Source organism: Tursiops truncatus, chromosome 7, assembly GCF_011762595.2.
Source record: "Tursiops truncatus isolate mTurTru1 chromosome 7, mTurTru1.mat.Y, whole genome shotgun sequence".
In the NCBI taxonomy this organism is placed as follows: Eukaryota; Metazoa; Chordata; class Mammalia; order Artiodactyla; family Delphinidae; genus Tursiops; species Tursiops truncatus.
Window position 1 is genome coordinate 46,829,628 of NC_047040.1, and position 252,585 is coordinate 47,082,212.

Genomic DNA, 252,585 nt, shown 5'->3' on the forward strand with positions numbered 1-252,585 from the left:
TTGAGCATTTTTCATGTGCCTTTTAGCCATCTGTATGTCTTCTTTGGAAAAATGTCTAGTCAGGTCTTCTGCCCATTTTTTGATTGTTTGTTTATTTGATATTGAGTTGTGTGAGTTGTTTATATATCAAGGATATTAACACTATATTAGTTATATCATTTGCAAATCTTTTCTCCCATTCAGTAGGTTGTCTTTTCATTTTGTTGAGGGTTCCCTTTGCCATGCAAGCTTTTTTCAAAATTTTTATTGAAATATAGTTGATTTACAATGTTGTATTAGTTTCAAGTGTACAGTAAAGTGATCCAGTTATACAAATATATATTAATATGTACTTTTTTACATTCTCTTTCATTATAGTTTGTTACAAGATATTGAATATAGTTCCCTGTGCTATACAGTAGGTCCTTTGTTGATTATCCATTTTATAGATAGTGTGTATATTTTAATCCCAAACTCCTAATTTAACACCCCATTTTTGTAACCATAAGTTTGTTTTCTATGTCTGTGAGTTCTTCACAACTATATGATTTATAATCTATCATTTTATAATCTGACCTTAAACTACTTGTTCTGCCTACATTCGCATCACTCATTTTCTCAATCAGCCTTTATTCCACTCCTGTTTAACATCTTATTATTTCCAAATATTCATTGTTCATGTTTTAGCATGTGCTACTCTCCAGGGTTTTCACTGCCCCTTTTGTTTTGTGTGTATATTTTAATCCCAAACTCCTAATTTAACACTTTCTACCTCCCCTTTGGTAACCACAGTTTGTTTCTGTCTGTGAGTCTATTTCTGTTTCGTAAATAAGTTCATTTGTATCCTTTTTTTAGATTCCACATATAAGTGATATCATATGATATTTGTTTTTCTCTGTCTGGCTTACTTCACTTAGTGTGATAATCTCTAGGTCCATCCGTGTTGCTGCAAATGGCATAATTTCATTCCTTTTTATGGCTGAGTAATATTCCACTGTATATATATACCACATCTCCTTTATCCATTCATCTGTCAATGAACACTTATGTTGCTTCTGTGTCTTGCCTATTGTAAATAGTGTTGCTATGAACATTGGGGTGCATGTATCTTTTCAAATTATGGTTTCCTCCTGATATATGCCCAGGAGTGGGATTACTAGATCATATGGTAGCTCTATTTTGACTTTTTTAAGGAACATCCATATGGTTCTCCATAGTGGCTGCACCAATGTACATTCCCACCAAGAGTGTAGGGGGGTTCCTTTTTCTCTGCACCCTCTCCAGCACCTACTGTTTGTAGACTTTTTGATGATGGCCATCCTGTCTGGTGTAAGGTGATACCTCATTATAGTTTTTTGTTTTGTTTTGTTTTAATTTTTATTTATTTTTGTCTGTGTTGGGTCTTCATTGCTGCACGCAGGCTTTCTCTAGTTGCGGCGAGCAAGGGCTACTCTTCATTGCCATGTGCAGGCTTCTCATTGAAGTGGCTTCTCTTGTTGCAGAGCATGGGCTCTAGGCATGCAAGCTTCAGTAGTTGTGGCTCATGGGCTCTAGAGTTCAGGCTCAGTAGTTGTGGCACACAGACCTAGTTGCTCTGCGACACGTGGGATCTTCCCAGACCAGGGATCAAACCCATGTTCCCTGCCTTGGCAGGCAGATTCCTATCCACTGCACCACCAGGGAAGCCCCTCATTATAGTTTTGATTTGCGTTTCTCTAATAATTAATGATGATGAGCATATTTTCATGTGCTTTTGGCCATCTGTATGTCTTCTTTGGAGGAATGTCTTTTTAGATCTTCTCCCCATTTTTTGACTGGGTTGTTTTTTCTTTTTTATACTGAGCTGTATGAGCTGTTTGCATATTTTGGAGATCAACCCCTTGTTAGTTGCATTGTTTGCAAATATTTTCTCCCATTCTGTAGGGTGTCTTTTTGTTTATGGTTCCCTTTACTGTGCAAAAGCTTTTAAGTTTAATTAGATCCCATTTGTTTATTTTTGCTTTTGTTTCCTTTGCCTCAGGATACAGGTCCAAAAAAAAAAATTGCTGCAATTTATGTCAAAGAGTGTTCTGCCTATGTTTTCTTCTAGGAGTTTTATGGTTTCCGATCTTATGTTTAGGCCTTTAATTCATTTTGAGTTTATTTTTGTATATGATTGAGCAAATATTCTAACTTCATTCTTTTACATGCAGCTTTCCAGTTTTCCCAGCACCACTTGTTGAAGAGACTGTCTTTGCTCCATTGTATATTCTTGACTCCTTTTTCATAGATTAATTCACCATAAGTACCTGGGGTTATTTCTGAGATGTCTTTTCTGTTCCACTGACCTATGTGTCTGTTTTTGTGCCAGTACCATGCTGATTTGATTACTGTAGCTTTGTAGTATAGTCTGAAGTCAGGAAGCATGATACCTCCAGCTTTGGCAAGATTGCTTTGGCAATTTGGGGTATTTTGTGGTTTCATATAAATTTTAGAATTGTTTGTTCTATTTCTGTTAAAAATGTCTTGGGTATTTTGATAGGGATTGATTGCATTACATCTATAGATTGCTTTGGGTAGTATGGACATTTTAGCAATATTAATTCTTCAAATCCATAAACACAGGATATCTTTTCATTTCTTTGTATCATCTTCAATTTCCTTCACCAGTGTTTTATAGTTTTCAGAATATAAGCCCTTCACCTCCTTGATTAAGTTTATTACCAGATATTTTATTCTTTTTGATGCAATTTTAAACAGGATTGTTTTCTTGTTTTCTCTTTCTGATATTTCATTATTAGTGTATAGAAAAGCAACACATTTCTGTATATTAATTTTGTATCCTGAAACTTTACTGAGTTCATTTATTAATTCTAATAGTTTTGAGGTGGAGACTTTAGAGTTTTCTATATATAGTATCATGTCATTGGCAAATAGTGACAATTTTACTTCTTCCCTTCCAATTTAGATGCCTTTTATTTCTTTTTCTTTTCTGATTGCTGTGACTGGGACTTCCGATACTATGTTAAATAGAAGTGGTGAGAGTGGTTATCCTTGCTTTTTCCTGATTTAAGAGGAAAAGCTTTCAGCTTTTTACCATTGAGTATGATGTTAGCTGTGAGTTTGCCATACATGGCCTTTATCATGTTGAGATATGTTCCCTCTATACCCACTTTGATGAGAGTTTTTATCATGAATAGATGTTGAATTTTGTCAAAAGCTTTTTCTTCATCTATTGAGGGGATCATGTGATCTTCATCATTCCTTTTGTTAATGCAGTGTATCACATTGATTGATTTAAGTATACTGAACTATCCTTGCATCCCTGAGATAAATCCCGCTTGAATATAGTGTATGATCCTTTTTATATATTGTTGAATTAGGCTTACTAATATTTTGTTGAGGATTTTTTTGCATCTAAATTCATCAGAGATATTGGCCTACAATTCTTTTTTGTGGTGTCTTTGTCTAGTTTTGGTAACAGGGTAATTGTGGCCTCATAGAATGAATTTGGGAGTCTTCCCTCCTCTTCAGTTGTTTAGAATAGTATGAGAAGGGTAAGTATAAGCTCTTCTTTATATGTTTTGTAGAATTCACCTGTGAATCCATCCAGTCCAGGCCTTTTGTTTACTGGGAAATTTTTTATTACTAATTCAATTTCACTACTAGTGATTGGTCTGTTCATATTATCTGTTTCTTCCTGATTCATTCTTGAAAGGTTGTATATTCTAGAAACTTGTCCATGTCTTCTAGTCTGTCCAGTTTGTTGGCATATAACTGTTTGTTTTATTCTCTTATGATTTTTTGTATCTCTGTGATATAAGTTGTTATTTCTCCTCCTTCATTTCTTATTTTGTTTATTTTGGGCCTCTCTTTTCTTCTTGATGATCCTGGTTAAAGGCTTATCAGTTTTGTTTATCCTTTCAAAAGTCAGCTCTTGGTTTCATTGATTTTTCTATTGTTGGTTTTTTTTGGGGGGGGGTACCTATTTTGTTCATTTCCTCTTTAATCTTTATCATTTCCTTCCTTCTGCTGACTTTGGGCTTTGTTTATTCTTTTTCTAATTCCTTTAGATTATATGTTAGGTTGTTTATTTGACATTTTTCTTGTTTCTTGAGAAAGGCCTGTATCATTGTAAACTTCCCTCTTAGAACTGATTTTTTTCACATACCATAGATTTTGGAAAGTTGTGTTTTTATTTTCATTGTCTCAAGTTATTTTTTGATTTCTTTATTAACCCATCAGTTTTTTAGTGGCATATTGTTTAGTCTCAACATGTTTGTGTTTTTCCCACTTTTTTTTTGTAATTGATTTCTAGTTTCATACCATTGTGGGTTAAAAAAAACGCTTGATATAATTTCTATCCTCTTAAATTTATTGAGACTTGTTTTGTGGCCTAGCATGTGATCTGTCCTGCAGAATGTTCCATGTGCACTTGAAAAGAGTGTGTATTCTGTTGTTTTGGCGTGGGATGTCATGTAGATATCTTTAAGTCCAACTGGTTTAATGTGTCATTTAAGACTACTGTTTCCTTGAATGTAAATTGATGCAGACACTATGGAGAACAATATGGAGGTTCCTTAAAAAAACTAAAAATAGAATTACCATATGATCCAGCAACCCCACTACTGGGCATATATCCAGAGAAAACCATAATTCAAAAAGACACATGCACTCCAATATTCATTGCAGCACTATTTACAATAGCTAGGTCATGGAAACCATCTAAATGCCCATTGACAGAGGAATGGATAAAGAAGATGTGGAACATATATACAATGGAATATTACTCAGCCATAAAAAGGAACAAAACTGTGTCATTTGTAGAGACATGGATGGACCTAGAGACTGTCATACAGAGTGAAGTAAGTCAGAAAGAGAAAAATGAATATCATATATTAATGCATATATGTGGAATCTAGAAAAATGGTACAGATGAACTGGTTTGCAAGGCAGAAATAGAGACACAAATGTAGAGAACAAACATATGGACACTAAGGGGGGAAAGCGGGGGGGGTGGTGTGGTGGGATGAATTGGGAGATTGGGATTGACATATATACATTAATAAGTATAAAAGAGATAACTAATAAGAACCTGCTGTATAAAAAATTAAATTTAAAAAAAAGACTACTGTTTCCTTGTTGATTTTCTGGCTGGATGATCTGTCCATTGATGTCAGTGGGATGTTAAAGTTTCCTATATTGTTATATTATTGTCAGTTTCTCCCTTTATGTCTGTTAATATTTGCTTTATATATTTAAGTTCTCCTATATTAGGTGCATATATATTAACGAGTGTTATATCTTTTTCTTGTTTTGATCGCTTTATCATTACAGAGTGCCCTTCTTTGTCTTTTTGTATAACCTTTATTTTAAAGTATGTTTTGTCTAATATGAATATTGCTATCCCTGCTTTCTTATTGTTTTCATTTGCATAAAATATTTTTCCATCCCCTCACTTTTGTGTGTCTTTCTCTCTGAAATGAATCTCTTGTAAGCAGCATATAGGGTCTTGTTTTTTTTGTCTAATCAGCTACTCTATGTCTTTTGATTGAAGCATTTAGTCCATTGACATTTAAAATAATTACTGATAGCTTTATACTTACTGCCATTTTGTTACTCATTCTCTTGTTTTTGTAATTCTTCTCTGTTCTTTCCTTCTTCTTTTAGTTTCTTCCCTTGTGGTTTGATTGTTTTCTTTAGTGGTATGCTTCTGTTCCTTTCTCTCTAGTTTTTGTATATCTATTTTAAGTTTTTGATGTGGTTAATGTGGGGTTTATATATTTTGACATAAAACTATATTTGTGGGCTTCCCTGGTGGCGCAGTGCTTGAGAGTCTGTCTGCCGATGCAGGGGACACGGGTTCATGCCCCGGTCCGGGAAGATTCCACATGCGGCAGAGTGGCTGGGCCCGTGAGCCATGGTCGCTGAGCCTGCGCATCCAGAGCCTGTGCTCTGCAACGGGAGAGGCCACAACAGTGAGGGGCCCACGTACCGCAAAAAAAAAAAAAAAAAAAAAAAAATTTGTTTTAAACTGGTAGTCATTTAACTTCAAGCATATTCTAAAAGATCTACATGTTTTTACTCCCTTCCCCCACGTTTTGTGGTTTTTATGTCATATTTTACAGCTTCAACTTTGTCCCTTCACTGTTTATTGTAGTTATAGTTGATTTTCAATTTTTTTGTTTTTTAATCCTTATATTAGCTTATTTAAGTAGTTGATCACAGCCTTTACTGTATATTTGCCTTTTCTAGAGGGATTTTTACCCCTTATATAGATTCTTACTTCTTGTTGTAGCCTTTTCTTTTCCACTTAGATAAAACCCTTTAACCTTTCTTTTAGAGTCTGTTTTCTATTGATAAACTCTTAGTTTTCTCTTGTCTGAGAAGTTTTTATCTCTCCTTCAATTCTGAATGATAATCTTGCCAGGTGAGTATTCTAGGTTGTAATATTTTCCCCTTTTCACTTTAAATATATCATACCACTCCCTTCTGGCCTTCAAAATTTCTGCAGAAAATCAGCCGATACCTTCTTGGGGTTCCCTTGTATGTGACTCATTGTATTTCTCTTGCTGCCTTTACAATTCTCTCTTTAAGTTAGCCATTTTAATTATGAAAGGTCTTGGTATGGGTTTCTTTGGGTTCATCTTGTTTGGGTCTCTCTCTGCTTCCTGTACCTGGATATCTGTTTCCTTCTTCAGGTTCAGGAACGTTTCAATCATAATTTTATCATATATGTTTTCAACCCCTTTCTCTCTCTCTTCTGGAACTCTTGTAATGCAAGTGTTGGTATGCTTGATATCCCTTGAACTGTTCTCATTTTTTTTTAATTTGTTTTACTTTTTGCTATTCTGACTGGGTGATTTCCACTATTCTATCTTCCAGATCACTTATGTGCTTTTTTGTATCACCTAGTCTGCTGTTTATTCCTTCTGGTGTGTTTTTCATTTTGGTCATTGTATTCTTCAGCTCTGACTGATTCTTTTTCATATTTTCTAGTTCCTTATTAAAATTCTCACTGTATTTATCTATTCTTTTCCCTGGTTCAGTTAGCATTCTTATTACTAATGCTTTGAACTCTTTATCTGGTAAATTATCTCTGTTTCATTAGTTGTTTTTCAGGTTTTTTTTTCTTTTTCTTTTATTTGAAACAAACTCCTTTGTCTTCTCATTTTGTTCCACCTTCTCTCTCTCCATGAGATTAGGTGAAAGAGTTACCTATCCCAGTCTCAAAAGGATGTCCTTGTGTGGGTACATCCCTATACAGTCTGAAAGTGCCCAGTGTCTTTGGTGGGAGAGCTGGATCTGAAGTGAGCAAGAGACATGTCTTCCCCCAGGGTGTGCTAGTGGCTATCACCTTGCTGGGAAGTGGGGCTGGAGATGGAGGGGCTAGAGCTAGAACCAGGTGTGAGTCAGGACTTCTCCTATGCTTAGTGGCTGACACCATCCTACTGGGGACAAGGTCAGGTCCCAAGGTGCTGAAGCAGAAGCCCTGAGGGTCAGGGCCTGGCTCTGTTCCCTCTGTGTGCTCTCCCCCATCCCAGCATTGGCACCTTTGCCCCAGAAGAGAGCAACATCTGGAGAAAAAGGGGCTGGATTGGGCACCCAGTGCATGCTACTGCACATGCTGGGGTGGCCCCAGCACACCAGTCAGAATTCCAGATTGCTCCTGATCTTCTGCCTCCTAGCATGCCAGCAGTGGCCACCCCTGCCCCCTTCAGATGTACTGCCAGGTCCTAGACAGCACTATCCCTCACAAATGAGCACTCTCATCAGCAGTGACAACCTTCACCCTAGTGGGGAGCTGCATCATGGAGCAGGAGGGGCAAGACTGAGCACTTGACATGGGCAAGAGCATGCGCTGGGGCTATCACAGGAAACTGGCCAGAGTCCCAGGCACTCTCAACCTGCTTCCTCCACCTTGTTTTGGGAACAAGCAACCATGTGTATGCTCTTTATGAATGAAGTTCATGTTGCTCAAGCACCCCTGACAATCCCACTAGTTGGCAAACTAGCCAAGGGGACTAGTTTCCTAGTGTTGAACCCCAGGGCTTGGGTACCCCATATGTGTTTCAAACTGCTCACTCCCCAGGGAGGATATCTGAACCCGTGTAATCCCTCATTTCTGTGACCCCTCCTAGAGGTGCATAGCCCTACATGATCACTTGTCTTCCCTTCCTACCTGACTCCAAGTGGATATTTCTTTACAGCTTTCTTTGTATAAGAGTCTTTCTCCCAGTTTCCAGTTTGCTTTCAGTAAGAATTGCTGCATATGTAGATATATTTTTGATGTGGTCATGGGGGAAGGTAAGCTCAGCATCCTCCTACTCTGCCATCTTAATCTCCTCCCCTAAAATATATTAACTTTATGTTGTAACCAGTGTAAATTCACTCATATTACCTCTAGAAAATTAGTATTTTATCTGATGTTTAAAGCATTAAAAAAAATTAAATCTGAAATGCATCATATCTGCATGTATTCTCTAACTATCCAAATGCCTTCAGTATTTTTGAAGGATGGTATAAAAATGACAATACCTGATTTCCTAGAAGCCAGGGAGTCCTGGACTTTAATGAGAGAGTATTACATAATTTAATGGGAAAGAATGTTGTCTAGAGAAAAATATAACCAAAGGAATATGCAAGAACATATCTTTAATATTCTATATGAGAATTTAGCTATACAATTCCTAGTAGTTCTCCACATAATTCACTAAAGATTAACTTTCTTATTTTTCAGCTTTATTGAGATATAATTAACAAGTAAAATTGTAAGATATTTAAAGTGTACATCATATGTTTGTCAAGGTATATGTATTGACAGACATATATATTGTGAAAGGATTCCTCCCATCTAGTAATACATACATATATATGTATGTGTACATATATATATACACTTATGTGTATTTACATATACACATACATATATAAACATTTAAGTTCTACTCTCTTAGCAAATTTCAATTATATGATACAGAGTTATCAACTATAATCACCATAACATGTTATTTTTGAGGAACCTCCAAACTGTTTCCATAGGGACTGCACCCATTTAATCCGAAAACAGTGCACAAGGGTTCCCTTTCTGCTACAACCTTGCTAACACTTGTTCTCTTTTTGGTGATAGCCATTCTAATAGGTGTGAGGTGATCTCTCATTATGACATTGATTTGCATTTTCCCTGATGATTATTGATGTTGAGTCCCTTTTCATGTACCTATTGCCCATCTGTATGTATTCTTTGGAAAAATGTCTATTCAGATCCTCTGCCCATTTTTTAATCATATATTTTGTTTTGCTCTTGAGTTTTGTGAGTTCTTTATATATTTTGAATATTAACCCCTTATCAGATATATGATTTGCAAATATTTTCTCCCCTTTAATAGGTTGCCTTTTCATTTTATTGCTGGTTTCCTTTGGTGTGCAGAAGCATTTAGTTTGATGTAATCCCACTTGTTTATTTTTGCTTTTGTTGTCTTGTCTTTGGTATCAAATGCAAAAAATTCATTACCAAGATCGATGTCAGGGAGCTTACCACCTATGGTTTCTTCTAGACATTTTATGGATTCAGGTCTTACATTCAGGACTTTAGTCTATTTTTGAGTTGATTTTTGTGTATGGTGAAATATGGTGTAACATAGTGGTCGAGTTTCATTCTTTTTCCCAACACCACTGATTGGAGACACTGTTATTTCCCCATTGTGTATCCTTACCTCTTTTTTCATAAATTAATTGACAATATATGAGTAGATTTATTTCTGGGCTCTCTGTTCTGTTCCACTTATCTATGTGTCTGTTTGTATGCCAATAACAAACTGTTTTGATTGCTATAGCTTTGTAATATACTTTGAAATAAGGAAGTGTGATACTCCATATTTGTTGTTCTTTCTCAATATTGCTTTGGCTCTTCAGGGTTTTTACTGGTTTTATACAAGTTTTACAGTTATTAGTTTTATTTCTGTGGGAAAAAATGCCATTTAATTTTTATAGGGATTGCATTGATTCTGTAGAATATTTTGGGTAGTATGGACATTTTAACAATATCCTTCCAATCCATTTGCCTTATCTTCAGTTTCTTTCATCAGCGTCTTATAGTTTTCAACATACAGGCCTTTCACCTCCTTGGTTAAATTCATTCCTAGGTATTTTATTCATTTTGATGCAATTGTAAATGGGATTGTTTTCTTAATTTCTTCTGACAGATTGTTATTAGTGTATAGAAATGCAACTGATTTTTGTATATTGATTTTGTATCCTAAAACTTCACTCAATTTGGTTATTAGTTCTAACAGTTTTCCGGTGGAGTCCTTAGAGTGTTTATACATAATATCATTTCATTTGCAAACTATGACAGTTTTGTTGCTTCCTTTCTGATTTTGATGCCTTTTATTTCTTGCTTAATTGCTCTGGCTAGAACTTATAATACTGTACTGAATAAAAGTGTTGAGAGTGGGCATCCTTGTCTTGTTCCTGATCTTGGAGGAAAAACTTTCAGCTTTGCATCAATGAGTACAATGGTAGTTGTGGGCTTGTCATATATGGACTTTATGTTGAGGTATGTTGCCTATGTATCCACTTTGTTGAGAGTTTTAATTGTAAAGAATGTTGAATCTGATCAAAAGGTTTTTCTGTGTCTATTGAGATGATCATATGATTTTTATCCTTCATTTTATTAATGTGATGCATCACATTGATTTTGTGGATATTGAACCAATCTTGCACCCCTGGAATAAACCCACTTGATCATGGTATATCATCCTTCTAATGCATTGTTGAATTCAGTTTCTTAATATTTGGTTGAGGAATTTGTATGCCTTTTGTCCAGTTTTATTAAGATATAATTGACATACAACACTGTATAAGTTTAAGGTGTACAGCATAATGATTTGACTTACATACATGGTGAACTGATTACCACAATAAATTTTGATAACATTCATCATCTCAGATACAATAAAGGAAAGAAAAAGAAAAAATATTTTGTGCCTTGTGATGACAACTCAGAATTCACTCTCTTAACATTTTTCATATATACCATACAACAGGGTTAACTTTAGTCATCATGTTGTACATTATATCTCTAGTACTTTTTAATCTTATAACTGGAAATTTGTACCTTTTGACACCTTTCATCCAGTTTCCCCTCCTCTCACCTCTGGTAACCACAAGTCAGATCTCTTTTTATGAGTTTTGTTTTTGTTTTTGTTTGATTATACACATAAGTGAGATGACACAGTATTTGTCTCTTTTAGACTTGTTTCATTTGGCATAATGCCCTCTATGTCCATCCATGCTGTCACAAATTGCAGGATTTTCTCTTTTATTCATGTTGGATTAATATTCTGTCATATATATATATATGTCTCACAATCTCTTTATCCATTCATTTGTCAAAACACTTAGGATGGTTTCATGTCTTGAAAATTGGAAAGAATTTTCCTATAAACATGGAGGTGCAGATATCTCTTCAACATAGTGTTTTTCTTTCCTTTCAGTATATTTGCAGAAACAGAATTGCTCGATCATATGGTAGTTCTATTTTTAGTGTTTTAAGTAACGTCCATGCTGTTTTCTATATTGGCTGGGATTGGCCACTTTGCAATCCCTCCAACAGGCATAAGGGTTCCCTTTCTTCCCCATCCCCACCAGCCATGTTATCTCTTGTTTGTTTGATGTTATCCATTCTAGCAGGTATTAGGTGATATCTCACTGTGGTTTTGATTTGCATTTCCCTAATTTTCAGTAATGTTGAGCATCTTTTCATGTACCTGTTGGCCATTCATATATCTTATTTGGAAAAATATCAATTCATGTCCTTTGCCCATTTTAAAATTGGATTATTTGGGGGGGGGCTTTGCTATTGAGTTATATAAGTTCTTTTTATATTTTGGATATTAAGCCCTTATCAGATATAGGCATACCCCAGAGATATTGCAGATTTGGTTCCAGACCACTGCAATAAGGCAAATATCACAATAAAGCAAATCACACAAATTTTTTCGTTTCCCAATACATATAAAAGTTATGATTATGATCCAGTAATCCCACTCCTGGGCATATACCTGGAGAAGAACATGGTTCAAAAGGATACATGTCCCCCAATATTCACTGCAGCACTATTTAGAATAGCCAAAACATGGAAGCAACCTAAATGTCCATCGACAAAGGAATAAATAAAGAAGATGTTGTACATATATACAATGGAATGTTACTCAGCCATAAAAAAGAATAAAATAATGCCATTTGCAGCAGCATGAATGGAATTTTCATACTAAGTGAAGTGAGTCAGACAGAAAAAGACAAATATCATATGATATCACTCACATGAGGAATCTAATTTTTTAAAAAATGATACAAATTAACTTATTTACAAAAGAGGAAGCAGATTTACAGATATCGAAAACAAACTTATGGTTACCAAAAGGGAAATGTGTGGGGTAAGTGTGACTCAGGAGCTTAGGATGAACATACTCACACTACTATGTATATGATAGATAACAAACAAGGATCTACTGTACACCACAGGGAACTCTACTCAATATTCTGTGACAACCTATATGAGAAAATCTGAAAAGGAATGGATATATGTATATGTATAATTGAATCACTTTGCTGTACACCTAAAATTAACACAACATTGTAGATCAACTATAGTCCAATAAAATTTTTTAAGTTATGTTTACACTATATTGTAGTCTATTAAGTGTACAATACCATAATGTCTAAAAAAAGTATATACCTTAATTTAAAGATATCTTGCTAAAAAGTACTAATCATCATGTTAGAATACAGGGTTGCCACAAACCTTCAATTTGTAAAAAAAAATCCATATCTCCTAAGCATAACAATGTGGAGTGCAATACAATAAGATATGTATGTACATGGGTTGCAAATATTTTCTCGTATTCCATAGGATGTCTTTTCATTTTGCTGATTGTTTCTTTTGCAGTGCAGAGGCTGTTTGATGTATTTCCAGTTCTTCATTTTTTATTTTGTTACTTGTGCTTTATATGTTATGTCTAAATTATCATTGCCAAAACTAATGTCAAGGAGCTTTTCTTCTTTTCTTTTTCTTTTTTTTTCTTTTTTCTTCTTTTCTACATTTTCTTCTAGGACCTTCATGGTTTTTCATCTAACATTTAAGACTATAATCCATTTTGAGTTAATTTTTGTAAATGGTGTACAATAGGGGTCTATTCTATTTCTTACATGTGAATATCCAGATTTCCCAGCACCATCTATTGAAGAGACTTCTACTGAGTATTCTTGGTTCCCCTGTCAAACATTAGTTCACCATATATACATGGTCAACTAATATTGACTAATATTATTTCTGTGCTCTTAATTCTATTTAATTGGTCTACATATCTGGTTTTGTACCATTACCATATTGTTTTAAAAACTGTTTAAAAATTGTTTAAAAACTGTGTTATAAAACTGTAGTTTTATAATATAGTTGGAAATAAGGAAGCATGATGCCTCCAGCTTTGTCTTTTCTTAGTATTGCTTTGGCTATTCAGGGACTTTTGTGATTCCATACAAGTATTAGAATTGTTTGTTCTATTTCTGTGAAAAAAATATTGGAATCTTCACAGGGATTGTATTTAATATATAGATGGCTTTGTGTAGTATGAACATTTTAACAATATTAATTCTTCCAGTCCATGAACATGGTGTTAATTTTTGTCTTCTTTGATTTCTTTCATCAATGTCTTGTAGTTCTCAGTGTAAAGTTTTCACATTCTTGGTTTAATTTATTCCTAAGTATTTTATTATTTTTGATGCTCTTTTAAATGGGATCATTTTCTTTATTTTTTTTATCAGATTATGTATTGTTATTGTATAGAAATGCTAATGATTTGTTTTGCTAATACTGTATCCAACAACTTTACTGAAATCACTGGGTAGATATAATACTTTTTCTGTAGAGTCCTTAGAATTTTCTCTAATAAAAATCATGTTGTCTGCACATAGACACAATTTTACTTTTTTCTTTCAAATTCTGACCTTTTTAAATTTCTTACCTGATTACTCTGGCAAGGGCTTCTACTACTATGTTGAATAGGGGAGAGTAGGCACCCATGTCTTGTTCTTGATCTTTGCAGAAAGGCTTTCCTACTTTCACCACTAAATATGTTAGCTGTTGGCTTGTCGCATGTGGCTTTTGTTATGTTGAGGTACATTTCTTCTATACATAATTTTTAAGAGTTTTTATATTAACTGATCTTGAATTTTGTCAAATTTTTCTTCTGCATCTATTGAGATTATATAATTTTTTTCATTAATGTGATATCACATTGATTCTGTGAATGTTGAATCATCCTTACATTCCAGGGATAAATCCCACTTGATCATGGTGAATGATCTTTTAAATGTGTTGCTAAATTTGGTTTGCTAGTATTTTATTGACAATTTCGCGTCTATATCCATCAGGGATACTGGCCTGTAGTTTTCTTTTCTGGTAGTGTCTTTGTCTACTTTTGGTATTAGCTTGCCTTGTAAAATCAGTTTTGGTGTATTCCTTCCCCTTGGTGTTTTTCTATGTCTATGAGTCTGTTTCTGTTTTGTAATTAGGTTCGTTTGTATCATTTGTTTTAGATACCACATATAAGCAATATCATATGATTTTTATCTTTCTCTATCTGACTTACTTCACTTAGTATGATCATCTCTAGGTCCATCCATATTGCTGCAAATGGCATTATTTCATTCTTTTTTAATGGCTGAGTAATATTCCATTGTATGTATATGTATGTATGTATGTGTGTATATATATATATATATATATATATATATATATATATATACCACATCTCCTTTATCCATTCCTCTGTCAGTGGACATTTAGGTTGCTCTCATGTCTTGGCTATTATAAATAGTGCTGCAGTGAACATTAGGCTGTATGTTTCCTTTCTTTTTTAAAAAAATATTTATTTATTTATTTGGCTGTGCTGGGTCTTAGTTGCGGCATGCAGGATCTTTACTTTTGGCATGCAGGATCTTCTCTTGCAGCATGCAGGATCTTTAGTTGTGGTGTGCGGGCTCTTTTAGTTGTGACATGTGGGATCTAGTTCCCTGACCACAGATCGAACCTGGGCCCCCTGCATTGGGAGCACGAAGTCCTAACCAGTGGACCACAAGGGAAGACCCACATGTATCCTTTCAAACCATGTTCTCTTCTGGATATATGTCCAGGAGTGGGATTGCTGGGTTATACGATAGCTCTGTTTTTAGTTTCTTAAGGAACACCCATACTGTTCTCCATAGTGGTTATACTAATTTACATTCCCACCAACAGTGTAGGAGGGTTCCTTTTTCTCCACACCCTCTCCAGCATTTATTGTTTGTAGACTTTTTGATGTTAGTCATTCTGACCAGAATGAGGTGATACTTCATTGTAGTTTTGATTTGCATTTCTCTAATAATTAGTGATGTTGAGCATCTTTTTATGTGTCTGTTAGCCATCTGTATGTCTTCTGTGGAGAAATGTCTATTTAGGTCTTCTGCCCATTTTCTGATTGGGTTGTTTGTTTTTTTAATATTGAGCCACAAGAGCTGTTTGTAAATTTTGGAGACTAATCCCTTGTCAGTCACATCATTTGCAAATATTTTCTCCCATTCTGTGGGTTGTCTTTTTGTTTTGTTTGTGCTTTCTTTTGATGTGCAAAAGCTTTTAAGTTTAATTAGGTCCATTTGTATATTTTTATTTCAATTAATCTAGGAGACGGCTCAGAAAAGATATTGATGTGATTTACGTCAAAGAGTGTTCTGCCTATGTTTTCCTCTAAGAGTTTTATAGTATTCAGTCTTACATCTAGGTCTTTAATCCATTTTGAGTTTATTTTTGTGTATGGTGTTAAAGAATGTTCTATTTGGTTTTTTACATGTAGCTGTCCAGTTTTCCCAACACCATTTATTAAAAGAGACTATCTTTCCTCCATTGTGTAGTCTTGCCTCCTTTGTCATAGATTAATTGACCATAGGTGACTGGGTTTATTTCTGGGCATTCTATCCTGTTCCATTGATCTGTATTTCTGTTTTTGTGCAGTACCATACTGTTTTGATGACTGTAGCTTTGTAGTATAGTCTAAAGTCAGGGAGCCTGATTCCTCCAGCTCTGTCTTTCTTTCTCAAGATTCATTTGGCTATTTGGGGTCTTCTGTGCCTCCATACAAAGTTTAAGATTTTTGTTCTAGTTGTGTGAAAAATGCCATTGGTAATTTGATAGGGACTGCATTGAGTCTCTAGATTGCCTTGGGTAGTACAGTCATTTTCACAATATTGATTCTTCCAATACAAGAACATGGTATATCTTTCCATCTGTTTGCAGCATCTTGGATTTCTTTTATCAGCATCCTATAGTTTTCAGAGTACAGGTCTTTTCCCTCCTTAGGTAGGTTTATTCCTAGGTATTTTATTCTTTTTTATGTGATGGCAAATAGGATTTTGTTTTCTTTAATTCCTCTTTCTGATCTTTCATTGTTAGTGCGTAGAAATGCACCAGATTTCTGTGTATTAATTTTGTATCATGCAACTTTTCTGAATTCATTGATGAGCTCTAGTAGTTTTCTGGTAGCATCTTTAGGATTTTCTATGTATAGTATCATGTCATCTGCAAACAGTGACAGTTTTACATCTTCCTTTCCAATTTAGATTACTTTTATTTCTTTTTCTTCTCTGATTGCCGTGGCTAGACTTCCAAAACTATGTTGAATAAAAGTGGCAAGAGTGGACAACCTTATCTTGTTCCTGATCATAGAGGAAATGCTTTCAGCTTTTCACTGCTGAGTATGATGTTAGCTGTGGATTTGTCATATATGGCCTGTATTATGTTGAGATATGTTCCCTCTATGCCCAAATTCTGGAGAATTTTTACCATAAATGGTGTTGAACTTTGTCAGAAGCTTTTTCTGCGTCTATTGAGATGATCATATGGTTTTTATTCTTCAATTTGTTGATGTGGTGTGTCACACTGATTGCTTTGCATATATTGCAAAATCCTTGCATCCCTGAGATAAATCCCACTTGCTCATGGAGTATGATCCTTTTAACATATTGTTGGATTTGGATTGCTAGTATTTTGTTGAGGATTTTTACATCTACATTTATCAGTGATATTGGCCTATAATTTTCTTTTTTTGTGGTATCTTTGTCTGGTTTTTGTATCAAGATGATGGTGGCCTCATAGAATGAGTTTGGGAGTATTCCTTCCTCTGAAATTTTTTGGAATAATTTCAGAAAGAGAGGTGTTAACTCTTCTCTAAATGTTTGATAGAATTTACCTATGAAGCCATCTGGTCCTGGACTTTTGTCTGTTTGGAGTTTTTTGTCACAGTTTCAGTTTCAGTACTTGTGATTGGTCTGTTCATATTTTCTATTTCTTCCTGGTTCAGCCTTGGAAGGTTATATACCTTTCTAAGAATTTGTCCATTTCTTCCAGATTGTCCATTTTATTGGCATGTAGTTACGTGTAGTATTCTCTCATGATCCTTTGTATTTCTGTGGTGTCAGTTGTAACTTCTTTTTCATTTCTAATCTTATTGATTTGAGCTCTCTTGCTTTTTTTCTTGATGAGTCTGGCTAAAGGTTTATCAATTTTGTTTATCTTTTCAACGAACCAGGTTTTAGTTTCATTGATCTTTGCTACTGTTTTATTTGTCTCTATTTCATTTATTTCTGCTCTGATCTTTATGACTTCTTTCCTTCTATAATTACTAACTTTGGGTTTTGTTCGTTCTTCCTCTAGTTACTTTAGGTGTAAGGTTAGGTTGTTTGTATGTGATTTTTCTTGTTTCCTGAGATAAGATTGTATTCCTAAAAACTTTCCTCTTCAAACTGCTTTTGCCATGTCCCATAGGTTTCAGATTGTCATCCTTTCATTTTCATTTGTCTCTAGGTATTTTTTGATTTCCTCTTTGACTTCTACAGTGATCCATTGGTTTTTTAGTAGCATATTGTTTAGTTTCCACATGTTTGGTTTTTTTACAGTTTTTTTCTTGTAGTTGATTTCTAATATCATAGTGTTGTAGTAGGAAAAGATGCTTGATATTTCAGTTTTCTTAAATGTACCAAGGCTCGCTTTGAGGCCTGGCAAGTGCTCAATTGTGGAGAATGTTCCATGTGCACTTGAGAAGAATGTTTTTTTGGATGGAATACTCTATAAATATCAATTAAGTTGATCTGGTCCAATTTGTTATTTAAGGCCTGTGTTTCCTTAGTGATCTTCTACCTGGTTCATCTGTCCATTGATTAAAGTGTGGTGTTAAAGTCCCCCACTATTATTGTGTTACGGTCTATGTCTCCTTTTATGGCTGTTAGTATTTGCCTTATATATTGCGGTGCTCCTATGTTGGGTGCATATATATTTACACTTGTTATATCTTCTTGGATTGATTCCTTGATCATTATGTTGTGTCCTTCTTTGTCTCTTGTAACAGTCTTTATTTTAAAGTCTACTTTGTCTGATATGAGTATTACTACTCCAGCTTTCTTTTGATTTCCATTTGCATGGGATACCTTTTTCCATCCCCTCACTTTCAGTCTGGATATGTCCCTAGATCTGAAGTGGGTCTCTTGTAGACAGCGTATATATGGGCCTTGTTTTTGTATCCATTCAGCCAGTCTATGTCTTTTGGTTGGAGCATTTACTCCATTTACATTTAAGGTAATTATCTATACGTATGTTCCTATTACCATTTTCCAAATTGTTTTGGATTGTTTTTTGTAGGTCTTTTTTCTTCCCTTCCTCTTTTGTTCTCTTCTCTTGTGACTTGATAACTAACATTAGTGTTGTGTTTAGATTCCTTTTTCTTTTTGTGTGTGAATATTTATTGTAGATTTTCAGTTTGTGGTTACCATGAGGTTTTGATATAGCAGTCTGTATATAAACAAGATTATTTTAAGTTGCTGGTCTTTTAATTTCAAATGAATTTCCAGTATCCTGAATTTGTGCTCTCCTCACAGTTGCTGATTTTGATTTATTTTTGTGAAGATGATTTCCTACCTTTACTTTATGTTTGCCTTTACCAGTGAGCTTTTCCATTCACAATTTTCTTGTTTCTAGTTCTGGCCTTTCCTTTTCCACTTGAAGTTGCTTTAACATTTGTTGCAAAGCTGGTCTGGTGGTGCTCAATTCTCTTAGCTTTTGCTTGTCTGTAATGCTTTTGATTTCTCTGCTGAGTCTGAATGAGAGCCTTGCTGGGTAGAGTATTCTTGGTTGTAGGTTCTTCCCTTTCATCACTTTAAATATATTGTGCCACTCCCTTCTGGCCTACAGAGTTTCTGCTGAGAAATCAGCTGATAACATTATGTGAGTTCCCTTGTATGTTACTTGTTGCTTTTCCTTTGTTGCTTTTAATATATTTTCTTTGTTTTTAATTTTTGTCAGTTTGTTTACTATGTGTCTTGCTGTGTTCCTCCATGTGTTATCCTGTATGGGACTCTGCTCTTCCTGGACTTCAGTGACTGTTTCCTTTCCCATGTTAGAAAAGTTTTCAGCTATTATCTCTTCAAATATTTTCTCAGGTCCTTTCTCTCTCTCTTGTCCTTCTGGAACCCCTATAATGTGAATATTGGTGCATTTAATGTTGTCCCAAAGGTCCCTTAGACCAGCAGCCCCTAACCTTTTTGGCACCAGGGACTGGATTCGTGGAAGACAATTTTTCCACGGACCAGGGCAGGAGGAATGGTTTTGAGATGATTCAAGTGCATTACATTTATTGTGTACTTTATTTCTATTATTACTACATTGTAATATATAATGAAATAATTATACAACTCACAATAATGCAGAATCAGTGGGAGCCCTGAGCTTGTTTTCACTTTCCACTCACTGATCGGGTTTTTATGTGAGTCTGCAAGCAATTGATTTATTATGGTCACTATGCAGTCAAACCTCTCTGCTAATGATAATCTGTATGTGCAGCCACTTGCCAGCACCAGCATCACTGCCTCAGCTCCACCTCAGATCATCAGGCATTAGATTCTCATAAGGAGCATGCAACCTAGATCCCCTGCATGCACTGTTTACAGTAGGGTTTGTGCTTCTATGATAATCTAATGCCACCACTGATCTGACAGGAGGTGGAGCTCAAGCAGTAACACGAGTGATGGTGAGAGGCTGTAAATACAGATGAAACTTCACTCACTCACCCACTGCTCACCTCCTGTTTTGCAGCCTGGTTCCAAACAGGCCACGGACTGGTACTTGTCCATGGCCCAGGGGTTAGGGACCCCTACCTTAGACTGTCGTCATTTCTTTTCATTCTTTATTCTGTTCCATGACAGTGACTTCCACAATTCTTTCAGCTCATTTATCTATTCTTCTGCCTCAGTTACTCTGCTATTGATTCCTTCTAGTATATTCTTCATTTCAGTTACTGTATTGTTCATCTCTGTTAGTTTTTTCTTTAGTTCTTCTAGGTCTTTTAAAAATATTTCTTGCATCTTCTCAATCTGTGCCTCCATTCTTTTTCCAAGATCTTGCATCATCTTCACTATCATTACTCTGAATTATTTTTATGATAGATTGCCTATCTCCACTTCATTTAGTTGTTCTTTCAGGTTTTATCTTGTTTCTTCATCTGGGACCTATTCCTCTGCCATCTCATTTTGTCTAACTTTCTGTGATTGCAGCTTGCATTCGGTAGACTGCAGGATTGTATTCTTCTTGCTTCTGCTGTCTGCCCTCTGGTGGATGAGACTAAGAGGCTTGTGTAGGCTTCCTGGTTGAAGAGCTCCTCCCCACTGGTGGGTGTGGCTGGGTCCTGTCCCTTTCGTGGGCAGGGCCATGCGCAGGAAGACTTTAAGGAGCCTGTCTGATGATGGGTGGGGCTGTGTTCTCACCCTGTTGGTTGTTTTGCTTGAGGCACCCCAGCACTGGAGCCTACAGTCTGTTGGGTGGAGCTAGGTCTTGGGAAGGAAATGGCAGCCTCCGGAGGGCTCATGCCAATGATTACTCACCAGAACTGCCATTGCCAGTATCTTTGTCCCCACAATGAGCCACAGTCACCCCCCACCTCCACAGAAGACCCTTCAATGCTAGGATGTGGGTCTGGCTCAGTCTCTTATGAGGTCACTGCTTTTTTCCCTGGGTCTTGGTGTGCATGGGACCTTGTGTGCACCCTCCAAGAGTGGAGTTTCTTTTGCCCCCAGTCCTATGGAATTCTTGCAGTCAAACCCAGCTGGCCTTCAAAGCCAGCTTCTCTGGGGTCTCTTACTCCTGTTGCCAGAACCCCAGTCTGGGAAGCCTGATGTGGGGCTTAAGACTTTCACTCCTATGGGAGAACTTCTGTGGTATAAATATTTTCCAGTTTGTGAGTTGCCCACCCAGTGGGTATGGGATTTGATTTTATCATTGTTGTGCCCCTCATACCATCTCAGTGTCGCTTCTTCTTTGTCTTTGCATGTAGGGTATCTTTTTTGGTAGGTTCCAGCATTTTGTTGTTATTGTTGTTGATGGTTGTTCAGCAGTTAGTTGTGATCTTGGTATTTTTGTAAGAAGGGGTGATCTCACGTCCTCTACACCACCATCTTGCTGGCCACTGTAGCACATCTTCTTTATCCATTATGTGTTGATGTATATTTAGGTTGTTTCCATGTCTTGGCTATTGTAAATAGTGCTTCTATGAACATGAGTGTGCATGTATCTTTTTGAGTTACAGTTTGGTCCAGGTCTATGCCCATGAGTGGGATTGCTGGATCATATTGTACTCTACTTTTAGTTTTCTGAGGAACCTCCAAACTGTTTTTCATAGTGGCTGTACCAACTTACATTCTCCACACCCTCTCCAGCATTTGTTATTTGTAGACGCTTAATGATGGCCATTCTGACCAGTGTGAGGTGGTATCTCATTGTAGTTTTGATTGCATTTCTCTAATAATCAGTGATGTTGAGCATATTTTCATGTACCTACTGGCCCTCTGTATGTCTTCTTTGGGGAAATGTGTCTTTAGGTCTTCTGCCCATTTTTCGATTCGGTTTTGTTTTTTTGTTGTTGAGTTGTATGAGCTGTTTGTATATTTTGGAGATTAAGCCTCATTGGCTGCATCATTTGCAAATATTTTCTCCCATCCCATAGGTTTTTGGTTTTTTTAATTGTTTCTTTTGCTGTGCAAAACTTGTAAGTTTTATTAGGTCCCATTTGTTTGTTTTGGTTTTATATATATTGCTTTGGGAGCAATTCCTAAGAAAACATTCATACAATTTATGTCAGAGAATATTTTGCCTATGCTCTCTTCTAGGAGTTTTATGGTATCATGTCCTACGTTTAAGTCTTTAAACCATTTTGAATTTATTTTTGTGCATGGTGTGAGGGTGTGTTCTAACTTCATTGGTTTACATGCAGCTGTCCAACTTTCCCAGCACCACTTGCTGAAGATAATGTCTTTTTTCCATTTTATATTTTTGCTTCCTTTGTCAAAGATTAATTTACTATAAGTGTGTGGGTTTATTTCTGGGTTATCTATTGTGTTCCATTGATCCTATGTCTGTTTTTGTACCAGTACCACACTGTTTTGATTACTGTAGCTTTGCAGTATTGTCTGAAGTCTGGGAGATATATGCCTCCTGCTTTGTTGTTGTTTTCTCTCAGGATTGTTTTGGCAATTCTGGGTCTTTTATGGTTCCATAAGAATTGGGGGATTATTTGTTTTAGTTCTGTGAAAAATGTCATGGGTAATTTGATAGGGATCACATTAACTCTACAGATTGCTTTGGATAATATTGCCATTTTAACAATATTAATTCTTCTAGTCCCAAGAGCGTGGGACATCTTTCCATTTCTTTGCACCCTCTTTAATTTCCTTCATTAATATTTTACAGTTCTCAGCATATCTTACCTCCTTGGTGAGGTTTATTTCTAGTTTTTTGTTTTGTTTTTGGTGCAGTTTTAAAAGGTGTTGTCTTTTTACATTGCCTTTCTGATATTTCATTGTTAGTGTAAAGAAATGCAACTGATTTCTGAATATTAATCTTCTATCCTGCTACTTTGCTGAATTCATTTATCAGCTCTAGTAGTTTTTGTGTGGAACCCTTAGGCTTTTCTATATATAGCATCATGTCATTGGCATATAATGAAAATTTTACCTCTTCTCTTCCAATTTGGATATCTTTTGTTTCTTTTTCTTGTCTGATTGCTGTGGCTAGGACTTCCAATACTATGTTAAATAGAAATGCTGAGTGTGGGCATCCTTGTCCTGTTCCAGATTTTAGTGGGAAGGCTTTCAGGCTTTCACCATTGAGTATTATATTGGCTCTGGGTTTGTCATAAATGGCTTTTATTATGTTGAGATATGTTCCCTCTATACCCACTATGGTTAAGAGTTTTTTTCATAAATGCATGTTGAATGTTGTCAAATGCTTTTTTCTGCATCTATTGAGGTGATCATGTGGTTTTTGACTTTTCCTTTTTAATGTGGTGTATTACATTGATTGATTTGCTTTTTTTTTTTTTCACGGTATGTGGGCCTCTCACTGTTGTGGCCTCTCCCATTGCGGAGCACAGGCTCCAGACGCACAGGCTCAGCGGCCATGGCTCACGGACCCAGCTGCTCCACAGCATGTGGAACCTTCCCGGACAAGGGCATGAACCCGTGTCCCCTGCATCGGCAGGCGGACTCTCAACCACTGTGCCAACAAGGAAGCCCGTGATTTGCATATTTTGAACCATCCTTGTGAAATTAGGATGAATCCCACTTGGCCGGGGTATATGATCTTTTTTATGTGCTGTTGGATTCAGTTTGTTAATATTTTGCTGAGAATTTTTGCATCTATATTCATAAAAGATAATGGCCTGTAATTTCCTTTTTTAGTGGTATCATTGTCTGGTTTTGGTATCAGGGTGATGTTGGCTTCATAAAATGTCTTTGGGTGTGTTCCCACCTCTTCAGCCTTTTGGAAGAGTTTCAGAAGGATTGGTATACATTCTTCTTTGTATGTTTTGTAGAATTAGACTGTGAAGCCATCTTGTCCTGGAATTTTGTTTGTAAGGAGTTTTTTTGTTTGTTTATTACAGATTCTGTTTCACTTCTACTGACTGGTGTGTTCAAATTATCTATTTCTTTTTTATTCCGTTTTGGTGGGCCGTATGTTTCTAGGAAGTTGTCCATTTCTTCCAGGTTGTCAAATTTGTTGGCTCATAATTGTTCATAGTATTCTCTTATGGTCTTGTATTTCTGTGGTATCAGTTGAGATTTTTCCTTTTTCATTTCATTTATTCATTTTCATTTATATTGTTTATTTGGATTCTCTCTCTTTTCTTCTTGGTGAGCCTGACCAGAGTTTTGTCAATTTGTTTACCCTTTCAAAGAACCAGCTGTTTGATTTTTTTCTATTTTTTTTACTCTCTATTTTATTTATTTCCTCTCTAATCTTATTATTTCTTTCCTTCTGCTGAATTTAAGTTTTATTTGTTCTTCTTATTCTAATTCTTTAAGGTGGTAGGTCAGGTTGTTTATTTGAGATTTTTCTTCTTTTTGAGGAAGGCCTGTATCGCTATTAACTTCCCTGTACAAACTGCTTTTGCTGCATCCCATAGATTATGTACGGTTGTGTTTTCATTGTCATTTGTCTGAAGGTATTATTTAATTTCCTTTTTGATTTCCTCATTGAACCATTGGTTTCCTTCTTTTTAACATCTTTATTGGAGTATAATTACTTTACAATGATGTGTTAGTTTCTGCTTTATAACAAAGTGAATCAGTTATACATATACATATGTTCCCATATCTCTTCCCTCTTGCATCTCCCTCCCTCCCACCCTCCCTATCCCACCACTCTAGGTGGTCACAAAGCACCAAGCTGATCTCCCTGTGCCATGTGGCTGCTTCCCACTAGCTATCTATTTTATGTTTGGTAGTGTATATATGTCCATGCCACTCTCTCACTTTGTCACAGCTTCCCTTTCCCCCTCCCCATATCCTCAAGTCCATTCTTTAGTAGGTCTGTGTCTTTATTTCCGTCTTACTCCTAGGTTCTTCACGACTTTTTCTTTTTTCCTTAGATTCCTTATATATGAGTTAGCATATGGTACTTGTTTTTCTCTTTCTGACTTACTTCACTCTGTATGACAAACTCTACGTCCATCCACCTCACTACAAATAACTCAATTTCGTTTCTTTTTATGGCTGAGTAATATTCCATTGTACATATGTGCCACATATTCTTTATCCATTCATCTGATGATGGACACTTAGGTTACTTCCATCTCTTGGCTATTGTAAATAGAGCTGCAATGAACATTTTGGTACATGACCCTTTTTGAATTATGATTTTCTCAGGGTATATGCCCAGTAGTGGGATTGCTAGGTTATATGGTCATTCTATTTGTAGTTTTTTAAGGAACCTCCATACTGTTCTCCATAGTGACTGTATCAATTTACATTCCCACCAACAGTACAAGAGTGTTCCCTTTTCTCCAACCCTGACCAGCATTTATTGTTTCTAGATTTTTTGATGATGGCCATTCTGACCGGTGTGAGTTGATATCTCATTGTACTTTTGATTTGCATTTCTCTAATGATTAATGATGTTGAGAATTCTTTCATGTGTTTGTTGGCAGTCTGTATATTTTCTTTGGAGAAATATCTATTTAGGTCTTCTGCCCATTTTTGGATTGGGTTGTTTGTTTTTTGTTATTGAGCTGCATGAGCTGCTTGTAAATTTTTGGAGATTAATCCTTTGTCAGTTGCTTCATTTGCAAATATTTTCTCCCATTCTGAGGGTTGTTTTTTGGTCTTGTTTATGGTTTCCTTTCTTGTGCAGAAGCTTTGAAGTTTCATTAGGTCCCATTTGTTTATTTTTGTTTTTATTTCCATTTCTCTAGGAGGTGGGTCAAAAAGGATCTTGCTGTGATTTACGTCTCAGATTGTTCTACCTATGTTTTCCTCTAAGAGTTTTATAGTTTCTGGCCTTGCATTTAGATCTTTAATCTATTTTGAGTTTATTTTTGTGTATGGTGTTAGGGAGTGTTCAAATCTCATATGTTTACATGTACCCGTCCAGTTTTCCCAGCACCACTTATTGAAGAGGCTGTCTTTTCTCCACTGTATATTCTTGCTTCCTTTATCAAAGATAAGATGACCATACGTGTGTGGGTTTATCTCTGGGCTTTCTATCCTGTTCCATTGATCTATATTTCTGTTTTTGTGCCAGTACAATACTGTCTCAATTACTGTAGCTTCGTAGTATAGTCTGAAGTCAGGGAGCCTGATTCCTCCAGCTCCATTTTTCGCTCTCAAGATTGCTTTGGCTATTCGGGGTCTTTTGTGTTTCCATACAAATTGTGCAATTTTTTGTTCTAGTTCTGTGAAAAATGCCAGTGATAGTTTGATAGGGATTACATTGAATCTGTAGATTGCTTTGGGTAGTAGAGTCATTTTCACAATGTTGATCCTTCCAATCCAAGAACATGGTATATCTCTCCATCTATTTGTATCATCTTTAATTTCTTTCATCAGTGTCTTATAATTTTCTCCATACAGGTCTTTTGTCTTCTTAGGTAAGTTTATTCCTAGGTAGTTTATTCTTTTTGTTGCAATGGTAAATGGGAGTATTTTCTTAATTTCATTTTCAGATTTTTCATCATTAGTGTATAGGAATGCAGGAAATTTCTGTGCATTAATTTTGTACCCTGCTACTTTACTAAATTCATTGATTAGCTCTAGTAGTTTTCTGGCAGCATCTTTGGGGTTCTCTGTGTATAGTATCATGTCATCTGCAAACAGTGACAGCTTTACTTCTTCTTTTCCAATTTGTATTCCTTTTATTTCTTTTTCTTCTCTGATTGCTATGGCTAAACCTTCCAAAACTATGTTGAATAAGAGGGGTGAGAGTGGACAACCTTGTATTCTTCCTGATCTTAGAGGAAATGGTTTCAATTTTTCACCACTGAGTACGATGTTGGCTGTGGGTTTGTCATATATGGCCTTTATTATGTTGAGGAAACTTCCCTCTATGCCTACTTTCTGGAGAGTTTTTATCATAAATGGGTGTTGAATTCTGTCGAAAGCTTTCTCTAGATCTATTGAGATGATCATATGGTTTTTCTCCTTCAATTTGTTAATGTGGTGTATCATGCTGATTGATTTGCGTATATTGAAGAATCCTTGCATTCCTAGAATAAAACTCACTTGATCATGGTGTGTGATCTTTTTAATGTGCTGTTGGACTCTGTTTGCTGGTATTTTGTTGAGGATTTTTGCATCTATGTTCATCAATGCTATTGGCCTATAGTTTTCTTTCTTTGTGACATCCATTTCTGGTTTTGGTATCAGGGTGATGATGGCCTCGTAGAATGAGTTTGGGAGTGTTCCTCCCTCTGCTATATTTTGGAAGAGTTTGAGAAGGATAGGTGTTAGCTATTCTCTAAATGTTTGATAGAATTTGCCTGTGAAGCCATCTGGTCCTGGGCTTTTGTTTGTTGGAAGATTTTTAATCAGAGTCTCAATTTCAGTGCTTGTGATTGGTCTGTTCATATTTTCTATTTCTTCTTGGTTCAATCTTGGCAGGTTGTGCATTTCTAAGAATTTGTCCATTTCTTCCAGGTTGTCCATTTTATTGGCATAGAGTTGCTTGTAGTAATCTCTCATGATCCTTTGTATTTCTGCAGTGTCAGTTGTTACTTCTCCTTTTTCATCTCTAATTCTATTGATTTGAGTCTTCTCCCTTTGTTTCTTGATGAATCTGGCTAATTGTTTATCAATATTGTTTATCTTCTCAAAGAACCAGCTTTTAATTTTATTGATCTTTGCTATTGTTTCCTTTATTTCTTTTTCATTCATTTCTGATCTGATCTTTGTGATTTCTTTCCTTCTGCTAACTTTGGGGTTTTTTTGTTCTTCTTTCTCTAATTGCTTTAGGTGCGAGGTTCAGTTGTTTATTTGAGATGTTTCCTGTTTCTTAAGGTAGCATTGTATTGCTATAAACTTCCCTCTTAGAAGTGCTTTTGCTGCATCCCATAGGTTTTGGGTCGTTGTGTCTCCGTTGTCATTTGTTTCTAGATATTTTTTGATTTCCTCTTTGATTTCTTCAGTGATCACTTCGTTATCAAGTATTGTATTACTTAGCCTCTATGTGTTTGTATTTCTTACAGATCTTTTCCTGTAATTGATATCTACTTACATAACGTTGTGGTTGGAAAAGATACTTGATACGATTTCAATTTTCTTAAATTTACCAGGGCTTGATTTGTGACCCAAGATATGATCTAACCTGGAGAATGTTCCATGAGCACTTGAGAAAAAGGTGTATTCTGTTGTTTTTGGATAGAATGTCCTATAAATATCAGTTAAGTCCATCTTGTTTAATGTATCATTGAAAGCTTGTGTTTCCTTATTTATTTTCATTTTGGATGATCTGTCCATTGGTGAAAGTGGGGTGTTAAAGTCCCCTACTATGAATGTGTTACTGTTGATTTCCCCTTTTATGACTGTTAGTATTTGCCTTATGTATTGAGGAGCTCCTATGTTGGTTGCATAAATATTTACAATTGTTATATCTTCTTCTTGGATCAATCCCTTGATCATTATGTAGTGTCTTTCTTTGTCTCTTGTAATAGTCTTTATTTTAAAGTCTATTTTGTCTGATATGAGAATTGCTACTCCAGCTTTCTTTTGATTTCCATTTGCATGGAATATCTTTTTCCAACCCCTCACTTTCAGTCTGTATGTGTCCCTACGTCTGAAGTGGGTCTCTTGTAGACAGCATATATATGGGTCTTGTTTTTGTATCCATTCAGCCAGTCTGTGTCTTTTGGTGGGAGCATTTAATCCATCTACATTTAAGGTAATTATCGATATGTATGTTCCTATTCCCATTTTCTTAATTGTTTTGGGTTTGTTATTGTAGGTCTTTTCCTTCTCTTGTGTTTCTTGCCTAGAGAAGTTCCTTTAGCATTTGTTGTAAAGCTGGTTTGGTGGTGCTGAACTCTCTCAGCTTTTGCTTGTCTGTAAAGGTTTTGATTTCTCCATCAAATGTGAATGAGATCCTTGCTGGGTAGAGTAATCTTGGTTGTAGGTTTTTCTCCTTCATCACTTTAAATATGTCCTGCCAGTCCCTTCTGGCTTGCAGAGTTTCTATTGAAAGATCAGCTGTTAACCTTATGGGGATTCCCTTGTGTGTTATTTGTTGTTTTTCCCTTGCTGCTTTTAATATGTTTTCTTTGTATTTAATTTTTGACAGTTTGATTAATATGTGTCTTGGCATGTTTCTCTTTGGATTTATCCTGTATACGATTCTCCGTGCTTCCTGGACTTGATTAACTATTTCCTTGCCCATATTAGGGAAGTTTTCAACTATAATGTCTTCAAATATTTTCTCAGTCCATTTCTTTTTATCTTCTTCTTCTGGGACCCCTATAATTCGAATGTTGTTGTGTTTCATGTTTTCCCAGAGGTCTCTGAGACTGTCCTCAGTTCTTTTCATTCTTGTTTCTTCATTCTGCTCTGCAGTAGTTATTTCCACTATTTTATCTTCCAGGTCACTTATCCATTCTTCTGCCTCAGTTATTCTGCTGTTGATCCCTTCTAGAGTATTTTTAATTTCATATATTGTGTTGTTCATCATTGCTTGTTTCCTCTTTAGTTCTTCTAGGACATTGTTAAATGTTTCTTGCATTTTCTCTATTCTATTTCCAAGATTTTGGATCATCTTTACTATAACTATTCTGAATTCTTTTTCAGGTAGACTGCCTATTTCCTCTTCATTTGTTAGGTCTGGTGGGTTTTTATCTTGCTCCTTCATCTGCTATGTGTTTTTCTGTCTTCTCATTTTGCTTGTCTTACTGTGTTTGGGGTCTCCTTTTTGCAGGCTGTAGGTTCGTAGTTCCTGTTGATTTTGGTGTCTGTACCCAGTGGCTAAAGTTAGTTCAGTTGGTTGTGTAGGCTTCCTGGTGGAGGGGACTAGTGCCTGTGTTCTGGTGGATGAGGCTGGATCTTGTCTTTCTGGTGGGCAGGTCCACGTCTGGTGGTGTGTTTTGGGGTGTCTGTGAACTTATGATTTTAGCCTGCCTCTCTGTTAATGGGTGGGGTTGTGTTCCTGTCTTGCTAGTTTTTTGGCATAGGGTGTCCAGCACTGTCGCTTGCTGGTCATTGTGTGAAGCTGGGTGTTGGTTTTGAGATGGAGGTCTCAGGGAGATTTTCGCCGTTTGGTATTACGTGGAGTTGGGAAGTCTCTTGTCGACCAGTGTCCTGAAGTTGGCTCTCTCACCTCAGAGGCACAGCACTGACTCCTGGCTGCAGCACCAAGAGCCTTTCATCCACACGGCTCAGAATAAATGGGAGAAAAAGTAGAAAGAAAGAAAGAAAGAGCCTAAAATAAAATAAAAGATATTAAAATAAAAAATAATTTTAAAAAATTTCTTTTAAGTAAAACAAAACAAACAAACAAAAAAACGGACGCACAGAACCCTAGGACAAATGGTGAAAGCAAAGCTATACAGACAAAATCTCACACAGAAGCATACACATACATACTCACATAAAGAGGAAAAGGGGAAAAAATAATATATCTTGCTCTCCTCCTCCTCAGTTTGGGATGGTTCGTTGTCTATTCAGGTATTTCACAGATGCAGGGTATATCAAGTTGATTGCGGAGATTTAATCCGCTGCTCCTGAGGCTGCTGGGAGAGATTTCCCTTTCTCTTCTTTGTTCGCACAGCTCCCGGGGTTCAGCTTTGGATTTGGCCCCGCCTCTGCATGTAGGTCGCCGGAGGGCGTCTGTTCTTCGCTCATACAGGACGGGGTTAAAGGAGCCACTGATTCGGGGGCTCTGGCTCACTCAGGCCAGGGGAGGGAGGGGCACAGAGTGCGGGGCGAGCCTGCGGTGACAGAGGCCGGCGTGACGTTGTAGCAGCCTGAGGCGCGCCGTGCATTCTCCCAGGGAAGTTGTCCCTGGATCCTGGGACCCTGGCAGTGGCGGGCTGCACAGGCTCCCCGGAAAGGAGGTGTGGAGAGTGGCCTGTGCTCGCACACAGGCTTCTTGGTGGCGGCAGCTGCGGCCTTAGCGTCTCATGCCCGTCTCTGGGGTCCGCGCTGTTAACTGCAGCTCGCACCCGTCTCTGGAGCTCCTTTAAGCAGCGCTCTTAATCCCCTCTCGTCGCGCACCAGGGAACAAAGAGGGAAGAAAAAGTCTCTTGCCTCTTCGGCAGGTCCAGACTTTTCCCCAGACTCCCTCCTGGCTATCTGTGGCGCACTAGCCCCCTTCAGGCTGTGTTCACGCTACCAACCCCAGTCCTCTCCCTGCGATCCGATCGAAGCCCGAGCCTCAGCTCCCAGCCCCGCCTGGCCCAGCGGGTGAGCAGACAAGCCTCTCGGGCTGGTGAGTGCTGGTCGGCACTGATCCGCTGTGCGGCAATCTCTCCTCTTTGCCCTCCCCACCCCTGTTGCTGTGTGCTGTCCTCCGTGGGTCTGAAACTCCCCCCCTCCGCCACCCGTAGTCTCCGCCCGCGAAGGGGCTTCCTAGTGTGTGGAAACCTTTCCTCCTTCACAGCTCCCTCCCACTGGTGCAGGTCCTGTCCCTATTCTTTTGTCTCTGTTTATTCATTTTTCTTTTGCCCTACCCAGGTACGTGGGGAGTTTCTTGCCTTTTGGGAGGTCTGAGGTCTTCTGCCAGCGTTCAGTGGGTATTTTGTACGAGTTGTTCCATGTGTAGATGTATTTCTGATGTATCTGTGGGGAGGAAGGTGAGCTCTGCATCTTACTCTTCCACCATCTGCCCCCTCTCCCATCCCCACTGGTTTTTTAGTAGCATGTTGTTTAGCCTCCATGTAATCGTTTTTTCTCATTTCTTTTCCTGTGGTTGATTTCTAGTTTCATGCCGTTGTGGTCAGAGAAGTTGTTTAAAATAATTTTATACTCTTAAATGTGTTGAGGTTAGTTTTGTGCCCTAGTATGTGGTCAATCCTAGAGAATGTTCCATGTGCACTTGAAAAGAATGTGTATTCTGTGGTTTGTTTCAATGTAATGTTGTGAAAATATCAATTAAGTATAACTGTTCTATTGTATCATTTAGGATCTATGTTGCCTTATTGATTTTCCATCTAGAAGATCTTTCCATTGATGTGAGTGGGGTGTTAGTCCCCTACTGTTATTGTATTCCCATCAATTTCTCCCTTTTTGTCTGTTAGTATTTGTTTTATGTATTTGGGTGCTCCTCTATTAGGTTCATATATGTTGACAAGTGTAAAATCCTCTTATTGATCCTTTTATCATTATATAGTGTCTTTCTTTATTTTTCTTTATGGCCTTTGTTTTAAAGTCTATTTTGTTTTAAAGTCTATTTTGTCTGTTATGAGTATTGCAATTCCCACTTTATTTTCATATCCATTTGCATGAAATATCTTTTTCCATCCCTCATGTCCAATCTATGTGTGTCCTTTGCCCTAAGATGCGTCTCCTGTGGGCAGCATATTGCAGCCTCTTTTTTTATTGTCAGCCAGTCTGTCTTTTTTTTTTTTTTGGCTGTGCCATGTGGTTTGTGGGATCTTAGTTCACTGACCAGGGAGTGAACCCATGCCCACTGCAGTGGAAGCGCAGAGTCATAACCACTGGACTGCCATGGAATTCCCCACTCTATGTCTTTTGATTGAAGCATTCAGTCCATTGACATTTAAGGTAATTATTGATACATATTTATTTATTGCCATTTCAAACCTTGTTTTCCAGTTGATTCTATGTTTATTCTTTGTTTCTTTTTCTTTGTTTCTTTTTGTGGTTTGATGATTTCCTTTTATTTTATGCTTGTGTTCTCTTATTTTTGGTTTTTGTGAATCTATTGCATGTTTTTGATTTGTGGTTGCCCTGTTTTTCAAGTATGTTAACCCCTTCCTGTATCTCCTTGCTTTAGACTGATAGTCATATAGGCTCAAACACATTCTTAAAAATAAGAATCTATATTTTCATACTCTCCTTCCCCACAGTTTATGATTTTGATGTCATTTTTTACTTCTTTATATTAATTCTTTTGCTGTTCCTTGTGATTATCATCGCTTTCACAAATGGTTTTTTTTTTTTTTTTCTGATCTATATACGGGCTTATTCAAGTGATGTTACTGTCCAACTGTGATTTCCTCCTTCCTGTATCTTCTTCTTTTCTATTTAAAGAAGACATTTCAATATTTCAACACTAAACCTATTAGGATAGGTTTAGTATTGTTGTATTTTTTTAGTTTTTGCTTGCCAGAGAAATTCTTTATTTCTCCTCCTATTCTATTCTAAATGATAATCTTGCTGGGTAGAGTATTCTAAGTTGAAGATTTTTCCGTTTCAAGACTTAGAATATATTTTGCCATTCCCTTCTGGCCTGCAGAGTTTCCGTAGAGAAATCAGCTGATCACCTTATGGGGGTTCCCTTGTAATTAACTCTTTGTTTTTCTCTTGCTGCCTTTAGAGTCATCTATCCTTAACTTTTCCCATTTTTATTATATGTCTAGGTGTAGGTCTTTTTGGGTTCATCTTGATTGGGACTCTCTGTGCTTCCTGTATCTAGATATCTGTTTCCTTCTTTAAATTTGGGTAGTTTTCAGCCAAAATTTCTTCAAATACATTTTAAATCCCCTTTTCTCTTTCTTCTCCTTCTGGAATCCCTGTTATGCATAGATTGGCATGCTTTATGTTATCCCATAGGTCTCATATTGCTTTCTTTTTTTTTTTTTTTCATTTGGCTTTCTATCTTCTGTTTTGATTGGGTAATTATTCTATCTTACGGATCACTTATTTCTTCTGCATTATTCATTCTGCTATTCATTGCCTTTAGCTCGGCTTTCGTCTCAGCAAATGAATTTTCTAATTTTTCTTGGCTCCTCCTTTTAGTTTCTAGTTCCTTTTTACATTTCTGTTGATAGCCTTTCTTAATTTCTTCAGTATTTTCATTACCTCCTTTTCGAAATCAGTGTCTGTTAGATTGAAGAGGTCTGTTTCACCGTTTGTTCCTCCAGGGGAATTTTCTTGGTCTTTCATCTGGGAGTGGTTCCTCTGCTTCTTCATTTTGCTTATATTTCTTTTACTCTGTGAGCTTAGGAGAGACAATTATCTACTGTAGTCTTGTGGGGCTATTTATATGTGGGAGCGTCCCTGCCTAGCTTGTGTGGGTTTAATTATTTTTTCACATGAGGGCTGTTTTTGGTTTGGATGCTGGCTGTCTCTTTCCTTAGCATGTGCTGGCCATTATTCCCTTGATAGAGGCTGTGCAGGTGAGTGGCCTGTGCCTGCCCCCGGGAAGGTGGGGGCAGCAAGTGACACCTACTCGCAGGACCCTTGGCAGTGACAGCAGTCTGTACCCACCTCTGGAGTCTGAGATGGCAGCGGCGTCTTGCACGCACCCCTGGAGCTTGTGTAGGCAGTGCCCTCCTGCCTGAGAGCACACACACGCAGAAAAAGAAACTCTTATGGTGGTCCCACCCCTCTCCTTGCACACCCTCCTCTCCTTGCCTCTCTGGCGGGCCCAGGCTTCTTCCCATACTCCCTTGGTTGGGGCGCACCATACCCCAGGCCCCTCAGGCTGTCTCCACACAGCCAACCCCAGTCCTTTCCCCAGGTCTGACCTCCACAGCCCGAGCTTCAACACCCAGTCCCCACCCACCACAGTAGATGAGCAAGCATCTCAGGCCAGGGAGTGCCAGGCGGTGACACAGACCGTCTCTGCAAGTCTCTCTCCCCTTTGCCTTCTGCAAACTGGTTGCTGCACCCTCCTCTGAAGCTCCAAAGCTCCCCCTCTGTCCTAGCTGATCTCCCCACCAGTGAGGCAACTTCTCAGTGTGCAGAAACCTTTCTTCTTTCACAGCTCCCTTCCAGGGGTGCAGGTCCCATCACAATTCCTTTCTTTTTTTTTTTTTTCTTTTTTCTTTTGTGCTACCCAGTTTCATGAAGATTTTCTTGCCCTTTTGGAAGTCTGAGGTCTTTTGCCAGCATTCAGTAGATGTTCTGTGAGAACTGTTCCACATGTAGATGTATTTTTGATGTATTTGTGGGAGAAGGTGAGCTCCATGTCCCACTCCTCTGCCATCTTGATCTGATCCAAAAAAGAATTCTTATTCCCACCTGGTGGCATCACAATGCCATCTCCCACAGTACTTTTCCCCCACTTGCACTAGGACAGGACAGCAATCCAATCATAGAAAGAGATGTCTGTGTCCCCTTATTGTAGATACCCCCAAACTTCACTAGTGATCCTCTTGTCCCCCCACTGAAACTTCTGGGAGGAGTACCAGTAAAGTGCTCCTTTCACCACCACAGGGGGTAAGGTGAGGGGTAGCTCCCTTCAATGACAACCTCTCCCCAGAAAGGGCACTTCTCTGCTTCCCCATCTTCCTCTTGCATTAATGAAATGGGGTGGGGGGTGAAGTTAGCACCAATTCTGCAAAAAAACTGCTCTCAACAGACATTTTGAAGAGATGGTTGACCTGATAACTGAGGGTTCTCTGGACTGAAAACACACGTGTTTTATTCTTCTTCTATGGACTTGATCCTTCGGGCTACCAGGAAATCTCCTACTCAATGTTTTGGTCCATTTTTTACAAGTTTTAGAATACATTAAAAATACCAGTGAAGAGATCAAGAAAAAGTTTTCTAGAAACAATCTGTTTCTGAAGGAAACTGTATAATTAAATACTTCTAGTTTGTATAACATATTTCAGATTAATAAAAATGTAGGAGAAAACTACTAGGGTGAGGATGTTTAGAAATAACTCAGGTTCCTTTGATTCATGAATCACTGAATAATGGTGATTTTTTTATGCCTCTTTGATGGTTGTTGCTAAATCATTCTAGATAGCTGAGCAGTTATTGAGTTATATGAGACAATATGAAGTATGGGAGGCAGGATATGCATGAGAGCCGTACCCCAATTTATCAAATTCCCTGAATAATTTGAGTGGTTCTCTTCTTTCCCCAATTCCTAATGGTCCTAAGTGAAAAAGCACAATAGTGGCTGTAAGGAGAACTCTGGCATCTGGAGGCTACACTCTGATAATTAGCTATCAGTGATATAGGTGTTAGTGTGCAGTGATAATCAGCTCTTAACTGGAGATAATCCTATTGGTTAAAAAGGATTGAATCACAAAAGTGACCCCTTGTAATTTGTAAATTCATCAAATGTAGTGCCATAGGTCAATAACTAATATTTGCCAGGTCTGTGCTTTTCCTTTGTACCACCTTCAGTCTTACAATATTACTGTTCTGAACATTGTCAGAGCCAGGTAACATGAGGAAACTGAAGTTTACTAGAAATGTGAAGTGTCATGGCTTGAACCCAGATCTCCTAACGTTTGCTCCACTACTTGTAAAATATTTATTGAAAATCTACATTGTGAAAATGCAAGATAGAAAAAAAGAACAAATTTAGTAATGAAGAAATTGACTTATTTGCCACTTATTTTTAAATAAGATTCTACTTACAAAAATTAAAATTATATTCAACTTGAGATGTAAAGTGAAAGTCGTATCTATGAAATATAAAAGGAGGTGCTGAAGTCACTGTCTTTTTACTTTCAACTTAAATATATACACATCAGTTTGTTTGTAAAACCAATATTCTTAAATAGAATTGATATTTTACTTATATTTTTAAGTTATTTTTTACATAAATAATTTAATGACATCAGTGGGAGTCTTTTCTCACCATACATACTCTTTCTTGACCATCTCACCTTTGCCTGTAGCTTCAAACAACCATCTGAAATTCTTCAAATCTCTACTGCCTGCATATCTAACATCTGATGTGACCCTAATAGCTAACCCAAGATGGATTCAAAGGTGCACAGGAAATCTCCTAGATACCACACTGATCCTTTTAACTTGGAATATCCAAAAGAAAATGACAGATCTCCTCTCAAGCCTTCCTGCAGTCACCTAGTTACCCAAATAATCAGTAACAAACACCAAATTAAAAAATTAATAATGAGAATATATGTAAAAGTACATATTAATAATTAAACATTTCTGTATTTAATGGACAAGTCTTTCAGCAGTTATCTAAGTTAGAACTCAGGGTTTCAAGATAGTATTTATTTCAGAATGCTGGATATTAGAGATAAATTTAAGCTGAATAAACTTACTTTAAAAGTATTTTCTACATAAAACAAAAAAAATCTTTATTTTCCAGACTGAAATATGGGGATATATAAAATAAAAATTATTTTGAAAAAATATCTACTGCACATTACTTAATAGCTACAATTCTACTTTTCAATACAGTATTTAGGAAATGTTCTTAACCAAGATGTTCAAGTGTAATAAGGCCAGAGACTCCTGGGAATGTAATTATCTGGTTTCTTTTGAATTAGAATGTCTGCAGTTAGCCTAGTGTTTTAATAAGGTCTATAGGGATTAGAACCAGTCAACATATGAATTATGAAACTTCTAGTCAACCTGAAGAATATAAGTAGAAAGAAATAGACTAAATCATTTGGGAAACTGGAGTATCCCTACCGGACTGTGGAATGTTATTTACCATTGTAACAAGTGTAGGTTTGAAAACCAGGAAATATAGGGTTCAACCAAGAAAAGTTTTGCCACCAAAGGTTAAAAAAAATGCCATATGCTTCTTCTCAACACGTGAACTTTCCCAACAGAAACAGGCAGATATTCATCTACTATAGCAAACACAAAGTGGAGAAAAGTTTTACTGCAGTGTTTTGACAAACACCACAGGTAATTTTAAAATGTGACCTTTAAGCTTAGCTATCTTAGGAAGAAAGTATTTATCAAGAAAAATAGTTATTTTTCCCTTAAGAAATTTTTCATATATATCTAATGAAAATGTTTCTCCATCATTTGTAATTGAGTTAACTTTTGGTATTTAACATTATAAATTGTGATTGTCTAGAAATCAATTTTTTTTAATTTTATTTATTTTTGGCTGCATTGGGTCTTCATTGCTGCACGTGGGCTTTCTCTAGTTGCAGCAAGCAGGGGCTACTCGTCGTTGCAATGTGGGCTTCTCATTGTGGTGGCGTCTCTTGTTGCAGAGCATGGGCTCTAGGCACATGGGCTTCAGTAGTTGCAGCACACGGGCTCAGTAGTTGTGGCTCATGGGCTCAGTAGTTGTGGCTCGTGGGCTCTAGAGCTCCGCCTCAGTAGTTGTGGTGCACAGGCTTAGTTGCTCCGTGGCATGTGGGATCTTCCTGGACCAGGGATGGAACCCGTGTCCCCTGCATTGGCAGGTGGATTCTTAACCACTGCACCACGAGGGAAGTCCTAGAAATCAATTTTTCTCTAGTCAAACTGAAAATGTTTTTATAACGAAAAAGACTAAGTCAATGGTGAGAAGTGCACAGTCCCAAATTAGAGGCCCAAAATAAAGGAAAAAGATAAGAAAACAAGTCAAAGGAAAAATATTTATTTATTTATATAAATTTATTTTATTTATTTTTGGCTGCGTTGGATCTTCATTGCTGCATGTGGGCTTTCTCTAGTTGCGGCGAGCGGGGGCTACTCTTCGTAGTGGAGCACGGGCTCTAGGCACATGGGCTTCAGTAGTTGTGGCTCGCGGGCTCTAGAGTGCAGGCTCAGTAGTTGTGGCTCATGGGCTTAGTTGCTCCGCGGCATGTGGGATCTTCCTGGATCAGGGCTCGAACCTGTGTCCCCTGCATTGGCAGGCGGATTCTTAACCACTGCGCCACCAGGGAAGCCCAAAAAGTATTTATTTTGATGGAGAAAACATATCCAAATCTAAGACAATAGGGCTGATTTTGCAAAAGAAATTAACTCAATTTATTTAGAGAGAGCTTACTGTTGGAATCAAGCTATCTCACTGTAGCTTATGATAAAGAAATCCACCTATAAAAAGGCCAAAAGATGATTTTATGAAGTCTAGATAAAGCAACACTACCATATAGTTTAACATTTTTCCAGCATGTAGTTCAAAGGAAGGGTCCCTGATTAGCTGTCACAATTATCAAGAACTGATGAGTGAAGACTTTTGATAAACTTTTAAAAATACCTACTAACTCCATTCACTTTTTTTCCTGTAGTTCCTACATATCCGTCTTCCCATATTAATTTCCCTTGAGAATGTGATGAACTTCAGTCTGTTTGGAAGCTAAATTTCTGATTGTGATTTATGAAATCTCTTTTCTGTTACAACCAATTCCATGTGAGGTTGGGTCCTGCATGATTCTTCCAGGGGCTACATCATTTCTATTAAGACTCCACACTCTCCTAGATGGAGACCAGGCCCTGAAAAAGGTGGCCATAGCCTGGCTTGCACTTGGGGATCCAAGCGGAAGTGTCTATTTCAACACCAGTGTTGAGGGTCATAATCTCCACTGTGTTTGTGAGTAGATTCAGAGCCCAATTCCCATTAGAACTGACCACAGGTATTTCTAGTACCATATTTATTTAAGTTGTACAAAATGTCTAAAAACATGAAGTCAGGATAATCATTCTAAAAGATCTAAAGCCCCAAAATACAGACTGCATGAACTTGGGCATTGTTCAATTAACTGAGCAGAAAGCGTCTTGAAGGAGATCTAACTCTCTAAGTGTAAACAGCCTTTGTGTCATCATTTAGTCTTTGGTTTAAAGTCAAAAGAAATTTTTTTGCAGGGGCTGTGGGAGGGTGTATTGTATCATTTCTCCTTTAGAATATAAAACTGCAACTACCTAAATATCTATCAGATTATCTTGAAAAGTATTCTCATTGAATGGAAAAATAATGTCTATACTCAGCTTTAGTAGTAAAAATGTGAACCTTGGAGAACGTGAAATACAAAGAGAAATCAAGTTCATTATATAAACAAAGGGTATTCAAATATGTTTATTTTACTATAGGGAGTGTAATAAAGAAAAAATAATTGAATATCCGCTATATTAAACAACAGTTTGGGAAGGAATGTTTCATAGTTTACCCAAAATAAAACAATGCATCAAGTACATTTTTAGATTTATTTTATTATCTTTACTGAACTATGTTTAACATTTTTCAAATCTTCAGATTGTTAACAGTTTTCAGCAGTAAATATCCTAGTAATGGCACTAAGTACACTGAAATGTGAGATTCCTCTGATGAAAAAATACAAAAGATAGAAACACTTGGAAACAAGAGAGCAAAATGTCAACTCTAGGTCTGAGATGGAAATTAACATAGTCAAATTCTTTACAACTCTAGTACATGGAGAAATGAGTACTTCATTCCCTATAAATGAATACGTTAACTTTGAGCTTCACCTTCCTGGGAAGTTTTGAGGGACACAATTTGACCCACAGACCCCTAAAACTCTATACTATGTATTGATACCAGAGGATTCAAACACATAGAAAGTGATCTGAAAATGACTGCCAAAGCAAAGAAGCGCTTTTATTCCTCAATACTGGTGACCTTCGTGCTATACTGTGTATTATAAAAGGGCGTAATCCCTATACAACTGCATAAATGTCATAAAAATGGATTTTATAAATTCAAGATCATAATATGTATTCAAAAATACATATAGCTGTGCTTTAGTAAATGAACCCATCAGTTAATTAAGGGATAATTTTGCCTTTAAGATATATCCAAAGTATATATAAAGGATCCACAGATGTTAACATTTGTGACCAAAATTCTCAAGGTTTTCATTTGCAAAAAACTGTTGGTTTTCAATTTAAAAATTTTAAGAAAGTTGTGAATATTGCAGGTTTATTATCACTTGGGTTAAGAAAAAGTAGATGGCTTCAGCTTTTTAACAGGAAATCTGTGAACTACTCACATTTTGTTTGGATCATTAGAAAAGATAAATTGCCTATACTTCCCAATTGAGAACAGAATGTGCAGTGTATAAAAAAATAAGACTTTATTCTGAAACCAAAAACAGTATTTCTAGAAAAGCCCTTGGGGATACATCTTCTCATTTCCTTTACACAAGAATGAGTAAGTGGCATACCTGAATGGTATACCCTTATATCAATGTGTGTATTCCATTACCAAGATAAGAGATTAAACATTTTTAAGGGTGGGGAAAATATACACTTAAAATATTGAAGTGCAATATATTACTATATAGTTTCTAACTTCATTCCAACATAACAATGTATCAATATAAACTGGATTCAAAAAATAATTAAACACACAAAGAGATGTCACTGGCATGCAAAATTCATTGTTCCAACGTGAAACACGAGGTCTATATTTTTAATTAATAAAAACGGCACATCTGTTTAATTTGGCTAACAGAAAGAAAATGCACATTTAAGAAAGATGTTATCATATCCTTCTAATAAAGCAAGTCTATATCAAAGGCACTTCAGCAGAGCACTAACTCCTTAACCTTTTCCAAATCATTTTCATTTATGCCGCTTTTACTACATCTTTCTGTGTAAACCAATAAGAAGCCGCTTCTAATTTTGGACCTTATCACTCCCCCCCCCCCAAAAAAAAAGTAAATCTAGGTATTATCCAAAACATTTATCTGTTTCATGGATTGGGGTAGAATATAGCAAACTTCTGCCTAGGTCTTAAATTCTTCGGGTTAATACAGAAAGGTAGGAGTGTTATATCTGACATGTTAGATGCTTCAGAAATGGTTGCAGGAAAAAACTGGCTGAAGTCTACTGTCTTGGGGAAAAAGCTGTTGGCTTTTGTTGTATATCTATATAATTTGACTGAAGCTAATGTGGCTAATTTTAGTTCTTTCAACTTGTTTATGTGCCTTGGGTCTCTATGTTGCTTCCAAGTTAATTAGTAGGGCATGAGAAATAAAGCAGTTTAGTTTCATTTTTTCCCCAGGGGAAAGGGGAAGCTGCTTCAGACATCTGTCTTTATGGAAATTAAGAAAAATGGGATGAGCTGATTTTAATTAACAAAGAGCTTCATTTTTAGGACATAGGAATGATAATTTGGAGTTGAAAACACATAATTAAAAAGAGCTGTTGAATGTGTTCACACTGAATTCTTTGCTATGATGAAAAGAATATGAATATATGACTTCCAAACTTGGAAAAAATGTTATATAACTTAAAGCATTTAAGTGATTTAAGAAAAATCTTTTACTTTTCCCATGAAATTGAAACTGTTTTTCCCAAACATTTTTTATGAATGTCAACTGAAGAAAAAGATCTGGATATACACCTACTATCATGAAGGTATTTTTGAGTCTCTCTCAGGGAAATGGCATTTTTTTTTCTGCTTGACATTTCAGAAAATATTGAAATATTTACTTCCTTTAGCTCCATATATTTTAATTTTGAGTGTTCATAAGAAACTTTCAATTCATTGATTTTTTAAATCAAGTTTAATAGTGTTTAAGTGACTAAATTTTTTTAAATAGAAGAAATACCTTAAAACTGATTTTAGCCTACATGTATCAGTGAGTCTTAAACTAAAAATTGGGGAGGGGGAGGAATGTTTGGGTTTTTTTTTTTTTTTTTAGATTGGTAAAAAGTTTTCCTTGACAGCTAAGCTCACTTCACTTTTGGTGATGGGGAAGGGGGTAAGAAATTTTTAAATAAAAATTCAGTATCAGGGCATTCATTTCTCAGATTTCTAAATAAACTAACACCTTTTTATTCTGTGACGTTGTATCCAAAAACAACCAAAGAGCTGGCATTTCCCTCTCTAACAACCAAGTAGCTTCTTGCCCATCTTATGTGAGTATGGAATTTACTTTTGGGTTGATAACAATACACATGCTGTTTAAAAAAAGAAAGAAAATGAGGTTTGGCCTTTGAACTCTAGAATAACATCAATCCAGAATATTTATCAAGTTATTTTCAAGTATAGGCAGTGGAGAACATAATAGTAACATTTCACAAGAATATGATGCCTGAAGAATACAGTTTCATTTCTAAACATTTCACAGGGGTAGTCATCAAAGCAGAAGCAACATTTTTGGAAGCAACTTTAGGAGTACACTTTTCACTGTTATTCTTCAGAGTCAGGACTCAACTTGCTGACTGAGCAACATTTTTGGATAACTAACATCTTGAAGCTATTTCACATTTTGAACTCTTGGATACTTCAAATTCATCACCCAAAAATAAATGAAAAGAATAGGCCAGAAAAAGCATTCCTTGGTATCTTTCTCTCACTACTGAATTACCATTTTACTATTTACTCTGCTTGAGACATGTCCAGGGACCATGAGATTGCTCAGTCTCAACTTCTGCAGAAGTTCATACGGCAGTTTACAACAACAAGCAAGAATAAACAGCACGGGACAGCAGAGACACAACCACTCTTGCTGTTAATTGATGGGAATCAGTGGGCGTTCCTCTCGCTTCTTCCAGATATTAGTCTTGCTATCTTTTTTGACTAGTGGTGGTCTTCCCCTTTTTTTAGTGGGGGATATATTGGCTTCAAAATCTTCAACGGTGCTTTTTCTTCCTGGGGACTCTTCCCCAGGGTGCTCCATGATAGCTCCACTCCCTCCATCTAGGAAGTGCCTTAAAGCTGGGTCCTCGGGGGAGCAGACAGTGGTTCCACTCTCACTACTGCTCAGGTCTAAATCTTCTAAGTAAAGGATCTTAGGCTGATGCATACTTTTGATGAACGTTTTTTCCCTCTCCAGTTTTCTACTTGAGTGGTGCTCATTCATGTCTACCCCAGAGTCCAGACTCGTGTCGTTGCTCTGGGCTCTCTTGCCCTTTTTCAGGTCTATGAAGGAATGCCTCACTTGTGCGACTGGCTTTCCATCAAGAGACACAAACCAGGCTCTGGGATGGGGGGAGGGCTTTCCTTTGGACAGTTCTAGGAGGGTCTGTTCTGAAATTCCTTGAAGCTCTGATGAAAAGGGAGTCATTACAACAGCTTCATTTAGTGTTCCAGGAACAGAAACAGATTCTAGTAGGCTGTTTGAATACCGGCTCCAATCTGCAGTTTGGGATGGCAAGCTCTGTTGACCTTCGAGTGGGATATTCTCTTCCCTGGCATCTGGTGGCTGTACATGAGAATGCATTGGCATTTTGGGCAATGTCTGCGTAAAGTTCTCTCTATTTACTGGTTCCATCAATTGGCCATAGACTAACTGTCCCTTTCTTGGCAAAGTAGCTGACTTAGCAGTATGTAACTGCTCTGGAGTGGAGAAGAGGTCAGATGTCTGAAGGATGGCAATGGGCTGGCTGTAGATATGCATAAGCTGTTCTGGAATGTGAGAATGCCCATACACATCTTCACTACCTGTGAGATACCTCTTTTCCTCTTGAGCATCACCTAGAGATGAAGATATATTGTTGTTAATATGTTTAGGTTGTTTGGATCCTACATTGGGCTCCAAAGACTGAGCTGGGTTTCTTGAGTAATTATTTTGATTGACTGACAGAAATGAAACATCTTCATTGTAGATTTTTAAACTGTCCCGAGTTTTTACCATGGAAACTCTTTCTTCTGCTTCTACCTTTGATGGTTCCTTTTTCTGAGGGTTGTACGAGGAGCTTTTGGCACTGAATAACTGTGACTTGTCCTCGGTTTTTAATGCAACTTTGACTGAACTGATGTGATTTATGTGAGTTGTTGACGTTGTCTGGTCTCTCTTGAGGACCTCAAGTTTAGTGATATTTCTTTCTCTTTTCTGTGGAGTACCACACTTATCCCTAGAGTAGAAGAGAAGGCAAAAAAAATGTTTAAAACTTATCTAGAAGGTTTCATTTTAAAAAATTGTCTCATAATATGTTTATTAATATATGCAATGCTACTCTAAGAATATATCCATTTTTATTTTAATCTACATATTTTAAAGATCAAACCATTGATTTCTACTAACATTGTAATACACAGAACTGACATGATACTATAGTCTGATAGTTTCTGTGTTCATACACATTAATATTGTTCTTACCTGCAATAACAAAGAAGTACAGCAAAAAATCCAATGACAATAACTATTGTTCCTCCTAATATGGCTGAAAGAAACACTGTGTGGTAGGCAGTTATGTCCTTTGAATCTCCATTTATACCTGACCCTAAATGGTTCAAAATAAACAAAGAGAAAATATATTATTTTAGGTCAAATTTTCAATGTCCTATCTTGGGCAAGGCAGACTAAATACGTGTATACACAGTTGTATTTATTTGCTCCCCTCCCATGGCAGGCTTCTTTGTGGGTGGAGATTACTTTCCCTACCCTCTTTGGGCTTAATCAATTGACTTGCTCTGCCCAGTGAAATGTGAGCATCTTAAATGAGGCCGCCTGAATGGCCTGTCCTCTTGCTAAGGCCCTCTATTATGTGAATAGTATATCCCAAAGTTTTGCTATTCCTTCAACCTAGGTTCTGGAACGAGAAAAAATGTTGAGCTGAACCAAGCCAAGCCCAACAGTCATGAAGTGAAAGCAACAAACAAGTGTTTGCTATCGTTAGCTGCTGAGATAACAGGTTTATTTGTTACTTATGGCTGAGTATTGCAGACAGTGGCAGCGAGATGCTGAAGTGCTGCTATGACAAAACCTAAAATGTGTGACACTGGCTTCCAAGCCAGGCAGTGAGGAAACTGTTGCAGGAGGCAATACAAATGGTGGCCCAAGCCATGTGGTAGCAAAATATTTGCTGGAATAAACTGGGAGAAAATATTTCTAACGAGAGCTTTGTGCAAAGAGGTTTTGAGATAGAATGGAGTGAGCGTTGACTATGATTAGCTGCATTTGATTAAAAAAGAAATTTTAAAGATAAATCCAAAAAGAATTTGCCAAAGTAAGCAGGGATGAAAAGGACCAAAGAGAATGCAAAAACTGGGGGACCTGAGGAATTAAAAGTTGCAACTTTTAATTGCAGGCTGGACTCCAGAACAAGATGACGCTATGATCCCAGCAAGCTAAGCCCAGCAGCGGCACAGGTGAGCCATTATTCTTCTTCATGAGCACATATATACAATGAGCACACATATACAGTGCTGTTGTAATTAGCTTAACTGCAGTAAAAGCAGACTAAGCACTGGGATGATCAGGGCAGGCTATGAATATTCTGCACGAAAATAAATGCAACTTATCTTGAGGTAATGTTTCAACGTCACTAAGACCTAATTTTGCTCAAAAATGTATATAACAACAACTCCACAGATCAGTATCAACTGGATTTTAATATGTATTCAAGGTGATGAGACACCCGATTTTCTGGTCATCTTGACCATGAGAAGATGTCCAGCGTGAAGCTTTCAGCTTCACCAAGGACACTGGAAAGACTAAGGATCATGAGGCCTTTAGATCCTTTAACTTTTGCATCATCTAAGTTGATTAAAGTAATAGTAATATTAAAGGATTTGGAGAAGCAGTGTTGTGGTTATGCATTCAGACTTTAGAGCCAGAATGCCTGAACTGGAATCCTGGCCTCACCCTTTCTTCCTGTGAGGTACTGGGCAGGCTTCATTTACTTGTGTCTCAGTCCATAACTGTCATACCTCACCCATGTGGGTTGTTACGAAGATTAAATGGGTCAATACGTATAAATATTTACGACAGTGCTTAGCACATGATAAGCACTCAGTAAGTGTTAGCTGTATTATACCACTGTTGTTAAATGAAACATCAAGGTTATAGAAGAACAGGCACTTCAGTATTGACCATGCTTTCCTATATGGTAACTGATAATAAAATGTTTATCATATTGAATAGGCAACCAAGCACAGCATCGCACAATATGAAATTTCTTCAAACAAAAAAGAGATAAGGGTAACAATTCTACCTACAGATTCTTATTCAGGATCCAGAGCTGCAACAGAGTAAAGTTCGGCTATTCACTGGGTGAAATTCAACTTCTTCTCCAAAAGAATATTGAATATATATTTCCACAATAGAGTAATGCTAACAATTTTCACTCCACAGAATTCCAACAGAACTCACTTTTGGAATTAAGAGGCTGACATTGTTGCATTTGTCCCAAATCTTATATGTATGACAATAGCAAAAAAGCATACATCTGCATGTGTGTGTGGGCGCACTGGGTGTATATGCGCATGCCCAAAAGGGGTTAGAAAGGTAGAAAATTACAATATATTTTCATTCAAATATACCTGAAAATGCATATTTAAAAAAAGTAATGGTACTTGTGTACTTGTTTAATAAATTCTATACTCAGCCACCTACTTACCTGTAGCAATCTGTGAAAAACCAATTGATTTTAATTTCTTGCACTTAAACAGATTTCTAGAATTCCTTGAAAAAATATTAAGATTTACTTTAAAAACAGATTTAGTATATTATTAACCAAATTATAACTAAAGTAGCTCTAGCACACCAGACACTAACTGGCCCATCATAGGACCAATTTTGAGTTTACTGTAGCACTCGCATCCTAAAATGTTTAGGGACATTAGTGATCCTCATATCCAACTCCCGCAATTTAGAAAAGAGAAAACGAATACTCAGATGGGTAAGTACCTATTTCAAGCTTACCCTGTTAATTACTGTCAAAGCCAGAACTACAGTCAAGTTATCAAGTTATCCATATTTCTCGTATGGATTTTTCAAAACCATCACTAGAAGGTATCTAATTCAAACTGAACGGGAATCCCACACTTCTGTGTTAGTACTCTGATTCACACAAAATCGTTCCTGACATACAAGCTAAAACAAAACTTCCACCTATTTTAGAAAATTATTTCAGCTTTTAGAATTCATAGTCATCTTGTATAGATTGGTTGCTTCAGGTATATTTTCAGTGGAAAGCACACTTCTCTATAAAACTCAAGTGCCCCTTAGGTCATTTTTATTAGAAATGAAAGAACTTGGATTTAGCTGAAGTATTAAATATTGTTCTTTTTCATCTTTTCATCATTTTATAGTGGCAAATCTAGAATGGGATATGGTCAGATAGCTGGCAAGACTGCATGATACTTTGCACCATGAAAAACAAAAGTAATCACCCTCTGGTTTCTGAATAAATCTTATAAGCACTAAGTTCAAACAAAAACAGAACATCCTCTTGATCATAATGGTTAATATTAATAGCTCATATTTCTTCTATTGAAATACTAAATTTTAGCTTCAATGAAAAAAAGTCTTGTTACCTTGCATGGTTTAAAATTCAAAGGTTGTCAAATGTAAAATGAAAATATCAAACTATTTTTTAAATTGCAGAAAAAAATCAAAGCCTAACAAAGTTAGCAGATAAATTGCTAACAAAGTTAGCAGATAAACTGCTACAGAGAAATGTATGTAAAATATCCACATCCTGGATCAGGGTGTGCACTGGGACTATTCCTGAACAGCATGAAATAGCCAGGTTGCAGCTGCCTTTCAGCTGGGAACCGAGACACTAGATAAACCAAAAGAATTTTCTCTGACACATGATTAAAGATGAAGGAATGACATATGCATACGGCTTTCACACTTTCCCTAAACTTTACTAAAATGACACTGAAAGCTTTGTTTTGTTTTTTTTTATATTATTTTATTTTTTTCATCTTGGAGTACACTTGCTTTACAATGCTGTGTTAGTTTCTGCTGTATAACAAAGTGAATCAGCTATATGTATCCATATATCCCCATATCCCCTCCCTCTTGCATCTCCCTCCCACCCTCCCTATCCCACCCCTCTAGGTGGTCACAAAGCACCGAGCTGATCTCCCTGTGCTATGCAGCTGCTTCCCACTAGCTATCTACCTTACGTTTGGTAGTGTATATATGTCCATGCCTCTCTCTCGCTTTGTCACAGCTTACCCTTCCCCCTCCCTGTGTCCTCAAGTCCATTCTCTACGTCTGCATCTTTATTCCTGTCCTGCCCCTAGGTTCTTCAGAACGTTTTTTTTTTTTTTTTAGATTCCATATATGTGTGTTAGCATACAGTATTTGTTTTTCTCTTTCTGACTGACTTCACTCTGTATGACAGACTCTAGATCCATCTGCCTTGCTACAAATAACTCAATTTCATTTCTTTTTATGGCTGAGTAATATTCCATTGTATATATGTGCCACATCTTCTTTATCCATTCATCTGTTGATGGACACTGAGGTTGCTTCCATGTCCTGGCTATTGTAAATAGTGCTGCAATGAACATTGTGGTACATGACTCTTTGAATTATGGTTTTCTCAGGGTATATGCCCAGTAGTGGTATTGCTGGGTCGTATGGTAGTTCTATTTTTAGCTTTTTAAGGAACCTCCATACTGTTCTCCATAGTGGCTGTATCAATTTACATTCCCACCAACAGTGCAAGAGGGTTCCCTTTTCTCCACACCCTCTCCAGCATTTATTGTTTGTAGACTTTTTGATGATGTTTTGTTTTTATAAATAGACAAAAACCCATAGGTTAAGGCAGACTGAGATAAGAGACAAGAGCAACAAGATGCTGACTGCTGGAAAGTTGACTTAGCAGAGCTGGCAGCAGGGAAAGCCAAGAATTTATACCAGTGAACACCCAGATGCCCTAGAAAGTGGTAGCAGGTCCATGATGCAACCAGTCTACACTACAGTAGGTTAGAGTATTTCTTTTTTTAAGATGAATTAATGGATGAAACATGCAATGTTTGAGTATTTTGAGATAGAAATCCTACATCTGGAGTTGTGTTTAAGTACAAAGTAAATAGATAATTTGATACCATGTTAAATCTAGGAAAAATGAAATACTTATTTCTCCTAGAATATGAATAGGCCATTCCTAGCAGATAGCTCTTGGTTTTTGTCCACCTTCTGTGCATATGTCAGGCCACTCTCCATTTGAGCTATCACTTGTCTTATCTCGGAAACAGTCTGGGGACACTATTAGTCAACAGCCCCTCCTCCTCCCCACCAAGGAGAATGCTCACGACCTAAGTCTGGGCCCATCTAAATTCCACATCTCTAGAAAGATCAGGACCAGTATGAGGAAAGGACTGCAAAGGGTTAGTATCAGCTGTTATGAAGCAGCAGTCTTCCAAAGAGTCAAGTAGGTCTGCTAACTGGGCCCTCTAGGATTCCTGCCTTTTATAATCTGCTTCTTCAGCTTTCCCTAGGATCCTGCAAACTCCCTATATCCTAACACATTTTTTTAATTATCTAAAATCTATTCCTGTTTTTTGCAACCAAAAACTCTAACTGATCTGGGTAGAATTTATTCATAAAAAGTAAACTAAGGAAATTCTTGATTTGAATACACTTCATACTTCAGATTCATCAGATATTACAGCTATAAAGGACCTTCGAGTTCATGGAATTTAATCTTTCCTGATACACATGGAAAAAATAAAATAAAGCTGAGATCAAGAGACTAAAAGCTTTTTCCAGTGTCATACAGTAAGTAGCAATGCTCAGAATAAAATAGGAATCTCCTAATATCAATTTCAGCATGACTATTTGGACTTTTTAAAATTTACTCTTTGTTTCATTTTTACCATACCTCTAGTTCCTGGAAGTGGAGCTGCTATCCAGTAGCCCAAATGAGGTGCCTCGTATGTCCAAATTAAATGATTGTTATATTCCTTGACCATTCCCCGGCCATGATTTACCCAAGCACCTACAAAGGAAGGCAAGTAAAAAATACTAATCAATTAGTTTATATATCTTTAATGCTGATAGGAGTTTGCTGATAGTCATGTATAGAATACTTTGCAAGACTTTTTCAAAGATTATGAAAACTGTGGCAATATATTATCATGGGATAATATATATATTACATCATAATACAGTACATATTATAATATAGTAAATAGAATAATTTGATTTGTTAAGACTAAAGGAAATAAAATCAATACTAATAAACTAAGGATATAGATCTATTTAGGGAAATCATGACTCCAAATAATGTCTACATTGTGCATATTGAGATATGTCTTAATAAGAATGTGAGTAATTAAATCCAAATTTATCAACAGGTGGTTGTTACCTATTCTGGGATTCTGATTAAACACTTATAGTCTATGTTTTATGGCCTTATTATTTATTAAATACTGTTTTGTTCTAGTACTGCTGGCTTAGCTCTTTTAGAGCTCAATTTTTTAAAACTTTAAAAAATGCTATTTGGATTCAATTAAATGTTATCCACAGAAAAAAGCATTCAGTAAAGCCAGTATCTTTTATGAAGTCCAGCATAACAAAGCTATTTATAAGTTTGGTGTATAGTTGTATTTGATTTATTGATTCCTTGTAATGATGTATATCTATAACATGTAAAACAGTGTTTTTAATAAGGTAGACAAACTTGGAATTATCAGAATAAGTCAACCTACTGCTTTTTAAATAGTCACATTAAAACTAAGCATTACATATGTGACAAATTAATTCAAAAATTTTGCCACTGGAAGGTACATTAGAGACAAAAGCCTTTTTCAGGAGAAACAATCAGAAAGCAGAACTCAAAGCAGATATTCTTCTTTAAAGTGTCTTAAAACAATTCTCTCATTCAACAAATTAGGAAATTGAGGCCGGAATAAATTAAGTGATTTGTTCAAAATCACACTGCTGGTAAATGGACCAGAATCCAGGTCTTAGAGCTCTTAATCCAATGTTTAACAGTAGTATACCACTGTGACATTGTGATTTATAATAAGAAATATATATGTGGTTTTAATCCCCAGTCCTGGCACAGAGCTCCTAAAACCTCGGAATTTCCTATGTGATAAGGTCCAAAAAGGTGGAGAGTGTCTTTTGTTGTTCATAACAAGCTGCTTTCAATGACACCTGAGTTTATGTTAATGAGATGAATGTTGGAAAGTCCCTGTGGCTAGGAGGCTGGTTGCCGGAGGAGCCAACCACGTGATCAGAGAGTTGGACCTTTCATCCCCACCCCTACGCACCCCTGTAGAGGAGGAAGAGGGGCTGGAGCTTGAACTCAATCACCAGTGTTCAACGATTTAATCAAGCATGCCTACATAATAAGGCCTCCATAAAAATCCCTGAACTCCAGGGTTTAGAGAGCAGAGTTGGTGAACACGTGGAGGTGCTGGGAGGGTGGAGCACCCAGAGGAGAGAGCACTGAAGCTCCAGGCCCTTTCTCCCATACCTTGCCCTGTGCATCTCCTCCATCTGGCTATTACCAAGTCGTACCCTTCTATAACAAACTGATAATTTAGTTGGTAAACTGTCTTCCTGTGAGCTGTTCTAGCAAGTTATCAAACTCGAGGAGAGGGTCATGGGAACCTCCAATTTATAGCCAGCTGGGCAGAAGCATGGGTGACAAGCTGGACTTGCAACTGGCCTCTTGAGTTGGGGGCTGCAGGACCGAGTCCTTAACCTGTAGGATCTGACACTAACTCCAGGTAGAGAGTGTCTAAATTGAATGAAATTTTAGGACACTTATTAGCTCGTGTTAGGAGTCCTGCTTGGTACAGAAAAAACACCCTCACATTTGGTGACCAGAAGTGAAGTTTTGAGTGTAGAATAGAGTTGAGAGAAGAAGAGTTTGTCCCTTACAACTACCATTGTTACTTATATAGTTTCCAGTCTTTCTTAAACAATAATATATCCATGTTTTTATCTTCTATAGTGAACATGTGTGTGTTTGTGCCTCACTACCTACCCTTCCAGTTATAGTGAAACCTCATTCCAAATCTCCTTTGAGGATCTACTGCTCCCTATTCTCAGTCCACATGACTAGCTTAGGGCTCCCATCCCAGTTCCAACACATGACTTAAGCCTAAGTAAATTTGTGCAATCTATTTGCAGACCACAAAGATTGGTTCCAAGATGGGCATGCAAACCCCATTCTACAAATGCAGTGAATCCAAGGGCTTAGGTAATAGCTACTAGGAAAAGAACTTCTCTTTCCGTTGGACTTTAACCTGGGTAGTATAAAGTCAGAGCACCTACAGCCTTCTTGATACTCAGAAGGGAAATCCTATTCCAGAAAGGTATTAACACAGGAAACAGATGAGAAAGAAATCAAGTCCTGCAAAACTGTCTAGGTTGTGTAACATGACTTAACCCAAGACAGTTCTACCCCTGGACCCAGTTTTGGACTGATCATCTTTTCTTGTTTTTGTTTTTTGGTAAAGATTCCCACCTTATTTACATGGAAACACAAGAAAACCAAGAGAAGCAGAAGGGAAAAAAGTGCATCCAGCTGCTATTTAGGAGGCTAAACTCAGGGAACAAAATTGGTACGAAAGATTTTTTTTTGGAAAATAATCTCTCTACTCTCTCTCTCTCTCCCTCTCTCTCTCTCTCTATAAATATAATACACAATATATACACACACATACATATAAAAAACAGTGTTATTTTCATGAAATTAGCATATATTTATCAATTGTTTTAGCCAAGCTTTTATATATAACTTCATATTTCCTATCAAAACAAAAATAAACTCATAAGAGCAGAAATAATTTTAAAAATTTTATTTATGCTCAAAATATAAAAACATGGGAATGTGAGTAAATAATGCTATCTTAAAATGTAACAGTGATATCCTTTTCCCCACAATTGTATTATATTAATCAAAGTAGGGTCACTTTTCGTCATTAACAAAGTGCTTAAAATTATATTACTGATTTAGTACTCTACTAAAGATAAAACATTCAAATATAAATATTTTAATGTTTTAAATAATGCATATTAAAATTTAATATTGTGTATAAAATACAGAAAGTTTGTCAATTATACCTTAATAAAGATGAAAATTTTAAATAAAAATATAGAAACATATTTCTAAAATATTCAGAACCTTTTCACCTAGCTCACATACCTGTGTTCATATCAAATGTCCAGGCAGGTATGTGATCCCCTGCACTTATACCATTTGTACGTAGAAGTGGGAGAGAAATTTGAATAGAGCCATCCACCTTTAATTCTTTTCCTCCAGAATATATTTTCACACATATTGCTGCAAGAGGAGTCAGTTCATTGCCTTCAAAACCTAAAAACAGAAGACAGTTCATTAAAATCATATGTAAAACACAAACTGGTTGTGTATTAACAACAGACTAATATGGGCCTAAAATATCTAGTTCCTCTATTTCACCCAGGGTTATCCATTTTAATATCAAATAGATACTGGATTCTACTTAAGGATTTTTAAAGTATATAATATATCATAAATAAATGCTATGCTTATGTAACATTGATAAATCAGTATGAGCCTAAAGATCAAATTCTGAGTCCTCTGATTTAAGGTCACTGGAATCTAATTCAATGTTTTTAAAAACCTACAAAACCAACAGGAAGGCTGCCTCTTTGAGGGGGAGACATTTGAGCAGTGGCCAAATGAGAAGGTGCCATCCATGCAGAGACCTCAGAGAAGAGCCTTCCAGGCAGAAGAAACCAGCATAAAGCTCCCAAATCGGAAGTGATCTTGGCATGTGTAAGAAAGAAAGAAGCCTGGAGGTCAGAGAGAGATGGAAATAGCATAGCGCCTTGGAGGCCATCGAAAGGAATCCTTATTATCGCTGCCACCATTAACCTTTGCAAACGTCCTGAAACTCTAACCATAAGGTAAGCAAAATAATGCCATACATATTCTGTAGACTAGTTGCACTGGTCAGTAATGCACTGTAAAAAGTACTATGTAATCTGTAAGTAATTATAATCTCTTCTATCAAACTATTTATAAAGCCAGCTGGCTTTCTTAACTCCACCCCTCAGTTCTATACAGTCGGTGGCTTCACATCGTGAATGCAGCTGAAACTGATGAAATCAGCATCCCACCATTTGGGATAAGGCCAACTCAAAGAAGAAAGAAAAAAGAGTCTGAAAAACAATGAGGAGGAAACTTTCACAAAGAATTTTCATACTCGTAGAGCTCTAGAACTGTACAATCCAGTAGAGTAGCCAGAAGCGCATGCAGCAATTTAAATTTAAATGAAATGAGCAATACAGTTTCTCAGTGCACTGGTTATGTGTCAAGAGCTCAACAGCCACATGTGGCTCAGCAGCTACCAGACGGGGCAGAGCAGAACATTCCCATTTGTCAGCACAGCTCTAGAACTTTGAAAATGTTAGCAGCATTCTCAGGACAATTGAAATGTTTAATGAATAATCTCAAAAGCAGGGGGTAGAGGAACGCTGAAGGGCACAGCACATTATGACTCCTTCCCACTGAATCTAATGAGTGTTGCTCATAAAAACCCTCCAATGCACCATGAGCTTCATTTGCAATAGTGTATATATTGGTACCATTCTTGTGATGTTTTTATTTTGAAAGCATCCTGTAACTTACAACTGGAAAACTTTGGCAGGTATCTTAGATTGGCTTCCTCAAGAAGCAAACCCTGAAATAACAATATGGAGGAAGCACCCACCACTGAGGGAATGGAGGAGTAACACAGAAGAAGGAAGCCAACACAGGATGTGTTAATGAACAGGTGTGTATGCGTTATGTGTTCTTTATCTGTCATTGGTTGAGAGCTTGCCCCTTGTGAGGGCCAAGTCTGCATCCTGGACCAGGGAATGCCCTTAGGCAGAGTCGCAGTAGGAAACATAGGCTTGTAACAGAAGACAGGGTCATCTGGCTGGGGTATCAACAGCATCAGCTACAGCAAGTTAGGAAAAAAAAGAAAAAAAAAGCCTATCTAACCATAACATCTATATGCTTATTACTCTAATTTCTGACTACTCCCCAAACGATATGGACCAAAAATTTGACTCAAGGGAAACCATAAAAATTACATATTGTCTGAGGTGATTTTAAAAAGAGTGGAATAAATAGAAGTTAAAAAAAATAATTGCCAGGGGACGTTCAAGATGGCAGAGGAGTTAAGTAAGATGTGGAGATCACCTTCCTCCCCACAAATACATCAAAAATACATCTACATGTATGTAACAACTCGTACAGAACACCTACTGAATGCTGGCAGAAGACCTCAGACTTCCCAAAAGGCAAGAAACTGCCCACGTACCTGGCCGTGTAGCTAACAGGGTCTTGGTGATCTGTCCGGGTGTCAGGCCTGAGCCTCTGAGGTGGGAGAGCCAAGCTCAGGACATTGGTCCACCAGAGACCTCCTGGCCCAGCCTCATGTAATATCAATCAGCAAGCGCTCTCCCAGAGATCTCCATCTTAACGCTAAGACCCAGCTCCACTCAATGACCAGCAAGCTCCAGTGCTGAACTCCCCATGCCAAACAACTAGCCAGACAGAAACACAACCACACCCATTAGCAGAGATGCTGCCTAAAATCATAATAAGTTCACAGACACCCCATAACACACCACCGGACGCAGTCTTGCCCACCAGAAAGACAAGATCCAGCCTCATCCACCAGAACACAGGCACCAGTCCCCTCCACCAGGAAGCCTACACAACCCACTGAACCAACCTTACCCACGGGGGGAAGACACCAAAAACAATGGGAACTACAAACCTGCAGCCTGTGAAAAGGAGACCCCAAACACAGTAAGATAAGCAAAATGAGAAGACAGAGAAACACACAGCAGATGAAGGAGCAAGGTTAAAACCCACCAGACCAAACAAATGAAGATGAAATAGGCAGTCTACCTGAAAAAGAATACAGAGTAATGACAGTAAAGATGATTCAAAATCTTGGAAGTAGAATGGAGAAAATACAAGAAACGTTTAACAAGGACCTAGAAGAACTAAAGAGCAAACAAACAGTGATGAACAACACAATATAAATGAAATTAAAAATTCTCTAGAAGGAATCAATAGCAGAATAACTGAGGCAGAAGAATGGATAAGTGACTTGGAAGATAAAATAGTGGAATTAACTACCACAGAGAAGAATAAAGAAAAAAGAATGAAAAGAATTGAGGACAGTCTCAGAGACCTCTGGGACAACAATAAATGCACCAACATTCGAATTACAGGGGTCCCAGAAGAAGAGAAAAAGAAAGGGACTGAGAAAATATTTGAAGAGATTATGGTTGAAAACTTCCCTAATATAGGAAAGAAAATAGTCAATCAAGTCCAGGAAGCACAGAGAGTCCCATACAGGATAAATCCAAGGAGAAATGTGCCAAGAGACATATTAATCAAACTATCAAAAAATTAATACACAGAAAAAATATTAAATGCAGCAAGGGAAAAACAACAAATAACATACAAGGGAATCCCCATAAGGTTAACAGCTGAGCTTTCAGCAGAAACTCTGCAAGGCAGAAGGGAGTGGCAGGAAGTATTTAAAGTGATGAAAGGGAAACACCTACAACCAAGATTACTCTACCCAGCAAGGATCTCATTCAGATGCGACAGAGAAATTAAAACCTAAGAGAATTCACCACCAACAAACCAACTTTACAACAAATGCTAAAGGAACTTCTCTAGGCAGGAAACACAAGAGAGGAAAAGACCTACAATAACAAACCTAAAACAATTAATATGGTAATAGGAACATACACATCAATAATTACCTTAAATGTAAATGGATTAAATGCTCCAACCAAATGACACAGACTGGCTGAATGGATACAAAAACAAGACCCATATGTATGCTGTCTAGAAGAGACCCATTTCAGACCTAGGGACACATACAGACTGAAAGTGAGGGGATGGAAAAAGATATTCCATGCAAATGGAAATCTAAAGAAAGCTGGAGTCACAATTCTCATATCAGACAAAATAGACTTTAAAACAAAGACTATTACCAGAGACAAAGAAGGAAACTGCATAATGATCAAGGGATCAATCCAGGAAGAAGATATAACAATTGTAAATATTTATGCACCCAACATAGGAGCACCTCAATATATAAGGCAAATACTAACAGCTATAAAAGGGGAACTTGACAGTAACACAATCATAGTAGGGGACTTTAACACCCCACTTTCACTAATGGATAGATCATCCAAAATGAAAATAAATAAGGAAACACAAGCTTTAAATGATATATTAAACAAGATGGAATTATTGATATTTATAGGACATTCTATCCAAAAACAACAGAATACACTTTCTTCCCAAGTGCTCATGGGACATTCTCCAGGATAGATCATATCTTGGGTCACAAATCAAGCCTTGGTAAATTTAAGAAAATTGAAATTGTATCAAGTATCTTTTCTGACCACAATGCTATGAGACTAGATATCAATTACAGGAAAAAATCTGTAAAAAATATAAACACATGGAGGCTAAACAATACATTATTAAATAACCAAGAGATCACGGAAGAAATCAAAGAGGAAATCAAAACATACCTAGAAACAAATGACAATAAAAACATGATGACCGAAAACCTATGGGATGGAGCAAAAGCAGGTCTAAGCGAGAAGTTTATAGCAATACAATCCTACCTCAAGAAACATCTCAAATAAACAACCTAACCTTACACCTAAAGCAAGTACAGAAAGAACAAAAAAACCCGAAGTTAACAGAAGGAAAGAAATCATAAAGATCATATCATAAATAAATGAAAAAGAAATGAAGGAAACGATAGCAAAGATCAATAAAACTAAAAGCTGGTTCTTTAAGAAGATAAACAAAATTGATAAACCATTAGCCAGACTCATCAAGGAAAAAAAGGAGAAGACTCAAATCAACAGAATTAGAAATGAAAAGGAGAAGTAACAACTGACACTGCAGAAATACAAAGGATCATGAGAGATTAATGCACGCAACTAATTATATGCCAATAAAATGGACAACCTGGAAGAAATGGACAAATTCTTAGAAAAGCACAACCTTCTGAGACTGAATCAGGAAGAAATAGAAAATATAAACAGACCAATCACAAGCACTGAAATTGAGACTCTGATTAAAAATCTTCCAACAAACAAAAGCCCAGGACCAGATGGCTTCACAGGGGAATTCTATCAAACATCATAGAAGAGTTAACACCTGTTCTTCTCAAACTCTTCCAAAATATAGCAGAGGGAGGAACACTCCCAAACTCATTCTGCGAGGCCACCATCACCCTGATACCAAAACCAGACAAGGATGTCACAAAGAAAGAAAACTACAGGCCAATATCACTGATAAACATAGATGCAAAAATCCTCAACAAAATACTAGCAAACAGAATACAACAGCACATTAAAAGGATCATACACCATGATCAAGTGGGGTTTATCCCAGGAATGCAAGGATTCTTCAATATATGCAAATCAATCAATGTGATAAACCATATTAACAAACTGAAGGAGAAAAACCATATGATCATCTCAGTAGATGCAGAGAAAGCTTTCAACAAAATTCCACACCGACTTATGATAAAAACCCTCCAGAAAGTAGGCATAGAGGGAACTTACCTCAACATAATAAAGGCCATATATGACAAACCCACAGCCAACATCGTTCTCAATGGTGAAAAACTGAAAGCATTTCCACTAAGATCAGGAACAAGACAAGGTTGCCCACTCTCACTACTATTATTCAACATAGTTTTGGAAGTTCAAGCCACAGCAACCAGAGAAGAAAAAGAAATGAAAGGAATACAAATCGGAAAGGAGGAAGTAAAACTGTCACTGTTTGCACATGACATGATACTATACATAGAGAATCCCAAAGATGCTACCAGAAAACTACTAGAGCTAATCAATGAATTTGGTAAAGTAGCAGGATACAAAATTAATGCACAGAAATCTCCTGCATTCCTATACACTAATGATGAAAAATCTGAAAGAGAAATTAAGGAAACACTCCCATTTACCACTGCAACAAAATACCTAGGAATAAGCCTACCTAAGTAAACAAAAGACCTGTATGCAGAAAACTATAAGACACTGATGAAAGAAATTAAAGATGATACCAACAAATGGAGAGATATACCATGTTTTTGGATTGGAAGAGTCAACATTGTGAAAATGACTCTACTACCCAAAGCAATCTACAGATTCAATGCAGTCCCTATCAAACTATCAATGGCATTTTTCACAGAACTAGAACAAAAAATTTCACAATTTGTATGGAAACACAAAAGACCCCCAATAGCCAAAGCAATCTTGAGAAAGAGTATCAGAGCTGGAGGATTCAGGCTCCCTGACTTCAGACTATACTACAAAGCTACAGTAATCAGGATAGTATGGTACTGGCACAGAAACAGAAAGATAGATCAATGGAACAGGATAGAAAGCCCAGAGATAAAGCCACGCACATATGGTCACCTTATCTCTGATAAAGGAGGCAAGAATATACAATGGAGATAGACAACCTCTTCAATAAGTGGTGCTGGGAAAACTGGACAGCTACATGTAAAAGAATGAAATTAGAACACTCCCTAACACCATACACAAAAATAAACTCAAAATGGATTAAAGACCTAAATGTAAGGCCAGACACTATCAAACTCTTAAGAGGAAAACATAGGCAGAACACTCCATGACATAAATCACAGCAAGGTCCTTTTTGACCCACCTCCTAGAGAAATGGAAATAAAAACAAAAATAAATGGGACCTAATGAAACTTAAAAGCTTTTTCACAGCAAAGGAAAGCATAAACAAGACCAAAAGACAACCCTCAGAATGGGAGAAAATATTTGCAAATGAAGTAACTGACAAAGGATTATTCCCCAAAATTTACAAGCAGCTCATGCAGCTCAATAACAAAAAAACAAACAACCCAATCCAAAAATGGGCCGAAGACCTAAATAGACATTTCTCCAAAGAAGATATACAGACTGCCAACAAACACATGAAAGGATGCTCAACATCACTAATCATGAGAGAAATGCAAATCAAAACTACAATGAAGTTTCAGCTCACACCGGTCAGAATGCCCATCATCAAAAAATCTACAAATGATATATGCTGGAGAGAGTGTGGAGAAAAAGTAACCCTCTTGCACTGTTGGTCGGAATGTAAATTGATACAGCCACTGTGGAGAACAGTATGGAGGTTCCTTAAAAAACTAAAAATAGAACTACCATACGACCCAGCAATCCCACTACTGGGCATATACCCTGAGAAAACCATAATTCAAAAAGAGTCATGTAGCACAATGTTCACTGCAGCACTATTTACAATAGCCAGGACATGGAAGCAACCTAAGTGTTCATTGACAGATGAATGGATAAAGAAGATGTGGTGCATATATACAATGGAATATTACTGAGCCATAGAAAGAAATGAAATTGAGTTATCTGTAGTGAGGTGGATGGACCTAGAGACTGTCATACAGAGTGAAGTAAGTCAGAAAGAGTAAAACAAATATTGTATGCTAACACATATATATGGAATTTAAAAAAAAAAAAAAAGGTTCTGAAGAACCTAGGGGCAGGACAGGAATAAAGACACAGACGTAGAGAATGGACTGAGGACATGGGGAGGGGGAAGGGCCAAGTGAGAGAGTGGCATGGACATATATACACTACCAAAGGTAAAAGAGATAGCTAGTGGGAAGCAGCCGCATAGCACAGGGAGATCAGCTCAGTGCTTTGTGTCCACTTAGAGGGGTGGGATAGGGAGGGTGGGAGGGAGAAGCAAGAGGGAGGGGATATGGGGATATATGTATATGTATAGCTGATTCACTTTGTTGTGCAGCAGAAACTAGCAAACCATTGTGAAGCAATTATACTCCAATAAAGATGTTAAAAAAATAACCTTGTAAAGTTTTTAAAGTTTTAGCAAAATACACGGTAACTCAAAGTGAAAAAATAATAATAAAAAAATAAAAACAGTGGAGTTTGTTAATTGCAACAACTGGTAGAAATGGTAGAACAAGTGTGGATGTACAGAGGGAAGATACAGTTTTTACAGGTGTCATTCATAAGTTAATTGTTAAATAAAGTGTAAGATTCCATCATCTTCGTAATGTAGGTCATGACAGCCTTATGTAAGTGTACTAGTGCTGCTGAATGTAAAAAGTACTTTTCAATATTACCGTTTTACTCAGAGTATATCAAATATATTTGAAAAGAAAAATTTCCAGTTGCTTACTCTAATCTATAAACTTTTTTATATCTAATGATTATTGACACTGCTGATCAATTTGATAAGAATGAATAGGTCAAATTATAATATATATGTAAACTTCTTAATCAAATTTCTACTTTCAATATTTTTTAATTTGCAAAATTATACAATAATCATTACTATTTTCTATACCTTGATTACCTCCTTTGGATAAAAATATCCTGTAAATTAAACTCTCTATTAATTTGAAATAATGTATGCAGAAGACTGGTATAATCTTTCATTGGATCAAAGGGACTGCCTATAAACACTTTAATAACTATATTTATGTTTCAAAAGTGACATGTCTCCTCCAAAGCTTAAATGAATTTCAGACATCTAAATAAATAGTACTTGATGAGAGATTTATGTGCTGTTTTTATAAATAGATTAGATTATAAAAAATTAGAAAATACCTGACTTATTGAGAGTAATTCCAGTCGTATACAGAAAATTATCCACTTTCAAAAACTGCTGTAGGACTGTAAGGTAGCCTGTAACGTTGCTAATGTGATGGCTGTTGGGTAGTCTAATTAAGGCTTTTGAAAACTGAACACTTGGTTGAGATTTGGCATCTGGAAAAAGGAAACCTCATTAGCAAATAGACAAAACAAATGCATATTAAGCACAGCACTATTGGTCAGGACATTTTACTCTAAGTGAACCAGTTATTTCTAAAACATTACTGACATCTCCTAATTATAATTATTATTTTATATTCAGATCTGAATAAATAAGAAATGCCCCTTTCTTTAGATCATACAAGGCACCTTTAGCCTAGAGAGTGCTTGATTCACTTGCCCAGAATTTCTTCACCCTTTGAGTTTCACTTCTAGGGAACCACACATTGACCCATGTGGTTCACTTGGGGTTTCATTTCTGTAACAAGAGTAGAGGTAATGGTGCATGCCAGAATGGGCTGAAACCAATCAAAAGCATCTCATTATCCTGTTGGTCACAGTGATTTGTTGAACTATGGGACTTGTGACAACCACAGTTAATGAGATAAAATGTGAGTTTTGCTTGGACTTCTAGGGGAAAAGACCTTCTATTCCCCACTAGATTTTATGTGAGCAGATATATGTCTGGGAGTTGCAAAAGCCATCTTGTGACCAAAAATGAGAGCTCCTTTGAAAATGAGACAATAATTAAGGACCGGAGAGTTGAGAAACAGAAAGAGTAAAACTAGTTCTCAATTATTTCAGCTGAAGCCCTGATCAAGCCATGTCTAAAGGTGGTCCCATTCCTACACTTATCAATCATTTGAGCAATAAATAAGTGCTTCCTTTGGGCTTAAACTAGTTGCGGGTTGGGTTTTCAGCAACTTGCAACAGAAAGTATCTTTGATGATAAGCCATATACTTAAGTGGGTAGGTTTCTGCATCAGGCAATTAAACATGCATTAAAAGTTTTTCAAATGCCAGGCATTCAATTTATAAATATTATCTCATGTAAATAACTTTGAATTGACTATCCTCTAATTTATCGAGAACCCAGGGACAATATTGATTTTTTTCTGTATTCAGCAGATCTTTAACAATTCAAGGGTCAACTCATATCATTAAAACTAAAAATTATCAGAAACAATCAGTTAAGTTCTTAGGATGAAAAAAGTATCCATTTTTAAAGAGTTACATGACAATAAAAAATAAACTATACACTGACTGAGAATTATCTTACATTGTTTTATTTATCATTTATGTATGAAGCTAGAAAAATGGTACCTGGAAAATAAACAGTTAAGGGATATAAAGAAAAAAACAACACATCTATATTATCCTTGTTAAATTGCTTTGAGGGAACAATGTAATACCTTTTGATCCCTTACAGGTACTATCTACAACTTACTTTTTTAAAATGTGTGGCTTAATTATGATGAAAATCCAAACTTCTTTACAACTGAAAACATGTACACTAAAGGAAATGTCTAACTGAACTTCTCTAAGGTTTTACACATTCCTGAAGTTCCCAATTTTTGCTGCTCCTTTTACTACAAATATATTTACACACAGGCCTAACATACTTTTCACTACACAAAATGAACAACTTCCTGATAAAATCTTAGAAGGAAAAATATTAACGTTTTCTGGAAGTTAAGAAGTGAGGATGTGTACTTTCCTAAGGAAAGATTTAACATCATCAGAAACATCCATCCCTTCTTAGTTGGCCTCACCAATAGGTCAACTCTTAGGGAAATGAGGCAGTAAAAGGAATTCCAGAGGGCTCACAGTGTTCTCACAGAGATGGGCACATGGCATGTGCAGTGCCACCCAGACAGACGAGAGCTCACCACAGCTTCGTACAGTGGCAAAGGAGTGGTACATGAACATGCTCACGCTGACCCTTTTCATATAACCCAGCAGAAATTACAATTTGTGATGGGGTTTGAAGAATCCAGGAAGGAGTAGGATGTGTCAAGATAAAACCAAAACAAACAAATGAAGCAGGACTGTGGAGAACCTGATTTCACTAAGGTCCCAGCAGTGTACAATGTGGCCTCTCTCTGCAAACATGTACTTCCTATTTAGTTTCCACCTTTCATACTCAACGCTACATCCACCCATTCTGCCATGCACCGGCAAACTCAGTGCAAGAGTAAGAGATTCTACTGCCTTGCTCAGTAAATTACTCTAAGATTAATCAAGCCCTAGTTAATTTTTTCCAAATGATAGTGTTAGGCTTTCTTTTTTAATACATTAGGACTAAATAAGATAAGCTTCTGAAGATGAAGAGAACTTCAAAAACAGTTCTTTTTACCATGACTCTTGTATTGGACTTTGAGGTTTTCTGCCTTTACCAGTCATTCTTATTATGCTTTAGTTCTCAACATTAATTTCCCAAAAGAAACAAAAGCCAATTATTGTCATTTATAGAGGTTTTACATAATATGCAGTTAAGAGTCACAAAATGCTGGGACTAGTTAAGGGGGTAAGGAGGTGAGGTAAGGATAAAACTGTCATCTTCGTGGTTGGTAAAGCAGAGCTGGAGGACACAGCTTGAATCAGACCCCAAATCACGCTTCCTGTATTCCTGCCCTTGGGATATGTGAGTGGGGCAAATCATGTCTGCCAAGCAGATACTTAACTCCCCAGCCTCAGACCCTTCCCACACAGGCAGCAAGATTAATGTCAGAGGCAGGAATGAAAGTGACCTGCAAACTAGAAAGCCCCAGAGATCTGAGTCCTTTTCCCAATTTCACCAACCACTAAAGCTCAGTGAGAGATGTGATTTGGAAAGCAGTTCAGGGACTCTTTCCAGTACTTCTGAAAGTCAGATGTTCTACTGGGGGTGGCTAAAATGGTAAAAGAGAGAATGATTCCCACTACACACACACACACACACACACACAAATGCTATAGTTTGATAGTGAAATAAGAATCAGTTCAGATCAACTTATAGTCAGTACTAGTCATCCCTGATCAACTTAGATTTTTCCCACCTTATAATCAACACTGATCCACTGGTGAAGAAGTATAGTTATACAATATAGTCACAATATAGTCTCTTTACTTACTAGCTAAGTAAGAAGTGGTGTACTTACCAGCTAATTTTCCAGTAATTAAAACAGTGTCTTCAAATAGCCATATATTTGCTTGGCTTTGCGGGAACAGTGAAAGTGTAACTGATGAATATACTGTGAAATATAGCATAATTAGGATATTTTATTAGACATGGGGGGGGAAAACTGGGACAAATATAGTTCTGCTCTGGCAGGTCCTAAAATTGTGGGGAAAAAGAAGTTCTGTGATGGGAAAAGCAATTCAAAACAAAGGAAGAATGCATGTATAATATGATGGAGGAAAAAAAGGAACATAATAAAGTGAGACGATTTGGCATCACTATTTTACTAATTTTTTAAAATTTTATAAGTAGTTTGTACCAAGGTGACTAATAATGTTCTCTAACTAAGCCCAGATATATTTGGTCAAGTTAAATGCTTAAACAACCCTCTGCTATTTTCTCTATATAATCGTTACTTATTTCCTTCTTATACTGAATAATTTTTAAGCCGTTTTTTCCTGGCCCCATGATTCAAGGTTCTCTCAGATGGGGAGTATATCCACTCTTCTTTTTTAACTCCCCATACAAAGGTGCAGTGCTCTTCTTCACAGTGTGGTTCACCAAACAGACTGTGCTTTGCCAAAGGAAGAAACAGTTTAACACATAAAATGATCCAGAGGCAACCTTTAGTAGTAGGGAGGATGGGGCTGGACCCGCCTACAAGAGTAGGCACCTGAAATGCCTGGTGGGATGAGTAAGTGCAGATCCCCTGAAAGATAACTAAATTCTTTCAAGATCAGGAACAAGAGGCAGGGACAAAAGACCATCGTTTTATAAGCAAGACCAAATCAAACAACCTGACCAATCCTGCAAAAGAAAAATAAGTTCTGAGGCATCACCTAGAGTTCAAGTTCTCACTGATCTCTCTCCTCCATGCAATGCAAGTAAATATCAACAGAAATGATACAATACCCCTAAATCACTTAAGAAAGGATAAAACACACTTGCATGAGAATACTTTTAAAATCTGGAGATATTTCAAAGAGCTGTAAAGGAAATACGGAAAAGACAGGATAAAATATTAAAAGTATACGATGATGTATGGGTGGATGTAAAATAATATACTTTTTTCTTAAGTAGGAATAGAGGACTACCAAATGAAAGTAATTTTAATTGAGAATACACTAACATTTAGATGGATTGTTAGACGTATTAGATTGGAGAGGAGGTGGTTAGGGTAGTAGCTTGGACCCGAGATGATTGTATCCCATATTTGGATACTTTCTTAGTCCCAGGGAGGTTAAAAAGGGCTCTTCTATTAAACCTGAGGAGAATCTTTCAGAAAGTCACTTAAACTTGGATTCAGATTTCCTTTGACTTTAAAAAATGTTTCTGATTATAAACGGGATATATATCCACTCTGGAAAAGTTGAGAAATACAGAAAAGGAAAGAAGAAAATGATGGTCATCACAATACCACCACAGAGACAACCACTATTAGTATTTCAGTGTAGCTCTTCCTGGATTTTTCCTGTGATTTTGTTTTTAAAAAGAGGGAGTATGATATTGTATACAGAATATTTTCACCCTGCTTTTTCACTTAAAATAATATTGTAAGCATTTCTGTTCCTCAATAGAAACTTTCATAACATTTTCAAGGTCACATATTTCTTAAAGTATCAAGATTCACTTAACCACTACACTGTATAATACTGTATATTTAGATTGTTTCCATTTTCACTATTACAAAATAATATTTGACTCAACATCCTTGTGCACAGATATCTGTCCACTTTATTTGTATGTTTGTTTTTAGGATATATTCCCAGCAGTCAATGATGATGAAGATTTCGAAGACACTGACACACACATTTCAAAGTTGTTATCCAGATAACACTGCCGACTTCTCCCACCAGCAGTGTTTGAGGATGGCCATCTTGCCCAGCTTGTCAATATTGAGTATGTTCACTTTTAAAAAATGTTTCTAAAGTGAAAAAATCTAAGAAATGTGTATTTTGGAGGCGTACTTGGATTATTAGGAAGGTAAAATATTTTATCGTATTTACTAATCATTTGTATTTCCTGTTTTGAAAACTAAGTCATGATTTTATCCATTCACCTTATTTAGGCAGGGCCTTGGTTTTTTACTGATGTGTATGAATTCTTAACACATTAAGGATATCATTCCTTATTATTTCATATATTTTTTACTACTTTTTAAAATTATGGGGAAATCTACCTTTTATGACATCTTTCATTGCTTTTCAGTTTAAAAAGACCATCCTAAAAAAATAAGATAGTTTATTAAATTTAATATAATTTAATTTTCCATATTTTAACTTTCTGAGCAATATATTTTGGAATATGGATTCAAATTAATTTACTCCAAATAGTTAACCAAAGTATCCCAATATTACTTTTTGAATATTCAGCTTTTTCCTCAATGATTTATGATTCCTATCATAGATTATATTTTTTATGCCTACTAGTATCTGATTTGTACCACATTACAAATCATAGTACAATATCACTTAATTCTGTAGCTATATATTTTAGTTATCTGGAATGGCAAATTGCCTCTAGTAAATCGTCTTTTAAAACAAGATTTCAGGTATTTTGACACATCTGTTCTTTAAGGGTTATTTTGCCAAGTGTTTTGTTAATGCATTAAATCTATAAATTAATCTGGGAAGAATTCAAATCTTTACAATGTTCAAGCTAAGAAAAAATATTTTTCCAGTTTCTGTTGCTTTAGTTGATTTGGTTTTTTTTTTTTTAGGTCTATCAGTAACATTTGGTAGTTTTATTTTCCCTCCCCACAGTTACTTCACTTTTTTTTGTAGGTTTCCCTGCATATTTTGTTTGTTCTTGTTGTTCTGAGAGGGATTTCTTTTCATTATTTTTCCTAATTGTTTATTACTTCTGGTATATAAGAACATGTATTGATTTGTAGCAATACTTATTTGTAGTTTTCCAGGGATATGATCATAACCAGAAAAAATGGTTTTGATTCTTCCTTCCTAATAGCTATTCCCTTTTTTTAATCTGTTAATATCTTTTTGCTCTGATAATAACTTCTACTACAATGTAAAATAATATAGACATCTGTGTTTAGTTTCTTATTTTAGTAGGATCACCTCTAATATTTTACAGTTAAGTATGATTTTGAGATACCTAAGGATATCTTTGTGGTCCTAGTTTTTAAAGAGTGTGTTCTTGGTTAGGCATGAATGGTGAACTTATAAAATGCATTTCAGGCAACATTTCAGGCAATTGTTGATATTATCACATATTAGTTCTAATTTGTTCTACTAATATGATACATAAAATTAATGAAGTTTGACATCCTTATAGTTCTGCAAAGAAGAAAAATCCTACTTGGTCTTGACAGTATCCTATATTTAAATAATGGTGAAATTCTTTTCTGTATTGTTTAGGAATTTTACATTTAGAGTTATAAGTATGACTGGTCAATAGAGAGGTGTGTGTATATGAGAGACAGTATGCACACATGAGGGCATTTAATTTTGTATTACCTTTGTTAGGTCTCAGAATCAAGGCTGTACTGATTCGGTAAAATGATCTGGGGCACTTTTCCTTATAGCCTTTGAAGTTATTTTTACCCAGAACATTTTACCCATGGTTATTAATCTACCTCATCTAAAATCAATATACCATTTATATTATCACAAAATTGTTTGTTTTATTGGATTTTTAAGATTATTGCCAAATTTTTTGATAATTTTTATGATTTTTAAAGCTTTTATATATTTTTATCTTTTATTTCCCTCATTTTTGTTTAAATTAGCTAGATGTATGTATAATTTACTTCAAAGAACTAACACTTTGTCAATTATTTCTTTTTATTTTTCTAATATATGCCAATCTACTTCAATCTTTTTATTTCCTTTTTCCCATTTTAGTTGGTTTCGTCTTTCATTATTTTTCTCACTTTTGTTGAATGAATAGTTGTACTTAATTTCTGTCTTTAAAAAAATTTAAAGCATTTGATACCATGAAGTCACCTCAAATACATCCGTATCTGGATTTTCCAGTCATTTTATTACAATTTCACATGAGTCTTATTAAATTATCTAATTCATTTTTCATTTTCTTTCTCATTCTAAATTTAAATAGTTCAGGAATTCAAATGTTTCCATTATGAAACTAAATAAAATATCTAAAACCTAACAACAAGAACCACCACAATAAAAAATAAAATTTTTAGAAAGATTGACTACCTAATGTATCATCCTTCCAGTCAATCAGACTTGTATTCTGGTACCTTGTATGGCCAATTTTCCCAGTATTCAATTAGTTATAATCACTCCTACCAATTTTTTTCCAGCTTTATTGAGATATAATTGACAGCTAACATCATGTAAGTTTAAGGTGTACAATGTGATGATTTGATATGTTTTTATATTGTGAAATGATTGCCACAATAATTAATAATTCTTTCTCCAGTATGCCTCTTGTACTCTCACCTCTCCTTTCCATTTCCTTTCTTACATCAGGCTACTGTCCAGCAGCACAACCACAGCTTCATAGCCAGGCTCCCTGAATCCATTTTAGCCCTGCTGTTGCCCTGTTCTTTATACACTGTAAATTCAGTTTCTAAATTATTCGTCACATAAATCTAAACTGTTCATCTTATCTTTTGAGACTGTCCTTTAATTATCTGGCCCTTTACTTTACTTTGGGCCAGATAATTTACTTTACTTTACTATCCTGCTTCTAACTAATTCTTTGGGCATGCCACACCCCTCTCCGCCACCTGCAGACAAGCTTTGTGCCAGAGCAGAGCTGTAGCTCGGGATTCCTTCAAGCTTCTGTAGAAGGAAAAAGACCTTCATGTTTTCTTCAAACTGGCACGCCTTTCTACCTCCTTATATTGGCTTCACATAGTCTCATTTTCGGTTTATCAGAACAAGAGAAAAAAATCATTTACATTTAGTGAAAGCAAAACATTGTTTAACTGCTTACTTGGCATTCTTCCAGTCTTCCAAGGCAGAGGTGTCAACACATAGCCATCTTTGTAAGCAATAATGGTTAGGCTGAGTCCTAACTTGTAGGGTACTCTTATCAACACTGCTCCATTGTTTCTAGTTACTGTGGAATTTGTCTTCGTGTAGTTTACAAACACTTCTACAACTGCTTGACTCAGGTACTGACGACTGATGATGTCATTCACCTGGACCTTCAGCATAAATACAGACACTGGAAGAGAAAAAGAAAATCGCAGCACGTTATATCCTAGAAAGCATATGTCACTATACTTTAAAATGTCATTTAAGGCACCTGAACCAACAGTACAAAACTGTTGAAAAATTTAGGAAATACATACACATGGATGGATAGAAAGAGGTGTTAAACATTCCAACAAATTCATTATTCTCCCTAAAACTGAATAAATTTGAATTTATTATTAACACGGCGCAGGATTATCACTCCATTTTCTCTGCCATTTAGAAGAAGAAGGGAGAACAGTGAATAATGGAAAGAGTTTCTGGCTTTAGGAAAATAATTTTTACTTTATGTTACTAATTTCTAATATTATCAAGTTATATAGATTTAATACTAATTTAAAATACAGTCAAAGGTCTTAGAATAAAATGCCATCTCACCAAACCCCTTAGTGCATGGCTAGCTCCTTTATTTTGTTCTGTTGTCTGGAAAGCAGGGGATGTGTTTTAGTTCCAAATTACAAAATATCAAAACAGAATCTCAGATGCACCTAGAGAATATTATGCTTAGTGAAATAAGTCAGAAAGATAAATACTGTGATGTCACTTATATGTGGAATCTAAAAATAACACTAATGTATATGCAAAACAAACACATTCACAGACATAGAAAATAAACTTAAGGTAATCAAAAGGGAGAGGGAAGGGGGAGGGACAAATTAGGGGTATAGGATTAACAGATACAAACTACTATCTATAAAATAGATAAGCAACAAGAAGGTATTGTATAGCATAAGGAATTATAGCCGTTACTTTGTAATAACCTATAATGGAACATAATCTGCAAAAATACTGAATCACTATGCTGTATACCTGAAACTAAGATTGTAGATCAACTATACTTAAGTTAAAAAAAAAAACCCTTTTTCTAAAATATAAAAAAACATTATCCATTAAATATATAGATACAACATGTGAAAATAATAAAGTCAAGAAAATAAGAATTAAAGCTTTTTCTACTTAAACCTCCAGCCTTATAGATCTTGACAATGTGTCCATGCATTTACCAATGATAATGTTTGGCTACAAAAGAACTTTTACCATCATGGAAATGCCTTTGCAAAGCCTGTATCATAACACCTTTGCTAAAGATGCCTTATCTTCTACCATAATGGGCTCTGCAGCCAGTCAAGGTCCATCTCTGCCATTCCCTAGACATGTGACTTTGGGTGAGTTACTCACCTCTCGGTCCATTTGCTCATCTGTAAAATCAGGAGATAGCAACTATTTTGAGCTAGTAAAATAAAATAATGCAAATAATGTGCTCAGTACAGTGTTTGGTTGTCACATCTAATGTTAGTATCGTTATTTATAACAAAAATTATTACTTCACAACTGGAGACCACTTCATAAACATGAGTACTTCAATAAGAAACATCTCATAAGGATTAATTATGCTGTTATGCATTTGTGTAAACAAACCCATTTTTTAAAAAGAATTTTTAGCAAGAACATCACGTCAGGTAAAAAATCCTAGTCAACAATGATTGAGTTGCAATATTGCTACAAAACTGTTGTCACACCGTATCTATTTTTTGTTAAGATAAGCTAGACTTTAAATTGCTTTTGACCATACAAAGATATTTTAAATACAAATAGAACCACTGTAACTGTCCAGTCCTAGGAAAGGTATCATTCAGCAAGTTATAAAATAGTCCTTAACCTTTTAAGAATCAAAAAATGAGGTTAAATGTTATCCAAACACAATTCTTTACATATTTAGACACAAACATATTTTTCATATATTTCCTCATACATGATAATAATTAACTCTAAAAAGAACTAAAATGTGTTGGCGGTTAATGAACCAGGCATTGTGTTAATTTTTAAGTGCATCATTCCATTTTCTCTTCAAAACATCCCCGTTAGATAGATACGACTGTCTTCATTTCATATATTGGTAACTGCAGGTTAGCACGGTTTGTAAGTTGGCCATGGAGGAAACCAGACACAAACTTGCCGCAGTCTCTCCTCAAAGCTTGTGCTCTTATTGCACTACAATTGCCTGATTATACCCTTAAAAGCTACTCTAGTCCCACTTTAGAGCATGGAAATGGGAAGAACTGGGGGAAAAAATGACTCCTGTAGAGTCACACCTTAAAATGAGGTTCCATTAGTATATCTGAAAAATGGTTAATTTCCAAAACAACTTTGTATATATTCAAATGTAAATATGGAGAATAGATTACAAGGAAAAATATAGATAACTGATGTTCATCCACACCTCTACTTTCTCGGCATTTTTAATAATAAAAAGCCTTTGTGGGAGGTTAAATTATTTGTGAGCAGTCATTACTATCATTACTTTTAATAGAAAAATTCAGGAGCATCTGGTACTAGAAGGTCAACTAAGCCTTTGGCCGTAACTCCAAGCTTTCCTCAAATTATTTAACTACCTCCCCATCATATAAATTCACACTAAAATAAATCATGTTGCTAACAATTTAAAATCAAAATATGAAAAAGGGCTAGGAATAAATACATGTTCCTGTTGCCAAGCCTTGTGTGTATATTATCAAAAAACATCTCAATATACCTTTGTCAAATATATATTATCAAGTCCATTTTACTGATGAAGAAGTGAGATTTCAGACATTCAGGCAGCTATGCAAACTGCCTCAAATCTCACAGTCATTAAGAAGCTGTGTCAATACAGCAGAAACTAACACAATATTGTAAAGCAATTATACTCCAATAAAGATGCTAAAAGAAAAAAAAAGAAGCTGTGTCAGCCTTCAAGTGTCCCCCCCATGCATGACTCCAAAGCCATCTTTATATCATGTTATAGTGAGTCCTGGGGTCACATTACTCAGGTTAATTCAAGGAATGTATGATTGCAATCATCACTGAGAACTTAAATCCTTATACAACATCAATTAAAAAGAAAAAAAGTAATTATACATACATGCTGATGCCAAACCATGGCTTCAAATTCAAATGGGAAATACAACTCTTAGGCAAAAAAGTAAAAGGTTGCCATATGTAAATAGGGCATGATGGGCTTCTAAACCAATGTCCTTGAATAGAGCCACCGAGTACAAAACACTAGTTATGTGTAGAGGACAAGTAGCTGCTGCTCAATTCAAAATAATTCCCCCAGTCACTTGCCCCTAATCCCCTAGACAAAATGTATTGAGCCACTGGCATAAAGCGTCTAACTAACGCAGGCCAGACAGTCTGTCAGGCCCTCAAAATGGGAAAAAAGATACACAGAGGCTAACAGTTGCTGGAGCTGAATCATCTGAGAGAGTCTATGAACTCCTACTCTCTGTGATTTCCAGTGCTTACATGTCCCTCTCCTTCCAGAAGCTGGGTTGTACTGTCCCTCTGCTGATTGAGCTATATCAAAATCCCTCCCCCGAATCTTGTAGCCAGAGTTGGGTTCTGTTGCTTGCTTCCAAAGCAAGTACCTTAAATGACATGGGATACAACTGTAAATATATGATATTTTATTTAATAGGCTACCCTATCTTTTATAAGAGAAGGCAAAGGAGGGAAGGCTAATGTACCAAAAATATGAGAAACCACATAAGAGGGAGACTGCACATAACTAGAAGATAAGGAATTAACATTCCCTATTAAAATTTGGTAATGGGTCTTATTCAAATCAAATGTACCTACAATGGTTCCTTCAACCGCATTTTCAGGAATGGGACTCAACAGGGAATTTTTATTAATTTGTTTGCTCCAAAGATTTTAGAAATTCTCAGAGCCTTTGGATTTATAGACAAAGTCCAATTGTAGTAAGATCTTAAGCTAAACTCATTAAAAAAAAAAACCTCTGCATATTCCATATGTTTCATCTTTGTAAAAGTACAGTTGCCAAAATAAGACACCCTAAAGCCTCCTGGCATTCTGAAGCTGGGTTTGATTCATAAAATGTTTTCTAATCCAGAATGGACGATTTTTTTCCACATGTGCTAATAATGTTAATGTAATAAATTTGATGAGAAAATGAGTATCAAATTCAGAAAAAACAATTTGCAAAGGTCACATCTTGGCTATCAAACTCATAGCCTGTCTGTGGAGATCCCCTATGTCTGTACCTTAGATTGCCTAACAGACTTAAGACATACTGTAGGCCTGACCAGCACTGTCCTCTCTAGCTCAAATGGGAAAAACTAGTTATTTGTATAATACACACACATTCACACACACACCCTGCTCCCTCAGGCCCAGTTCTAGAAACTTTACACATGTTGTCCAATTTCATCCTAATACAAACCTGCAAAACTTCCCCCTTTTAAGGCAAGGAAATCGAGGCTAAAGTTGAGCAGCTAATAAATTACAGGCAGGATTAACAGGTTCATTTTACTCCAAGTTCCATGTGTTTTACTCCACATTCTCTCTCATTGAAAAGCCTTAGGAATTTGGTTTCCATCATATTCACTAGCTCACTTATTTCCTCCCAACCAGTGCAGAGAAGGAAGTGCTCATTTGCTGATTCTCTGACCTGCTCATCCCCTCTCTCAGCCTGGTTTTTCTGGCCCCGACATAAGCCGCAGCAAAAATAGCATTAAAATAAAAAAAAAAAACCCGAAAAACAAAATCTTGGCTGAAAGCCTGGTTACAGCAATTAAAGAGGCACAAACAACTCTTTTTCCTTCAAATAAAAAGTTATAAAGAATTACCTGCCATTGACTTAAACAGGATGCCTCTGACTTCTGTGATGTCAAGTTTGACCAGGCAAACAGCACTGGCAGCCAGAAGTAATATATATCCATAATAATCCCCCTCACTAGCTCTCTTCTCCAACAAAAATACTCTGGCATTTAGACGGGGCAGATTGTGTGATTAAATATATGATTTTCAACCAGAGGTGCTTTTGTCTCCATAATCTACCTACTCTTCTCCATTGTATTTTTCAGCTTTCCATGCCCATGTTATTTTCTCTGTCATGTAATTATAATCATTATGTCTTGCCCACATAATTTTCTTTTCAGTATGTCACCATTGGTTTAAAAATGGTTCAATATCAAATGATTTCAACTGCACCCTAAGAAAACATATAATCTAAATGTTGAGAGAAACAAGGAAAAATAAAATACACACCCATGAGCGAGGTCTGAGGTTGCTGACAAAGATTTAACTATTTAGCACATGATTAGAAGCATTAAGGAATGAGAATCACAAATTCAAAAGACTACTAAATAGGTATAAAAGAAATGTTCTTGCAAAAGCATATTAGAATCAACACTGTATTATGGTTTTGCTACAGGATATAGATAGGTAAATCAAAGTCCAAAATAGCTATTTATTTGACGACATCTGAAGTGGGGTGCGCTGAGAAATTACAACCCCACTTCTTTTCAAGAGAATCTGACATCATCTTATTATGTTGTTACTATTATGTAGGTTACAACTATACCCATGGAGAAACTTTTTCAGATTTCTCCAGTACAAAAACAAGCCTACTTCTTTTCAATTATGTTTCAAGCATCTACAATAATTTAATATACAACTTTTTTCCTCTCTAGGAATATAGAGCTAAAAATATACTAGGTAGATAAAGTTTTTATAAACAGATCACAGATAAAATTTAATAAAATATTTTAACAATGAAAATTTTAAAGCTTTGAGGTTTATGCATTCTAAATGAGAGCTATAAAAAAATAAAGAACACAAAAATATAGTGAAATTAAATAATTGGTTGGGAACAGTTAGAAATGTTTACCTACATTGATTGATTCAACAAATATTTATTGACTGCCTGACTTTGGCCAGATCCGCACTAGCTAGGTAATGGGGCTGCAAACATTAATAGGATACATTCTTACCTTGAGGAAGATTCTAAGGAAACGTGAAAAAACAGTACTGCAGAATTATCTGATATTACTATAGAGGAAGTTTTAAAAAGGCAATATTGAAACCAAGAACAACTTTCTATAGTACGTAATACAATCTTCTATGAAATTATGTAGAAATTCAGAATCAACATGTGTCACTATTCCTATAAGTATCAGTCTCAAAGAGAGATGCCTGCACTCCCATGTTCACTGCAGCATTATTCCCAATAGCCAAGATATGGAAACAATCTAAACGGCCATCAGCAGATGAACAGATAAAGAAAACTCGTATATACATGCAATGAGATATTATTCAGCCTTTAAAAAAAAAAGGAAATCCTGCCACTTGCAACAACATGGATGGAGCTGGAGGACATTATGCTAAGTGGAATAAGCCAGACACAGGAAGAAGATAATGTATGATCTCACTTATATGTGGAAACTAAATACTCAAACTCATAGAAGCAGAGATTAGAATGGTAATTGCCAGGGGCTGAGAGGAGGGGGAAATGGGGAGGTGATGGTCAAAGGGTGTGAAGTCTCAGTTACGCAAGATAAATAACACTAGAGATTTAGTATACAGCACAGAGCCTATTGTTAACAATACTGTACTATATATTTAACATTTCCTAAGAGGATTGATCTTACTTTAAGTGTTCTTACCACAAAATAATAATAATAATAGGGGCGGGAAGAAACTTTGGGAAGTGATGGATATGTCTATGGTTTTGATGGTAGCGATGTTTTCACAGGTGTATAGTTATCCCCAAACTCATTAAGTTACATACATTAAATATCTACAGCCTTTACATGTCAACCATGCCTCAATAAAATGGTTTTTAAAAAATGTGGATCTCATATCTATTTTGGAATCAGTTCACATTATCATTTCTTGAACAGGGAAACTGTGGACATTTTGAGCTCAGATCTCCAAAGGGCCTGCCCATTCATTCTCTCCTGTTTTCCATGATCTGACTTTTTGGTCCATTCCAGTGGAGACTTTATGTTATGACTCAAAGACGTTATGACTCAAATCAAACTTTACTGGGGGCATTCAGAGGCCTAGAGTTTGTTCTCCACCCACCATTTTCATACAAAATATTCAGTCAGAGAAACCTTGGAATAGAGCTAGCTATACAGATATCTTAGGATGTAAATAGAAAACATCTGGTTCCACATTTAAATGTTAAGGTATTTAAAGCCTTTAGTAGAGACATCATCATGGTTTCACTAAAGAGCGTTTCAATTAATTCCCAAGCCTTTAGCCTAGCATTCAAAAGCTGACATCTGGCTACCACCTTCCATTCCAGCCTTATTTCCCACTAACCACTCTTTTATGGGGATTAGCAAACTACAGCCTGCAGGCCAACTCTGACCTGCAGCCTGTTTTTGTAAATAAAGTTTTATTGGAACACTGCCAATATACTCATTTATGGATTACCTATGGCTGCTTTTGCTTCAACAGCACAGGCCATATGGTCTACGAAGAAATTATTTGCTCTCTGGCACTTTACAGAAAAAGTTTGCAGAACTCTGCTTTATATCGTCACATGAATGGGTCACTAGTCACTATCCAAGACCAACCCACTCTCCTGCTATATCATTCCTTTCTTCTATCTGAAAAAAATCTTAATTTTAATCTCTACCCATCAAAAATCCTAAGCTATCCTTCAAAGTTTAGGTCAAACGACACTCTTCAAATAAATGTGGCCTTATCCCAGTTAGATGGGCTCTTTTCTTCTGTACTGATTCGTCTGATAGCACATAGTATTTATGGTGTATGTTTTACTTTCTGTGCATTTGTCTTCTCTGTGAGAACAATCTCCTTGACAGCCGATACTGTTTCAAACTCAGCCTTGTGTTTCGCCAGAGTTTAGCATGTAGATTCTAGATGAATGCAACAGGGGTGGGGAGGAAGGGAGGGAAGATGAGAAGAGCAGGAAAAAGAGAAGAAATGAAGGAAGAGAGGAAGAGATGATCAGAAGTGACCATGAACTGGGGAAAGAATGATAATTATAGGATTTCTACAGAAGCCACTTGAAATTACAGCCAGCTTTCCGGCCCCAGTATTTGGTGAAATTTTGAGCTTAATCCCACAGTTGCCAATAAGAAACATTTTACATTATTACAATAATCACAAAAACAAATATTAAGATTCCTTTTCCTTTTGGAAATTAATACGACTTTTCCTTCTTTCTAAGAATATTTAACTTGGAAATTTTGACTAGAGAACACATAAGTAGCAAAACTTGCTAAATAAATATAATGCAATTGTATTACATCAAAGATTAACTTTACTTTCACTATTACAAAACAATACTAACAAAGTAGTTTTAAAATTCTTTCTCCCGGGTACCAGCACAATTTCCGTATTTAATTGGAAGGAGGGCCGAAAGTTTAGGAAAGAGTGAGGACAACAAAGGGGCTTGTGAAAGAAAGGAACATATTATTCCACATTCTGTAAAGCAGGGTGGAAAGGGCTTCAACAGTTTAATCTTTACAGCATTTCAAATATGGACACACAGCCTCCTTCTTTTAAAGGAACAAAAGGGAGCTGAATTAAAGAAAAAGTTCAATAAATTAGAAAAGCCTCCTTTTCATTGCTTAAGCATCAGATTGGATCCAAAATTCTTACTGGCTGTGGAGTTTAAGAGAAAAAAAATCTGTGCCTGTTTGAAGCAAAAACAAATTTATTGTACTAATATTCATTACAGAGAAAATGTCAAATCTAAGAAGAAATTACAGAGATAGAATAAGGACATGATCTCCAAAGGTGAAAAATGTTATAGACCAAGTAAAATGCACATTTTCTCCATTAGGACCAGAATCTTAAATGAGTGTGATTCACCAAAACTAATGAAATGAATGACATAAAAAAGAGTCCTTATAACTTAAGAACAAGCACATTGCAGGTGACTGAATAGGGAACAAATGAGAAAGTGAACCATTAGTACTTGGACTCAGTTTCTTCTTGCCTACCCAAAGGGCCCCTTCCCTCAGTAGAAATAAATCAGTCTGATAAATAAACAAATCAAAATCCTAAAACATATTGCCCAAGCTCACTCCACAGGCATTTCTCATCCTAACTTTTATCTTGTCTTCTCAATTTTTCATCCTGCCTCAGAATCACAATTATTCATTCACTCACAAATTTCGCCCAACATGCATTAATTACGTACACTATATACGAAGGTGCTAAGTATGGAGTGACAGAAGAACTGACAGCCCAATGGCATCACAGATGAAAAGACTGAGAGAAAGAGAGATTTCTTTTCCTGAGAAAAATCAGCAAAAAAAATTTTTAAGACTGAGGAAAGAACAATGAGGTTAAACAGAATATGTGAAGTCTCCACCAAAGACAAATGATTGAGCTAAGAAAACGTGAGAAGCAGATATTCCTCCTTAGAGGAAAGATGGGAATTTAGTGACTTACCCAGCAAGCATATGCTGACTGACATCATCCCCTTCCCTCAAGAAGGTCCTTGCCTGAGATGACGTGTCCCACTGAGTCTTGAGCTTAATCCTCGCCACTCCATCCTCACTCCTCTGATCCACATCGGCCCCTTGCACTTCCTTGAGCCAGGCAAGTGCCCACCTTTGGGTCTTTGCACAGGCTGTTCCTTCTGCCTAGAGTTCTCTCTCCCACCCCCCGCCCCCTCCCACATATCCAAATGTCTTACTCTCACCTCCTTAAAGTCAAAATTATACTTCTCATGAGTCCTACCTTCCCAGTCCTTTTTGCTCTATGTCTCAGGGGTCCCAAGGCCACTTTCACGTTCAGTGATTCAGCAGAAGGCAAAAGGTACCACTTACTGGCAGGTCACACTCACAACTAAGATTTGTAACAGCAAAAGGATAAAGAGTAAAAAACAACATGAAAAATAAACGCATCAGCCATGCCCAGAGAGGTCAACTTAATAACTGCAAGGGAGGATGCAAGTGTGTGATATGAAGTACGTAAGTCTTGCAGTGGAGGGAGGGGCAAGGAGATAATGTGTAAGCAACCATTTCTGTGCAGAGAACATTCATAATTATGTACTTTAAGCAAAGTACAGATTCTTTGATTCTTTACCAGTTGTTCTTTCAATAACTTCTTCAACAGATATGTTCACTCTTGTGATGTTGAGAAAGAACTTTACAAAACAAGATTAGGGCAACCATTGTGGCTTTTCCTTAGAAAAGCAATTAAATGACGATTAAGTTCTACCAATTATTGCCCAATTCTAAATAATTAATTGGAAAAATCTCTGTAGCAGATCATCAAGGAGCCAAAATTGAAGTTGACAATAAAAATGGAAACAAGTAATATGGGTGAAAACAAGAGACTGCTATAAGGGGAAAAAACCCATTTGGGAAAATAATTGAATTTAAAAATATAAAGTTGTTACAAAATCTATTTCACACAGACTTAGATTTCTTAATAAAACGCTATTTAAAAGGAAAAGTCCATTAGGAATCTGTGAGTGGTAAATGTTTTTCCCTTAGATATTTCAAATATATTAATGATCGTATATAGGAGAGAAGACCTTTAGAGAACCAACAATCAATGAATGTTCCCTCTCGTGAATGTAACAATGGAAATCGGGTTAGCTGGTGTACAATACCCACTTGGGAATGAATTAAGTATGAACTCTTTGAACTGAATACAGAGTACTCTAGCCTCCTTTGCAACTTAATGACTCAATTTCCTTAAGTATCCCTAATTTAGTAAAATTGATGGATGAAGTCTGGAAAGGACTATGTCGTCCAGGCCAAAAGGAGAATCAAGCTATTGCTATTTATATAATTAATATCCTGAAAAAGATTTAGCGTACCAAACTAAAAATGCCTCCCTCAAATTATTCCCCCAAAATATTCCCCACCAAGTTCCCAGAAAGGATGTAATACTCCAAAGAGCAAATAATTGTAAAGTGGGATTATTATTTTGGGCTGCACAACTCCAAGCCAGGGGACCTGGCATAAGAGAGAACTCATTCCTGGAGCCCGCGTTAGCTTTCAGGTAGGGTCACGGTCCATCCCAACTGGAATGTCCAGCACCCTCCACCTCCTGCCAAGAGAACAGTCAAGCACTGCCCAAAGACCACCATCTCTAAGCCCAACACAACAGGACAGACAGCCTATTCCTCTCTGTCCTGCATCAGGGAAGTTTTGTGAGATCGTTCAATTTCAAAAACATGATAGAATCAAAGAATATGATACTATAAAGTACTTATTAGTACAGTGCCTTGAATCCAAGTGCTTTTTTTAAGTATCTATTTTTAGTGGTTCCACATCTTAATGCTATAAAAAAGAAAGACTATGATTAGTCTTCTGTTAGAATGTATGCGTAGGCTTAGCAACTGGATATCTAAAGCAAACAACATAAGCAACAAAAACTTAGTAGACAAATCCTCTGTTGTGCCTATAACAGAAAAACATCAGAAGCCCCAGATTTGGGGCCACAAAAACCTAAACTATGCTCGAAGCCACCAAAGGTGACACAACAAACTCAGAGGTGTCAGAAGATATTTTAAATTTTCATGAAAGCAAACTAATTTGAGAGTCCATAATTCAACATTCTATACTCAAATCAATGACATGAGATCTTTGAGAAGCTGAGTGCTCAGTGATTGTTCTGCTAAAAAGTAAACACTGCATGAAAACCAATGTTGAACAGAAATGAGGATGGCAGTGTTCCATCTCACTCCAGGGTCAGAGAAGTTGTGCAGTGTCTAACAGACAAGTACATCCCATTAAGTAATTAGCAAATATGGATTATTTTTTTCAAATGACTACTAAGTTGTTAGAAGTTGCTGTCCGGCCACACACACAAAAAAAATTACTGAGGCACTAAAAGGACTGTGAACCAAGAAAGTTCCAGAGTCTGGGTTTGAGCAGTCATTTTATGCTACACATGCACCTACAATATGCATGATCTGTACTAGTCACTGTGAGAGATGCAAAGAAATTAGTTGCCTTCAAATATCTACCTGAGAGAATCAAATGAAAAGAGTGAGAGTGCCAAAAAAAAGTGCACATAAGATGTTTGAGTTAAGAGAATTGTATGATTAAATTATTCTGGTTAACAATGTTAGGCAAGAAACGAGTCTCATGTGAACTCTTAGCATCCATCTTTCTAAAAGTGTCTGTTCACTTTGTCTTAGTAAGAACATTCCAGAAAACAATTGTTCTTTGGAAAAAACACATTTAGAATTGTAAACATGCATGTGTCTACTCAATTATTTTCTGAATGTGTGACTGATTGCTTGAACAAATACATGAAATATTAAATGAAAATCTAACAAAACCTCAAAATTATCAATTTGCATGATGTGTTACTATTGTTACCTTTTCCAGCATGTGCAACTCTCTTGGCCTAGGACCGTGGTTCTCAACCCTGTGTAGATATCAAAATTACCCGGGGAACCTTTAGTATATTCCCAGGCCCCACCCCAGTCCAATTAAGTCAGAATCATTGCAGATGCAGTCCAGGGAATCAAATTTTCATAAGGTCCCAGATGGTTCTAATGCACAGCCAAGGTTGAGAACCACTGACCTAAACAATAAGTATATCCCAAGGGGATAGGGTCATGACCTAAAGCCATCCTCTTCAAGTATTCTGTTTCTTTTACTACAAAAGTATTTAAACTTCCTATCTTTGAAACCGGCATGCACATTTATTCCATGGCTTGCACATTTATTCCATGGCTTGCATAAGCACCCCAGGGAATCAGAGACATGGGATACTGACATGAAAGAAAGCTGACCTTGGTGGCTACGTCTACTAATAGTTATTGTTGGTGGTTTTGGGTATTTTTTAAATCACTGATATCTGCTATTTTTTAATCATTTATCTCTGTGTCCTTCTCACATTCAAAATACCTGGTTATCTCAGGTATGGCTTCACTCAGTGTTTTTTTTAATGTTCTATATAGATACTTTGGAAAATACAGAAAAATAAAAAAAATTTCCTAATCCAATTTCTCAGAAATAACTTGGATTCCATCCAAGTTACTTATAGATTTTAAAAGTACTGGATTCCATACAGTACTGGATTTCACCCAGTACTTTAAAAATCTATAAATAGATTTATAAAATTAAAAACATATTGTATATATGTATATAATTGTGTATATGTTTATATAAGCATGAAGTAAGGTGTGAAGGAAACTGACCAAATTGTTAACACTATTATTATTATTATTTTATTTATTTTTTTTTGCGATACGCGGGCCTCTCACTGCTGTGGCCTCTCCCGTTGCGGAGCACAGGCTCCGTACGCGCAGGCTCAGCGGCCATGGCTCACGGGCCCAGCCGCTCCACGGCATGTGGGATCCTCCCGGACCAGGGCACGAACCCGTGTCCCCTGGATCGGCAGGCGGACCCTCAACCACTGTACCACCAGGGAAGCCCAACACTGACTATTATTAATTGGGTCATGGGGTGATACTATCTGACTTACTACATACAACATGCGATGTGACTTACTACAGTGAGCATGCATTATAGTAAGAAGAAAAAAGAAAATAAAGAATGTTATATGCTGTGTTTTTCAGTTAAGATTGTGTTGTGAACATGTATCCATGCTATTAAATATTTTTCAAAATTACCGTATTCATTAGTGAAGAATATTCTATGGGTTGTTATTCATTTACCTATTCTCCCATTAGTGTATGTTTAGTCATTTATAATTTTTTGCATTTGCAAACAATGCTTTAATTAAAATCCATGTACATATATCTCCATCTGAATTTTCAATTATTTCCTTGGGAGGAAAAATAATAGGCCAAAATGTATAAACTGTTTAAAGCTTCTTGATATGTATTATTAAACTGCTTTCCAGAATATGATACCAATTTATAGTGTAAACAGAAGAGTATTCATATTTTATTTTGCTGTAGTCAATATATCAATATGACTGCTCCTGTCTCCCCAGGGAGTTACCATGAAAACTATTCAGTAAAGTTTTGAAATCATTTATTCTATTTTCCTTTTACTTTAAATTTCATTCCTAACACTGTTGTTTTTTTTCCTTCACACCCTCTTGATAGGTTGAGAGAGCTTTCTTATGAACAAAACTAAATAGACAAACAATAGCCTGACAAAGAGCCCAACATATACTACGTATTTTGTTGTTCTGGGATGGCATTGGTGAATTTATAGACTTTATTCACGGGAAAATAAAGTGGAAAGGACTTAATAAAACATCCATTTTCCCTTTTTCAGAAGACATTCTCCTTGTTCTCTCCTTGTTCTTTCTACACGCAAAATATGTCTAAATCAGTACAGAGAAAATGGAACTTATTTAGAACCTGCCAGATACATGCTTCAGCATGGCTTTTTTAAAAGGGTCTTAAACTTACTGTCAGCATTTCGTTTAAGCAGATGAGACCCACCCTGTGGGGAGAGTGGTTAGATTTAAACAGAATGAGTACCAGAATTTTCTCCAATGCTCCTCTGACAACTTAGTAAAATGTAGCAATTTCGCTTTAATTAGACATCTGAAAGGAATACTGACCAGTAAACAGAAATTCAGGTGTTTGAAAAACGAGTGCCTAAAGCATGACCATAGCATGACTACTACAGCCTGAATGGGATGCAGTTTACAGTATTAGCAGAGAGGCAATATACTGGCCTGGAAATTTCAAGCAGAACAAATCATTAATTTCTTTTTTCAGTGAAAAAAATAACATGAAATCAAAAGATCTTAAAAGGTAAAGCAGTATGCATTTTGTATGAAAGAAAGGTCCATAGGTAGCATCACAATATTTTCAAAACTCCAGATGAAATTCACTTGAGTAACCAGTTATTGAATATTGACCAGGCATCAGGTTAAATGCCAGATCCAGTGGAGCACATATCATAACTTTTATTTATTCAACACCATCTTTGTATCAGAAACTATGCTCTGCTAAATTTTTATGTTATTCTATTTAATAGTACCTAGTTTCAGGTCTGAAACAGTTCAAAATCTAGCAGGAAAGGCATACAAAAATGACATGAACAAAGTATTATAGGTATGCAGAAAAGGGAAATATGAATTCTAAGTGAGAATGTGAGGTATTTTCAAGCAGGAATTAACTGAGGCTAAACTCGAAAGAGTAGCTAAATTTTAAAATACAGACTTGACGCAAGGTCACATCAGGAAGAAGGACTGGCATGAGAAAGGGCACCAAAGTTAGGGGCCTTCAGTTTCACAGAATTGGTTTGCAACTCCTTTAACCAATCCAACATTGACAAGTTGCCTCAGTGAACGCCCCTCTGTAAGGCAACCACTCAGCGACCAACACTCCTAAGCATCAGCCTATCGGGAGCAGACTCACTCCAACGACTGTGCCTCTGCCCTGCCACCCAAACAGCAAAAGCCTCACCGGAGAAGCCAGATTCCCCTGCCAACGTCATCCCACAACACCTCTGAAAGCCCGTCCATCCCAGAACTCAACACTTCCTCAAAAACCTCCATGTAAGGTCAGTTTCCTGCTCTACTGAGAAAAACTGTGCCCGACCAACATAGCTCTCCCTATCAAGCATGCGACAAATTCAGCATTTTGCTTTTGTCTCAGATATCGAATGGTGGTCTCATCCTTCGACACAAAGCATGCTGTGTCAGGCCTAAGCAAACATCGAAAGTAATATTTACCACATTAAAAAATAATTTTGCTAACACCCTTCCAAGGCTAAGACCGCATCCTTCACACCAATACTAGGTATGACATGAATCGTTTTCCTTATGAATTGCTTTCATTTTGAATGCTTTGAAAGCAGTATTACTTCATAGATAAAGAGAACAGAATACATATTTAAATAATTATTATGCACCAAATACAAATAACTGTACATATTGAATAAAAAGTAAAGGTGCTTTTTAAATTTTCTCATATTTCTTGAAGCTTATTGAAAACTGAAAAAACACTAGATAAAATCTAACTGCCCATCAGTGTGGCTTTTTTATACAATGGGATATTATGTAGCAATTAAGCTGAATTAATGAGATGTTAATGTATCAACAATGAACATGATATTGAGTAAAAAAAAAATCAAACTGCTAAAGGATATGTATAATATGTATGCACATCTGTTCCAGTTTTTGAAACAGATTAACACCAGTTTCAGGATAGTGATGAATTCTGGATAATGAGGGAAAGGGGATGAAAGTGGGGCTTGATTTGACCTTTAATTTTTATTTCCTAAAAAAAGACGGAGAGAGAAATCTGAAACAAATAGAGCAAAAGGCTAATATTTGATTAATTTCAGTGATGAAACTATATAGACTATATTTCTATGTTTGAAGTCTTTTATAATTAAGATGAAATTGTAAAAAATAAAAACAGAATAGAAGTGGGAAAATGTATTCCTACAGTGAATAGGTGAGTAAATACAAAAACACAAACCAAAATCTTAGTTTCTATTTCCTCCTTCTACCATCTGGCCTTCTACTAAGAGACAATCAGCACAAAAAACATTCTCCTTATTGCTTTCGAGCCACCCCCTGTAATGTAGGCTCTAAAACTGTGGTGACGAAAAAGCAGGTAATTAAACCATAAGCAGTTGGGAAATCAGTCCCTTAATGATTGAAAGTTTGTCTCTCCTTCCCTTAGGTTCCCACAGCACTTTGAAACTCATAATGGGGCATATTATGGCAACTTATGTTAAATTATATTTACATATGTTTATGCCCTCTCCATCAATTAAATGTTAAGTATCTTGAGAGCAAAAACCTTACTTTTCAAAGTTCCTTCAAAAAGTCAAAGAGACTTTGCATAATAAATGTTCACCTGCAGTTGCTATATTGACTTTGAGTGTTAGACTATACGCCCATCTCTCTATCTGACTGACTAATTTTCCATCTTAGAACTTCAGTATATCATTTAATTTTTAACTATTGGACTTAATAGATTAAGAAACTACCACTTCTAAACTAAGTGCTTCTAATTCTTTCTCATGACAATGCCTGAGAAGATAGCAAAAGCTGCTTTAGGTAAAGAACTGAGCAGTAGAAATCAAATCTTATATTTAGCCAGCCATCACTTTAGACACAGCTGCCTTATTAGCCTTTGCCACACCGGTCAATCAATTCCACCTAACCCATCAGGAAGCATACATTTATCCACTGATCCAACCATTCAGGAAGCTATTACTGTGAACCCAACACAAGTCCAGGGTTGATAATGCCTTCCTGCCACTTGCCAGGCTCTGAAAGTACAGAGAAAAAAAAAAAAAAAAAAAAAATCAGTCTGACATAGCTGAATCCTTTGTTTCCATGTACGTTCAAAGTGGACTAAAAATAATTCCTAAACTACTTGCTCTGATTTATTTTTGTCCTACGAACTTTGTAAACCTTCATCTGGTTTACTACTTAAATTTGAACATAACTGTATCATCATGACTAGGAATTTTCAGTAAACTCCTGATGAATCCTATTTGGCCTTTACAATTCATGACTGTCTCCTGCTTCCTACTTATAGAGAGAAGAATGGCAAATAATTTCAGAATCCTTTTCTCTTAATGTGTAGTTTATAATAATTCTATTTCATTCTTTCATCCCATCTTTTAATGAAGACTCCTTAAAATGTTGTTTTACTTGTGAATGTTGTTAACATTAGAAAATTTTAAACTGGTTAGATGCAACTGCCATACCAATCGAGAATTCAATCAGCCTTGAATTTTACAGAACACAATCTTCCACACAATCTTCCAGATCTAATCAATAACGTTAATCAATCAGCTGGCTCCACTAGGATGTCAATGCCCTTCTCTGCTGTGGGGCAGTAACCGCAATACTACAAAGAAACATAATTTACTACTCCTCTGAGACACGTATTCAAAACTAAATTAAGATTTCATCTGCTTTGCAGAATTCTTTTCTAAAGAGAATGTTTCAAGACACACCATTTTAATGGACAGATCTGACGCCCCAGCACAATGCCAAGGCTAGCAAAAAGAGAAAGGAGGTGAGCTGCAAAACATTCCTGTTTGTTCCATAAAGAAGAAACACTACCTTTTCCATACAAAGTTTTCCAAAGGACCACAGCCAGTATCCGTTGGCTTATTTGTATGCTGAGAATATTCCAGCTCATGTTAAGATTTTCTAGACAGAAGAAAGAATAATAAAAACTACTGTTTGAATTCAGCCTTTCTTAAGGGCCAATTTGTCTTCTCAGCAAAACAAAAGGAATCAATATAGTAGTGAAAACATGAAGCTCACAGATGAATACCCTCCCTCTGATTTTTGGCTTTCAAATATATTTTGCTTGCTTGCTTGAGGTAACGTTCCAAAGACAATGTTGTTTCTAGGTTGCTTTAAAAGAAAAACAGAAATTTTATTCCACGATATGTTTTAATACTTCTTACTATATAAACATATTCTCTTTAGAGTCAATTTATAGGAAACGCAATAAAGCAATGAAAAGAAATCCAGCCTCATTTACTAGAAAGTGGTAAAACTGACACGTTACCTTTTCTGTCTACTTATTCAATCCTTACCACCATAGAATATAAATCAAGACAGAATATTTATATTTCTGAAATATTTAATTTACTAAAAATCATCTCTAATACTAGCAGTAATTGATAGGTATCTGTTAAGTTCTAGGTATTTCACATACATCAACTCTAATACTTAACAACGCTGCAAGGTAAGTATCATTATCTCTGTCTCAGAGAAAGTTTAATTAGTTTGCCCAAGAGCATACCTAAGAAGAGGCAGAGCAGATTTTGAACTCCAGTTGCTCAAACTCCAAAGGCCATGGTCTAGCCACCAAACCACGCACCCTAGAAGGATTCCTCTTCTGGTAAAGACATCAACCACAGAAGCAAGTAGGAGTGCACGGAAGCCAATGTGCTGCCACAACCAACCATACCTGCATCCCTTAACCACCCCATCCCCCCACCCTCTCATCTCACTCTCCCCAGGGCAGCCACACAGGCCTTCTTCCACAGCTCAAACTCACCAAGGCCTTTCCTCTCCAAAATTACAATCATGAACCGCAGTTCAGCTAGTCGCCCAGTTTTTTAAAGTGCCAAAAAATAATCTTTAACGACTACCCTCATTTATTATGCTTTTTGTGACACAGAACTTTTATTTGATAATTATTGAGGACTAGATTAATTAAATGTACTTGTTTGCAATGTAGATTTAGAAATTTGCTTCTGTGAGTCAGAGGCCTGAGGGCAATATTCGGAGAAAATAAGATCCCTTTATGGAAACCTAAGGACATCTAAATTAGTACTGTGAAGTGAGGGGGAAATGTAAGTGAGAAAAAATGGGAAGCGGGAGTGAGAGGCATGATGTTTTTTCATCATGGACCAGAAAGTGACAAAACTAAGTGCTAATGAGAGATAAAAAATAAAGGTAGAAGTAAAAGGAAACAAAAATATAGAAAAGGGAAAGAAAATGGCTCTGACAAAGTACTCTGGGTTTAAGAACTGTACATGGTTGACTGACAGTTCACAATCTTAAAGCATCATAAAGTATTATTCAAATCATCATCCTCAAATTCATTTGAATATCATCAGCATTTACCCCAAACTCATAAATCTAAGAACAAATATTTTTTCATTAACATGAATTTTAAAGCACCTACCCTGTGTCTAGCACCGTGATAGGCATGAGGAGTAAATGAATAATATGAATAACAAAAGATCCTTGGTTCTTAGATAGTTCTCTTAATATATACTATCATAGCATGTTATGAATCAACATGCCATGCTTTTATTGAGCACTTACTGAGTGTTAGGTATTCTGGAATGTAAAAACGAATGAAGGAATATATCTATGCTCTAAAGGAACACCATATTATCAAGTACTGAATCACCAAATAGAGACTGACTGATGTAGTAAGAGAAAATAATTGTGGACTGAAAAGCTTCATGAGAAAAGTAGAGCTGGGCTTCCCTGGTGGCGCAGTGATTGAGAGTCCGCCTGCCGATGCAGGGGACACGGGTTCGTGCCCCGGTCCAGCCCACATGCCATGCAGCGGCTGGGCCCGTGAGCCATGGCCGCTGAGCCTGTGCATCCCAGGCCTGTACTCCACAACAGGAGAGGCCACAACAGTGAGAGGCCCACGCACCGCCAAAAAAAAAAAAAGGAGAGCTAAGTTGGTTTCTGGTGGAGTTAGAGATAAAAAAGAGGTAGGGCAGTGCCAATGGGGAGGGAAAAGAGTCAAAGGATTTAAAATTTCCTTGGAGCTAGGACTTAGCTTGGGAAATAACATATTAAGCTATTAAGCTAGTTACAACTTTTTCAACTAAAGTTATAGAAATCCAACCAGAGTTTCCTGAAGCAAAATGGAAATTTATCAACTGATGGATACTAGAAAGGGTTGTACAAGAAAACCACAGGGATGGCAACTATCCAGCCGATCTGGAGAATGACTGGGACCAGGAACTCCATCTCTGAATACTGGCTTCATCATTTCCATTCATAGGCTTTCTCCACATGGTGGGCAGCATGGCTGAAGACAACTCTCAGGTTTTACATCTTACCATTTCCAACATCAAATGTGGATGGATAAGGGCAGCATAAGCAGAAGAAAGGGGAAGATAGGTACCAGACAGACAGTTCTATATACGTCCACCATAAATGTTACAAGTAAAAATTTGATTAATGGGAATTGATCCTAGATTGGTGGGAAATGACCAAAAAACAAAGTAACTTGAAAGCCTGGCAGAACCTCCCATTTTGTAGCATAATGTAGCTAAATTGCTACCTTGATACAAAACTCAGTCTTATCACAACCTGGTGGATGTGTAATGTGTTATTTGCACAAATATAACAAGCCAAAGTGAAACCTTCTTAAAAATTCCATATACAATCTATAAGATTCATTTACTCATTCATTCTTTACTTGAAGCTCTATACCTTTTCTTCATTGATGTTATACAGTTCAATTAAAAGTTTTTAATAATTGTTTTACCATTTCAAAAAAAGTGTTACTTGCCCACTGAATGTTCCCCAGATCTTAAGAGAAGCATGCTAAAGCTTTTAGGGATGAGAAGTCAGGATGTATAAATTTAAGTTTCAATTGGTTCTGCAATACTGTGTGTGTGTGTGTGTGTGTGTGTGTGTGTGTGTGTGTGTGTAAAGACAGATAATAATAGAGATAAAGCAAAAATGACAAATGTTAACAATTGTTGCATCTTGGAGGATATATGGATACCCATTACACTAATTGAATTTTTCAGTATACAGTATTTCAAAGTATTCATTATAAAAATTTGGAGGGAAGTAGAAGCCTGACAGAAGACTTCAAATTTTAAATGACAATATAATGAAAGCATAAAAAATGAAAGTAGTGTTTCAGGAAGATAATGTAGAAAGGGTATGGTTTGAATTAGAAGTAGTAAAAAATAGAGAGACCTAAGAGATTACTGTATAAGTCCAAACAGATGGGGGGCGGGGCAGCAATGGGCTGGACTGAGAAGGAGGCTGTGAAAATGAAACAGAAGGAATGGATACTAAAGACTGTGATGAATACTTAAAAGAACCAGTGAGTGACAGGTGAGTGTGGGAGAGAGAGAAGACAGAATCAATGATGATCTCTGGTTCCCCAAGTCAAATGATTAGGGAAGGGATAGAAATAGATAAGGTCTAAAGCAGGGAACAGATTTGTCGGGTTAAGACAATGTCTTTCATTAAATATGTTAATATATTGCCTCTTCCATGTAAATATAGTTCATATGCTGACTATGTGGTATAATCTCCTCCTATAGTCTGTGAAAATCCAAAGACAACGTACCACACAAGCACCCTAAGAACGAGAGGCAGACACACTGGGCTAGAGCCTGGGGGAAAACAGCCAGAGTCAGCCCATATGCTCCCCCTGTTAAGCCACCTGTTTCAGTGTCTCAGTTCCCCTAGCCTGGAAGATTTACAGAATTTCAGGGATTTTTTAAAAATGCAAAAACTGCATGATAGGGTGCTTTAAAGTGGTAAGAGCAAACTTCGACTGTATCCACAAAAATACCTCAATGTATATAGCTTCAAGTAAATGTGAGAACTTTTCTCATGCATTGGTAATTTCAGCTAAATGGCCTCTTGCTATGAGTACACCTCTAGATTAACCTTAATGGAGAAAAAGTTCATGAATATATAAAATTCCTATCTATTATTTTTCATATACTTTCTGATTTAGCAGAAAACCAGGCAACTGCTATGTGCAATTACATTTTTTTAAAGTCTCAATTCGGATGGTGCAAACACAATCATTAACAAAATAAATCTTAAATCACTCACTGCCTTGTGGTGGGGTGTGGAAATAAAATTTGGGGTCACTGAGGAGGAAAGAAGAGAAGCCAAGTTGTTCCCATGATAGGGTGGGGAAATGGCCAACAGGCTGGCCCAGATGGGAGAGAGAGGCTACAGGAGACGTCAAGAAACAGCTTTCTGTGCTGTGTTCATGTGGAGAACTGAGATGTTAAGAAAACAGCACAATTTGGTCAAGGTGGTGATACCCCACTGTTAAAGGCAGGGGAGAGTTATTTCTGCTATATATCAATGTAAAGGCAAGACACAGTCACTGCTAATTCACAGCAGACCTAAATTGATAGAAATGGGGCTTATCTTTGAATCCTGAATTCAATTCCTTTGTTTAGAAAGGAGAGGGCACATCTGGTGTCTTCAAGAAATGAGGAAACGGTGGAAGAACTATGTTATTTTTTTCTAACAGCATGGAATGATGAGCGGTAAAAGTATGAAATAAAGAGAAATTAAAGAAAAAAGAATTCTAGAGAATACTAAAGATAAAAGGAACAGAATTATTATACTGTTAATCACAAAAGAAATGGAAAAAATAGATCTAAATCAAAAATAATAAATAATTTCCTTTTGCTTTTCTATATCACTTTGGGACACAGTTTAAATGTGCATTCTTCCAGGAAACAGGCCAAATTATTTCCCCTCAAGCCTGTGTTCCCACTGTCCCCTATATACTCCTCGAATAAAGCACTTATCACACTCTGTTATGATTTGTGGTCTCTCTCTGTCTCCACCAAGTGTTCTCTGCAATTAGTGAGATTTGAAAAAAAAAAAAAAAGAAGAAAAAAATGAAATCATTTACTGTATGAATCTTTGTTATCTCTAGCCCCACATATAAACCAACATATGATGTGTTAACTCCAAATAAATACCAGTTCCTCTTTCAGTATATTTTTTTCAAATCATGGAATTGCTCTTGATATAAAACCTGCATACTTTGGCCACTCATTCTGCATGTCTTACAGTCTTTTCCCTATATAATATTCTTTTCATACATATACTCTCTAGAGAAGCCCACTCAAGCTTGGGGATGAAAGAAGATAATCAACTGCACAAATATCTAACTATATTCAGTCATTCATTTATTCACTCAACAACTATTTATACAGGAATACAGTCCCAACCAAAACAGTTATTGCACCTGGCTTCATCTTGCTTCCAATCTAGAGGTGAAGACAAATATGGAATTATGGAATAGATGCCTAGCTACAGATCAACTACAGACCATGAGTGATTAGGAAGTGCTTACAAGAGCACATTAACAGAGGAACCTAGCTCAGACTGGAAAGCTAAAGAAAATCTGTTTAAACGAAGTGGCACTTAAGCTAATACCTGAAGTTTAAATGAATTTAGCCAGGACAGAGAGAGAGAGTGAGTGTGCATGTGTGTGTGTATGTGTATGTGTATGTGTGTGTGTGTGTGTGTGTTGGATGGATCAGGGAAGTACTGCAAGCAGAGATACAGAGGAACAACCTGTACAAAGGCCCTGAGGTACAAAACCTGTCACACTCAAGGCACAGAGAACTGGAGCTGAGACTGGGGTGGGAAAGCATGCAGGCCCTTATAGGTCACTGATTCTCAATATCATGGGAAGCCTGATAAAACTTGTTCTTAAAAATAAACACTATTTGTAGGGTCTTGGGGGAGGATTCCCATAACTGGAGTATGGATTTTTAGAGCACCAAGAATGGAACAAGGAGGCCAGTTAATATGCTAACCTGAACTAGAGTGTTAAGAGTGACCTGGGCTAGAGCAGGGGCAGTGAAGATGAAGAGACGTTAACAGATGAGGAATATTTAGGAGATAGACTTGGTGGGTTTGGTGAGGGACTAGGAGAGGAAGGTAGAGGAAGCGGCAAGGACAGCACCCTCAACTCTCCTTATTGGCCAGAGGGGCACTTTAATAACAGTGGGGTTTTTAGTAACAAAAGGAAGAATGAATGGTGAAGGTGGTCGAAAGCTGAAAACTGCCAGTTATAAGTTCTGGAAGGTAATGTACAGCATGATGACCCTAGTTTAAAAAAATAAGAAGGGGACTTTTTTTTATCCTGGAAGGTCTGGTGAGAAATGAAGAGTCCAGACTTAGACATGCTTAAACTGAAATACCTGTGATCTATCCACATAAAGATGTCAAAATAATTGGTGGGTATATTCAGGAGTGCACTCTGGGAAGTCTTAGCATATAGGTGGTATTTAAAGCAACTAGAGGGGATGAGATCACCTTGTGAGAGAGGAGAATGAGAAGAGAGAATGTTAAATGGAAAAAATTTTTTTCTACTTTTAGAATATAAAGGTATTTTAATTACCTACATATTACACTATCAAATATTTTATGCCTATAATACTTAAGTATAATTTTACAATATAATGTAATTATTGCATAGCAAATTATTTAACAGTTACAGACTTGAGACTGTATTACTGACAAAGGATATTGATAGGGAAGAAAGGGGAGTAAATTGGGTCACCATATTTTCATCTTCCTTTGTCAGATCTATCTCTAAGCTGCTGGATCCATGAAGGGCCCCATATACAGTCCCTGCATACAGTTCCAGTCTGTGAGCCAGTCCTTACATACAGGAAACACAAAGGCCACAGTAAGATGGATTTGTCAGGGGAAGCTTATGTCTTTTTTGACCTCCCTGTCTGTGCCCCTGTGCCATTCTCTGAAGCTGTAGCTTTCCAAGTCTCAGCACATGCTATTATTTATCTTTGGAACATCAGAATGTGTTGAAATACAAATTTTTCCATTTGGACTTTCAAATGAAAGAAAAATTTTGCAATATAAATCCATTCCTCAAAACAAGGAATCGCTCTGCTATTCACTCTTCCTAGCATCTAGCTTTTCCAATGTAGTCAGTTATTAGTGAAACCAGGAGAGGTGTGAATCAAAAAAAGTAAATAAGGAAAACATGAGTTTCAATGAGTTTAGAGATGATATTAATTCTGAAAGTCGAGAAGAGCACTGGTGATGAAAAGAGCAAGTTCAATCACAGACGTAAATCACAGTAGCCTGAAATTACTATTTTGACCCCCAAACTGTTAAAAAAACAAAGATTAATACTTGCTTCAGCAGGTGGGAAATGGCTTAGGTTTTTATAAATGCCTTCTCTGAAGGCTAATAACAACCAGGGCAGGCCCTCATCTGCTAAAATGCATTGAAGTTTATAATCAGGCCTGAGGGACTGGATGAATCACAAAGTAATCAGAGCCCTTATTAAGATTATTAACTTGGTCTTAGTGACCCTATCCTTCAGTGCAAGAGCCAGGAGCCAAGATGCAGAGAGTTTCTGGGTTGACTGCCAAAAAATTCTGAACAGAGGGTTTTTTCAGGTATAAGATATCCCACTAGGTTATTATATAATGAAACCTGGATATAAAACAATTCAGAGTCATATGGTTTATCAAAAGATAATTATTGCATTTTGGTAGACATTATACAAACAGAATGGAAAAGCCAAAGGTTGAAAGAAAAGCCAAAGGTTGAAAGAATCGACCAAGGTACGTGCATCCCACACAATCAGTTTCTTCAAGGGTTAAGGCCTTCTGGCAGGACGGGTTATGTTGCTGTCACGCTTACTAATTCTACCCATCACATGTACACAATAACAGAAACCTCACATGTTAAGAAAACACAAAAATGTTATTTGAGTCTGAACGTTACCTTTGTTCTTTTCTTATTGAGTCCACTTACAAAGGTCTAATCAACCATGGCAGGTTTTCTTAACCTTTTGGGGGTGGTCAAGGATTCCTTTGAAAATCTTACAGATGATCTCAACACTAGATAACTGAGATTGTATAATTAATTTCAGGGTGCTCATAAACCCTCTACACCCTTCCACTGGTTCCCTAGAACCTCTGCCATATAGGGTATAAGGGACAGTGAGTCCCTTACACAAACAGGGGAGAAGAAGATTCACCATTTGTGAGTACTTTCTCTCCCTATGAACTTACTTGACCTCCCCTCAAACTTGTCACAGCGAATTATATTACCTCTCTCTTCTTTGCTTATGAGCCTCCAAAATCTTCACCTTTTACATCTTGACACCCTATATTTACCAAACTTTATGGATTCACAAGACTTCTTTCCTATTAGAAATACTATGGCACAGAAGCAATTTAAAAAGGCACATTCTTTTGACTATTCTGATTCACAAAATTGAATCCATTGGTAGGGAAAAACTATTAAAAAGCTCACTTACCTTAGTTATATTTGCTATGAAGAAAATCATCAAATTATCCTTAAGTAACAGTTTTATCAGAATCTGTAACTGCCAGGTGGTACCACAATTTCTTTTAAGATGTGAATGTGGCATCTAGAGATTATCATACTAATTGAAGTAAGTCAGAGAGACAAATATCACATATCACTTATATGTGGAATCTAAAAAAATGATACAATGAACTTATTTACAGAACAGAAATAGACTCACTGACATAGAAAACAAACATGGTTACAAAAGGGGAAAGGCGGGGGGAGGGATAAATTAGAAATTTGGGAATAACATAGAAATTTAGGAGTAGCACATAAACAACAAGGACCTACTGCATAGCACTGGAACTATATTCAATATCTTGTTAAGAAACTATAATGGAAAAAAATCTGAAAAAAATATATATATTCAATATATGTGTATGTATAAATGAATCACTTTGCTGTACACGAGAAACTAACACATCGTAAAGCAACTATACTTCAATAAAAATTTTTAAATAAAAATAAAACAAATAGTACTTCAGATATAGAGAACAAACTAGTGTTTACAGGGATGGAGGGAAGACAGGGGTAGGGGATTAAGAGGTACAAACTACTATGTATGAGATAAATAAGCTACAAGGATATATTGTACAGCACAGAGAAGATAGCCAATATTTAATAATTATTATAAATGGTGTATAATAACCTTTAAGAATTGTGAATCATTATGTTGTATACCTGAAATTAATATAACATTGTAAATCAGTGACACTTCAATAAAAAATAAAATAACTGTCTTTAAAAAAAAGAAAATTTACAAATTACCAGATTAAAAAAAAAAGAAAAGACGTGGATGTGTTCCAGCTTATGTTATATACTTTTAAAACACTGCCAGAGCAAAGCACTTAGGAGAAGGTCATTTCTACCTCATCCCAATTCCAAGAGCCTATGATTCCAAGTCTTATTTTAATCTATGAAGTGAAAACTTTTGGTTTTTTTAAATTACTGCATATTTTAATTGATATTAGACATCATTTCGTTATAAATAGCATTAGAAGATCAGATTAGTTGTTTCATACATTAGTACAGAGATACTTTTCTTGCATAAGATTATGAATGAGACTTAAATTCTGATTACTTTAAAGAAACACTGGAATTTGGGGAATCATTAAATCATAGCTTTTCTGCTAAAAGTCCAGAATCTAACAGCACAAAAATATTGTAAAATATATTTTGGAATGTACTTATTTTATGAGGAGAAGTAATTTGTTTTTAAATGCAAATATTTGGAATATACCAATTCATTTAAAAGTAAGTGACCAGATAGATTTTTTTTTAACTTCAGGCACACAACATGAATTAATCATAATCTGTGCTTCATGACACACTTATTGATCCATGCATGGTTCATTTTACTTAGTAAAATAATTAAATAAGTCGTACTATACCCATTATCCTTGGTGACATTTTTCCCCTTACGCAAAAAGTGTGGCCTCCCTCTACTTCATTTTTACAGTAAATGGATATTCTTTTGGTAATCCTGTCTCAGTCACCCAGACATTATAAACAAATCCTACTCATACAAATATGAAAACATTAGCAGCATGTTTAAAGTTTTGAAGAAACATAATCCATTTAACTATATAGAGCCATATTTTGACAGCTTAATTTCTATCATTTTCAAAAACACTGGCAGTTGGGGGCAGGGGTGGGAAACAGGCAAGGGTGGAATGGGTCACAAAATCCAGGACCTTCGCAGCTTCTATTCAACTCCTGGTTATAGTTAACCCATTAGAAAAAACAAATTATCCATCTACCCATGCTGTTTCTGTTTGTGTCACATTCCTATTACAAAAAAGTGGCAGAACAGGTAGGTGTGAATAAAACCATGGACACTGGTCTTATTTTATTTTAGAAAGAACAATGAATATGGAATTCTACAACATCCCTGGAGCACTTACCCCCGAGGTAAGCCAAAGGCCTTACAGCATGAGCCCCAGGTGAGGCTGGACATTTCTACGAGTTTCCAATTGATCAAGTGGTCACTGAAAGCCCAACTAGTATTTAGGTCCACAGATATGAACTGCTAATGGCTTAGCTATATATGTGTTCTAAATTTTAGCAGAGCTAACAAGTGAACTAAAACTATATAGTTTCTAAGTGCTGTTTCTCTAGGAATAGGAACAAAACTAAACTAAGTACAATAACTGATAATACTGGCAAATGTTTAATTTTAAATTAGACCCTCGTGTCATGATATAGAAACCTACTTGAGAAAAAAAACCACATTAAATAACAATTGAAATCTCTGTCACATATAAATAAAATTAATTTCAAATCTTGTTTTTTGTGCAAGACACAGAAACTGAACATGGAGAAATTAACAGGTATTATCAACTCAAGGCTTCAGAGAAGCCCAAGACGTTGCTGAGACATTTTACAGTCTAGGTTCACTAGGTCACAGATTTGACACGTTATTAACATGGAAAGCAACTGCCATTTCCTTGACACCCTCTACCCTACATGAAAGGGCACCCGGAAACCATTCCTCATTTCAGGCCCAAGTGAACTGGCCTAATTATACTCCGAGACATTATCAACAAGTAGTTAAGAATACTGCCTAGTCCTCATAACATAGACAGTCATAAAAAAAAAAATTTAAGGGCTTCCCTGGTGGCGCAGTGGTTGAGAGTCCGCCTGCCGATGCAGGGGACACGGGTTCGTGCCCTGGTCCGGGAAGATCCCACGTGCCACGGAGCGGCTGGGCCCGTGAGCCATGGCCGCTGAGCCTGCGCGTCCGGAGCCTGTGCTCCGCAACGGGAGAGGCCACAACAGTGAGAGGCCCGCGTACCAAAAAAAAAAAAAAAAAAAATTTAAGAGGCACAGAATCTGATATGTCTTGGACAGATGGATTGTGCTTACACAAAAGGGCAATTAAAGAGACATCTCCAAACAGAATCTTCAAAGCAAACAGAAGCTGTTTTCTTAAGCCTATGATGTATTTCACTACAATGCATAGCTTTCATAGTTTTAGAATTTTCCAGGTAACTATTCCAAAGCATACTTTTTATCAATAGCAGATGGAAAATATTATGTCCATTTCCTAGCTAAGGCAACTTGGAGGAAAGGAAATTAAGACACATTACACTAAGCCAGGTCAATGAATGACAACAGTACTGCAGCTAGTACCTAGTCAGAATGCTGAAAGAGAATTAAGTTCAATATTTATATACTTAGGGGGAAGAGTTCTGTTTCAGAAAAATATTTGGTTGTTTCTGTTCAGGCACATTAAGAACACTGAAAAACCACCACTAAAACAAACTGGACTGAAATTCAACACAATGGCATGTGTTTTTCCACCTGTAATCAACACCAAGAAATAGCTCCCTTTGGTTATTAAAATCCTGGAAAGAAATCATAATTACCCCATCTGGGAATACGGCCTTCAAAGCATGAGTACTTTAGATAAAACAGCCAATGTCTAGTACCACTCTATTGATTTTCAAATTCCTTGAACGGAAAAAAACTAAACAAATGCTTTCATGGATAGGAGATTTTCAATCAGGTTTGCTTAAATCAAAGTTTAAATCAAGTTATTTGAATTTAATAAAAAGTATACAGTAATACTCTCTACTGAATTTCAGTATTTTTAAATTTTGTTAAGTAGGTCCCAGCTACATAGAATATGAAAAAAATCTTTAAAAGTACAAGAATGTAGCAGCTTCATTTACAATAGCTAAAACTGGAAATAACCCAAATATCCATCAGAAGTGATAAACCAAACTGCAGTAATTGATACAATGGAATACTGCTCAGCAGTAAAAAGGAATAAACTACTGAACATCCATGCAACAACATGGATGAAACCTATGGAAATTAGACTGAGCTGAAGAAGCTAGACACAAAAAAGTACATGCTATATGGTTCTATTTTATGAAGGTCTAGAAAACACAAAATTAATCAGTGACGAAAACAATCAGAACAGTTGTCAATGGGTCAGGAGCAAAGATTGCCTGGGGGCATGAGGGAACTTTCTAAGGTGATATAAATGTTCTATATCTTGATATGGTAATGGTTACAAAGGTATATCCATTTGTCAAGAGAATACAGTTTATGTTAATACCAGAATCTGAAGTATGGACATCCATTAAGTAGCTTTTACAGCTTTTTTTCATTTTATGACTTTTGATATTTTTAAACCAATACTTACAAAATGTATATAATCATAAGCTCACTTGAAAATTACTTTTGAATATTTTTGTAAGGCAAACATAGAGTGATAATAAAATTCTAACATCAATTAAAAGATATATATTTTGGGCTTCCCTGGTGGCGCAGTGGTTGAGAGTCCGCCTGCCGATGCAGGGGACACGGGTTCGTGCCCCGGTCCGGGAGGATCCCGCGTGCCGCGGAGCGGCTGGGCCCGTGAGCCATAGCCGCTGAGCCTGCGCATCGGACGGCAACGGGAGAGGCCACAACAGTGAGAGGCCCACGTACCGCAAAAAAAAAAAAAAAAAAAAGATATATATATATTTTTTTAATATTTAAATATATATATATATAATGTGGCAACTCTGTAAATCAAACAGCACTTTCCCCACCCAATAAACTATAGTTTATTGTTAAAAAAAAAAAAGGAGTACAGTTTAGGTATGTACATTTTAATGTATGTACATTTTACCTCCCCGCTCCCCCCAAAAATCCCACATAATGGAAATGGATGGAGGTGTGAGTGAAATAGTCACAGCAGAACTTGATCATTGTTAAAGCTGGGTAATGGGTATGGGCTGTTTTTAATACTATCCTGTTTACTTTCTATATATTTGACGTTTTCCAAGGTAAAAGGTTTAAAAACATAGATCAGTAAAATGTACAATCAAAAATGTTTATACTGTGAAAATATATCCCTCAAGAGGCTTTCTCTGTATTCAGAAGACTTTTATAAAAATCCACGGAGATCCCCAGTGTCTGTGCTTCGCATGGAGAATTTGAAATGGAGCTTGTTATTTTCTCCAGCTCCCCTTGCCCCCATCCCCAGCATGCCTCCCATCTAATGGGCCATCAGACTGAATATGATATGGTTGTCTCCGCTACCACCAACCCCCAAATTAATTCTTCCCTCATCCCTCGAATATTTATTTCTAACAAATACTGGTGCAGATGGAGAAATCAGAGCTGCTGCAGACACCGGAGAAAACAGATCTCAACCTTAGTCTTTATTCTCATTACTCTCTGAGGATGGTGTTTTAGAAGTTAATGAGAAAATGAAAATTTACTTTTTTTACATCCTGATTTTTTAAAATCTCATATTCAACTTCTTTTAACCTCACTTTCTTATTTCTCAGCAATATGAAGAGACATAAATTTTCAAAATAATAAAATCCAGAGTAACCAGAGTCAGCAGTCAGTTTCTCTACTATGGACTTATGAGGCTCAATCAGGTATCAGTCACTAAACAAGTCTTATTAGTTTTCTAAATATTGCCTGAGAAAAGTCCTATAGCGTTTCACAAAACATGTCCAAAGAATCAGAAGCACCACACAGAGGCAAAGAATGAATTAAAGCTCAGTCAGAGCTATTTAAAGGTATGTTAATACCCTCCTAGAGCTATTTAAAGGTATGTTAATACCCATAAGAGGATTATAAGTGCACCTGGGTAAAGAATCTTCTTGACAGAACCTAAAAAGTGGACTTAAGTATTGTATCTAGCAGTTCTCTGTAGTGAACACAAGATAAACACTGAAATTAGCTAAAATTAAAAGTCCAAAATATATATACTTTATAACCTCCACTTACAAATATTTCTACCTAACATTTCTTTATGTTTATATGACCCTGCTAAATTCCAATGAAGAATTTCACAAGATGTGAAATAACAAACACTCATAAAGTAAAGGAGATCCTTGATGCCAGCATTTTTGTTCATTCATTCATTCATTCAAAAATATGTGTTCCTACGAGTAGCAAGTGCTCTTCTAGGTGCTAGAAATATATGTAATAATTCAATGTAATAACGAACTAAGCAAAGTTCATGCCCTCAGAGAGTTTACATTCTAGTAAGGGGAGACAGGCTTACAAGAAGGGCTGAGGATAGTAAGTGCCATGGAGGAGAATCAGTAGGAAAGAGCATGCAGATGGCTATTTAATACAGCTGTCAGGAAAGGCTTCTGTTAGCGTGACTGGAGCAAACCTGAAGAATCGAAGGTCCAGAATTCCACGCAGAGAAAATGACAAGTGCAAAGGCCCCACACCACAGCCCACTTGCAAACTGAAGAAACAAAGAGCCAGTGTGGCCCCAGCGCTGAATTAGTGTCAGAGCTGAGGGAGATGGGAGTGAGAGGGCCGCAGAGGATCTCAGCCTTTGTGGGCCATTTTCAGGGTCTGGGCATCTAGTGTGAGGGAGATGGGAAGCTATTGGAGGGCTGTGAGCAGAAATGATCCTATTTAATGTTTTTAAAAAGATCACTAGGAAAAAAAAAAAAATCACTAGGGCTTCCCTGGTGGCGCAGTGGTTGAGAGTCAGCCTGCCGATGCAGGGGACACGGGTTCGTGCCCCGGTCCGGGAAGATCCCACATGCCGCGAAGCCGCTGGGCCCGTGAGCCATGGCTGCTGAGCCTGTGCGTCCGGAGCTTGTGCAACGGGAGAGGCCACAACAGTGAGAGGCCCGCGTACCGCGCAACAAAAAAAAAAAAAAAAAGATCACTAACTGTGTGAGGAGAACAGACAGAGGAGCAAAGGTTGAAGCAGGAAGACCAGTTCAACCTAGAGATCACAATGTGCTCAGAGGAACATTTTAAGTTCATTTGTTTATAGGTTATGTTTCATTATACAACCCAAATACTCCTGAAACTAAAACAGCAGTCAATTGAATTGCTCTCTTGTTTGCCACTGGCTTGGAGGGTTAGAGTTTTTGAGGGAAATGCAAGAGTCATCTTATGTTACTTTTCAGGCTGTAGTTTGATCTGTTGGCTAATGGTTCCTTTACCTCCATTAATAGGTAAATAAGATAAAAACTGCTAGCTTCCCCCAAAATAACCCTTTTCAAAAATATTACATCACAAATATCAGAAAACAAATATTTTCACACGTACACTGGATACAGATGTTTCTCATATTATTTCCGTTATTCGTAACCTTCATCACAACCTATCTATATGGTAGTAGCCAAAACCCATTTAACTAATATTCCTGAAAGACGATAAATCGAAATAAAAATATACTGCAAATCATAAATCCATCACCACTCTGACTTCTGTTTCATCATTTATGAAATCCCTCCCATAATGAAGACAGGCTCTCGATCACTCTCCTATCTCTCATGTCCTTAAGTTTACCCAACAGCATATCTAATCGCTGCCTCGCCCGTACCCTGTGGTTAGCACTTTTAGTTATAAAAAGCCAGGTAGGAAAACCACCACACACAGCACATCTTTCAGGAGTTTCAGCCACGCTCAAGTGTTATTAAATGGTTTGAGAGGGTGTCAGAAACACATGCTTTCCGGCACACTTTGGTGATTTCATCCTACGCTCAGAGCACTCTGATAAATTAAATCATTCTGGCTGTGTCAGGAATCGCAGCTGGTGTACCTGAGTATTGCTCTTTGATGATGAGCAAACGGTACAAAATAAGATACCGAACCCTACTCTTTAAAATCTCATTTTCGGCATCTCGTATAACGTTACTAGGCAGGATTTTAAAGCGAAAACAAATGTTATAATTCACTTTGGTTTTGCAGAAACCTAAGCCCACTTGCCAAAAAAAAACTGATGGCTTTTTTTCTTTCCAAAGAGCAGGCAGCTTCTACAGTAGGGAAGGGGACTGGGGTTGGGGGGTAGGGAGAAGCTATTAATATGGATAATCCAGCTTTTTGCTTACCGGCGTAGCTTTAATGGAGGGGAACCAGGCAGGAACTGAGGGACTGTTACAGCCACGTATACCAAAAGGGCTTTCCTCACCCTCAGCTGAATAGTGTGGAGAATCTGTCTCATTACCTTCTACTAACAAGTAAGGAGATTCCCCTCTCTGGGGGCAGGCTTTGCTGTACTAACATCCGCTACAGACTTCACCTCATCCAGCCCCCTCTCCTTTTCCCTTTCCTTCAGCCACAAGCTCCTATTTCTTTTTTGGTTTGTTTCATCTTATTATACTGAAGGCATTCTTGCAAACTGCCTTCAACCATTCCCGGGATAAGAAGAGACAGAAATAAATAATAAAATAAATTAAGATTTCTTTTCTCCAGAGCTAAATTTAAATATATAGGCGGAGTGAGATGGTGAAAAGGGGTGTGTGGGTGTCTACTGCAAGATTTTTCAGTCTCTAGGAGAGAAAAGGGTAAAGAACAGAAGGCTAAAAGGATTTGAGAAGTGTGTGTGTGTGTGTGTGTGTGTACAATCATTCCCAGGGCGGAGGGAAAAATTCAGGAAGGGAGGGAGAAGAAAAAAATCAATCCAGGCACTCACTCCCATCCCTCCCGACCCCTCCCCACCCCACTGCAGTGCTCTGCGCTTCCCAGAAAGCTCACCACCCAAAGGGCAGATTCCCAAAACCAAAGCAGAGCCCGAATCCGGGTCACGCAGGCAGGCGTTTGGGGGGGTGGGGGTGGGAGTGGGGGGGTGTAGATGCAGGCGATGGGAAACCATCTGGCTAGGGAAGCGGCGAGGAGGCCAGCAAGACCAGAGGAGGAAAGGCAGGGCCGGGCTGCCGGGACCTACCGGGAGCAGTGACGGTAGAGGATGCCCCGGGCACCTCTGGCCTCTCCTCCTCAGCTTCCTCCCGCTGCCGTTGCTGCTGCTGCTGCTGCTGCTGGATGAGGCTGAGGTCGGAGCGGCTGAGCTCAGCTCTGGCGGCCGCAGGGACCAGCCTCGCCTTCAGCAGCACCGCGGCCAGGCCGAGGAGCAGGGTGCAAGGGACGCGCCGGCTGAGCCTCGCCATGGCCGAGAGCCAGAGGGCCGCGGCGGCATATTGCGGCGGAGGTCCGGGCGGCGGCGGCGGGCGCCAGGGCTGCGGGCTCTGGCAGCGCCCGCCCGCTCGGTCCCCTCGCTCGGTCTGCCTCGCACACCCTCACCAGAAGGAGGAGGCTGTGGCGGCGGAGACGCCGGGGGAGGAGGAGGAGGGGGAAGTTAGCATCCTCACGCACGTGACGCGCGGGGCGGGGTGGGGCGAGCCTCACGCCCGGCGCCGCGTCTACGCTCTCACCCCGGGCTCAGGGGCTTCGGACGCGCGCGCTCGGCGGGGCGCTGGGGCGCAGTGCTGGTGGTGGCTTCCTAGGGTAAACGAAAAAGGAGAGCCTTTCTGGGGGCTGGTAGACCTTCAGATCCTCTAGCCCCTACCGAGACACCGGGAAATTTTGCAGAAAGTGGAATAAAATTCCCTCCACCTGACCGCAAAGTAGAAGAGAAGGTGGTGTATTGATTACGCTCCCACAACACTTAACGCAGCACCAGCGGATCAAAAAGCCAGGATCTCTTAACCATGTGGGCTTTGGGGTATCACAGCCATCACTGGTTAGCTAGAAATTAAACTGCGGCTCTCCAGATTTTGATTAAATTCCTCTTTCTGCCCAAATTGGAATTTCTTTCTATATCGTAAAATATTCTTAATTACGTTTTGTCTAATTATAGTCTATACTTTTCATTTGCTCAAAAAATATTTTTCTAAATGCCTGCTAGGTGCTTACCACGTGCCAGTATTTAGTCAGGTGCTTGGAATAAGCAACATACAATCCCTGCGTTCTAGGAGCTCATTACCTGTTAGGACAGAGGAACATATAAACAAATTATAATCCAGGGTGGTGCCTGCCACTGGAGAAACACTACAGCATGCAGAGATTGCACTGAATTGGAAGAAATTAACAATGTGGTATATGGATGGGGGCTATGAAACACTAGGAAAGGTGGGGTTTAAAGAAGAATAAGAGTTCCACACATAGGTGGGTGTAACCAGGTCATCTAAAAAGTGTAGCTCTGTGTGTGTGTGTGTGTGTGTATGCCCGTGCACACACACCTAGAGGTGTGTAACAGCACAGTGTGCTTGGAAAATTGTCAGCAATGATTGTGACAGAGTGACAGTGTTTTAGATCGAAAAGGAGAGTGGAGATCAGGTCATTAAAAAAATAATAGCAGGGACTTTCCTGGTGCCGCAGTGGTTAAAAATCTCCCTGCCAATGCAGGGGACACGGGCTCGGGCCCTGGTCCAGGAAGATCCCATATGCCGCGGAGCAAATAAGCCCGTGTGCCACAACTACTGAGCCAGCAGGCCACAACTACTAAAGCCTGCACACCTGGAGCCAGTGCTCCGCAACAAGAGAAGCCACCCAATGAGAAGCCCGCGCACCGCAACGAAGAGTAGCCCCCACTCTCTGCAACTAGAGAAAGCCCGTGCACGGCAATGAAGACCCAACGCAGCCAAAAATAAATAAAATTTAAAAATAAATAAATAACGGCAAACACTTCTATAGTACTTACTGTGCCCAGGCATTGTTCAAGCACTTTATATACATTAACTCCTGTAATAACCTTGGATGCTATACAAGGAAACTGAAATTTACATTGCAAGTGATTATGAAATAGTGAAAGAAATTAATCAGGGAAGGGACTTGCTACCAGTCTGTGTTTTCACTTTGCTATCGGTATGGAAGAGGAAGAGGGATAGATTGGCGGAGAGGAGGCCAGTTTAGTGGTGTCTGCAAAAGCCAGTGAGGAGATACCAAAGGCTTGTGAGACCAGAAAGGAGAAAAAAGGAGTGGGAGATTCAGTATGTAGGGCTAGAATCAGCAAAAATGGTTGATTGTTTGGGTGAGGAAGAGAAAAGGAGAAAGATGGGCATGTGTAGTATGACACTTAAATTGCCAGATTGAGATCTTGGGTGGCTGCTTATGACATTATCAAGATTAGCTGGTACTACTGACTACAGAATAAGTGATAAGCCATGGCTTGTTCAGTTGTAGTCTCTTTGTATTTGGAATGTCTGTGGGACATCTCATAATATATGTAAAATGTGATCTGTGACATCACATCCTTTACCATCATAGTTGATTCAGATGATTTGGCTGATTGGACAGTCCCTTTCCACACTCACCACTCTTTTGTGTGTTCGTCCCAATGTTTCCAACATGCTGGAAAAGAACAAATTTCTCACTAGTGGAAAGTTATTCTTTGGTCAAGGATGTGAAACTAGTGCCTATATAACCATAACTATATAGTTATAACTATAGTTATATAGTTATATAGTTATAACTATAACTAATAATAATAATAGGCATTTTACATACATTATCTCGTATCCTCAAAGCAGTCCTACAAATTAGCTCTCATTATTCTGTTTAGCAAATGGAAACACTGAAGATCAGAGAGGCAACTGTCTTGCCCAAGGCTACACTAATAAGAAGTGACTTTACCTTTCAGCACTGTTTGAAACTTTCGCCATGAGCTTGCATTGTTTTTTAGTGATTTTTAGATGAAAATAAACTACATAATATAGGCTACATAATTTTTTGAAGAGAGATGCCAAAGTGAGGTCCCTCACACAAAACACCACTATTCCATCATGGCTTTGCCTCACCTGTGTGAGCAGGAATTATGGGGGGGGGGAGGCTGAATGCAGAGAGTCTTCATTAGTTTCATCAAGCTGTTTTTGTTGCATTTTCCTCCAATTTACCTCTGCTCCTGGAGAGAAGAAAGGAGAAAATGGAAATGGCTCCAGAATCCTGACTGGCAGATCAGAAGGAAAGGAATGCTGCCAGGATTTCTGTCATCCTGCCTTACGGTGGCCAAGTCATCTTTAATATATTAGAAGCTGACCTTCCAGAGGCAAAGTTGCTGATTTCACAGCCCTCAGTGGAGGGTAGACGTGAAATCCTTCAATACTACAGACTGTTTAAAGAAATAAGCTTTGCTAATCAAGATGGGTTTTAGATGGTTTTTAACTGCTCCATTACTCATATAGTTTATGCTTAATTTCTGTGCAATATACAAAAGCCATATTATTGGATGCAATCAGGACTAGTAGTTGGTGAATCAAAAAAGCAGGTCAAGAGACAAAAAAAATCAATATATTTTAAATATATTTTATGCTGCTTATTTTATCTTAAAATAGGCAAATATATATTCATTTACCAATCTTTTGACGTAGGGCCAATAATTTTTTTTAAATCTAACCACATCCTAGGGTTTGAAGTAGTAAACCACAATTACAATGCATCCCTATTATTAATTGCAGTTTTCGATTAAGTGGAAGGAGTTCTTAAAAACTCTTGACAAACAATTCGAATGCCAAATCCTTCTATTTTCAATTTTTCCCCAATTTTACCATTTTCTCACCCACTTAGTATTAAACTTAGTTTTCATAGAAAAATATACTTCGTTTAAATTTATATTTCATCCATACCTTATAACACATAGAACTGCCAAAAACAACTGTGTAAACAAACATAACTGACTTTCGGCACAGACACAGACCAACTGGTGGGGGCAAAACCAAGCAGATGTTCAGGAAAGGGTATCCTGCTAATTTCATGTACTTTACATGTCAGCCAGTGTGTTTTACAAAGGAATGGAAGATGCCGGTTGATCTAGGAAGTTATTTTCAGGTTCCTAATCCATGGTACTGTTCATGCTTAATACAATGTAATCATTAATGTTAGAATGTCTTCATTTTTATAAATATACTGCAAGAGCCATCGGAAAGCAGATTGTAATACCATACGTATATAATAATTCTTCCCTGCTTAAGATCTACTGGTACCTCCTCATTGCTCTTAGCATAACGTCCAAAATCCCCAACAGATTTACAAAGCCCTTCACAATATATCCTCTGACTATGCAGGCTCACCTTTTAATATTTCCTACATAAACACAGAGATGGTGGTTGGTGGGGGGAGGGAAGGGAAGGGAAAGGAAGGATTTCTTTTATTCCCTTGAACTAGACTTATTTAGGTTGCACATACTGATTTCCTCGCCTGGAACTCTACTCCCTCATCTCTAACTGACAGGCTCCCACAGAGCCTCAAGGTTAGCTTAGGTATTACTTCCTCTAGGGTACTTTCCCTGACACCCTTGGCTTTGATTAGGAGCCCTTGCTATGAACTTTCATGACCCTTGTATTTCCCCTTAGGACTCTGTTACTTAAAGTGGATATTTTCTTGCCTGTATCCTCCCCAGTGTAGGCTCCACAAGGGTCAGGGCCATCACGTTCACAGCTGTATCTCCAGCTCCTGCCACAATGCCCAACAGTGGTTGTCTGATTACTTGGTTGATTAAATCAACAAATCGATTTTAAAGCGGCAGAACTGTTAGTTAATGGAGAAGAGCCCGGAGTCAGACAGCTCTGGTATCCACCCCTCACAGCTATGTGATTTTCAGAAGATTCTCGGGCTCAGTTTTCTCAACTGTATAGTGGGAGAAATAACAGAGCCTAAAGGAGATAACAAAATAAGATAACATATAAATACTTAGAGCTTCTTGCTATAGGAACTGTTCAGTAAATGTCAGCCATTACTTCTTTTATTAATGTTATGTAGTATTGTTCTGTTTCATTTGTATATTTTTATAATGTATATAAAATTTTATATGTAATCAATTCTTATTTTTCTTGTTATATTTTATATAGTCACTGCAAACACTCAATTAGCAAATACTGAACCATTGTTCCTAGAGGAACAGAGTGAGTTAGATTTAATAACATATTAAACATATTAGATATATATTTATGTAAGGGGTAAGAACGTTTACCTTTTTGGAAATATGATTTGCAAGGTTTAGTAACTGACTGTTTCCTTAAATTATGACTCTTCCTCCAACACTGCTGCCTTCATTTGATAGTGAGCCATTTAATTTGAGTTTGAAAACCAAAGGACTAACTGTTAAAGAGGGTTGCACAAAGTTCAAATTTGTATTTCTTTGACTAAGAACCATTTATCCGGGTAGGGTTATCCATAGAGATAGGGACAGTTTGGGATTATTAACCAAAGTGGGTCATATGGTTCAAATAGTCACTAAACTCTGGGTTTAGAGGTCCTTCTCAGGTACAGGCATGTAAATCATTAAGACTCTCTGGGGTCAGCATGCATGGATTACCTGCTGTGCAGTTTTATCCATGGCATTTCAGGTACTTTCCACCCTCACCCCCAACAAGGTTGCTCCAAATATGGTGGCTCGGTAGAAGAGTTCATTAGGCACTACGGCTAGGATGGCCCAACGTGTAGAGGGAAGTGATGGAGCCAGCTCAAACTAGATTAAAAGGCTCAAGCCAGAGTTTACTTCAAGACCAGATCTAGATTTTCAAAAGCTTGGATTGTTTCAGGGACAAGACTGTTGAGGGCCTATGTGCCAAGCCCTCTGACCCCACTCTTGTGTGTCTTGACCTTAACTATCTAAATTCATTAAATAGATATGAATCTTTAAAAAAGAGAACCCAGGAAGCCAGGACTTTATGATTTGGGAACTTTTCAACATATCCAGATTGCAGAAGATGCTAAAATTAAGAGATTTATATATTTAGAGAGTTTGCTCTAGAAAGAACACAGAGACTGTACAAACATTTGCTAATATCTCAGAAATTTTTCTTTGAAGAGATTAAGTGTGTAACTCATAGATTCTCCTCACACAACCCAACAGAAGCCAAAGATAGAGATGAGATTATTTAGGAAAGCTCTGTGGCGTAGCCTCTAGTCTAATGGAGTGAAATATCCTTGACATACACAGGCGATCCGTAAGGTTCCTGTGAATTTTATATCAGCAGAAACACTGCCAGCTTAGTCTAAAGGGATAGTGTACAAAATGAAAAAGCATACTGAACCCACACAGTCTTATCAGTAGGAAGAAAATGGTAACAATACTCAGCTGTAAACATTTGCTACATTTCATGAGGGGAGAAACGATGACTCATAAGGTGAAGCCATGAGCCACAGAGTTTGAGAACCACATAGTTTGAAACCACAGAAATTCATAGACTTTGAAACCAAATATAGATTGCTCAGCTGGATTTTGGAATTGCTTGGGACCAGTGACTTCTTTTATTTTCCTTCTATTTCTTCCCTTTTTTAAACCAGAATGTCTATAATTGTTATCATATGCTTGTCTTACTGTGATATGTTGGGAGCAGAAAACTTGTTTCTTTAGTTTCACATGTTCACATACAGAGACAAATTGTACCCCTGGATGGATCATACCCAAGCCTTGCCCATAATTTAGATGATGAGATTTGGGACATTTGAGCTGCTGAGATTAAGAAGTCGTTTTGGACTTTGAGTTGATGTTGCAGTGGTTTGACTTTGGGGGACTTTAGGAATGGGTTGAATGTATTTTGCTTGTGAGATTGATGTGAATCTTTGAGGGCCAGACCATGGACCGTGGTAGACATAATAATGCCCTCCAAAAGATGTTCATGATCTAATGCCGGATTCCGTGAATATGTTACCTATCATGGCAAAGAGACTGCAATAATTTAAAACTAATTCACTATCCAAGGCATGAGGTCACCAGCCTCATGCAATGACCAAGTCTGCGTGGATCTAGGAAAGGATATGGAGTAGATAAAGTTAAGAACTGGGGGCTTCCCTGGTGGCGCAGTGGTTGAGAGTCCGCCTGCCGATGCAGGGGACGCGGGTTCATGCCCCGGTCCGGGAAGATCCCACATGCTGCGGAACGGCTGGGCCTGTGAGCCATGGCCGCTGAGCCTGCGTGTCCGGAGCCTGTGCTCCGCAACGGGAGAGGCCACAACAGTGAGAGTCCCGCGTACCGCCAAAAAAAAAAGTCAAGAACTGGATTTGGAGAATTAGAGGTGAGAAGAGGGAACTATTTCTGTACAGTGTGTAAACCAGATTCTCAGCTCTGTTATTAAATCACTCCTATACTGCCGCTATTTTAGGGTTCCCTTGAGAGGCTAGGACTGTTCAGTGGGAATATGGTAAAATTAGTTTCTGTTCTGTCATCTCTATTACTTGGTAATCACTGAATACCTACCTGTGTAGTGATTGAGAAAAGAAACTTCAGGTTCAATTTTTGCTAGTAATTTAGTACCACATGATAGTGAAGTGCTTCGCTCTGGTTTAGTAGTAAAGGTTCGTCAGAAAGTCAAAACTGGCATTACTAAGAAGTAGGAAATTTGCTTATTCTTTAATAAACTCTTCCCTTTTATTTCCTCACTAAGGTGTACTGAAAAATTCAAAATCATTCACTTGTCTGCCAATCAGGTGATGATATTTCTGAATTTTAAAGGGGTTTATGTCACTTACAATCTCAAAAAAGAACTTTAACTGCACTGTTGAAAGATGAGAAAATTTATAAGCCACCAGAACTTTCTTGCTTTCTATGGTAAACTTACCATGACCCTATCCAAAATCAAGAATCACTTCTATTACTCAAGTGGAGAGCATAATTCTCCAAATTAAATACTGCTACATTTGTACATTACTTAGTGCTTTTTTGTGAATAACTTTGTAGCAAGTAATTAATATTCTGACTACAAGATTGACTAAAAAGTAATCCCTAAAGATTCCATTTCTACACTCTAATATCTGAGAAATGATGTAGAAGAACTTTGAGAATTACTTTGAAAAAAAATTAGGTTAATAACATGAAGGTAAGTTACTGTGTGAAGTTCAAAATCTAAGTCCTCCTTCTATTAAAACAACACCAATTTATGTATTTGCTATGCTTCAGGAAGTGAGGTTGACAAGGAAAGTGAACCTGAGTGTAAAAGCGAACCTAACTATATAACTCTCTAGGCAATTCAGGACAGTTTAGAAAATGAGTAAAAATATTCCGGTTGACCCTTGAACACAGGGGTAAGGGGCTACGACTCTCCGCGAAAATCAAGTATAATTTACAGTCAGTGCTCTGTATCTGTGGTTCCTCCATATCCAAAGTTCCACATTTGGGGATTCAACTAACCAAGGATCAGGCAGTACAACAGTATTTACTATTGAAAATATCCATGTATAGGTGGAACCATGCAGTTCAAATCCTGTTGCTCAAGAGTCAACTGTAATCGGAAAAGCACTGGTGGTACATCAATTGATATTCAGGCATCCCAACCTATCCCCTAGATAGTAACAAATCTATTTTATAAACTGTAACTAGTAGTTCAGGCAGTGTTGCACAGCAGAATGCATAACGTACTAGGTGTTTGAATATGCAAGCTTTAGTCCCAATCCTGCCGGTAACTTCTTTAGACAAGTAATGAACCCTCTGGGCATGGTTAACAGTACGAAGGGAGTGAGGTAACTCCTTCCAACGTGTGCTTTTTAACAATCTGACCATGACCTGCATAGATGGTGTTATCTGCAATTGTCCTGTTTAGGGTTTGTTGAGCTTCCAGAATTGCAGGTTGCTCTTTCTGATGAAATTTGGAAACTTTTTGGCTTCGAATATTTTGTCTGTCCCATTTTTCTCTCTCCTAAGACTCCTTTTGCACCTAGATTTGTCCCACAGATCACTGTTTTTTTGTTTGTTTTTTGGGTTTTTTTGCCATCTGTGCTTCAGTTTGGGTAAGTCCTATTGATCTATCTCTAAGTTCATTGATCCTTTCCTTTGTCCTACCCAATCTACTTGTAATCCCCCTCCAATGAATTTCTGACTTCAGATATATTTTTTCAGTCTAATGATTTCCACTTGAGTCTCTTTTGTTAGTTTCCAAACCTCTCTTGAAATGCCTGTCTTTTCATCCATAATGTTCATGTGTTCCTATAGACTCTTTAACATATTTATCATAGTTATTTAAAGTCATACCTGCTAAATTGTTTGTGGGTCTGTTTCTATTGACTATTTCTTCTCAAAGCCAAGCATCACATTTTCCTTTCTTCCCATTTACACACACACACGACCTTATGAACGATACACTGCAGTCTTCTGGTTGTGTGACCTTCCTCTGAAAGTAACTGCCTTTATGAGCAGACAAGTAAATTTCAGGTGGGTCACCTTAAACTTGTGGAAGCTTGGTTTCATGCTTTGTTAGGGTGGGACACTGGTTTTACCCTTTATCCTAGGGTGAATCAATCAATCTTGGGATGTAGTATTTATTCCCAAGGAATAGATCCTCTGGGGTTTCAATGGAAAGACTGGGGGTGTTTCCAAGGCTCTGTCACTGGGTAAGACTTGAACTACAGTCTCTTGTTTCTCCTGCATTGGACAGTAGCTGGAATAACTGCTCAGTTCTTTCAAACTTCCATCTGCTGTTTTCCTTTTGGGGCCTCACTAAAGCAGAGTCAGGGTCAGCCAAGGCTTTGAGGGGAAAATGTTCCCCTTTCCCACAATGTGGCTTCTCCCTCCCCCCATCCCTCAATTTCTAGCCATGATGGCAGTCCCATCATTCTAGGAAATGAGGGGGCACTTTTCTGCTTGCATTCCATCCACACAACAGAGAGTAAACTCAGGGAAAAGTGTGGTTCCCTTCCTTGAGACCAATTCCCTCCAGTTTCTGCCTGCTTTTAGTATCTGCAGTGTCTTTAAAAGTTTCTTTTTTGCTTCTTATTCCTCATTTCATTCATTGTTATCTGATACAAGCTACTTTGCCATTATTGAAATTGGAAGCCCCTTTAAAATTTTAAATGTCTATGATACTATGATTTGTAATTGGTGTATTTTAACATTAGTTTCCTTTTGCTCTGTTTGTGACACCTTTTTTCAAATAACTAACACTCTTAAGAATGTGGACTTTTAAAGAGGTATGTCACCTCTTTGAGGTCATCCTTTTAGTGCACTACTGCTAGCTCATGTGATTAAAAAACAAAACAAAACAACATAATAGAAGGAAAATACAAAGTCCTTGCACATAAGTGGCACCATATGCTCAAGTTTATTGAACAGACACAAGTTACACACTGGAGACTAATAAGCAGAACACTGTACCAGTTTTCACTAACTCAAATCAAGTTAGCAAATGACAAATTTTAGAAGACACTCATTTTATGTCTCACCCAATGTGGGTGATCACAAGAGAGCTAAATAAAGAAAATTACTTTCTATGTTACTTAGGTAGGAAATTAATTGATATACACAGCTTCCAAGTTACTTTAAGATATTGCAAAGTGTTTCAAAACTAGTGGGGAATAGTTCATGTCCAGCCTGAAATAAAGTGTAAAATGGACTTTTTAGGGGTAAATAACTTCATTCGTATATCCATCTCAATCATTCCTTCTTGCTAACAAAAATACTAATAAATCTCCGTTTAGATTAGGTTTACTAAGTTAATAATGACTTTGAAATATCTAGGTTTGGTTACATTGTTATATTGCACTTGAGAAGAATGACAAAAAAAATCAAAGATTCAGTACCTCTCCCAAGAAATTCATTATATATCAGAAATTACAATGAAATACAAGCATATATGCATGCTACATGTCCATAGGTTCATCGTTCAAACTAGCCTACCAACAGGTTAAAAGAAATACTCTCCAAAACACTGAGTATTAAGTCATTTCATTCACCATTTTGGATCCTATATTCAATTTTCAAATTTTATATTTTTTTCTTATTAATCAAACTATCACATATACAAGCTATCCAAGAGCACTAACACAGTGACACTGAGATAAGCAACAGTCATACACAAGTATTCCACGAATGACTTATTCTTTGCCAAGCTCAACACTACATTCTGTAACACAGGAACATCAATCAACTTACAGTTGTTTGCCTTATAAAAAACCAGCGGATCTATTTATTATATACTATACTTTTGCCACATACATCTCTCTTAGGGTCATGATTCACTATGAAAAATCTTTCACATCCTCTTAAGGAAGCCAGTATAGTCTCTAATACTTGAATTTTCTCTTTATATAAAGTATCAATGAGAATTGACTATGACTAAGTAGTTTCATAACAGGTAGAACTGTGGCACTAATATTTTGATTGTTTTACAATTCAGTATTAAGAACTTAATCAGAATTACAATAATCACCAATTACAAGAAAAAGGTAAAGGGAAGAAAAGGAAAGCACCTCCCTCACACAAATATTTCTCAAAATATCAAGTCTGAAATAAATGCCTATTTAAGGAATCAACAACAGCATCAATATTTCTTACCAATATCAAATGTTTTAAATATTCTCAACCCCAACCATGTGTATTTTCTTAAACTGAATCAGATTATAAGAATTTTACACTCAAAATGGCTTTCAATTCTCAATAAATCACAAACACAGCAGTGATTATTTTTTGACATTTTATCTAAAACATTCACATGCTACTTTAGGGTAAAAAGAAAAAACTCAACATTTCCCAAATATTTTCCTCAAGGACTAGGTTTTTAAATTATACTCCTACCATATTTTTGTACAGATATAAATCTTCATTTTTCTTAAAGAAAATACTATTGCTTTAAACTACATTCCATAAGAGCAATTTAAAGCATCATGTTAATTTCCACGACAACACCCTTCAATCTCCTCCAGTCTCAGGCTCTCCCAACTGAGCTATTTTGGCTCCTCCTTCAATCTCTGGTAGAAGATTATACCTTGAGATAAGAGGCCATAAAAGCAATAGACTGTGCAAAATCAAATAGTAACATTTTTTTAAAAGAGTGACTTTCTATCCAAAAGATAGTTTCAGGAATGACTGCTATTAGGTGGGAAAACAGGTAAGGTGAACATTGTTCTAGACCAATTCAGTGACTGTCTGGTGGCAGGCCCTAGGATAAAAATATTTTTTTCTTAAAAAACTTTAAATTTATTGGTAATAAAAATACTTACTGCATATGACTAAGATCTTTTGAGCTACTAATAAAATCTATATTACAACACCTATTAATTTTAAAAATCACTAAAGCTAAATATAGGGTCTTGTCAACGTTCTAACTTGTATAACTCACCTACATATGCCTCTGTTTTATGAATATATTCTAGCGTAGGCACTTGTTAGGGAGTTATAACACAAGACATGGCAAGATAAATTTCAATTATTTTTAAAACATAGAAAAATATTCAGTTATTTAAGTGAAATATTTATCATTGCCTAATGAAGACAGTAGTTAAAAAGCTATCAAACTCTCAATTTCTAATGCACAACATGATGTAATTGCACAAAAATAGGTATAACTAATAGTCATCCCCAGGCCTGGAGGAACTGTGAATAATTCACATATTCCTCTAGAAGATTCATCACCCTACGGACTTATAAAACTACAACTTGCCACCTGTGCAGCTTTTATTTAAAAATCCTAGAAAAGTAATTTATATTATAAACCTAAAAAAGTTTAAAAAGGTTTCCAATAACTTGAATTGCTTATAAAATAACCTCTAAGAAGTCATTTTGATAGCTGAGACTGGTTTTACATGTTACACCTGGCTTCAACTGAGGTAATATCCATCTGAGCAGTACTACACTATTGCTAGAAGTAAACCAGTGAGCTACTTTAAGAATTTCAATTCCAAGCATTTCTTGCAGGGTTGGGAGGTTGAGTGCAGGTTCCTCTAAGTTGTAAAGATTCCTCATTGATCTTGACACATTCTCAGTAACAGTTTTGGAAACGGAAGGAAAAATACATATATAGGAGGAAAATAAATTAATCCCAACTAAAAACTCTTGCTTTAATCTAAGAACAAACTATTAATAAGCAACTCTGTCAAAGAACTACAAACATAGTCTTTTAATTTAAATGCTCCTTTTTCTTTTTTTTGTATTGTATTGTATATAGCCAGACTAATGCAATGGAATAAATGTACTTTGGAAATGATTTCCAACTCCATATGGCTTCAAGCATCATGATGTTTAGCAGAAATTAAATGACTACACAAAAGAGGCATTTTTGATTACAAAACTAATTTTTAGTATAAGTTGACTTAAAGGATTTGAAATAGAACTTAAACTTATACAAAATAAAATGTAATCAAATGGACTGTGGATAAAAATATAAATAAAAATTTAATAGCATGTATTCAATTTTCAGATTAAAACAAAAAACTGTACCTTTGCTATTACAGCAAGGAGTTTTGATGGGATCATGCATTTTTCTTTTTTAAAAGTTCTACCATATAGGTAATATTAAAATCCAAGTTTATGCAGTTATAAAGTTAGCTTGAAAACTCAACTGTAGTGTAATGTGTATTAACAGTAAGTATCTCTACAAAAGATGTGGATCCTAAGGTCCAAATTTGGATTGCTTTAAAACAACAAAAACAACAACAAACAAAATCCAACATACAAAATCAGAAACAATAATTGTAGGAGGTACTATTTTAGATAAAGTGGTAACTCAGGCACTACCTGTCTTATGTACATTGAAGAAGATCTATCCTTAAAATGTTATTATTTAAATACCTAAAAATACAAGTCAGTGGATGTGTATTAAATGTATGTCTGAACTTAATTATAATGAAAAGGTTGACAAATATTGCTCTCACTTTGTGGTTAATACCAATGGGTACCATCAGCAGTAGAGTCTTGGAACTTTATTCCTCATGAAGGAAATTTAAAAACCTATATTGAAGTTGGTACTTCTAATGGGACAGGATGTAGCACAACTTAAAAATCACAGTTAAGTTTCTGAGTTTCCTTCACCATTTTCATGAGGTTGAAGCTGTTCCCTTTCTTGTTCTTCTTGAGGTGGCCGGACACGTTTAAAGAAGCCCATCTGCCAGTTGAAAAAAAAAACACCTCACATTACTGCACATCACTGAAGAATACTGAAAGTATTCTGAGTGACCATATTATGACCAAGAAAATTTAAATGGCACTTAGTTGAATTTTTCTTCCTTCAAATGATAAGGACTGCTCATCATGCATCATCATTAAAGGTCCCTTTCTTCTTTCCCTCCCTTCTTTTGCTCCCTTCCTTCTCCTTTTCTTCTGCTTCCCCTCCCTCCCTCTCTTCCTAAGTCCATCACTTACCCTGTACATTACAAATACCAAAACAGCCAGTAACAACAATCCTGCTAGAACTGCTAAAATGATCACCCACACAGGTACAGGCATGGGTGCTGGCTGAATGCCCCAGGTGACATTAGTGGTAACCTGTTGGGGGAAAAAGTTCTTGAGTTTTGAAAATAGTTCACTGAATCATTCAACAAATATCTGAATGTCTACTATATTTTATGTCAATGTTACTCACATTATTTTCTTTTCTAGTACATGATAATTTATGATTACACATTTGGTATCAATAGCATACACACACACACACACACACACACACACACACACACACACACACACACACACGAAACTCTCAACAGGTTAACCTCTGACTGACTCTGAAATGATTTTTAAATAATCCAACCCAGTTTACGATGTGTTGGTCCCATTTTAATCCTCAAATTAAAGATTTATAAAATGCCCTCACTTAACTGCAGTTAATTTCCAACTTTCTAACTCTGTGGGGAGAAATTCCCAAAATTTTCCCTCATGAAATTTATTGATGCTAAGTAGCTTACAAAGGACAAGATGCTAAAGTAAAAGGTCTACCTTTAATAATTCTGGGATGGGGGGGAGGAAAATAGTAATATTAAACTAGTTTATACTAGGTTATAATCCATTCAAATAACTCAAGTTACTTTAAATTATCAAAATAATTAACTGCCATTATTTAAAATACAATAAAAATATCTATGGTATTGAATTGAGTGCATTTATTCCATTTCCCCAAATCAATGACTTACCAATGTGGAGTTGAAGATGTCCTCAATTAGAAGGTTCTTATATGGAAACTCTATAACATTAAATGAAGCAGACGACTTCAGAGAATATGAATGATTCTGGTTTTCCTTCTATATGGGAATAACAATAAAATGATTTTCTATATGTCAGACCTTTTTTATTTCTTTGAAAAAATGGATAAGTTCACTGAATGCTGCATCTGCCCACTTACATTCATAAAGGTCTCAGTCCACAGCAGAGACTTTACATACAGGATTGCACTCTTTCCTCTGTCTAGTCGCCCCACCTGGCAGACGATCTTCAAGCATTCAGCAATTCCACAACCCTGCCAAAAAATTACTTACTTAAAAGAAAAGATCATTCTATCATCTCTTCAACATATGAAAAGCAGACAATTGACTTGTTTTATGTGAAGGCTAAAGAGATGATCTAGATTCTTTTGCCTTAATAGCAGTAACATTTAAAATGAGTAGGCTAACAGTTGAATCTATGAATGCTTCTTGTTATCAAGGGGTTGGTTTTAATGTGATTTGTTATGGAAGGATAAGTGCTATAATATTAAAATATTTATTGTTATAGCTAGAACTCAACATTCTTTAGGCAAACCCAGAGCATGGTGATTTTAGTAAGACATGAAAATCAGATCACAATAGGCCTGTGGAAAAGAAAAAGAAACAGAGTGAATCTTTAATAGCTATTCCACATCAGACCTGTAGAAATCAAGTGGCATGAGTGTTTTTATCAGTAACCTGAAGGCAGACAGTCAAAAGTAATAAATATTCACCACCTTCTACGTGCTGGTCAAACTGCATTAGACATGTCATATGCATATACCTCACAACAGTGTTATCCAGTAAGTGACACCTCCAGTTGATGAATAGGAGTAGAAGTGAACTCCCTTGACCTGGTAAAGGGCATCTATGAAAAGCCCACAGCTAACATCATACTTACTGGTGAAAGAATGGATGCTTTTCCCCTAAGATCAGGAACTGGACAACAGTGCCCACTCATGACACTTCTATTCTACATTGTTCAGAAGGTTCTAGCCAGTGCAATGAAGCAAGAAAAAAATTAAATAAACGGTATCCAGATTGGAAAGAAAGAAGTAAAGCTATCTCTATTCAAAGATGATAGAATCTTACTTACAGAAAACTTTAAAGAATCCACAATAAAACTATTAAAGCTAATAAACAAGTACAGAAAAGGTACAGAATACAAGATCAGTATACAAATATGAATTGGTTTTCTATACATTAGCAATGAAAAATATGAAAATGAATTTAAAAAAAAAATTCTATTTTAAATAGCATTTAACAAGAATAAAATATGTAACTAAGGAAGTGCACGACTTGTGCACTGAAAACTACAAAATGTTTTTGAAAGAAATTAAAGAAGACCTAAATAAACAGAAGACAGCTCATGTTCAAGGACTGAAAGACTTAATATTAAGATGGCAATATTACCAAAATGATAGACAGATCCAATAAAATTGCTATCAAAATTCCAAAAAAAAAAATTCCAACTACCATTTTTGTAGAAATGGACAAGCTAATCCTAAAATTCATATGGAATTGCCAGGAACCCCAACTAGCCAAAACAATTTTGAAAAAGATGAAAACACTGCAGGGCTCACACTCCCCAATTTCAAAACTTACTGCAGAAGGACAACAATCAAAAAAATTAGGATGCATGTATAGATCAATGGAATAGAATTGAGAGTCCAAAAACAAACTCATACATTCACAGTCAATTCATTTTCAACAAGGGAGCCAAGACCATTTAAAGGGAAGAGATAGGTCTTTCCAATAAATGATGCAGGGAGAACTAGAAAACCACATGCAAAAGAATGAATCTGGGCCTCTACTTCACACCATATACAAAAATTAACTCTATATGGATCAGAGATATAAAAGTAAGAGCTAAAAGTATAAAACTTAGAAAACCAGGGACTTCCCTGGTGGTCTAGTAGTTAAGACTCCATGCTCCCAACACAGGGGGCCTGGGGTTTGATCTCTGGTCAGGGAACTAGAGCCCGCATGCCATAACTAAAAATCCTGCATGCCACAACTAAAGTTCCCACATGGCACAACTAAAAGCTCCTGCATGCAGCAATGAAGATCCCGCACGCAGCAACGAAGATCCCGCGTGCACAACTAAGACCCGGCCTAGCCAAATAAATAAATAAATATTTTTTTTTAAAAAAAACAACAACTTAGAAAAACAGAAAACTTGTGTGTAAATCTCCAGGACTTTGGGTTAGGCAATGGTTTTTAAAATATGACAGTAAAAATATAAGCAACACAAGGAGAGATAGACTTGAGAAAAGAAATTTGGACTTCTTTAAATTTAAAACCTTTTTTCCATCAACAAATACTATCAAGAAAGTAAAAAAGACAACTTACAGAATGAAAGGAAATATGTGCAGTAACAGCTCTGATAAGGGTAGTATCCAGAATATATAAAGAACTCCTCATGACTCAACAACAAAAGGCAAACGACCCAATTTAAATATGGGCAAAAGGTTTGAACAGAGATTTTTCGAAAGAAGATATACAAATGAAAAGGTGCTCAGCATCATTAGTCATTAGGGAAATCCAAATAAAACTACAATGAGATGCTACTTCACTCCGATGAGGATGACTACAAAAAAAACCCCAGGCTTTGCAGTCTCTGGTTTTCTCTCTGAGTTAGACAGGAAGACACTGGAGTGACATGACCTGACCTACTTTTAAAAGGATCATTATGGCTTCTATGTGGCAAATAGACTGTCGTGGTGACAGGGGCAGGAATATGGAGTCCAACTGGAGGTTTGGCAATAGTTCAAGTGAGAGAGGAAGGTGGTCTAGGTTAGGTCGTGGCAGTGGTAGAGATGGCAAGCAGGGGCCACATTCTGGCTATTTTGAAAGTAGATAATGATAGAATTTGCTGATATGTAGGATTATGAAGTTTGAGAGAAAGAGGAGAGTCAAGCCCCATGCCAAAGTTTGGGACAGAGAACAGAGTTGATATTTACTAAAATGAGGAACACCATAGAAAGATCAGAGTTGAGAAAACTCAAGGATATGTTCTTAGAATTAAGTTTAAGATTCCTATTAAATATTTAAGAGGAGTTCCAGAGGATAATGGAGTCTGGAGTTCAATGCAGAGGATCGGGTTGGAAATATTAATCAAAGTCATCTACATAGAAATGGTACTTACCAGCCATACGAATGATTAAGATCATCTCATATGGCACTGTCAGATAGAACCTTCTACAATGACAGAAATCATCAGTGTGGAGATACCTGTGCTTCCCGAAGTGGTAGCCACTAGCCACATGTGGCTACTGAACACTTGAAATGTAGCTGGTGTCTACAACACTGGACTGCACAGATCTAATGAATGACTGTAGGTGGAGCAGACAAGAAGTCTGAGATCTGAGCCCTGGAATACTCTCTAGAGCTTAAAGGTCTGGAAATGGAGATTGAGACAAAGTAGCCAGTTGTGGTAGGTGGACAACCAAGAGAGTAGTGCCCAAGAAGTGAGAGAGGAGTGTTTCACAAAAGAGGAAGTGATTAATTGTGCCAAAAAGTCACTTTGCAGTTGAACTGAATGAGAACTAAGAAGAACCATGGCATCTGGAGATGTGAAAGTAACTGGTGATCACTAATGAACATAAACACTATACCAGGTTCTCTGTTAGTTGATGGTTTGCAGATCTGTTAAATTTTAAAAACTTAAGTGACAAACCTCTTTATAACATTATAGTCATTAGATAGGCTGACTCAACAAAAGTTGATCATAATGCTAATTATTCTTATATTTCTGTTGAGCCCTTCTGTTTTTTTCTGCAATATTGAACATAAGTTTCAAAGATTAGGGTGAGACTGAGAAAGAGGTCAGTTAAAGGAGTGCAGTCAGAGAAATAAGTTAGAACATAAAATATTTTTATTAGTAATCTACACAAAGACAGATCATTTGAAGAAAATGTGGCATTAATTCAATTAGGAACAAGGAAAGTAAGAGAAGTGAATGGTATAAAAATATACGGAGTTCTTTCCAGCACAGCTGTTGTTACTTTTGAAATGTTCTTTAGCATCAGTTCTATAATCACATATTTTAAAATATTTAAAGTGCTTGTTGTTGAAATGCCACTTACCAAAGTGTGCACATCTCCTTCAGTGAGGGTGAGATCCCGCTTAGTGATGAGATGGTTCCGGTCACCTTGCCCACCAATTGTGTCATTCTTTTCAGTTGTTTGCGAATTTGAGATCTAGGATTACATAAATAAACTGGTGGTAAATAACAATGGAAAATATTTGGCACTGACATTTTGGCATAAACTGTTATACATGATTAAAATATAGTGACTAAAAATTTGGTATGACAGAAAATTCACCACTTAATATATTGCTAAAACTAAGCAAAGGAAATAAAGATTAGAGTCCTTAATATGCGGGAAAAAAATTACCTCTACCTAGCCATCATTTTCTCCCCTTGCATAGCTAGAGGGGAAACTGATAAAATACTTAGAAACAGCTTGAAATTTCACAGTGTACATCTGTGATGTATGTCAATCATGAGTATACATTTTTTGCTTTGTTTTCTTAACTTTCCTTACTCTGACCTGTGAATAGCTTCTTATCCAAACATATGTGCTAGGATGGAGAAGACTATATCCAAATAGAATTCCATAAAATGACATTTTTCTAGGTCAAGTCAAAAGAGCCAAGAGTAAAATGTTATATCTTATCCCAAAGACAAAAATTTCAACATCCAAACACCCTTGACACATATTACATGTGGATAAACCACTCTGCGATAAAACCAAACTCAAATTGGGTCACTTAAGAATAACTCCGGATGGGAATTCCCTGGCGGTCCAGTGGTTAGGACTCCGCGCTTTCACTGCCGAGAGCGTGGGTTCAATCCCTGGTCAGGGAACTAAGAACCCGCAAGCTGCGAGACACGGCCAAAAAAAAAAAAAAAACAAAGAGTATCTCCGGAGGCTCACTAAACACTACATAAATAAATGGTTTACTAGGACTTCACAAAATTCATCCTTACTCATTACACAAATAAACAATTTAATTCATAGTATACTGGTTATGAGCTAAAATATTTTCGCAGAATAGATTTATTATTAAAGCAATTGTTTATTTCATGCATTTCTTTTATAGATTTAGAAAGAAAAGCAATAAAATATCATCATAATAAATAGCTGCTATTAAGTACATTACCTTAATTCTCAAAGGGTTGATCTCCATATCTGAAGTGCAGTTCATTGGCCCATCAATATCATATTGAAGGATGTACAACAAAGTGTTATTGTTATATTTGTAAGGCCACTGAAGATTTAGCATTGCCTTGCTGAATGAACTCGGACCGTTATTTCTCAGCTAATGAGGAGAAGGAAATGTAAATACTTAGGGCAAAAATCTATTCTATAATCCTTCCCCTACAGCAACTTTAGGAATCATTAAGCAACAGGATTTGAATAACAGTTTGAATAACAGTTTCCATAGTTACTCTAATATTACAACATGATCATTATTATGCAAAAGAATCAAACTCAACATCTGCCTCTGCGTAGGGCAGTATAAATCAGGATGAATATATAAACAAAAGAGGAAAACGTGAAAAAGTTACTGATAAGTGGCATAGAAAATTTTCTTCCTACAGAACCAAAATTTTACTCAGTGCCCTATTCTTTTTACTCAAGTAGAACTAACTGGTTTTATTTTATTATTAAAATAATAATAATAAAATATTACTTTTAATAATTTTTATAATTATTTTTTTTACTAATTGGTTTTAAACAACAATTTGTATAAACAGCTTTCTTTTACTACTGGAAGCTACTTGTCTAATAAAAATGAACTTAAGAATAGGGAAAAAATTTAAAGAAATCTCTGGTACATACTTAAACTATGCAGAGTTTACGTAAAAGTTAAATAGACTTGTTTTTTAAAAAGAGCCTATCTATTCCTCTCTTTGTTGGCTGTCTACCAGGTATCAGTTAAATCCAACAGCTGCAAACCTCGTAGATGTGCTGAACAACTGGCCCAACGTCTTCTTCAGTCTCAGGGTTCTCCTTGTGCTCCCAATTTGGAATCGGAAGAAAGATATGATCAGGACTTGAGACTCTAAACAATGACCAAAGAAAACCTACCATGAATATCAAAATGATATGGTCAGTTCATTTTCAAAAGTACCTAGTGTCCAAATGAATAAAATCAGAATTAATTAAAAAAAAAACACCATACATTTAACAGACAAAACAAAAACAGAAACTATACTTGTATGTGTACATGCACAGATGGACATACAAACCACTCTTTATTGAATCTAATGTAACAGGTGAATTGATAACAGGTGAACTTTTGCATAAAAGTTCAATAAATTTATTTTGTGCCACTTTTGCCATGTCTGGTTTATTTCCAAAGGATTATCAAATAAATATTTGGGGCTTTGGAATACACCCAGGACCTTCTTCTTTCTACAGAAGCTACAGCTCTAGTAAAACGACACCGAAACATGGAGCGTCTACTATCCAAAAGAAGCTAGGGGCCCTAGGACTTACTTTTAAGAAGTAACTACTTTTAAAGTAGTTTAAATCATGAGAATGAGATACTCAACTGGGTAATCATACTGACCCTCTTATCTCAACAGCAGCTAAAACAGCAAGGTCAACTTTGTAAGATACAACCGGGCTTACTTTGTCAAAAAGATTGGAGCTGAAAAAGAAAAAAATATATTTAGGACTGACTAGAGCATAATCGTCATCAATAGCATACAGAGGCAAATGTAGTGAAACTAAAAGTAAACAAATTAAAAGCAGTAAAGAATGACAAACTACAAATCAAAACACTTTCATTAGCATTTAATTCCAAGAAGATGAATTTTAGTTAACTTTTAGTTTTGTTTTACAAACTCAAAAGCAACATAAATTATTCTTATGATGTAAATATTGATTTTAAAATGCTATAATTAAGTACTAAAATTTTAGTCTATCCTATTCCAGAATATTTAAGTATACTGCATAATATATTTATAACAAATAATATTTGCTCCATAGTTATTATAAACGGAAAAAAGTTGTTTTCATACCTTTGGATTTGTAAGTCAAATTTCACGGAAGTATCCATCTCTGATTGCTGGTGCACACTGAAACGAAGACCAGCTAGGAGCTGAAGGAGGCGGGAAAGATGGCAATGTTAGTTAGAACAGTGTCAAATTAGTGAAATTCCAAATCCACCGTCCAAAGAAAAAAGAATAGTGTTTCTCTGAACTTACAATAAAACTGAAAGTACTCTAGCAAAGGTAATTAAGTCTGATCTTCTATCAAATCTCTATTATTTCAGATACTTGGGCCAATCCATAATGGAGCCTGTTTAACAATGATTAACCATATCTCCTTATAATATTAACTAATTATCTCCTTATTATATTAACTAATATTAACCTTCTGAAAAATGCAAGAGGAATTGCTTGTTGACCCAATGACAGTATAGTAGTTATGCACAATAATTTGGTGACAGGAAGCTAACACATGAACTTGTGTTAATGGAGCAGGAAGGAAGAAACAGATGGCTTACAAGAGTGAGAGAACTTGGCTAAAAAGGACAGATGTAGGGCCAGAAGCAGAATTTCTCCACGTCACCCACAACTCCATCAATAACGAACATCTTAACTTCTGCAGGAGGAAAATTGTTATTTTAAAGAAAAAACTGAGCTACAAGGTAAGGGAAAGCAGCCTTCTTGGGGGGGGGGGGTCACATAAATGACATCTAAAAATGGCCCTTCTAGGGGACCTTGTGAAACTGCCTCCCACTTTACAAAGCTTGGAACCAGCCACAAGAATCAACCTGGAATTATCTATACTGAGTGAGCAGTGAGTGAGAAAGATAGAGGGAACGAGAATATAAGAAAATAAAAAGCATGCTCACTTGTTAATGAAACATTGTAGTTAAACACTGTGTTAAACACATGTGAAAAAATGCAACTCTGGGTACTTTGTTCAAGCCCTTTTCCCTAAGAGACCTTATATCTAGAAATAATAATGACTTTTAATGGAAAATATATTTAAAGAAATATGAAATATTTATTTTTATTGAAATATATTTGACATATAACACTGTAAATTTAAGGTTGATTTGCTACATTTATACACTGTTACATGATTGCCACTGTGGCAATAATTGCACCTCTGTCACATTACATAATTATCATTTCCTTTTTCTGGTTGGAATTATTAAGACCTGGTCTCTTGCAAGTTTGATTATAATACGTTACTGTTGTCTATCATCACTATGCTGCACATTAGAGCTTTAGACTTACTTGCAAGTCTGTACCCTTAAACAACATCCAATAGGAGAGATGTTGTTTATATGGGTAGATATGGAATATTCAGCCCCATAATATCATAGATCTTCAAATTACCAATATCTATGTGCTTATTAAATTAAATTCTATTGAAAAGGTAACATGAAATATACTGCTGTTTTTTTTTTTTTCATTGATAATAGGAATTCTACAAGGTATATTTTTGTTTCCTTTTTAGAGGATTTGGGAAGCAACTCACTGAGTGCTTCTTCTCAAGCTCCTGGGCTCCCTTCTCCAACCCCTGAAGGGGAGCCTGATCCAACCACTGTGCTCTTTGATCCTACTGGGATGACCATATAGGTTTCAAGTTAATGAGATCATTGTAACTCACTTAAGAATGACAGTCTTGGTATTTGTCAGAGTAGCTTTGAGGATGCATTAAAGTGTTAGTTTAAAATATCAAAGTTACAATCTCAGTCCTTAGTTTCAACCATGTTCTCATCCATTTACCAAATTGAAGGTGAAGAGCAGCTTACTGAATACAGGTAATAACACAACCCATTACTTTAGTATCTTAATCAAAACTAAACTCTAATAATCATTACATTCTAAATCAAAGCCAGTTTACACACTATTTTGAAGTGCTTATAAAAAAATTACTATGGACAAACCCACAGAAAAATATGCTATTCTCTATAAAAGAAAAAACAATCCATTTAATTAAAATGCCTTACTTGAGTTCCAGCCTTCATTGGGTTTCCAAGGTCACATACCACCTGGCGGGTTTGGTTTTCTGTCTTAAAGGCACAGGAAAGTCTTGCTAAAGCCTTTGATAGACAAAGAGAAAGGATTGAAAGGAAAATAAATTAATGACCAAAAAAATGCAGAAGCCATAATAAGACTTTAAAGTTCCTAGACAATATCATGCAGTTGGATGATTAGGTTTCTGGCTTTACAAAGCAAATGCATCTATTTGAGCAATGAGGGGTACAGGGGAAAGCAGAATTGTGTACAAGTACCACATATAAAGTCAGAGTGTTTCTGAACGATCCCTAGAGGACATAGATACATAACCATATTACCTCTGAAAAATTATTTGATGGCCAGGCTTAGACACTTTATCCATCTGACCCTGTTTCAGGCACTTAGCTAGCAGTTTTGTAAATGTCCTATCAATGCATTATGCAAAGTTATTAGGCTTGAAAGGAATTATGTAAGATAGGCACTCTATTGTCTAGCAATTTAGCCTTAGGTAGAAAGGCTAAGCTTGTACTACACTAAATAGGGGAGCAGCTCATTAATGTTAATGTGAACTATGAGTGCATTTCAATTTTTAAAGGGGCAGCTTGCTTACTTCACTGTTGCGGACCACCCCGATGAAATCGGCCTGCGGTGGGATGGAAACGATGAGCTCAGCTTCATAGGCACCTTCCCCCTGATTCTGAGCCTTAACAATCAAGGTCAGAGGGTTGTCGTCCCCAATATAGATCTTCTTTTGATCACTACGAGTTAATACAAATCTAGACAATGAAAAAAGACTGCACGGCGAGAGCATGACTATTCAAAGCACTGACATGTTCAACAGTGTCTCGAGATTTTTTAAGACTACTCTACAGCTCAACAGAAAACTGGAAATAGTACACTGGGTGCAAATCCAATGCTTCTCCCAGTAAAAGAACACTGATGCCTTTAGCATATCACTATCACTCATATGTATTACGGAAGTAATTTTATATCTCTTTGTACTTATTAATCCCCTGATTTTTTTTCTAAAGGCTGAATTAATCATTTGTCATGATACTCACAATATTCGCTGTAATTTGTACATCGTATAAAATGGTAATGAGTCCTTTAGTTAAGAGTATCTTTAAGAGGATATAATGTTACTTTGTGACACTACTCCATGCTGAATAGGAAGAGATCTGCTAACCTAGGTAGCCAGTGAAAACATAGCACCTATTTTTTTAAAGCTCAGTATTTATAGCTTTACTGAAAACCACGCATTATCCTCCAACATAACTAATTCTCATTACTATTACTTTAATAGAAAAATGTGTTCTTTCATTTAAATTTCTTATTATACAGTCTATAATTTGGAGCAAAACTTACCTATCTACAGAAACTTCCAGTTTGGGTTTACAGACATTGTCTTCACCACAGTCAAGCAGAATATGAGCCTAGAAAAAAATTTTATTTTTCTCTACATGAATAAATACCAGTACAGGTCACATATGCAGTATATACCAATATATGTGTGGATGTATATGAATATACATTTATGTACACATGTATATATTTATATATACTCTACTTGTATATATACCTGAATTCAAAAGGGATCATGGCTGCCTGTTTTTAAATAGGTCAGTCTTAGCTAGTAAGAATGAAAAGAAAGAAAAAGATTTATAGGGTATAATACAACTAGTTGGAACCTTTTAGTTCTACCTCAAATTAAGCTGTTAAGATTTTGGAATGAAGTATAGAAGAGAAAGTAATATTCAAGAAATGAGGGTTCTACTTTACTCAGCTGCTGCTAGCCAAGTTGTGTGACCTTAGAGGGATCAAGAGGGATCTTAAAGGGAAAAAACAGTGACAGGCTTTCTTAAAAAACAAAACAAACAAAACAAAAACTGTATGTTTCCAAGTCACAAGGGAGGCACAGCTCCCCAGAATAGAATTGTATGGTAGAGATCTTAACTGTCAGTTTAATTGGGATGAAACCCAACAGTACATGTAAACTAATTCAATGACCTAGATGTAAACAGCTGCTATGCACTTCAAGAAGATGGGGGGAAAGGCCAGGACCAGTAGAAGAAACTTGAGGTGACTCCATAAGTGATACCAAATACAATCACTGCTAATTTAGTTCATGAACAAAGAACGGATTTAATGATATGTGATATGGTGTGTATTAAAAGTCCCAGTTAGAATGATGAGTATCTGAAGTTTGGAATGAAAAGTATTATGAAATATTTTTTTCAACATCTTTATTGGAGTATAATTGCTTTACAATGGTGTGTTAGTTTCTGCTGTATAACAAAGTGAATCAGCTATACATAAACATATATCCCCATATCTCCTCCCTCTGTGTCTCCCTCCCACCCTCCCTATCCCACCCCTCTAGGTGAACACAAATCACTGAGCTTTTGTGTATATAAGTCAATACAACTCTCTCACTTCCTCCCAGCTTACCCTTTATTATGAAATATTAATAAACTATGGTAAAGGGATATTCGACTAACTACCATTCTACATTGAAGAGAGAGGATTAAACTGGCATTGGTGCAGCTATAGCCTTAAAATATGCTGTCAGGAAAGATAGTTTCAGAGATGGAAAAGACAAAGCAATGTCTTCCATTCACAGAGAACTAAATCTCTACGGTTACATACTTAATATCTTGTACAGAGTAAGAACTTAATACATATTTGAATGAATAAATGGAGGGTAGGAAAAACAAAACTCTCTTTCTGCAGGAAGCATGAAATCTCTAACTCCAAAGGATTAGGGTACAGAAAGGGAAACTCAAAAGCTGCCCTGTCTGATATAGTAGCCACTAGTGAGCCACATGTGGCTTTTGAGCACTTGAAATGTATCTAACGCTACTGGGGAATTGAGTTTTATATTTCATTTAATATTAATTAATTTAAATTTAAAACTGATACTTGATTCTGCTACCGAAAAACTTTTAGTATGTTTAGAACAACTTGGCTATGTGAATCTACTTTTTCAATTATAAATTATATGAGTTCTAAATACAGAAAAAATATTTCTGATGAAGCTTTAGCATCTGAATTGAGATGTGTTGTAAGTATATAATACACTCTGGATTTTGAAGACCGTAAAAAACTGAACTTAAAAAATTTCACAGAAAATATGACTATTTGGAAATATGGTCTTAAAGAAGTAATTAAGTTAAAATGACATCATTAGGGCGGGCCCTAATCCAATATGACTGGCGCTTTATAAGGAGATCAGGACATAGACACAGAGGGGAAATGATGTGAAGACACAGGGAGAAGGTGACCACCTACAAGCCAGTGGGAGAGGCCTCAGAGGAAACCAACCCTGCAGACACCTTCATCTCAGACTTTAAGCCTCCAGAATTGTGAGAAAATAAATTTCTATTATTTAAGCCACCCATTCTGTAGTATTTTGTTATGGCAGTCCTAGTAAACTAATACAGATATATTATTAAAATTAATGTCACCAGTTTTCTATGTTTTTTTTTAATGTTACTGACCAGTATATTTAAAATTACAAATGTGGCTAACGTTTTATTTCTAACAGACAGCAGTACTTCGTAGAGAGAGTACAGTAAAAAAGTTTGTAATATGACCAGTGAAATAAAGGGCCATTTTAGAGAGAAGTAAATAAGAATGATGGGATAGGTAATTAACATCAAAATGAGAGTACATAATAAAGGTAAGAATACAGAAAAAAAGATGCCTAAGAGTAGGTAATGTCGGTGCTGAAACAAATGTAGAACACAAAGGAAACAAAGATTCAAATAATGAAGAAAGTGGGGTGGGGACAGGGAAGAAAACCAAATATTACTGAAGTTATTATTCCCTCAAAGTGGTTTCAAAAGTTAACCAATTTGATTAGCTGGCTTTAAACTGTATTGGTATTAAAGAGATTGGTGATCTCAGTAAACTAAACAAAAGTAATGTTAACACTAATAAACAGTTTCCAAAAAATTATAGAGAAAATAATCATAACTCCTATAACGAAACACATAATGTAAAAAGACAAGCAATGATTAACTTTTCTAAAAAATGTAAAATTGAATGACAGACTCTAAGAGGCTCAGCTGTTCATTATTAAATTATTAATCAACATAATATTGTATATCCCCTAAAAATAAAAATTGTAAGAAATATGAACACAGAACTATGTTTTAAAGTTCTATATTAATGGGTAGTAGAAACTAGCACATATACTATTCATGTGCAAAATGAAATATAAAATAAATTGTTAAAATATAAAAATTACAAAAGACTTAAAAAATTTTAATTTGCCTTATGCTGCTGTCATGTATATATAGTCTTCTCAAATTACGAAAAAAAATAGTTTATGAGATCTTAACAAGTTAGACAAAGAAGTAACAACCTAAATTTAGGGTAAAGCATTCTATGAGAGCAGAAATATTAATCTAAAAATATGAATATGTAATAAAAGAGGAAAATATAGTAAATACAATAACATTTGAATGTATGGGTTTTACATAGGATTTTCTAAAAATATTTTAATATAGTCTTTATAAAATTTTATGTTGCTATATTTGGTTTTGTGAAAAGAATGATTTATGTACTATATATGCATATATGTGTGTACATATACTATTTTTTACAATTAAAATATAAATCAAAGGTAATATAAATAAACTTGTTTAGCAAAATATAAAATACTATGTAAGTAAATTGGCATTTTGTTGTTTTCCTTGAATTATTTTACTGTTTTATGTGTATGAAATGCGACCCTGTCTTCCTCTGCATACCTCTAAGTTCTGAGTGGCTTTAAATGTCTTTGACCTGAAAATCCAGATTCCTTCTCCTGACTTCTCTGACTAAAACCCAACATTATAAAAGCAATCCCTTATGCTACTTAACAATATGAACTATAAGACTTTAAAAAGACAAAGTATAAAATTAATGATAAATTAATAAAGTACAGTACCTGTCGACTAATATTGGCAGGAGTGAATTGGTTAAGAATAGGCTGCAAGCCTGTCGCATCAGCAGCTGTTCTATAATCCAACCGATACTCCATAAAAATAGTAATTGGAGTGAGTTTGTCTCTAAATTCAGATTCATCCTAAAAATGGAAAAGCTCTGAATTAATGATGACATCAATCTATGACATCAAGCTATCTGGAGAATTCCATAAGTACACAATACAAAGCCAGCTGTATTCACTCACCCCTTGATCAAATTCTACAAAAACTCTTTGAAAAACTACACTTACATAAGAATAGAATATCCAAAAAGAAGATTATGATTATCCAGTGAGAACACTTAATCAACTTTGTTTTATAATGTAATACTTGATTCACACAAAAATATATGAGGTATGTTAATAAAATGAGCACTCAAATACACACCCAATATAAATAATAACTAGGACATAACCTATATTGCTAAAGCTACCCACATGCTCTTTTCTCTTTTCATCCCTTTGTCTTCCTTCCAGAGGTAACCATTCCCTTGTTTGCTTTCAGCAGTTTTACTCTAGTGTGTGTGTCCTTGAACAATATGTTCTTCAGATTGCTTTTCCTGTTTATTTTAAAATGAGACCATACGTATTCTTCTGTCATTTGCTCTCTGTTCAACACTTTTTAAGATTCCTTCATGCTGTTACATGTAGCGAGGTTAATTTTTACTGTTGAGTAATATTTATCATATAATAATTTATTTACAATTTATTTATCAATTCGTCTGTCAAAGGTTACTTGGACTGCTTTGGGTTTTTGGTTTGTTTTTGCTATTACAAAAAAAAATGTTGTAATGTATTGTTCTACATAGTGGCAAGGAGATTTGTCAGCTCTGTAAGATACAATATTATTTTCCAAATTCTTCATATTGGCAACTTACACTGCCACGAGCAATGTGTAAGAATTCTGATTAACTCACATCTTGACCAAGCAATAGGTACTGGCAGACTTTGAGTGTAAAATGGTATTTCTTCATAATTGTAACGAGGTATTTGTCTTGTTTGCTCACATCATGAATAGTTATTTAATTTCATCAAAAACCTTTCCCTGCACTTAAGTAAGATGGCCATGTTTTCAGTCTATTCATGTGTAAAGTTACATTTCTATACTTCCAATGTTAACCCAACCTAGGATACATCCAAGTTGGTCTGTTTTTTAATCTTTTTTTATAAACTTCTAGAATTTAGTTTGCTTATATTTGGTTAGTAACTTTACATCTATGTCTTTGTATAACACTGTCATGAATTCTCCTTGCTTATACTAGCCTCGGTCAGTCTGGGTATCAGTTACACTACCTTCACAGAATAAGCTGGAAATATATTTTATTTTTCTATTCTAAGAGTTTAACATTGGAATGTCTCATTCTTGACAGTTTGTTAGATATTGCCTATAAAACCATCTAGGTCTTGTGATTCCTTTGTGTAAAGATTTTTAACTGCCAGTTCAATTTTTTTTAATGGCTTATATGGTTAAATGAATTGTTCGGGTTCTTCAAATGACAGCTGTGTTGTGTTTTTCTAAGAATGTCTGCTTTCTCTCAGTTTTTCTATGTCTTAGCAGAAGGTTATTCATAATATTTTATTAATTCCTCCATTATCTATAGGTACATCCTTTTTCAATTCCTATTTTTGTAGAGGCTTTTGGGGGTTTGTTTTTCCTTCATCTTTTTCTCAATCTTTCATTTAAATTAAATATCATTTAAAGCTATACATTTACCTTTACATTCTGCTTCTGGGATATCCTACACATTTTGATATGTAGTATTTTCATTATAATTTACTTCTAAGTAAATTCCTACTATGATCTCTTTTTTGATCCATAAGTTACTTAAAAATCACAATTCCTAATTCCCAATTTATCTTTGCTATTGATTTCTAAAGATTGCACTGTAATCAAATAGCATATTTTCCATGATTCCAATTGTTTCATATTTGTTCAGACTTCCTTTATATGTATATATGGGGAAATTTTATATTCTCTAATTGTTGGATGTCAAGTTCTATATAGGTGTATAGGTCTACTAAATCGAGCTTGTTAATTATGTTGAGTCTTCTAAATCTTTACTGATGTTTTTGTCTTTTTTTTTGGCCATACCATGGGGCATGCAGGATCTTAGTTCCCCAACCAGGGATCGAACCTGCGCCCCATGCAGTGGAAGCATGAAATGTTAACCACTGGACCACCAGAGAAGTCCTGATGTTTTTGTCTTTTAAAAAAAATTTCATCCTTTATTTCATTAAACATTTTATACACACTTATATTTTGTAACTGATAATTCTAACATCTCAAGCTTTTGCAGGACTAAGATTTATTTGCTGTGTCTTCTAATGGCTTATTTCCTGGTGTGTTTAGTACTTTTTTTAGAAATGAATTCCTATTTGATTGAACTTAACCTATGGGACCCATACTAGATTGCTCCAGTGAGACCTTGTATTTACTCTTGCAGAAGTCAGGGCGCATCTTTGTTTTGGGAACACTTTAGCCTTGTGGAAGACTCTGGACCTAATGCAGGAGGCTCAGGTCAGACCCCTGGTTTGCAGAAGGCCCCAGGCGAGCCTGAACCCCTGTGCTGGTGTCTGCAAGTACAGCTCACCCTCCGCCCAGGCTCCATCCCTCCCTCCCTAGCCATCCTGGCTCACACACTTGCTTACAACTCGTAAGTCAGGTTTAGCCAATGTAGTTTTTTCATTGATTGCTTATGGTGGGGGGCGGGGGGGGGGGGATTTCTTTTACTGTCTTGAGAGTCCAGCAATATTTAAGAAATATGTTTGTCATAATTTATTCAGTAGCATTGTTGTGGAAAGGCCACATGCAATATCCAGTCTGACAAGCGTAGAAGTCCATTACTCAAGTTTGACTCTTTAAAAAGCCCAATTTCCTCAAATGCATTTTTCTGTCTTCTTTTTGATTTACTACCAAAAAAATTTACAGAAAGTGAAAATCATTTAGATGAAAAGAAAAAATAATAAGTAGAAAGAAGAGATAATGGATAATCTCTTACCCGCAGATATGCTATTAGTTCTTCACATTGCATCTGTCCCCCCCTTGAGATGGTCATGTTCTTGGAGTGACCCGGGGACCTGTTATGGAGAAATAGTGCTCGTCGAATTGCTCCTTTTTGCTTGAGTTTATCCAAAAGAAGCTCCACCTGGAAGTCTATACAAACCAAAGGATTTATAACCAACATAATCTTTATGGACACCTATCTGTCCTAAATATCTCAAGTTTTCATTTAAACAGAGATATTTATCCCTTAAGAAATAATCTGCTTCTAACTCATTAAAAATGTCTATACACTGCAATGAGATGACAACATATTAATTCTGAATAAATATTTAATAATTAAATAACTGATCCAACTATCCCCAAATTAATGTCATCTATTAAATTGAGACAATAGATAATGATGGTAATAAAACAACTATCAGATAGAGGGGAAATTTTTCTTTTAATTTAAGCTGAGAGGAGGAAGTTCAGAAATAAAATATATGAATTAAGACTTTTATCACTAATGCAGGTAGCAGGACTCTTGCTGACTGTGATTAAGAAATGTTTACTAATATGCACCCATACCCCATACCATTACATTCACCATTATGATGAATGAGCAGTTTGCATCACTTGCAACTCCTACTTCTAATGAAGCTATTGTATCAAACTATCAGGTAAATATGTCCCTCGTGAAGCAAATAACCAAATATGGCTGACTGGGTCAAGAATCATCTTAAAATGAATGTGCAGCCAGTGAACAGTCTGAAGCACAGTTGCTAGACTACTGCCTTCTAAAATCAGTTCTTCTTTAAATAGTTTCTTCAAAGGAGATGAGAGTGCAGATCTTTAAAACCACAAGTCTCTTTCTAAGTTTCTCTAAATGCTGAACTTCATGTCAAATCTGAGTGAAAAGCCAGGGTCATTTTGCTTCTTGTTCTGTTCCACCCACCCTGTGAGAAATAGCAAGCTCCTGCTTCTGGCCTCTTGAAATTGCCATTTTGCCTGTGCAAAATACTCCTCCAGACATCGCTTAGCTCCTTCATTTCCTTCAGGTCTTTACTGAAAAGTTACCTTCCAGAGAGACCCGTTCTTGCTACTCTATGTGAATTTTCACGCACAAACACACCCCCAAGAAACTCAGTCCTCTATCCAGAGCTTTACTGTTATTCCTTAGCACATATACCGACAAATCTCCACAACAGTTACTTAACTCTCCTACCTTGCTCTCAGAATCACATAAACCATTTTTTGGACCGGAAGAGTCAAGTTAGAATTTGCTGTGTGGGCTAAATTTAGTGGTCTGACTTTTTTTCCTTCTCTCTGTTTCTAAACCACCTCTACTCTGGAGATGACTGGGGCTTCTCTAAGACAAAGTATAAACTTTTCAGTAGGTCACTGACTTATAAACAATGATACTTATTTCTCCTAGAGTTCACTTGTCTCATAATGATAACTGTTTAACATTGTGAAGGCCATATTTACCACTAACTGTTCACAATGTCAATAAATGTATTATTTCTGAATTGGCTTAAGAGTTGCCAAACAAAATAATTATGTTGCAATATTAAATGTCTTTAAGCATAAACATTCAAATAAAAAAGCAATAACAACTATTTGAATAGCTATTCAAATGTCCTAAAACATTTTTTAAGTGCTATGTATGCAGCATCATTAAAATAATATAATTTTTCCATAGAACACTTACTAAGTTTCGTGGGAAGTGCTCCTTTGCCATCTGCCTTTAAGCAGAACCTGACATTAAAACTGTAGAAAAATAAAAAATAAATACAAATCCCATAATCCAGGTTAGACATTTTTCCCATTTATATAGCATTACTTATTTGTTTATTTATCTTGGAGTTGGAATTACAATTCAAACCTTAAAATACCAAAAAGTCACAATGCCTACAATTAATTTTTATAAAAAGACAGTAAAAGAGATTATCTATGCCTCTCTTATTCTCTTATTTATTATTTGAAAAACTCACTATAGGTGACATAATCTGATATTACCATGTAACAGTTTCCCCCTTTCCCCCCAAAATACACAAAGTAGATGAAATTATAGTATATTGCTTAAAAAATTAAATATTTACACTATGCCAGTTTAGGATACCTAATACCCTCTCATTCTTCATAATAATCTATTAGATAAGCTATCATCCCTATATTACAGATTGAAAACTGAGGCTTGGATGTTATTAATTTTCCCATTTTCATGGAACACATATTGAACAGAATTAGAATACAAACTCTAGTCTGTACGATTCTAAAACTTTTGTCGTTGTTACACTGATAATATTTATTTTTTGTTGTTGTTGTTATACTTTTGTTACACTGATAATATTTACTTAGCTAGACATTTTTTTATTATGACCCAAATCTCACATTTCTTTGTTTTTAAATCTCATATTTCTAATACTTAATTCACATTGTGAAGCCTTGTATCTTTCTTTATGTCTTAATGTTATTTTTAAAACATGAAGCTATACAGAATAATCTAATTCATCCTTCAGTAATTTAGGCATGTTTCCTTTCATGGAAAGGAATGAGACAAAAAAAAGAGAGAAAGAAAAGAATTTCCTAACCTCCTGTCAAGCTTATAGAATCTGTTGATAAATTTAAATGAGGGAAATGACAGTCCAGATTTAAAATAAATGTCTCACTTATGAAAAAGCCCCATAAAGCTCCCTTTAATTAGCAAGCTCCTCTAGAACAGTATTTTCACAATTTATTACTAGGTTATGACATCAGTTTAATGGGTGTGTCCAGCATCTTAAAAAAATGAATATGTAAAATTGAGTTAAGTATCAAGGGTGAGATTTCATGAAACTTTTGTTTTAATTACATGCATGTGTTTACTGGATTATGATGTAAAATGTATTTCATCCTACACGTCATATTCGAAAACATATGAAAGCTACTGGTCTAGTTAGTGTATTCGAAGCCTTCACCTTGTTGCCATAATCATAAGCACATCATCAGCCATGTGCAGCAACTTCACCAGGACACAAAGGGTGAGCGAAGGGATGGAAGTCAGTAAAACTTACAAAATCTTGAGAACAACTTCACTGCCAGTCAATGAAAATGAAGACTAAATATTACTGAATTTTTAATGCAATCCAATGAAAGAAATAAAAATTTTATTATATACATGTTTATTTATTTAATATATTTTATTATAAACAAAATTTTGAAAAATGATTTTAATAACAATAATACATAATTCAAAAACAAAATCAGAAAAAATATCTTTTCTTTTTTTTTTTTTAAATATCTTTTCATTAGCTCTTCTGAAGGAAAATTTTCCCAGCTTCCAATCATTTTACCCTTCTTCTGTAAGTTCTCTCTGATTTTTCTATGTGAGCAAGGAACATGAAGTGAACAGTGTTTCCCAAAGTGGAGTACTCATGGTGAGGTTTTTTTTTTTCCTTTGGCCGTGCCATGCGGCTTGCGGGATCTTAGTTCCCCGAGCAGGGATTGAACCAGGGCCCGTGGCAGTGAAAGTGCAGAGTCCTAACCACTGGACCACCAGGGAATTCCCCATGGTGAGTTTATATATGGGTCAAGACTTTTCATTATTAATTTTATGTTTATTTTGACATGTATGAGAAAGACACTGCTTTCTCTATTTTATTTTAATATGTTTTAAAGTAAATCATGAGTCAGTTTAAAGAAAAAAGCCTTAAGAAAATTATAAATACAGGCAGAATGAAAACATAGCAAAAAAATCATACAACATAGAGAAAAGTAACATACAAATAATGGAAACTTAAGAAATACTGGACTAGAGAAGAATTCAGACATGAAGCTTACAAAAATATATTTTTCTTTAGAAACTAGTAAAAGAACAAATAGAAGACCAATACATTAAAACAAACTATTTTTTTCGTACAGCTAGTCACAGATATTAAATCTGAAAAAGATCATTAGTTTTTAAAAATTAAAATGAAAATGTTCACAGGCTTGTTTAGCATTAAATATGAGTTCTGAAATCTTATTGGCTTTATTTTTTAATATATTCACTGAGATGCATAATTTTTTAAAATTAGTTTTCTACTAGTTTATAGCATATTTCTAGAGCCTTCTACATATCTTCTTTGGAACAATATTTCTATAATTCAATCTATGACAAGAAAATAGAGTGTACCCACAGAAACTGCTTTAGCAATATTTCAGCCTCCCCCTCCATTTTCAACTGTTTTTATAATGACTGAACCAATAATCACAATAATAACTATTACTAAACAAACATCCTTACCAGGAAACTTTGAGATCTGTCCCAGGCAGTGGGCAGGTTTTATTGTCTTGATTTAAAATGCTAGGATACACTTCAAGGCCAGCGTTTACAGTGATAACTGGTCTGGCCCTGGTTTAAAAGAAAAGAAAAGAAAAAAAAAGTTATTTAAAATGTTAGATTGATCTACGCATTTCAGGTTCACATTCATTGCATATACAGTGTGATGTTCACTAAAGCAGTGTTTATAATAGCAAAAAGAATGGAAACAGCCTAAACTTAGCATGACCAAATATTCCAGTTTGCCCAGGACTGTCTTGACTTTATCAGTGAAAGTCCCATGACCTGGTAAATCCCCCTCAGTTCCAGGCAAAGCAGGACCATTGGTCACAACCTATCTGAATGCAGCCCATTAAAGCAAGATGGTTAAACAAGTTGTGGGATATCTACCTAATGCAGTGCAATACAGTGGGGGAAATGAGTGCTGTAAAGCCATCTGTGCTAATATGGGATGATAATAGCCAAGACATAATGAGAGGAAAAAAACACCATGTACAAAGGATGCATACACACACACACACACATAATTTTTTAATGCTCAGAATACTTCTGATAGGATATACTAATAAAACTAGTAACTGGTGTGAGAGGAAGTATATTTCTCTTATTGTATGCCCTTTTTACATTGCTTGAATTTTTACCACATGTATGTATTACTTTGTTAATAGCAATTTAAAAAACTGAAACAATAAATTAAAATACAGTTTCCAAAGTTCAGATGCACAGGTTTACGCTCTGTACAAAAATACAGCAGCCTCAAGGCAGTGTATCTGTCTCAATCATGATAAATCCTGGAATCTGTACAGACACAAGCTGCCCCGAGAAGCACAATCAAGTTGACCCATCACAACCTCCACTACACAGTACCAGTGTTAGTTTTCCTGCCATGTATAAGCACAGTCCATAGAGGAGTAAACATCTTAATCTACTTGGGAGGCTAGTTGATATTGTAAGGCACGAGGAATTGATGAAATTCAGAGAAATACTGGGAATATGTATGAAGCTGGGAAATGGAGATATGTGGATTTATACATATTGCTCTAATAAAAATATTCATTTGGAGAATCATTACGTACTGCCCTTGTGGTCACAGAATGCTATGGCACAAACACCAAGTTAAGTTCTTGTCTCTTAGAGGAAAATGTAAACTCCTCTAATTTTAAACTCATATAATCTAAAACACAGGAGAACACCTTTGAACATAATTTAAAGAACAAAAAGGGAAAATTCTGAATGCTTTCCTAAATAAAAAAATCTAGGGCTTCCCTGGTGGCACAAGTGGTTTAGAGTCCGTCTGCCGATGCAGGGGACACGGGTTCGTGCCCCGGTACGGGAAGATCCCACATGCCACGGAGCAGCTAGGCCCGTGAGCCATGGCTGCTGAGCCTGCGCGTCTGGAGCCTGTGCTCCGCAACGGGAGAGGCCACAACAGTGAGAGGCCCGCGTACCACCAAAAAAAAAAAAAAAAAAAAATCTATAGCTTTCTCTACTTTGGGATCTCCTTGTATCATTACTACTTGCCTGAAGCAAATCTTAAATAGAAAGAACAAATTTTATCATTACTTCAAGAAAATTAAACTGAAATTCAAACACTGGTGCTTAACTATAAAACTTTCATATAATTCATAATATTCCTATATTACCAGATAATGGAAATGCTTACCTGTATAACACAGCTCTATCTACACCAAAAGCTCCTACAATTAAGTCTTAAAAGAGAGCAGAAAAATATGTTAATAATGATTTTTTTTAATTCACATATCATTCCATAAAGCTCTCAATGCATATAATAAAGATACAGACATAGTCTCAAAACTATTCTTCATTAAGTGGTTGTAAGACAACATCTAAAAGGCTAAAATGTATATGAAAACTTAAAATATGCTATCATCAATGGCAAACACTCATCATAAAACTAATTTTTTCATCCATCCAGGTAGACAAGAATCTTTTTAATGGATACGTAGTAAAATTCAGCAACAATAAGGAAGTGTATACCACGCAAACACACACATCCCCAAAGGAAAAAGTTTATAGATGCCTGTAGATTTTACAATTTCATTGTAAAATTTCTCTTTTTCATTTACTTATTTTGTTTCAAAAACAAAACAAAACCAAAAAAGCACAATACATATACACTTGATCCTTGAACAACATAGATCTGAACTGCGCGGGTCTAGAACTGCGCGGGTCTACTTATAAGTGGACTTTTTTTCCACTGAAAAAAGTCCACTTTTTCTTCCACATACTATAGCACTACACAACCTAAGGTTGGCTGAATCCGCAGAGGTGGAACTGTGGATACAGAGGGCCGAGTGTACAGTTAGTTATATGTGGATTTTTGACTGTGCAGAAGGTTGGCACCCCTAACACTCACGTTGTTCAAGGGTCAACTGTACTTAGAATGCTTAGAATGACAGCAGAGAGCATCCAAATCAAAAAGAATAGAATGCATTAGTTTTTACACGTAGCTGGTACCACTGGTTCACAATTAGGAAAAAATGAAATCAGAACTCTCTCTCAGTATACCCAAGCTAAATTTGACGAAGCCCTTTCTAAGCAGAAAAGTACATGAGAAACCATAAAGACAGGTACAATGGATTACATAAAAATTAAGAATTTCTTTATGCCCCCAAAGAAAACATGACAAAACTGAGAAATATATGTAACAGTTAAGGAGTTAAAACCCTCAATATTTAAGGAACAGCCACAAGTTTAAAAAAAATGAATGAAAGAAAAGAAAAACAACATTCCAATAGAAATGGAGAAAAAAAGATGTAGAAAGGAAATTCACAAAATATATATATGCAAGTAAACAAAAATGCTTATTACCCTCACTAATAATCCAAAACTGTAGATTAAAACAAAATAACATTTTCCACCTATCATATAAAGTTATTTTAAAAAGAAATAAAAGATGACCACCAGTGTGGGCACAAATGTGGGAAAATAACTCACTTACTGCTGGTAAGTGCTTAAAAAAGTTGCAAAACCTTCTTTAGAGGGATTAGGATTGTAATTTGACAAGGTGTATCAACAGCCTTAAAAAAAAAGTGCCTAATCTTTGACATAGCAATTCTAGAATTTTGTCCTAAGGAAATAATCAGAGGAATGCACCAGAATTATATATAAGGATACAAATGCCCCAAAATAAAGTTAAATAAGATATGATACAAATATTTGATAGAATGGAAAACATAAATTCATGCTTCAGAAGAATAATAACATGGGGAAATATCTAATATTTTAAGTGAATAAAATATGCTAATAACAGTGCATAATTGTATTTTGTTAAAAAAATTGTGTGAATGCACTGGAAAAAAGAAAGCATATTGAATGATATGCTTTGCTATATTTTCTAAAAGTTCTATAATAAATATATTACATTTATAACAAAAAATTCTTGAAATAACAGTAACATAGATAAGAATCAACTTCATGTCCTGTTTCTAAAAGCACTTCAACATATTATATATTGAGCTCATTAACTGTTTGAGCAGCAAAGTAATTAAATTTTCCGCATTATATTTCACTTAAAGAATATATCCGTTATGATCCTAGATCCATTAAAATATTCCAAAGTATGTAAGAGCCAGAAAAAGGCCTCACTTCTTGTACCGGCACAAGCCAGTGGGCAAGCTTGGGCAAATTACCTTTCTCAGTCTTTTTTCTCATCCAGAAAATGACATAATAATGAGCTGAGCTACCTCATATTCCTCACCAGCCTTATTGTGAGAATTTACTGAGATAATATATTTAGTAAAAATCACGATGATTAGTCAAGTCCATAAAACTGCTAGACCATTAAAAACAAAAAGATGGCTGACATTTGAAAACTTAGACTAAGCTTTTGTTTATAGCTTCCACATTCTGACATTTCATTACAGACTTCAAGACAATAAAAGAAGTACGTGCTTTATATTGGAAGCTCCCAGGAAACAGAGCTGTCTGGGCTTTGTATCCCCTCAGTAACGAGAACAGTGCCTTGAGCAACGGCAAGGGCTTGAACAGTAGTTGAAATACTGAATTTAAATGATTTATAACAGAAATCAAGAGAGCAGTAGCTAATACTACTTGCTATTAGGACCGAAAAATCTAAGACGCTCTTTGTATTTCTAGGAAAGCACCTGGATATCCATTCTTGTCTATATCCGTGGCTCCTTTCATTGAATAGCCGAAGCTTGGTGGCATGCTCCGAGCAGCCCACTTCCCTTCAAGGATCTGAGATGGTACCGCATTCAAGCCTGTGGGTCTTCCATTGAAAATATAAACAATTCCTTTTTTATCTTCACCCCCATATGGAGCAGCAATTGCAATATCTGAGGGGGAAAAGGAAGAGGGGAAGAGGGAGGAGAGGGAAAAGAGGGAGGGGAGAAGGTGAGGAAGAAAGGAGGAAAGGAGAGTGGGAGGGAGGACGGCAAGGATGGAGAGAAGGAAGTCTTAGTACTCATCATTATTTCTGTGGAAAAGATCTTAACATCTTTAGAACCCATGTATCATGTTTATCGATTCAAAGTTCAGTAGGGTACTCTTTTTTTTTTTTTAAACCAGTGCCATAAAACCTTTATTTCCCCTGGGATCGCATGTACAATTCTCTTCTCTTTCTGGGAATGAACTTTTCCCATTCCCCATTCCAGGACACATCCTGGCCATTCTCTCCTCTCCCTTTGGCTGGGCTACCCCATGGGACCTAGGAGACTTCCTGCGGCCGGGAGTTGCACAGGAAGCAGAGGCAGCTGTGGTCCCACGGCACCCTCATGTGATGATGTCCAAGATGACAACCTGCTACTCAAAGTAGGAAGCCCTCCAAGAAGGAATGAGTCCTCTGGGCAGCCAGGCTCTCTACTTCAGGCAAAGCAGCCATGCGTGGTGGCAGTAGGGTACTCTTAATTCAAAAGCAACAACCAAATTCAAGGAGATTCAAGCAAAACTGTATGGAAATGACATTAATTTGGAGCCAGATATTCCAGGTCTGTCTGGGTTTGTCCAAGCTTAATTAATCACTTGGACAAATCGCTTAACCAGATATTCCGGGTCTGACCTTGGACAAATCGCTTAACCATTCTGGACCTCAAATGCCTCATCCTTAAAATAGAGGGGAAGGGACATGTAAAAAGATTCCTCTAAGGTTCATTCTAGCTCTTAGAATTCTAGTTAATTTAGTTGGGCATGGTTTTCAGGTTTTTTGAGAAGTCAACCTGACTCAGAAAGTTGCAAGTTATGATTTCATCTCTATCTTGCTCAACTTATACTGAAATGAAATAAACAATAAAAAGTTTGAAATGCTTTAAAAACAAAACAGTACACCAAATAGTCACTATGACCTTTCCTCACTCCAGAATATATTACAAATAACTATGCCCACTTCCCTCTATCTTTGCTGGTCCCACCCTGGACAAGCCATTCTCATTCTTTGCCTGGACCCCTAAAGCAGCCTAAGTGGCCTCCCACTTCTACTCTTGCCCCTATAATCCATTCTCTTCAAAACTGCCAAATGTTAATATCATGTTATCTTCTTTCTTAAAATCCGTATTTCCCAAAGCTTTTACGTGTTACCTGGTTTGTCCATTCATCACCCCACTCCCAACCCTAAGTCTACCCTCACTCACTCTTCCTACCAATCCCGGCCCTTTTCTCTGTTTCTTAAACTCAGCAAGCTAGTCCCCATCTCTGGATTTATACTTGCTGTTCCCTCTGCCTTAACAGTTCTTGCTCCAGAGCTTTTCAAGCTTTGCTCCTTCTGTTTGTCCAAATCACAGTTCAAATGTCATCTTGTCAGAGAGGTCTTCCCTGGCCATGCTATGGAGCAATGCACTCTCCCCTCTCCATCTAGGTACTCTATCACGTTACCTTGCCTTTTTTTGTTTAAACCCACAGCCTTTATCACTATCCGAATTTCCCCTTTATGTGTTTACTCTATGGCTCCTCCACAAAACATAAATTTCACGAGAGCAAGGATGTGTCCATCTTGCCTATGATAGCCCCTATGTACCAGCCATTCCAAACTGACTCTATTTACTTAATATACCTGAAATGTATTCAGCCCCCTCAATGCTGCAACCCCTGAGACATCAAAGACACCTTGGTCACTCGTCTTTTCTTTAAGACCATCATGCCCAAGAATATCTCAAACACTGTGATGACTACATTCCAGTGTTTACTTGTTCACATTAAACTTGTTCCTACTGATGCTAAATTCCTTAAGGACATGGATGGGCTCTAATTTATCCTCTCATTTTTAGCAGTTAGAACAGTGCTTGGCCTGCAATAAGCACCAACTAAGAATTTGTTATCCTTAAATAAAAAGTAGTATTTAAATTATGTAAGAGTCCTTCCTTATCTTTTTCAAGTTTCAAAACATAAATATAACTTCTAAATTGACATGTGCATTAAGAAAGTTTTAATTAAAATACAATTTGCCAACAGAATATGGCTCTACTGTTGAGAGATGGTTTTTAAAAATTCTCCTTACCTTTTCTAAACCTTTCATTATTTTGTACATTCTAATCATCTTTTCTCTTGGCTGGTATCTGTCTAGTCTGGAGAGCCCTACTTTTTCATGTCATCAGTCTCTTCCTTTGATCATTTTAATTTCTCTTTTCTGTGTTTTTTCCCTCTGCCTTTCTGGAGAAGTATTGACAAAAACTCCACATAATTGTGGAACATAATTTTATTGTTTTGTTTTCGGCAACCCTCTTGATGATACCTAGGGTTTTTCCAGTGGGTGTAAGTGGAAAGGGAGGAAAACAGCAGCAAAGACATAACAAAGAGTCAATGTCATCAGGTCTGAACAAGGAAAAGATCCAGGTTACAACTAATACTTCATTATATGTATATATAAACTATATATACATATAAACTACAAATACATATATATACACATATAAACTATATAAATATAGTTACATAAATAACAGCTCAGATCATTTTCTCCTGAAGACACTGTCATTCACAATCTACTCTTTGGGACAATAAGACCCCCAGGAGATACTTTGGGAGAATAAAATCATCCTCTATGGTATCTCTCTCTAAAAGTAAAATCTCTTTGTAAAATCGTTGTAAAACTTCGATATTTTTTAGCTGTCATTGCTTGTAATTTTTGTGTTCATAGATAATACATTTTAATAGAAATAGGGAAAACAGGATGAGATGTTGTCTGGATCCTGATATTAAAGAAACATTCTTTAAAGTGTGTGGAATATCCTCAAGACAAGGTGACAGCAAACACGTCCAGGCTCTACCAAAACACCTGGAGACAGGCCCAGCTATAGCAAAGAACTCAGGTGTGTTCAAGGTAGAACCTCGAATCTGGCCCTGTGGTTTCCAGGTAGTCTTTGTTATCAATAAGTAATGATTTGGTCTGTTCTATAGTATTCTTTTACAGTTCTATGTTGAACTTTATACCAGAATTCCATTTGATTTATGTTAAGTTCTCTTGGTGGTAAAAAATCTTTAAGACTATTTTAGGAAGCAAAATGTCCCCTTGAGTAGTTTTTCACTAACAATGAAAACTTCTAGGGTGAGAGATGACACTTCTAGTGTGACATAAAACTACCCACAAGGCAGGAGTGGGGGTCTTGAGGCCAAACAAACATTTCCCTTTTCTACTACTAACTGGGAGATTTGAGAGTCATCTGCATTTTTGAAGCTTTCATCTTAATTTATAACTTTCTTTACATTTTCAGGGGCATATCCCTATATATTGTTGATTATATAAACAAACCAACAGTTCAATTCTTCATTTTGTGACCTCTAGAAAGGTTTTTAGCAGTATTCTTTTTTAAAAAAAAAAAACTTGGTAATTTGTAATCTATATTTTACTCTATAGTAGATGCCAACTTTGATTTTTAAAGATATCTACAGCTATTAATTAAATTTTTAAATGGGACTATTATAAAACACTGAGCTTATACCTTTTTACTTGTCCCCATGAAGGGAGATATAACCTCCCTCAGAATATTCTGGACAGCTACAACAATAAAATATTAGTGGCAAATAATACCTTTGAGGGATGCATTAGGGTCAGCATTGCCTTGACAATATGCCTGGGAGCATTTTTTACACTTGTACCCAAATGGACAGCAGAGGGCACTGCTGCTAAGCAGGACAGAGACACAGAAAATCACCAGCTCACACTGGGCTCCCTGGGAATGCAAGCTCCTTTCTAAAATGAACCACTTTGATAAACTGGGAGATTGGGATTGACATATATACACTACTATATATATAACAGATAACTAATAAGGACCTACTATATAGCACAGGGAACTCTACTCAATACTCTGTAATGACCTATATGGGATCTAAAAAAGAATGCATATATGTATAACTGATTCACTTTGCTGTACAGCAGAAATTAACACAACATTGTAAATCAACTATACTCCAATAAAATTTTTTTTTAAAATTAAGCACTCTAACGCTCTAATCTGAGGCTGCATGAATAATAACTCATGAGAATCAATTTTTGAAAATTTTGCTCTGATTTTTAAGGAAAACGAGCAACTTGTCATTGAACCTCGTGTGTCACTCAAATCCTTCTTTCCAGGAAGGAGGTTTGCTCAAGTGAACTACGGGTGGGGTACAGGACATTTCCAGGTGGACACAGAAAATCAGGACACACAGCTGTTATAAACTTTGACCTTACCATTGAAGCCGTCCTGGTCCAGATCTCCCAAAGGGGCTATGGCACTGCCGAACCTTGCAAACACCTCAAACCCATTCAGTTTGGTTGTCTGGAAGTCTCCCGAAGCTCTTTGCAGAGACACTGAGACCTGCCCCACCTCCTGGAGTTTGCCATCGGAACCACGATCCATGAAGAGAGGCGCTCCAATAAATACGTCTGCGTAACTAAAAAACATAATCTTTTTCACCAAAAGCAAGATCAAATTCCATGTGACTACTAATAATCATTTTCTTTCTTATTAAAACTCAAGTTTTCCTCTTTCTACAGCTCGTATAGCGACATTTGAAATGATCATTTCTAATTCAAGCCTTCCTTCAGCTCTTTTAAGAAACTATGAGTAATTCATAAAGTTACTTTATTCCTTCATATTATAAAAGCTATTGAAAGAAATTATTAACAACATAAAGGTTTTCTAGTATTTGTGATTAAGGTTGCTTCAAATCGGTTCCTTAAATAGAAAGATTAGCAGGAAGGGGACAGAGAAACAGAAGAAAAAATGTTTAGTTTTAGTAAAGCGTTCATAAACACACAGGAAAACTGTTTCTGGAAACATTTTTTTAAACTTACTCATCCCCATTAATGTCAGTGGCAGCGACAGAAAATCCAAAATATGCAGCCATCTGGATAATAAGATGAAAATGAAATGTTTACATTTCATCCAACTAGCTTAGACAGTTAATATTTGTTGTATATTTATGAAATAGAAAGGGTTATTTTTTTCTCTGCATATAGTGCTTCAATCTAAATTTCTTCTTTCGTTTATCCTACCAAAACAATGACAAGCAGTTAATGAGGCTTGCATACTCTCCTAGATTTACTGGCAAGACATAGCACATGTATATCATTTTGGTGTCTTCAGCACATGCCATTTAAGTCCAAATACAATCAAGCCTCCTTCCAAGGCCCCACCTACTGTCTCCCTTCCTCTCCACTTACCCAAAGCACACCAGACAAACACACTACCAGAAAGAGAGACAGTCACAAACAGACGTTTCAACTGAACCCAAGAAGTTATAAATGACGCCTATGCAGTAAAAATAATAATTATTAATAGGTCATAAATGGTTCTTCCTATGTGAAACCACTACAACTCTAAAGAAATTACTGTTCGGAAAGACAGAGACTGGAATTCATTTTTGTTTCACATCTCAATCAACTATGTGCCAGTGGTTTTGCTTTTGAATTACACACAGTACAAATGTACTTGGTTTTATCATGGCCTTGTTTTGCAGAGGGAGAAAGAATGTCCTCTCCCCACCACAGGAGACTGCTGGCCATCACAGACAGAGCAGCCTGGCTGGAAATACATGTGAAAAAGGAAAGTTCTAAAGAGACTCCGACATACAAAACTAGGAGAGGTGACAGATTAAAGACAAACTAAAATGAAGGATGAGTCAACAAACCAAAAAAACGTAAAGTTAGCAAAGCTTCCAAAATTTGATTAGCTGAGCTATCAGGAGGGAATGATATGGGAGATTAATATGTTAATCTATTTTGAATTTATACAGTGTAATTGAGAAAATGAAAAGTGCAATCTGTGTTCAATCACAAGGTAATAAAGTGCATTGTATTTGGGGTACCATGATGAAGTGCTGACTGGAATTTAACAGAATACTATTCTTGGGCCTTGGTCTCTCAGGGCATCAGGCCTGAAACTGTAAAGAAAGGATGGCATTTACTGAGACAAGTCCTGGCCTGGGTATTATCACTAAAATATTTTCCTTTGATTCTCACCACAACCCCATGAGCAAGTTACCAGTATCCCTATTTTTATACATGAGCCACCAGATTTACAGTGGGAAACACCCTGCCCAATGTAGTAGTGAGTAGTGAGAGCCCACGTTTGTCCTAATGGAAAGCCCGTGCTTTCCCCCACAAAAGAGCTGAGGAAGAACAGAGAAAGCATCAAGGATCAAGTACAACAAGATCCAGAGACACACGTGGCCATCGGACAGGAGAAGCTGCTTGAGGTGAAGAAGTCACAACAGCACAAAGGGACAGCCACCCCTGCCACAAGCCTAATGGCTGTCAACTGCAGGTGTCAACCCTGACCACCACACAAACGGGAAGAGGTTACTGGGGACCTCGGGTCTAGTTTCCCATCCTATCAATCCTCTCACAAAGCCCAACAGAGTCAACTGAACAAGAAGTGGGCTTAAATCCCAGATCTGCAAACTAGGAGACATTTCTTCTCTACCTATTGATTAATTTTTCCTTTATCATTACAGGCGTACCTCGGAGACATTGCAGGTTCAGTTCCAGACCACCACAACAAATCAAATAGCCTAATAAAGTGAGTCACACAAATATTTTGGTTTCCCATACATATAAAATTTACATTTACACTATACTATATAGTCTATTAAGTGTGCAATAGCATGATGTCTAAAAAAAACAATGTACATATCTTAATTTAAAAATACTTTATTGCTAAAAAATACTAACCATCATCTGACAACTCAGGGTTGCCACAAACCTTCAATTTGTAAAAAACGCAGAATCTATGAAGCATAATAAAACAAAACACAATAAAACAAGGTATGTCTGTACTAACTTACCACTTCAATCTTTGAGTCATACAATATAGAATATTATAAAACGCCTGTAATTGTAGAGAATGTCTAGTACTAAGTTTTAACTGAAGAACGTTTTATTTCTTGTAGCACAAATGAAGTTTACTTGTAATATCTATAGTAAACACATCTGGGCCATGCTTTGTTTTACATCTAATAAAATTAAAAGGCAGAGATCATTTTTTAAAAGATAATTTAATGTCATCAGCAAGGAAAAAGGAATTTTTTGGTTTTGTATGTGTGCAATTAGATTCTGCATTTCCTTTAAAAAAAAAAAGCTATTAGGGCAATTACAAGTCTTTACTTAAACAAATCACTTTGGTTATAACAAAGGAGAAATATTTAAAGCTTATTTTATATCTATAATATCAAATATTAAACAGTTACTATATATTGAATATTAAACCATCAGAGTATTACTAAGAAAAGTTTTAAAGACATTAGGAAGTGCTGGTGTTAAAATGTTAAGTGAGAAAAAAAATAAAACAAAACACAACACTTTAAAAGCATACCTGTTCACCAGTAAAATTGTGTAAGGAGGACATATTTTTCCCATCATAAATATAAACCTGTGCAGGAAAAACAAAAGCATATGAAATAGAGTAAAATATAAAACAACCCAGATATTTTTAGAAAACACCTTTTAACTTTCCTACCATTCCCAAAGTCCTTGCTGCTCTTGGAACTCCTGAAACAAAGTCTGAAAAGAAAAAACTTAATTACTCATTTTTAAGGCCAGTATTGGCAACTGCAGGAATAAGTGGTTATGTCAGAAAGCTTTAAGTATTATTTCAGTAGACAATGAGTAAGAGATTTTAAAAACTTGGTACTCCATAATAAATGACCCCAACATTTTTTAACCACAAAATCAAATCTTTAAGAAACATGGAAAGATTCTTGAGAACTCAAATAAATGCATGTGTGCCCTCAAGGTATTCACAGTCTTGTGAAAGAGAAGAGACAAGAGCAAAGGGCTTAAGAATGAAGAAAAGCTAAACATACAGTAATGAAAGATAATTCAGAGCAAAGCGAAACAGGGTAGAGGTGGCAGTGGCACAGAAATGTGATCAAAATCAGGTAGAGCCTAGGATCCCCAGATTGAGCTCTGAAGATGAACAGAGAGAGGATGGGGTAACAGCCTTACTGACAGAGCTTGGAAGGTTACAAATTACGGGCCTGAAGAAAGAAGAAACTATTAAACTATGCCTCTCCAAGAGAACTGAATCTGCTGAAATCAAGAATGAAGGAGCTGAAGAAATAACTGAAGTGCTGGGGGCTGGAAAGGAGCAGACAAGAGGTCACTGAGGCCCTCAGCCCCCTTGGCTGCTAGAGAAAGTTTACCAGAGACCAAGCTCAATTTCAAAACTCTTTCATTGCTGAAATTTTTCTATGCCACTTGTTTCAAATGCTTAGCCTCATTTTTTTAAAGAGGATTAAATATAGTTCAAGTGCATCATACCATCTATGCCATCACCGTTGAAATCTCCGACGGCCACTGAGTAACCTAAAGGGGAACCAAAGGTAAGACACCATCAGGGCAGGACTGGTTATCTTCAGCGTACTTGCTGACTAAGCTTTCCTGGAAAATATCTTCAAGTAATTCCTTTAATTATGTAATATTTTGTCCTCTAGGAGTAATAGATTCATATGTATATGATAAATATATCTTAAAGAAAATAATGGAGTTAAATACTTAAACAGTATATCTCTGTTAGAAATATAAACCTGTTTTATCAACTTTACAAAGGAGTCAGTTAAAAACAGGGTAAATCTGCATCATAAAGAAGCGAAAACAGGTTTTCTCAATCAGCAAAATACTATTTCTGTCATGTATTATTTGGTTTAATGAATATGAGAAATTTAAAGAGAGAGAACAAAAGTTAATAAATCCTAAACCAAAACTGTAGTTTAACATAGTGAATAAAAGTTCAGGAGTCAGACTGCCTGGGTTGGAATCTCAGAAAAGCAAGTTACAAGTGAGGGGCTTTAGGCAAATTATTTTGCCTCTCTGTGCCTGTTTCTTTATCTATAAAATGGGAGTAAAACATTAGGACACTTTCATAGACCTGTTGTGAGGACTAAATGAGTTAATACAAGTAAGCACTTAGAACAATGCCCAGGATGGGCCAAGCATATCTTAAAGGTTATCTATTATTATTATCATTGTGTTAATAATCACGCTCTTAAATTTCAGTTACTGACATACAATATAACCTAAGTATTCATAACAAATATGTTCCCTATATTTTAAGAAAATCTTAATCTATTTCACATAAAAGATTTTCCTACTGAAAGCAGCATATGTAAATACAGGACAAATCCACCACAACACCAGAAAATAAATCCATATTTTGATTTTACCTACCCAAGTAACTGTCATCAAAAATAGCTTGTGCAGTCCGAGTTGCTAACTGGTTATTATACTTGATGCTATAAACTTTGGGGTCATATTTAGATACAATTTCTGCTATTTGATCTGAAATGAGCTGACCTGAAATAAATACATAAAATAAATTATAATTTGAAATGTGTGGACCTGAAAAAAATATATAAAATAAATGACAAGTTTCTAATGGGAACTTTATGACACAGATGATGGATAGCACCTGCATGAAAGAAAATAGATTAGATATGTCTTTCTAATTATTAGCCTTAAATAACTCTTTTTCATAATACTAAATCTGAAATTTGATTATTTTTTAAGTCACAATTATTTCTATTCAAGCTAGTACTTAAAATTAGTCTCTGCTAAAAAACAAAAATTTATAAATGCAGAATTAGTTTTAATTCACTAAAAAAAATCAATGTTAAATAAATGGAATCATAAAATCAAAGATTGTTTCCAAACCAAATTTCAAGTTAGAACTTGAAAAACCTACTGAAATAATTACTTTTACCTTCATAATAATTTGTTAAACTGATTTTTTTAACAAGTTATTTGGACACTTTTATGAAAGCAGCCTGAATGAGTGAGTTCACTTTTCTTCCCAACCTTAAGTTATTAAGTACACAAGAAATCCAGACAACTACATAAAAATCGACTGCCTCCCTGCCCCAAGAAAGGTTGTTTGATTTATCAAATGCCATCTCCATAACATATGAAAAATAATCTCTTCATTTCTGCTATTTCAGAAAGAAAATCATAATAGCTAAAGATATTAATCTTGTTCCAATTTTTCCAGTCACATAAGCTGAGTTTGTAGGGCAGAAACACTTTCTGTCTGGGTCACTACTTTACCCTCTGTGCCTAAACAGTACCTAACCCATAGGAGGGATTCATTAAATATTTCTTGAATCAAAGAACACAGGAAAATTTATCATGTCTTTGGAATAAAACACCATTATCATTTTCTCTATTCTTACAGAGACAATTCTGAGATCTATAGAAAAATTCATCCTAATATCTTACCTATTCACAGTGAAACGTGCTGATTTTAATCTTATTAAAACAAAATATTCTCCGCCCAGTCACTGAGTTTTCAGTTACATATTATATACCATTTATAATAAATCTCTAGTGAATATAATATTAATAGTATCTGTCCTAATTTATAATAAACAGGAATGCATACATTGTGCATGCTCAAGGTATTAAAAGAACAAGTCATTTAAACATGTTCACAGCTGTGTCTCTTAAAAAGGCAGAGTTAACAAAGAGTCCTGACTGAGAATCACAAAATCTATCTTTGGTTCCCTCACATGCTCATCAGACACTTCCCTCCCTTCCACTGAGTGACATACCTAGCAGTAAAGAAGAAAAATAAATCCATGTTTTATAGCTAATTAGAAAGCATTAATATCTATTTTCTTACATAGAGTCAGAGCTGCTATTTTAATTTTTATTGTAAAACTGTAAAACTCAAGTATAATTTTCCTAAATCATTTCATTTTCCAATAGAGGTACAATTCATAGAAATTCAAATTTTTCAGTTTTAGTATGTTTCTCATACTGATCCTCTTTGCCTGATTTTTCTTTTTCTCCTTTGCCATCCCTTCCAATTTTTCACTTATTCCCATTTCTCATTCCTTCTCATTTTCCTTCCATCCTGTTTTCCTTCAGCAAATCTCTTTTAGTTTCCCTTTCTATAAAGCAAAAGCACGGGTTTTCCTACAAGGAAGCAAGTAAAGAAAGCAGAGTGCAGAATACAGAAGTAAAATTCAGAATCAGAAAGTACTTGCAAATCAATATAGTCATAGATTTTCCAGTTCTTCCAAATATTGACAATGCTTGAATAACAGAATCTGGTAAATGGCACTTTTTAGCAGAAAATAAACATGTGACTATATTGACTAAATAAATGTGTCTCTAATGATAAATGAATCATAAGCTAAGAAAATAAGCAGATATAGTTACCTATTTTCAAACTGTCAGAAAATAATGATCTGTTATACATTTGTTCAAATGGTAATTTTATTAGTCCTCAGAAAATGACTAAAGAATGTAGTGTTTTATCTTTACATCAATCGTCAATGCCAGTTTAATATATTCTTTTGAAACTTAATAAGATCCTCTATTTAAAAAACTCCCCAAACACAAAGAAATCATTCTTGATGTCAGCGATTAATGAGAAAATAACCATTTAAATATTTTAATGTGCAAATTCAAATTAAGTTTAAAACCATGAGCTTTTGGAAGGCCACAATTTACCTATTACAAATCAGTTCCACACACTTTCTAATGCTTAATTACATCATTTCCTCTGAAGTACAGAGATGAAAAAGTACATATCATAAACAATAAAAATAAATTATTTTATTAATTTACTTTATAATTTACTTTTAAAATATTCAGTTTATTTTCTACTAGGAATATATATAATATACGTTATATATTATGTTATATATTTATATATTTTACATACACCTTATATGATGTTATAGTCCTTTTTAAAAAAAATTGTACACAATTTTTATACAATTTATACAAAGATAGCGATTATACATTTAAATTTTATTTTTCCATTTCTTTGTTTAAAATAATTTGAAAGGTCTCATAGGCACATGATAAGCCAGATGAGTCTGAAACACAGTCATTATTGGGTAGTTTTTGAAAGATTAACCTACCTTGCCAATAAAAGCTACCAGGACCACCAAGAAGTACTCTGTCAGCCTAGATTAAATCAAACAAAAAGATACATATTTTAAAACAGGTAGCTTTAAAAATGGAGAGCAATGTAATAAACATAAAAGCTACATATACAAGTATATATGTATATATGACATATATATGCAAATATTATATGCATATATTAAACATGTATATATTAAAGCAAACAAAATCATAAGTCTTAAACTCATCTAATTCAGTAATTTTCACTATACTTTTTCTAAAACACAATGCAATAAATATCAAAAAGGAAACTTATAATATATTCACTTAATATGTGAAAATATACAAACATATATATACATATAGATTCGTAGATCTTGGCTACTTCACACACGTGGTATGACGTGCCATCAGCATAGTATTATTGGTTACAGTAAGAAAAAAGTCACTCCTTAATTCTGTATATTACCTTTGTGACTACATAGGCAAATTTCCTTTCTAATAATCATTAAAAATTTTTCAGCCAAAGGAAAAATTTTAGTGTCTTGCATCTAAACAAGAGTGAGGTTAGAGGGTAAATTTTTCAGGGTATATTATATATACAAATTATACCTGACTAGCATTTCTTACATCTGTAACAAATTATAAGTATCTAATTCAAGGTAGTTAGTGTTTGAACATAGTATTTTTAAAATTTCCTCTTGCTGGAGGTTAAGAGAAAATTTTTCTCTCTCCAAATGGACATATAGCCTTTCAAGCTTTCAACAACCTCTGGCCATGGCTATGTAAAAGATATTTCTAAGTTGTCTGCTTTAAAATGACACCATTTTTCAGAAATGAGTTGAAGAAAGCAAACAGTTAATATAGCAATGACTGTTCATAGTATGGGACTATTTCTGGGGTTATAGTTGTACTGGCATAAGTACAGAAAATAAGGACACTTTTTGCTTTAATACAACACCTATTTGAAAACACATCATATGAGTTGAAACCTAATATGCATTAATATACTTTATCTCTCTTTGTTTTGCTTCCTTAAATTTTAAATTATAAGTAATTATGAATAAGTTTTGAATTATGAATTTCAAATTGAGTGAATTAAAATCAATTACTTAATAAGGAGAGTCAACTATAATTACCAGTATCTAATCTAGAAAAAAAATTTTAATACAGATAAAATACAAATTAAAAAAAATAAGAAAATGCTTTATTAGTTTTTCTGAATCATGATTATAGTTTCTGTTGTTTTAATAAATTTAAGGCACTTCTGTTTGCATTTTCTAAGAAAGCCATATTAAGCTTTCTAAGGAAGCTCTACTTTTAACCAAGCAATGTATTTTTGAGACTTCTCTAGGAGTAATTAATAGTCTCAATTTGATATTCAAAATGTTCATATATCCCACAAAAAAAAAACCCACACACAAAAGAAAATTACATAAAGAGAAGTACTTAAGAAAAATTTCCTTTGAAAATATAAATGGAATTCTTATTTTTAAAAAATAGCTTAAAAACTATCAACTCTAGAGAGCACATCAGCTTAGCTAAAAATACATAGAGCCCTGTATATGAGATTTCTTACAATAATTAAATTGCTTCAACTTTACTTGTTGCCTGTAGGCACATAATAGATGGTAAATAAGCATGTTTTTCAACTTTTATGTAACTAAACTCTGATTTTGTAAGAAAGCTCCCATTGCTAGCTTTTACAAAAACTCAATTTCAGTCAAAAATAGAAAGGTTTAATAGTCTATCAATTTATCCAACTGGAAATTGTAATATTAATATTAAGTCATAACAGCTATCTATCTTCTACTCAGGAGATTTTCTACTGTCCTTCATTCCATTTTGATGTCTATTTCAAACAAGCAATGTCTCCTAGGGAGAGAATAATATAAAGCAACGGATATCAAAATGCATGGGTCATTTTTATTAGCTGTTTTCATAAAACAGGTAATAGTTACAGAGAATCTGAAGTATTAACCAGTTAATTTTTAACCATGGCTTAGATAATAAGGTAGATCTGAATCTCACTCAGTCTTAAATGAGAACTTACTTTAGTAAAATCAATGCTGAATCCTCCTTGACAAAATCCCTGTCCATCAGCATCAATATTTTCTAAAATAAAAAGATTGGAAATATACACAAACCCCAAAACAAACAACACAAAACAAAACATGAGAAAAATCTGATATCACTCTAACTGTAAGATAATGCACTAGTCTCTGAGAGTGTTCATTCACTCAGGCACTTAATGAGTTATTAACACATTCTAAACAAGTTAGTATGGGGCTTCCCTGGTGACGCAGTTTTTGGGAGTCCGTCTGCCGATGCAGGGGACACGGGTTTGTGCCCCGGTCCGGGAGGATCCCACATGCCGCGGAGCGGCTGGACCCGTGAGCCATGGCCGATGAGCCTGCTCGTCTGGAGCCTGTGCTCCGCAACGGGATAGGCCACGGTGGTGAGAGGCCCGCATACCACACACACACAAAAAAAGTTAGTATGCATGTTTACCAGCACCCATTAATCAGAAATGGCAACAGAGAGAGATGAAAGTACCTGGACCAGTCAGCAGGGGACAGAAAGATCACCTAAGATGGTGGATTTCAAACTTTTTATTTTTAACCACAACCCACAAGATTATAGTTTATATCATAGCCCACACAACCCAACATACACACATTATATTTCATTCCATTTTTTAAAAATTACTGGTTATGACTCATACTTTGATTTCATAAAACAATGATGAGTTGTAATCTTTGAGTTAAAAACTCCCATCTGAAATTTCTATTTCTTACTATTATTCTCCTACAGTTGTTAGGTCTTCACTAAGTTATTATGAATACTTAAAGGAGATACCTACATTCCTGATACATTTCCTATATATACACTTATATCCAACAACAACAACAAACCTGAAAAAAAGTAGTTCAGAATCTGGGGAGATGGCCAGACCCTAATTTAATATTCTGCAATGAGCAAAATACGAAAACTACTCCTACTCTCACAACACATTTGGAAAGTCAACTTTTTTAAACATGACACTTTTAAGTATTCTCCAAATGATAATAGACTCAACTGTTTTACTCCTTTATACTCAATTATTAAATTGGCCAATAATAATTAACTCTAATTAATAATAAATTAACTCTAATCATGAGTAATACTGTACCTAGAAGTAACAGTGAGCCTGAAAACTCTTCCTTGTTTTATTTTGAGGATAATAAGCAACAATGAAAAACAGCTGCTCTTCAGTCATCAAGGAATTCTTGTAGTCAATGTCACAATATCTAAATAATTTTGCTATAGTATTCCTGTATTTGCCACCCAAATACAGGAACCAAAAATATCTACTTTCAGTCATGAGGACAACTTGCAAGAATTTTTGTCAAATACTCCCATCTAAAATTTTGAACCCATTTTAAAACCTGGGAACTGCCCCAAGATTACACACTTAATATCTAAATTTAGAATTTTTTTTAGAAAATAGCCTCAAGAGTATAATGCTACCCCAATGTAAATTTTTCTAACCAAGAGGCAATGGGAAAATGCAGGGCTGGGGCTTCCAGTGTCTAGTGAATCATACTAAGGAATTCTGCTCTGACCTCAAGTCAGCCGTTTATTTCCTTTATTCAAGTTGCATCTGGGGAACTATTTCAAGCTATTTATAAAGACATCCTTTTTGATTATCATACTGTACAATTATCTACTTTATTTGGTTTCCCAGAACATCCAGCTAGAAACATAACCGTCCTTTAAAATTTTAACAGGTACCTATTAAACAGTGCGAATGTAAAGAATTTTATGTTGACTATAATCTATTTCAGTGAAGGCTTTTGTTTTTATTTCTATGGACAATTAATATTTCTGCTATTTGTTAAGCCTGACAATATTATAAATAATGTTATTGGTTATGATAGTAAGAGCAGCTAATGTTTATCAAGCCCTTAATTTCTGTGAGCCCAGTACCGTACTAAAGCATTTAAAATCTTTTAAAATCTATACAGCAATTCTATGAGAGATACTATTATTAGTCACAATTTACATATAAGAAAACTGAGGCTCACAGAAATTAAGGAACTTGACTATGGTAAACCACCTAGTAAATAAAAGAGCATGGATCTGAGGTGAGGAGTGTCTACACCACTAGGCTGCACTATCTCAAGCCAGCAGTGCATTTATAATTCCCTAAGCAACCATCAAGGGGAAGAAAAAACAAACTAGAAATCACAACTGAGAAAAATCTATATGCAAATAACATTATCATCAGAAAGTAGACAGAAAGAACAAAGACTCAGTCTGAGCATGGAGATGAAAGAGTATTTAAATCATATGATTTGTGGTTCAGGCACTTTTAGAACAGAAAGACATTTAGCCTATTGTATAATGCCAAGAATGGTCATAGATACAGTAATGAGAAGCCAAAAGCAAACATAATCAGTAATAAGGTAAACTTTTATAGAGTGACGTTCCACAGATCCATATAGGTCACATTAAAAACAAAAGCATGAAAAAAAAAAAAACAAAAAACAAAAGCATGAGGTGGATGGACCCAGAGTCTGTCATACAGAGTGAAGTAAGTCAGAAAGAGAAAAACAAATACCGTATGCTAACACATATATATGGAATCTAAAAAAAAAAAATTGGTTATGAAGAACCTAGGGGCAGGACAGGAATTAAGACACAGACGTAGAGAATGGGCTTGAGGACACGGGGAGGGTTAAGGGTAAGCTGAGACAAAATGAGAGAGTGGCATGGACTTATATATACTACTAAATGTAAAATAGATAGCTAGTGGGAAGCAGCTGCATAGCACAGGAAGATCAGCTCAGTGCTCTGTGACCACCTAGAGCGATTGGGAGGGTGGGAGGGAGACGCAAGAGGGAGGAGATATGGGGATATATGTATATGTATATGTATAGCTGATTCATTTTGTTATAAAGCAGAACCTAACACACCATTGTAAAGCAATTATACTCCAATAAAGGTGTTAAAAAAAAGAAAGCAAACAACAAACAAATGAACAAACAACAAAACCCACAAACTACCACCACCAAAACAAGCAGTTATCAAGAAGTTGGCAATGTAGCCCTACAAAACTGGCAGCCTCGTGTAAAATCAGCCATTGGGTTACACAATTTATTGAAGTATGAAAAAGACATAAAATACAAAAACTGCATCTCTGAAGTCTTTTGCCTAAATCAGCGTTTTACCAGTGATGAATCACCCATGACTATAGATATACAGGTTGTTGGCAGAGTGCAAGAATATAACCCAAGTTCTGAGATTCCCACTCTTGAGCGTTCTTCTCTGGGCAGGTTGCCCCTTGCACTGTGGGCTGCAGGTAGCTTAATACTTCAAAGGTTGAGCCCTAAAGTACATACAATGATCAAGAGATATTGAAAGCCAGCTTATTAAGAAGAAAGGCATTCACTTTGATATTTTTAAGATTGTTCTCTCTGCTTTTTCTAATATTTGAGGTATTACTATTGAGATCGGGGATCAGCAAACATCTTCTGTAAAGGGCCAGATAATAAATGTTTTAGGCTTAGGGGCTATACAGTCTCTGTGGCAAGGACTCAACTCTCCCTTTATAGATAACATGTAAACAAATGGGTGTGGTTATGTTCCAATAAAACTTTATTTACAAAAACAGACTCACAAGCCATAGTTTGCTGATCTGATTTGGATGTTAAATACTTCAGAAAATAAGGTTAAAATGTCTGTGCTTAAACCAAATAAGTGAAAGCATTATGAGCAGCTACATCACGCAGTCTTAATCCTTTAAATACATGTTAAGAAGAGAACTGGTCGTTACTGAAGAGGCATAATGATGAAAAATACTAGCTGAACATGGCAGTATATCCTCAAGGGATCATCGTTAGAATGCTTGTTTTCAGAAGGGTTCTTGTCCTCTTACATCAGGAATTATCCAAACCTGCACTTTTTTTTTTTAAAGTGTTTCCCTTGTAATGTTTAGCAATTTTCATGACATGTGAATAGTATTCTAAGCTGTTAAATGGTAGAATGGGAGCTGCCTTGTCCTGTGACTATTATTTTTTTTTAAATAAATAAATTTATTTATTTATTTTTGTCCGTGTTGGGTCTTCGTTTCTGTGCGAGGGCTTTCTCTAGTTGCGGCGAGCGGGGGCCAGTCTTCATCGCGGTGCGTGGGCCTCTCACTATCTCAGCCTCTCTTGTTGCGGAGCACAGGCTCCAGACGCGCAGGCTCAGTAGTTGTGGCTCAAGGGCCCAGTTGCTCCGCGGCATGTGGGATCTTCCCAGACCAGGGCTCGAACCCGTGTCCCCTGCATTGGCAGGCAGATTCTCAACCACTGCACCACCAGGGAAGCCCCAAACCTGCACTTTTGAAAGCAGTATTCTCTGTAGAAAAGTTGTGCTTAATACAGAGGAAATAGAAATGGAATACATTTTCTATTGTTAGTAATACAGGGAAAAGATTCCTTTGGAATAAGACAGACCTGGGTTAAAATCCTCATTAGATCACTCACTACCATAAGATGTAGGAAAAAAATGACTTCAACTGTCTGAATCTCAGTTCCCACATGTATCAGAAAAGAATAAAGGTGATTTTACAGGTGTGTCCATCACATAAACAATAGGTTACAAGCCTGGCACACAAGGGTTAGCTCATCCTTCAGAGCTACGAAATTATCTTCTCACCATAGGAACATTTTTGCAATACAGAAATTAAAAACACAAATTTAGTCCTCACATTTTCCACATGCCACCAAAGACAACAGTACTATGACCAAAACACCAATAGAAGGTGGTGTAGTCAGACACTGAGGATACATCTGCCCACCTCCTCCATTCTCGCAGGGTGTGCTTTCTGACCTACTCTAATAAAGTGGTTATGGGTATGTATCATTCTTTTCATGTTTACCTCCCACTTACAACAAGTAGGGCCAGGGCAGTGGGCTAACAAATAAGTGTTTCATGAAATCATTTTGCAATTTCTCAGAGGTTCAACTGCTTAGAATTTTGAAGACTAAATAGATACTTTGGTGTCACAAGTTACCTAACATGGAAAAAAAGTCTAGCAATAAGAGTCTTACATGTTGTACTTTTGTTATTAATTCTCTTTACTACACTACTTGGTGACCAGTGGAACAGAAAAAGTAATGGCCTAAAAAGTGGTCCAGGTATAAACACCACACTGCATTTCAAGAAGCTATTTTTATGTTTCTGATATAAAGAGGATCTGGAGTGGTGGCCAATTCAACAATAGTGGAGAAGCAAAAGGACTGCAACCTCCAAGAAGGAAAAAGTATACAGAGTTTGGAAAAGCATAATCAGAATTACAAGTGCTCAAAATCATCTTTAGCCACAATATAAATTTCATTGGAAATTTCAAATAATATTAGAGAACAGGGTGAGATCTTTTAGATCAAGAGGAGTGAGCTTAGTCGACAGACTGACAAAGAGACTGATTAAAAGCAAGGAAATTCAGACTCTGGCTCCTGACCCCAATGTTTCACCTTCTTATAAAAACTCTGGCTCCTTATGACAATTATTTTTTACTTTTAACATCATTATTAATATAGAGCTGCAGTTCTCAAATTTTGGTATCCATCAGAATTACCTTGTAGAGTCTGTTAAAAATGAAGGTGGCTAGGCCTGACACAGACCTGCTGAATCAGAATCGTTAGCTGTGGGGTCTGCATCTCTGTTAGAGAAGCTCAAGGGAGCACCTTTTGACTAATAGTGACTAAAAATGCAGATTTCCAAAATCAAATATTAATTATTACTGACCAAGGAAGATGAAAACTAGTTCTTAGGGAGAAAGATAAGCCTGTTGACTGCATATTCTAAATTTCTTTACATTAATAAAATTGCCTTCATTTTGCTGTCATCAAACAGCACGGTATGTCTACAAATTTTAACACACACACACACACACACACACACACACACACACACACACTTTTTTAACAGCCTAGGCTTCCCAAACCTCTTTGTAAAAGCTGGTCAATTTCCTATACATACTTGATCTGCATGGAGCATACTCAACAGTCTTTGTACCATCCTGAAGAAAGCATGTTCCAACAGGCTCTCTCTCCTGTTTCATTTCAGTCCTCCAGTGGTACAGTGGGGCACAGGCCTGAAATCAAAGGGGGTAGTCCACACATACAAATTCTCTGAAAAAAATTAGTGTTTCATATAATCTATACTACCTCAGATTACAATATAGCTTTATAAGCATTTATAAAAATTAATCAAACCTATCCTTTACCTTAAATTCCTTATCACAGTAGTGGATAAAGATTTTTAAAGTACTCTTCTCATATGCTTCTAAAGGCCATATTTGGAGTCTAGGTATTTTTTTTTCAAAATAGCAAAATCATTATTTTGAGTAGCACCTTTCTTGACGTTAGGTGCTAAACTGAAGGGCACAGACGAAATCAATATTTAACTAAACAACACTCTCATGTGTGTAGAATATATCCCTAAGTTATAAAGCAAATAATTTATCAAGTAAGAAGAGAGTAAAAGAATTTGCAGTGCTTATTTTATTTACTTTCCAAATAAACTATGACCTTTTTGCTTTCAGATTTATAGACTTCAACACCATGTAAAAGTGGTAGAATGCATGTTTTTTAACAGCATAGTAATCTACCAAAGTATAACAGTTTAATTTGCTGGAAAAAATTCAATGAATTTTCTATAATATCCTTTGAAGCAAAACATTTTAATACAAACACTACAGATAACACTGGGCTATTTTATATTTACCCTAAAAACTTAAAGTAAGAAATCACTGCCACTTCTCTACATGTACCTGATGTTCCCGAGTGGAGTATTTGCCACTTCTGCATATTTTTGCTTCTTTGTACCTCCTTCTGCCTAGAATGCCACCATTCTCAACCTCTCCCTTCACCTCCAATTGCTAAAATTTGACACATCCTTTGAAGCTCTGCCGAAATTTCACTTCCTAAACAAATCCTTCCCTGATGCCCCACAATCCGATGGAAAAAAGAAGAAAATAATAAATACTATGCAAGTCGTTAAAATAGGGAAGGGCTCTCTGAGGAAATGAAAGTAGAGCTGAAATCAGAATGAGAAGGAGCCAGCCCAAGTGAAAAGCAGTAAGATGAGCATAAGATAGGCAGAGGGACAAACACTAAGGATCTAACTGAAATGACTTGGTATGGAAGGAGTAAAAAGACTAGTATAGCTACACATGTGAGGTGGAGTGAGATGATACCAAAGAGACAGCAGCTGGTGACTGGATTACGCAGATGCTTATAAAAACTAGGATGAGCATGAGATTTTTACCCTGAGAGGGATGAAAAGCTGCTTGACTGTTTGAATCAGGCAGGTGAAATGCTCTGGTTCACTCTGGTCCTTCTATAAAGAATGGGTTGTAGCTGGGGCAAGAGAGGAAGCAGAGGGATGAGAACAGCCACTGCACTGACCCAGGTGAGGAACGACGGTGGCTTGGTACAGGGTAGAAATAGTGGAGATGATGATTTACTGAGGGCCGTGGGATATATTCCGGAAGCTGGAGACAGAACTGACAGGGCTTGCTGGTGGATGGGGTAGAGAGTCCTGCCTCTAAGATGGGGAAGTTTATACGGAAATACTTATTTTTGTGGTTTTTCCTTTATGATGGAGGGTAACAGTTCCATTTTGGTCCACATTCATTTTGAATAATATATGAGATATACAAATGAAAATGTCAAATTGGTAGTTTGGAAATACAACTTCTAAAGATCCAAGGAGAATTAAGAGCTAGAGCTATAGATTTGGGGATTATGATATATAGATTGTATTCAGAGCCACAGGATAGGATAGGAGCAGCTAGGTAAAAGGTGTAGTTGAAGAAGACAAGGGCCCAGAACAAAGCTCAGAGACACCTCAACATTCAGAAGCTCAGCTGAAGTAGAGCTATTAAAGGAGATGGCAAAGAGCGACCAGCGGTAAAGGGGAAAACCAGAAAAGTACAGAGTCCCAGGAGCCAAGGAAATAAAAGTATTTCAAAAAGCATGGGTCAAATGACCTTGTTGAATGGTTTTGAGGGGGCAAGAAAAGTATTCTTGACCTGCAAGTCAAGGATGACCTTGCCCATGCCTACCTGAGCCTGACAGGAGGGGTTGGGAAGAGGATGGGAAGTGAGGAAGTGGAGATGGTTACTACAGAAACCACTTTCAACAAGTCTTTGAAAAGGGGAGCAAAGGAAGAGGACTGTAGCAGAGGGGACGATGAGGCAAAGGCAGGGGTGTTTTATTCGTAAGGAGAGGAGGTACTAGGGCATTTGATTAATCAACAGCACACTATTCCTAAACCTGGATAGATAGAAACAAACTGATGGGAACCATCGAGTAGGGCAAAAAAAATGAACAATGTAGGAATGAAGGTGAAAGTAGCAAAAGCCAAGTCTGTGAAGGGTGAGAGAGAGGGTATCCTTAGAAGGGGTGGCCTTTGATCAGAGCTAAGTGATCTGATTAAACTCTCTGCCCTTTAGCACACTGAATTTTACTATCAGCTTTCAAGCATAAAACTTCCTGTGTTCCCACATAAATTGACTAAAGTTAACTTATTAAATATCTAAAACACTTACCAAAATTTTATCCTGTTTTGACCTCACAGATGCTCCAAACCACTGATGAGACTTAAACTCCAACGGATCATCCTTGGCATAATCTCTATTGCCTAAAATAAAATTAAATTAAGTTAAAAAATAATTAAAAAAAAAAACTGTGAGGGGTGAGAAACAAAATATTCTTACTTAGTATAACATAGTTTCTTTCAATCCAACCAGGTTTATGACTAGTGTGCCTTTGATTAATCAAATAGTACACTGGCTATTTATCTCATATACTTTATACACGTTGGGGATTTTCAACTAATTAGAAAAAATAAAACACAGGATGACTTAGAAGTGTCTCAGATTTGTTATTAATCCACCAATTATCACAATGCAGATTTGTTATTAATCCTACCAATTATCATAATGCAGAAGTGAAAAAGTAACAGCATGTGAAATTTTCCAGTTGCTAAATTGTAAGAAAATTAACTATTAAACAAACACTTATGATTACCTTCTGTACTCCCAGAACTTCTTTCTGTGGCATGAAGATATTTACAAAAATAGAAGGCTATGAAACACCTTTATAGAACACTAGCTAACACTTAGTCAAAGACTAAAGACTTAGTAAAACACTTAGCTAACACTACAGTAACACTTAGTAAAAGACTAAGATCTTACCAATGACATTATAATGTGAGTCAGAATCCAGAACACATGATTTGGCTGGTTGGAAAAAGAATTCGATTTGGCACACTACATGCAAACACTTATTTTTCAGCCTACATTATTGAGGAAATTATTCCTGATATAACAGGCACTCATGTAAAGCACTGTAGATTTAAAAAGATAAAGATAAAAATCTTTTCCATGAGAAAGCTCTTGATCTGGTCAATGAAAAAATTACAGAAATATATGCATAAAGTATTTGGGGAAGGAGAGACTGTTTTTAAAGTCCAGTCTGTTCCTCTTAAAATCTGTTTATAATAATCATTCCTTATAAACATATATTTCAATAACTGTATTGGACAAATACATCAGACAAGTGTCAATTTTAAGAATGCCAGCCAACATGTTAATATCATCAAAAGGTTTGGTTAAATCTACTCCCTAAACCCCACCCATCTAAGGTAGTGCTTATGGTTATTCAATTCCATTCTGAGGACTTAAGACCAACTGAAGAGTTATACATAATTAATGATCATTTCAATAATGCCAGATGTCATCTAGGCAAGGTGTTAACATATTAGTTGTACTATTCTTTGAACATTTTCATTGTTTTGCAAAAAAAATTTTAATGTGTCAATTTCCAAAGTCCTCTATCTGTAGTCTAAACACCACTCACTGTTTTTTGTCAGTGGTCACAAAGGCACCATTTACTAGTAAAGGGAGGGAGGAAGGAGGAACAAACTAGCTAGTACATGCCTTTTACCATATGAATCAAAGTTTCCCAACAGTAGCTGGCTTGCCTTTGAAGCCTATGTTCACATGCCGACCTCACACATCAGTGACCTATAGATCACCTAACAGTTCACGTGCTCCCTTACATTTCCCATCCTCCCATAGTTAGGTTAAAGCCGCATAACTCATTTTTATCAATAAAATGAGTTCTGCTAAGAGCAGAAGTGGCATGTGTCCCTTCCAATTCAAGTCAGTTAAGAGTGGATATGAGTTCAGTAGTCATCAAGGAAATGCAAATCAAAACCACAATCAGATATCATCTCATATCAATTAAGGCGGCTATTATCAGAAGATGTGGAGAAAAGGGAACCCTGATACAACTGTTGGCTGGTAATGTAAATTGGTGCAGCCATTATGGAAAACAGTAGGGAGGCTACTCAAGAAATTACAGACAGAACTATTGTATGATCCAGCAATCCCACTCCAGTTATATATCTGAAGGAAATGATACCACTACCTTGAAGAGACCTCTGTACTCCCATGTTCACTGAAGCATTATTCACAATAGTCAAGGTGTGAAGCAACCTAAATGTCTATGGTCAAGTGAATGAAAAAAAGAAAATGTGGTATATAATTAAAATGGAATATTATTCAACCTTAAGAGAAGAAATCCTACCATGTGCACCAACATGGATGGACCTAGAAGACATTATGATAAGTGAAATAAGCCAGACACAGAAAGACAAACACTTCATTATATCACTTATATGTGAAATCTCAAATTGTCATTTCATTTTAAAAAACAAAATAAAACAAAAACAGTGGATAGGTATTCTCCATGTTTTCTTTCTCCCAGCCATGAGGTTGAAAGAATAGATGGTGTGGAATCCCTTAATGGAAGCAGCCTCAGTCCAAGTTTCTAAACCACCAAGAATAGCCAAATGACCTACACAAGATGATGACATGAGCAAGAAATTATCCTTTTTTAAGTGATTGAGATCTGGGATTTGTTTGTATATTAAAAAACAAAACCAAACCATGTTGCTACTGCAGTATAGCCTAGCACAGTTTGAGTAATATATGTTCTAAAAACAAAATGCTATATCCAAAATGGACTAACCTACAACTACAAAGAAGCTCAGCCCTTGGAAGAATTGGATTCAATTAATAGTTTTTTCAAGGATTTTAGCCATAAAATATATGCTTACAAGTTATTTAATAGAATTTTTAAAAAATTCCACTGCAAGCTAACTGTGTTCTCTCACTGTATTACTGGATTTCTATTCTATTCTTTTCTACAAAGGAAATAAAGGCATTTTCCCCCCTTACATTAATGAAGCAGGAGAAATACAGTATGACAGTGAAACAGTCGGTGCTTGGAGGGATTCACCTCTATTCATTGTCCCTTGAGACCATAAGCATCATGATAAACTCAGGTAAGCTTAGCCTGAGGGAACTGACTTTATGATCTAATGTATCTGAACAAAAAGTACAGCATTATCACAACTGCTACCTCCTGCTTCTGCTTTCATTTAAAACAGCCTTTTCAGCAAGACCCTAAAGATGTTAAAGCAGAAGCAAAACTTTTCTATATTAGAGGAAATCTTCCATGAACGAAAGTACCATATTAGAGAGGTGGTACTCAAATTAATTTAAGACTCCATGTATTTCCTCATACTCTAAAACTTCGATTCAGAAAAAAAAGAGAGAGATGTAGGGACTTCCCTGGTGGCGCAGTGGTTAAGAATCCACCTGCCAATGCAGGGGACACGGGTTCGATCCCTGGTCTGGGAAGATCCCACATGCCATGGAGCAACTAAGCCCATACGCCACAACTACTGAGCCTGTGCTCTAGAGCCCACGTGCCGCAACTACTGAGCCCGCATGCTGCAACTACTGAAGCCCACGCACCTGGAGCCCGTGCTCCACAACAAGGGAAGCCACCACAGTGAGAAGCCCATGCACCACAACGAAGACTAGCCCCCGCTTGCCGCAACTAGAGAAAGCCCGTGCACAGCAAAGAAGACGCAACACAGCCAAAAATAAATAAATAAATAAATTTATTTGTTTAAAAAAAAAAAAAAAAAGACATGCAGACCCAACATCACTATATTCTTGCCAATACAATATTCCTGCCTACAAGACACCTGGTAAAGTTTCCTCAAAAATGTCAATGTCATGAAAGACAAAAAAAGTAAGATTCACGATTAAAAGAGAACAATCTATGGCAACCCAATGCAAGATGTGATCCTTGATTGAATCTTGTGTCTGAAGAAATTTTTCAAGTTACAATGGACTTTATTACATAACAGTATTGTAATAATGACATATTTCTAGTATGTGATGATGATGACAGTACTGTGGTTATATAAGGGGAAGTCCCAGTTATGAGGAACTGCCTGCTGAAGTGTTTTGAGGTAAAGTTTCACAATGTCTGCAAGAATACTTGAATCTAGGTGAAGGGTATATTGTTCATTGTATTACAGTTTCAAATTTTGTGTAAGTTTAAAATTTTTCAAAATAAAAGTACAGCAGTTAGCAAGTACAGATATTATGTACTATAAGGCCAACAACAGAATATCTTCTATTTCTCTTTATTTGTACTCTTTATTATATGTACTCTAATAATAATCATTAAAAATATTACAAAACAAATGAAAACATAAAACACAAAATAAAGCCATATGTAAAGATGAATCTAAATACCACCATCCCACCATAAAGAAATATCCTCTGATCACATTTTAGTGTCTATTCTTAAACACTTGTTTTAGGAATACATGCATATCCTTTTATGCAAAGTAGATATTAAGCCAATATTAAAAAAAATTCAAGCTATTACTATATATGTAAATGTATATACTTTCTTCCCTGTAACAATATGTCAATAAGAGTAGACCTACAGCACCGTTTTCATTGTTGTTGAGTACAACATTATACAGCTGTACAGCAGTTTATTTAATCAACCCCCTGTATCTCCTTCAGTTTCAAGTTTAGGAATATTTCTATTTTGATTTAAGAGACTTACATATTCCCTCAAAGTCACATCTACTTACTCTTCCAATATACACGGAAGTTCATTATAAGCTATCTGAGCATGAGCTCTTTGCTAAATGAAGATGATAAACCTTTTGGAAAATGGTATGTAATATAGAGTATTATTCTAATGGCTAAATTTTAATCAAGGTTCCAAGATAAACTTATTTCTATATGTAAGAGTTCCCTTACCCTGAGTCCCCAGTCCCTTACACAAGCCCTGTAGGCCTCTGTACCCAAGGGCCTCTGACCTAGAAAACCTTATTGCTTCCATGTTTGATCCAAACCCTAACTGAAAAGTCAGGTGTAGCTGTCCATGACCCTAACGCATGATGAAATGGTAGTCTGCCCCTGAAGGAAATATCTGATACAAGGGACAGTCATGGGAACAAGTAATTACAGTGGAGCAATGGTAGAGGACTGTGTAAAGAGTAATGGGAAAAGGGTGGCAGAGTACAAGTGAGGGAATGCTTTCTGGGCCAAGAGAAGATCCTACGCAAAGAAACAAAGGAGTGGATATTCTTGGATTTTTTAGAGACTTGTGAGTTGTTCACTGTGACTAGAGAAAAGGGTCTAGAGGGGAACAGTGGTCAAGAGCTTTCATGCAACGCTAAGAGTGGACTTCATGGCATTTCTGAATTGCCCTCTATGCTAAGCAATTTTTCTTCAGTTATGTTTCTGAAAGGAGGAAGAGAAGTTTCCTCTGTAAAATGTTATCCCATTCTCTTCCTACTACTTTGAAAAACTGCTTCCATAGATTTTAGTTTTCCTAAACAAATGGACTTTTCTCTAAATTTGTAAGTGGTGGCATAGGACGCTGCTATGCATGGTCAGGTATTATGTGCTTCTCATTGCTACCATGTTCTATGTCCTGTTTTTTTAAAAAAAGCATCAAAAACATCCCCTACCATTATGATTATGGTTATCTGCCTTTGTGGACATCAGGTTTAGCTTGAGCTAAAAAAATGTCCTGGAAAATAAGTAGAAATTTTACATATATTTTGTATATATATTTTTATACACAAAAATCCATAGTTCTTTCCAATATGGCAAGCAATTTACCCACAGCATTTAAGAAAAATGAAGCAGCACCAGTCAAAGGTGAAAAAGCACCAGGCAATATGGCTCTTTTTGATTAAAAAGTATATTTGAAAAACCAAGACAACAGCCGTATCTTATAGCATCCAGTGATTAAAGGTGTTTTCAATTACATTAACAAACACAAGAAGTCAAATGTATTTGGCTATAACGCATTGGCATATATTGGCAGCCAAAACTTGGTCAACAGTTTTCCAAAAAAATATGTTATCACCCATTGCTTTGAACGCCTTCAGCTTCAACAGGGTCACAACCTCAAATTACCATCTTTTTAAGAAGTTTGCTCAATGGGAAGTTCTTCTTTACCAATCAGAACTTTTTTATCCAGAGACCAAGTCTTAAAATACCCAATTCAACCTCAGGCAGAAGTTTCACTCAGAGGAAGTGTGAATAGAGGTGGGTGGGGAGAAAGAAAAGGAAAGCCTGTTCTCCAAACACACTGACAAGAAGTTCATTCATGACCTGGCTGAAACTGGCAGCTAATCCAGGGCACATGACGGAAGTAAATATTTTGAGTCACAGCCCTGAGTCACCATTTCGAGTGATGCCGGAACTCCCCAGGCTGCTTGGACCATGCCACCAACCTTGAAAGGGATACAGAGTACAGACAACTGCAGAAATTCCAGTGCTGAAGGAAATGCTTCCTCAGGGAACAGTCGAGAAAGAACAATGATTTCTGTCCATAATTCTGTAAAACACCTTGAAATATTAGCTCTGATCTCCCAAGTAAATTGAAAGGAAAAAGAGTGTCTCACACAATGGCAAAAATGAGAAGAAATTGCCCCATATTATGTAAATTAACAAAGGACTCCATACTATCACTTTCGGAAATTCATAGAAGGAAATGCTGCTAGAGAATCTTAAAGTTAATTAGCAAGTACATCACCAGAGACTTGAAAATTTAACACCTATTTTGGTCAGCTTTTAAACTTGCCAGTTGCACTTTATCAGACTCCCGTGATTGAAGACTTCGGGACAGAAGCATATTGGATGATGCAAACTGTCATAGCTTTAGACTCTGCCCGCTGATTAGTAACCAACTCCTCTCATTTTTTTCTCATTTCCTCCAACGGTTTGAAAAGACACTGTCGAACATTTAACTTGCTGGAGAATTACAGGAGATGCTTATTTTTAAGACAAAGTTACTTTATCACCCTAAAGCTACATTTTTTTGTTTCTTCTTTTCATGCCTAAAGAATATCCTTCGGAACAACAAGACTACATCACCTTTTTTGAAAAGGCCAAAGGCCAGAAGAATGCCAAAACATTAGAAAAGCAAAACAGTAAACTTTTATTTGGAAGTGACCTGTGTATTTAGTCATTCAGCTCCCATTTGTTACTTTACAAATAATGATGTAGGTCCTCAGAGGGCTTATATTTTGCCCCAAAAAAGTGGCTATTAAAACGATGTAATGTACAGCATGGTGACTATAGTTAATAATACTGTGCTGCATATTTGAAAGTGGCTAAGAGAGCAGATCTCAAAAGTTCTCACCACAAGAAAAAAATATTTTGTAACTATGAACGGTGATAGATGTTAATTGACTTATTGTGCTCATCATATTGCAATATATATAGATATCAAATCATGATGTTGTATACCTGAAACTAGTATGTCAATTATACCTCAATTAAAAAAAAAATGCCATCCCATATTCACCCTTTAATAAAATAGACAATTTGCAGTCTTCCTTAAGCAGCTTTTTACCTCAAACATCACTTTTGCTCAGTCACACTTCCTATAACAAATTTGCCTGAAAGAAAAATCTCCCAATATGGTTTACTTATTTATGTGAAAATTAACAGGACAGAGAAAGAAATCTCTTTGATCATTCAGTTAAATAAATAAATCACGGGTAACTCCTATGTCTAAATGAATGGAATATAGCAGTTAAATGAGACAGATAAGGTCCCTGCTTTCAAGGGAGAGAAATAATAAAGAATTACATAAAATATTTTCAGAGTTACAAATACTATAAAAGAAACATGAGAGAAAATGAAAAAGTAGTCAGACAGCAGCTAGTATCATGTATTTGTAACATAATGCTATTGTGAAATAATGTATTTCATTGACTCAGAGCTGCAAATATTCAGATATCAACAGCTTTGAAATATGAATGTGTATTACAGTCAATGGTAACATAATTATAACTAGCAGCATTTTTCAGTAGTACCTAAATAGCACATTTTAACATCAGTGGGGGTGTAATTGGGCAGTGGCTGGCATTGAACATGAGGTTTCTTTTTAGAGAGTGATAGAAATGCTCTGAAATTAGATTATAATAATATCTGCAAAACTCTATAATTATGTACCCTTAAAACAGGTGAATATTATGATAAATTATATCTCAATAAAACTGTTTTTAAAAGATGACAAACTTGTCAGGTAGAAAAGCAGCTGCCACATGACAGAAATGCATGTATATAATAAAGACTTTTTCAAAATTAACAAAAAAAACAAACAGACGTATTCAGAAGGGAAATAGACCAAGAATACAAATAGACAATACAAAACAAAAACACAGAAAGAGCTAATAAACATATGAGAAAAGACTTAACCTCATTAGAAATCAGAAATGCAAGTTAAAACAAGATAAATGTTTCACGCACCAAACTAAGAAAGATTATATCAAGTTTGGTTCAGAGATAGGTTGTATCGATGTTTTCCTACTTCGCAAATATCTATCAAATGTACGTTAAAAAACACATCTCTTTGACTTCCAAATTTCATTTTTAGAAATTAATCCTAATAATTTAAAATATGAACAAACACTTAATAAACATGCTCAAAGCACTGTTATAATAGATTTTAAAAACAGCAAAAAAATCTATCTCCAACACAATAGGACATAAATTGAGTAAATTATAATTTTACATATTTATACACACAGACACACACACACACACAGTATATACAAAGGCCACAAGGTACATGCACAAACATGTTATACACACCCATCCAAATATATCCTATGGCCATTGATTTCCTGGGTGATGGGACTTGGGAGATTTTTATTTCCTTTCGGCCCCTCGAAGTTTTATCATTTTTTTCAGTCAATGAATATGCATTATTTCCATGTTTTAAAAGGTTAAAAAAAAAACAGTAGTGTGGATACATATCCAATAATCTTCACATACAAAAGCTTAGTTACAAGCTTCCACATCCCCTCTTAATTAACTTTGTTTACATTTTCATCTCCCACACATAGAAGTTTTAGTTCATGAAATTCAAGAACATTTAAATTGAGCAAGCTCCTCCTAGCAATTTTTATAAGCATTATTCTTCCTATATTCAATAAGCATTATACTTCCTAGTACTCAAACTACTAGAGTAGAATACTGTGAAAAATAATTCATTAAAAAAATCAAAATTCCAGATATTACTGAAGATCAAAATGGAGGTTAATAACTTCTTTGACTTAGTAAGAAAATACAGTTTCTTAATTTACGAAACTCTGAAAGACAATATGCAGTGGTTAGGTATCAGTATTAATGCAATGATGATTTGCTGTATAACTTTAAAGTGTCTTTAAATGTCTCTAGAAGCATAATTGCATTGACTTAAAATAACAAGAGATAAAGGTCTCTAAATCCAGTGTTTGGGTCCACAGACTATTGAAAAACTAATCACTTGTGAATGTAAAAATAAGTTCTGAAATCACAGTCTATGAACATGAGAAAGTGATACTAATTTACCTAGAGCTATCCAAAAACATCTTTTATATAAAATTAGATATAACTGTTTTCTAAAAGCAAACAAGAAGAGTCAGAAAAGTAGAGCCAGAAAAAAATATGATGAAGCTCATTTCACTGGGGACTGGCATTTATTTATTTATTGAATTATTACCACCACGGGGAACAGAGAATCAAAATCTCCCTCTCCTTCCGTGAGCAATTCTGATGCTTCTCATGGAGCAAGCACAAAGAATACAGGCCCTTTGAAAACACCCACTGCTCCATCAATGCTGGTTTGTTTCCTCCTAGTGATGAGAAGGAAATGATCCTGAAAGCATCTAACATTTTAAAACAAAAACTCTTTACTAAAGTTAAAAAAAAAAAAGAAACCCAAGTCAATGTTAAGTCTTAAAATAATGGGTGTGAGTCAGGTCAAAATGAGCCAGGAAGAGGATAAGTTTAAAGGAATACATGAACTCAGTTTTGGTAAAACATTTAAAATGTTAAAATACCAACTAACTGCATGAGTTAAAATAACAACTAACTAGTAATAAAGGAATTGGATTAATTGATTTCTAGGTTGCCTGCCAGTTCTCCAACTGTATAATTCTCTACTGGGGAACAACAGATTATATCAGGAGAAACAGTTTCATTAAAAAACACACACATATATATAATTCTTTAGTATAAATTTATTTTGTATTAACCAAGGGAAGGGAGACTATTTTTCTCTGTGTTCTTTAACTTTCTAATTTGCAGGACTGTTGCAACTGGACAGATATCTAGACACCACTCTGAAAGACAGAAAATTCACCTAGAGGACAAAAGCAAACTTCGGAGGCTGTTTTTGAGATGGCCTGATTGTTTTAATTGCAATGAGCTGGCAACTGTACGGCAGAGAGGCCAGAGAGCAGCTAAGTTTTCTATTTTCTATTAAATACAAAGCGCTGTAATATCCAGAAAATACTCCACAGCATCTTTCTTGACTGGAAAACTGGCATGGCCAGGGTTTGCCCAGCCTACGGCCAAGCCCTTAGGGGAACAGGTAATAAGTGTTCCAGCAAGCCATTTGGGTGGCAGGGCAGTGATCTGACTTCTGACCTTCTCTAGAACAGATATTGTTGGTGAGAGGTGACATCCATTCACTGAATTTGGAACATAAACATAGGCGCTTCTCCTTTTATTAAGGGACGTATTTAACAATCATGCAGGCAAGCCCATCTTTCTACACAAAGAGACTTTGACCGTGCCAGGTGCTACATGTTCTCCTCTGTCAGTGCACATCATCAGTCTATCTTTTGAGAAAAGACTTACTATTAAGAAAACTGGGCAATGGTCAGTCTGTTAGTAACATCTGCTTCCTAAAAATGGAAAGCATGCTGCAAGGAGATTTTCCCAAATGCCACCATACCAGAGGTTACAACACAAACCAAGATATAATCCATTTAAGAATATCCACAATTATCTTTAGTTTTTTTCCTTTTCCATAATCATTCACTTCCCCACAACTGTAGTATGGGCATGATGTAAACTATCCTTTCTTCATTTGTACACTGCTTCATCGCTTATAAAGTACCTTCATAGACATTATCTCATTAAATGCACATGACAAACTTGAAGGGTAGGTATTATGCTTATTTGACAGATGGGAAAAAGTGAGGCTGGCAAACTTAAATCACTTGCCCAAGGTCGCATCTAGTGCGTGTCAGAGCTTGAATCTGAGCCTTCACCTTCTAGTTTGCATTCCCCATAACCACAGAACCAAAGCAAAAACAAGAGAGGGAACAAGGCCGACTTACATACGCATGGCTGTGCCTAAAGTAGCTTATAGTATAACCAATATGAAACAAAATATTTAAAAGGGCACTGTGGTAACAGAATAATCCCCCCCCACCCCGCCACCCGAAGATGTCCAAGTCCTAACCCCTGGAAACTTACATTTGAATATGTGACCTTACATGGCAAGAGGGACATTGCAGGTGTGATTAAATTAAGGGGCTTGAAATGGAAGGTTACTGCAGATTTTCTCGGTAGGTCTGATATAGTCACAACCGGGAGGCAGAAGAGTCAGTGTCAGAGTGGTGTAGCCTGAGAAAGATTCAACCAGCTACTGCTGGCTTTAACAACGGAGGAAGGGGCTACAAGCCAAGGAAGGTGGGTGGCCTCTAGAAGTTAGAAAAGGCATGAAAACAGATTCTTCCCTAGAGCCCCCAAGAGGAATGCAGCACTGCAGACATCTTGATTTTGGCCCAATGAGACAGCTGACCTTCAGAACTGAAGATAATAAATTTGTGTCGTTTTTAAGCCTCCAAGATTATAGTAACTTGTTATGACAACAATAAGAAACTAATTGAGGCATGAAGACAAAATTGAGATAACAGACTACCCCTAGGCTGCTACATAAATATTCTTGATATTGTTTTGTATACCAACATAATACAGTTTTAGAATATTTTTACTTCCTAAAATACATAGATCATTAATCCTTAAACTAAAGCAGATTTGCTTAAGTTCTACTTTTCCACATCTACATTCAGATAAATTGTGTTTTCTACATGACAATCATCTTTTTTTTTTAGGAGTAGGGGAATAAGATACAACCTACTATGTATAAAATAAATAAGCTATAAGGATATACTGTACAGCACGGTGAATATTGCCAATATTTTATAATAACTATAAATGGAGTATGAGCTTTAAAAATTGTGAATCACTATGTTATACATCCAAAATGTATATAATATTGTAAATCAACTATACCTTAATTTTTTTAAAAAAATCATCTTAGTACAAAACAAACAAATCATACTCCAAAATGTCCTTTTAATTTTCACTAATTCAACAATGTTTCCAAGTTCAGATTATTCTGTCAATTTAGGGGAAAATCAGTTTTCAGCCATTATGTAAACCTTGGTTAAAACCTACAAATTTTGGGCTTCCCTGGTGGCACAGTGGTTGAGAGTCCGCCTGCCGATGCAGGGGACACGGGTTCGTGCCCCGGTCCGGGAGGATCCCACATGCCGCGGAGCGGCTGGGCCCGTGAGCCATAGCCGCTGAGCCTGCGTGTCCGGAGCCTGTGCTCCGCAGTGGGAGAGGCCACAGCAGTGAGAGGCCCGTGTACCGCAAAAACAAAAACAAAAAAAAAACCCTACAAATTTTGTGGAGTCACTAGATGAAGGGGTTTAAAAATCCAAGTGGGCAACTAGTATTTTGAAGCAAGGTATAATATTTCAATCACCATACAGGCATGTAAAATAAGACACTAGGTTTTCCTTTTTAACACTGTAGTTGTGGTTTTCTTTACATATTACATCAAGAAAATCAGCAGGAAAAAGAAAAAGAAGACAAGTCACACAAAAGGACACAACTAGAAATGTAATAAAGTTCATGCTTAGAAGTTAACAAAACAAAACAAAAAAGACAAGCAAAAGTCAAAAGCTTGAAAGAAAAAACAGAGAGCATGTTTGGGAACTAAGTTTCACAAATCCATGAAATAAGAAATTTTAGACTGAGGTTTCCTTTTATTGCTGCAGATTCAGTAATGCACAAATACCATTCAAAAATCAAAGCACTAAGTAAGCTTACCATCTTGGATTGAATTTTCTGCTAAATTAAACTGTTCATCGCAGAACCCTACATTTTCCCTTAATTTTTTAAAAGGCATGTCTACAATATTTTGGAGATATCCACATGATAATATTCATTATTTCATGTAACTTGTATAATTCTACCAAAAATAATGACTAAGAAAATTAATAGAATGGGTACTGAAAGTGTTACTTTCTCTGTAATGGTCACATCAAATCTACTTAGCATGGCAAGGAACCAAGATCTACCCATTGAGCTCTAGATCCTTTTATTTTTAATACAATGCTCTTGTGTGTGTTAGGCTTGATGGTGAATTTATTTGATTGGACTGCTGGTTTAGAATATCTTTTTAAAGTTCATTTAGATCCTCCCTCAGTTTACTTCCAGCTTCATTTCTGAACATGCTCTCAACTCTCTCACATTGCACATATAAATCTTATAGATAGATGCATATACGCGGGTCACATGGAATTGTTGATTTTCCTTCATAAACATCTTTTACTAATCTATGCATATATTGTTTCCTCTACCTGGAACCCTCTTCCACATCTGGTGAATTCTACCTCATCTTTTATTAGCTACCTAAAATATCACCAACCGATCTGGGAAGCCTTCCTCAAAGGCCCCAAGCAGAATTAGATACTTTCCAGGTATGCCTCATTTATTTTGGTATAAATCTATTTGTGTCTACTTCTCAGAGTTAAAATGAAGTAAATTTAGATTGGTCTTCCAAACATATTTCTGAAATCTTCCTTCCTCTCCCTCTACCCAAAATCATGCCTGGAGTAAGAAGAAAAGCACACTGAAAGTATTCATATTTCCTCTTTAAGAGCTAAGAAACTAAGTGTTACACTATCCTAATACCAAAATCCAGACTTTCTTCCTTAGCTACTACTACATGTCTTAATGCATGTGACGACCCACAATAAAATGGCCTAATAAATTATACATCGTCTAATATCTAGGTACATCTTTGGTAAACAGAACATAAAATTGGTCCATGAATTATTGATCAGTAACAGATACACACTGGATTTGTAAAGGATGTTTTCTGACTAGTATCTTTTTTTCCAGCCCAAAAGAGAAAAAGGTACTCTCTTACTACTATTCTTTTTCTTCTTTTGAAGGACCCTAAGTTTTAGTTCTCTAAACAAGCTCTAATCTATCATTTCTTAGCTGTGCCAGATAAGATAGACTTTTTCTGACTTTCATAGGCATATGGCTTAGACTCAGTCAGATACTACCATAAAAGCTTTGAATCTCTAGCAAGTGATGCAGAGAGCCAGGGATGGGTAAGAAATTATTCCCATGGTGTTGCCCCACAGTCAGTAAGAGCAATTCCAATAGCAATAAAACCCTACACTACTGGTTCCTCTGTTAGCTTCTCTTGCTCATTTTTCAGAAAGCTACAAGTTACCAATATCCTGCCAATAAATTCCTATTCAGCAAAATTCAGCCAAAGTCAATTTTTATTGCTTTGCACGAAGAACCCAACACCTGCATGCAATAAACACACATATACAACCTACCATATGCCAGACACTTCTCCATACACTAGCACACAATGGTGAGCAGAAACACATCTGTTCCCTCTCTGGAGAGTTTACAGTCTAATCAGGAAAACAAACACATCATAAGATAACCAGAAAAAAAAAAGAAAAGAAAAGAAAACAAGTATAAATTTCAGCTAAATGAAGAAAAAGAGCTGTACTTAGTGCACTGACAGCCTGTATAGCAGAACCTGATCTAAAAGGAAGAAGAAGGAAATGGGAAAGGACATTGATAATATACTATTTAACGCCAAGCATTTATAGTATCTCCAAAAAGTACCTTACTCTAAAAAATTTTATGGTGATCCTGGAGCTAGCTGAAGTTTGTTCTTTTTACAGGAAGGGATAAAGTCATTATTCTGTTTTTTCTAAAGAGAAATAGCCCAAGAAACAAATGAGCCTAGAGCAGTACTTCAAACAGTTACAAACTTCAAATGTTGATGCAACAACTATCAGGAAGTCTTCTCGGGGCTCATCTAAACTTTCAGACTCACAAAACTACCAAAGGCCACACACAGCACCAATCTATTTAGAGGCTATAGTACAGAACCAGGCATAACCTCCCCGATGAGAGTCCTTACATGAACTTCCCTGTGCAGCAGTACACACAGCTGTCCAGAGCTCTTCTCTTTGCCTCATCAGGAGACAGCTCAGGTATGAAGAAACTAGATGTGGTGGGTACAGCAGCTACCCATGCTTCAAAGCCTCCTGCCCCATAGGAATGGTATCTCTTGTAATGACCCCATAGCCAGAGCTTCCAGAGTTCCCGCAAAGGACATGCCAGTTGTAAGAGTCACTGAACTCAGGGAACTCCAAAGCTATGGCTTCCCCATCAGGTATTTATTAGTCTATTTACAGTTTCTCCCAGTCTAAATGCAATATACCAACCAGGGGCTTATTCTTAGCATAAGCAATGATACCTAGTCACTTAGCCACTCAGGACCCAGTAAAACAGAACAAGAAACTTAACAGAAGATCGAGTTGGCATACAGAATAGGAAAGAGTTTTAATGACCATTTTCCAAAAGCTGACTACTGATAATTTTACTCAACTTTAATATCCCTACGTGTATTATTCAGTTAGGCTGCATTACACTATAGTAACAAGCATCCCCAATAACTATTAGTCAAAAATAACAAAGGATTATTTTATACACATACATTGTGGGTCAGTAAGAGTCTAACCTTTATGTCTTCCTCACTCAGGGACCCAGGCTGAGGGAGGTTCTATTATTTACACTATCACTACTCACTATGGCATCTGGTAAGAGAAGAAGCAGAACAATGCCCCAACTCCTAAACACCTCCACCCATCAATGACACACTTCTGCTCATGTTTCATTGGCTAGCAAAAGTCACAGGGGCTTACCGAAATTCGAGGTTATTCCCAGAAATATGATACTAATGAACAGTTGTAATATCTACCATATCATGTAAGAGATAATTTAAATAAAATAATTTTATAAATTTTACTTCCCAAATATTAAAAACATGAGGATGGAGCCCTTTTAAGCACTAAAGTCTCCTCTGGATTCAGAAACACAATAAAGTAGAGAAAATAAGCTAACTAATTGAAACTTTTCATGATCACCCTGGGAATGTAGTACAGCTGTGGAAAGGTAGGCAATTTTCCCAAGGTAACACTGGAAGAACGGCAGAGTCTGGATTTGAACCCAGGCCTGTGTGACTCCATGGCCTATTTCTTTTTCATGACACAACAATGCATAGCAAATATGGATGGAGTGAATGAAGAAAGAAGAGTTAAAGGGTAAACTCCACAAGAGTATCAAGAAGGTTAGGAGGCAGGGAACTATATTCAATATCCTGTGACAAACCATAATGGAAAAGAATATGAAAAAGAATACATACATATGTATAACTGCGTCACTTTGCTGTACAGAAGAAATTAACACAATATTGTAAATCAACTATACTTCAGTAAAATTTTTTTAAAAAGGTTAGGAGGAGTAAGGGGACAAGATATCAATAGTTTCAGACAGGCAAAGAGTGGAGACATTAAATATGGAAGGAATGAAGAGTGAGGCGAATTATAAGAGAGAGGTTCAGTAAGATGAGGGATCAAGTCTCCACTGAAGGAGGCTGCCACCAGCGATTGCAGTTCGGGCCACTGCTGGGCTGGGCTTAGGGAGCTGCCAGATTGAAATGGCTGAGCATGGGAAGTGATGAAGAGAGGCACCGTGTTCAATACCCTGCTTGTGAAGAAAAGGAGAAAGGAAAATGGCTAAAAGAAGACACATGCTCAAGGGAAAGCTGTTTTGATTAGTTTTCCAGGTAGGAAAAAATTAACCATGTTTGAAAGTTCAAAAAAAAAAAAAAAAAAGAAGGGAGCAGGGGAAGAGCAGGAACATAGAGTTAAATGAGAAGGTTCCTGAGAAGGGAGAAGTAATAAAAATATAAAACAGCTTGGGCTTCCCTGGTGGCGCAGTGGTTGAGAGTCCGCCTGCCAATGCAGGGGACACGGGTTCGTGCCCCGGTCCGGGAAGATCCCATATGCCGCGGAGTGGCTGGGCCCATGGGCCATGGCCGCTGGGCCTGCGCATCCGGAGCCTGTGCTCCACAATGGGAGAGGCTGCAGCAGTGAGAGGTCCGCGTACCGCAAAAAAAAAACAAGAAACAAAACAAAAAAAACCCCAGCTTATACTAAGTGAGCCATGATAGTGTGCCCAGTCCCTACACTAAGCACTTTACATGTCTTAACACATGTAAATCAACTCATTCCATTTAATGCATTCCTATGGAGCAGGGTTGATGCCTCAGTCAGGGAGAGGGTAGTAACCTGTTAGTAACTTGTGCAAGTTAAACCGCTGCAAACTACAGGGCTGGGGCTTGAGTCCCAGGCAGTTTGCCTTCAGAAACCACATTTATCCACTCAGCTACTGTCTCCCAACACAAGACAGGGGCGAGGGAGAGAAAGAGGGAAAAGCCACTATTCTCCCTCGAGATAACGGAGAAGATAAAAGGCATCAGTGGGGCAGAGATGTTTATGTGTTTGGGCTCAGATGGGACAGAGGTGTGAGAAAAGTTCAGGTGGATTCTGTAAGTTGTAAGCATTTCTTCCACAGTCAAGACACAGTCTAATGGTGCTGTGTCCAGATATATGTACATGCTCATGACTAGATTATTGAAAACTATATTCTCCTTTTTTCTTAAATTCAAACACTATTTGGATAAAAATTCCAATGTAAAAAATGCAGTCAATTTGTATATTCTTTTCATAAGAGAAGTCTCAGAGGTTATACAAAATGATTAAGAGAAATATCATAAGCAAGGACAAAAAGAGAATAGAACAAAAAATCCGTATTTGTAAACATATAATGAAAGGACTTTAGTTATTTCCTCACTATAGAAAAAGCTCTTATGATTCATTCATCCATCTATTCAATTTATTGGGTACCACTTGTGCCAGGCACCAGGCATTGTTCTAGGCCCTGGGATTTCAGCAGTGAACAAAACAGATAAAAACTATCCTGGTGGAATACATATCCTAATTGAAAGAAAGAGGCATTAACTAAAAATAAATAACTTCTATAGCAATGTGAGTACTAAGGAAAAAATAAAGCTGAAAAGTGGATGGAAGCACAAAGTGGGAAAAGGGGAACTGGCATTTTAAATAAGCTGGTCAGAGCATTACTAAGAAGATAACACTTGAGCAATTCCCACAGGAGGTGGTGGAGGGGCACCCAATGTACACTGGAGGGATCAATGCTCCAGGCAGCGGGAACAGTCCAGGGGAAGGTGAGGTGGAAATGTGCCTACTGTTCACAAGCCATTGCAAGGAGCTCCAGTGAGGCTGGAAGAGCATGAAGAAGGGGAGAACACTAGAAGATGAAGGTAAAGATAGAAATGGTGGGCTGGAATACTCAGTCCTCTCGGCTACTGCAGGACAGATGGGGAAACATTAGTGGAATCTGAACGGGAGTGTCATAATCTGAATATTTTAAAAGAATCACTCTGGCTGCTCTAGAGAACAAACAGCAGGGGGTACCCAGGGCAGAATCGGGGAGAACTGCGAGGGGGGTGCCGGCTCTCTTCCCTCTGCCCCTCCAGGTCTCCTCTCCACCGTTCCCCACCCTGCTCTTTGCCCACGACGCTGACCAGTGTGAACTCATGGGCAGCCGGGCACGCTGGCTCCCACTTGGATTCAGCCAGTGGGGAGCACGCACAGAGATGAAAGGGAGGAAGGAGAGTGAGGCCAGGGTTTTATTCCCGTGTTCTTTCCAGTCACCTTGGGCTGGCTACTGTCCTCTGACAAAAGCCACAGTTCCCTCACGTGGCTCGCCCCACTGCCTGGATTCTGGTAACTGCTCCCTTCCCTTTCTCCCTTCAGGCTTAGAGGCCAAATTTTAACTAGTGCCCACTTACTTTGTAAATAGTCCCCTTACTAAAAGCTCCTCAAACTATCCCAATTTAAGTGTGCCATCTCTTTCCTTTACTAATTCAGGAGCCCAGGGCAACAGTCCAGGTGAAAGACAATTGTGGCTTGAACTAGGATGTTAGCAACAGAAGGACAAAGAAGCAGTTAGACTATGACTTGCTGAGATTTTATGTCAAGCATGACTCCAAATTTTGGCCTAACTAACCAAAAGGATGGAGTGCCATCAACTGAGATTCATTTTTTTTAATCCACTAATCAACAGAAAATATGTGCAAATATATTAAAAGTGGCTCAGAGGAAAAGGAATACTATGGCTTACAGACAAATGCAAAGGTGATTAGTCTTACTGTTAATTAAAGGAATACAAATTAATATAATATAAAATAATATAATAATATATTACATATATGAATTATACATATATAATACATAGAATAATGATATGATATATAATATAAAATTGACAAAGATAAAAAATATGGTGATAAATGGTATTGGCATGGATGTCAGAAAACACTGGAGGAGTGTAAACTTCTGTGAAAAATAATTTGCAATTTCTATCAAAACAATACATATACTTTTTTTTCATTGAAGTATAGCTGATTTACAATGTTGTGCCAATCTCTACTATACAGCAAAGTGACTCAGTTCTACACATGTAGACATTCCTTTTTTTATATTCTTTCCCATTATGGTTTATCACAGGATAACGAATACAGTTCCCTGTGTTATACAGTAGGGCCTTGTTGTTTATACATCCTATATATAACAGTTTACACCTGCTAATCCCACACTCCCAGTCCTTCCCTCCCCCAGCCCCCTCGGCAACCACAAGTCTGTTCTCTATGTCTATGAGTCTGTTTCTGTTTTGTAGATAGGTTCATTTGTGCCATATTTTAAATTCCACCTAAAAGTGACATCATATGGTGTTGGTCTTTCTCCTTCTGACTCACTTCACTTAGTATCATAATCTCTAGTTGCATCCATGTTGCTGCAATGTTATTATTTCATTCTTTTTCATGGCTGAGTAGTATTCCATTGCATATATGTACCACATCTTCTTTATCCATTCATCTGTTGATGGACATTTAGGTTGTTTCCATGTTTTGGCTATTGAGAATAGTACTGCTATGCACGTGGGGGGTTGTATCTTTTTGAATTAAAGTTTTGTCCAGGTATATGCCCAGGAGTGGGATTGCTGGATCATATGGTAATTCAATTTTTAGTTTTCTGAGGAACCTCCACACTGCTGTCCATAGTGGCTGCACCAACTTACATTCCCACCATCAGTGTAGGAGGTTTCCCTTTTCTCCACAGCCTCTCCACCATTTGTTATTTGTAGACTTTTTAATGATGGCCAATCTGACCAGTGTGAGGTGGTACCTCATTGCAGTTTTGATTTGCATTTCTCTAATAATTAGTAATATTGAGCATCTTTTCATGTGCCCACTGGCCATCTGTATATCTTCTCTGGAGAAATGTCTATTAAGGTCTTCTGTCCATTTTTCAATTGGGTTGTTTTTATTGTTGTTGTTGAGCTGTATGAGCCGTTTGTATATTTTGGAGATTAGGCCCTTGTCGTCACATCATTTGCAAATATTCTCTCCCATTCCGTAGGTTGTCTTTTTGTTTTTTTTATGGTTTCCTTTGCTATGCAAAAGCTTGTAAGTTTGATTACGTCCCATTTGTTTATTTTTGTTTTTATCTATATTGCCTTGGGAGACTGACCTAAGAAAACACTGGTACCATTTACGTAAGAGAATGTTTTGCCTATGCTCTCTTCTAGGGGTTTTATGGTGTCATGTCTTATGTTTAAGTCTTTAAGCCATTTTGAGTTTATTTTTGTGCATGGTTTGAGGGTGTGTTTTAGCTTCATTGATTTACATGCAGCTGTCCAACTTTCTCAGCACGACTTGCTGAAGAGACTGTCTTTTTCCCATTTTACATTCTTGCCACCTTTGTCGAAGATTAATTGACTGTAGGTGTGTGGGTTTATTTCTGGGCTCTCTATTCTGTTCCATTGATCCATGTCTGTTTTTGTACCAATACCACACTGTTTTGATTACTGTAGCTTTGTAGTATTAAAACAATACATATACTTTGATCTAAAAATCCTGCTAGGACTTTATCATACATATTCACACACTTGCACAAATACCTGTGTATAAGATTTTCACTATAGCAGTGTTTAAAATTACAAAAAAACAGAAACAATCTAAATGTCCATCAACAGGAAATATGAGTTAAATAATTTAGGCTATATATACTATAAAACAGAATACTATCAGTGGTTTTCAAAGAATGAGGTAAATCTATATATGTCTACGAGAGATTATATTGGGCAGGGAGGGGCGGGGGGCTCAGTCAGGTAGCTAATAGTAATATTTAGTATATTCCTATTTGTGAGTTGTTTTTTTTTAAGGATATACAGATATATAGGAATAAGAAAATTCTAGGAAGATCAAAGAAACTATTTAAAGTGATTGCCTCTAAGCAGGCTAATGTGAGCAAGTCCTATTTTTTCACTGTCTACCCTCTTGAACTGTCTGAAATTTTTTCAATAAAAATAATACTAAAGCCAAATTTCAAAAAAGACCAGTAATAAATTATCTGGCACTGCACAAAACCTGTGGTGTTGAATACAGAAATATATCTGAACAGTTCAACATTTTTTTATTAGTGTTCACATGTTGTTAGAAGATATAAATGCCCTGACCCATAATATCCTGAATCCCAGGTATATTTCTCCATTTGTGGTAAAACTGAGCCTATTTACATACTCTTGGGGTTTTCCAAATGCCAGTCATATATGGAAAAAACAACAAAGTTTAATGTAGATAGTTTCAAATGGAAAAAAGCAAACATGTGACCCAATCCCTATGAAGAACTGCCTTAACGACACTCATTTTGGTACTGGTCATGATATCAAATGTAACAGTCCACAACATGATTTCTGTTTCACTGGTATTATAATTCCCAGAATGAATATGTTTTAGAACCAGCAGGAAATAACAATATGGAAAAAAATATTAATTTTCTTCAGGCTTATCTTAAAATATTTTGTCAAAGCCAGCAAATCAAAACTGGTAAAAAATTTTGCAGAACTATTGTACCAGAAGAATGTCACACTATTTCTTTGAGGAGTCTCTAAATTTTCACATATGTGGATAAATATATCAATACAAATGTATACAGGATTATGTATATTTTATTTTACTGATGTAAATGTAAAACTTATTTCTTATTTGTCATCTTCCTTTTGCTATTTTCCTCCTTACCACCACAATCTGACACTTGAATTTGTCTCTGTTAGATAAAAATTTAATGTTATCAGAACCATAGCATATTATTTTCCCAATAAATTTTGGATAAGAATTTGTTTTTTAAGTCAACCAAATCTACTTGAATACAAAATATTCCTCAACTGGTTTTGACAGCACAACCCAAGACTTTAGATTATTTCACGATTAAGGAGTCAGTGAGTCAATTTTGCTGACAAGAGAAAGGACAAAAGCCTTTCTCAGAAGAGGTGCAAAAACATTTTAACAGATTTTCCCCAGACTTCTGCAGATTGACATTATCAGGGAAGTTGAAGACATCCAAAGCAGTGTGGAAACACAATATATTTTTAAGGCTTTTATATGCCACAAAACTGTACAAAAAAATCATATAATAAGTCATTTGTCTTTATATAACTTTCTCTGGGGATCTGAAGTGCTTATACATATTATTTCACTAAATTGTTACATTTAAGCTAAAGCAAGTACTTTCAAAAATTAAATCATATTTTGAAACATATCAAATGGGGAGGGACTTCCCTGGTGGTGCAGTGGTTAACAATCTGCCTGCCAATGCAGGGGACACGGGTTCGAGCCCTGGTCTGGGAAGATACCACATGCTGCGGAGCGACTAAGCCCGTGCGCCACAACTACTGAGCCTGTGCTCTAGAGCCCGTGAGCCACAACTACTGAGCCCACGTGCCACAACTACTGAAGCCCACAAGCCTAGAGCCTGTGCTCCACAACAAGAGAAGCCACTGCAATGAGAAGCCCGTGCACCGCACCACAACGAAGACCCAACACAGCCAAAAATAAATAAATAAATAAGTTTATTAAAAAAATAAAATTCTATTCAAATGGGGAAAGGCAAAGGTAGGCGGAAAATATCAAATAAAAGAAATTAAGAAAAGGGACCACGGCATCAACATTTACCTGTCGCATCAAATTCAATTGGTTGGCACCCACGGTGAGAAGACCAGTCACACTTGAGGACTTGCCCCCCTTCCACGATCCCAGGCTGGGTAGTGTTTGCTTTGGGAGCTCCCACCAGAAGAAACATCCTGCTAAAATACAAAAGGCAAGACAAAGACTTTAAGTGGCAAAAGCATAAATAATATCTTATGACTTAGGAAGAGCAATCATTCTCTTGATTTTATCCACAAATATTCTTTAAAAACCACTCACTGAGAGCATAATCCACCTTCATTATTCACTTGGTGCTCTTTTACATACATACATTATTCAATATAGTTTACTCATCCTAGTAACACATTATAAGGCAACTTCAGGGTTATATGTCATTTAAAAATTTATGCTGGCCAAACTGTACACTTTGAATAGGTACAGTTTATTATATGTCAATTATAGCTCAATTAATTTGTTTAAAATATATGCTGGCTAGAGACACGGACATTTGTCTTGATTTTTGTTTTTTTTGTGTGTGATTTTCTGTACACTTTCCATATCCTGAATAATGAACAAAAAAAATAAATGATTCTAAATAAATAGTTCTAAAGTATGGTAATTTTAAATATTATCATTTTTCCATTGGGAAAACTTACCTTGTTTTAAAACTACATACTTCAATTTTTTTTTTAATAGTGACTAACGAATGTCTTTTTTCACTGGATTAATCTAATCAATTCCTGGTCAAAGAATAGAAGCACTATTCAATTTCTTAACAGGATAAAATTAGCAAAAGACAAAATAATCAGGAGTCAGATTTTTAAGTAAAAGAGATCTTTTCTTTAGTTGTTTCTATTCATTCAGGAAAAAAATATGGATTGAGTGTCTCCTCTACTAAGGCACAGCTATGGGCACTAGAGAAACGAGGATGAATAAGACAATCTTGGTTCCTGCTCTCAGTGGAGCTTACATTCCCTTTGGGAAGAAATCCAGAAACTTGCCAAGAAAATTAGTCACTGTTACAAGTGCTACGAAAGAACCAACAATTGGCTGAGAGGTATTATTTGGGAACAAGGAGAGGAGACCTTCTTTAGATTAAGGGAAGTTACCTCTAAGGAATGGAGGGGAGACACTTCCTTTGGATAAAGGGATGTCTAAGGAAGTTATCTTTAAAGAACAGGGAGAAGAGACCTCTTTCAGATAAAGCAGCAAAGGGATTTACCTCTAAGTAAATTGAGATGTATGGGATTAGAAGAAGGTCGCCAAGGAGTGTCTGTGTGTTGGGAGTGAGGGGCTAAGTGAGTGGGATGGAGAGGTGGATGGGAGGGCCCCAGGCAGAGGTACAAAGACTCAAGGCGGGAAAGAGCTTAGTCTCCAAGAGTTACAAGGAAAGAGGTGTGGCTAAAGGAGAGCAAGCTGGGAATGGCACAAGATAAAACTGCGGAGCTTGGCAAGAGCTAAATCACACAAGGTCCTTTAGCCAGGTAAAACTTTTGGATTTTATCATAAGGTCCACGTGAAGTTTCTGAATGTTTTTTAAAGCAAGGGAATGATCTAATAAAGAAAATGAAATGTGGCACCTTATGGGGAAAGTATTAAGGGGGAGGGGGGGCAAAAATGGAACAAGAAAAGCGAGAGACTTTGAGCACCTGAGGGAGGAGGTGACGGTAAACTAGGCTGGGAGGACAGATGGAGAAGGAGACGCACGGGCAGATTTGGGAAATATCTGGAGTAGAATGAACGGGAACAGCTGGAGGCTTGAATGTGGTAGAAAGGGAAGATTAGAATAAAGCACGTCACCTAGGTTTCTTTCTGGAGTGCAGGGATGGGAGAACCACTTCCTGTGCTAGAAAAGCCCAGAGAGTAGGGAAGCAGAAGGCAGACTAAGTACTTACAGGAAAACCAAGAGTTCAGTTCCTAACATGTTAGCTTGAAACACCTGTGAGACACCTAATTGGTGGTCTGTTGCTCTGAGGAGAGTTCTGCCCTTAGAGATAACGTGTTGAGAATGTCAACTTGGAACGGATGGGTTCACACAGGGAGAGGCTTCAGAGAGAAGTGGAAAGAGAGGAAGCAACAACATTTAAGTCAGAGAAAGAGGATAGAGTAAAAGAGGCTGAGAAGAAGCTAACTGAAATATAGGAGAAGAAAACAGGATACAGATAGACAAAGAAGGCCCTCAATAAATGCTGTCACCATTATCATTTCATTTCCTTGTTAAACACTAAGCCACTTACATTCTTCTGGCAAAGAAAATACTCATAATTGCTTTTCACTTTTTTGTGAAGTTATGAACAAACCTACATCTTAAATATGGAATGCTTTCATTTTAACTTTTATTTATCAATTTCATTTCTTCTGGATGTATCTGCTAAATCATATTTAGACCAGTCAAAAGATGGCTGCATGAAATGCTGGAACCCCGTTTTCGTACACTTATCTTAAAACTCCATACTCAAGATAAAGACAAAACTCCCAACCAAACCACACCCTGTTTAATAAAGCTTTATGCAGTCATAGTTGGCATCAGTAAAACACCAATGCTGGCTCTTTCTCCTCATAGCCAACTTAGTTTTCATTCAGCAAGAAATATTATAAAGCTGACTAAGATAGCCCTCAGCCCCCATGAATAAGAGAGCAGCTAAGTATCATTATGCCCTCCTTTTCTACAGCAGAGCTGGTTAACAGCTAAATTATACACACACACACATATATGAAATTTACCTTTTTCAACAGGTCAAAAATTTGGCCACAAAATCACAAAACTGCCCCTCCCCATCTGGATTAAATGATGTTTTAGTACATGATAGGCAAAAAAAAATATTTCAGATAAGTATACTTTTCAGGTCTACATCTGAAGAGGCATAGGCTCATTCCTGCAATAGCCCTAATAAGGGTAATACGAGCACAGGTATGTGTATGATTTTCATATTGTGGATAATGGCCAGTTCCAGGAGATCAGGACAGGAGCTGATTCTCAGAATTTGCCTAGAAAACTACAAGCAAACTCATTTCTGGACTGTCCTCACATGGCACACTACAGAATCTTTAATACTTTTTTATCAAAGCACTTCTTCCTACCTTATGATAAACTGCTTCCTTGAATGGAGGGGACCCTCAGTCATCTTTGTGCTGCCACATAACAAGCACTCAAGAAAAGCTTTTTAAATTGACAACTGAGTAGCAAGTAAATTTGATAGTTATAATTCTCAATCAGAACAGCCATACATAAAAAGCCATCTCCACTATCACCAACCCCTGTAGAATGCAGAAATCATCCTCTAATAAACATCTGATTATTTAAATTATCCTTAAAATAATTTCTTTCTGTAACGTTTCTCTTCTTAATTTTGGATTTCAGATACTTTCTTTACTTGGCACTCAAGACAGAGAGGGCTGGAAAGTTATTAGGGGACACAGACTTCAGCAAAGACAGAAAAAAGGGCGTCGAGGAGAGTTCTGAATGGAAACTGCACTCACTATTGGCAGCACAGAGCTCTAGTTCCTTGGATAGGATCAGGAACAAGACTGCTGCTTTTCATCAGACCATTTGCACATTATAGGCATGAAATGATGGTAATTAGATGTACTAATATGGGTGTTCATCAAGTTTTCCTAAGCATACCTTCATGTGCAGTCTTGCACATTGGTGAAATGCCACAGAAATGGTAGAATAATATAAAAGGAATGTGTGAGCATTCTCAGTTTCTAAGTGCTAGGTTAATGAGGGGAAAAAGCTGAGAAATAAAGTTCTTTGTGCAAAGTGTCAACATGATATTTAAGCTCCTTTTAAGAGTGTTATAGAAAGTTTTAAAAGAGAAAAATGGAGAGATAAAGACAGTAAGACTGCCTCAGACAAATGTTAAGTCCTAAGAGGGAGGTGTGGAGAGAAAAATTAAGTATTTGTAGAGATTAAAGGGTACCGAATGGTGAAAGATGCTATATGAGAAAATTAAGGACTATAAAAGCAACACATATTACAGAAAACAAAAGCCTGTTAATGTGTCGGGAGGGTGAATTTTATGTCTTGTGTCTTTCTGCCACAATAACAAAAAACAGCCTGTTAATGAAACGCCTTACAAAAATATTAAATCATTACGACTTGAAGTTCATCTAGGAATGTCTAATGAATGTCTACAACAGCTTAATTAAAGTAAAAGAAGTGACAGACCAGAAAAAATTTCGCAATATAAGCAGCATTGTCTAATGGGCAGTTTGGGGCTAAAGGTTCCAGTCACCATATAAATCAACTGAGAAAGTCACTTTAAATCTCTGAGCCTCAGTTTCCTGTTCTATTGAATGGAAATAACAATGCCCACTATAATTACTTAAAAAAGAAAATTTCTGAATGTGGATAGTTTAGATAAAAGTAAACTTAGAAAATGTGAACGCATCATAAAAATACAAGATGATGACAGCAGAACTAAAAACAATAAAATACTCCTTAATGAAGTAGGAATAAAAGTTAAAATCTGTTTTCAAGGGCCATTAATTAACCCAAACGCAAGCTCTCAAGAGAGAAAAAAAAAAAAGGATAGGTAATAGTTGGCTTGCAACATTTCCTGACAATGGTGGAGAGTTGGGGAAGATACACAGAGTTAGCTGAGGCTGACAGAGATTTCTCTGGTAAGCAGCAAAAATCTGAAGCTGAGCAACTTAGTTTCATATGCTTGCAACTTCCTCCTGACAGAATCCATCTCCCTTCCAAAAAGTTTGCCCAAGAACAGTATCAGGATCCCCATCCTCACCATTCTTTTTATTATTTATTTATTTATTTTTGCGGTACTAGGGCCTCTCACTGCTGTGGCCTCTCCCGTTGCGGAGCACAGGCTCCGGACGCGCAGGCTCAGCGGCCATGGCTCACGGGCCCAGCCACTCCGCGGCATGTGGGATCTTCCCGGACCGGGGCACGAACCCGTGTCCCCTGCATCGGCAGGCGGACTCTCAACCACTGCGCCACCAGGGAAGCCCTTCACCATTCTTTTTAAATGACTCGAATCATTTTCATTAAATGACTTTAAAATTAAGGTTTACATATATGAGCAAGCCATTAATATCATGCCAAGAAATTCTGAAAGATAAAGAGTAGCAATGTGTGTTTGGGGGAAGAGGGGTAAGAGAATAAGAAAGAGGGAGGGAGGGAAAGTGGGGGAGAAGGGAGAGAGGGAGGGACAGAACGATGGAGGGAGGAGAGGTAGCGGAGCAAGGGCAAGGGAGGGAGAAGGAGAGAAGAAAGGGGAGGTAGTAACGGAGAGGGGGAGGAAGGGGAAGAGGATGGGAGAGACAAGAGGATTCGAGAAGCCAACCAGGAGGATGCCCTTCGGATGCACTTTCAATCCAAAGTGTACTTTAAGGGCAGCTGCTTCAGGGAACATGACCTTGACTACCAAGGAGAGACAACCAGCCAAACAATGACAAGTACATTTTTTAAACTCTCCAAATGAACTAAGTTATTTGGCTGCTTTCAGCACTGACTTTTCCAAGATAAAGCATGGTTAATATATTTTGGCTGACTCTGGCTGACCAGTGAGGCTTCACCAAAAGGAACTTCTGAAAAATTATCATATACGTATATATAAAGAAACGTGTTACTGAATGTTACTTAAGAGCTATAATTCCAGTCTCATTTACCTTTCACTAAAAAAAAAAAAAAAAGCTACAGTCAACATTTATGTGATGTAAAACAGATGCATTAACTATAAATCCTATACATTTTCCCTTCTCTTCTATAATATCCTATAAACCTTGGGCCTTCAGCAGGAGAAATCAACATAGGATTTGCCTTCTAAGTATATAATGATGATAGAATCTATGCACATATATTATTTATGATAAGAAAAAAGAACCAGGGGCTTCCCTGGTGGCGCAGTGGTTAAGAATCCGCATCCCAATGCAGGGGACACAGGTTCGAGCCCTGGTCCCTGGTCCGGGAAGAACCCACATGCCACGGAGCAACTAAGCCTGTGCGCCACAACTACTGAGCCTGCGCTCTAGAGCCTGCGAGCCACAACTACTGAGCCCACGAGCCACAACTACTGAAGCCCGTGCGCCTTGACCCTGTGCTGCACAACAAGAGAAGCCACCACAATGAGAAGCCCGGCACCGCAACTAAGAGAAGCCCCCGCTCTCCACAACTTGAGAAAGCCCGCGCGTAGCAAAGAAGACCCAACGCAGGCAAAAATAAATAAATAAATTTTTTAAAAAAAGAAAGAAGAACCAATATAGCCAGAGCCACAGTAAAATAAGCTGGTGTCGCTTTGTAAAGGGTTGTGAAGATGGTTACAAAGGTGAAGAGAGAAACAGGACATAAGCTTTTAAAAGTAGATGCAGACTGGGACAGACTGAAAGGGGCCTTCATTCAGTTTAAGCAGTTTGGACTTTATCTCTGGACATGAGAACATTTTCGAGGAAATTTTAGCAGCAGAATACCAGGATCAAAAGATGCTTCAGAAAGATAAAACTATTAGAAACATGTAAGACGTTTTGCAGGTCTGAGAGCTAAATGATGGGCAGAGGGGTGATGACCTGAGTGCCACAGACCACGCTTGTAACGACTGGCCAAACTACAAGTGGAAAGCAGAGGTGGATGCAAGAAACATTAACAAGGGCTTCCCTGGCGGCACAGTGGTTAAGAATTTGCCTGCCAGTGCAGGGGACACAGGTTCGAGCCCTGGTCCGGAAGATCCCACATGCCGCAGATCAACTAAGCCCGTGCGCCACAACTACTGAGCCTGCCCTCTAGAGCCCACGAGCCACAACTACTGAAGCCTGCAATGAGAAGCCCGCGCACCGCAAGGAAGAGTAGCCCCCGCTCGCTGCAACTAGAGAAAGCCGCACCCAGCAACAAAGCCCCAATGCAGCCAAAAATAAATAATAAATAAATTAATAATAATAAAAAAAAGAAACATTAACAAGGAAGAATTTCTAGGATCTTCTGCCTGGTGACTAATCACTGACTAATATTAGGGGTGTCCAGTAGGAGAGACAAAGAAAAATAGAAAATGAGAGGGAGGAATATGAAATTATTTGCAGGGCGACAGAGAAAATGATGGTACCATTAATAGAAACAGAGGTACAACTGACATCACTTGGTGAAAAAGAGTTCACTTTTTGTAAAATTCTTTCTACTCAAGAAGAAATGATCCACAGGCTGTTGAATATAAAGTTAGAGCTCTGCTTTTAGATCGAAGATGAAGCCAGGGCAGCAGTATGGTTTTAAAAGCTCTCCAAGTGTTGCAAATAGGAAGTTAGGATTGAGAACCATTGTATGTTCTGTGGGACCTTCTGCGACCAGGGCACACTCACCCACACCTTGTCTTTGGGGTCATAGGACATGAAGTAACTGTAAATAAGGCTCCAACAGTGTTTAACAGGGGAAAAAGCAAGTCTTGTAATCCGGTGTTGCTCACTATAGCATTATTTTAAAATAAATATATATGTAAAATGAGAACTGTATAACATATCTTAAAAGTAAGAAAATTATTCATTTTCTTCTTAAAATTTTAAAATTTGAATACAAAAAATTAAACGTAATTTGAATTTCATTTCCTCTGCGTTTTGTTCCCATCTTTTCCCTTACCCCACACCATCCCACTCAAACAGCTAAAGGCTGCAAACTCTTCCGGCTTCAGTTTCCTGTTCTGTAAGAGTGAATTTATCTGCTTCCCTATTTCCCCTGGTGGTCTATGGTGTAGAGTAAAATGAGATATCACAAGTAAAAGTGCTTTGTAAATTATAAAATAGGTCAAGCAATGTAAGATATCATTATTATAACTAAGCCTAGGGTGTAATTTTTAATTTCTCCAATTATTCTCCACAAGAAAAACATGCCTTTACTTCTTGGCCTGTATACAGTATTTAAATTTTACGTTAAGTTTGGCAATATAGTCACCATAAATTAATTCATACAGGAAAAATAATAGGAAGTGCTAATGTTTTATTTTTCACAATTTTTTTCCTTTTTTAAGTATAGCTAATTTACAGTGTTGTGTTAGTTTCTGGTGTACAGCAAAGTGATTCAGTTATACACACATATTCATATAATATATATGTTCTTTTTCATATTCTTTTCCATTATAGTTTATTACAGGATATTGAATATAGTTTCCTGTGCTATACAGTAAATCCTTGTCGTTTATTTATTTTATATATAGTAGTTTGTATCTTCTAATCTCCAAATCCTAATTTATCCTCCCCCACCTTTCCTCTTTGGTAACCATAAGTTTGTTTTCTATATTTTTCAAATCATAATTTTTGTGACTTTTCACTTCAAACCTAAGACTCATTCCTGGAGGAATTTTATTGTGGAGTCACCTTAATGTTTTTGCTTAGTACTTTCTTTTTCCTTCTTTTTAATTAACATTGATTCATTAGTTTTCACAACAATATGGAGATAATTCAATAACAATTTTCTGCAACAAGAAACAAGAAAAATGAGACAGAAAACAGTTCTATAGCTTGCCAGAGGTATTTAGACACCTATAGAAACCGGAAGCAGCAGGAGACCTCATTACCCTTGCTTCCTCATTAATACTAGCACTCTTCCTTCAGAAGAAAGGAAACTTTAATTAGCACTTTTCTATTATGTGAATTTTTTTTCCCTTTAGAAGTTTATTATCACACCAAATAACAACAATAAATGCAGCTGGTAATATTGTAAATGGCATCCTCATGCACCCTGGATTCCAATGCGTGTTAACTTTAAAAGTACCCTTTTACAAAATTAAGCATAAGTTTGCATTAATCTTTGTTAAACCTGAAAAGCTCAGAAGTAGAAACCTTTGTTTACATATATTTTGGGGTTTTTTAATCTCAAAGTTGATTTATATTTTTTATCTTAGGCTATACCTAGACCTCACTAGTCTATCAGTAACAAAGTCACTGAAGAAAGTTTCAAAATGTTATATGAAACCAAACCAAGTTCAATTTTACCTTACCATTAAAGGCCCACGTGGGAGGTCATGTAAACAAACCTGTGAGGTCATAGTATATTCAACAACTACAATGACTAATCACAAATTAGCCATCCAGCCTCGCAACCAAAAATAGGAAATATGCTAACAGTTCAGTATTACTGCATTTTCCATAGTAAAAACACTTAAAGTTTATCATTTTGTCATGTGTCTTTACACGACAGAACTCAGAGGGTTGCCACCGAATCAAGAGCAACATTTGCAAACCACTCCATCAATTTGTAAGTATTTAAGTGCTAACTCTGGCTACTCTAAGTACCAACTCTTGACAAAAGACAATATATATTTTCAAAATTATTAGAATTTCTGTAGAAATTAAATCCAAAACAGCACCCTTGGAAGCAACTAAAATCCTCTGCACTATAAAAGCATACATCCTGACGAATGTTGTAAGAGTCATGGAAAAATATTTAGATCATCCTCAAATTAGGCATGTAGGAATAGGAAAAATAGTACTAAAAAGTAATGACCATTACAATTATCCTCCCTCTCCCCCCAAAAAAACCATACTTTAAAGTATAGAAAAAAATTAAGAACAAAAATACGTTGTTACAATTTCTAAGAGCTTAGAAAGAACTCTAAGAACAGTTCTCCCTCTTGGAAACAAGATTTAAACATCAGAAGACATCCAGGGAACACATTAAATCAGTATTTCTAACGCTAAAAAAGGGGGTGGTGTGGTGAGAATGACGTCAGCGTTCGGTAAGGTCAGAGACAACTTTTAATCCAATAATGACAATAACTCTGTTCCAAATCCTGTGCAACGCGAAACGCTGGCAATTTGAAACATAACTGAATTCTTAAATACTACAGTATTCAAATGACCTTTAGTGAGTGAAAACTCAGCAAACATGCTTGTTCTTTCTGAACAATGACCTAAATAATGAATCACTATAAAAAGAACAGATGACACATCCAATTCATCTGTTCACCCTCAAATGTGCAAAGGTTTGACAGTCTCAGAGATAAGACACAATGAATTTACTACGACAGAATGGTCATTTTAGTCATCAGAATGTCTGGAAAAGGAGATGAGGAGAAACAGAATCAGACCGAGAGGAGTAAAGAATTGGGAAGGGCTTGTTTAGGAAGAGCGAAAAACACGGGTGTTTAAGTCTGTGAAGCCAAAAAACAAAAAGACTCCAGGGAAGGCTAACTAGTACGGGAGAAAAAGAAGTTCGGAAATTAAATTGACCAAGTCCCGGACACCGGCAAAGGCGGCGCGGTGTCCAGCCATACCAGCCTTTGTTGATTTCCGACTTTCCCCTAATTTCAAGCACAGGTCTGCTTCAAAGCGCTCCCTCTGAGGAGAGGAGAAGGGGGAACTGGGTGGTGGGAGGTGCGCGGGTTCACCTCCCCCAAGCATTTCATCCACCCAGAACCTAAATCGCCCAGTGCGGGGAGGGAGGGTTAGAGGAAACGGATAGAAAGGCGCCGGGATCTCTTGCAGAGATCTCTCCCTGTGGGAAATCGCAGGGTGGGTGCGCGCGATGGGGGAGGGGGCCGACTCCCCTTCCAAGTGCGGCCACTTACGAAGACGTGCTGGGTACGAAGAAATCGACCGCGAAGCCGAAGTAACTTCCCTCGGGGCCAGAGTACTCCGCAGGACTGTCCACATCTAGATTGAAGGCGCCGCAAAGAGGCAGCAGGAATCCGGGGAGAAGGAGAAGGAGGCGGCGGGGGCGAAGGCGCAGCCGCCGCCGCGGCAGGGAAGCCATCGCCGAAGTGCGCGCGGGGCGCCGAGCCCGGAGACGCGGCCACCCCGCCCGGAGCGCACGGTGCCCGCGGCCCGCCGCCTGCGCGCGCCGAAACTTGCCAGCTGCTCGCTTCCCGGCGAGTCCCGGACAGCGCCGGGGGAAGCAGGAGGGCTGAGCTCCCGAGCGGCCGCCCGGGAAGTGGGGCGCAGGGCGCGCGGGGCGGGGATAGCAGCGCGGGCGGCCCCTCGCCTCCCTCTCGCTCGGCCGCTCACCGCCGCGCCTCGGGCTCGGGACTGCTGGTCTGGGCGCCGCACCCCCAGCCAGAGCGCTGCCGCGGCCAGTGGGAGGAGGCAGAGCAGGAGGAGGAACCGCCCCGGAGGCTGAGCCAACGCGCAGGAGGAAGTGGGGGAAGAGAGTCGGCCTCGGCCTGGGACAAGTCGAGCGCACTTCCGCGCGCGCTGTCGTCTCCTGTCCCGAGAACAGAGCTCCTGTACCGAGGCCTCAGACGCTCAGAGCCCTCTGGGAGCACTCCTGGACTAGGGCCTCAGACCCAGGACCGGGAGGAGGGAGGTGGCGGGGTGGGGGGAGATGCTTAAGCGTCCCAACCCGCCCGCGTCCAACAGAGCGCCAAGGGCACCCGAATGCCGCCGGCAACTCCTGTGCGACTTTTATTTAAAAGTGAGGAAAGCTTTATCCGTTTCTCGTGTTTCTGCTACTTAAAAGCCTCGCAGGCACTCACAACCGAAACTCTATAATTATGGTCGTTTTCCTCCCCACTCGAGCCCACACGCAAACACTGAACTTAATTATAAACTTTCAGAATGCTAGCACAGCCTCTTCCAGGCAAGTTGTATTAAAGCTGAACTTCAGCCGTCCACGAAAGGATGGGCAAGGCAAAGAATCAGCAGAAATCGTTTTAAATCACATCAGATTAGTCGAAACCTTATTCCTAGTTTATTAGGGGAAGTCGCATGATTCGGATAACTAACTGGTTGATTTAGGACATTTGGGTAGAAATACGATTTTAGAGTTGGAAGAAGGAATATGCACCTTGGGGTCCCTTGGGGCTTGCTTGCTGCTGGTGTTTTCCATCCAGGCCCCCGCCAGCGGGACTGAGGAAGGAACCTTGACCTTCTCCTTTATATTCACAAGTCCTAGGACCTTGCCAGGCAGACAGTAAGCAATCATTAAAATGTTGAATGAATGAATGAATGGAGATGAAATGATGAGTAAACTTTGCCCAGAGAAGTGACTTCCCCATATTCTGTATCACGTGCTAAAGAATTTGGTGAACAGTATAAATAGCACTTTTTGGATCTTAAAAACTTACAAGTATTAGAACAGTAATTTCGAATGTAACTATTAACACTCAATTACAATGCACATTAATTGAGTTTAATCCTGTGAAGGGATATGTATGTAAATTGAAGTCTGTAATTTGAATATATAGTACTTCATTGCATCATATATTTTGACTTTTAAATGTGACTAAAAGATATGCAGCAAAACCTCAGGCATGTTTTACAAGATATGGTCCAGCACTTGCCTAAAGGAAATTACCATGTGAGACAGGCAATCCTACACAAATACTTACACATAAATACAAATGTACCTTTCTCCTCACCATGTTCTGTGGTACACAGAGAGGCCACAGGTATGTACACACAAACCCAAAGGGTCATTTATGCCTTAAAAGCCTGAGAACCAATCCCCTTGGAAATCCACCCAGATAGGGAGGGCAGAAGAGTGTTTGAACGCTGACTGGACCCAGTAAGCTCTCTCACTCCTCAACATCTGATCCAGGACAGAGGTCCAACAGACCAGAGGTGTGGAGGGAAGAAATGAGAAAACCAGGAAAAGGAAAAAGCCAAAGCCATGGCAACATGCATGTGCCCCCTGAAACTTGAGTGAATGAGGACCACATTTCTATGAGGAGACTGTGAACCAGGATAAGCCAGTATCTTAAGGCACCCAGGGTTGTAAATGCAGGCATTTTTGTAACAGAGTAGTCAGGCTTGAGCGGTCATCTATCCAGCACCTTGCAAATTGAGGGAGTTTATTACAGTACATATCAATTCAGCCAGCGCTTATTCAGAATCCACAATGTGCTGGGTACTGTATGTATAGGAGAGGGAAAGAGTGTATTTTATGCTACAGATGAAAACCTATGCCCCTCCCCCATTCCCATGGCACTCTTTAAACTACATTATAACAATTTTCCAATTTAAGACAACTATATAATATATTGACATTAAGTATAATCACTTTTTTACAGAGAAAATAAAATAGTAAATAGTAAAAGGATTTTGACTTTGAATTTTACCCCCTACTGCTTTATCCTATGATTAAAATCTTGATTCTACTGATTTCTATAAATTCAAATGCCTGAGTTCAATTAGTTTTGTGACCCTAGGCAAATGACTCCAATCATTATGTGCCTCAGTTTTCTTATCAAAGGAGCTCAGTCCAGTTACCATAAAATAATTTAAGAGGAATTTCAAATTTTTATTTTTCAGCTGACATCAAGGAGGATTCAGTTCATAATCCACAGAAACCTTTTTGAAATCCCCTTTTTCCACTCTCCATTTCTCTACAGCCCTTAATCCACTAAACCCAAGAGACCCTACAGTGTTTGTTGCATTGCTTTTTTGTCCAACTCTCGCTTGCCTCTCCTCTCCCAGCTATTTATTAGGGAGATTTACTTGGCCACATCACCCCCAGTACTGCCTTTCTTTTTTTTTTTTTTTTTTTTTTTTTTTTTTTTTTTTTTTGCGGTACACGGGCCTCTCACTGTCGCGGCCTCTCCCATTGCGGGGCACAGGCTCCGGACGCGCAGGCCCAGCGGCCATGGCTCACGGGCCCAGCCGCTCCGCGGCATGTGGGATCCTCCCGGACCGGGGCACGAACCCGTATCCCCTGCATCGGCAGGCGGACTCTCAACCGCTGCGCCACCAGGGAAGCCCCTGCCTTTCTTTTTTATATTTATTTTTATTGAGATAACATTGGTTTATTACATTATATAACTTTCATGGGTACAGCATTATATTTCTACTTCTATGTACCCTACAGAGAGCTGCCTTTTCCTCTCTGTATCACAAAAGATCCCCGCCAGCCCTTGGGTGTGTGGAAGAGAAGAGAAGGAAGGCAGAAAACTTGTCTCCTTTCTGGGCTTTGTTTCCTAATCTGCTCCTTCAATGTTAGGGTTGTCCTGGTGTCTGTGTTTGATTCACTGCATTTCTCATCCGACACATCCCCAGCATGATCTTACTCACAGTCATGCCCTTACCACTCCCCACCTCACAAAGTACTTTTAGCCATATTAAATCAATTACATATTAAATTAATTATTTACGGTGTCCCCAGAATGCCATCTTTGTTCACAGGTCTCTACCTTCCTAGAAAACATTAGCCCTCCTCCTCAATCAGCCTTCATCCTTCTGCCACATACAAACCTACACAATGCCCTCTACCTGGCTATTTCTTACTCTCCTTTCAAGATGTGTATCAGGCATCATCATGTCCTCTAGGAAGCCTTCTATCAGGAACCATGCCTTTTGCTTTTGTATCCTCTGAGCTCAACACTGAGCACAGCAATGGAATTAATTCCATTGTTCAGAGACAATAATAACTAACATTTTTATTAAGTATATTCATTATGTACTGGGAACTGTGCTAAGTATTTTGTGTATATATTAAGTCATTTGTTAGGTAGTTTCTATTAATATGCTCAATTTAAAGACGAAGAAACTGATTCTCTACTAGATCGAATAATTTTTCCAAGGTCACAAAGGTAGTGTGGCAGAGGCAGATTTGGAATGCATGATGGTCAGACTCCAAGCTCACACCCATTAGCACTAAGTTGCCTCTTACGGTATAAAGATACATAATATAACAATACAAGGATAACAAAGATAAAAGAGTAATATATTCAAAGTGATCTGAAAGTTTACTTAAATTATCTTTACCCTTAATCCATGCTGTAGCATGTTTACCAATAAAATATTTTAATCAAACTTTATTATTGGTTGTATTCATCACTAACTTGGCAAGGTTTGTCTAAGAAGAAATTATAAAAGAGTAACTGAACAATGGTAGTAAAGACTAGAAATCGTCTTAACCTACTAAAGTTTTATTATGAAGAAAATAGTTGTAAGTGAATTTTTTGTGATGTTAATATGAAAGAGAAGAGACAATTTCGTATGTATATTCCATCTTCTAATCTCTTCACATCTTCTGACCTCCATATCTTTGTGGTCAAGGAAGGGCACTGGTGATGATCTCCAAGGTCCTCCCCACCCCTGAGAACCTGGGGACTCAGTGACCTCCCCAGAGTAACTAGGGTGGTTGTTGACAGCCCCCATGGAACAAAGTCATCTGGTCTCATTCATATCTCCTTCCCCCACACTAGGCAGAATAATGATGTCCACTAAGGAGAAATTGGCTCACATCCATGAATATCAAGGAGGAGAATTGTTTTTCATCCTCATCTATAAGTAATATATTTATATTTTCATAACAGTAGGAAATCAATTATTTGTGGCATTTAGAACACTTTTTCCACGTACTAGGAAAAGTTAGTTACAAACTTGAGAAGTCTGAGATAAATGCTGGGAAAAATGTGGAAATATCTTCATTCCCTTGTTTAAAGAACAAGACATGGATAACTAATCTTTCAAAGTTTCAAAAACAAAAATGCAGCTCTTCTCTAAACTCTTTTGTTTTTAATGGATTTAACTTAAATGGACTATTGCTTAATAGAAATATTTACTATCCAGGAAACTTCTTTGGATTTTTCCCACTCAGCACTGAGTATGTTGGTAAGCCAAAGAAAACATGTATTGTCAAAAGATTAAGATCTGGCCTGATTAATAGGTAACATCTCACCACCTATATATTTCTTTTCTCTCCAACATGCATTTAGTTTATTCATCTCATACAATCTGGTTTTTAAATTTTCATCTTTTCTCTTTAATATCATGGGACTTAAAGGTCAAACTGAAAAGACCATATTGATTACTTTTGTATAAAAATCCTAAGAATGTACATGTATGAATGCCAAAATTGAAAATAATGACATCACTACATAATCTCAAGTGTGAAGAGAAAGTTAGTGAATGGATTAAGAAACTATACATAAAACATATGGTTTCTATTAGATTCAAACTTAGATTTAAAATATCCAGCATATTTCCTCCTGAAAATGCATATTTATTGAGCATCTTTTTCCTGGTTCTATTGCCTTAAGAGTCCTTTCTCAAACAACTTTCAGGGTTTGAATAACCTATGATAGAAGATATCCTAGAAAGTTGAGATTCAAAGCACCAAAATCGAAATCACAAAACAGGTAACTTTCATGCCTGTGAACAGAACAAGCTCTTGTTCTGTGCCTGAAGGGAGCAGAGCACTTTGGGCAGGAAGCTTCAGTACCAGTACGGTCGGTAAGCACCCGTGCAGATCTCCTCCAGTCTTATAAATATGCCGCACTCACCCCTTCCTCTGTGCCTCTGTTCCTGAGGTTCTTTTTTCCTCACCCTGGAATATCATTCTTTCACCTGCTCTCCTATCGCAATTCCACCCAAACTTCAGCATTCAGCGCAAGACTTCTCCAGGGAGATTTACATGGCTTCATTGTCTCCCTTTTCTTTAAAATGGCTTGTATTTCCAAGTCTAATCCACTCACAACTTAGCATTTAATTATTCCTGTGTTAATTTCCTGGTGTTTTTGACAGTATTTGAATATAATTCTATTTAATATTAATTCTTGATATATTCAGGTATCTTAGATTCTTCCTAGTGAAATTATCAGTTCCTTAAAAATAGCTATGTTTTCATAATTTATATATTCTTCCATAACATTGAATACAGTGCTGAATTTATATTTCAAAAAAATCACAAAGAACCTGTTGATGAATTTTGTCTGTAAATTCCATGGGAGAAGCGGACATGTTGATCTTTTCCCCCCAGCTTTATTGAGGTATACTTGACAAATAAAATTGCAATGACTGTGTTGATCTTACCCATCATTAAATGCCCAGTGCCCAGCACAGTTCTTTTTGAATAGCAAGAAACCAAGAAGTATTTGTTGAAGGATAAATGAATGAAAGTGTGAGTAAAAAAGGAATTGTGACCTTGAACACACGAAGGTAACAAGTCAATAAATAGTCTTGCATAAATGAATGAATGATGTACTTTTCAAGAAGTAGGAAAGTCCAAGGATATCTAATAGATTCATTTTATAAGTAGCAAGGAAATGGGATTAAGCTACTAACTTCATCTAGAAGAGTAGCTGTTTTCCATTCCTTGTTGCAATTTGGGATTAGGATATGGAGCTTATGAAGGATATAAAAATTAATCATGAATAGCAAGAAACATCCTGTGCACTCTTGGGGTTCTCTGCATCTCTTTGTGAAAAACCACTTTACTTTCATGATAGGCATTCTTTACTCCAAGGACACGCCTGATGGTTTTCAGAATTTCCCTTCAAATGATCAACATGTAAAAATGTAAAAGGAAGATCATGCATATTATTCCATTTAAACTAATTAAATATTACAGACTCCTCTTACATTATAACTGCTTAAGGGGATTTAATTTTTTTTTAAAGGCTTAAAGTGTTGATGTGTACTCTGATGTGTGCTAAGAAATAGATCACACTTCTTAGTACAGCACATATAATACAAGAAAAAAAATCCATGTGTGGAAGAGGGTAATGCTGTCTGCTACTCTTCAATCATTGGAAAGTCAAATTAGAGGCTTAGATATAGAGAGCAAAGTGTTTGTAGTATATTCAGAATTAGCAAACATATTTTTTAAAAATAATACATAAAAACCATAGAATTTTTTATAAATCACTGTTTTTTTTAATGCCATGAGTCATAGAAGGAATCGTGGTGTAAGTTTAAATGTTTTTGGCCCTTGATAGATGATTGCTAATGCTTTCCTCCTACTAATCATTTAGTATAAATGTAGCCTTATTTTTACTGGAGATTATAAACCAAAACCTCTAATTCCTTTTTTTTTTTTTTTTTGGGCTGTGCCATGCAGCTTGTGGGATCATGGTTCCCCGACCAGGGATTGAATCCGGGCCCGCCGGGGAATTCCCAAAACCCCTAATTCTTTTTTCCATCAGATTTATAATAAATTTAAACACTCATAATCAGAAGATCTTTAAAAAATAAACTCTACAGAGTCATGCATATGTTTATTTCTTGGAAAAAATGGCAAGAAGATGTGTCATTAATGACAAAACACAGTATTTGTATAATATGTATGTATAGGTCCTGAAATTCTTTTCCTTAGATACATGATTTAATCCTACTATTGTTTAGTAATGTCATCTAAATGATTGTTATTTTCTTATTAAAAATTATCTCCAAAAGAACGAAAAAAAAATCATCTCCATGTCGCTAAACGACATAGCTAGACATATGTCTACATAACACAATTTTGCAGAAGACACTTCAATATCAAAAACATAAGAAGGTAATCCTACAATAGCATTTTTTGTTTTTAACTTTTTAATGTTTTTTTTTTTGGCCACACCACACAGCTTGTGGGATCTTAGTTCCCTGACCAGGGATCGAACCCGGACCCACGGCAGTGAAAGCACCAAGTCTTAACCACTGGACTGCCAGGGAACTCCCACTACAATAGCATTTTATATTAGTGAATAATATTAAAATTATGTAACAGTATACACTACATTAGTATGCACTTTTTCATGTTCTATTATATAAACAGCTGTGAAAATCTGATTTTTAACACAAATAAAACATAAATTCATTCACATGACTATTGAATTTTCTTTCCACTTTCAGAAACATTCCACTTAACTAGTCTTATTAAAGACTAGTGAATCATTCATTTATTCATCAAATATTTATTATTAAGTGCCCTCTATATGCCCAACACTGCAATTGGAGCTTGAATTACCAAAACAAAACAGACATGAACCCCCCTGCCAGGAACCTACAGTTTAATTAGGCAAATACTCAAGTAAATAAAATTAGCTAACAATTAAGGGACATATTTCACAACTTGCCAAGTGCTGTATTAAAATGTTTTATATGGATTACACCTCTTCATAACAATACGATTACTGCATGTGGGTAATTTTAGCCCATTTTACAGAGGAAAACAAGTGTAGCGATGTTAAAGTATGTTTCCCTTCAGGAGGTGGAGCCTAATACCCCATCCTTGAGTGTGGTCTGAATCTTGTGAATTGTTTTCAATGAATAGGATTAAAAAAAAAAAGTGACCATGCAACTTTGTTGACTAGGTCATAAAGGGTGTCCTTTTGCTCTTTCAGATGGGAAGCCAGATGCCTTGTGGTGGGAACTTACAAGTTGCCCTATGGAGAAGACCACATGGTGAGAACCTGAGGCCTCTTCCCAACAGCCATGTGAGTGAGTGACCTTCAAAGTGGCTGCTTCTTCCCAGTCAAGTCCTTCAGATGCTAGCAGCCCCTGCCAACATCTAACCTGAAGAGAGACCCTGAGCCAGAAACTATCCATCTAAGCTGTGGTATAATTACTAACCCACAGAAACTGTGAGATAATAAATATGTGCTGCTTTGAGCCAATACATTTGTTACTCAGCAATAGATAACTAAGACACAGAGTTTAGAGGAGTTATGTAATTTGCTAAGGTCACAGAGCTAGGAAGTGTTAGAGGTGTTTCAGCCAGTAAGTTATAGCTAAAGTAATCATATAATTTATTGTCCAACAGGGACACTTTTTAGAGAGTAATGGGGATAGTGATAATAATTATAGTGGTTCAACAGCTAGGCACCAGAACTATCTAGGGCAAACTGGGACACAGGATCAGTCTAGTCACAGTCTATGCTCTTTACTGCAACACAACTGTCTCCTATATAAATAATTGGATAAAGTGTGACCTATCCAACAATGGAAGTATAGCACAGGGAAGGGATAAACCACCTGCTCCAGCAGAGACCACTATCTACCTACCAAATATTCATTGTCCCCTTTGGTAATACTCCTATGTTGTGTGATGGCAATAATGTGTCTAACTGGGAAAAACAAAGACAAAAAAACCTGCATTTCCCACCTCCCTTATAGATGACCAAAAGATGTCAGTAGAAGTTGTCATGTGGGGCTACTAGGAAACCTCTTACAAGAGGGCTAGCTTAACTATCAGGAGCCCTTTTTCCTCTACAGTTTCTTTACAGCTGATGCCTGGGACATGGGTGTGCTGGTTGGAGCTGCAGCAGCCTCACTGCAAACAAGAGGAGGTATATTTGGTAATGAAGGTCATGATTTAAGAATTACAGCAGAAAGTCTGGGTTACTGATAACCACAGACCCATCATTTCTGTCTTAGAGAGTAAACCTCTCTATTACGTGAGAGAAAAAATATGCCTCTATCTTTGTTTAAATAGATATTACAAGGGTTTTCAGTTATACTGTGATTAACCTAATCCTAACTGATATACCCACCTTAATTCCTCAAACAACAGATTTAAATTTTGAGTACCAAACATTTGGATTCTTACCCTATTTTGACAGAAATTGTTCTAGATATATTGACCACTCTTCCTACTTTTTAAAGTAACTAAAACAAAAGCATTGACAGCTTTCTTGATGATACAAGGTTATTATTATTTACAGAAAGCAGGGTTGGTTCACTTTTTTAGTGCCTCATAGAGTTTTGTATGCCCTGTGGAAGCTCGTTCAACTGTTGGTATTAATAAAACAAGTATGAATTAAGTTCTTGTGAGCAATACTCTTTTAGATAGGCTGGTGCCCTCACCTATTTTGTTCCTTTTAAATGAGTCATTTGAGGGTTTTTCTAAACTCTCCACTCATACTTCCTCTAAAAACTTGAAGACTAATTAAAGATTTCCACCTTTCAGTCATTACGGAAATGTGCCAGGGGATTTTCATGAAATGTTAAATATCTGGATTTAATAGGAAATGACTGCATTCAGAAAGGAGTTAGATGCAGAGCTCTTAATCACATAATTGTATTAGGTTTAGCTCATAGAAACATAAAAGAATTAAATAAAAGCTTTGGTACATGTTCAGCATTTTTGTGAAGCATAAAGGCATTTCCGTAGTTAGTTTTTCTTTTGAGTTTCGAAAAAATAAACTACTATTATGGAGATAGTTACAACAATGCTACTCTTTAAGCAGAAATGAGATTCTTTAAGAAACTGAGTTAACTTTTTTATTCTAAATATTTCAGGTTAGTTATTCTATTTCAGTTCAGAATATCCTTATCATTAACAAAAATTTTGAAGTTATTGTAATAAAATGCTTCCTATAGAGAATAAATATTTTCATACGTGTAAAATATCTAGGATAAATATATGGAAGAAAACTTCAAGGACAACCTAACAATTACGTCTGACCCAAAATGCAATAGTGAATGACATTCGTAAAAAGAATTTAAGCTAAGGCTGGATGATCATTTGATAGGGATATAGTAGACCTTTCTGCAATTATGGAAATATTCGACCTTTCTGCAATTATGGAAATATTCTGTATCTCTACTGCCTCAAATACTTACATTAGCCACATGTGACTACTGAATGCTTGAAATGTGGCTAGTATGACTGAGAAGTTAAATTTCAAATTTTATTTAATTTTAATAGTCACATGTGGCTAATGGCTCCTGAATTGGATAGTATAGTTATAGATGGTATTCATGGAGGTGAAAGAATTGAATTTGATGGATTCTAAACTCCCTTCCAACTTTATATCGCCATAGCTGCAAAAATGAGTAGTTAAACTTTATTTCTTCTTAGTTTTCTTCTCCATTCTGCACTGAAATTTCCCTCTTTCTAATACCTGGAATTAACCAAGGCATTAATTTAGTCATTGCAGAACTACAGTGTGCCAAATGCAGTGAAAAAAAAAAACCTGGATCTGCTCTGGCATTAATATTTCCAACCTTTTTTTTTTTTTTTTTTTGAGGTATGCAGGCCTCTCACTGCTGTGGCCTCTCCCGTTGCGGAGTACAGGCTCTGGACACGCAGGCTCAGCGGCCATGGCTCACAGACCCAGCCGCTCCGCAGCAAGTGGGATCTTCCCAGACCGGGGCACGAACCCGCATCCCCTGGCAGACTCTCAACCACTGAGCCACCAGGGAAGCCCTCCAACCTTCTTGATTTTCCTCTTACTACCTTCAATAACCTTTCCCTTCTGGGACACCTCTCTCATCTTCAAATATGATGTCTAGGTAGCAGGCTGTGGAGACCATACCTAAATGCTGGAACTTCCAGATTCACCAGAGATCTCTCTGCTTGGATGGAGCAAAGCCACAGGAATTGATGGTGTCATGCAGGAGAAATAAGGGTTCTGAATCAGATTCAAGTCGATTTTAAAGTAAAATGATATTACTTGCACATGTGAGATGTGCATTTGGTGAGCTATAAGTAATTCCTACTATTGCCAGCCTCTTTCCCAATGTTTCCCAGGATTCTCAAAGGAGCTTCAGCCTATATGGAGTTCTCAGTCTCACTTGTACCTCAGTCCTGCATCTGGTCTGTTCATTCAACCCTGCATATACACGCAAACACGGAACACAGTCCCTTTTACATTGATTCCACAAAACAACCTAAATGCAAGGTAGTTACATGTAGCAGAATTCTGTAGAAAGTTGGAGGGTAATAGTGGAAGGGGCTGTGTTACAGGTGAACATTAAATAACCCTGTTCTTTAAAGACATCAGCATTCCTACTGTGGCTTCTTCCTACCTGTGGCCCTTTCTCAGATTCCCAACCTCCCATCATGTTCGCACCCACCTCCACCAGGTCCTCTTCTTTCTCTTCGCCTCATTCCCAAACCCCCATTTCTTCACTCTGGGTCAAGGCCATGTCTAAATCTCCCTCATTTTTTCATTCTGAGCAGTTCAGTCTTCTCTGTTTTGCCCTAATTTTTCAGATGTTTGGGACTTATATTGCCAGACTCAAAATTTCAAATAAAAAAGTAAGTATAAAAAACTTCTTACCCTAAAAAAGGATTCTACTTCCACATTTTGAAGTAAAATTTTCTCTTTTTCATATAACTACATATGCTATATAACTGTATATTACTATAAAGTAGTTTCAGAAAAGACTTGGCCATGGTCGTAAAATTAATAAAAGGTGTTACGGCGACTAGAAGACAAAACTCTTGAAGAGAATTTATCCTTCCATTAAATTATAGCCATAAACTATATGGGTTAAATAAGATTTTATAAACATGTATGAGAATCTCACAACCACTTACAATGTGGTCTCCAATTGGAAAAGTTCATGAGCACTAGAAAATGGCATGACAGACGCAGACATCTGGGGGGGGGGAATCATATAAAAATGAAAACTGTACAGATTTTAAAAGTGATTGAAAATAGCTTGATATATATATATACATACATACACATATATAGAGAGAGGGAGAGAGAGAGAGACCGACCATACTTATGCTATTTCCCATGGGTACATTAATTAAGAATTCAAGATATATGTATATGTATAACTGATGCACTTTGCCATATGCCTGAAACTAACACAACATTGTAAATCAACTATACTCCAATAAAAATTAAAAAAAAAAAAGAATTCAGTTACACTGTGAGGATCCAATGTTACACCAAGGAAATGGAACTTTAAAGAAGAAAATAATTTTTTTTCTTGAAGTTGAGTTAAAGAAGCAAGTAGACAACAATAATTATTTTCACAAAATTATGTGATGGCACCTACCACACCTTTCAATGATGCCGGAAGATAGATTCATCTATGCTTTCACTGAGTTAAAACCTTTACTGACTCAGCACTGTATGTAAAATACCATGGCCACATGGCAGATCCTACAGGGCTTCTAAAAATGAAGTGTTTGTCAGGACCATTTCAATTGCAAGTGACAATAACCCAGCTCACATGACCCAAAGCAGAAAGAAAATGGATTGGTTCACATAACAGGAAGCTCAGGGTCGGTTCTGGCTGGAAACACAACACAATTCCCAGGGGATGTGGTGTTTTCCCCGCACCCCATCCTCCCTTTTTTCTGCCTCTTCCTTTTCCAGCTCTACTTCCTTCTTTGTTTTAGTCTTCTCCTCTCCTACTGCTTCAGGCTCCCCAGTTGATGAGGGAAGATAGTTACCCACGATCTCAGACTATGTGTCATAGTTTAGCAATCCCATCCTAGCTAAAAATACTGCCTACTTCTCAAACCGGTATATCAACTCCAGGCAATGATTCTTATTGGCTCTGTTTATAATAATTACTTACCCCTGAACCAATCACTGTGTTCAGAGGAGTGAGATATTAGGATCGGCCATGCCTAGGTCACGTAATCACTCCTGTAGGAAGGATGTGGCACAGCACTGTAGTAGATAGGATGTTCTTAATGATTCAGGATGGAGGAAGGGTAGTTCTGCAAAGAAAGGGATACAACCAAGCATATAAATACATCTGCCCACTGTGGATTGATAAGTAACAAGTCTTGTCCTCAAGGAGTTTGTCCCATATAAATCTTAGTATTTATATATGGGAAAATATCCCCACATGTGCCCCCAATTTTTAATTCCAATATTAATCAGTTATCTCAATTATAAAATTTAAATATTCCCCCAGTCCTTATTGTTATATAAATCTGGTTTTGTTAGTTTTAAACTACATGTGAAAATTACTTGATCATTGGCGTAATATTTTTGTGGTGGTCAAAGGCAATGTTGGTTTAAAACTTTTTCTTTATATGATAAATGACAAATTTGTCTTTAGACACTGTGAAAACTATGTCAATCTAACAAGTCATTTCCTCAGTTAATCTTAGTTTTGTGGCTATGATGGCTTGAAAATTGTTTCTTGTCCTCACCACACATTGGTTGCTACTATATTTAGAGACAATTTGTTTTAGCCTTGACAGAAAAACTTACCATTATTTTCATAGGCATTTTATTGGCTAGAAAGCATAATTTGTGTTATTTTCTACTCATGCTATCTTGGTATATAGAAAGAAATAAAAAACCTGATGTTTGTATCATATTTTTACTAAATGTGTCTCATGCAATAGAGTGAAATACAAGCTTTTGCTGGGTTAAGTCACTGAGATTTCTGAATTAATTTGATACTGAAATATATCCTAGCCAATCTGATAAATGCAGATGTGGTAAGTTGCAAGTTATCATACTTTATAAACAAAAAGATTCTCACTGTAATTACACAAATACTATATATTTTCCCTTATTACAATATGTATAATTTATGTTCTAGGCAAACACACACGTATGTTTATGTGATTTCCTAAGAGTGACAGCTAATTCTACTTTTTTCCCAAGAGAAAGGGGGAAAAAATCATAATTTGGTGAGTGTCAGAGAGCCTTCAAGCCCGTAAAAAGCCAGGGAGGATCTTCAATGACAACTTTCTGTACATATCTATGATTTTTTTCTTACTCTATTTCAGCCACTTAAGTTTCACAAACAGCTCCTAAAAAGGGAGACTTCTGAGGAGAAGTTATGTTACTATACAAGAAATTGGGGTTTTCACCACAAGTTATTTCACTTTCACTGTGGCAAAGAAAATGCAGGTTGAACTCACCACAGGACCCGGGGACATGGCAGTTGTTGAAGGTTTTATGGGTTCCCATCACCTCCTGAGAACAAAAGAGAATCATAAGAAGACTGAATTTGACTATATCTGCCACTGAGAAGCAGTGATGTCAGAAACTAAAATATCACTGGTCTGATCATCTTTCTCTTCAATTAAATAACATTGCCTTCATGCTTTAACTCCTTGGTTTTCAAATGTTTCCTGGCAGTGGAACCCTTTCTTCCAATGGCACGTTAGCAGAAATCACATGTATGAGACGGATAAAAGCAGGACCCAGACGCTCCGAGGATCACCATCATCCAGCACAACCGAAAAAGCTAAGGCTTTAAAGACGCACGCCTGCTAGGGCTCATGATGCACCCATCGCGGCGCGTACACATAAGTAAAAGAGTCAGCTGTTTCTATCTAGCAGATTTGCCTTTGTCTTTCTACAGCAGCTTCAGGATATTCACCTGCAGTTGGTCTTGCCCCTCACTCCGATAAACCTCCCTGAGCATCTGTCTTTCCAATTCTCCTGCCTCCTCCTTTCACGACGCTCTAAGAAACCTGCACACTCTTTTTCTCTTTCTGCCTCAATTGTGCTGCTTTTTAAAAAACACCTACCCTCTCTTACTTCAAGACTTTAGCCCATATCAATTGCATTCAAAAATCTCCCACCTGGGCTTCCCTGGTGGCGCAGTGGTTGAGAGTCTGCCTGCCGATGCAGGGGACACGGGTTCGTGCCCCGGTCCGGGAAGATCCCACATGCCGCGGAGCGGCTGGGCCCATGAGCCATGGCCGCTGAGCCTGCGCGTCCAGAGCCTGTGCTCCGCAACGGGAGAGGCCACGGCATTGGGAGGCCAGTGTACCGCAAAAAAAAAAAAAAAAAAATCTCCCACTAAATTTTTGTTCCCCCAGGAGTTCTGTGCTATTACTGCTTCCCTATTCAACCCCCTCCTCAATCAATCCATATTAGGCAAATGGGGAAGCTTAAAAATAACATTTTTGATTTCTATTTTATGTTATATATATATAACAAATATATGTATATATAGCCACATATATACAGTCTATCTTTTTATGCAAACATTAGAAAAAGTTTCTATCTGTACCTGGCCATTGCATGTGTTGATGTACATGTGCACTGCACAAATGCAAGAGCACCATTTGCAGGGCTGATGCACAATTATGCGGCCACCTGCCTCAGGCCTGCTCTGTGCTGAGGAAAATCTCACTAGGACATTCTCTCAAAGGCTGGTCTGAGGATCGCCTCCATGGGGTCCTCGTGTGAAAAGTGTGATCAGAATCCCAAGCCAGGCCTACTGAATCAGAATTTCTGGAAAGGAGACCTGGGATGTGCCTTTTTAACAATTTCCTTTGGGAGTTTTAGTTACTTACTGTTAAGTAGCAATCCTCCCCCTACCCCCCAAACATAGTGGATTAAAGCAATGACTTATTACTTCTCGTGATTCTATGTGCATTGACCAGCAGTTTCTCCTGGGCTCACTCATGCAACATCACTCTAGCCTGGAAGGTCCAAAATGGCCTCACTCACATATTTGTCAGTTGGCGCTGGCTGTCAGTGGGGTGCCTCAGTTCTCTTTTCCTGTGGCTCCTCAAACTAGGGGTGGCTTCTTTACATGGCATTCTCAAGGCAGTGTTCCAAGAGGGCACAAGTGGAAGCTGCAAGCTCTCCTGAGGCCTAGGCTTTCCTGGCACATCATTTCTGCCACTTCTATTAGTCAAAGCAAGTTACAAGGCCAGACCAGGTTCAAAGCATGGGAAATTGATTTCATTTTTTGATAGAAGAGTTGCAAAGCATTTATAGCTATACTCCCCAACACACCATAGTGTATTGCTAAGTATATATGAGGTACTTAATACTTTCAGCCTTCATCATCATGTCTGCAGAGATTGAAACTTCTAGAATATGTTATTCGTGGGCTTTGCTTTTAAATGAAAGTTTCTGCCTGCATTTGCTAGAAAAATGTTGATTTGCTTTCAGGTCCTGAAACTAGGATTGTCAAAAAAAAGTGTTGGTATCTACACTCACGTTTTCAACCTACTCAAAATCAACTATGGAATTATTTTTTAAAAATCATTAATATTGCATACTTTTCACAGCTATTTTATTCAGACTTTTCTGATCAAAAATTTTCCAAATTAAAAACCAAAAGGTCAGAATTGGCTAACGTAAATTTAGTTTCCTCTTCTACCAAAGCTAGTCTTTCAGTGATTTTGATAACAAGTGGTCTTAATTTAAAATAGTAAAATTGTAGGACAGAATAGAGAAGGATTAAAGACAACCTGAGAAATTAGGTACAGAGTGTAAAACTAAATAATCATTCCAGGAGGAAGGACTGAGATATCAGCTTTGCCTATAGTTGCAAAGCCTGTTGTGAGTCAGTGACAAAGGGAGGGTAGCCATCAAATCCACACCCCCATCTCTGCTCAAAAATGTGCTACTTTATTTGAAAACTACATGCAGTATTGAGAAAACGGATCTAACATGTATTCTTGGAGAGTGGCCTCTGAGGGTGCTTAAGTAGCAGTAATTCTAAAGAAAAATACCAAACTCTGAGTGCAATGGTGGAACAAACCATGAAAATATCTTATAGTCAACTAATGGAAAACATGCTATTACAAGTCCTTGAATTTGCTGCTGCCTCAAGTTAAAGTGTTTTATATATTGTACTGTATTTAACATTTGCTTTGGAAATCTTTTTCTTTTGGTTTAGGCTGAAGGAAAAGTTTGCCAAGTTTTATGTCTTCCTGAATCAGCAAGTAAATTTCCCATTACTCTCCCAGTTGGGTGAGTCATCAGTCCAGTTTAGGGATGTCACAGTCCTGGCTGTCTGGGCGGGATGAGAAACAACATTACAGTCAATCAGTCTAGACAGCCACTTGGCCATTTATGGTATCATTTCCCCTTTATTACTGAGAGCCTAGAGAGCAAAGAGACGCTCCTGGGAATATATGTAGGGTTACCAGATTTAGCAAATAAAAATACAGGATGCCCGGTTAAATTTGGAATTCAGATAAACAATGAATACTTTTTCTAGTATATGTATATTCCATGCAATATTCGTAACCCACTTTCACTTGAAAAAAAAACATTTCTTATCTGAAATTCACGTTTAACTAGTCATCCTATATTTTATCTGGCAACCCTACAAACATGGATCTTACTTCATATCATCCACATTTTATTATCTGCAGAATGTCAGAGATATGAAAGTCTGTTTCCTGAGTTTTTGAGAAGAAAAGTTGAACCATTTTTCTTTCATCTTTTATTAATCATGTAATTACTGTCTAACATTATAGAAAGCAAAAAATTATCAAAGACAAGAATTCCTTCGAGCATTGATTCTCAGACTTTAATGTACATTTAGGTCACGTGGGGATCTTGCCAAAATTCAGATTCTAGTTCAGCAGCCTGAGGTGGGCCTGATGTTCTGCATTTCTAACAAGCTCCCAGATGATAGCAATGCTGCTGGTCCCTGGGCCCACAGTGGCAAAGTTTTCAGTGTTTCTCAAACATTGCTGCACATTAGAATCAGCTGAGGAGATTTTAAAACTCTTGATGCCCAAACTGTATCCCATCCAAGTTAAATCCGAATTGTGGCTGGTGGGAGCCACGTGTCAGTATTTTTTAAAGCTCCTCAGTTGCTTCCAGTGTGCAGCCAGTGTTGAGAACCACTGTCTTTGATGCATCCACTTTGATGTTGGTTAATGTTTATTATCAACTACCTGGGAGGCAAAGCTTTTTTTTGTTTTAAATTGACATGGTGCTTTATTACACATTAACTGTAATCTTGAGAGACTGATGTGTGGAAGGATTGTCACCACAGTCTTTTCAATGTGTCCACTTTCAATTACGCTTTCTAAGTAACTGAGGAGAGCAACAGATTTTATTATTTTAACTATTAGATCACCAACTATTTTCCAAATTTGGAAATTTTATATCTGTAACACACATTTTCCCATGAGTCCAAAATAATTTATTTCTCTTAATGTTTCTAATGGAAACCAAACAGTCACCACCTCAGAGTCAGTCTGGCTTGGAAAAAACTGGAATTTATAGTCCATTACTCTTTGTGAGGCTTGGCTAGAGTCAGGAAATGTGACTTAGGGAAGAAAATCAAATCTTTAAGTTCTTGTTGTTTTTCACACAAAGATGTCAACAAAAATAAAAGCATGACTTCAAAGCTACTACTAAGAATATAGCATGGATATAACACATGTTTACACAAAACAGGTGCTGACATAAAGTTAGCTGTGGCAAATGTCTATAAAAAGCCTTGCTTCTTAACCAAACACCCTCCTCTTTTTTCTTCTAATTATGTCATTTTAGTGTCATCAATTTTTATGCCATCTTCCTTAAATCACGATCTTTTCTGCAGTATTGTTTAGCTCCAAGAATGCTTTTTGGGTTTCTTGTACCTTACACTGAATTTTTTACTGAAAGATTTTTTTTTTTCTTTTTAAAACTTTATCCTGGTGGGTGTTTTTGTTTTTGTTGTTGTTGTTGGGTTTTTTTGGTTCACTTGATTCATCATGCATTCTTTTCTCTTGTTCATGCCTAGCTTACACCCTCCATCACTTCTCTGCTCCATTCCTTCCCTTGGGCCCAAACATTCTAGAATCTGTGAACAGACCTTTAATTGACCTGCATCCCTCACCAGCTCCAGCAGTCATCACCATGCCCTGGGAAACAACCTTAAGAAGCCCACACATGCCCATGACCCTGGGTGGGCCCATTTGCCAAGATGAAAAGTTGGCTCAGAAGAAGTACAACAAGACAGTTATCGAGTGGGTGGCAAATTGCCGTGCAAACATTTAACTGTGGGTTCTTGGTATGCCCTTTCAGAGAACTTTTGCCTGGGGAGGGAAAGGTGGAAAGTGGCTCTAGGCAACAGAAGTCTCCCATGAAGAGGAGGAAATTAACCTGATCTGTCCTGCATACAAAGTAGCTACCTAAAAATGTATTTGTTCTAAATTATGGTAATTTACTCTTCCTGACATGAAAGGCTTATATACATTTTCTTACGGAGCCCACAGTATAGCATTGCACTGTACAATATAATAATAACTAAGCTAACATTTATTAAGCACTCACTATGTGTTTTTATATGCATTAGACCTTTAAAGCTTTGTAACCACCCCAACAAATACTATCACTACTCCAATTTTAAAGATAAAGAAACTGAAGCTTAGAGAACAATGATTTGTCCATGGTCACACAGATAATTGGTAGTAAAGCCAGGATATGAAGCCAAACAAATCAAATTAGAGGTGAAACCCTGCATATACCTTAGCTACCACGTATTTAAATATATCCAGGGACTCCACTATGTGATACTGCCTCTTATGTGATACTTGCAGGGAATAATAGAATCCTAAAGGACCTTAATTTTAAGTATTAATGGTAGTAAATGCATTCACTGTAGTAGTTTTCTCCAAACTAAACCAATGGTTAAAGAGATTATTTGAAGTGTTAGCTAAGTGAATCACAGTAAGAATTTTACTCTCTTTTCAATTTTCTTTCAGTCTTTCTGATTGTAACAAAAGTTAAGTCTCAGATTGGTGCTAATTTGTATTAATCTTCCTTTATTAACAAAGAAGGCAGGCCTTGGACTAGGGGAGACAACAGTATCTACTGAGAATTTAGTAACATTGCTTTGTATTCATTTCTAATGTTGCCTTCTACTTATGGCAAGTGATTCTGTTTTCTTTCCTTTTGTTTTCCATTTATGGTAGGGATATATATCCTCTTAAAATAAAATTTAAATACTGTTATAAAAAAGTATGTAGGGGGCTTCCCTGGTGGCGCAGTGGTTGGGAGTCCGCCTGCCGATGCAGGGGACACGGGTTGGTGCCCCAGTCCGGGAGGATCCCACATGCCGTGGAGCGGCTGGGCCCGTGAGCCATGGCCACTGGGCCTGCACGTCCGGAGCCTGTGCTCCACGGCAGGAGAGGCCACAGCAGTGAGAGGCCCACGTACCGGAAAAAAAAAAAAAAAAAAGTACGTAGTAGAGTTGATATGCAGATATGTCAAAAATCATGGCATTAGTACTGTGATGGCTAAAGTCTAGAATACTTTAAACAAAACAACAAGAAAAAAACCAAAAAGACTCTGCAGTCTTATTTCCATTAGCTGCATGAAAATGTCTGAATTAAGGAAGAAATGAAAAGTCTAACCCTAAAGAAAACAATGTTAACTGCTTTTGAATTCCCCTAGGCTCTAGATTCTAGAGTTCCAAACTACGGAAAAATTAATTATTCCTCATTCCATGCTATGAGGGTGTATTATATTGTAGAAAGAGCTCTTGATTCACTTTCAGAGGCTCCCGGTTTGATCCAACCTCTGCCACTCACCTTATGCAGGTCCTAATACCTTCCTTGAATTCAGTTTCTCCATCAAGAAATAAAAGATCAAATTAAGTTGTTTCTTCTAGCTCTTTTATTCTAGCTTTCTTCAATGTATCTGAAATGGTCTGCACATTTATTTGCCTTTCTTCCAAAGTGCTTATCTAGGTGAAGCTTTGTGTAGCCTGTACAACTCACATGTTTTTTGAGAGAATATAAGCCATGTTAATGCTTTATTTTGTAAAGCTTCTGTTTTTGTTACGAAAGGTTATCTAACTTAAAGGCTCATTTGGGGGTGGGGGGGAGGGCACTATTACAGGTCAGCTGCCTGTTACAACTTGATATCATTCTGGAAGAAATCGAGGCTTCCACTTCCTTTGCACCATTTAAAGAAACTATTCTGAATTCCAAGAATGCCCGTGGCATTTACCAGACACTGCGCTTTCTCCTGTATGTGTCTATTTTTACACTGGGCACAAAGTACAATTAATTACCACTGGTCACTGGAATAGAATGTAATTATGGCCTGAAAGGGTGACCAAACTGCCTTCTCTAGTTGATGACTAACTTCAGACATTCTTCCAGAGCTGCTTATCTGTGTGATCAGCTTCACGCTGATGGCCCAGCTTAAGCTAGTGCCCTTAACTCTCCCAGGTCTGGTTCCCTGACAAAAAGTAAAATCAAATCACACACTCAAAACACAAAAAGCAGAAAATGCAAGGCCAGTCCTTGTTAGCTGTGTAAGATCACTTAAACCCCTAGGTGCATAATTCAGATTTTAATAAACACCTTTTCAGAGGTTCTAGCATATTTGGAAGAGAGGAGACACAATTTGCCCTGTAATCAGGATTAGTTAGAAAGACAGATATAGCACGTTCATTTCACTACAGTTTAGCATATGGCATCAACCACATAACTCTCACATTCTATTCTTCTTTGTGTTTGCTGACATTTTAAGCACTTTATGCATGAGATGGCTTTCATGAGACATAACAAAAAGTGGGGAAGGAACAATATGAGTATAGCTGCACTGAGATCCTGGGAATGCAGAGATAAATACCTGCAAAATAATGCTAATCTACAAGAAGGGCAAAATGATAAGTTTTTATTAACAATAACCTTTATAGATCCTTACACTGGAGACTGTATTACCGGAAGACAATGAAGTATTTGTTAAATGTCCAATACAACAAACCTCATAAGAGAAGTCTGATATAAAAAAATCTAGCTCCTTGACCTGGATATGGCACAGAGTAACAGTGTTTCCGTAATCTGGTTATGGACAGTCCTCTAGAGCAATAAACCTGAGCAAACTCTCAGTTGTCATTGTTGTTCAGTTTGGGGTAATCATCTACAAAGCGCCTGTTTGTCAGGATTGGTGGAATAGTTAGGGAGGAGAAGAAGAGAGCCGACTGTAGCAGAATCTGAATAATGTAAACCTTTATTGGCTGAATGCTATCACTGGTATTGTCAGGATTCACCTGGGATTGATCTCTGACATGACCGTTGACACTTCATGACAGCAACAATTTGACAGGACTACTGCAAATCACCAAATTACCTTGGTGATTCTCTCCCTGCTAGATGCAACAGCAGCTTTGGTTGTCATGGTTGGCTCCTAGCAAACCAGAGAGACCCAGGGGTTGGGGTCTACCAATATACCTCTCCCCCGTAAAGGTGGCAAATTGACAGCAAGGAAGCTAATCCTAAGGGAAGGAGGGGAATTAGTAAAAAGCTAGCAAGATTGGTGGTAAACTAGGACAGGTTTTCAGTTTCCAGGATAAAGGGTCAAATATCATAGGCTAAATTTGGATATTGCAAATTCAGTCTCATGAAGCTCAGGTATGCAAAGTCCAAATCAAAGTCATAGTTTAGGGGAATGGAAAGCAGCTTTCAAAGTACAGAGCATAAATGATGGTCAAATAGGACACAGAGTCCAAATATTCTAGAAATGTCATCTGGAAACAAGGCAAAGCAGAGTGTGAAAAGAGGCCAGCCCCTGGAAAGTAGTTTTGAGCAACCAGAACAAGTAGAATATGGCTCTGCAGCCAATAGGAAAACAGTGAAACTATCCCCCAAATATCATGCTTGGTGTCAAAGGCCTGAGAGTCTGGAAAATTCAAGTATGGGAGACACTTGAACAAAATTCATCCAAGTAAGTAAAACATACTACAGGAGTTCTCAGGGAGATTACCTGATGTTATACTTGGAATGGCCCATGTTGGACACAGGAGTGGGCTGAGACTGGCACCCAGGCTGTAGGAAATGCAGCAGACAGAGATACAGCGTCTAAAGGAAAATGAAAATCCAGGCAGATAGTGCAAATGAGGTGTCATCAGAAGAGATCTGGCAAATAGACAAAACCTAGTCATCAAGCAAAAGTCTGGAATCAGGAATACTGGAGCAAAAGGTTTGAAATAGCACCCAGGTAGTAGATCACAGAGAGGTGCACTGAGTGGCTGTTGGAGTAGAATGCAGTTGCTTTTAATAGGGTACCCAAGTTCTCATCCCTTAGCAGGTGGAGAGGGCGCCTCTCAGTGCCCTACATTTATTCAGACCCAATTTAACTTTCTTCATGAAATAGCCTGGTGTGACAAAACTGAAAACATGAAAACTGTGAGTATTGGTAGGTTATGACATGTGTAATAATCATACTTGAATGTAGGATACTTTTCTAAGTATGGATTAGAATGGCAAGTAAATGAAAGAAAAAGTTGTGAACATCTGAAAATGGGGCCCTGTATATTTAAATCATGCTGCACCTATGCAATGAACTATGATGCTGGCATTAACAACAATAATCACAAAGAGTTTTCAATAACTTAAAAATGTTTTCCCTCTCCCACAATACCTCACTCTCTTCCTTTCCAACCTGGGCCCGGAGAATGGCTCAGGCAAAGAAGAATGGTTCTGCCATCAAGGGGGTAGAGACCAGAAGATACATCCTTGACATTCACCAGCTCATCCACGAAGTGGGTTTCAAGAAGTGGGGCCCTCAGGCACTCAGAGAGATCTGGAAATTTGCCATGAAGGAGATGGGAACTCCAGATGTGCACTTTCACACCAGGCTCAACAAAGCTGTCTGGGCCAAAGGAATAGGAATATCCCATACTGTTTCCATGTGTGGTTGTCCAGAAAGTGTAACGACGATGAAGATTCACCAAACAAGCAAGCTCTATATGTTGGTTATCTACGTACCTATCACTACTGTCAAAGATCTACAGCCAATGTGGATGAGGGCTAACAGCTGATTATAAAATAAAGTTGTAAAACCACAAAAAAGAAAGCTTTTAACCATTATTCAAAAAGACACGTGCACCCCAATGTTCATTGCAGCACTATTTACAATAGCCAGGACATGGAAACAACCTAAATGGCCATCAACAGATGAATGGATAAAGAAGATGTGGTACATATATACAATGGAATATTACTCAGCCATAAAAAGGAACAAAACTGGGTCAGTTGTGGAGATGTGGATGGACCTAGAGACTGCCATACAGAGTGAAGTAAGTCAGAAAAAGAAAAACAAATATCGTATATTAACGCATACATGTGGAATCTAGAAAAATGGTACAGATGAGCCTGTTTGCAAGGAAGAAATAGAGACACAGACATAGGGAACAAACATATGGACACCAAGGGGGTAAAGGTGGGTGGGATGAATTGGGAGATTGGGATTGACATATATACACTACTATGCATAAAATAGATAACTGATGAGAACTTGCTGTATAGCACAGGGAACTCTACTTAATGCTCTGTGGTGACCTAAATGGGAAGGAAATCCAAAAAAGAGGGGATATATGTATACACATAGCTGATTCACTTTGCTGTACAGCAGAAACTAACACAACATAAGCAACTATACCCCAGTTAAAAAAAATAGACATAAAAAAAAAAGGAAACGAAAGCTTTTGCTGTGTTAGGTGGATACAGGAGATACTTTATAGAATTGCAGATTTTATGTTATAAATTGTATTCAGCTGCTAAAGTACTAAAGAACTGAAATACTAGTGCTCAGGCAAGAGAGAATTTTGTATTCCTCTCACAGAAAATAAGTCCAGAGCTGGCAAGGCAGTTCCAGTCATCGGGCACCCTGTCTCTTTCTATTTATCATCTTCAGAGTTGGCTAAAATAGCTGTCAATGCTTTGGCTCTGGTGTCCACGTTCCAGGCAAGAAGTAGAAGTGAAGAAGAGCAAAAAAGCTGCATGCTAACGATATGTCCTCTTTTAAGGGGTCTTCCTAGAAGTGTAACAGATGTGCATAACAACAGTGGCTTAAACATGATCAGAGTTTTTTTCCTTACGGAGCTACACAGCCTAAGGTCATTACGGCAACCCTGATCCAAAACACCCTCAAAAATTCAGTCTCCTTTTTTTCTTGTTGGATATCTCCTAGCAACTTCCATTCCAAGATCACCTCAAGGATCAAAATAGCTGCTCAAGCTCCAGCCACCATGTGATATTGTGATTCATAATAAGAAATATATATATTTGGTCTTCTTCCTGGTTTCTGGCACAGAGCTCCTAAACCTTTGGAATTTCCTAAGTGATCAGAGAGATAAAGGTATCTTTGGTTATTCATAACAAGCACCTTTCAACTACATCAGAGTTTATATTAACGAGGTGACTTTGGAAAACCCATAACGATGGGAGCTGGTTGCCAGGGTAACCAACCCTGACTAGGTGCTGGGAGAGTGGCCTTTCCAGAGAAGGCATGGAAGCTCTTCGCCCCTTCCCACATACCTGTCCTGTGCATCTCTTCCACCTGGCTGTTCCTGCAGTGTTTCCTTTTATAATAAACTGATAATTTAGTAGTATACTGTTTGTCTGAGTTCTGTGAGCCACTCTAGAAAATTAATTGAACGCATGGAGGGGGTTGTGGGAACCTCTGATTTATAGCTGTCTGTCAGAAGCACAGATGACAACCTGGGCTTGCGACTGGCATCAGTGGGGGTGTGGGAGTGGCAGTCTGTGGGACTGAACCCTTAACCTGTGGGATGTGACGCTATCTCCAGGTAGTGTCAGAACTGAGTTATATTTTAGAACACACAGCTGGTGTCACAGAACCGATCGGCATGTGGAAAACCCACACATCTGGTGTTACAAGTGTTAAGTGTTCCTAAGTAGAGCATTGAGAGTTGAGAGACACAGAAAGAGTAATAGGAGTGTGTTTTTTCAAAAATTTTACTTACTGTATCAATAATCTAGCCAGCTAAAAAAGAGAAAGAGATAGGAAAGAAGGAGAGGCAAAACAGCCTACACTTGCTGCCTTTTCAGGAAGTCTTCTGGGAGCTTTCATGTAACCTTTCTGCTTATATCTCCTTTGCTAGAACTTAGTCGTATGGCCACACCTAGCTTCAAGGGAGGTTGAGAAATACAGTATTTTCAGGTAGGCACATTAATAAATCAAATAAAGTAAAAATTCTAATACTAAAGAAGAAGGGACCAGCAAACATTGGCCAGGCAGTTGGCAGCCTTTGCCACATCTGTACAATGATTTTAAAACATAACCACATGATTTTAAAACAGAAAAAGCCTTGGGGAATGGGACAAAGACATAAAGACATACATTTTGATTGGGACCAAGGTTGGAGACTTGGAGCTTGGGAAAGGGTATGGAAAGGCAGGCACTGTGAGTGTGGGGTTGTGGGAAAGTGTGGACATTCAGTGCAGAGGATGTAAAAATGTTAAGAAGTTAAGGATAAGATGGGCTTCCCTGGTGGCGCAGTGGTTGAGAGTCTGCCTGCCAATGCAGCGGACACGGGTTCGTGCCCCGGTCCAGGAAGATCCCACATGCTGCGGAGCGGCTGGGCCCGTGAGCCATGGCCGCTAACCCTGCGCGTCCGGAGCCTGTGCTCCGCAACAGGAGAGGCCACAATAGTGAGAGGCCCATGTACCAAAAAAAAAAGAAGTTAAGGATAAGAAAGAAAATAATGAATGGGAGTGTCTCAACTGAAACCAACATGAGGACTAAGAGCCTGAACAAATGTCCTCCAAATATATATCTTTTATTTTTTTCTTTCTCTTTTGCTTGGCCTCCTTCACTGGGCACATCTCCTATCCTAGGCTCTCGTAGATGTGACCATCCGTCTCTCTTTCGTAAGCTTACACCTATTTGTATAATATATAGATTGACAGTGTAGCTCCATTAACTCAGGCACACTAACGCTTTTTTGCCAGAGATTGTATCCCCATGCCTGGTGTGGTGCCTGGTATGTAATAAACAAGCAACAAACATTTGCTGAGTTGGAATAAATATGTAAGGACACAGTGATAGGAAAAGAATGTTGACAGAGCACATAACAAGATAAGGTTTCCAGAAAGGTGCCTTTCAAAGATAAAAGATACATGAATTTGTGAGGCATCACATCTTTCCAGAATAGTCTTTACTATGAACAATTACAAATTGCAAGTTATTCCATTATTATTGAAATGTTATTTCCATTATTATTCTGTTCTTTTCCACCCCAGAAAGATCTTACATATATTCTTTTACTTTATCTCTACTTAATTGAATCATCTTGTCTCTGTCTGACCCTGGGCTCCTTCTTCCACATCCCCTTCCAGTCCTGTGACGTACATGAATTACCAGTATCTGGGTGGAGTCCAGAAAAGCACAGCAAGAGGATGTGATATTCCTTCCCATTTTATGCTTACTGGTTGTGTGACCTTGCAAAATTTATTTAACTGATCTATGCCTCCACTTGCCGACCTGTAAAGTGGGAATAATAAACTGACAGGTCAGGGTTGTTGAAAGGATTATGTAAAACTTTTAGCAGTCATGGTCTCTAATGTGCATTCAACATATGTTAACAATTACTACTTGTCCACAGAACAGAATGTTAGGAGATGATGCTCACATTTTCCATGGGGAGGCAAGACAGTTCCTCAACTATCAGTGCTGAGAGGAAGGACTCCAGCAGGGGTGGCAGTGAGAGAGGAGAAGGGGGAGGCAAAGAGAGGGTTTTCCAAGGTCCCACAACAAGTAAGGGGCAGTACCATGAGGTGGGAAGGTGGGAGAAGGTGATAGAATCCCACCTATACTGGCTCTTGGGGAACTTCCAAGGTCAGGTGGGTGGTAAAGAAAATCTGACTTGAAATTTCCTCTCAGGGGGAGCAACGACCTTGGCTGCAGCCATGTGAGTCATGGGTTCTGGAGAAGAAACAGCGCTGACTCAGTGGATTTGAGACAAAGGGAGTTTCCTTAAGGACTACCTCCTGAATCAGCCACTGTTTGCCTGAGAGAAAATAAACCACACTTGCCAGTTGCATTAGGTAAAACCAAAACACAATATTCTCAAACACAAACTAACTAAGAAAGGAGTTTACTGGCTTGCATAACTGAAAAACCCAGGAGAAGGAAGCTCTTGGCTTCTGTCTTTTTAATCTCCATATGAAGATTCATGTGTGACATGGTCATGCTCCATTCTAAGTCTCCCCTTGGTGACAAGAGAGCTGCAGCAGCCCCGGTCTCACAACGCTTCTGGTTGGAGTCCAGCAGGAAAGAAGTCTGCCACCTTGATGGCTCCAACAAAAGTCCTGGAGTCTCATTAGCATGATTGACCTGCTTGTGAATTAGTAACTTGGCTCAGGCCAAGTATGGGTCACGTAACACCCTCCAGAGTTGAAAGTGGAATTATCTGCACAGGACCACATGGACTGAGCGGGGAGGGGAGGTCAATCCCCAAACATAAATTGTGGGCTGTTACCAGAAGTAGGGTAAATAGATGTGCATAGCCAGAAAAAAATGTTTACTACACTACCCATTATTTTCTCTTGCCATGTGTTGTAGGCACTGTTGAAATGCTACTGTATTATACACAGTGGGAACCCTGAGAAACATACCCTTGCTTTGGCATTAAGTGTGAAACTTCCTTAGAGGCTAAAGGGCACTAGTAATTGTTCCACACTCCAGTTTAGAGAGTCTTAGCAGTACTGAGCGATCCTACTCATTGGATATAATTCAAACTACTTTTTAGTGTCAATGATGTTGTTCATATCAACGCATTTGTCTCCCCGTTACCCCACAAGCTGCTAGAAGGCAGGGGTCTAGCTGATTGCCCCACATAATGTCAGTATTAATAAATGATTTATTTACTGATTCATTCACTTAAGGGCTCTGTTTCCAGTCAGATCCGAAACAGTCAGAAGCGTTTGAGCTTCCACTGGCTTCAAAACAGGAATTATAATTCTTTTTGGCAAGTGTGAAATCATTGTAACTCGTGTTCTTTAGAAACACATTTGAACAACATCCTGCTGGCTGGAAAAATGTATACAATCCTTCAACAGAACAATTGCTCATTCACCACTCCCATTTTAAATAGAAACAAAATTTCTAGTAATTAATTTTAATCATTTACCAGTCTGTTTTTTAGCAGATAGGCCCATACTATTATTCTTTTGGGCACAGACAATTTTTTCCAGAGAAGGACAGAGAATTTTTTTCCCTTTCAATTAGAACTAAGGTGTAAAGTCATCAGTTTAAAGGTTGAGAAGTATCCATTTAAATCTGAGGCACTGAACTTGAGTTCTGATCCTCTGGTAGGAGCCTGTGTATTTGAGAGACAGAGAGATAGAGATGGAGGGACATATGGAAATTGACCAATTGTCTGGGAAACATGGAGGTCAGGGTGATACAAGACAATGCCAGGAAGCAAAATCAGAGTCCAGGGGCTTTCCTGGTGGTGCAGTGGTTGAGAGTCCGTCTGCCGATGCAGGGGACACGGGTTCGTGCCCCGGTCCGGGAGGATCCCACATGCCGCGGAGCGGCTGGGCCCGTGAGCTATGGCCACTGAGCCTGCGCGTCCGGAGCCTGTGCTCCGCAACGGGAGAGGCCACACAGTGAGAGGCCCGCGTACCGCAAAAAAAAAAAAAAAAAAAAAAAAAAAAAAAAAAAAAAAATCAGAGTCCAAACAAGATATAAATCTAAGAGGAATAATCAGAGAAGTTGAATTCTCTGAAGCTTGAATAGGCAAGAAGCAATAGGAAATAATAATAATAAATATCAGTGTAGCACTGACTATGAGGTAAGGACTTTCTTAGTGCTTTACACAGGAATGTGTATTCCCCTCTAGTCTAGACTACAGATTTCATGAAGGTAGGGACTGTTATTTTATTTCCTTCCTTGCTCAATAAATATTATTGAATACTAATGACACTGTATATGCCAAAACAAAGCCAGTGGGATAACGCATGGAAGGTCGGAGGCAGATACTGAGACATTCCCTAAGCAGCTAAGTGAAACTGTCACTCTTCCTAAGGGGTGTCCAAGGCCTCGACTATGGTTTAGGAAGGGCTGTTCAAAGACAGTGGGGCATATCAGTTTCTACCCAGCTTTTGTCTACATTCCAAAGATAATTTAAACCTTGCTTTTCATTAAAGCAGCCATCAAAAGGCAATGCAATGACTGTGGCACTATAAAAATCAGTCCAGGGGCTTCCCTGGTGGCACAGTAGTTGAGAGTCCGCCTGCCGATGCAGGGGACATGGGTTCGTGCCCCGGTCCGGGAAGATCCCACATGACGTGGAGCGGCTGGGCCCGTGAGCCATGGCCGCTGAGCCTGTGCGTCCAGAGCCTGTGCTCCGCAATGGGAGAGGCCACAGCAGTGAGAGGCCCGCGTACTGAAAAAAAAAAAAATCAGTCCAGGTGTGTTGCTCTTTTCACCTTATCCTGATTCCCCTCCCTACCCCATCCTACTCAGGCATCCTAGGGTATTCTGGGACTTCTCAAGTGGAGGCAGTCACATCCCTGCTTGCAGTAATGCTGGGCACAGTTTGTTATCTGGTGTTAGGCTTGTGTGTCAGTGTCTTTCTGGAGTTTCATACTGGTTGCAGCATAGGAGGCAACTGACCTCAGTAACTGGGAGCTGTGGATACCTACTTCTTTTCATAGCACATTGCTCTTGAGTAGTGCTAACTCAGCAAGTCCCAAGAGACAATCAGTCTAGCCTGTCAGGTCTGCATGTAATCAGCAAGGAATTTTTCATTCCCGGGCTAATGCCTACATGCCATACAGTCTCTATCATGTGTTCTTAGTTAAGCGAAGTATCCTAGTAGTAAACTGAACTTCTAAAAACCCAACACATTCATGTGCTGGAGAATGGGAGTGAGGGTAAAGAGGAGGCATCTCCAGACAAGAGATTTTATCACTTAAAGACACATTTTACAATGGAAAACCAGGGCAGTAAAAAAATAGAATGACTGGAGGATGCCTTTTGCTACTTGAAGGGCATCTAGATTCTGGAAACCAATCTGGGGTTTCTTTATTGATGTAACCGTTTAACGGTCTGATCACACAATAACAGACATTCTTTATTTGCAGACTCCCAAACCAATGGTAACCTAACTGTGACAAAGAGAAACTTCGAGTTATTGGAATTGCTGGGGGTAGGGAAGTGGCGTATGAGCTGGGGAGGTTTAGGTAGCACAGCAATATGAAAAGCGTTGTTAATATTTCTCGGCTTATAAACAGTTGGGTTCTAGAGGGAGACTGTCTTTGAATCCCAGCTTTACCACTTACTGGATGTGTGAGCTTGGACGAATTTTTAAACCTCTCTATATCCCAGTTTCTTTGTCTGTAGAGGGGAGATAACATTAGTACATTCTTTCTAGAGGAATATTAGTACATTCTTTCTAGAGGCTTGGAACAATGTCCTAACTCATTGTAAAATTCAGCATATATTGCCCCCCAGCCCTCTCATTATTATTACTTTCATGTACCTCTCTAAGTTTCTCTATATTAAATCATTTTTCTTCTATTCCTTATTCCATAAATCTGGTTAATCTGGTTGGGTGTTAGTTGAAGATAGACTGTCCTTTCAGTTTTCATCATTTCATCAAGGCCAATCCTCAAGTTGTCATGTGGAGGGACTTCAACTGCCAAATACCTCAGGTTTCTGCCTTGTCACTCACTTCTCACCCTAGAGGGTTTGGGAGAAGGACCTGGGCTGTGTGGTCAGTGGATCTGTCATTGTGTCGACCAGATACATTCTGGTGTGGCTCTCCACCAACAGTCAGGCCTGGCCCTGTGGGGAAGATTTGAGTTTGTCTAGGTCTTCCATGACAAGGTAGATGATAACTGTACTATTTTAGAGCTATGATATCCATTATTTGGACCTATTTTCCAATCTACTTTTTAGCAGTAACAAAGCTTATATTTCTCCACCATATGACTAGGATGTCTTTTTCTCAGTTGGTTTTGACTCAGAGGGAGAATAATATTTTATTTATTGGGTCCCCAAATTCTCAAAACCTACTATGTGTAAGGTTCGCAGAGGTTTCTGTAGGTGATACATTAATGTCTAAGGTAACTTCTTTTCCTCGGGGAGCTTGAAATCTAGTAAAAAGAATGATAACTTTTCATAAGTAACTATAACACAGGATGAATAATTAAAATAAGAAAAGCAAATTGTGGGGACTTCCCTGGTGGTGCAGTGGTTAAGAATCGCCTGCCAATGGCAGGGGACACGGGTTTGATTCCTGGTCCGGGAAGATCCCACATGCCACAGAGCAACTAAGCCCATGCACCACAACTACTGAGCCCATGTGCCACAACTACTGAAGCCCACACGCCTAGAGACCGTGATCCGCAACGAGAAGCCACTGCAATGAGAAGCCCGCGCACGGCAATGAAGAGTAGCCCCCCACTCGCCACAACTAGAGAAAGCTCGCATGCAGCAGCGAAGCCTCAATGCAGCCCAAAATAAATAAATAAATACATAAAATAAAAAAGAAAAGCAAATTTTGTGGGCAATTCAAAGGAGGGAGAAATCACTTCCTTCTGGAGGCATCAGGAAAAAAAAACTCATGGAAGAGATAGTATTTAATGTGGTTATTACTTTGACAGATTTAATGGGGGAGGGAGAGAGCATTTTAAACACACAGCAATACCATAAAGGCAGAAAAGCATGAGTATGTGTGTCAGGAGAGGGAGGGTGGCAAGGAGATATCTGTGGAGAAACAACAAGTAATTCATTCTGGCTGAAACTTAGAGTATAAGTAAGTTGGGGAAGAGGCTGGACAGGCTTTGACCATGCTGTGGAAACACATGGAAAATTTTTGAACAAGGTACTCACTTTAGAGTTGCTTTTAAAGAAGATGAATCAGGCAGTGATACATAAGGCAGTTTCAATTCAGAGATAAGGGAATGGGAATAACTGAGATGGAATTGAGATTCAATTCCCTATTTGTATGATTCTAAGCCTTGACTTATCTGATTAAAGCAAATAAAAAACAATTTGTGTTAGAAGGATAAAACAATGAGCTCAGACTTAGATAGTAAGTTTGAGATGTTACTGGGACATTCAAGTGAATAACTCTAGTCACTTCTGGCTCCATTCTGTCCTTCAATTGGTAGGGAAATAGACTCCACCTCCAATTCTGCAAAGAATTTGTTGCCACCTTGAATGTACTACACCAATTTTACAATGTATTAGCCCTGTAACCTAGGGCTTTTACCTTAATCCTTCTCAGCCTTAGTTTCCTAACATCGCAAAAGGAAAACCTATGTCATAGACTTCCGAAGTTAGATAACATATGTACCTACCTTGCACAGGTCCTAACATGTAGTTGGTGCTAAGAAACGATAGCGATCACCATCATCATCACCCTTACAGAGTCAGGTCCAAATACTGGCTCTGTCATTTACTAGCTGTGTGATTAATCTTTTTAAACCTTCGTTTGCTCATCTTTAAAATGGGGGATAATAAGAATAACTACAACAACTATGGTTGTTGTAAAGACTTATGAGATGATCTATGCATAGAACTTCTTAAGAGGATAGCACTTGTAGCTCCCAGACAGAGCTCTTGTGAAGATTCAACAAGTTCTTGAATGTATTCAGCATACAGTCAAGATTCTAAATGTTAGGTATTATTATTATAATTACATTGCTACTACTACAACTACATTGCATTAGGTAGATATTTGGTTGTTACTTCTCTATTAATTGTGGGTTCTTTAAAGAATTTTCTCAATATGTAATTTACTTAGAAAATAGATAGATAGATGGATGTTTTAAAATATAAATTGAAGATATCTAGAGGGCACTTTGCTCTGTTTATTGGGAACTTAGGGTTTGGGGCCTTAAGGTATGGATTTTAGAATACATGCATAGAGATAATAATTGAGAACGTTGAGGGAGTATAGGGAATAAGGAGGCCTGATGAACCTTACCAGGTGTTTGCTCATTGAAGATGGGAGGAGGAAGAGAGGCCAGGAAGGGATTCATAAGAAAAGATGAGTGATGCAGAAGTAGAATGACAGCCGTCACAGTCCCAAGAAAGGAGGACACTGCAGGAAGGACAGGGATGTTCAACATTGCTAAATGGTACATAAAAGCTTGAGAAAAACTGTAGGCTTTGCCAATTATGGGGTAATTGGTGACCTTGAGAGAACAGTTTTAGAAAGAGAATCAAGAGTAGAATCCAGGGCTTCCTTGGTGGCGCAGTGGTTGAGAGTCCGCCTGCCGATGCAGGGGACGCGGGTTCGTGCCCCGGTCCGGGAGGATCCCACATGCCACGGAGTGGCTGGCCCGGTGAGCCATGGCCGCTGAGCCTGTGCGTCCGGAGCCTGTGCTCCACAACGGGAGAGGCCACAACAGTGAGAGGCCCGTGTACCGCAAAAAAAAAAAAAAAAAAGAGAGGTCCTTGGTGGAATAGGGACCCAGAGGAAACAGGGAAGAATGGGAATAGAGGCTAGGTTGAACTTTATAAAAGCAGAGACATGAGCCTCTCTTGGAGGCCAGAGTAAAGCAAAGGAGTAGGCAGATTAAAATTACCAAGAGATACTAAGATGGAGCAAATGGAATTGCAAGAGGTCTCCATCAGCTATCTTGGATCTTACTGGTAAACAAGAAAGTGACTACAGTATTCTGAGAGATTGCCAGAAGTGGGTGGGAACTGAAGGACAAGGAAAGCCGTATGGAAAGGCTGCTGTGCAGAGCTGACTGTAGCTGAATTCAATAATTTCTGGGGCAGTAGAGAGCTCAGCTGAAATTAGATAATTAGTTTAGTGCCATTGGTTTAATGATATCCTGTAGACCCAATCTATTGACTTTCCCTAGAAATGATCAATCTTCAGGAGGGAGGTAGGGAAAGCATATTTTGCATTATATTAAACTTGATAATGCTGAGGCAGAAATGAGGGAACATAAAAATGGCAAGAGATGCCATGTGGTAATTAACAGTAAGTTACTAACATGGCTTGGTATATACCTGACATAACAAATGAACCCAGAACAGAGAGAATATATTGAAGAAAAGAGAGAGTTCAAGACACATATGGATACCATTAGGATTAAAAACAGGTTAGGTGATCATGAAGATATGGAAGGAATTGAAGTTGAGATTAGAATGTAGATTCTCAGGGGTTTTAAGATCTTAGAAGTAGAGCAACACCAAGTGAGATGAAGTCTAGAGGGGCCGTGTCAGGGGGGTCACCTCGTGGAGTGGAGCTCAGCTTCCAAAGTCCAGAAAGCAGTGAGGAAAGGTTGTGTAGGAATACGATCCAGTGGGTCAGTCAGAGTGGTCTGGGTTCTAAGCCCCAGCTCTATCACTCTTCAGTTGGGTGACCCTGTGCACGTTACTAAACCTTTCCACATCTCTTTTCTCATCTGTAAAATGGAGGTCATATTGCTTCCCAACTTTTAGAATTGTTGGGAGGACTAAATGGGATAATATATGTAAAGTATCTCACATCTGACACCTGATAAGGGCTCAGAACATACTCTTATTAATATTTAGTGTTAGCTTTCAGTATTTTCATGAATCATACCTTAGTGTCTATCCTTGCGAGGATGACAGAGCTTAAAGTGGAGAGGAAGACTGTGGATGGAATACTAAAGTCAGTGAAAAAGATACTGTATCAGGTTTTAGAGGTTAGTGGATGATTGGGTAAGGACTGTTAGAAAGCCTAACTAAAAATGCCTTCAACAATACTGACTACCTCAAAACAACAAATCCCCAGGTAGAACTGCTCCAAAGTTTAGTGCCATTGGCTTAATGATATCTTGAAAGACCCAGATGCTTTCTCTGCTTGTTGGCTTGTCCCCTTGTACTATTTCTCAACATGGCCCCAATATCATGGCTGAAGCTTCAGGTACCGTTAGGCACTGAGTTTGACGGATCCTTAGTGGATCTCTCTACAGTGTGAGAGGGCTAGCACCTATTGATTTCAGTTTGGGGAATAAGACAACAGAGAAATACCATTTAACATTTTGTTGCACAAATGATGCTGCAATGAGCATGCTTGTAGATGCCTCATTATGCATATGTGAAGTATTTTGTAGGATGAATAGGGAGATGTCAAATTGTTTCCACAGACGGCAACATTTAAGTGTTGCAGAATCTTACAAATGCCATTACCACTTTACACACTAATTAGTAGTACAAAAAAAAATTTCCTTACTTCCTATCCAAAGTTTGATAAGATTAAACTTTTAAATATTTGTTAATCTGGCAGATGAAAAACTTATCACATTGCTTTTTCAGTGTGCATTTTCTTGGTCACAAATGAAGTTGACTAGCTTCTCAAATGTTTGGATTATTTGCACTAAATTTTCTATGAGTTTCCTGTTTACAACTTTTGCTTGCTTTTCTATTAGGTTGTTCATATTTTCTTCACTTATAGAAATTCCTCATATAGTCTAGATACTATATAACAATCCTTTGATTGCCATTTATGTCTATCTTTTGTCTTTTAGCTTTGTTTAAGGTGTCTATTGTAGGAAGCAACTTTTAATTTGCACAAATTTTTTGTACTCTTAAGGTTCTTAGGTTGTTCTACTGGCAGTAACTATGCAGTTGTTTAATCTCCAGGTCAACCCTGCCCAAAGTCAAGTACAGGAAGCTGTCTACACAGTGTCATTTAAATGATAAGGAGAGAAAGGCTCAACTGCTCAAATGTATTTCAATCCATGAGTCTGATGCCATGTCTGAATTTTCCCACCTGAGTCATTCCCAAGGGACTTTCTGGGAACTTGGATTTTAACTGTGTGAAGGATGTTATTATCTTGTTGAGACAGGATATTAGCCTATTAACAATAATTGTGCTCTCTGATTAAATTTTGCCTTTTTTTTGCAGTACGCGGGTCTCTCACTGTTGTGGCCTCCCGTGTTGCGGAGCACAGGCTCCGGACGCGCAGGCTCAGCGGCCATGGCTCACGGGCCTAGCCGCTCCGCGGCATGTGGGATCTTCCCGGACCGGGGCACGAACCCGTGTCTCCTGCATCGGCAGGCGGACGCTCAACCACTGCGCCACCAGGGAAGCCCGCCATTTATTTTTATCAGAGGGAATGAGATGTACAGGGAAAGTAAAGAATGTTTGAAACAGTGCATGGCTCATGCGCTTGAAGAAATTTTATGGAAGGATTCGGGTAGCAAGGAGGTAGCTTCAAGACAACTTTTCTCTTTCTCAGGAAGGAAGAAAAGAGAAAGACGAAAAGGGAAATACTCTCAAAACAAACCTTGATATTTTTTTTTCTCCCCTTAGGCTAGAGTCCTCTAACATTTGGGTTACTTGCTAGGTCAATATCAAAATGTGATAACTTTCCACTGAAAGTAGATGCTACTTTGATTATTTCCTTAATTAAAGCAAACTTAAATAAGCAGTTCCACAGTTATGATTCAATATATCCTTTCAAACATTCCTCACGAAAGAGTCCTGTGATAAAGTCATTTCAGATGGAAAACAAGGGAATTAAAAAAGAAAAATGGCATAAAAGACTTCTCTTTTGCCATGTGTTAAGTTGGGGGAATTTTTTCTATCCTTGTAAGCGGTTTTTAGTCTCTGAGGAAAAAAATACTTAAAGAAAGCAGATGTTGATGAGTCACATTTAAGCTCTTATAGTTCGAAACATATTTTTTATTTGTGTATGAAGCTGTGGTCTGGAAGATAACTGGCTAAAGTCCTTGACTTTAGGGTTTTAACCCTATGTTGTCAATACCAAAGAAGTTGGACTAGAAAATCTCTACGAATACTCCCAACTCTTGTATTCTACACTTTTTAATGAACTTTATGCTTTTTTTGCCTTTGCCCCAATTATGTAGCCACAAGATGATATAGCCCCCAGCCCCTTTCTCCTCTGGCTATTTCTTTAAGTCACTGTCCAAGAATGAACAGTGAAGGAATTAGGAAGAAGGAGAAAACTTTCAAAGTGTGAGAATGGGAGCAGCGGTCAGTCACTGTTCAGTAGATTTTTACAGATTGCTAACCACAAGTAGACAGACTAACCAAATGATCACAAGCGTGATTACAGCTGAAGATAAGTCTCTTTATAACAAAGGACTGAAGACCTAACTGCGAAGTCAAAAAAACCCACTTCTCTCAGGAAGAACCAACACCTGAGCAGAGATCTGAAGGAGGAAGAGGGGTGACAAAGTGAAAGAGGGGTGGGTTGCCTGTGGTAAGAGCATGCCAGGCAGAAACAACTAGCACCTACAGGGTCCTGCAGCAGGGGGCACAGTGTGTTCAGGGAAGTTGGCGGTAAGGGGATGTATCCCCAAGGTAGTTAAGGGAAAACAGACAGGATTTAGAATTGATTTGGATCACTGGAGCTAGTTCTCCCTCAGAGTCCTTGCTACTCTCTTCCTCCTCTTTCTCTCCTAGCAGATAAAAAAACACTTGAGCTAGGCATTGTTTTAAGCACTTTACTCATATGAACTCAACTCTAACTCAACAATAACCCAATGAGTATATGGTAGAATATATGAACTCATGATCCTACCTGAAAATCTCTGCTTCACCTTTTTCTTCCATATATATATATATATATATATATATATATATATCTTTAAGATAGCAGACATTTTTTTTTTTGCTAGGGACAAGCTCGGGGTTATTTGAGAAAAGAAAACAAAAAACAAAAAAACGATGGGAGTATTCAAATGCGGTTTGGACATGCTCAATCCCAAGGCATGGGACTTAAGAAGAAAATTACAGAAAACTACAGTCCATTCCTGTGTAATTTATTTAATTGAAATATATAATATCTATTGAGTGCATATTGCATCAAATACTATTCTGAACATTTTATATATTAGTTTATCTTCACACCTAACTCTATTGTGATGCCCATTTTACAAATGAGAACACCAAGGGAAATCTCCAAGAATGTACAGCTGATAGTAGTGAAGAGAGCTGGGTGCTGATCCTGGGCAGTCTGTCTTCAGAGGCCACTCTTAAGCACTAAACATCACTTGCTCATCTGTATGAGTACCCAATGCCTTGCTACCTCCTAAAATGGTTCTCTTCTTTCTTCTCCACTAGACTCCCTTATGATATATTAGGAAACAAAGGTCCTCACGACAAACATGATATAGTCATTGAATTAACAGAAAATAAAGAAACTGGTGGAACTCTATAAGGACAACTACCAAGACTGCTTTTTCTTCAACAAATGAGAATATGGAAGTCATTTTGTGGCCAATGAACATGAAATACTTAAGATATGAGGCAAGCCGCCATGTAACTCTAGATTCCTGAAACTGGTAGTATAAAAACTGCTCTAAGGCTGCTTTTGAGCAGGGATTATAGTCAATCCTACACCACTAAAGTAATTACAGCAGAAAAAAGAAAGACCATTTTCAACAAAGCTGCAGAATTTCTCTGATTTGCATTAAGAATTTGTCATTTTCTTGGCACATGTTTCTCCTTTCATTATTGAACTCTATGAGAGATCATGTGTTTCAAGTCTGCCTCACTTTCATTTAGGCTCAAATCAAATTCCAGAATGTTCTTTTGGATGAAGGGGTTTCCCTAAAGCTAACTGGAGTTTCCTGCACTTTTGTTGAGATCTAAACTAGCAAGATTTCAGTACCTCAGTCGTCACTCATCACTTTAATCGTTCAGTTGTATATATCCTCAGCTTTCTTGCTACTTTATTCCTCCATCTTACCCTCTTAGAAGATAATAAAGTACTTCTGTTGTGTTTTCTCTGTGCCCTTCCCCTCTCCTCCCCACCCTTCCCCTTGCCTCCTCTTCTTTCAGTGCTTAGAACTGTCCATCTATTCACTCAACAACACCCTCTGAGTATACGGCAGAGTACGTGGGCCCAGATGCAGGTAGGTTGAGAGACAGGGTGGTGGAAGCATGTAAAAGATCTCCTCTAAATGCTCCTAGTTTCTCTGTAAATGGGAAACAGACTATACTCATTTTACAGGTGAGGAATCTGAAGCACAGCGAGAGTAAGCAGTTTGTTCAAGACCACCTAGCTTCCAAGTGGCCGAACCATGATTTAAATCTAATCAGTCTGACTCCAGAGTATATACTCTTCGCCTTCATGCACTGCTGCCAAACTCCTCTCTGGTTAAATTCAACTCTGTACTTCCCTGCCTGACCCACCAGGGTCCTTCTGACACTGCTCTAACAGCCCTCCTCTGCACTCCCACCTGACACACTAGGTGCTATAGGTGCTAATTCAAGGAATTTCCTAACTTCTTGCTTCTTTCTGAAAGACAAACAGTTGGTAACTTTTATGAATTAGGCTGTAACTACTTTATAACTAACATGTCCTGCCCATCATCTGTCAGCTGCAAGGTACTCTGGTGAGCCACCACTTGAGAGCTTTACTCATTTTAACAGATTTCATTGGCATAGCTCTGGGTGGCAATCCAGTTTTTTGAAAATGTGCTCAGCCATAAAGGCCCAAGTCCACGCAGCTGTGGCAAAGTTACAGTTCTGTGGTTTCACGTTAGTTACCTTATAGTTATTGTGTAATTAGCGCCGCTTAATGTATATTACCAAAATAAATATATCTACCCCAGGAAAAAAAAAAAAAAAGCTGAACATAGCTGAAGACTAATGACCATGCTGATTATTCTCCCTTTAGATTCATGCTTTGGCACAGCCCTGAAAGCCTACTCTACTTTCCCAGTCAGTTCATTTCTTAATTACTTTACCTCTTAGCTCTTTTCAAACTTTTGTTGCCACTTCTCCAGTCTTCACTCTGTAATGACTTGTTTCCCATTTCATTGAGAAAATGGAAGCAGTCAGAAGAGAACTTCCACATACTCCCCACACCACATCTACTGACCTACTTGCATTGGGCCCCATGCACTCTGCCTGACCTTTCACCATGGATGAATGTCTGTGTGCTTATCTAAATCCAGTAGCTCCTTATTGAGCACTGGATCCCATCCCCTCACCTTCTCCAGGATCTCTCTCTTTCAAATATACCCTCTCTTCTGTATCATCAGTTTTCCTACCCCCATAAGTCATTTCCCATCAGTAGACACATATTCTGTAATATTCCTATCTTAAAAACAAAAACAGACTTCTGGTTTCTGATCTGGCCTGTAAGGAGCTTGGCAATTGTCATTCTGTCTTGACAGCAAGTAAAAAGCTGAACAAATCGAAAAATCAACAATTTTTCTTAGCTCCATCAGAGAAGTGAGGTCATGGGCAAACCACTACCTCCCAAACTGGAGAGACAGGTAAATACAGAGAATCACAACTTACTGGAGCAGAAACCTTCATGAGAACCGGTGCTGGGATATGAAAACCTGAACTGTAATTGACAAATTGCTGGAGGCTCAGTGTGCACAAGCCTGAGAGTTAAAAACTCCAGGGGGACCCAGTCATCAGCAGGTCCCCACAATTTTGTGAGTTTTATCTCCAGGAGCTTGACCTGGTTCTTGCAGTGAATATCAGAGGAAAATTTGCTTGGGTTTCTGGAAGGAGGAGGAGAAAAGAAATCATTTTGAAATACGTAAGAGCATTTTTTTCTTAACAAGTCCTGCCCATAAGAGAAACTATTTTACAGAGCCTAAACTACTGAGATTTTATCAGAAGGGAAATACCCAAGTCTAGCCCATTCTAGCTTTCCACGTGGGAGAAAGGAAATACCCAATCCCAATCCCTTTTAGCCTTCCATGTGAGAGAAGGGAAGTAGCTAACTCCATCTCCCTCTAGCCATTCTGTCCCACCTGGGGGAAAACACTGAGACACACTTGTGAAGTTCACAGTTCAGAGGCACAGGCTCTCTGAAAGACTGAGACCTGAGAACACTTTCCCTTCCCCCACACCTTACTACCACATTACTAAAGGTCTATTTACCACAGTGCCTTTTAACCAATATATTATGTCTGGTTATAAAGGCAAAACATGCAGTTTGAAGAGACAGCAAGCACTAGAATTAGACTCAGATATTGCAGGGATGTTGGAATAATCAGACCAGGAATTTAAAACAACTATGATTAATATGCTAATTAAGGGTTCTAACAAATAAAGTAGACAGCATGCAAGAACAGATGGACAATGTAAGCAGAGAGATGGAAATTCTAAGAAAGAATAAAAAGGAAATACTAGAGATAAAAAAGCTGTAATGGAAATGAGGAGTGCCTTTGATGGGCTTATGGGTAGACAGGACACAGCTCAGAAAAGGATCTCTGTGCTTGAGCATATGTTAATAGAAATCTCCAAAACTGAAAAGGAAACAGAAGACTTTAAAAAAAGACAAAAAAACCCAGAACAGAATATCCAAGAACTGTGGGACAATGATAAAAGGGGTAACATACACATAATGGGAATATTAGGAGGAGAAGAAAGAAAGAATTGAAAGAAGGGACATCACAAAATATCCCATGAACATTTTAAGGATAATTATGCCCTTCACAAAAATTAATTCAAAATGTATCATATAGAAATGTAAAATACAAAAATTATAAAACTCCTAGAAGATAACATAGCAGAAAACCTAGATGACCTCTGATATGGCAATTACTTTTTAGATGTAACACCAAAGGCATGATCCATGAAAGAAAGAATTATAAGGTAGAGTTCATTAAAATTAAAAACTTCTGCTCTGCAAAAGACAATGTCAAGAAAATGAGAAGACAAGCCTTAGAGTGGGAGAAAATATTTCCAAAAGACATATCTATAAAGGACGGTTTTCCAAACTATACAAAGAACTCTTAAAACTCAACAATAAGAAAATCAACAACTACATTGAAAAATGAGCCAAAGACCTGAACAGACACTCTATCAAAGAATACATACAGATGGCAAATAACCATATAAAAAGATGCTCAACATCATATGTCATATGTCATTAGAGAAGTGCAAATTAAAATAACAATGAGATACCACTATACACCTATTAGTTGGGGCCAAAATCCAAAACACTAACAACAGCAAATGCTAGTGAAGATGTGGAGCAATAGGAACTGTCATTGCTAGTGGGAATGCAATATGGTACAGCCACTTTGGCAGACAGTTTGGCAATTTCTGTCAAAACTAAACATGTCTCACCATAAGATCCAACAATTGCACTCCTTGGTATTTACTCAAATGAATTGAAGAGTTGTATCCACACAAAACCTTGCACATAAAGATGTTTACAGCAGCTTGATTCATAGTTGCCAAAACATGGAAGCAACCAAGATGTCCTTCAGTAAGTGAATGGATAAATAAACTGTGGTACATTCAGACAATTGACTATATTCAGTGCTAAAAAGAAATAAATTATCAAGCCGTGAAAAGACATGGAGGAATCTTAAATGCATATTACTAAGTGAAAGAAGCCAATCTGAAGAGGCTACATATTGTATGATTCTAACTATATGCCATTCTAGAATAGGCAAAACTATAGAGACCATAAAAAGATCAGTTGTTGCAAGGGTGGGGTGGGGGTGAGGATATGAATAGGCAGAGCACTGAGGAGTTTTAGGGAATTTGGTTCTGGAAAAGGCAAAACTATGGAGAAGGTAAAAGGATCAGTGGTGCTAGGGTTTGGGGGAGGGAGGGATGAATAGGTGGAACACAGGATTTTTAGGGCAGTGAAACTACTAGGTATAATACTATAGTGGTGGATACATATTATACATATGTCAAAACCCAAAGAATGTAAAACACCAAGAGTGAACCCTAACGTAAACTATGGACTTTGGGTGATACTGATGTGTCAATACAGGTTCATCAATCGTAACAAATACAGCACTCTTGTGTGGGACTTTGATGGTGGGCGAGGCTGTATATATACATGTATGCTCAGTAGACATGTGGGAAACCTCTCTATCTTCTGCTCAATTTTGCTGTGCACTAAAACTGCTCTAAAAATAAAGTCAATTTAAAATCAAAACAAAACAAAAACAAAATAAAAAAACCTTCCTGGACCTACATTTGCTTCCAGCTGCCACCTTATTTCTCTGCTCCCTTTAGAGAAAAACTCCTCCAAAGAGTTGCCTGTACTCGCTAGCTGTCTCTATTTCCCCTCTTCCCATCTCTCTTGGATCTATTCCCACCAAGATTTTGCCCTCACTATTCCACTGAAATGTGGTCAATTCTCAGTCCTCATGTTACCTGAAATATGAGCAGCTGTAGACACAGTGATAATTTCATTTTTTCAATAGACTGACTTCACTTGGTTCCTGGGATGTCCATTTTTAATGTCCCCCTTCTCCCCTGTGGGCCACTCTTCCTTAATATCCTTCGCTGGTTTCCCCTCATATCTCTAAATGCTAAACATTGGAGTGTACTGAGCTCAGTCTTTGGTCTTCTTTGCTGTATCTACACTTACTTTCTTGGTGGTCTCATCCAGACTCATGGCTTTAAATACTATTGATAACCGAGGATGCCTAAAAAAGACAAAAACAACACACCAATTCATGGGGTTGTAATGAGGATTAAATGAGTTAATGCACACAGGCACTTAAAACTGTCTAGAACACAGTAAGTACTTTATATAATCAGCTAAAAACATGCTGGCTGTCTATTAGGCATCACAAACATCACATGTTTAAAACCAAATTTCCCATTTTTCTCCCTTAAGTTCTCGCTCCTGTAGACCTTCCTAACATCTTTAACTCCTTGCTTCCTATCATATTCCCCATTTAGACTATGAGAAAATCCGAGGGGTTCTACCTTCAAAATATATTCAGAATTCAAACTTTCCCAGTATTTCATCACTATATCCTTGTCCAAGGTACTATTATCTTCTACCTGCTCTATTGAAAATTTGCTGATCTGTCTCCCGGGCTTTCTCTTATTTCCCTTTGGCCTAGTTCAACACAGCAACCAGAGTGAACCTTTTAAACTGTAGGTCAGATCGTGCCATTCCTTTATTCTAAATCCTCCAATGGCTGTGCATCTTACTCAGAGCAAAAGCCAATATCTGTGCAATGGCCTGGGAGGCCCTAGATTAATTGGCTGCTTGCTGCTTCTCTGATTTCATCGCTTACCACTCTGTAGTTCACTCTGCTTCAGCACACTAGCTTCCTTGCTCTTTCTCCAGATATACCAAATACACGCCTTTCGCCATTAATTTTGCATTTGATTTCCCTCTGCCTGGAGTGTCCTTCCACCCGGCAACCTGCTCAATGTCTCTGCTCGTCCCCTCTTCCTTCTCCAGTATCTCTCTCAAAGAATTTCCCTCTCCCGCATCATCAGGGCCACTAGGGGAGGACCTAGCCTGTATATTATGTAAAAACTTCAAAACCAAGTTCTTGATGACATCCTTTGAACATCTAGATCAAGGCTGGCCTAATGATAGCCCTACTCCTGAGCTGTTATATGAGGCAACCATGCCCTTTAGAGCTTATTACAATATGTGGCAAATAACTTGGAAGGTGTTGTACATAAAAAATATCATCATCATTATTATATTTTAATCATAATATACTGTTCATATTTTAATGTGGTAGAATTGTATAATGAGTATTAGCAGAAGGAAAACTTTAATTTGTCTAAATAAAGGATGGAGAAATGTATTGCTGGATCTTTTCTTCTGGAGTCATTATTATGTTGTACAACATGAAGAGAAGAGAAGAGAGAGGGGAAGGAGCTGACACTTATAAACTGTCAGGCTTTGTGCTAAGTGCTTCACATGCATTTTATTCTTCAAAAACTCAGCGTCCCCAGGACAAATCTTTTTCTCCACATTTTACAGATGAGGAATGTTAGAAGGTCAAGGTAATCTAGCTATTAAGGGGAATAGTCAGGATTTGTGACTAGGGCTGTGTTACTCCAAAATCTATTCTCTTGCCATTTTCACCATGCTGGGTTTGGTCTTTAAATCTTTCTCCAATAAATAAGTCCTGTTTATTGAGTCAGTGAGTGAAGCCAGAAACCAAGTGGAAAAAAGAATTCTCTTCAGTCTGCAAATGTCAAGGGTAATAATATGTAGCTGTGTTCTTACCATTGAGCTTAAAATCTTGCAATTCACGCTTTGTAGAAATATGAGGAAGAAATTACCCATCAGCACTTCTAATGAATCAGAGAATGATAAAATGTTACTGCACAAAGTGACAACATCCCACTTATCTCCTGGAACCCATTCAATGATGGAGAAGGATATGAATCAACTATAAATAGAATATATCGGCTCATCTGTTCTTACCGGATGCAGTGAAATTTAGTATCTAGGGCAAGGGTTGGTTTAAGGGTGCCTCTGAGCGTGCTTTTCAGTGAGCAAGTTTTTTTTGAATAGCATACGTTTAATAAATTATGATTAGTGGACTTCCCTGGTGGTGCAGTGGTTAAGAATCTGCCTGCCAATGCAGGGGACAGGGGTTCAAGCCCTGGTCCGGGAAGATCCCACATGCGGCGGAGCAACTAAGCCCGTGTGCCACAACTACTGAGCCCACGTGCCACAATTACTGATGCCCGCGTGCCTAGAGCCTGTGCTCTGCAACAAGAGAAGCCACCGCAATGAGAAGCCTGCGCACCACAACAAAGAGTAGCCCCCCGCTCGCCACAACTAGAGAAAGCCCACGTGCAGCAATGAAGACCCAACACAGGCATAAATAAATAAATTATGATTATTTACTTTTACACTGTGATTTAAATAGTATAACATTAGAAACATTTAAAGAAAGATAATTTGATATTTGTCCCAAAAGAGATTGATTTTAAACTACAGTAAAAAACCTAGTTAATCCATTCAAGTCAACATTATTTATTAAGTGCCTATTTGTGTTCTGAACTCTGCTGGATACTAAGTACAGAGAGCACGGTGTATTCAAACTAGTCCACAGCCCCTAGAAACCCTTGAGGAATTCTTCTTCTTTTTCTCTTTTGTGAGTTGGCAATGCAAAAGCTATTTGGGATGAGCTATATCCCAGGCACAAAGTAGTCATTTAAATGGTTGGCCAGTTCACCTCCTTCATGGAACAAGGAGAACTGAAATAAGGGCAGGGTATTCTTTGTCAATCCGTTTCATAACCAACCTCCATTTAATCCTTTAGATGTCTTCTAACTTAATCTGTCTCACATATTTTTATTGCTATTCTTTGAATCTATGCCAAAATACATTACATATTCCCAGTATTGAGATGCTGAGAAATGGATACAAAAGTTTTCCAATACTGCTTGTGAATACATATATATTTAAAAACTCTACATTTGGGGTTTTTGTTGGGACCACTGTTCTACCAAGGTTTATGGTTGATATTCTACCTGTATTAATATGATATCCACTTTACTTTTAGAGTCAATGTTCAGTTCATTTGTTACTAAAGATGTCCTCATCCCCATGAGCATTTTATACTGTGCCAATCAAAACAATATTTTAATCTATATAACATTTGTTTGTTTCTGCTCTCCCAACAATTTGCAATAGCAGCCAGTCTCCATTTGGGGCCACCAGTGTGTTATCATGCTTTTCTTTCATATAACAAAGAAGTTGTTCATGGTGTTATATCATACAATTAAAAGATTCCAAGAAAAAGTTTATTCAAGTCCAAATCAGCCACACCTTTCAATACACATATACAGCAGTGTCTGTAAACAGATGAGAAAAACACTTGGCAAACAAGACTCCAATACAGCTGGGGGAGGAGGAGGGATGACACACTGGCTATGAATTTTTACTTCTGAGGCCAAGAGGGCCCTTGTGCCTACACTTCTGTACTCTTCAACCCACTTTGGGTCCAGATTCAAGAAATCCTTACTAATGCTGGCAACCATGCCTTGCTTACATGGTTTCTGGCCATTGGGTGAAGCATCTGATGCTATGAATGTGCTTAGACATGAGGTAATTTTCAGGGACCCTAAGAAGCAAGGAATCATGACTTCTAGGTAAGCTTCTTCTTTCTTCTTTATCCAGTTTTGGGATATACAACTTTTGTCAGTTTGTGGTCTGTGCATAAGTATGGGGGCCAAGGATGGAGTTATGTAAGGAGAGAGAAACATTTCTTCTTTTTATGTTCAAACGTGGGACTCCAAAACATATGTATAGTAACACCTTCCAATCTGCAGGAAATATTAAGCTCCAATGTATTATTTTGCTATTTTTCAGAAAGAAAAACCTAAGGGAATTGTTGAAAGACTCACACAGTTGATAGAAACTAACTTGAAATTTGGGTAAACTCTGAAAATAAGATTTTTTTCATTTTAATATTGAATATATGAAGGAATTCAAAAATAAATTTTGTATATTAATACCAGACATGTATAACTTAATCCATTATTTCAAATTTTTCATTTATCACATTAATTAGAGATTATTTAATTCTTTTTTTTCTGGGTTATCTAATTAAGTAAATATTAGAGAATTTGGTCAATGTAATTAAATCAAATCTAATTTATGCTCTAAATGGTCTAATGTCTATTGAATTATAAACATATTAGACCGAGACATTAATAATAACTATACTTGAAAGTTATTTTTGAGTAATTCATTAAGAACTGGAGGAGACTGGGGTGAGTGGGATATGCAAGTAAGGGGAAAAATCCACCATTTGGAGATCAAAACCTGGCTCTTTGATGGCATAACATAGTAGAATTAACTTGGCTACTGCTTGGGTTTGATTAAATTGACTGCTAAAGGAGATGACTATCTCTGGTAATATTCAGGACTCAGTAGGCAGCAAAAATTTTTCAGCCATTTTAAGAAGCAGGAGGTGATGAGCTCTTTACTGTGCGGGCTCTTTCTCTATCTCAGGTGTAAAGGCTCACTGTAGGCTTCATTCCCCTGCACAAGCCCCCTCAGTACCTCAGGACTTCAAATCTCACTTTCTAGCCTAATCTAAAGGCCAGAAGTACTAGTTTACTTAAGTCATTAAAAGTCTTAGAAGAATCCAAGAATTGAGCCTATAATATTCCCTTACTTTAAGCAATGTTATTATATTTGACTGTAAACTTGCTTTTGGATTTTTAAGATCCTGAATCTTAATTATGGTTTCCTATGCCTAGAATGCTTTCAACCATGAAATCAGAAATCTCCCACGACCCCTTTTCATGTTCCAATTGTACTGAACTATGATCCACGCTTGCTCACACTTCTGTAGATTTAGTTAAAGTATTATTATAAGAAGGTGTCTGTGGGAAACCTTCTTGATCTTCTCTCGAGTTAAGCTCTTCCCTCACAGGCTTCCATAGGGCACATGCATATCTCTATTACAATGTATTCAATATTAAAATCATCCATTTATTTTCCCATCTTCCCATGAGACTGGGGTCTCGTGAAGATAGGTGGGTTGTTTTGTTTTGTTTTGTTTCTACCTCTGGTATCCCCTACACCTAGTGTAGTGTATGCACATAGTAGCTGCATAAGTGTTTGCTGAATAAATGAAAAAGTTGAGATGCTTAACAAAGGCACAGAACTAGAGGGATCTGACTACTTTTTCCCCTCCATATTTGACTGAACTAAAGTCATTTCTAAGAAGACACAGCACTCAAGTGGTCCCTTCTCCTATAATGACTTTAAATGAATTACTCTGTAGCAACAAGTTGTCCATGTGAAGCAAGCACAACAGCTTCACACAGTAAATGCTATGTATAATGACAGCATGTCGTTCTAACTAAAAAGTTGTTATAAGAACTGTTGTGAGGGAAATGCCATGTGGAGAAGAAACGAATGAGTAGGTCCAGGAATGAAATGAATAGATTCATTAAATGGTTAAGCTTTTGCTTCAGGAGTTCACTGGTATCACTGCATGATCATTTGGATCCCAGGGTTCAGTATTTATTCTGAATGGCTCTGCTGTGCCTTGGCCCAATTAATTCATCTTGCAAATCCATTGCCCAGAAGTAAGCCGTCGAATAGACTCAGATATTCTTCTAGTTAAATCATAGTAATGCCAATTTTCATATTGGTGATCACAATAGCCCCACAGTATATCAGCTATGGTTAAGAATAAAGAACTATTCATAAAATAATACCCTTAAAAATGACTGAGCTTTGATTCTGCTTCTGACACTTATTGGCTATTTGACCTTGGGACATTTTCTTAACCTCTCTGGAACTCAATTACCTTTTATGTAACATAGGGATAATAACACCCAGCTCACATGGTTGTTATGAGGAATATATGAGATGACCAATCAAGTTACAGACAATCAAGGGTACAGACATAAAAACAGATATATAGACCAATGGATCAGAATAGAGAGCCCAGAAATAAACCCTCACGTATATGGCCAGACAATTTGTACAAGACTGAAAAAAGGAAAAGGAGAGTCTCTGCAACAACAGTGTTGGGAAAACTGGATATCCACAAGCCAAAAGTGATTTGGAAGCTTACCTTATACCATATTAAAAATTAACTCAAAATGGATGAAAGACCTAAACCATAAGGTCTAAAACTGTAACTCCTATAAGAAAACTAGGGGGAAAGCTTCAGGACATTACATTTGGCAATGATTTCTTGGATATAACATCAAAAGCACAGGCAACAAAAGCAAAAATAGACAAATGGGACTATATCAAACTTAAAAATTCTGCACACCAAAGGAAATAATCAAGAGTGAAAAGGCAACCTACAGAATGGGAGAAAATATTTGCAAATCACATATCTGATAAAGGGCTAATATCCAGAATATATAAGGAACTTCTGTAACTCAACAACAAAAAGCAGATAATTTGACTAAAAAGTGGGCAAAGGA

The 252,585-nt window shown here is 37.2% G+C and overlaps 2 protein-coding genes and 1 long non-coding RNA gene across 6 annotated transcripts; all 3 read right to left on the reverse strand.

Annotated features, from left to right (window-relative positions):
* Window positions 1–39,826: 39,826 nt before the first annotated feature.
* On the reverse strand, window positions 39,827–105,582 carry FAM171B (family with sequence similarity 171 member B). The gene is made up of 8 exons (XM_019931551.3): window positions 105,223–105,582; window positions 70,033–70,266; window positions 65,087–65,179; window positions 61,962–62,120; window positions 53,455–53,625; window positions 50,173–50,289; window positions 44,706–44,829; window positions 39,827–44,460 (listed from the first exon to the last, which is right to left on the reverse strand). The coding sequence occupies exons 1-8, from the start codon at window positions 105,440–105,442 to the stop codon at window positions 43,116–43,118; spliced, it is 2,463 nt and encodes an 820-aa protein (XP_019787110.1). The 5' UTR covers window positions 105,443–105,582; the 3' UTR covers window positions 39,827–43,115.
* A 9,698-nt stretch (window positions 105,583–115,280) lies between these two features.
* On the reverse strand, window positions 115,281–202,151 carry ITGAV (integrin subunit alpha V). 3 transcript variants are annotated; one of them, XM_019931552.3, is made up of 30 exons: window positions 201,699–202,149; window positions 191,221–191,348; window positions 168,300–168,391; window positions 165,725–165,839; window positions 159,768–159,829; window positions 157,729–157,774; window positions 155,030–155,155; window positions 154,124–154,168; window positions 153,321–153,364; window positions 153,177–153,233; window positions 150,659–150,711; window positions 150,053–150,255; window positions 145,533–145,724; window positions 143,069–143,114; window positions 141,370–141,477; window positions 138,814–138,872; window positions 137,119–137,273; window positions 134,084–134,221; window positions 130,516–130,583; window positions 129,761–129,908; window positions 129,141–129,233; window positions 127,192–127,271; window positions 126,738–126,818; window positions 126,122–126,227; window positions 125,322–125,480; window positions 124,241–124,354; window positions 120,314–120,427; window positions 120,105–120,212; window positions 119,338–119,460; window positions 115,281–119,080 (listed from the first exon to the last, which is right to left on the reverse strand). In XM_019931552.3, exons 1-30 carry the CDS (start codon window positions 201,881–201,883, stop codon window positions 118,985–118,987), a joined length of 3,144 nt encoding a protein of 1,047 aa, XP_019787111.1. In that variant the 5' UTR covers window positions 201,884–202,149; the 3' UTR covers window positions 115,281–118,984. The 3 variants fall into 3 exon arrangements, with proteins under 3 accessions (XP_019787111.1, XP_004317322.1, XP_019787112.1); XM_004317274.4 differs by having other exon boundaries at window positions 191,221–191,351; XM_019931553.3 differs by lacking the exon at window positions 119,338–119,460 and having other exon boundaries at window positions 191,221–191,351; window positions 201,699–202,151.
* A 6,564-nt stretch (window positions 202,152–208,715) lies between these two features.
* On the reverse strand, window positions 208,716–243,551 carry LOC141279160 (uncharacterized). Of its 2 annotated transcripts, none has more exons than XR_012333037.1 (3): window positions 243,223–243,551; window positions 216,404–216,458; window positions 208,716–215,239 (listed from the first exon to the last, which is right to left on the reverse strand). It is a non-coding gene; the product is annotated as an uncharacterized lncRNA (long non-coding RNA). The 2 variants fall into 2 exon arrangements; XR_012333038.1 differs by lacking the exon at window positions 243,223–243,551 and adding an exon at window positions 224,958–232,038.
* Between the last annotated feature and the right edge of the window lie 9,034 nt (window positions 243,552–252,585).

Bases quoted from the DNA above. Each gene is read 5' to 3' on its own strand.
- FAM171B (XM_019931551.3), bottom strand. From the start codon at position 105,442: ATGGCGAGGCTCAGCCGGCGCGTCCCTTGCACCCTGCTCCTCGGCCTG. The intron at 70,267-105,222 runs GTAGGTCCCGGC...TTTCTCTTCCAG, and splicing joins CTCTACCGTCACTGCTCCCG to TGTCTGTATTTATGCTGAAG. The intron at 44,461-44,705 runs GTAAGAACAATA...CTTCTACTCTAG, and splicing joins GTACTTCTTTGTTATTGCAG to GGATAAGTGTGGTACTCCAC.
- ITGAV (XM_004317274.4), bottom strand. From the start codon at position 201,883: ATGGCTTCCCTGCCGCGGCGGCGGCTGCGCCTTCGCCCCCGCCGCCTC. The intron at 141,478-143,068 runs GTAAGCATTTCC...CTTTTAAACCAG, and splicing joins GATAGAGCTGTGTTATACAG to GGCCAGACCAGTTATCACTG. The intron at 129,234-129,760 runs GTAAGCAAGCTG...TGTCTATCAAAG, and splicing joins GGGTGGTCCGCAACAGTGAA to GCTTTAGCAAGACTTTCCTG.